Here is a 288,358-nt window from a genome sequence, read left to right as displayed (position 1 = left end):
AAATACTGAACTTCTTTAAGTTATAAGTTCTTCCACCTTACACCAGAGTGCATGGCTATAGTTATTTGGGAGTGTCATCTGCGGAAAAATGTCCAAACTTCTTGATGTATAGCAAAACAAAACAAGGAGAAATTCAATCAGTTTAGGAAACTTCACAATAACACAATTCCTTAATATTTCAGTGGTGACATCTTCTGATTAAAGTTCCAAACTTCATGTGGTATCAGTTTCACCTTTTGATCGATAGAGGAGTTTATTTAGGCGCTTGTTTTGAATGAGCGGAGTTGAGGTGTACCTACCGGTACAATAATAATAATAATAATAATAATAATAATAATAATAATAATAATAATAATAATAATAATAATAATAATAATAATAATAATAATAATAATAATAATAATAATAAGTCATGTGAGAAATTTAAGTAATTTGAATTTAACTCGGCCGGGATTCGATATATTTAATTCGTCATAACGTCAGAATTACTAGATCAACAATCAGCGTCAAAATTTTATTCGTCTTAATAATCGGAGATACAGTATATGAGTTCTATTTACCGTTGTTTTCAATGTGCATAAACAATATTGTTGCAAAATATTAATAATAATATTAATAATCATAATAAGAATAAAATCTAGGGATTTATAAAGAATTGTCAGGATAATATATTTCCAAGCATGGTATGTTATCATTAGTACTTTGTTGATGTTATAATTCATATCAGAAAAATAATCAATTCCGAGAGTTCAATAGTAATAATAACAATGTCATGGGTAAGAGAAATTTTGCAGAAGCAACTAATGTTTCAGATATGAGGATGAATCCTTCTGAATGTAATAACATTGGGAAATGAGAAATAATAATATAATTCCTGAACTAGAAGGGACAAAGTTGATAATCCGCGAGTTAAGCAGGTTGCATTTATAGTCTACTTTGAAGGCAATCAGAATGGTAATTGGAAATAAATGTTATGCCATAATGATAAACAATGTGTCCAGTTGCTAAATTGTATGCGACAAATAAGAGAAAGAACAGTTAAATTTAAGGAAATATCTGGTGTGAAAGACTGGGAGTACATGCATGAAGTAAATATGATTTCCCAAGTATAATTAATATTTGAATTTCTTAATAAGAGGCAGGTAAATCCATGGAACATATTATTCTTAACCGTCTTTCAGGACTAAATACAAGATTACATGAATAATTCATATAATTAGCCCGTTGAATCGGAGCTCAAATCCAACGATAATATAAGGAAAGAGTGGCTTCAAGTGTTGATTATATTAATAATTATCAGGGATCATTGTAAAGGAGAGAATGACAGATTGAAGTCATTACTGCCCAGGAGAAAATGTGCTCGTAAGAATTATTGTTGAGAAGGGGACCATAAGAGTTGCAAAACAAAATAGCAATGAAGATTTGAAATAGCATACGGTTGATCATTGACTCAACTGTAAGACGAATATTAATATTTGGTGAGTTAAATAAGTTACGGCTTGATTGTAGGAAGGTCAGTAGAAAAGTCGCTATGGGTAAATTGATATGTGAATGGTATGTGTAATTGTCATTATAGGAATCGAGATTTAAATTGTGCTTTTATTTGACATGTATAATTGCTAATTTTGTTCTTGTTATCGATCAGTAGATTGAGTACTATTACGTCATTATTACTGTCAGACTCATGAAAAATACAACTGAGACATGAGTCTATACGCAATTAGTGAGAAGAACCACAGAGTTACTAAAAGTGCCAGTACGCCAATTGACATTATTAGCTGGTGCAATGATAGTATGATTGTGAAGCTAATATTCATGAATAATTAGAGTAGGAAGGTGCGTGAATCTCAACCCGTAAATAGATTATAAATTTAGGGCAGGATAATTGGTGTATTCATGTAACCATTTGCTCATGTTTGTGTACTATGGCCAACACTATGGTGACAGTGCTATTGTATATTTGAACATTGCTGGAATGGCATTTTAATCCATTGATTTAGTAATTAGGGTAGGATAATACAGTGGTCATCGTTATTATATTGCAACATTCTTCTTTATCTAAGCGAAAGACATCGCAAGTAAATCACAACAGTCACATAATGTAACTAGTAGACTGTGTCATATCATTGAACCGACCTTTATAAATGAACTGAATGTCAAAAAAGTAAATGCTGTAAAGTTACTTGACAACGCGTGCTGAAATCTGTGACAACAGCACGTAAAATAAACGTTGTGTAAGTATAACGTTGTTAGGTAAGATCAACAGTATAATATCTAAATTTAAACAAGAATTTCGGCTCCCTGCCAATGCCCAGTGTACCGATAATGAACCGCGCGTGTGTGTGTTGTCTCATTGATCCGTGACTGCGTACGATTCTTTCAGTGTGCCATGCCTCTGTATGTCTCACAGCGGAAGTTCGGCTCCCCGCCAGTGTCCAGTGTCCCGCTAGTGAGCCTACCTGAATGAATCGTTACACTGCTTCGAATCGTACACTCAGTAGCCAACACTACTCTGAAGGAGAATTCAATTGATAAATGGCAGAGGAAATGCAAACGTAAATTCAAAGTGTCCAATGATGTAATAGTGATGTAACTTAAATTATATTCAGGGCTGATAGATCGCGTTAATCTGTATCTTGTGTTTAAATTTAAAGACGGCCATTAAAGGCAACACAAAGTCATTTGGAATAACAGTGTGTGAAAAGAATAACAGTAAAACTATTTATGATAACAAGTGAGAGTGTATGTTCATGGGCAAGATTACTTTGCAATACTAGGTAATCTAATTATTCAAAAGAGGTGAAATACAGCGGTGGAGGACTATCTTCATTGGAAATTATTGGTTATGGAGGATAATTTTGATCTGAAGACACAGTGTGTGTAAGTAACTATTTAATTTGAGTTGATTTTGAGTCGTTATCGTGTTACGTATAGTTAGATGATGGTTTCTCTTGAATTTGTTAAATTGAAAGATTTTTTACACCATACCATTTTAAGCGTTATTTGCGCTCTTTTGACCTGGATTCAAATCAATTTCATTTTATTGTCAGTTTCAGTTATGTTTAGTTTCATTTCACTTCATTTCTTATTTATGTCAATAAATTTTCTTAGCTTAAATCAGTCTGGGCTACGTCATTGTAAATTAGCTTGATGCATAGCAGATGTTTTATCCCCATGAACCTGTATAATCGAGGACCACGAACACACCACACCTGAGGAAAATTTCTACGCGCGCGGTAAGTATTTTTCAGAGCCGAGGCAAGTTTACAGGAGGATCACCGCCACACATGCTATAAAGAGGGCACCCTGTACCTAGTTTTCATTTCTCCAAAGGTTTCCTTGATTTTCCTGTATGCAGCATCTACCTCTCCTACGACAGTACAAAGTTCGACATCCTTGCATTTCTCTTTCAGCCATTCTTCCTTAGCTGTCCTGCACTTTCTGTCTGCTTCATTAATTAATCGCCTGTATTCTTTAATGTGCCCTCGTCGTTTTTTGCCTTCTTGTACATTTGCCGTGCGTCAATCAGGTCTAGTATCTCTTGAGCTATCCGTTGAATTTTACTTGATTTTTCCTTTCTCCCTAACCTTTCGTCAGCCGCCGTACTCATCTCATTCTTCACGACTCTCCATTCTTCATCTATTGTGTCCCCTTCAGCCCTTTTATTTAGTTCTTGTGCAACGTGTTCCTAGAAAAATACCACACATTCTTTTCTTTCAAATTATCTAACTTAGATCACATCTCCCTGCATTCCTTCCGTTCTTCAATTTATTCAATTTCAGATGGCATTTCATGCCCTACGAGTTGTGGTCAGTGTCCACGGGAAAGTCTTGCAATCCAAATTCTAGTTTCTGAATCGCTGTCTAATCATAACGAAGTCTGCCACCTCCAGAGGCCCGGGTTATATTGCCGGCTCTGCCACGAAATTTGTAAAGTGGTACAAGGGCTGGAACGGGGCCCACTAAGCCTCGAGAGGTCAAGTGAGTAGAGGTGGGTTCGATTCCCACCTCAGCCATCCTCGAAGTGGTTTCCCACTTCTCCTCCAGGCAAATGCCGGAATGGTACCTAACTTAAGGCCACGGCTACTTCCTTCCCTCTTCCTTATCAATCCCCTCCAAACTTCCCATCCCCCACCAAGGACCCTGTTCAACATAGTAGGTGAGGCCGCCTGGTGAGATACTGGTCCTCCTCCCAATCAGGTCTAGTCTCACGTCTCACGCTCCAGTACACTGCCCTTGAGGCGATAGAGGTGGGAACCCTCGCTGAGTCCGAGGGAAAAACCAACCCTGGAGGATAAACAGATTAAGAAGAAGAAGAAGATGTCCTCAGTATGTACCAAACCATATCAAAACCATGGCGCAGCAGCCTCAAAGAGCCATGGCTGACGAAGTGACCGCTGCTCAGCCCAAAGACTTGCAGATTGCGACATGTCGTGTGGCCGGGACGACCAATCCTCTCGTCCGATATTTTTGGCGTTCTAGACCGGGGCTGCCATCTCACCGGCAGATAGCACCGTAATTGTAATCATGTAGGCTGAGTGGACATTGAACTAACCCTCAGATCCAGCAAAAAATCCTCGACCTGGACGGGAATTGAAACCGGGGCAACCGAATAGGAAGCAGTCATGCAACCCCTACAGCGCGGGGCTTGCAGCCATTGTATGTATGACAACATAAATCGATTATATTAAACATTAAAGAATATGTTTGCATTAATAGAGGTTTATATTTCTTATTACCACATACCAAAACACAATAATAACGTACGGAACTACGTTAGACTTAGTTTCATAAGCCTATATCCTAGGATATTATGTTTTAAAATTAGCCTTTAATACTTGTAAGTACCGCGGGACGTGCTTGCAAAGTTTACTTTCATTACATAATTTATGTTATGTGGGTATGTCATCATCATCATATTCTAAAGGTTAAGCCTTGTCGCTGCAGCCACAGTTGTCTATCTTGAGCGAGTCTTTTCAACTCAGCGTAGGTCTTGCACTTCATCCTCAGAAGCAGGTTCTTGCAGTAAGACACTCTGGGTCGTCCTCTTCCTCTTTTTCCAGCAATTTTTCCTTCAATGATATTACAAAGGAACTCCCCATGCCGCAGAATGTGACCAATAAATTTTATTTTCCGTTTTTCAATTTCGGTTATCAGACTCCGTTCTTCTCTTATCTCCCTGAGGACTTCGGTATTGCTCTTCATTTCCGTCCAACTTATCCTCTGCATTCTTCTCCAGATCCACATTTCAACTGCCTCTAGTTTTTTTTCTTTTCTTGCATTCCTAATGTCCAGCTTTCGCAGTCATACAGAAGCAAGCTCCATACAAAGGTTTTTCCAAAGGCCTTCCGAGTTTGAATATCTATATGTTTGTTGGCCAGCAGATGCTTTTTATCTTGGAACCCTCTCTTTGCCATGGCTATCCTCTTCGTGACTTCTGATATGCTCCGATTATCACTCGTGATCGGGGTTCCTAGGTAGCAAAACTGTTTCACTTGCTCTATTTTATCAGGGCCAATTTTTAAGTGTGTTACAGGTGTTTTCTTGTCTTTACATATTGTCATGGTTTTTGTTTTCCTTGTATTAATTTTGAGGTTCCATTTGCCTAAGTTTCTGCTAATATGTTGATCATTCTCTGCATACTTTTACCTGTTTCTGCTAGTATGGCAATATCATCAGCAAATCTTATAGAGTGTACTTCTTTGTCATTAATTTTGATCCCCGATGTTTTCTCCTTCATGACTGCGATGGCTTCTTCGATGAACATATTGAAGAGATAAGGAGACAGTGGACATCCTTGCCTAACTCCTCTTCTTATTTTGGCATTTTTCTTTGTCCCACTGATTTCTAAATCAGTGTTCTGCATTCTGTATTGAACTCTTGACTTACCATTCCATCGTTGGTCGGCCACAGCTGTTACAGTAGGGCAATATTGAACTCTTAAACCTTGGGGTCGTTGCGGGAATGTTTCGGTCACAATCTTAACCAAACGATGGGGTTCAGAAGAGAGCCTAACTACTTGAAATGAGGAGCGAATATGTGCTTACTAACTTTTATTAAATTCTTAATGGCACAAAAATATTTTATTTATATAAATCCTTGACAAAATAATTATATTATTAATTATTACATGTTTCAAACGCAGTCACATTGCGTAGCGTTAATTCATTTATTACAATATCGAAGAGTTTTCTTCGGAGAAAGTACGAATCTCATAAATAAGTGGACAGCGAAACTGAAAAAGTGAAAAGAAACCCTGAAATTCGGGCACCTATTAATCCAAACGATAACTGAGAGTTAATCCACACGATCCGTGGAAAATCTGACCTTCAACAAGTAGAACGCCTGATTTACTCTTAATTAAGATTATCCACCAGTCGAATACCCTTTCGGATACGGAACACCCGCCGAATGGACCCTTAATCGAACCAAATTGACTATCAGTTGCTTTGGATAGGTTGCGAAATATTATAGGAAAGCATGGTGTTCACAATTGAAAACAAAAATCCACCATGTATCTGTCATTTCATGACACCCTTAAGTGATAAAATAAACCCGATGCTAAACGTGCATCACCCAAACAGCTGTTCAGAAGGAACCAACAACAACACGATCCGCGAGGATCTTACGTTACGTCGTTCTGAAGAAACAAAACTGCGAAATGCAGGAAACAATTATTCATCACGCATTTAGAAGAAATGCCAAACACTGAAGTTAATTAAAAAGTGGTAAATCACTTGAAAAATATTATTATAAAACCGACTTTCAGGTTATGAATGGTTACATTACGCTTAATAAAATTACAAGTCCACAGGAACAGAAGATAAACTTACTGAATTCTTTCCTACTTAACAATGACTACCATCACAGATCCATCTACTTATTGTTTGTCCCAACACACTACCTACAAGTTATCAATTGATCGAACTCCACTACGTATGAAAATGAAAGAACGACAAAGATTGAAAATAAAATATATTACTGGCTGACGAATCGAATCCACATTCGTAAGTCTCACACTAATACGTTGAGTGTCAACATGCACACTACCAAAGCGAAACGGACGTCAGAACGACAAAACAATTATGTCCGTAAAATAAAATACTGAAGTTATTTGAACTCAACACGCATGGCGCACTGCAGTAAATATTCAATCACCGCTAGCTCAGTATCCAATATTGGACAACCCTCATTTTGCATGCCGTCAGTGATCCCATAATCTATATATATAAAACTAGCAAGATACCCGTGCTTCGCTACGGTATTACACTGAAATTTATAATTGAATGTTGTTTTAGATATATAATCAGTCGAAATTCGCGATCTGAATCGTTTTCTGCGAGAATCAGCCAAAATTCGCGATCTGACTCGTTTTCTAATAGATTACGGCAAGTTTCCTCCATTTTTCAATCATTCTTTCCAGCAATCGATTTCGTACTTCCCGGGCTAGGTCCAGGTATTCCACCCGGTCAGTTGGGTTCCTAAATCTTTGCCATCTTTCCTTATAAGCATTTATAATATGGATCAAATCCTTCAGGAGATCCGGCGAGGTGTCGTCTTGGGTACCTTGGCGGTACTGAACCCGCGGCCGGACTGCATTCTTAGTCATTACCCGTCCAGGACCCGTTTCCAGCGCGGTCCGCACATTTGACAACGGTCCAGAATATTATTATTATTATAGATGTTCTGGACCCCACAGCAAAATGTAAGGCCGCTACTTGGTGGTAAATTACATCTCCTGCCATTGTCATTGTTGAGAATGTGACCAGCACCATTGTCGCGCGTAGGCAAGTATGTGGGATTTCTGGCGATACGAATGACATATTTCCACCCATTATTGACCTTATTATAGAGGTGAACAATTGGACGGTCTATCTCATTCCTATCGTTTATTTCAAATGTGTTTAAGTTTTTATTCATATGCCAGGAGAATCTACAGTAATATAAGAACGTTCTCCGAAGGAAAAGATGGCTGTTGAAAACGAACCCAGGAAAGATTAAAAAATATCGGTTTATGATCAGAATAAGTACATCGAAAATCTACAGCCTGTTTCCAGTCATTCGACAGGGTCAGGAATGGTATGAATAAAGCTACATCTAGTGGCGACAGTAGAAATTGTGCCGGCTGCCGAATCACTCCTCTGGAACATTGATCGACGAATGACAAATGAAATGAAATATTGGACAGTGTTGCTGGAATGAATGATAACAGGGAAAACCGGAGTATCCGGAGAAAAACCTGTCCCGCCTCCATTTTGTCCAGCACGAATGTCACATTGAGTGACCGGGATTTGAACCATGGAACCCAGCTGTGAGAGGCCGGCGCGCTGCCGCCTGAGCAACGGAGGCTCCTTATAAGTACATTATGAACAGCAAAATCAGTTGGTCTCACCTCCTTTTACACCACACCGCCGTTAAGTTTATTTACCTCCCCCCACCAAAAAAATTAAAAGAAGGCTTGTTTCTTTGTGTTTAAAGGAGATTCCAAACCCCAATGTTCACGTCTATTACCTTCAGTTTAGAGATATAGGTATCCCTATAATAATAATTAACTTTTTTTCACTTCCTTTCACATTTCTCCCCACCCCAACCCCCTCCCCCACCTTAAGTGAATTTTCCGGCAAAAAATACTTGTTTCTTTAATAGTAAAGGATCATCTAAATAGCAATTAACACGACTCTAACTTCTTCAGTTTTTGATTTATGTGTCCTCATGAAAGGAATTCAACTCCTTTCCTCTCCCGCCCCCCAAGATTGTTTCCCCCACAAAACGCGTTTTTCTTTGTTTTCAAAGGAGATCAAAATACCAATTCTTACGCCCGTAACAACTTTAGTTTTTATTAGATGTATGTATTCTCATACAATTAAGTCAATAAATTTTTGAATTCTTTCACTCCCCCCCCCCCTCTCTTTCATTGGATTTTCCGAGAATACGCGTTTCTTTATTTTTAAAGGAGATCCCATATACAAATTTTCAGTTCTGTAATGAATTCAGTTTCTGAGATATATGTATCCTCATTAAAGGCATTCAACCCACTATTCACCCTTTTACACCCCCCCCCCCTACTGGGATTTACAGAAAACAAAAAAATGTGCGTTCCTTTATTTTTAAAGGAGATTCTAAATACCAATTTTTACATCTGTAAACTTTTAAGGTTTTAAGATATAGACACAGTCATTTTAAAAATTCACCCCCCCCTTTTCACCCCCCTATTATTTGGGTTTTCCAAAAATGAAAAAATAAATGTTTCCTTACTTTTAAAGTGGATCCCCAACACCAATTTTCAGGTCTGTAATATCATCAGGTTCTGAAATATATTTATCCTCATTAAAGGCATTCAACCATTTTTTCACCCTTTTCCACCCTTCCTATCGGGATTTTCCAAAAACAAAAACATACGTATTTCTTTATTTTAAAGGAGATTCTAATATCATATTTTACATCTATAAACTTTAAAAGTTTTGAGATATAGATACACTCATTTTAAAAATTCACCCCCCTTTCACCCCCCCCATTAATTGGATTTTCCAAAAACAAAAAAATATGTGTTTCCTTATTTTTGAAGGAGATCCCAAACACCAAAATTCAGGTCTGTAATATCTTCAGTTTCTGAGATAAGTACCGGTATCCTGATTAAAGGCATTCAAACAGTTTTTCATCCTTTTTCACCCCTCCTATTGGGATCTTCTGAAAACAAAAAAATACGTGTTTCCTTATTTTTAAGGAAGATTCTAAATACCAATTTTTACATCTGTAAACTTTTAAAGTTTTGAGATATAGAAACACTCATTTTAAAATTTCACCCCCCTTTTTCACCCCCTTATCGACGGAATATCAAAAAATCCTCTCTTAGCGCGCACCTACGTCTTAATATAAATGTATCCCCAAAGTTTCATTTCTTTATGTCCAGTAGTTTTGGCTCGGCGATGATGAATCAGTCAGTCAGTCAGGACAAGTTATTTTATATATATAGACTAGCAAGATACCCGTGCTTCGCTACGGTATTATACTGAAATTTATAATTGAATGCTTATTGTTTTAGATATATAATCCGCCGAAATTCGCGATCTGACTCGTTTTCTGCGAGACTCCACCAAAATTCCCGATCTGACTCGTTTTCTCTTATTTTACGGCACGTTTCCTCCCATTTTTCAATCTTCCTTTCCAGCAATCGAGTTCGTACTTCCCGGGCTAGGCTCAGGTATTCTTCCCGGTCAGATATGGAGTGACCGGGATTTGAACCACGGAACCGAGTTGTGAGAGGCGGGCGCGATGCTGCATGAGGATCCTTATAAGTACATTAATAACAGTAAAATCAATTGGTCTCACCTCCTTCTACACCCTACCGCCGTTAAGTTTATTTACCACCCCCCCCCCCAAAAAAAAATATTAAAAGAAGGCTTGTTTCTATATCTTTAAGAGAGATTCCAAACACCAATGTTCACGTCTATTACCTTCAGTTTTGAGATATAAGTATCCCCATAAAAATAATTTACTTTCTGCACTTCATTTCACACTACTCCCCTCCCCCCCTCTAAGTGAATTTTCCCGCAAAAAATACTTGTTTCTTTAATAGTAAAGGATCCTCTAAATACCAATTATCACGACTCTAACTTCTTCAGTTTTTGATTTGTGTGTCCTCATGAAAGGAATTCAACTCCTTTACACTCCCGCCCTCCAAGATGGTTTCCTCCCAAAACGCGTTTTTCTTTGTTTTTAAAGGAGATCCAAATACGAATTTTCACGTCTGTAACAACTTTAGTTTTTATTAGATGTATGTATTCTCATACAATTAAGTCAATTAATTTTTCAATTCTTTCAACCCCCCCCCCCACCCTTCATTGGATTTTCTGAAAATACGTGTTTCTTTACTTTTAAAGCAGATTGCAAATATCAAATTTCACGTCTGTAACATCTTCATTTTTGAGATATCAGTAGCCTAATTAAAAGAATTCAACACCATTTTCAGTCAATTTAACCCCCCCTCCACTCAAGTGGTATTTCCGAAAACTAAAAATACACGTTTCTTTATGTTTAATAGAGAAAAAAAATACCATTTTTCACTTCTGTAACATGTTAAGTTATTTTACATATACTGTAAAAATTCTCATTTTAAAATTTCACCCCTTTTGAGTTCCCCTTAAGTGGAGTTTCCAAAAACAAATCACCTCTGTTTCTTTACATTTACAGGAGATTCCAAACACCCACTTTTTACGTCTGTAACATTTTACGTTTCCAAGATAATCTGTAGATATAGTCTTTCAAAAAATTCACCCCAATTTGTCACTCCTGTTTAACCGCCATTAGTTGGATTTTCCAAAAACTAAAAAACGCGTTTCTTTATTTTTAAAGGAGATCCCATATAAAAATTTTCAGTTCTGTAATATCCTTCGTTTCTGAGATATATGTATCCTCATTAAAGGCATTCAACCCATTTTTCACCCTTTTACACTCCTCCTATTAGGATTTACAGGAAACAAAAAAATACGTGCTCCTTTATTTTTAGAGGAGATTCTAACTACCAATTTTTACATCTGTAAATTTGAAAGTTTTATGTTGTAGACACACTCATTTTAAAAATTCACCCCCATTTTCACCCCCCCCCCCTTATTTGGATTTTCAAAAAACGAAAAAATACGTGTTTCTTTACTTTTAAAGTAGATCCAAAATACAAATGTTCAGGTCTGTAATATCTGCAGGTTATGAAATATAAGTAGCCTCAATAAAGGCATTCAACCCATTATTCACCCTTTTCCACCCTTCCTTTTGGGATTTTCCGAAAACAAAATAATATGTGTTTCTTTATTATTAAAGGAGATTCTAAATACCAATTTTTACATCTATAAACTTTAAAAGTTTTGAGATATAGATATACACATTTTAAAATATTACCCCCCTTTTCACCCCCCCTTAACTGGATTTTCCACAAACAAAAAAATACGTGTTTCTTTATTTTGAAAGAAGATCCCAAACACCAATTTTCAGGTTTGTAATATCTTCAGTTTCTGAGATATAAGTAGCCTCATTAAAGGTATTCAACCCTTTTTTCACCCTTTTCACTCCTCCTATTGCGATTTTCCGAAAACAAAAAAATAAGTGTTTCTTTATTTTTAATGAAGATTCTAAATACCAATTTTTACATCTGCAAACTTTAAAAGTTTGGAGATATAGATACACTAATTTTAAAAATTCACCCCCTTTTCACCATCGCATTAATTGGATTTTCCAAAAACAAAAAAATACGTGTTTCTTTATTTTTAAAGGAGATCAAAAGTACCAATTTTCAGGTCTGTAATATCTTCAGTTTCTGAGATATAAGTACCGGTATCCTGATTAAAGGCATTCAACCCATTTTCCCCCATTTTCACCCTTTTTCACCCCTCCTATTGGAATTTTCAGAAAACAAAAAAATACGTGTTTCCTTATTTTTAAAGAAGATTCTAAATACCAATTTTTACATCTGTAAACTTTTAAAGTTTTGAGATATAGATACACTAATTTTAAAATTTCACCCCCCTTTTCACCCCCTTAGCGGCTGAATATCCAAAAATCCTCTCTTAGCGAGCACCTACATCTTAATGTGAATATATCCCCAAAATTTCATTTCTTTATGTCCAGTAGTTTTGGCTCGGCGATGATGAATCAGTCAGTCAGTCAGTCAGTCAGTCAGGACATGTTATTTTATATATATACTAGCAAGATACCCGTGCTTCGCTACGGTATTGTACTGACATTTATATTTGAATGCTTATTGTTTTATATATAATCCGCCGAAATTCGCGATCTGACTCTTTTTCTGAGGGAATCCGCCAAAATTCGCGATCTGACTCGTTTTCTAATAGATTACGGCAAGTTTCCTCCCATTTTTTAATCTTTCTTTCCAGCAATCGATTTCGTCCTTCCCGGGCTAGGTCCAGGTATTCCACCCGGTCACTTGGGTCCCTAAATCTTTGCCATCTTTTCCTATAAGCATTTTTAATATGGAACAAATCCTTCAGGAGATCAGGCGTGGTGTCGCCTTGGGTGCCTTGGCGGTACTGAACCCGCGACCGGACTGCATTCTTAGTCATTACCCGTCCAGGACCCGTTTCCAGCGCGGTCCGCACATTTGACGACGGTCCAGAACATTATTATTATTATTATTATTATTATTATTATTATTATTATTATTATTATTATTATTATTATTATTATAGATGATCTGGACCCCACAGCAAGATGCAAGACCGCTACTTGCCGGTAAATTACATCTGCTGCATTGTCATTGTTGAGAATGTGACCAGCACCATTGTCGGGCGTAGGCAAGTGTGCGGGATTTCTGGCCATACGAATGACATACTTCCGTGCATTATTGACCTTATTATGGAGGCGAAAAATTGGACGGTCAATCTCATTCCTATCCTTTATTTCAAATGTGTTTAAATTTTTATTTTATATGTCAGGAGAATCTACTGTAATCTAAGAACGTTCTCCGAAGGAAAAGATGGCTCTTGAAAACGAACCCAGGAAAGATTAAAAATGATCGGTTTATGATCAGAATAAGTACATCGAAAATCTACAGCCTGTTTCCAGTCATTCGACAGGATCAGGAATGGAATGAATAAAGCCCCCATCTAGCGACGACAATAGGAATTGTGCCGGCAGCCAAAACCTGTCGCACTCCCCTGCGGCAATGATTAGTGGATGACAAATGAAATGAAATGATATTGGACAGTGTTGCTGGAATGAATGATGACAGGGAAAACCGGAGTATCCGGAGATAAACCTGTCCCGCCTCTGGTTTTTCCAGCTCGAATGTCACATGGAGAGACCGGGATTTGAACCACGGAACCCAGCTGTAAGAGGCCGGCGCGCTGCCGCCTGAGCAACGGAGGCTCCTTATAAATACATTATGAACAGTAAAATCAATTGGTCTAACCTCCTTTTACACCCCACCGCCGTAAAGTTTATTTACCTACCCCCCCCCCCAAAAAAAAGAAACTAAAAGAAGGCGTGTTTCTTTATGTTTAAAGGAGATTCCAAACACCATTGTTTACGTCTATTACCTTCAGTTTTGAGATTAAAATAATTCACTTTTTTTCCACTTTCACAATTCCCCCCCCCCCCCAAGTGAATTTCCCGGCAAAAAATACTTGTTCCTTTAATAGCGAAGGATCTTCTAAATACCAGTCATCACGACTGTGACTCTGTAACTTCTTCAGTTTTTGATTTATGTGTCCTCATGAAAGGAATTCAACTCCTTTTCACTCCCGGCGCCCAAGATGATTTGCCAACCAAAACACGTTTTTCTTTGTTTTTAAAGGATATCCAAATACCAATTTTCACGTCTGTAGGCCCTAACAACTTTCATTTTTATTAGATGTATGTATTCTCGAACAATTAAGTCAATTAATTTTTTCAATTCTTTCACCTCCCCCCCCCTCCTTCATTGGATTTTCCAAGAATACGTGTTTGTCTACTTTTAAAGCATTTTCCAAATATCATATTTCACGTCTGTAACATCTTCATTTTTGAGATAACTGTAGCCTAATTAAAAGAATTCAGTCACTTTTTACCCCCCCACTTCCACCTAAGTGGTATTGCCGAAAACTAAAAATGCACTTTTCTTTACTTTTAATAGAGATAAAAAACCATTTTTCACTTGTGTAACATGTTCAGTTTTTTTAGATATACTGTATAAATTCTCAATTTAAAATTTCACCCACTTTTTAGTTCCCCTTAGGAGGAGTTTCCAAAAACAAATCACCTCTGTTTCTTTACATTTACAGAAGATTCCAAATACCACTTTTTACGCCTGTAACATTCTACGTTTCTCTGATATTCTGTAGATATAGTCTTTCAAAAAATTCACCGCAATATGTCACTCCTGTTTAACCGCCATTAATTGGAATTTTCAAAAACAAAAAATACGTGTTTCTTTATAGTTAAAGGAGATCCCATATACAAATTTTCAGTTCTGTAATATCTTCAGTTTCTGAGATATATGTATCCTCATTGAAGGCATTCAACCCATTATTCACCCTTTTACACCCCTCCTATTCGGATTTACAGAAAACAAAAAATACGTGTTCCTTTATTTTTAAAGGAGATTCTAAATATCAATTTTTACATGTGCATACTTTTAAAGTTTTGGTTTATAGATACACTCATTTTAAAAATTCACCCCCATTTCCCCCACCCATTAATTGGATTTTCCAAAAACAAAAAATACGTGTTTCTTTATTTTTAAAAGAGATCAAAAGTACCAATTTTCAGGTCTGTAATTTCTACAGTTTCTGAGATATAAGTACCGGTATCCTGATGAAAGGCATTCAACCCCTTTTTTCACCCTTTTTCACCCGTCCTATTGGGGTTTTCTGAAAACAAAAAAATATATGTTTCTTTATTTTTAATGATGATTCTAAATACCTAATTTTACATCTGTAAACTTTCAAAGTTTGGAGATATAGGTACACTCATTTTAAAAATTCACCCCCTTTTTACCCCCGATTAATTGGATTTTCCAAAAACAAAAAAATACGTGTTTCTTTATTTTAAAAGGAGATCCAAAACACCAATTTTCAGGTCTGTAATATCTTCAGTTTCTGAGATATAGGTATCCTCATTAAATGCGTTCAACAATTTTTCACCCCTTTCCACCCCTCCTATTGGGATTTTCCGAAAACATAAAATACGTGTTTCTTTATTTTTAATGAAGATTCTAAATACCAATTTTTACATTTGTAAACTTTCAAAGTATTGAGATATAAGTGCACTCATTTTAAAAAGTCACCCCCCCTTTTCACCCCCTTAGCAAAGGAATATCCCAAAATCCTCTCTTAGCGAGCACCTACATCTTAATATGAATGTATCCCCAAAATTTCATTTCATTATGTCCAGTAGTTTTGGCTCGGCGATGATGAATCAGTCAGTCAGTCAGTCAGTCAGTCAGGACAAGCTATTTTATATATATAGATAGACTAGCAAGATACCCGTGCTTCGCTACGGTATTATACTGAAATTTATAATTGAATGCTTATTGTTTTAGATATATAATCCGCCGAAATTCGCGATCTGACTCGTTTTCTGCGAGAATCCACCAAAATTCCCGATCTGACTCGTTTTCTATTATTTTACAGCACGTTTCCTCCCATTTTTCAATCTTCCTTTCCAGCAATCGATTTCGTACTTCCCGGGCTAGGCTCAGGTATTCCTCCTGGTCAGTTGGGTCCGTAAATCATTCCTATCCTTTCCTTTAATCATTTTTAATATGGATAAAATCCTTCAGGAGATCGGGCGTGGTGTCATATTGGGTGCCTTGGCGGCACTGAACCCGCGGCCGGACTGCATTCTTAGTCATTACCCGTCCAGGAGCCGTTACCAGCGCGGTCCGCACATTTGACGACGGTCCGGAACATTATTATTATTATTATTATTATTATTATTATTATTATTATTATGTGTTGCTGGAATGGCTGATGAGAGGGAAAACCGGAGTATCCGGAGAAAACCTGTCCCGCCTCCGTTTTGTCCAGCACGAATGTCACATGGAGTGACCGGGATTTGAACCACGGAACCCAGCTGTGAGAGGCTGGCGCGCTGCCGCCTGAGCAACGGAGGATCCTTATAAGTACATTAATAACAGTAAAATCAATTGGTCTCACCTCCTTCTACACCCCACCGCCGTTAAGTTTATTTACCGCCAACCCCCCCCCCCCCCAAAAAAAAAATAATTAAAAGAAGGCTTGTTTCTTTATGTTTAAGGGAGATTCCAAACACCAATGTTCACGTCTATTACCTTCAGTTTTGAGATATAAGTATCCCCATAAAAGTAATTTACTTTTTTCACTTCATTTCACACTACCCCCCCCCCCCGCTAAGTGAACTTTCACGCAAAAAATACTCGTTTCTTTAACAGTAAAGGATCTTCTTAAATACCAATGATCACGACTCTAACTTCTTTATGTGTCCTCATGAAAGGAATTCAACTCCTTTACTCTCCCGCCCTCCAAGATGGTTTCCCCACCAAAACGCGCTTTTCTTTGTTTTTAAAGGAGATCCAAATACGAATTTTCACGTCTGTAACAACTTTAGTTTCTATTAGATGTATGTATTCTCATACAATTAAGCCAATTAATTTTTCAATTCTTCCCCCCTCCCTTCATTGGATTTTCCGAGAATACGTGTTTCTTTACTTTTAAAGCAGATTGCAAATATCAAATTTCACGTCTTAACATCTTCATTTTTGATATATCAGTAGCCTAATTAAAAGAATTCAACACCATTTTCAGTCACTTTTACCCCCCCTCCCCTCCTCCCAAGTGATATTTCCGAAAACTAAAAATACACGTTTCTTTATGTTTAATAGAGAAAAAAATACCATTTTTCACTTCTGTAACATGTTAAGTTTTTTTAGATACACTGTAAAAATTCTCATTTTAAAATTTAACCCCTTTTGAGTTCCCCTTAAGTGGAGTTTCCAAAAACAAATCACCTATATTTCTTTACATTTACAGGAGATTCCAAACACCCACATTTTACGTCTGTAACATTATCCGTTTCCAAGATATTCTGTAGATATAGTCTTTCAAATAATTCACCCCAATTTGTCACTCCTGTTTAACCGCCATTAATTGGATTTTCCCAAAACGAAAAAATACGTGCTTCTTTACTTTTAAAGTAGATCCCAAATACCAATTTTCAGGTCTGTAATATCTTCAGATTTTGAAATATAAGTAGCCTCGTTAAAGGCATTCAACCCATTATTCACCCTTTTACACCCTTCCTATTGGGATTTTCCGAAAACAAAAGAATACACGTTTCTTTATTTTTAAGGAGATTCTAAATACCAATTTTTACATCTATAAACTTTAAAACTTTTGAGATATAGATACACTCATTTTAAAAAATCACCCCTATTTCACCCCCCGCATTAATTGGATTTTCCAAAAACAAAAAAATGATGTGTTTCTTTTTTAAAGGAGATCCCAAACACCAATTTTCAGGTCTGTAATATCTTCAGGTTCTAAAATATAAGTAGACTCATGAAAGGCATTCGACCCTTTCTTCAACCTTTTCCACCCTTCCTATTAGGATTTTCCGAAAACAAAATATACGTGTTTCTTTATTTTTAAAGGAGATTCTAAATACCAATTTTCACATCTATGACCTTTAAAAGTTTTGAGATATAGATACACTCATTTTAAAATATTACCCCCTTTTCACCCCTTCCCTTAATTGGATTTTCCAGAAACAAAATAATACGTGTTTCTTTATTTTTAAAGGAGATCCCAAACACTGATTTTCAGGTCTGTAATATCTTCAGTTTCTGAGATATAAGTAGTCTCATTAAAGGCATTCAACTCTTTCTCCATCCCCCCTTTTCACTCCTCCTATTGCGATTTTCCGAAAACAAAAAAAATACGTGTTTCTTTATTTTTAATGAAGATTCTAAATACCAGTTTTTACATCTGCAAACTTTAAAAGTTTGGAGATATAGATTCACTCATTTTAAAATTTCACTCCCTTTTCACCCTCCCATTAATTGGATTTTCCAAAAACAAAAAAATACGTGTTTCTTTATTTTTAAAAGAGATCAAAAGTACCAATTTTCAGGTCTGTAATATCTTCAGTTTCTGAGATATAAGTACCGGTATCCTGATTGAAGGCATTCAACCCATTTTTCCCCATTTTCACCCTATTTCACCCCTCCTATTGGGGTTTTCAGAAAACAAAAAAAAATACGTGTATCCTTATTTTAAAAGAAGATTCTAAATACCAATTTTTACATCTGTAAACTTTGAAAGTTTTGAGATATAGATACACTCTTTTTAAAATTTCACCCCCCTTTTCACCCCCCTTAGCGACAAAATATCCAAAAATCCTCTCTTAGCGAGCACCTACATCTTAATATGAATATATCCCCAAAATTTCATTTCTTTATGTCCAGTAGTTTTGGCTCGGCGATGATGAATCAGTCAGTCAGTCAGGATAACTTGTCCTGACAGACTGACTGACTGACGACTGACAGATTCATCATCGCCGAGCCAAAACTACTGGACATAAAGAAGTGAAATTTTGGGGATATATTCATATTAAGATGTAGGTGCTCGCTAAGAGAGGATTTTTGGATATTCCGTCGCTAAGGGGGTGAAAAGGGGGGTGAAATTTTAAAATGAGTGTATCTATATCTCAAAACTTTTAAAGTTTACAGATGTAAAAATTGGTATTTAGAATCTTCTTTAAAAATAAGGAAATACGTATTTTTTATTTTCAGAAAATCCCAATAGGAGGGGTGAGAAAGGGTGAAAATGGGGAAAAATGGGTTGAATGCCTTTTTCAGGATACCGGTACTTATATCTCAGAAACTGAAGATATTACAGACCTGAAAATTTGTACTTTTGATCTCTTTTAAAAATAAAGAAACACGTTTTTTTTTGTTTTTGGAAAATCCAATTAATGGGAGGGTGAAAAGGGGGTGAATTTTTTAAATGAGTGAATCTGTATTTCCAAACTTTTAAAGTTTGCAGATGTGAAAATTGGTATTTAGAATCTTCATTAAAAATAAAGAAACACGTCTTTTTTTGTTTCCGGAAAATCGCAATAGGAGGAGTGAAAAGGGGTGAAAAAGAGGTTGAATGCCTTTAATGAGGCTACTTATATCTCAGAAACTGAAGATATTACAGACCTGAAAATTGGTGTTTGGGATCTCCTTTAAAAATAAAGAAACACGTGTTTTCTTTTTCTGGAAAATCCAATTAAGGGGGGTGGAAAGGGGGTAATGTTTTAAAATGAGTGTATCTATATCTCAAAACTTTTAAAGGTTATAGATGTGAAAATTGTTATTTAGAATCACTTTTAAAAATAAAGAAACACGTGTATTTTGTTTTCGGAAAATCCCGATAGGAAGGGTGGAAAAGGTTGAAAAAGGGTCGAATGCCTTTCATGAGTCTACTTATATTTCACAACTTGAAGATATTACAGACCTGAAAATTTGTGTTTGGGATGTCCTTCAAAAATAAAGAAACATTTTTTTTTTTTGGAAAATCCAATTAATGGGGGGGGGGGGTGAAAAGGGGGTGATTTTTTAACATGAGTGTATCTATGTCTCAAAACTTTTAAAGCTTATAGACGTAAAAATTGGTATTTAGAATCTTCTTTAAAAATAAAGAAACACGTATTCTTTTGTTTTCGAAAAATCCCAATAGGAAGGGTGTAAAAAGGTGAATAATGGGTTGAATGCCTTTAATGAGGCTACTTATATTTCAGAACCTGAAGATATTACAGACCTGAAAATTGGTATTTGGGATCTACTTTAAAAGTAAAGAAACACGTATTTTTTCGTTTTTGGAAAATGCAAATATTGGGGGGTGAAAAGGAGGGGGGGGGGTGAATTTTTTTAAATGAGTGTGTCTACATCTTAAAACTTTAATATTTACAGATGTAAAAATTGGTAGTTAGAATCTCCTCTAAAAATAAAGGAACACGTATTATTTTGTTTCCTCTGAATCCCAATGGGAGGGGTGTAAAAGGGTGAAAAATTTGTTGAATGCCTTTAATGAGGATACACATATCTCAGAAACGAAAGACATTACAGAACTGAAAATTTGTATATGGGATGTCCTTTAACAATGAAGAAACATGTATTTTTTAGTTTTCGGAAAATCCAATTAATGGTGGTTAAACAGGAGTGACAAATTGGGGTGAATTTTTTGAAAGACTATATCTACAGAATATCTTGAAACGTAAAATGTTACAGGCATAAAAATTGGGTGTTTGAAATCTCCTGTAAATGTAAAGAAACATAGGTGATTTGTTTTTGGAAACTCCACTTAAGGGGAACTCCAAAGGGGTGAAATTTTAAAATGAGAATTTTTACAGTATATCTAAAAACTTAACATGTTACAGAAGTGGAAAATGGTATTTTTATCTGTATTAAACACAAAGAAACGTGTATTTTTAGTTTTCTGAAATACCACTTGGGTGGAGCGGGGGTGGGGTAAAAGTGACTGAAAATGGTGTTGAATTCTTTTAATTAGGCTACTGATATCTCAAAAATGAAGATGTTACAGACGTGAAATTTGATATTTGCAATCTGCTTTAAAAGTAAAGGAACACTCATTCACGGAAAATCCAACGAAGGGGGGGGGGGGGAGGGGGTGAAAGAATTGAAAAATTGACTTAATTGTATGAGAATACATACATCTAATAAAAACTAAAGTTGTTACAGATGTGAAAATTCGTATTTGGATCTCCTTTAAAAACAAAAAGCGCATTTGGGGGCGAAACCATCTTGGAGGTCGGGAGTGTAAAGGAGTTGAATTCCTTTCATGAGGACACATAAATCAAAAACTGAAGAAGTTAGAGTCGTGATAATTTGTATTTAGAAGATCCTTTACTATTAAAGAAACAAATATTTTTTGCGGGAAAATTCACTTAGGGGGGAACGGTAGTGTGAAATGTAGTGAAAAAAGTAAATTATTTTTATGGGGATACTTATATCTCAAAACTAAATGTAATAGACGTGAACATTGGTGTTTAGAATCTCCCTCAAACATAAAGAAACAAGCCTTCTTTTAATATTTTTTTGGGGGTGGGTGGCGGTAAATAAACTTAACGGCGGTGGGGTGTAGAAGGAGGTGAGACCAATTGATTTTACTGTTCTTAATGTACTTATAAGGATCCTCCGTTGCTCAGGCGGCAGCGCGCCGGCCTCTCACAGCTGGGTTCCGTGGTTCAAATCCCGGTCACTCCATGTGACATTCGTGCTGGACAAAACGGAGGCGAGACAGGTTTTTCTCCGGATACTCCGGTTTTCCCTGTCATCAGCCATTCCAGCAACACATAATAGTATTAATAATAATAATAATAATAATAATAATAATAATAATGTTCCGGGCCGTCGTCAAATGTGCGGACCGTGCTGGAAACGGCTCCTGGACGGGTAATGACTAAGAATGCAGTCCGGCCGCGGGTTCGGTGCCGCCAAGGCACCCAATATGACACCACGCCGGATCTCCTGAAGGATTTTATCCATATTAAAAATGATTATAGGAAAAGATGGCAAAGATATACGGACTCAACCGACCGGGAGGAATACCTGAGCTTAGCCCGGGAAGTACGAAATCGATTGCTGGAAAGGACGATTGAAAAATGGGAGGAAACGTGCCGTAATCAAATAGAAAACGAGTCAGATCGGGAATTTTGGTGGATTCTCGCAGAAAACGAGCCAGATTGCGAATTTCGGCGGATTATATATCTAAAACAATAAGCATTCAATTATAAATTTCAGTATAATACCGTAGCGAAGCACGGGTATCTTGCTAGTCTATATATATAAAGTAGCTTGTCCTGACTGACTGACTGACTGACTGACTGACTCATCATCGCCGAGCCAAAAGTACTGGACATAAAGAAATGAATTTATGGGGATATATTCATATTAAGATGTAGGTGCTCGCTAAGAGAGGATTTTTGGATATTCCGTCGCTAAGGGGGTGAAAAGGGGGGTGAAATTTTAAAATGAGTGTGTCTATATCTCAAAACTTTAAAAGTTTACAGATGTGAAAATTGGTATTTAGAATCTTCTTTAAAAATAAGGAAACACGTATTTTTTTGTTTTCAGACAATCCCAATAGGAGGGGTGAAAAAGGGAGAAAAATGGGTTGAATGCCTTTAATCAGGATACCGGCATTTATATCTCAGAAACTGAAGATATTACAGACCTCAAAATTGGTACTTTTGATCGCTGTCAAAAATAAAGAAACACATATTTTTTGTTTTTGGAAAATGCAATTAATGCGAGGGTGAAGGGGGGGGGTGAATTTTTAAAATGAGTGCATCTATATCACAAAAGTTTTAAAGTTTAGAGATGTGAAAAATTGGTATTTAGAATCTTCATTAAAAATAAGGAAGACTTATTCTTTTGTTTTCGGAAAATCTCAATGGGAGGGGTGAAAAGGGGTGAAAAATGGGTTGAATGCCTTTAATGGCGATACTTATATCTCAGAAACTGAAAATATTGCAGACCTGAAAATTGGTGTTTGGGATCTCCTTTAAAAATAAAGAAACACTTAGTCTTTTGTTTTTGGAAAATCCAATTAATGGGGGGTGTGAAAAGAGGGTGAATTTTGAAAATAAGTGTATGTATATCTCAAAACTTTTAAAGTTTATAGATGTAAAAATTAGTATTTAGAATCTCCTTTAAAAATAAAGAAACACGTATTGTTTTGTTTTCGGAAAATCCTAATAGGAAGGGTGGAAAAGGGTGAAAAAGCGGTTGAAAGCCTTTAATGAGGCTACTTATATTTCAGAACCTGAAGATATTACAGACCTAAAAATTGGTATTTGGGATCCACTTTAAAAATAAAGAAACAGGTATTTTTTCGTTTTTTGAAAATCCAAATAATGGGGGGTGAAAAGGGGGGTGAATTATAAAATGAGTGTGTCTACATCTTAAAACTTTAAAGGTTTACAGATGTAAGAATTGGTATTTAGAATCTCCTTTAAAAATAAATAAACATGTATTTTTTTGTTTTCGGAAAATTCTAATAGGAGGGGGTGAAAAGGGGTTGAATGCCTTTAATGAGGATACTTATATCTCAGAAACTGAAGATATTACAGACCTGAGAAAAGGTATTTGGGATCTCTTTTAAGAATAAAAAGACATGTACTTTTTGTTTTTGGAAAATCCAAATAGTGGAGGGTTGAAATGGGGTGAATTTTTAAAATGAGTGTATCTATATCTCAAAACTTTCGAAGTTTACAGATGTAAAAATTGGTACTTAGAATCTACTTTCAAAATAAAGAAAGTCGTGTGTTTTGTTTTCGTAAAATCCCAATAGGAGGGGTAAAAAGGGGTGAAAAATAGTTTAATGCCTTTAATAAGGATCCTTATTTCTCAGAAACTGAAGATGTTACAGATCTGAAAATCGGTATTTGGGACCTCCTTTATAAATAAAGAAACATGTATTTTCTTTTCAGAAAATCCAAATAGTGGGGGGGGTGAAAGGGGGGTGAATTTAAAAATGAGAGTATCTATATCTCAAAACTTCGAAAGTTTGCAGACGTAAAAATTGATATTTAGAATCTCCTTTAAAAATAAAGGAAGACGTTTTTTTTTTGTTTTCGGAAAATCCCAATAGGAGGGGGTGAAAGGTGTGAATAAGGGGTTGAATGTCTTTAATGAGGAAACTTACTCAGAAACTGAAGATATTACAGACCAGACAGTTAGTATATGGAATCTCCTTTAAAAATACAGAAACATTTATTTTTTGTTTTTGGAAAATCTAATTAATGGGGGTTAAACAGGAGTGACAAATTGGGGTGAATTTTTTGAAATACTATATCTACAGTATATCTCAGAAACGTAAAATGTTGCAGATGTAAAAATTGGTATTTGGAATCTCCTGTTAAAGAAACAGGTATTCTAGGAAAATCCAATGAAGGTTGGGGGGGGGGGTAAAAAATTGAAAAATGAATTGAATTAATTGTATGAGGATACTTACATCTAATAAAAACTAAAATTGTTACAGACTTGAAAATTGGTATTTAGATCTTCTTTAAAAATAAAACGAAGCGTTGGGGGGGGGGGCAGAGAATCATTTTTGGGGGCGAGTGTGAAAAGGAGTTGAATTCGTTTCATGGGGACACACATCTCAAAAACTGAAGATAATCGGTATTTAGAAGATCCTTTAATATTAAAGAAACAAGTACTTTTTGCCGGAAAATTCACTTAAGGGGGGCGGGGTGTGTGAAAGTAAGTGAAAAAAGTGAAATATTTTTATGGGAATACTTATATCTCAAAACTGAAGGTAACACACGTGAACATTGGTATTAGTATCTCCTTTAAACATAAAGGAACACGTTTTCTTGGGGGGGGGGAGGTAAATCAACTTAACCGTGGTGGGGTGGAAACGGAGGTGAGGCCAATTGATTTTACTGTTCCTAATGTACTTATAAGGAGCCTCCGTGGCTCGGGCGGCAGCGTGCTGGCTTCCCACCGCTGGGTTTCGTGGTTCAAATCCCGGTCACTCCATGTGAGATTTGTGCTGGACAAAGCGGAGGCGGGACAGGTTTTTCTCCGGGTACTCCGATTTTACCCGTCATCATACATTCCAGCAACACTCTCCAATATCATTTCATTTCATTTGTCATTCATTTAATCATTGCCCCAGTGGAGTGCGACAGGCTTCGGCAGGGCTAATTCATTCTATTCTTGACCCGGTTGAATGACTGGAAACAGACTGTGGATTTTCAATGTACTTATTCTGATCACAAACCGATCATTTTTAATCTCTCCTGGGTTCGTTTTCAAGAGCCATCTTTTCCTTTGGAGAACCTTCTTAGATTACAGTAGATTCTTCCGGCATATAAACAAAAATTTTAACATATTTGGAATAAACGATAGATATATGAGTGACCGTGCAATTGTTCACCTCTGTAATAAGGTCAATAATGCACGGAAGTATGTCATTCGTATCGCCAGAAGTCCTGCGCACTTGCCTGCGGGCGACAATGGTGCTGGTCATACTGTCATCAATGACAACGACAGCAGATGTAATTTACTGCCAAGTAGAGGTTCAGTACCGCCAAGGCACCCAAGACGACACCACGCCGGATCTCCTCAAGGATTTGATCCACATTAAAAATGCTTAGGCTATAGGAAAAGATGGCAAAGATTTAGAGACCCAACTGACCGGGTGGAACACCTGGACCTATCCCGGGAAGTACGAAATCAATTGCTGGAGAAAAGATTGAAAAATGGGAGGAACGTTGCCGTAATCTCTCAGAAAACAAGTCAGATCGCAAATTTTGGCGGAATCTCTCAGAAAACGAGTCAGATCGCGATTATCGGTGGGTTATATATAAAACGATAAGCATTCAATTATAAATTTCAGTATAATACCGTAGCGAAGCACGGGTATCTTGCTAGTCTTGAATAAACACCTTCCAGCTGTTGAGGGATGCGCACAAGCTTGGCCTCGTTATTGCCGAGCTAACCCTCTTCACATTTCGCATTCTACTACAGACACTACCTTCGATCAGGTCACTTCGCAAAAACATCTAATCTAAGACTTGAGTATGTACAGCTGACCTCCCAGACCTATCGTCGGGCTTACTTAACGTCTGTACACCCTAACACTAACCTCTATGTACACGTACCTTCCTAATTCTATCGTTGAGCGTGAACTAGGACATCTCATCATCAGTATACTCCTAGGATAACATGTGAGGTCCTAAATCTATTGTCGAGCGGAAATTGGGCCGTATACGCTTCCCCTAGCATATCAGGCGAAATCGTAACTTCAAACAAACTCTGATATCTTTAACTGTAAATCTGGTCGAAACTAATAACACACAACGAAACAACTCTTGCCACAGAACGAACGCAAGTCGGAAATGCAATAAGTCTCTATCTTGTTACAAAAAAAACGTGAACTTGAAAATAAATATCGCGTGGCGAACAATCCACAATTCAAACACGATCTCAGCATGCGCAATGAAGTATAGGCAAGAATAATAGCTTCCAACACACGTTTAACATTTAGTGGATGTCGTCCAAAAAATAATAATCATCACCGCCGCAGGGATCCATACTATAATTTTAGGACGAGGCCCTCAAATCACCTACCGTCATTTTCCAGACATTCATATCCATGACTATCCAGTGAAACAATACCCAATGAATCTACACAGCCAAACATATCGCTTTAAAACGTCCAATATCTCATTCCACACATGTTTCCTATTTAATAAATTACCACCTTGTAATTTATGAACTTTACTGATTGGAAACTTGTCATTACAGTCAAATAACACCAACCGTGTATTCGAAATGCTCTTCTATCCTTGAGGTCCTATTATTCTAATATTCATTACATTAATTTTACATAACTAGTCACTTGAATGTTTACTGTGCTTCACACAATAATTATCTCGAACCAACCTTCTCCAGGTCCCAGCTTTCGGATTGTTAGCGGAATGTACTACAGCCTGCCACATAAACCTCACATTTAATATACAGCCTGTCTCAAAAATTCTTCCTCAGCAAATATAGCCTGTCTCAAAAAAACTCATTCTCATCGCCTTCTCAGGGCGGTATTACGTAAAATCCAGGCTCCCTTTTGCCTTCAACATTTTTACAACTCTTATCTCCACATATATAAATTCTTCGCTCTCAATCAATTTTTCTTATATTTCAAGACCTTTTCAAATCTCAATCCTCTCGTGACAAACAACCTTTATAAAAAATATACCTTTTGTTTTACTGTTACTACAACTTTCGGACCTCGAGAATACAACAACACATCGTGATTTTCCATATCATCGACATACACTATGTCACAAAATTTTTACTTCCCATGAATAAAACATAAATTTATCGGATTTCACTGGACATTTTCAAAAACGCCCCCAATCCTTGTAGAACATACTTGTTAAATCCACTTTTAAAATAGAAAAATTTATCCCGCGGTAGACATTATTATTATTATTATTATTATTATTATTATTATCATCTCGACAAAAAAAATTTGACTCCAAACGTTATTCGAAATTAAGACACTCGCCACGACTACTTTATCATGATCACCTTCCTAATTCTCCTCACTGCGGACAATATCTCAAAGAACATTAACACAATATTTAAGCGCCGCATTATATGGTTTCTTGATGTGAATTTTACAACCCTAAAGATTTTCACACGCTGACCAGATATATAACACCTTTTCCTGATCATTACAAAATATCAACCCAACACACGCAATGAAAATTGGTAGGGACAAACAACATTCTAACTACAACATTGATTAAAAGGTTACAAACCTGTGATCTTAGCCGTCATCCTGGAGTTCTGGCTGCATTTAGCCAGCAGACCTCTCGTCTAGCCTTCCATGGCTAACGTATACATCTCCTTATAAATTTATATAACTAAATTACACAACACTTTATAACGCACTTTCAACACGGTCGCCCTTGTGACGAGCTCGCTCCTCAAATGGCGACTGACTTGTTCACCCTACTAAAAAGTCCAGGTGTTCCAACAGATAAGAAACCAGACACTGTAGCTCTCATCCAGACTCTAACAAATATTATACGCACGCACTGAGTACAAAGAGGAACTCAATTACTTATTCACCAAATATCTAAACCCTGTGTCGGTGCGACGTAAAGCCCCGAGCAAAAAAAAAAAAAAATTCTAAACCTTCAAAGTTCCTATTAGCGGCAGCTCAGAAATTTTCTATCATCTTCCATTCTCACAGTATATCTGAACCATAGCTACGAACATGCAGTAAGTTATTTGGAGGCCAAATTTTCACACTTTTCTGCTGACGAGTGATGCGGGCTCCGCCGCTCCAGAAACCAGACAGACACTGAGAAATATACGGAGGGAGATTTCTTTTGTACTCTATGGGATGACGCTACTCACACCATGGAGCTTGGTTGTGCAATATGCTAATTCCGCATCCAATAGACCGATTTTCCTGAAACTTTTTTCCATAACTTCGGACAGACTTACGATTTATTTCTGTGTTAATTTCATAATTTTCCCATACTCGCAACAGGCGAAATATATTATTTCTGCCCGGGCGTTTCGCGGGTTTTCTCCATTCATCGACCTTGGCACGTGTCGGTAGTCCGCGGGTCGGACGCGGATTTGTCTCTAGGCTTAACTGCATTTATTTTTACCCTGGGGGTTCGGTCTTCACGTAGGGTTTAAGAATAATTTATTTTCTTTATTTCTGGACTTACTGTGTTGCCAAAATCTCTCGTTACGAAGAATTCCTTGAATTTGAAAAATTGTTGAATATTCGAAGTCCACCGAAGTGTTGCGGTATTTCACGAGTTCGTAGCTTGCTTGACGCGGGGCGCTCGCTCCCACGAGACAGCCAGACTCATGAAATGGCCGCTCTCAAACAAGTAACTTTTACTTGAAATAAATATTGAAAAAAAATATATCTCATCTTAGAATTATGGGTTCAGTATAAATTTAGTATGAGGCATCTATCCTTACAATCAATTCCTGCTTTTTTCGTGGTAAGGAAAAGTTGTTCCCAGTCTACTCGATCAAAAGCTTTCTCTAAGTCGACAAAGGTCACGTATACTTTCGTATTCTTCTCAATTCTTCTCTCCAGAATTAAACGTAATGCCAGAATTGCTTCCCTAGTACCCATCCCTGATCGAAATACAAACTGGTCATTATCGATATAGTGTTCTAACTTCCCTTTAATTCTATTCTTGGTGATGTTGAGCAGTATTTTTGAAGCATGAGACAGGAGAGTGACAGTTCGATAATCTGAACAGTCCGTGGCATTCCTCTTTTTTGGTATTGCAACAGTTCTGGTTTTACTAAAGTCAGGTGGAACTACGCCATTCTCATAGCAATGTGACACCAGCTGAAAAAGTAACGTTTCATATCGTCACCCAAGTGTTTCAGAAGTTCTGCTGGAATGTTATCTGGACCTAGTTCTTTCTTTTCCTGGAGACCGTGTAGTGCTGCATTAAACTCTGAACATGTGATTGAGCGACCCTTTCTGCATTCGTCTATCTCGTGTTCATTTTCAATGTAGCTGATTGTATTATTTACATCGTTTCCTTGGTACAAGTCTTCAATATATTCTTTCCAACGTTCACAGATTTCTTCGGTGTTGAACAGGAGATTTCCCATTTTATCTCTGACTATGGAGCTTCTGATTTTTGGTTTGTGTTGCAGGGTTCTGATACTGAAATATGCCTTTTCCACCTGTCCTCTGATCATGTCCTTTTCTATAATCTCGCTTGTCTCCTTCATCCAGTTCTCCTTTGCTTCGCGACACCTTGTTCTGATCTGATTTATAATTTCTTTGTACCGTTCTTTATTCTCTACTCTCCTCTCCTTATTCCTTTCGCGAATAAGGTTTATGATTTCATCAGTCATCCATGGCTTCCTCGGCTGTAACTGTCTTCTTCCCAGTACTTCCTCAGCAGCTTCAGTTATACCATTCCTTATTTTCTCCCATTTTGCACTGTCATGAAAAGTCTCTGCTAACTGATTAGTTTTCATTTTGTGTGCCTTTTGTATGCCAGTGTTCTTTAAACTTTGTGTGTTCCATTTGTGCTGGGTCAATTTCATATTCTTCTTTAGCTTAATGTCACACTTTGCTAATACAAGATTGTGGTCGCTGTCCACATCAGGTCCTGGATAGCTGTGGCTGGATTTAATCTGGTTTTGATATCGCTGTCTGACTAATATATAATCAATCTGATATCGTGCATTATCTCCAGGTGCTTTCCATGTGTATCTTCTTCGGACAGGTACTTCAAAGAATGTGTTTGTTATAACCATATCATGCTGTTCACAAAATTCTAAAAGTCTCTGACCTATTTGTTCATGTTCCCTAGTCCGAATTTACCAGCATATTTCAAGTTGCTATGAGAACCAACAGAGGCATTGAAATCGCCCATTATGACCACATTATCTTTATTTCCTATGAGTTCCAACAAGCTTTCCATTTGCTCGTAGACTATCTCTACCTCTTCATTGGAACTGTTTGAAGTTGGACAGTATACCTGAATGATTACTAGATCAACTGGACTGGCTTTCACTTTGATCATCATCAATCTGTCACTTACATGATATGTGTTGATCACGTGACTGGACCATTTTCTTCGCAAGATAATAGCCACTCCATTCATTCCCTGCTTTTCACTTCCACTGTAAATTATTCTAAATTCGTCTGAACAGAAGTCCCCGTTTCCTGACCACCTTGTTTCACATATTCCTAAAATATCAAGTGCTGTTTCTTGCATTGCAATTTTGATTTCTTCTAGTTTTCCTGTTCTTAGCAACGTTTTTACATTCCAAGTTCCTACATTGAATTTATTACGCACTTTCCTGCAAGGATTTCGTTGGATGACGACCTGAGAGGCCTTGCAGCCATCCCCTCTCCTGCCGAATCTTGGGTTCCGAAGCCCATGATCAGTATTTACAGTTTCGCTCAAGCTTCTATCCATGACTGCTAATCTTGGGATTTTGCTTGTGCAGTGGTTTCCCGTTGCCTTCTGCACATCAGGTTAACAGCCACCCCTAACCTGGAGAACAGACGCTGCCCACAAGCCGCCCACTATGGGTCAGACGCTTGCAGTTATGAATTCCAGTGGCATTTCCTCCACTGAGGGTTCATCGCCCTACTAAGAGGACTTCTCCGCCCGAAGCCGTTGGTCCCCTCAGTTGGCTGGGTTATTTCCCGCCGCCCAACACTCGGCGTTGAGACGTTGGCTGTACGGCCTACTCAGTTACCGTAGAAGGATATACCTGGCCAGACAGGCGTGGGTATGTCATTTCAGTAATTATTTTGCTGTGTGGCAAACTTTGACATTCACCAATTGTACTGTGCCTACCGATATGCTTCATAAAACATACGCATTGTGCTCACTGGAAACCGGGAGGAGTTTTTCTACTAGGTTTTCAGTTTTGTACGCCTGTTGGTTGAGAATACCTTAGCGCATCACACTCTGAATAAAAAAAGCTACATTACCCGGGGATGATGATCAGATGCTGCTCTATGACACGCGGCCATTACTAGCAACGTTGCTTGAGAGCTACCGACTCGCCTTTGTGCTAAAGTACTACATATTACAAGGTAAATAATCAAGAGTACTTCGCCGGCCACACGTTTCATAGGCTAAAACAGAAGTTGCTCACTATTGAACTTACATTTCTTTGTTTATTTTCTGTTGAACTTTCATTAGGAGGAAATAAAATATGCGAGAGATCGATTTTTGTTTCAAAACACTATACTCTCTTTCAATTTCCGTAACTTATTTTCAGACAGCCTGTATATTGCACCCTTAATGCGAATACGCTCATGGTAAATTAATCAATTTAATAGATCTGGAAATACTAATACTACATACAGTGAATTCAGTACAGACCTTTCGCTAGAAAGCAACAACGGGACCTCTCATTGCTCAAGATTATCCTTCGTACTTGGTTACAGTCACGGTCGGTTCTGCACTTAAGTCATAAAAGAGTTCAATAAAAATTAATGAGCAGCCTGATGACAACGCCAAATGAAGATTCCCGCGAAAGCCGGAAACATAGGGAAAAAAAGGATCCACACCTAGAGTAAAGAAGAGGATAGCAGATGGAAACAAGGATAAAGAGATACCCTAGACCCCTTGTCATGGTGTTTCGGTCCAACTTGCATTACGTCAAAAGGGCCGTAGGCAATATTCAACAAATCATAACGGTGAAAATTTCTACCGCCCAACTGAAGAAATAATGTCAGTTAGTTCGTTTTCGCGACTCGGAGTTTAATTGAAGACGAAATACAGTGCTCTGGTCTTCATATAACCAGTAATAAATTTTGTGATCATTTGAGTGCAAAATTATAACGCGGATAACTAATTATGAGCAACTATGTTGTTAAAAATGTGTGAATTGGATTCGTCCAAGAGAAAGTGCCGAACTACCGTAAGACGTTACAAACCCGCTAGGAGACATTACACCAATGAGGCTTATCATTTTATTTAAATGTGCACGAACGACTCTTATAATTGTTTGCAGCAGGGCAATGGCACCAATTTTTGGAGTCATGGACAACATTTAATTTATTAATTAAGCCACAGAACTCAGAGATATCAACATGTATTAACTGCATTAATCCGCCATTTCCGTCTTTAAAGTTAGCTCCGGGGCGTGGCCAGGAGAACTACAAAACAAGCCGAGGACGCCGAGAAGCAGTCAGTCAGTCTCACTCTCAGTCACGGTTAGTCACAGTCATAGTCGCCTGTCACAGGCAGTCACAGATCAGTACGATCATTCTGTCAGCGGGACTCGTCCTCCATTTTGTATGAAGATAATTGGAAACATGTCGAAATTTTCGTGGAGCAGTGCCGTTCTACGTGTCCAACCCAACAAACATTTGTAAGTTGCAATGTATAAACTTTAATCAGACTTACATCGTTAGACAATTAATATTGGGTGAAGTCGTATAATTAATTTAATACGCTCAAATGCTTAACTTTAAAGGTGGTCTATTGTTAGACCCCTGCACGGATGCGGACATCCGCGAAGTTAGTGTCTTGGCGGATACACACTGTATGGCAGTGCAGATAATTTTGCTGATCATTTCTAAATAATGACGTTTACTGATTTCACTCAGGTATACTCTTGTTTTTGCTTGCGGTTAGGCGACCCTTAACACTGGTATGGGAGAATAATGATATATAAAGAGCCTGGAGAACATAAATCCGAAAATCTGATATAAGCCTTGCTGGCTCCTGTCCTCAATTAACGGAAGTAAGAAAGAAAGGTCAATAAGTCGGTCGTTGTCTTAAGAGAAAGTCCCTCATGAACCTGTGACTGTAGGGGTTCTGGTGCCATCGGTCAGTCCTATTGTATTATGTTAACAGATCTATCCGTTTCAATACAATGGGTATAATATGTTGCAGTTGAATATTTACAATATCCGCGGATAACCATTTTTCAAATGCGGATAACCATTCGCGGATGCGGATGCGGGCTCGGAGTGGATGCGGATATTATTTTGTATATCCGCGCAGTCAGGAAAGTGACTATAATACTCTAGCAATCGATGAAAATAAGCAGAGAAGGAAGATGTTTTAAAGACAGCACATGAAAAAGATTAAAGCCATATAGTTTCTTACAAGCAGAAGGGTAGACAGTAGCCAGCAATTCACATACATGAACGAAAGGAGGTCAAGGACACATTGCAATTTAGGAGGAAGGGTAATGACCACTAAACTCGGCTTACAAACAGTTAACGGGAGCCGGGAGTTGCAGAATTAGGCAAGGTCTGACTAGATGATCAGAGGAAGACTATTTCGGCTATAGGAATCGTCTATTCCAGGGACAAAAGTAGTTTATAACAAAGGCGGCTGGTGAAGAAAATCAGTTGTGTGCTGCAACACATCTCCCCTCCAAAAAATATTGATAAACATACCGGTATGCGGTTTTCAAGAGGCTCTCCACTGATTTTTCCACACTGAACAAACACGCAAAAAACGCCAGCACATACACACATTCCTCATTAAAAACTATATAATTAAACACACAATAACACCTGCAATGGCAAAATATTCACGAACTCAAACACTTGGTGTGAGCACGCAAAAACAGAACTTCCCAGTGTTAATAAAACCATTGAAATAAAAGCAGCAACGTCGTAACGCAAAATTACATGTTATGTTTTTATAGTGACATTTATAAACTAGAAAATTTTATTAAAAAGAACCACAATATAATGTCCTTATTATGACAACATGTAATTGTCGATGACTACCAATAAATAATTTCTTGAATATCATAAAAGATATCAAAAATTAAACAATATAAAACTTAATAAAAATTGATCGAAATGTCCGTAGTATGGGTGCCAGAGTCCACCAGAATGGATCCCCCGAATTTTGATAGAGCATGATAAACTTTATATCCCAGGGCGTATATATAATGCTGCGTACTGGTACATCTGCTGCAGGCCTTACCTAACCTCCTGAAAACGACTAAATAGGTAGGAACTGCACCTAGGTTCAACAATAACTCCACTGATTCTACAATAGCTAACTATATTCATAACAAAATCCGTGCATGAGCACCTCATCAACACACAACATTATACATATAATACATACATAAAATATTGCTGGAAGACTCCATATTTACAACAACAACAATGAGAACAGTGGGAAAACGAAAGCGAGAACTAAACTACCATTTGTAGATAGTCCGATGAACGATGTACATATATGTAGATAAACACCCTTCACTGTCTCTGTATCAATACTACTTGCCAATTCTCATAATCAGCACTTCTAACATCACACAGGTACTGTACCTCGAAATACTGTGTTTACAGACTTTAACCCTTGTTGTAAAGGTATATACTTTTGAGCAACACACGCTTATCGATCCTGGACATAAATTATGGAAAATCTGAGGTAGCTTTCACCAACATATAATGCCAGGCCACCACAAGTGCTAAAATACCTAATGCGTAATCACTCCACAATTTGTCGATCAGCCACTTTCCACGAACATAACAAGACTACGTTCCACGAACGTTTGAAGTCCAGTCCAGTATATTGCAACCGTGTCACTACCGTACTGTATATCAGCACTACTTCCTTCCCGTACAGTCTGTCCGCACTACTTCCTTCTCGTGCAGTGTGTCAGTACTCCTTCTTGTACGTACCGAGTGTGGTTCCCGCCTTTTGATCAACCTTTATAGGCATCAGCATTCCCCTTCCTCTCACATAATACGTCTGGATTGGTCCTTGCCAGCCAATCATGAGTGATCCTCTAGTCAAGACCATGCCCTGAACTTCTTCATGCTCCCACGACATAAACAAACGCTGGGGTATATCACTTGAGTCATAAAATTTTCCTAGTACAATAATAAGCTCCTCTCATCAGACTGGGATATATACATGACTCATAGAACTCTCCTAGTACAACAACATCAACAAACACATCTCATCAGACACTGGGATTCCCGCATGAGTCATACGAATTACCAGAGTCCAAGATAGCAATGTTTTCCCACTCATGCAAAACAAATTACTCATACTACATATATGGTTACCTTCCAGCTTACAAAGATTAATGACAAAATATACAAATGAAATACTGATGATAATAATAATAATAATAATAAATCGAATACTGGCAATAATATCTCTAACTTCTACATACAGTGTGAGGGTGTGATATATGTATTATCACAAACATAAAAAGTACAATTTTTATAGTTCATCGATTAACAAAGGTGGATATGGAATAGGCAAGTTGGGCTTATTCTATCCCCTTTGGTATTAAAGGACCTGGTGGAAACAGCTCTAAAGTATTTAGTTTTCCAGTTTGCTTTGAGCGATGCCCTCTTAAATACTACCGCTGGGTCAAGAGTGTGCCACCTACCACGTTCTCATTTCGGTCGTAATGAAACTGTGACTAGTGCCGCCTCTCTGTGGTCGGACGAAGAATCGCTGTGAAGTGATGTCTTGGCTGTTGGTTCCACAGCCTATCGGAAAAGTTGGGGACGCATGCGCAAAAGGCAGAGTTCCTGCTTTCTGGCAGAAAGCTTAAGCCGCGTATACACTTGAGCATTCGCCCCGAATGAGCATGCGTTGCCGATGCGGGAGCGCACAAGCACGACCCGCATGCCAATCTGTTGAGCAAGTTTCCACTGTGTTCGGACCTCGTGCGGACCGAGAACACCGTCTGTGTTTAGGTGTAGAGTAGTGTTTTGCCTGACCTAAGGTTACAATGGTGAATCGAATCGAAAATTGATCATCGCCAGTTATTGTTATATGCATTTATTTCATTCCCTGAAAAAAAAGGAGAAAGCGGTGGTGGCAAAAAAAACTGTATGAAGAGAGATGCAATGCTCAATTGTTAAAAACGATCGGATATGAAACAGGTGACAATTTTAAAAATTTTACGAGAATGTCACCCGAGGATTTTGAATGGATATTGCATAGTATCAGGGCTACGATTGAGAGAGAGGACACAACATTTAGGAAAGCCATATCTGCCCAGGAACGCCTAGCTGTGACACTGCGATTTCTGGCTACAGGAAGCATAGCGGAAGCAGTCGGCTCATACTGTTCGGGCTACCCCACTCGTCATCAAACGTCCACATTGAGCACGAACAGAGCACGTGCTCACATTCGGATCGGGCTGAGGCATGCGGATCCATTCGGTTCGCCCTGTACTCATCTGAGCAAAACTGGGCAAACGCATGCTCATTCGGGGCGAATGCTCAAGTGTATACGCGGCTTTAGAAATTTCCGCTGAGCTGTGATCGCACAGCCCAGCACAGTTACCCGGCGTGGAGAACACGACTAAACCGAGCTCGATACCAGCAGTCGCTTAAGTGCGGCAGTATCCAGTATTGGGAGATAGTGGGTTCGAACCCCACTGTCGGCAGCACTGAAGATGGTTTTCCGTGATTTCCCATTTCCACACCAGGCAAATGCTGGGGCTGTACCTTAATTAAGACCACTGCCGCTTCCTTCCCACTCTTAGCCCTTTCCTGTCCCATCGTCGCCATAAGATCTCTGTGTCGGTGCGACGTAAAGCCAATAGCAAGAAAAAAAGCACACGACTAGTTACCTGGTTGTGAGGGGAATAGAAAAATTTCCCATTCTTTATCTGACATCTTTTTCAATGCACTAAATTTGATTGCAGATAATATTTTTAAAGTAATTTATTTTTCAAATAGGCAATGTGCTGCAGTACTTCAGGACATAAGGTACGGTATCCCCTGGTTTATAATCTAATTGCAAAAATCAGTAAAATTAATGTGTAATGTTGAATAAGGTCAAAGAATAACGTGTGATACATTGATGCGTGTGATCAGTGGAATAAATATGCATTCTATTTGAGTATTCTACGGTTCCTGTACCATGCTTACGGCCTTCGTCATGGGATAAATTCGTCATGGAAATGAGGGCTGACCGAATGCAGTAACCAACCGATGATCAGGCGTAAGGTAAAGAAAATATTGAGCAGAGTGTTGTCCGCATTTAGGTTAGAATGATATAGAATCCCATGAAGAGGATTATATGATTAGCTATGAGAAGTAGAAATTGAGTTCACGTGTACCTAATACTAATACTAATAATAATAATAATAATAATAATAATAATAATAATAATAATAATAATAATAATAATAATATATTCCACGTGGGAGATTGGAACAGGCAGTTTTAACGATCGAGATTTGAGTGTTTTAATCTAACATGATGGATGAGATAATATTGCGTGTGTCAGTGTCATTTTTATATTTGTTCTAATAATCCGAGATATCCGACGCCTATCAGAGAAAATATAACAGTAATATGTGAAGTAGAGTTACCAAAGTAAAGATAATAAAAATAATAATAAGAAGAAAATGTCAAATAAAGTTCGTCTATATTGCGAAATCTTTGTAGTTTGCGTCTACTTGGTAATGATGGGTCACAGTGATGATTTTGTCATAAAAATATATAAATAACCGAATACATGGGCGAAATAATAATAATAACAGTAATAATAATACAAATATTTTTTCAAGAAAGACTAATAAATTTAGCTGAGGTAACATATGATTTTCTGGTAATAAATGTATTAATTTACGAATATATAATGATGTGAGAATAATAATAATAACCCTATGTTAGAATTGATAAGGGAAGATTTGTAATTATCTGCGAGTTCGAAAGGTGGTAAAAAACCTATTGTGTAGGCAATCATATTTTAATTATAGAAATAGTAATGCCGTGTTGGTTAATATGGGCTCCAATGCTAACTTGCAGGAGATGAAATAAATGAGATGTATACGATAAAGAGGTCCAATTGGAAGATTGAAAATGCGATCCCAAGTGTAATTAATAGGTGAAATGCGCGAGAAGAGGCCGGAAGGGCCATGTCGTGAAGAAAATAAGTGATAATCGTCTTTAAGGAATAAGAAGACGACATGTTAATTTAAGGGCAGAAGTACATGAGCGGTCATTGAAATAATGCTGAAACATTTCTCACTATATCTATTATAATATTAAAGATAGAAAGGCACACTTTGTGTCATGTAGAGTCAAAGCCTTGCTGATTTTAATTGATTGGAGTTCTCATTATTTAATTTTCTAGTTTCTTGTAAGGAACTTTTTGAAATTGAGACGTTTTTCAAGGTCTCATTGAAACATGTCGTCATGTTGGTACGCATTACTACTGACGTATTGGTACCACTGCTTCCAAATTTTCACCACACATTCATAGCTGCATGAAACTCTTGAAACTCTAGAATTTTAAAATTTGATAAATATTTATGTTTCAGTTATAAATTAAAATGTAATCTTAAAACATTGTAACTTTTAAAAATGCAAACATGTTTTATAAAAACACAATTTAGAAGCAACATTAAAAATTCTAGAGTTTTAGTATCACTGTACAATCACAAATGGATGTGTAAAATTTAATATCTCTAGGTAGAGTAATTTAGGAGCAATGTGTACCCAAATGTGAAAAAAGAGTTATAGGGTAACTGCAGCCAAAGTTTGTGCTTCACTCACACCTGTCTCAGAACATTAGAGGACCATATTCTCCCTGCTGATGGCTTTCCTTATCTTCTCTCTTTCTTTTTATGTTTTTTTTTAATTCCACCATCCTTAGTGGATTCTGCACTTGCTTTTTAGGATTTTTCACACGGTCATTGTCAAAGTCCCTCATCGCCTTCAACATGCTTGCCCCAGGCTCGATACCCATGTCTTCGAGAACTTATTTTCTTGACGTCATGCCCTAATTGAAACATATCACTGCATCCAATACAACTATTTGAAGGGTTCTGAAGCCTATAAATTCAGTTTTTAGATTCGTTGCCAGATACAGTCATTAAAACTTTCATTGACATTCTGTGTGCCACCATGTAAACATTAACAGTGTGTCATCACTAAGTCCCTTATTTATTTATTTAGTCTGATCCAGGACACCCTAGATTTGCCATAAGACACAGAATAATACACAATAACAATTTTGAGGTAAGATAAAGAAGATTAATGTTTAAAAAAAGGTGATAGGTTACAATTAACAATCTTATATGGCATGAACTCCATATAAATGGTGACGAAGAATCGAAACGGAGTATTTGATGAGTGAGATGACTATCTCATCTTGTAGACTTCTCGCTAGTTTATATTGTTGTCGCCATGTGACGAAAGATTTGGGAATTGTTCCCCTCGCGCCAAAGAAAAGTCCAGTCACCGTAACTTTTTTAAGGTTATACGACTCAAGAAACAAAGGGATGGTTGGATTATAGATATCCTTTTTCTCACTGTCTACGTCAGTCGGCTGAGAGGCTGAAGGTTCAAAGCGTACCGTAGGATCAATAATTTCTGCTTCGTTCCTCCGTCTGTCAATCGCTATAATATCAATCCTGCGAGTGCTGCCTCCTTCGGCGATGCAGTGGACTTCTTCGTACACTTCTAGATTTTTGAGACGAAGAGCATTAGCAATCAGGTTTCTGATGATGTTATAGCGTTTGATCCTAAGCAGTTCTCCTTGAGGGCAACTCCCCAGCACATATGGTAAAGTTTCATACTCACTGCAGTGTCTGCAGTGGCCTGTGCTGGTACAACGTCCCGGCAGAGTACGTACGGGTGCAACCATCGAGGTCATCTTCAACATCTCCCTCCATTCCGAACAAGTTAAACCATCCCTTCTGGTAACCCAAGAATTAGCAGCAGGAACTTGAGCAAATAACTCAACACCTCTTCCTTTCTGTGGATATGCACACCAAGCTTCAAATTCGCGTGTTCTAAGTATATCGCGCAGTTGTCTAACAGATTTCGATGATGTCTCTTCACTGAGTTGAAGTTCAGATAGGCAGCGAGTTTTTATTGCTGTGAAATTTCGAACAGCATTTACGTGCGAATCATTCACAGTTTCTAGCTTAAGAGTGATGTTCATCTGTTGAAGGTACGCTTCCTAAGTAGCGCGCATTAATGCTAACCCTTTATGTTTGTGGCTCGAATAGATCATATTTATCGGCGTGTCACTCGGAAGTTGTAGAATTTCTTTAAGTGCGCTTCTGATCATGTTGTCGGCTTTTAACAGACTTGCTTAGGGAATTTTCTCAACTGAAACAGTCTGGAAGGGGTATATCAGTGTAGGGCCAATAAACTGATTTATTACAGTCAGTTTTTGATGCGGTTGGAGTGAGTCCTGGCAATCTGATCTAAGTTAGCTTTCAATTTTTCAAGTAACTGATTTTCATTGAAGACTAAAGTCACGATATCATTAGAATGAAGTTTACCATTTTTTATAATAATGGCATTTGATTTGTCTGCATTTATATGCAAACCTATTTCTTGAAGCAGATTTATGACAGAAGTGACTAGGATTGAAGCTGCTGCTTGGTCTTTAGCTATGATCACCAGATCGTCGGCAAAGCATAGGAATGTTAAAGGTACAGTGTTAGGACTCAATTGAAAACCATACATTTCTAATACTGTGATGTCTGTGAGTTCATCAAGGATGTGGTTTATACCCCAGTTAAATAAGAAAGGTGAAATGGGATCTCCTTGCATCACTCCACATTTGATGTTTATCTTATCTTTATGACCACGAGCAGTTTGAACTTGTGTTGTGTTTTATGTGAGAAGGTTGACTAGTAACTTCTTAATGGATCTGGGTAGTATAGAGTTCTCTATCGTCGCCTTTAAATGATTCTATCCAATACTATCGAACGCTTTGCTGATGTCGAGGAATACTACGCAGCCCGAAACTTTTTCATTACAGCTTTTCGTAAAATGCCATCAACAATATTCACGTTAATGAAAGAGCCAGGGGTCATGACAAAACCTCTTTGGAACTGGTTCAAAGGGATGTATTCCCTTACAATTTTATCAAGGATCTTACTTAATATGCGTCGAATAATGGAGCAAATACTAATCGGTCTCCATTTGGACAGATCATTCTCTTCACCGCCTTTATGTATAAGAACAGTTCTCGCTGCCTTGAGAACCTAAGGAATGAACCCACTTTCAAATATTCTTCTGATGATATGGGCTAAAATATTAGCAGCAAGTGGATCATAAACAGATTTCAATAAAACCTTATCCGGACCTGGGCTAGTGTCAATTGCTATGCTCTTGATAATAGAGAAAACTAACTCTTGAGATATTGAAATTGTATTATCTAAGGCAGGGCCATCCAGCCATTGCGCTCCGAGAGCGCGCCCGCGCTCGGGGAGCAATGGGCAGTCAGACTAGCGCTCCTTCCCCTACCACCACTAGAGTGTGGCAGCGAGGAGACCTGAGACAGACGATGTTCGGACCGCGCTGACCAGATAGGTACGTACAGTCGTGCGTCCGACGGCTTTTGTGGGTTTGTTGACATCATATTGAGAGGGCTGTTTTGCCGTAAAAATATACCGCATCTACAAATCGAAAGGTACTCCGATGTATGGAATATGCAGGAAACGAAATCAAGTGCTAAGTAAAGAATAGAGTAAAGTGATTTATTCAAAATCGAAATTTGAACATTTCTGGGAGGAAAATTCAACAACGTTTTACCGGTATGAACAGATAGTACAGACATTGAGTGACTTTTGGTCAGTCGTTTATACGAGCTTTTACTTTTGGAGCAAACAATCATCTCCAAATTGAGTAGGCCTACAATATTTCTGGACACAGCTATCCTTAAACAATTGCGCAAGTTTCTATCGCTTATCGTTGCACGATGTTTACTTTTGCTAAGCTTAAGAACCGAAAAGAAACGCTCACAAATGTACGTTGAGCCGAACATTGACAGAACTCTACATGTATGTTTATACAAAAGGGGATATTCTTCTTGCGGAAAACCGCTGTAAAATTCTTCTAAACTTCGTGACATTAGAAAGCGGTCTTTAAGACGAACATTGCACTGCAGTTCCAGCAACTCTAATTGAAATAGCTGTGGAGCACTGTCTGCACTAAGAGAAAATGGTCGAACAAACACATCTAACACCGCTTGGAGTTCTGTATTTTGAAAATATATTTTCAAACTCTTCTTGTAACTGGCGAATTACCTGCAAATACTCATCAAAGTCGACACCTTATTTCACTGTTTCAAGCAATGGAAAATGTCCTGTGTTCCTTGCACGAATCTGGTTTTCCCACAAAATCAATTTTCTTTTGAACGCTTGAATTTTTTCCACCAAATCGGAGATAATGTGCTTTATGCCCTGGAGCGAAGTGTTCAAAGTATTCAGATGGGCAGTGAAGTCACTTAAAGGGGCCAAGTCCGCCACCCACTTAGGATCACGCAAAAGACTTTCGGGCCACCCTTTCATGTCATAAAATGTATCTATTGCATTCCGCAAGCAAAAATCTCGATGAAGCACTTCGCGTTGCTCAGCCATCTTACTTCTGCATGTTACGGGATATCCGGATACTCCGCTTCGATGTCATCCAAGAACTCTGATTTTTTCTTTTGCTACTTGCTTTACGTCGCACCAACACAGATAGGTCATATAGCGACGATGGGACAAGAAGGCCCAGTAATGGGAAGGAAGCGGCCGTGGCCTTAACTAAGGAATTAATTAAGGTACAACCCAAGCATTTGCCTGGTGTGAAAATGGGAAACAATGAAAAACCATCTTCAGGGCTGCCGACAGTGGGGTTCGAACCCACTATCTCGCGATTGCGAGCTCACAGCTGCGCGCCCTAACCGCACAGCCAACTCGCCCGGTACTCTTTCAATTGACGGTGCGTGAGTCCATGGGAGTGAAGAAAATTTACCATTCACACAACTGTTCCCATTACGTCTTTAAGCTCGGCGACTTTTGCACAGATTGCCTCTTGGTGTATAAAGCACTGGACCGCCGCCATTAGGGTACTACCGCTCTCAGCCATGTTTAATTTTACATAGCTGAGGAACCCCGTGCGTAGACCACGTAAAGCAGGAGCTCCATCCGTCGTTACACTCGTCAACCGCTCCCATTTTAATCCCATTGACTCAAAACACCCTCCACTGCTTGGAAAATATCGAAACCGGTAGTGGTGTCTTTGAGAGATACCAAGTCTAGGAAATCCTCGGTGACCCGAAGATCGTCATCCACCCCTCGAATGAAAATAACGAGCTGAGCTTTGTCCGCAATGTCGGTTGATTCGTCGAGGGCGATGGAAAAGGATACAAAATTTGCTGCCTTCTCCATTAATTGCTGTTCCATATCAATGGCCATATCGTCTATTCTGCGAGCCACAATTTGAGGAGAAAGAGAGATTTTATCAAATTTCTCAACTAGCTCCATAGGACAAATACATGCCGCTGCATCCATTAGGCACTCCTTGATTACATTCCCTTCCGTGAAGGGTTTCTCAGCTTTGGCAATTCGTGGTGAACATTTGTAGCTTGTTCGTAAAATGGTTCCACCTACCTCACTCTCCTCAATCACCTGTCAGACAAAAATACGGTAAGTCACAATTTTAATATTCTTCAGATAATTCTATCATTTCTTCATTCCCGTTTGTAAACAAGCATTTAAAAATTAAAACAATAATATTTACAGAACAGTGCTGCTTGAAATTTTCTTTCAATTCTTTCAACTTCGATTGGCAATTGGCGTCTGTCAAATCACCGTAATTATCCCTCTGGTTGGCACTGCAGTGCCGTTCCAAATTGTGCTTTTTTTAACACATTAAATCTCGGTGGCACACTAAGAATTTGGCATGCCCTTTATAAGCTGTACAGAAAAATGAAATTTCCCATTCTGCTTTGAAGGTTGCTGCTTCACCACTCCTTTTTTTTTTTTTTTTTTTTTTTTTTTGGTATTTTGTTCAATCATGACAACTGCGAAACTGATTTAATTATTTAGTTACACGGTGTCAACAAAGCGCATTGGACTAGATTACAGTGACACTGCTCTCTTTGGCGGGACGGGCAGACTGCTCGCTCAGCCAGCCAAGTTTCTCCCACCACTGCCTTTCCCAAAGCGCTCGGAGCACTGGCTTGGAGCGCGGCCAGAGCGCTAGCGCTCGGGGAGCGCTGTTTGGATGGCCCTGATCTAAGGTATCATTCGTATAATCAATATAGGAGTCTCTCATGCAATCATTAGGAGTTTCAAATCTGTTCCTAAAATATCCTTCAACAACATCTTTCTCTAGTTTCCAATTATTAGTTCTTTCGCTACTTAAAATTTTTCTAATTGCTTTCCTCCTTTTGTAAAAATATTCATATTGAGTCAGTTCATACTCGAATTTAGCTTTCCGACGTTCATAATCATTCTTAGAGGATCTATGTGGGTTACTGGAGGTTTTATATTGTCGGTTGTTATTTTTGTAAGTGCCACGCTTACGAGCTTCAGTATATATAGTAACTGGACTCTTTGGACCTGGCAGTAGGTCTGTAGCTGTGGCAAGGAAGTTTACAAAATTAGTGACTTGTTCATTGAATTCAGCATCATTCAATTCATGCTGAAAAATACCTAGCCATTTACTCAGTTTGTCGTGGTAAGGTTTATTTTTTTGCTCTCTTTGATCAGAGGTTATTTCCAACTTCATTGACTGACCATTTTTACTAGAAATAGGAATAGGATCTGAAGGTTGAATCTTAGACTGGCTAGATGTGGTCATAGGTGGATTCAACAAGCAGGCTATGTATTGCTCTGGGTGTTATTTACTTATATGTATCTTAAGGCCTTTATACATTTGCCCGCAAAATTGACATTGTGTTTTGTTATCAGTGGTACTCTTATTGGTGTCATTTGTAGCCATAGTACAGAATGTATAACCTCGATAATATAGTTACAGATTATATTTGTCAATGATGATAATTTATTAGGCCTATAGACACTATTACTATGAAACAGTAGAATATATCAGAAAGTAGGGATGTGTAAAATATTAGGTCTTATAAATGCAAACAATGAATTGAAGATATCATAGTAGGATATTTAAAGAGAGTTAAACGATGGCAAGAAGCCAATGGATGTGAGTTCGTGTGGTGGTATTTAGGCCCCCCTGCACTTTCTTTCTGAAAGCCGCACAATGAATCCACACCTTCTGGACGCAGGTCATTTCTTGTTTCTTCATCTGTTGACATTTGGTGGCATAATGTTGCTTTTATGGCCTATTTCATTGCTTGAATATTTCCTGTATTTATTATTACAGCAAGCTCCAAATACAGCTGCAGCTTATCAATTTCTGTATCAGGTAACCTCCCTCGAGCACTGATGGGCTTACCATCAGAAAGTTTCCGATTACCCAAATCTTTCTTCAGCTTCCTAAGCCTAGTCCCTAAACTCTTCTGCACATGGCCAACACACTCAAGTTTTTAATTTTTACATTGTCCCCATATGGTTTACAGACATTTTATCTTCTATTACTCAATTGGAATCACCATCACTTAGGTACTTCACAGATCTCAAACCTCGTTCACACCAAGAACGTTTGAACATTGTCACAGAACCTGCAGCCTCCATGTTACCACTAGGCCCAACAAAATTATTTTCACATTTATGATCATTCTGGGTTACAGCACAACCATGGCAGTATTGTCAGGTATTCTACATCCAAGACTTTCCCAGAATCTACAGATGTTATACCTACAACACCACTCAGTGTTGTATGACCACGTTTTTGCCAGCTTCCATCACAAACAACAACAACATCACTACTATTGTCATTTAGAAGCTTGGATTCTTTAGCTGCATTTACCATACAACCCAAGGAAACGTGTTTCCATAAATATAAAATTACGTTATTGGCTTTGACAAATGTACTTGATGGAGGTGGCAGGTTCATCATGGAACAAAATACCTGTCCTGATTTCCTACCTTTCCCAATACACCTCATTGCATAGGAAAATATAATACTTACCTTGTAAATTCTATTTTCAATCACACTTGATGACATAGATGAATGTTCTGATTTACAAATACTGCATACTAGAACGATTTTACTTGCAAGGCCTCTTCTACAGTTTACATCTTCTACAATCTTTACACAATTGACATTTTGACAGTACATACACATGGCATGGTTCTGAGCCAAATCAGTTATAACATCTAAATCTAATATTACACTGCCACCAGTAGTATCATTTTCTTCCTTGTTTTCCTCTGAAAGATGATTAATCTTGCTCTTTGAAGCACTTGAAACATACGAGTCTGTTGTTTTTGTGGGCTTAGAAGATGAATTATTGTCTTGCACTGGGTTCAAACTAACATTCATTTTTTCGTGTATCTGTTGCCTTTATGGTGTTGTTTCCTATCGAAATTCTGAATTCGTGGCATATTTATACACGTTTCAAATACCACAGACTCTACGAAAGACTTTATAAGAATTACAATTCACAACTTTCAGAGTATGTTTACTTCACGTAATGACAAAGGCAACCACGTTTCCTTCACTATGACCGTGTGCAGTCTTTTGTTCACAACACGCGGGAGGTACCAACTTCTGAAACGAGCCATCTCACAAGATCCTTTTGCAATTAGTAGAGAAATTATGGTTGACTAAATATGTCAATAGTGGAGTTTGACAAGTGGGGCGTGGCAAAAACAAGGTTTCACATTATTCTTAATTTCTTTGTGAAATCAAATAAAAAACTTATAAATTATGCATATTCTTCTTCAGGAAGGCACACTTTTCAAATTAAGAGCAAAAAATTGAAATTTCCGACCTGTTTACGTACTTCTGCTCTTAAAATAATTAGCTCGATGTAATGGTTTCGCACGGTTAACAATCTGCAATGCTAGGTCACCTAGCTATTTTCAGTTATTTGAATTATCGCTGTAATTAAGTAGTTTAATTAAAGATATTTGGTAATAAAGAATTACTTGTGTTAAAACTCTTGAACAGTTTGAAATTATTTCATTATTATCTTCCTTGAGAATAATTAATGATTTAATTTAAGTTGATTTTCAATCATTCATAAGTATATTTAGGTGATGGTCATTCTTTTAATTTTGGTTTACATTTCAGGATTCTTTTTTTATTTCAGAATCATGGTTATTATGTATTATTTGCGCTCTTCTGAGCGGGAGAAAATTAATTTCATTTTTTCCAATTTTAGTTTATTTTAATTCTGTTTTATTTCATGTTTTTATTGTCAATACATTTTATTAATTTGTTTTAAATCAGTGTGGGTTACGTTATTGTAGATTAGCTTGACCCTTAGTTGTTATTTGGATCCCCGATCGGCCCTAGAAATCGAGGAACGTGGACGTATCACCCCTGAGGTAAGTTTTCACGTGTGCGGTGAGTATTTTTTGTTTGAGGAGCAGAGGCGTGTCTTCAGAACGACGACCGCCACACATGCCATCAAAAGGGTACAATGTATTTCTCCCTACTCTTGTTCAGGTTTACTGATAAACTGAACTAATTACTGAGCTGACTGAAAGAGAAGCTGAACTAAAAACCAAACCAAACCCCATCGCACTAGAGCCCTTGAAGGGCCTTGGCCTACCAAGCGACCGCTGCTCAGCCGGAAGGCTTGCAGATTACGAGGTGTCGTGTGGTCAGCACGACGAAACCTCTCGGCCGTTATTCTTGTCTTTCTAGACCGGAACCGCCATCTCACCGTCAGATAGCTCCTCAATTCTAATCACGTAGGCTGAGTGGACCTCGAACCAGCCCTCAGGTCTAGGTAAAATTCCCTGACCTGGCCGGGTATCGAACCCGGGGCCTCCGGGTAAGAGGCAGGCACGCTACTCCTACACCACGGGGCCGGCTAAGCTTAACTAAGGGGAACATAATAGGGGAAAATGTCGTAAGGAGAAATGCACAATTATTTTTTAGTTAAAAATTTTTCGATTGTATCTTGCATATTCATTATGTCATCGTACCAGTCCTGTACCCTCGCATGTTGCGGAGGGCAGAAGTAATCTACGAACTCCTGATAAGATCAGGCTAGCATTCCGGATTCATTCCTGGAAATTACTCGATACACTTGAACAACCCATTGAATTATCTAACCTAGAAAGTGCAAATATCGATGAGTCAGTCACTCTCATAAACTCATATCTTATCCAAATTAATACCGTACTAAGTTTGCTATTTCATTTTATTTATTTAAATTCACTTCGCCCTTTGGGTCAATAAATCAATGATTTAAATCAGTCTGAACTACTTCATTTCAGGTAGCTTAGCCTTTAGAAGAGGATCCCTTATGTACCCTAAGAAGACGAATCAGCGAACAGTCCACACCCTGAGGTAAGTGAAGAAAACAGTAAGTATGAACTCAAGACATCGCTCATTCATGCAGACGAGAAGAGGTCCAAAGGGTGCAATACATACACTTTAAGAAGTAGATTATTTCGGTGATTTTCACTGTCGTAGAGTTAAAGACCGCTATCCTGTTCACTGTCATGCTGTTATAATGGCGTGTAGCCTTCAGAGAGGCTTTGTGCAGTTCTTTGTATTTGACGCTCTATAGGCGACCTGCGCATCCGGGAAGATGGGGTCCTCCCTAAGATGTATTATTCTGTCAGTAGTCCAACCCAGGCCCCCTTAGACCAAAGGCAAGCATGCAAGCATTTGGCCATGGAGGCGGTCCAACTGTGTGCTGAAGAAATAAAAAATATTTTGCATGATGTGGTGCGGTGAGGTGCTATCGATAATAGTGCATTCGTTTAATTCGATCACTTTTATTGCATTTATAGCATTCTGAGACTTTCCTTTGACAAGATGTGAAATTCACAATACAAATAGGGAGAATATTCCGTGAGGGAGGCATGAGATATGAAGATTACGGAACTTTTCGAGTTGTAACCATACTTGTTCGTTGTAGGCAGGTATAACATTGTCACATACTGTAGGCTACCTCTTCATGTATCTTATATGCTGAATACTTAATCATCTCCCTCTTCACCTTCCTCTGATTTCCTCTCCTACACTTCTTTGAATATGTCTGTCCTAAAATTATATAAATGTGTTATTATCCCTGGTGTACATTCTCTGTTCAGTAACACAAGATGAGTGAAAAATTCAAGTTAATTTGTAATCCTACATTATATCTTTCTGATCCATGTTTTGCTCTGATTACGTCTTTCAGCACATAGGCAACTTCCTTGTTCTTATAGCACAAAATACACTGATATTCCACATAATATTTTCGTACAGCTTTGCTGTCATATAAAGTAGGGCCTTAAGGCGGGTGACACCGCATGAAGGTTATGTTACCGCATGCCTCTAGAATTTTGGTGATCTGTTAACTTTTCCTCATTCTGTCAGTGTTATGCCGTGCATTGAACTGTGAGCAAATATGTTTTTAAATGTTGGTGAATATTATTATTTCTAAAGAAGACTTGCCACCGCGAGTGTCTGAATTGCATTTTCCGTTATAGGGCCTATTTCCTTTCTGCTCGAAGAGCCATTGTGGTGCAGCCTCTTCATGATGGAGGATGAACGAGGACCTGTTCTGGATATTTCAGATATGGTCACGAAACACACGAATGAATGCATTTTTCTGCAAATTCGCGCAGATTCAGATTCAATAACCAACCGGCAGGCTGGTTGTTACCGCGTAGTGCCCACAGAGGACGCGAATGATTTTGATGTATTTTATTTGCATAAACTTACTATAAGTTAATTAATTTAAATACTTGTAAAATAATGCACAGTGACATTTCATCGCCTTGACAACTTATCTTCCCCACACAGCACGGTCCCAGTAATGAAATGGCGTATGGCTTTTAGTGCCCGGAGTGTCCGAGGTCAAGTTTGGCTCTCCAGGTGCAGGTCTTTTGATTTGATTCTCGTAGGCGACTTGCGTGTCGTGACGGGGATGAAATGATGATGAATACGACAGATACACCCAGCCCCCGTGCCAGGGAAATTAACCAATGATGGTTAAAATTCCCGACCCTGTCGAACCCGGGAGCCCTGTAACAAAAGGCCAGCAAGCTAACCATTTAGCCATGGAGCCGGACACGGTCCCAGCAAGAGCAGTAGACAGGGTAATACATGCCGTGAATGTGGAAAAAAGTGTTTGTTCGACGACCAGCAAGAATGTCGTTTGATTTATGAGGATTTGCGATCGCCTTGTCAGCAAAACTAAAACGTTCAGAGCAAATATTGCTTGTTTCTTTCATCAGGTAACTCTGTCTTTGAATATTACTTACATGACTTTTAATTCATCATGCAATTATCTTAATATTATTTTGAGATATATCACGATGAAAATGTCTGAGTTCACATTCCACATAACGCGCGATTTCTTCCACTAGTTTGCACGTTAACACCCAACCAGAATGGGTGATTCCGTGATTCCGTGGAAAACATGTTTTCAGTATTTGAAAACATTTAAATTTTAAAAAATGTCCGCCTCTGTGGTGTAGTGGTTAGTGTGATTAGCTGCCAGCCCCGGAGGCACGGGTTCGATTCCCGGCTCTGCCACGAAATTTGAAAAGTGGTACGAGGGCTGGAGCGGGGTCCACTCAGCCTCGGGAGGTCAACTGAGTAGAGGTGAGTTCGATTCCCACCTCAGCCATCCTGGAAGTGGTTTTCCACTTCTCCTCCAGGCAAATGCCGGGATGGTACCTAACTTAAGGCCACGGCCGCTTCCTTCCCACTTCCTCGTCTGTCTCTTCCAAACTTTCCATCCCCCCGCAAGGCCCCTGTTCAGCATAGCAGGTGAGGCCGCCTGGGCGAGGTACTGGTCATCCTCCCCACTTGTATCCCCCGACCCAGAGTCTGAAGCTCCAGGACAATGCCCTTGAGGTGGTAGAGGTGGGATCCCTCGCTGAGTCCGAGGGAAAACCAACCCTGGAGGGTAAACAGGTAAAGAAGAAGGAGAAGAAGAAGAAGAATACATTTTTAAAAATCATGTCAGTGAAATTCTTTCTATTAAAAATTAACATTGCTAAAAAGTAGCAACATTGAATTTTAGCCAATTACTTGCTTTTCTTATCCACTTTTTATTGAATTTCTAAAAACTGTGCGGTAACCCCCACTTTTACGTTACCTACTCACATCAGCTACCGGTATGCAATTACCACCGGGTGAGTTGGCCGTGCCGTTAGTGGCCCGCAGCTGCGAGCTTGCGTACGGGAGAGGGTTCGAATCCCATTGTCGGCAGCCCTGAAAATGGTTTTCCATGGTTTCCCATTTTCACACCAGGCAAATGCTGGGGCTGTACCTTAATTAAGGCTACGGCCGCTTCCTTCCGACTCCTAGCTATTTCCTATCCCATCGTCGTCATGAGACCTAACTGTGTCAGTGCGACGTAAAGCCAGTAGCAGAAAAAATATCCACTCATTTACATTTTAGTTAACATTTCAGATCCTATTGTTATGATTTTAAAGGTTGACTGTTAATGCATTTATCGAATAAAATATAGTCCCTCTCTCTCTCTCTCTCTCTCTCTATTCTTATTCACCACCAGAAGTCTAGGTAAGAGTAAGCACAGAGGGAAGACGGGATGGAAAGAGAGAAAAATAATTGTTGAGTCTCCTGTATCACACTTGCCCAAACTAATGCGTTCGACCTCTGCTCAGTCCTGTGGATTCGATGGTGTCCAAATACGCCCGTCGGCAGATTCGCTGGCATGCAAAAGAACTCCAGCGGAAAAAAAATTCGAGCAACTGTAAACATTTGAAAACCGTAAAAAAATTACATGACATAAAAGCAGTAACATTGTTGTTAAACGTGGCTTGTTTATTCAGCATTTCAAAGAAAGGTTTTATCCACTAAACTGGTACGTACCCTATGATATTTCTCCACATTGCTACGAACTAAATTTCCCATCAACAATCCCAACTCCCTCTACTGAATCATCTCTACAAGTAATGTGACGTACCGCTTTCCAGTCAAGAGCAAAGGAGAGGAGAGGGGGACGGCACATGACGTATCAGGACTTCCCCGCAGGCCAGCTGTTCGCTAGAGCGAGCATCACAGCTTCAGTGAGCCGCCAGTCTGTGTAGCAGTTCCCTCATGGCTAGCATGTGGTTCTCCTTGCTGTGTTTCGCTGCCGTCCTTGCTATATCGTCTACCCGTAAGTATTGCAATAACACGCACATATAACTGTGATAAATTTATCTTGAATAATATCCTGTTGGATGAACTGTGATCACGGATGTATTTATACTTCATGTGCGTTTAGAAGGATTTAATGTGTTTCACTGAAATCGGAAATTCTCGTCATTACCCAGCACCAGAGAAAGATTTGCAGGGAGGTAGTGATTCAAATCTGCTCGTGTCTTGTGGCGGATCATCTGGCTGCCCCCAGGGACCACAGCAAAATCTCGCATTGCTTCTACTTCTTTATGCCAGGTTACTCCCTTTTTACATTCTCTGTGTAAAGGAAAGGGAAGGGAAGGGCGAGAGAATGTAAGATTTCCTACATCTCGCAAACCAAATATCGTCGGCAAATGAAGAGAACAGTAGTTTCTCAAGGGGGTCTGATTGGAAATATGAAAGTAAGAAGCCTAGAAGTAATGCCAGACTCAGGGAGGGACCTTCGGCCGACAGTGCACGCTCCTCAGTTGAGAACCCCTGAGTCTCCACAGACAGGGGGACATTGTAGGTATATCGTATGCCCCCACCCACAGAAGTATATTGGGCTTGTACCTTCTAGGTTTTCTTTCGATTTTTATCGCCTTTCCTCTCTTCACTCAATACCTTCACTTTTAAAGCTGTTATCTTCTTTCTTCTACGATTACTGTGAAAAAGAGCTATTCATGTCGTTGTTTTACCATCACCGTCTGTCTGTGCGTTTATTTCTTTTTGTTGTTGAGTTCTGAACCCCAAAACTAGTTGGATCCCCAACAGTTCACTTCCACCATGTGTCAATGCAAATTAAAATAGTTCCACATTGATTTCCTTACTGGACCAAGTCACTATTGTTTATCAGTCTGCCAAGTCCATTGAAACGTACGCGCCAACCGATAAATAAAAAAAGTCCAACTTTCACCGAGCGAGTTGGCCATGAGGGTAGGGGCGTGCAGCTGTGAGCTTGCAGTCGGGAGTTAGCGGGTTCGAACCTCACTGTCGGCAGCCTTGAAGATGGTTTTCCGTAGTTTTCCATTTTCACACCAGGCAAATGCCGGGGTTGTACCTTAATTAAGACCGCAGACGCTTCCTTCCCACCCCTAGCCCTTTCCTGTCCCATCGTCGCCATGAGACTTATCTGTGTCTGTGCGACGTAAATCAACTTGAAAACAAAGTTCCACTTTCATATCATTTATCACAGGGTCTGGCTGCATAAGGAAAGATGTTCATACTAGTGCTCACACCTCAGTCGCTTTCGTTGTGTTACAGATTACATGAAGACAAGAAGATGAAAGTAAGAAAACTCAAGTCCATACAAAGAGATACAGTTGCACACTGGAACCATTTTCTTGCACTAGGTTACAGCAAGTGTGGCCTCAGCCCAAACGTTTGCAATTAATTCCTAGCAGGGTAATAGAGACCAACGATATACCATGACCTAGAATTACAACAGTGAGCACGGGTTCGATTTCTGGGCTGCTTGGAAGGAATGGAATGTAGCGTACTCTGCCTCGAGTAAAAAATGAAATGGGTGTATGGCTTTTAGTGCCGAGAGTGTCCGAGGACAAGTTCGGCTCGCCGGATGCAGGTCTTCTGATTTGACTCACATAGGCGACCTGGGGCCTATTCCACAAAAGTATGGTCTTATACATTACAAGTTACTAGTGTGGGTTCTTGTAATGTATGGAGTTGTACATTTCTGTTCCACAAAAGATTGATAGTCTCTTGTATATTACCAGTGAATTGTTACAAGTTTTACAAGTGACGACATATCAATAAACATACTACGTCATAGCATGAATCAGCTGTTTATCTTCGTATTCCATTCGTTGAATTAGGTTATGCTTGCCTCATTTATCGTAATATCGTATTTTACGGTAACTTATGCAGCAAAGATTGAAAGAACTAATATTCCTGTGAATTTCTTAATGCTACGATGTTATTTTTCAGTTTATTTCTTTGATGATAGGAAATTACTCCGTTATTATCACCCATTCTGTTCTTCCGCGATCCTCGCGTATGTTCTACGAGAGTCTAACATACCTACCTTGGTCTGTCATTAGGAATCAGATGCCGCTAATAACGATATTCGGCCGCCAAACTTAATTGTTACGAAATTGCAAACTCTGCATGAATTGTAAAAGTTGGACGTATGTAAGAGATATTCTGCTCATTAATGATTCCAGGAATGTCCTTGGAATATGTTTTTTTCAGTATTTTCAGGCCAACAAACAATTTGAGGAAATTTTATATCATTTATTGCAGCTACCACAGACCGAAGATTTTGCCATCCCAAGCATATCTGCAGTACCATGGTACTGACCACCATTTCCTAGCCAATGTAATGTTGTTTAGCAGAGAGAGATTTATTTCTGTTCGTAGGATATTTTAACCTATGGCCAATATCTATCAAAAGGTCTTCCACTTGTATTGTGCTTAACCTAAAACGTTCATTGTATTCAAATACAGTGTTAAACTGGAAGTTTATTCTTTCCCTGTACAGACGATAGTTTTCATTTTCATCACCATCACTATCACTACTGCTAGACCACATATTTATCAAAATGTATCCAAAATAAGCGTATTTAAATAGCACTAGTACATTTATATATTATTGCCCTTTCACTGGTAGAGAATTCTTCTCAATTCGCTAGTAAGTTACAAGTACTAGTACTTTTGTGGAACACGCCTATAAAAATTCACTAGTAATTTGTAAGTATGGAGTAGTAAAGTACAACTGTAGAAAATTCTTTTGTGGAACAGAAACTCTGGTATTTGTACAAGTTACTAGAGAATTTACTTGTAATGTACAAGACCATACTTTTGTGGAATAGGCCCCTGCGCGTCAAAGGCCAGCACGCTAATATTTTAGCCATGGAGCCGGACTCTGCCTTGAGTGGCACTGTGGGTTATAACCACACTCTCGTCTATTCTAGAAGTGATTTTCCATGGTTTCAAACTTTATCTCCACGTCAATGTCGAGATGAATTAATGAAACTAATAATAATGGTTTCACGACCCATTAACTACTTTTACGGTTTTCGGAGATGCCGATGTCCTAGAATTTTGTCCCGCGGGAGTTAATTTACGTGCCGTTAAGTCTACCGACAAGACACTGGAGTATTTTGAGCACCTTTAAATAATACAGGACCTGCCAATTTGGGCTCATCTGAGCTCATTAACCCGGCCGGCACATCGAGATGTAATGTGCAGAACAAGGCCGCTCCCTTCGTAATCCTGGCCTCAGTTAGTTACACATCAGTGTACAGGAGTAACATCATGATGGGAGGCCCCAGATGCGGTTCCGGTCTACTCCAAGACAATGCTGGTTTGAGAGTTGTAACGGTGTTCACTCAACTTAGTCAACTCCAGTGCAGAATTATCTACTTTGAGAAACAGCGAACCCGGTCATAAAAGCCATTTATTACAGCTATGGAGTATAATGCCGACAACGTGATACTCTAATGTGTGCGGCCATCTGATTTGTAACAGTCGTTTGGCAGGTTCAATGCCATCAATAGTTCGTAACAATTCACCAGTACGGACACCAGAACAACAAAGGTTGTAAGGCAGACTAGACCTTTTTTTTACAATTGACTTTACGTCACACCGACACACATATGTCTTTCGATGACGATGGGATAGGAAAGGGCTAGGAGATGGAAGGAAGCGGCCGTGGCCATAATTAAGATGCAGCCCCAGCATTTGCCTGGTGTGCAGAAGGGAAACCACGGAAAACCATCTTCAGGTCTGCCAGCGGTGGGGTTCAAACCCACTATCTCCCGAATGGAAGCTCACAGTTGGGCGCCCCTAACCGCCCGGCCAACCCACTCGGTATTTGACAAATTAATTCACAGTGCTGTCACAAGACTTTTGCGTGCGGGAATAGAAACAACTACTATGAATAGTCGGTTTTGTAATATATTCCGTCAGGTGATAGCCTTATGAGTTGAAGGTCTCAGGATCGAATGCCAGCAAGCAAATTAAATGACACGAAGAAGAAACTCACCCCCCGGAGGCCCGGGTTCGATTCCCGGCTCGGCCACGAAATTTGGAAAGTGGTTCTAGGGCTGGAATGGGGTCTACTCAGCCTCGGGAGGTCAGCTGAGTAGAAGTGGGTTCGATTCCCACCTCAGCCATCCTCGATGTGGTTTTCCATGGTTTCCCACTTATCCTCCATGCAAATACCGGGATGGTACCTAATTTAAGACCACGGCCGCTTCCTTCCCTCTTCCTTGCCATCTTCCCATCCACCATACGGCCCCTGTTCACCATAGCAGATGAGGCCGTCTGGGCAAGGCACTGGTTCTCCTTTCCATTGTATCCCCCGCGACCCAAAATTTCGCTCTCCAGGACACTGCTCTTCCGGTAGAGTTGGGATACCTGGCTGAGTCCGAGGAAAACCTACCCTGGAGGTTAAACAGATTAAGAAAGAAAGAAAGAAAGAAAGAAGAAACTCCTTTCAAGGCATATTTCTGGAACTTTGGCATTTAATAATAATAATAATAATAATAATAATAATAACAATAATAATAATACCGAGCTCGATAGCTGCAGTCGCTTAAGTGCGGTCAGTATCCAGTATTCGGAAGATAGTAAGTTCGAACCCCACTATCGGCAGCCCTGAAGATGGTTTTCCGTGGTTTCCCATTTTCTCACCGGGCAAATGCTGCGGCTGTACCTTAAATAAGGCCACGGCCGCTTCCTTCCCACTCCTAGCCCTTTCCTGTCCCATCGTCGCAATAAGACCTATCTGTGTCGGTGCGACGTAAAGCAACTAGCAAAAGAAAATAATAATAATAATATTAATTGTTACCGTATTTTTGTGGATCGCAGAGAGGTGAAAGAAGGTGCTGGTGGTAATGGGTCTATCTACGATATCAAAGATTCATTTAAAACTTTCAAATAATGGTTATATTTCTCTTCAGATCTCAAACATAACAAAATTCGTCACAAGGCGAAGAAAAAAAAGGTCAGGTACAAAGCAATTTAGATAATAGAATAGAAAACCCCAAATAAAGAATTTTACCAGTTTTGAGCTTCAAGCTCCAAATTTACAATTCGCAAATGTTGCGTTAGTTACATAAGGAAAGATATCTCCTAATACACAGTGTCCACGAGCACTTGGCTCCAACAGTAACAATTTACGGCCTTCCAAAGGCACCCTTCAATATTACAGTAAAATTAGCAATCACAGAAAAGAGCTTACATACTCTCCACCGGGCGAGTTGGCCGTGCGCGTAGAGGCGCGCGGCTGTGAGCTTGCATCCGGGAGATAGTAGGTTCGAATCCCACTGTCGGCAGCCCTGAAAATGGTTTTCCGTGGTTTCCCATTTTCACACCAGGCAAATGCTGGGGCTGTACCTTAATTAAGGCCACGGCCGCTTCCTTCCAACTCCTAGGCCTTTCCTATCCCATCGTCGCCATAAGACCTATCTGTGTCGGTGCGACGTAAAGCCCATAGCAAAAAAAAAAAACATACTCTCCAACTTTAACCAAGGAGACTGCGCTCTTAATTTCTTACAGCCCGCTCAAAGCAACATTACATCAAAAATCGGCCTCTCTAGGCCCCCTATAATTTACAATTTTTACACAGAGGTATCTATTACCCAAACTACTGAGCCTTCGTGGAAAGAAGAACAGGTTAAATTACTGGCCCTAAAATAAAAGTATGGAGGCGTACACTTGCGCTACTAGAAAATTAAGTACAAAACCCTGATTGGGCTCGCAGCCCGATGATGCGGAGGCTAATCCCAAGCTACTGAAGTGACTAGAATGAAGGATAATTTAATGCTTAACAGAAAATAGAAACAGTTACAAAATCGTAGTCGCCTCAAGATAGATTGAAGGGGAACTCGAGAGGGTAACGCACTCTCTATCCCCGATTTACAATTTAAGTCTTTATGAAATTTTACATTAGCCAAAAGAAGGTCTACATTTTAGAAAACAGGAGGTTACATAGTTAGAAATTAGAACCTTCCCCTCATGTAAGTCTGCGGAGGTTGCTACAGAAAAGTAATACTGGTGGCCATTAGCTTGGCTGTTGAACTGCCTGGCGAAGAATGAGGCGCCCCGCCTCCTGTCGTAGCACACACACTCAGTAAGACGACGATCAATAAGACAAGGTAGCCTGAAAAAGCCGCAGCTTAAATACCCGAGGAGGCGGTGCGAGAGGGTTCTGGACTAAATTCGGACACACCCTCTCATTTTTATTGGCAAATTCAAAAGGTACAAGAAGCCTATTACAGTACCTAACAAAAGTTTAAGTCCACCCTCATGGTTGATCTACTTTTTTAAAAGCAACAAAGTAATAGGACTATATTAAAAATAAAATCACTTTTATAGTATGTCTGGCACTATCGTCTAATGCTACTGAAAGTTTTTTTTCCAGATATTTAAGGTTAGTGACCACATTGTTTTACTTTTCCCTCAACGATGTAAATGGACTAAAAATTACGAAATCATGTTTTAATCAAAATTATTTTCTTACTCAATTACTCATTGAAAATTACTTTTATTCTACATATAACACTACAGTTTAATGCTCCTTGTAATTTTCACCATGTATTTGAGGTTGAAGAACACTTTTACCAAAAATTTTGAATTTTGGGTTAGAATTTTCAAGTCATCTGGTAACAAAAATTTAAATAAAAAAATCATTATTATACACTAATTTTCGTCTTAATTATCAATAGGACCTCCTTTATTTTTCAAACACATTTTCACATATTTTCGCATGCTCTGGATTAATTTCAGGCATTCCTGGGGCGTAATTTCGTTCCAAACTTCGGGAATCTTCTCACGAAGTTCCTGGACACTCCTTGGTTTCCTTGCAGCTACACGAAGGCCTATGATGTTCCAGAGGTTTTCAATTGGATTTAAGTCTGGACTTCTGGCTGGCCAATCCAACAATGTGATGCCTTTTCTCTCAAACCACTCCATTGTTGTGCCTGATTTGTGGCATGGAGCGTTATCTTGCTGATAAACGAAATATCCACCGTGAAGTTTCTGGGCGGATGGCAGCATGTTTTCTTGCATGGTTTCAATGTACTGTTGTGAATTCATTGTTCCATTGATGAATCTTAATACTCCGGTACCTTGTGCAGACATGCAACTCCAGGTCATGACTGAACCCCCACCTCCCTGAACAGCTGGCACCATGCATTGTGGGAGAAATTTCTCCGTTGCCGTCCTCCGAACCTGCACTTTTCTGGAACTGTACAGTTGGAATCGCGATTCATCACTGAACAGAACTTTGCCCCAATGTTCCATGTACCAATTTTTCTTTATTCTGCACCAGTTTCTTCTGTTCATCTTGTGTGCGTTGTTCAACAATGGTTTCTTTAGTGGGACGTAGGATTTCAGTCCTTTTTCCCTTAGGCGGCGCGAAATGGTCATTACTGAAACGTTCTTATTTGTAGAGTCTTCGAATTCCCGCTTAAGTGAAGGTAAAGACAACTTCCGGTTCATCTTCGAAGCTTTGCAAATGATTCTGTCCTCGCGCACAGATGTTAATCGAGGTCGGCCACTGCGTAGTTTGTCAGCCACTGCACCTCTCTCTTCAAATTTTTTATTGTGTTCGTTACACAAGCCTTACTTACACCCAAATCAATTGCGATTGTTCTATGTCACTTTCCGCATCTTTTCATTCCAATTATTTGCCACTTCAATGTCTCTGACACAGTTTTTTCCCCTTTTTCACAGTTTGCGAAATACCCACTACCTGCTCTTGTCACTTGTATCAATAAACTAGTTTCCCATTCAAGGTCGGGGTCGTAGCAGGTTTTGTTGTTATATCCCATCTGTTGAGGAGAACATCAACTAACTACTCATGCAAGTTCGGTCTCGTTGGCTCAATCAGCTATCTCGCTATTGTTACTTAACCAAATGCCAGAATGTATTAACTTTTTTAAAGTTCGCTTAAAGTACAAAAAAAATTATAAAACGAACATGTTTAAGATCTCGTTTTCTTGTGTCAATGTGATCCTACATCCCACACAATACTGAAAAATTCACTACTAACATAAACAAGACGGTTTAAAGTTAATAAATGTTTCCATAATTAAAAGTGTAGGATTTTTTTTCAGTGACATCATAGTAATAAAAAATCATAACTAATAAAATAAAAATCATATCACAATTCTAATGACATATTTAGATGATAAAGTGTCTAAACTATGCACAGAATATTCACCAAAAGATTACTAACAAAATTATAAGACCAGGAAATTATTATATGAAATAGGCTAGTGGTCTTAAACTTTTGTTAGGTACTGTATAGGTTGAAAAATAATTGCAGAAAATTCCCGATTGGCCAGATTCAAAAGCTGGCGGAATGAGAAAGCAGTGTTGCAAACCTTGAAATAACAAAATAAATGAAAGATAATTTAGTTGAGAAAACATAACACAAAACTTCTTTAAATCACTAGTTCTTCCACCGTGCACCAGAGTGCATGACCACAGTTTTTGTAAGGACATCTATGGAGAAAAGTTCAAACTTCTTGAAGTAAACAAACACAAAATAAATAAATCCAGTCAGTTAGGCAACTTCACATTACTCACTAATTCAATGGTGACATCTTCTGGTAAAAGTCCCAACTTCAAACCGTAGCTGTTTCACGTTTAGTAGGAGAGATAGAGTTCATTACGGCGCTTCTTTTAAATGAGCGAAGTTGAGATGTACCTCCCGGTACAATAATAATAATAATAATAATAATAATAATAATAAGGCCGGACTGAGTGACTCAGACGGTTGAGCGCTGACATTCTGAGCCCTATTTGGCGGTTTCGATACCGGCCCAGACCGGTGCTCAAAGAGGCCAGCCAAGTGTCGGTAGATTTACTGACACGTACGAGAACTCCTTTGGGATGAAATCCCGAGCTCTCGTGACTCAAGTAAAGTGGTTTGCGGGACGTAAAAGCAATAACATTAATAACAATAATACCTACCTGCATTCATTTTCATCGCATATTGTTATGTAAGTCGTTCAACCCCTGTGAATGAACTAAGGGCTTCCATAAACCCATAAACCAGTATTGCCACCCAGTTCTGTGACACCCTTCACTTACGTGTCTCTTACCCTGAATTTTGTCTGCGAACCTGCTTTCTTCATGCGAGATACATTTCATCCGTTATTACATTTGCATTGTTATATCTGGAATCAAGGTCGTAATTAGGGGGTGGGGGTCTGGATCTCGTGTAATTTTCTCTGTCATTCTGAACGTTCAGTTCATTAGGCAGTACTTCGTATTGCAAAGTGAAGTCATTAGCTGACCATCATCTAATAAGAATTAACGCTGTCTGTATAATCATATAGCGAAGTATAAAAAACAACTAAACAGCATTTAGACATTTAGAAATTCAGTTTGAACGTCTATTGACAGCCTATAGTGATCTGGACTCAAGCTAGATAGTGTATCTATCTCTTTGTTATTCAGGTGAGCAAGAATAGTGGTCAATTATCACGAGCAGTTAAGGGACGGGCAACACACTTTAGTGATAGTATGTACGTGCAATTTGTAAATTACCTTGACAGATGTACAATTAGTTATTTTAAATGATTTACAGCAAATACATAATAATAATAATAATAATAATAATAATAATAATAATAATAATAATAATACTCGAAAGTCTATTCTAGTACTATTATTTCTTTAATGATATACACTCCAAATCAGCGAAATTTAGGCTAAGTATTAACTCGTCGAGAAAATATCTCTGAATCTCTGCACCGAAACAAGTTTCTAACTGCGTGCTGGTCTGGAACCTCGACTAGATTCCCTCTATTTACCTTACTGTTATCCGGTAATAATGCACAGCTTAAGTCCTTGAAGTTGTTCCAATTTCGTGGTTTTTGTGTGTCTGTCTTAGGTTTCTTCCCAACCAACTTTACATTCGTCTCCGAAATGCTGATATTCATACACTACTCGATGAAAATATTATATTTAAAGATCTTAAATTTCCATTCTTTGACCCTTTATTTATGCTAGTGGTTTAATGCTGCTCTAACACATGGAGGTTTTTGGCGATGCTAGGATACTAGAGGGATAGGCCTGGGCTGGCTGAAGCCGTGGACTTAAAACGACAACCAATACCACCAATAAACGATGATGAAAATAGTAGAAAATTGCCCTATCTGACTCGAATAGGCGTAGCAGTTATATTGATGTGACGAACATTATAATCGGTGGGCCGCTCTATCTGTTTTTGGAGAGGTGAGGTTTGTTGTAAGCCGCCCCTAACCAGGAGAGCAGACACTGCCTCTTGGATTTCAGTGGCTTTACCTCCAAAGATATGGCCAGCATCCATCTAAAGAGGCTTCATCGTCCATCCTCCTTACAATCTCGGGTTATTTGCCGCCGCCCAACATTCGGTTTTAGCGTTGTTGCAGCTGTTTTTCAGCCTCGCTAACCACACACTTTCCTAATTCGGGACTCCGGAATTTCAGGATTTCACCCTCTCCCAGCCTCAGCATCATCCAAATCCAGACGCGCAGGTTGCCCTTGGGTGTCAAATAAAATGTCCTGCATCAGGCAAGCCGAACATGTCTTAGAACACTTCCGGCACTAAAAACCATAGGATAAACAAATAATTTATTCAAACTCCATGAGTTGTCTATGGAGTCTTACAGCGTAGGTGACATGGCTATGTTGTGGTACGTGATGATAACTTGGTGACAAAGATGGCCCTCTGATAAGATCAGGAGGAAATCGTGCCATAGTAGTCTCAAGAAAAGGTGGTTCGATCGCACCAGAGAAGACATGTGCATTGTAGGCGTCATCGCCTGATAAGCACTCAGTCGAAAAAAGTGTGGAAAGACGTGCATGCAAGAGGACCCTGCTGCATACTAGAAGACCTCTTTAACTTCACAGAACTATGAACTCATACCACCATCAACTCTCATTGCAACCAGGTTGTCAGCTTACTCGCCTTCGATTGCTTGTAATAATGAATCTTATCTAATCTGATCTAGGGATTGTGAGGGTGAATAATATCAGCCTTGGAATGAAATCTCACTCTATTATCACTCACTCCTATCTGATTCCTAAAATAAATGCCTTTGCTTTCGTGAGTAATCAACTTTCTGTACACTTAAAACAAAATTATAATTACTTTATAAGTGAAACAGAAAACAGGTTTTGGATCACAAAATCAGAAATTTCTACTGAAGACAATCTAATGAAGAGGTCTCGAATATTTTCGGCCGTTATTTACGCATTTAAGCTGGAATATAACTCCAGTACTCTAGAGCTAGTTACACTGAATTCTAAATTTACTTTCACCATACAATCAAGAGTACTGCACCCACAATCTGCTCTCCTGAGAGAGGAAGAGCTTAGGAAGTTGAACAATTTCTAAATTAAATTTCCATTTCTGACCTATCGCCCCGAATTCAGTCAGCCTACAACAGAAATGAGAACCATGTTAATTCCTGGGGCCAAAGGTGGTCCAATAAGTCTTAATCGGTTAAAAGCACTTCGTGCCGGGAATACGAAAGGGGAAAGCTTTTAACTTCCACTCCTTCATGGCTTGTACACAGATAGCTTGGCTTTGCTTTTTAGAAGGAGATAGAAGTGTGAAGTCGTCTGACTCATTGGCTGAATGGTCAGAGTTGAGTCCTTCGGTTCAGAGGGTCCCGGGTTCGATTCCCGACCGGGTCGGGTATTTTCATCGCCTCTGATTAATTCTTCTGGCCCGGGGACTAAGTGTTTGTGTTTTCCCAAACACTTTCCTCTTCATATTCAGACAACACTCTACACTACCAACTACCACAGAAACACGCAATAGTGATTACATCGCTCCATGTAGGGTTGGCGTCAGGAAGGGCATTCGGTCGTAAAACAGGGCCAAATCCACTTGTGCGACACAGTTCGCACCCGCGACCCCACAGGTGTGGGAAAAGCGGTAGAAAAAGATGAAGAAGTGTGAAGTAAAGGTGGAAAATACTGTACATTATCTTATAAAGCTATTTACATAACACGTTTCCAATCTGTACGTTAAACGAACCTAAAATATTTTTTGTAGTTGCGCATTAATGTAAAATATTCGTTCGCAAAACGTGCATGATCGTTAAGGCGTCGAGTCTATTTAGTCTGGCCCCGTGCTTAGCCGGTTGGAATCCCGTTGACGATAAAAATAATTCACCATCAGAATGTTGACCGCCAAAGTAGGAGAGGTGGTGGCATACAATTTTGAAGCACTAGACTGCGTGCCAAAGTTCTCGATTCAGTTTCAAGCCTCCCCAACGCATTCATATCGAGTGAGGGCATATGATATTGTTGATTGTGATTCCTCCGTCGGATGGGAAAGCGGAATCTTGAGCAGAGCCATTGGTGTTGTTCGGTAGGAGTAGGCTATGTGCCGACACGGGATTTCACCCTCTCTCCGGCTCAGCATCATCATCCCAGATCCAGTCGCGCAGGTTGCTCATGGGTGTCAAACAAAAAGTCTTGCATCAGGCAAACCGAGCATGTCCCAGGACATTCCCGACACTAAAATCCATACGATAAACAAATAATTTGTTCAAGCTCCATGAGTTGGTTTATGGTGCATAAGCATGATTATGGAATTTATCCTACCTGCAGGGTAATACTTTCTTCTTTATTACATTCTTCTCGGCATGCGTTTCACGAGAGCTACGGAGCGCGTTGCAATTATTGTCGGCGACAATGGTTGGCGTGATGAAATCGAATATTTCATGTTTATAAGAAAGAAATATATATTTCAGTGAACCCTCTCCATACTGGTTGGAAGTTCGCAATGAAATCAAAGATAGTGACTATGCTTTAAAAAGGTTTCCCCAAAAGAATTTACATCAAAATAGTTAAGGACATCCGTAGAGCATTATTAAATAATTATTGGATATACCTACTTAACGTACTGAGAGATATTAAAAGAAACACATTGGGAAAAAGAGACGGGTTATTGGACCCAAGTATAAGGCGTACTGACAGCTATTTAACACGGATGAGCTATGCTGAAAGCCAAATAAGTGACGAGTAGTTTGAGGGCTTGATGCTGATTGTGGTAATCTAAGGAAAGGCTTGGTTTGTAATACCTGCACCTAAGAGGTACCTCGTAACTCACAATTCTCATTCTTTTCTTCTAGAGAGGAGAAAAATACTTCATTGGGCTGTCATTACCCACGCATACTTCAGATTTATTTTTTCATTGATCTATTTATTCTATTATTATTTAACTTATTTGTATAATTATAATAAATTACCGAGCGAGTTAGCCGTGCTGTTAGGGTCGCGTAGCTGTGATCTTGCATTCGAGGGATGGTAGACTCGAATCTCACCGTCGGCAGCCCTTAAGTTGGTTTTCTCTGGTTTCCAGTTTTACGTCAGGCAATTACCTTAATTGAGTCCACGGCCGCTTCATTATCAATTCTAGCTCTTTCTCATCTTTGCATCGCCGAGCACCTTCAGTGCGTTAGTTCGACGTTAAACCACAAGCAAGGAAGCGTATAATAAATCTATACCACTGCGTGATATCGGAAATACGTCTTGATTTTTACAACCTATAATAGATGTAAATAAAGCTGGGAGTTACTACGGCATATCTTCAAATAAATATCCTTAAAGCAATTCCTAGGATACCAGGATCTCAGTATCACTAAAAATGGAATTAAGATTATTGACCTCTGACGTACACCTGGCTTATTGTGATGCATGCAGATGGCTGCAATCCTCGAATTGCAGGATGCTCCCTTACTTAAGTTACTGGTTTGAATGTTGAAACTAGTGGTTTCCCATTTTTACACCAGGCAAATGCTGGGGCTATACCTTATTTAAGGCAACGGCTGTTTCCTTCCCAGTCCTAGGCCTTTCCTATCCCATCGTCGCCATAAGACCTATCTGTGTCGGTGCGACGTAAAGCAAATAGCAAAAAATATGTTGAAGCGAGGTTCACTCACCCTCGTGAGGCCAACTTAGAAGGTCTCTGGTAAGGGAACCCCGCCAAGAAAATCAAGCAGTACATCACCCAGATCACATGAAACTCCAATACGTGCAGGTCGTCTGGCTTGGCAGCAGTCATCTTGTTCGGCTCAAGGAACCCCGCAGGCTGTATGGGTAACGAGTTCAGTAATTTAGGTGACTAGAATCATATTACGAGATCGGTTTTTCTTCTCAGTCTTTTTGGCTGAGTGTACCTCATTCTAGTCCCTTAAAGTGGCTTTAAACTGAAGGCAGTACCGGGATTCGTACATCAGCGAGGAAGGTTGCAAGCTACTATGCTAATTCATAGACCACGTTCGCGGGAAGCTATTGTAAAATTCGAAAGATTGTCAGAGAAGACATTCATGCCAGTTGACAGATTTGGTGCTGGACTAGACAGGATAGCAGTATTATACCAAGAAATCAGCAAGATACTTTATTTTCTGTATAATAATAACCTTAGTTGCCCTTCTTTTAAAGGGCATTAGAAGGGAGGTAAGTAAGTGATATGGGAGATCCGCCTTGATTTTTACAACTTATAATGGGTGTAAATAAAGTGAGTAAGTAAGGAAATAATTCGTCTTTATTCGTGACGAAGTTAGGGCTCAAGACCCTCTGTTACACTTAACCAAAACCAAACCAAACCCCATGACACTACAGCCCTTGAAAGGCCTTGGCCTACCAAGCGACCGCTGCTCAGCCCGAAAGCCTGCAGGTTACGAGGTGTCGTGTGGTCAGCACGACGAATCCTCTCGGCCGTTATTCTTGGCTTTCTAGACCGGGGCCGCTATCTCACCGTCAGATAGCTCTTCAATTCTAATCACGTAGGCTGAGTGGACCTCGAACCAGCCCTCAGGTCCAGGTAAAAATCCCTGACCTGGCCGGGAATCGAACCCGGGGCCTCCGGTGAGAGGCAGACACGCTACCCCTACACCACGGGGCCGGTGTTACACTTAACCACAACATTAAAATTATATAATTATGCAGTAGGAATAGTGAAACTTATGACAAAACTATGGGAACCTGAAATATTAAGAAGTACCTGGCCATAATAGCAAACGTCGAGATAGTATTAATATTAAAAAATAGAATGTACATCATAAATGACAATAACAACAATATTTATAAAAATAACAATACTGAGCGTGTTGGCCGTGCGGTTAGGGTCGAGCAGCTGTGAGCTTGCATTTGGGAGCTTGTGAGTCAGAATACCACCATTGGCAGCTCTGAAGATGTTTATCCGAGATTTCCAATTTTCACACCAAGCAAATGCTGGGGCTGTACCTTAATTAAGGCCACAGCCGCTACCTACTCAATTCTAGGCCTTTCCCATCCCTCTGTCGCCGAATATCTTCGATGTATTAGTGCGACGTTAAGCAAGTAGCAAAAAAAAAAAAAAAAGGAAAACAATAGTAATAATGAAGTAATACATAGCAGTATAAACCTGACCTAGCAATTAAATGTCTAATTTTAAGGAAAATATGCTCACTCACGCAATCAAGACAAGCAGTCTGTGGAAAGGCCGATGGAAGAGTATTGTCCAGATTTTTTTTTTGCTATTGCGACGTATAGCCAATTTTAAAATGTCAACATATTTAGGACATTATACAACTGTTGAGATCCATAGTAGTAATAAACTATGAGAAGTGTTTTCTGGGCAGACATTTTTGGCGAGTAATAATAATAATAATAATAATAATAATAATAATAATAATAATAATATTATGAGCCTCCATGGTTAAGGCGGCAGCGCGTTGGCCTCTCGCCGCCGGGTAACGTGGTTCGAATCCCAGTCACTCCATGTGACATTTGTGTTGGACAAAAAGGATGCTGGACAAGTTTTCTCCGGGTATTCCGGTTTTCTCTGTCATTTTTCATTCCTGCAACACTCTCCAATATCATTTCATTTCATCCGTCAGTCATTAATCATCGCCCCAGAAGAATGCGATAGGCTTCGACAGCCGGCACAATTCCTATCCTCGCAGCTAGATGGGATTCCTGACCCGGTCGAATGACTGGAAAAAGGCTGTAATTTTCAATTTCATTATTATTATTATTATTATTATTATTATTATTATTATTATTATTATTATTATTATTCTTTCGAATGGGCCACCAGAGGACCACGTGCCAATTTCAATTCCTTCTTCTTTGTTCTTTCCTTTTCTTCCAGTACGCTTTCATCTGTTCACTATGTTTCTTCTTTCTGTCTTCAGACCACTTTGAACCAGTCTTTTTTTACTTTCCTACCTTGGAATCCTTCTATTTTCAATACTTTTTCCCGAAAGCCTTCTCTATTATTTATTTCTTCTGTTGTTATATTGTTTTTTTCTAAATCCTTTCTTACTTCATTGACCCAGCTTGTCGTTGATTTCTTACTCCACAAATATCTGAAAATCTTACTGGTTAATCTACTATCTTGCATTCGATATAAATGTCCAAAAAACACAAGTCTCCTTTTCCTCATTACATCTGATATATTTTCTATTTTTTGATATATTTCAGCATTACTTCGTAATTTCCAACTTTCTGTTGTGTTTTGTGGGCCTAATATTTTCCTCATGATTCGCCTTTCTAGTATTTCTAGCTTATCTAAATTATAGTTTAATGCCAGACACTCACTTGCATATAGGCATTCTGGCTTCACTACTGTGTTGTAATGCCTTATTTTTGCATTTTTGGATAGGCATCTTTTATTGTAGATATCTTTGGTGACACCATAAGCTCTCTCCATTTTATGTACCCTCTCCTCTACTGCAAATTTTTCTAAACCATTTTCTTGGATTATTTCCCCTAGATATTTGAATTTTTTTACCCTCTCTATTTGGCCAATATCTGTTTTCAGAAATTTTGGTGCATCCCAAATATTTGTTAAAAATTTTGTTTTTTCTGCAGAAATTCTTAAGCCAGTTCTGCTGTCGGTTCATTCCAAGACATTTACTTGGGTTACAGCAGATGTCACATTTTCAGAAAGTATTGCAAAGTCATCTGCAAATGCAAGACAATTTATTTCAGTCCTTTTGTTTCCTCTTCCTAACCTTATCGGTGAAATGTTGAGTTCAATAATTTTTTCGTTCCAAATTCTCACTATTTTCTCTAGGACACAATTAAAAAGAATTGGGGATAGTCCGTCGCCTTGTCGTACACCAGTTTTTATTTTGAAAGGCTGTGATATCTCTCCCAGAAATTTCACTTTAGAGACTGTGTCTGTAAGTGTTTCACGGATTAGATTTGCCAGTTTAGACTTTATGCCAAATTCTCGAATTATTTTATATATAGTTTCTCTGTCAACAGAATCAAAAGCCTTTTTGAAATCTACAAACATGACTACAATGTCCTTTGAATTAAGTAACCTGTGGCGAATTATTGACTTAAGATTAAATATTTGTTCTGAGCATGATCTTCCTTTCCTGAAACCACCTTGATATTCACCTAAATGATTGTCTAGTGTTGTTTCTACTCTGTTTAATAAAATCTTGGAAAATATTTTATATGCCACTGCTAATAAAGATATTCCTCTGTAGTTATTAACGTCCTGTTTATTACCTTTTTTGTGGAGTGGATGTATCAAGGCTACTTTCCGTTCCTCAGGAATTTTTTCAGTTTTCCAGATTTCTTCAAAGAGTAATTGTAGCTCATTTGCTATATTTGGCAAGGACCACTTCAAAAGTTCCGCTGTAATAGAATCTTCTCCGCTAGCTTTGTTGTTTTTGAGGGTTTTAATTACTTCTTCAATTTCTTTTATAGTTGGTGGTATGTTTTCTTCCAAATTTTCATCAATATCTTGAAATTCTAATTTATGACTTGGTTCAGGACAGTTCAAAGGTTGATCAAAATATCTTGCTAATATCTCACAATTTTCAGTATTGCTTAGTCCAATTCTGCCGTTTTCATCCTTGAAACTAACATTTGTAGTTTGGTACCCCTTTAATTCATTCTTAAAAGTCTGATAAAAGTCACGGGTGTTATTTTTTATAAAGTTTTTGTCCATTTCTATAAGTTTCTCCTTTTGAAAGGCTCGTTTAGTACTTCTGATTATCCTTGCTGTTTCCTTCCTTTGTTGTTTAAACTGATCAAAATCTTCAATTTTCTTTGAGCATTTCCATTTTTTCCATGTTTTAGCCCTCTCTGCTAAAGCTTCTTCACATATTTCATTCCACCATATTTTCCTTTTATTTTTTATTGGCCCAAATGTTTTCTGTGCTGCATAATTAATTGCTTTGGATATTACTTGCCAGTTGCCTTGTTTAGCCACTTTAATTTCGTCTTGGTAGTTTTTAATTGATTCTTTTGTTATAGTAAGTCTGTCTACATTATATTTTATTAACCTCTGTGGCTTTCTTTGTTCTTTATTAGGTAGGAGTTTCGCTTTAATTTTAGAGAGATAATGGTCGGAATCAAATTCACCATTCCTTACTACTTTCACATTCATAATTTCTTTTGTACTTTTTTTTGAAACAGCCACATGATCTAACTGAAACTCTCCTAACATTGGGTTTGGAGATATCCACGTTTCAGCTTTTCTGGGGAGTGTTCTAAAGAAGGTTGACATTAATTTCAGGTGATAGCTTTGACACAAACTGATTAGCCTAATACCATTTGTATTTGTTCTTCTGTGGGCTAGGTAATGTCCTACTACATTTCTAAATTTCTTTTCTCTACCTATTTGTGCATTGAAGTCATCTAATAATAATATGGTGTTCATTTTCGGAATTTTGGATATTTCATTTTCCAAACGAACCCAGAATTCCTCTGTTTTTTGAGGGTTTTACCTATTGTCTTCATTTATTGGTGCATGGCAATTAACAAGTATATACGTTTTGTTTTTGCATTTAATTGTTAGGAGAGATATTCTTTCTGAGTTGGATTTAAATTCTGTTACATTTCCTATTATACTTTTATGAATGTAGAAAGCTGTACCAAGTAGTGGCATTCCCTTCATAATTTTGATTGCTGGTTTGCCTTTAAAGATCCTGTAGTTACAAGTGTCTATACATTTTCATCTAGGAATCTAGTTTCTTGAACTGCCAAAATTTGAATATTGTTTTTCTCTAGAAGTATTTCTAGTTCACCGGGCGAGTTGGCCGTGCGCGTAGAGGCGCGCGGCTGTGAGCTTGCATCCGGGAGATAGTAGGTTCGAATCCCACTATCGGCAGCCCTGAAAATGGTTTTCCGTGGTTTCCCATTTTCACACCAGGCAAAGAACTAGAAATACCTGTACCTTAATTAAGGCCACGGCCGCTTCCTTCCAACTCCTAGGCCTTTCCTATCCCATCGTCGCCATAAGACCTATCTGTGTCGGTGCGACGTAAAGCCCCTAGCAAAAAAAAAAAAAATTCTAGTTCTTTTTTTTACCAGTCTTGAGTAGAGAATTTACATTTAAAGTGCCAAAAAAGAATTCCTTTTTGAATTTTATTTTAGAAGGATTCCAAGGTTGCTCCGACTCAACCTTCTGATTGCAGTTGTTGGGACTCCCCAGAACCTTTAGTCCCAATGCATTGCGTGACGCAATGGTGGATTTCTCTTTCGAGTTACCACCTGGGGTAGTGCCTTCATTCAGCGGACTTTCCATACTGCAATTGAAATTTTATAAAATACAAAGTACATTATTATTATTATTATTATTATTATTATTATTATTATTATTATTATTATTATTATTATTATTATTACTTATGACTTCGCTCCACAGATTATTCCAAAATGTATTCTTGTTGTTTACTTTAAATGTACTTTTTAACCACAACACACTGATAACCTTACGTATACCAATCAGATGAGAAACGAACAGACGCGGCTGTTACACCGGCAATCCAAGTGACGTTACACTCAGCTGTGGCACGTGTACAAGCGAATGCGGCACTGGATTTAGGCTCCACTGACGCTCATTCGTGGGACAGTTGTAGAGCTGAAATCACTGTAGCCAGTTGATAACATATTGGAAAAATTTACTTTTGCCGAATTAGTTGATATTCACCTCGTTTACGGAGCAGCTGGAGAATCTGCACATGCAGCGAGGGAACTGTATAGACAACTATTTACAAACCACCGTATTACCAACAGCCAAACGTTCGTCGCTGTGCATCAAAGGCTCCGGGACAGAGGCTCGCTTCTTCCTTGGATCGAGTGTCGTGGACCGCATCGTGATCCTGCGGAGCTTCGAGGGGAAGAAGAAATTTTACGACTTGTCGAAGAGAAAACTATGGGATCCTGAAATATTAAGAAGTACCTGGCCATAATAGCAAACGTCGAGATAGTATTAATATTAAAAAATAGAATGTACAACATAAATGACAATAACAACAATATTTATAAAAATAACAATATTGAGCAGCATCATCCCGTTGACGATAAAAAGAATTCGCCATCAGAATGTTGACCGCCAAAGTAGGCCAAAGTGCACTGCCTGCACGACTAACTGGCTCCAGTTACCTCCATTTTCTGAAGTCTTCTCCGCCAGAGCTTCTGGACTACGTTCCACTACAGATATGTCAGCGAATGTAGTTCATGCACGACGAATCAATTCCTCATGTCAGTATCGGCGTCCGTCGATTTCTAGATCGCCGTTTTCCAAATCGGTAGGTTCGTCGGTATGGTCCCGTCAGCTGGCCACCGAGGTCCTCCGATTTAAATCCACTCGACTTTCATTTCTGGGGGCACCTCAAAATCTTGGTGTACCAAGTGGAAATTGCCGATGTACAACTCTACGACTAGGCCCGGTTTCACAGTATACGCTTAAGCCTTGGATCGGGCTTAAGCGGGAGCTTAAACTCTGGATGAGTTTCACAGTGGGGAGTGCAAGTGGTAAGCCGAGCTTATCTGTGACTGGCTAAGGGCCGGTATTATAATAGAGGTTTAAACTGTTGGTTCGGTTTAAACTTTGGTTTATCTGTTAGTCCTGTTTTATAAAACTTAATCTTAAGTTTAACTAGAGATTAATTTTACTGCCACTCATCTACCGTTTAAACTGAAGTTTAAGAATACATAACCTTACAACATCGCAGAACGAATGGATCTCGAAGATATTTTTGAGGTGTTCGAAGAAATACTAGGCGATGATGAAGAAGTGGTTCAAATTATTGAACAACCACAGGCACCACGAGTTTTTCGAGCAAGGGCACGTCATTTTCATATATGGAATGAAAAATAGTTTTTAAATAGGTTTAGGCTTACAAAACAGACTGCCATAACCCTATTGCAGCAAATTGGTGCTAGAATAAAACATGCAACAAAAAGGTAAGAATGTAAAAATGACTCTTTTGAACTGTTTGAATGTCAAAAGTGTAAATTTTAGAAAATAAAGTAACTTCCTTCTATTTCAGAAATCATGCTGAAGAACCCCTCAGTCGTCTACTAATAGCATTGCGGTAGATGAGTGGCAGTAAAATTAATCTCTAGTTAAACTTAAGATTAAGTTTTATAAAACAGGACTAACAGATAAACCAAAGTTTAAACCGAACCAACAGTTTAAACCTCTATTATAATACCGGCCCTTAGCCAGTCACAGATAAGCTCGGCTTACCACTTGCACTCCCCACTGTGAAACTGTAAAATACTGTTCGTGGTATGAATACTGTAATGTGAAGCATAAAAATATTCCTATATAAGTCGTGTAATACGTCCGCTCTTCATGTGGTGCGTGGTGGCTGTGGTCGCTAAAGCGTGAAGTTAGCATCGTCCGAATTCGTGACAAGACGGTTCGAATCTTATTTGTCGGTTTTATGCCTCCCGTGGTATGTTTATTAAAATGGGAGATTTCGGAGGAATTCATAAGGCCACTGTTTCACAGACTACATAAATGTTTCTGTACTTATTGCACAAGCAATTCTATTTCCTTCCAAGTAAAATTAGGACAACGTTTATTGCTTTTATCCGCCATTTTACCTGCAAGAAATAAACAAAACATTATCGATAGTCATCTTTTCTTCCATGTCACTGTAAAACATTATCGACAGTCATCTTTTCTCGCAAGTCACTGCTACCAAGATCGTATATTTCCTTCTTCACCTCAGTTTAACTTAGGCCGACCACTGTAAGACTCAACATCGGTTTAAACTCAAGTTACAGTTTAACTCAATCTTCAGTTTAAACCCTCATTATAATAGAATAGAATTTACAGTATATAATATTATAAGGAGACTGCTATTTAAGGTCTGTGGTCCCCGTTGTTAATGAAAAAAATGCCTGCGCATCATATCTTAAAGCAACCAGAATCATTGCTTCTAGCGAAATACCATTATTTCGTGCAGTTGACGTTTTAAATGAATCCTTCTTCGATACTAGACAATCCTTGCTGTTCGCTTATGAATTATAAATCCATCAAAGAACTCCGTTACATCCGATTTTCCAAGATTGTAAACTTTTGTTGGAACGCGGCCTCTTAACCTCTCTTGGACATCAAAATTATTTCCTATTTAACCAAAGACTTCTATAAATTTTCCCATTTTTCTAATGCTAGGTTATAATTTTAGTACGTTTTTCATTAAAGTGCTGCAGTACTGGTAGTCAAAACTAACCCTTCTATTAGGAAAATCACAGATTACGTTAATAAAATGTCAAGAAGGTTGAATATAAACATCAGTTTAAACCAACAATATAGAAGGTTTAACTCTGAGCCAGGTTTAAACTTGATACAAAGTTTAAACCAATATGGGGAAAATGAATGTTAGTTTAAACTCAGACTTAAACCAGATTAAAATAAACCTAGTTTAAACTCATTTGGGGAAAACGGCCCTTAGTAAAGCTGCACATGGTCCCCCTACTGTGAAACTCGTTGTGTTTAAGCCAAAGAGTAAGCCTCGCTTAAGCGGCGTGCGTGGCTTACTAAATGCCCGGTTTCTGGAACGTGAGATATCGAACCTATAGCGGTATCGAATGGTTAACTTGTGTTTTGGCGTTGCACGAACGTAAGATACATCTATTGGTTCGACAAATCGCTTGCTAACTTAGAGGACCCTGAGCAGGAGATATCTATTTGTTAACTTGCTGGGCGCGTGCGCAGTACTTCAATATCAGCAGCTAACATTGCGTTTGTTAAAATTTTCTATGGCTTTTTCATCTTCTTCCGTCGGCCTAATGTTCTAATGAACTATACAGTAGTGAAAATGAATTCAAAGACAGACTGAGGCTAAACAAATATACTGCCTTAGGTATGGTAGAGGTTACAGGCGACAGTTTGCGTCCTGTGACAAATAATTTTCCATTGTCCCCTGTTGATCAATTATTAATTACGATAACCTTTAAGATTCAGTACTACTGCGTCTTGTCATATTTGTATCTGTGACTGCATTCGTGTCCATAAAAGCACTGGTACCAGTAACTGAGTATAACAGATAATTACACATTTATCGTAGTAGGCCTACTGCAGGCCTTCTTGAATTGGCAGTGAGCATATACTTTTATCGTGGGATTGTTTTTAATTAACGATATTACATTACAAGGAACCAACAGGTTATATAATTATTTTAATTACGCGATGTATGTCGTTATACTGTGATCAAACAATGTTCATATTTTGTAATAACAGGGAAGAGATACGGTATACTTATAAGGCTCAGTGCAAACTGGATTGCGCGTGACATGTGCCATTCGTGTGCATATTTCATTCGAAATCCTCAAACAATATAAAATTCTTCTGACAGTCCTTAAACACCACGAAACTGACACCCACTTCTGCAAGAACTAGTCGAATATCCATTTCTTCCTGCATGGCAAAGAGGGGATAATAGGAGCTGCACAGAAAGCTGAAATGCGATGCAATACTTGTGCGCATGCGCCTAACAATCTAGGGAACACACCTAATGCAAAAAAACTAAGCAGTACGAGGGGTGGCATCTAGTGTGTATTTATGAAACTTGATCAACGAGCCAGTAGTTGACAGTTCGATAAGTTAGCTGCTGTTCCGCTGTGCAACGCAGCGAAGATTTATCGAGTCGACAGCTGTAACAAAGCAATAGTTATCGGAAAGATATCTCATCATTCCAGAAACCGGGCATAAAGCTTCGGCTTAAACTCAAACTGTGAAACCGGACCAAAGTATCTGGGGTGCTGTCACGATTGTGAGAGCTGACGGGGAGGTGCGAAGGCGGATGAGAGCTTCGTGGAGTAACCGCATGCTGCTTGTCGTCGAGATAATGGAAGGCATTTCGAGAGTTTCCTATTGCACTCGTTAGAACGTCAGTCGTAGAACACTGAGACACCTCGGGGGTGCTCAGTAAGGATTTGGCATATAAGATTAAGCGAATAATAACGTCAAATACCTTAAGGAAAATTGACGTAGGATTTGGGACAAGAAAAATTAATAAAGCTTAAACAATGGGATGATTTATTGAATAAAATACTATTTGTCATTTTTATTATCTGTGATTATGGAAAATGATCACTATTGTAAAATTTAACTCTTGCTCTTGAAGTACGAAAGGAAAATATAAATCAAGGTGGGTTGGTACACTTAAAGTTTGCCCTATTTATCCTAGCAAACCAATCAATGCAATATATTTGCTTCTTGCGATTCAAGTTAACAATTTGATTTAATTTAACTGTGAGAAAGATCTGCATTTCCTCGACCAAATCTGGAAAATACCGAGAAAGTCATACCGTATCAAAATTCAATTTGCTGAAACATTAATTGACTATTTGCTAAATTAATGAACATAATTGGTGTGATAACTCGTTCCAGAACTGAATCGACGCAAATGAAATAAGTATCTGTTCATGACTATCATCACTTCTATTCGAATTAAATCGTAAATTTAAACTCAAGTTGTGAAATATTAATTTAAATGGTTTATCATAAATTAAGTAAAAATTTCAGCTCTAGTAGCGAAAACAGTGAACGACCTGCAATGCTGAAGTGTGAAACGACGTTGACTATCTCTTAAATAACACATGTGAAATGACAGTAAATATCTACATTAATCTACAATATTTACACAGTCATATCAACACGCGAGGGGGAGCCTCCGTGGCTCAGACGGCAGCGCGACGGCCTCTCACCGCTGTATACCGTGGTTCAAATTCCGGTCACTCCATGTGAGATTTGTGCTGGACAAAGCGAGGTGGGACAGGTTTTTCTCCGGGAACTCCAGTTTTCCTTGTCATCTTTCATTCCAGCAACACTCTCCATTCTCATTTCAGTGCGACCCCATTGTACTAACAGCCTATATATATGGTTCATTCATTACATCCCTGACCCGGTCAAAAGACTGGAAAACTGGTTGTAAGTTTTCATTCATTGACACGCTAATCAAACGCTCGACTAACATAATTCTACGTCAGCTAATTTAAGGAAGAACATCATCCTCTTCTAACTTAGACGTATTATCTCGGTAAGAAAGTCATCGAAGTTTGGAGAACGATCTCGAAGAACATTCCAAACTATCATGAACAAGTAACGAGGTAACGACAGGTTCGGACAACTCTCGAAAGAAAATGATACTGGACACGAAAGAATCGAATATGCGATCTAATACACTCACACGTAGTTTAAGAACACTTTAATATCATTTGAGGATCTCTAAATATCTCCATAATCATCTATTCTTGAATACGTGACTATTTCCCAATTATCACGACGTAAATCTCATATGGAATTCCTCTCAGATACGTCTATCATAACGTGTAACACATTTATATCGCGAAGACACTATGCAAACATTTCACCAATCATGGCCTCACTAATATCAGGCTCATTGAAATATCTTTGAACACATTCGTGATCCACCCAGGATGTCACGAAACTCATATTTTACGTCACGTAAAATATCTTTCGCATACCAAAATCTTCTAACACTACGTCTAAAATTTTTAGATCCAGCCTATCTCCCAATATCACTATCAGAAATTAAGAGTCTCCCCCGATATCGAACGTAAAGTTTTATTCAAAAGAGGGGAATCAATTATATCACTCGAATGTCATGACTTCATAATATCTGCGACATAAACCACGCATAAAATTCAAAATCCATATCATCTGGAATCGAAAGTTTATTTTACATGATGACTTAACAATGAAATAAACAAATTAGTCTTGCGATGAGCTGAACACGTTCCACATCAAGTCAAGCCTGCACTAAGCTGATAAATTGATTATCACCAAAATTTCTATTTAATTATTCACCACACGTAAATAACTGAAATTATTTAAAGATTCGTGTATAGTCACCACTACCACGACGGTTAAATTATTCCATCCGAACATCTTATTAATTTACATGTGATAAGTAAAAATACACCAAGACTGTGTGCAGGAACAACTACAAATGAGAACGTGAGAGCTACAAGATTATCTCATAAGACCTTTCCACCACTACAGGAAAATCAACTACCCAACTACTGAACAGATAAATAATAGAACGACATTACTTGCATCGCTCAAACCTCAGTCACTTTCATTTTTCCAAAGTCACAGAGAGACTGAGACAGATCAATGGAAGTAACAAATTTGTTGTAGCCCATACCAGAAGATATAGTGCACCGTAAACGGTATGTCTTGCCAAGAAATGCATTGCTAATTTGTAACCAGGTCAATTCTCAGCCCGTCGCCGTAAGACCTATCTTTGTCGGTGCGACGTAAAACAACTAGCAAAAAAAAAAAAAAAAAAAAAAAAAATTCTCAGTCCACCATCGACAGCCCTGAAGATGGTTTTCCGCGATTCCCCTTTTTCACACGAGGCATGTACTGAGGCTGTACCTTCTCAGTTCTAGCCCTTCTCCACTCCTTGCGTCGCTGATAACCTTCGACGTGTTAGTGCAACGTTAAACTACTTAAAGCAAAACAGTCCTCGGCCTCTTCAGAGGTAATTAAAATCTAACTTAAATAATACATCTGAGTGGAATGAAATTACACCAGGTGCATGACAGCCGAGTGGGATAGTCACAGGCTTCTCACCAAGGCAGTTGAGGATTTTTTTACAAGTTGTTTTACGTCGCAACGATACAGATAGGTCTTATGGCGACGATAAGGTTGAGGACCGAATCCCAGTCAATGTATATGGGATTGTTGAAATGAAGGTTTCGTCGCTGTGATTCGTATTCCACGTAAAACAAAAGATCCCTTAGCTATGATCACGTTATCGATAGTCATGTAAGTACAATGAGTTTTCTTTCTTGCTTAACACACCATTATGATCAAGATTATAAATACTAACACTGCAAAAGCAATAATTTTTTTGAGCTGATCAGCAGAGAACTGCTGTCAATTTAATCATTAAAAAACTGACTTACGAACAGGTCTTGGTAACAATTGCGCAATATTTTCATGACAGCGTCTTAGAACCTGTAAGATTCGCACCTAATACAACTTGTTTTTCACTGCTTCAGAGGTGATATAATCTTCATCAACTGCCTCTTCCTGGCCTTTTCTTGGTTTCCTGGGGTCTGATTGTTGTATGGATTTAGCCCTGTTTTGCGGCCGGACGCCAACTATATGTGGAGGGAAGTATTCACTAATTCTTATTTCTTTTGTGGTTTGTCGTGCGTAGTGTTGTATAAAATGAAGATGTGTATTAAAACGAACACAAACACCCAGCCCCCGAGTTAGAAGAATTAACCTGACAACCAAACAAAGTCTAAATCCACCACCTGGCTAGGAATCGAAGCCGGGCCCCACTGAAGCGAAGGCCATTACGCTGCCATCCATCCAAGGAATCAAACAGAACTCTTCTTAGTTCATTCCAGCTATTCCTGGAGACGCTCAGCCACCGAAGCTCATTCTCGTTCGTTTTTTCTTGCTATTTGTTTTACGTCGCACCGACACAGATAGGTCTTATAGCCTACGATGGGATAGGAAAGGCCTAGAAATGGGAAGGAAGTGCCGTGGCCTTAATTGAGGTACAGCCCCAGCATTTGCATGGTGTGAAAATGGGAAACCACGGGAAACCATCTTCAGGGCTGCCGACAGTGGGGTTGGAACCCACTATCTCCAGGATGCGAGCTCACAGCTGTGCGCCCCTAACAGCACGGCCAACTCGCCTGGTCATTCTCGTTTTGGCTGAAGGCTTAAGGCCGGATACTCTTCCTGATGCTACACGATTTTTGAGTTGAAATTCTCAACCCAGGATCAATCTGGATTCGAACCTCAGCGAAACTGGCAGCTAGGTCACTGAACTAATCATGCCCCACCAACTAATCAAAGCAAATACCTCAAAGAACAGAATAATTGGGGTAAAGATGCCCTCATACAACGTCAATTATGTCAGTATTGCTAGATAATTTTTCAAACCTAGTAACTAGTGCTGTATGCGTCATGGAACGATCTCGCTAGAGTCAACAATTGCAGCATTGCGACGTTATACAATGCGTTATATATGAGTCTCCGCAGACTGCACTGCAGCTGCAGCCTATTAGAGTTCGGGTGGCAGCAACGTCTGCTCAAGGTCAGATGAAATAGCACAGCTCGGAAGATTCACGTACGGCGGTTCTGTAATAACGCATTGCACAAAGATAGACTGTTAACAAAGCCAATTACAAAGCACCATGAAAAGGAGTGAATTGTAAACCTAATGATTGTTTTACACTTACAAAGTTCACAGCAGATTACGAAGTTCCAAGCATAGGGCAACAAATTTGTACCTATTATCAAAAACTTTCACCAATATTTCACTACACACTGAGTTCACAAAATTTGTTATGGCTACTCTTAATTCCTCAATTGTTCTGGGTGTAGACTGATAAACTAAGGACTTGGCAACGTCCTAGAAAAACGTCAGGAGGTGGCAAATCAGGAATATGTGGTAACCAGAGCCCTTGTGAAATTATTCGTTCCTCGAATATACCACTTAAAATTGTATGGAGCGATTGGAGTTATGATCTATGGCTCCGCCTTGTTGGAATAATGAGTCCATACATTATGTTTCATTCAGTACCAAAACGAACGGGTGCAAGATTTAATTATAGTAAACTTTTGAATCTACCGTGCTGTTAAAAATATCGGCCCAATAATTCGTGAACGGAGATTGCAGTCCACATCCCAATCTTTTGAGAATAAAGTTACCGAGCGAGTTGGCCGTGCGGTTAGGAGCGCGCAGCTGTGAGCTTGCATTTGGGAGATATTGGGTTCGAACCCTACTGTCGACAGCCCTGAAGATGGTTTTCCGTGGTTTCCCATTTTCACAACGGGTAAATGCTGGAGCTGTACCTTACTTAAGGCCATGGTCGCTTCCTTCGCACTTCTAGCCCTTTCCTACCCCATCGTCCCCATAGAACCTGTCTGTGTCGGTCCGACGTAAAGCAACTTGTAAGAAAAGAAGGAATTAAGTTGTGTTTCACGAATTGCATGTGGATTTTCAGATTCCAGAGTCGGGTATTTTGACTCTTTACATAACCAGTCAAATGAAGCCAAGCTTCATCGGTAACAAGTTTCTGTCCAACAATTCCTTTCGATGATGGTTAAGAAACCGCTGAAACCACTCGCAATGAATATCCTCTTTTCTGCATCCACCAACTTCAACTCCTAAAAGACGGATAATTTATGTGGATGTAGGATTATCTTCTTTGTTGTTGCTCCGTGCACTGTGAAGACAGATACGCCAGTCCCTTGTGCCGTTTTCGCATGGATTTGGACGGACTTTCAAGGAGTCTGTCGGAAATACCCAAAAGTTTCTCTTCTGTTAACATTGGTAGTCTACCACTCTTCGGAGCATCGAAGCTATGAAATTTCCTTATTAAACCTCCCACCGTATCAAAATGCGGTGGAAATGAGTCGGAAAACAGTTCGTGAAATCATCTTCTCACTGAGTCCATTTATTTGTTACTTTCGCAGAACGCCCACTGCACTAAAAGCGTTCGCTCAAGGCAGTATTATTGGACCTTTATGTTTTCTTATATGAGTAAACAAGTGGGATCAGAGGTAAGGCTTTTTGCGGATGATGTTATTCTGTATAGAGTAACAAATAAGTTGCAAGATTGTGAGCAACTGCAACGTGACCTCGATAATGTTGTGAGATGGGCAGCAGGCAATGGTATGATGATAAACGGGGTTAAAAGTCAGGTTGTGAGTTTCACAAATAGGAAATGTCCTCTCAGTTTTAATTACTGAGTTGATGGGGTGAAAGTTCCTTTTGGGGATCATTGTAAGTGTCTAGGTGTTAATATAAGGAAAGATCTTCATTGGGGTAATCACATAAATGGGATTGTAAATAAAGGGTACAGGTCTCTGCACATGGTTATGAGGGTGTTCAGGGGTTGTAGTAAGGATGTAAATGAGAGGGCATATAAATCTCTGGTAAGACCCCAACTAGAGTATGGTTCCAGTGTATGGCACCCTCACCAGGATTACCTGATTCATAAACTGGAAAAAATCTTCAGAAAAGCAGCTCTGGGTGTTCTGGGTGATTTCCGACAAAAGAGTAGTGTTACAAAAATATTGCAAAGTTTGGGCTGGGAAGACTTGGGAGAAAAAAGACGAGCTGCTCGACTAAGTGGTATGTACCGAGCTGTCAGCGGAGAGATGGCGTGGTATTACATTAGTAGACGAATACGTTTGAGTGGCGTTTATAAAAGTAGGAAAGATCACAGTATGAATATAAAGTTGGAATTCAAGAGGACAAACTGGGGCAAATATTCATTTGTAGGAAGGGGAGTTAGGGATTGGAATAACTTACCATGGGACATGTTCTATAAATTTCCAAATTCTTTGCAATCATTTAAGAAAAGGCTAGGAAAACAACAGATAGGAAATCTGCCACCTGGGCAACTGCCCTAAATGCAGATCAGTATTGATTGATTGATAGAAGTACTGTAGTTGTAAGTCTTGCGCGCTACTGACCACCTACCCGACCTTCATCATCACAACATTGCATCCCGCTCGGCTCGGCTGGAGCGTTGCCAACATACGCAGTATCACCGCCAGCCAAGGTCATTGTGTAGACTCCCTGTGGACGTCTTTAGGATGTAGATGGTAATGGTCCTATTTATATAACAGGCCTTCACACACGATCCAGAGGCGTCCTTCTTGGACCCGTCTTGTTTTTACATCCACCGGACCCACCTACATCCGACTCGGCAAGACTCTGTCCCAGTGGCGTATGCTGGTATCAAGACGTGGGCTACCACTAGACTTAGGTTACCCCTTTTCGATAGTTGGTTTAGTGAACGTCGAGCCTTAAGCATTTTGAGCTGCAGCCAATAGCCAGTGGAGAAGCCTGCTGTGTTGTCAAGGCTGCTTCACAAGCTACTGCCCTGGCCTCTGCCACTGCCAATCCTCAACACCTGATCAATCGAGTTGGTAGCCTAAGGTTTAGCAAATTGAAGTCCAATTTTGAGGCTAAGTGGATAGAATACTTGCCTTTGGTACGACGGTCCCGGTTCAATTTTCAGAATTTACCCCTCATACTGTTAATTTTTAATTCCCCTGGCTTGGGGATTGGGTGTTTATGACGCCTTCGCCATTCATTTTATCCTTATTAGGTCACAACCAAGCCTATACAGATGCCATGTACCATTATTATTATTATTATTATTATTATTATTATTAACATCATCATAATCGTTAAATAACAATGTTGAATTTTACAGCGGTCGTACCCATCGTTCACTGGTTAATTAGCTTCCTCGGGAGATCAGTGGTGATGTCCGACCCATTATCACGGATTCGATTCCAACCAACAAAAGAGAACACTAAACCTGAAAGATTGCATTTCATTTTAGCAGATCTACCTATAAAAATAAAACTATATTACTCCTATAACAGCAGGCCTGCAGTGTCTTCCTACAGGGATATAGAAGTATACGGGAGTGAAATACCAGCACTCCGTTATCTATATAATTAAGTCAGAAGGATGAGGTGAGAAAGTATATACGATGAGTAAAGCATGGTTGATAGCTGTGGCGATCTGACGGACCGAAGCCTAGCACACCTCTCCTCCGCCGATCCCCGCGTCTGTAGGCATACAGCAGCAAGCTTCGTGAGGCAAGTCGCGGGGAACGGGACGAGAGTCTGGGCCAGAGTCCTGCAGAGAGGCCCAGCCACGGCCAACTCGAAGTTCCGGCCTGCTACACATGACAGTTCCATAGTGATGACGTCAGTTTTTTAGTGCAGCGATATGTAGGCACGAGTCTTGTTTACATGGAGGTTTCGTAGCACGTTGTTGTTATTTCAACGTGATTAGAGGTGTTCGTTCGTGTTTAAAAGTCATAACTGTATGAAAACGCATCAGTAAAGGATGTATTTTCAGCAACAGTATTTGTTAAATACAATATAATTCTAATTTGAGCAGCCTGATGTTAGGAAGTATTGCTAAGTTATGTGATAGGTTAAGTGTACCTACTGAGCTATTATGAATTGTCTAAAGTACTCTAAAGTGTATCATTTAATTATGATTATTACTATAATGTGTTAGTGTAGTGTATGCTCCTCTTTGAAAATGGGACGAACGTGTAGAGTGCCTACATCCAATTACCGTTCAAATAAGGAGGTGGCTATCTCAACATTTGGGTTTCCTAGCTATAAGGAGAAGCGAGCAAAATGGATTTATGCTATACACCGATCTAATTTTGAACTCAGTAAATATGCCTGTGTCTGTATTAAACATTTTTCCGAAAATCACATAATTCGAGTTGATACTGCAAAACGACCAGATGGTTCCGTTTTAACTGTGCCTAATGTAAAGGCAAAACTAACTGATGATGCTGTGCCAACTATATTTCCTGGGCAGCCGTCATATATGTCTCAACCAATACCTGCCAAACGAAAATCGCCAGAAGAAGGAGACAAGATATCAAATTATGAGGACTTGTTGGGTAAGTTAACAACCCTAAATGTACTTGAATTTTCTACCAAAATTGATGTCTAAAAAGTTTTGTTTTACAAGCTTCAAACCAAATTCATACTTGCTAAAGCTGTGCAGAGAGGGATTGAAACAGCCTACAGATTTTGTTTTTCAAATTGCTGTGGAGGGCTACACTTTATTTCAGACCTTGATATTGATTTTGAAGATGCCTTTTTGAACACCGGAAGTCACAGGGATGTTTTTACGAACTTTCTGAAAATGAAAGTTGAAGAAACTGGCAATTACTGTGATAAGTGTATGTGTGGTATAGAGTTCATTAGTATTGTGTCCAACATCTGCCACATTTTCGGAAACATTTTTATAACAATTATTCAAAAATAATTAACAACAACACTGTGCGCACAAACAAGCGTAAAATAATAACATTTTAGAGACAACAGTTCGCCTATTGAGCATCAAATGATTTGTTATGGAGGGCTACATGTTAATTCAGGCCTTGATATCTGATTCAAAGATGTATTTTTAAACAGTGGAAATCGTAGGGATCTTTCTTTCAATGATTTGATAATGGAAGTTGAAAAACCTGGTAATTTCTGTGACAAGTGTGGGTGTGAGCTGCGGAGTTAGTGAGTGTTGTGTCGAAGATCTATCATAATATCATGGCAAATATTTTTCCTGTCATTCATAAATAATTAATAGCATTATGTGCTCAAATAAGCGTAATAGAAGGGCATTTTAGAGACAGCAACAGTTTGCCGAGTGACCAACATACTACTTTTCAAATTGTGGAAAACTACAGATTAACTCAGACCTTGATATTTCATTCAGTGGTTACTGTAGAGGATGGTTGCCTAGTTGTACTTCCTCTTAAAACATTAATCACCACCACCACCACCACCACCACCACCACCATCAGTGGTTATTGTAGGGATGTTTCTTTCAATGTTTTGATAATGAAAGTTGAAAAATCTGGTAAAGATATTATACCACTAAATATGCGGCAAAGATTAACACAGACCCTAATTCTTCCTATCCTTGACTACTGTGATGTTATCTTGGTAGACGCTACTAAAGAACAAACTAGGAAACTTCAGCGTATTATGAATTGTTGCCTTAGATTTATTTTTAAAATAAGGTATGATGTGCATATTACTCCTTATTATCAAGCACTGAACTGGTTAAAACCTGATAAGAGACGTGAATATCATATACTTGTCTTAATACACAAACTCCTGCATAGAAACTCCCCCCAGTATATATCATCTAAACTTCACTTCCTCTCTTCCTTCCATACCCGTAACACTCGCTCGCGCTCCACTTTAGCTATTCCTCTTCACCACTCTTCTGTAATAAATCTTTTATTGTAACCGGTTCCAGCCTTTGGAATTCCCTGCCAGTAGGGGTCAGGGGCATTGACTCTTTCCCCAAATTTAAAATATCTTGCCGAGACTTCCTGTTCAGAGTTACCGATTGAAGTGTGTATTGGTGTGTATTGTGTGCGTGTGATTGGTAACTGTAAAATTAAAAATTGTTTCTGTTAGTTTTATATGATGTAAACGTAAGGGTAGTTGATAAGTGTGTACATTGTAAGTGTGTGTGCAAGTGTCTGTGTGAGATAGAAAAGAGGACTGAAGTAACGAGCTAATAAGCTGCATATTGTGTGGGTGTGTAACTTAACCTTAATTTAGGAAATAGTATAAGTAGTATAATTAGTACAATTAGTAGTAGGCAACCTTAATATTATTTGTTGTATTGTGGTTAAGTGTAAGAGAGGGCCGTGTGCCCTAACTTCGCCACATGAAAGAAGCCATAATAAATAAATAAACATAAATAAATAATTTCTGTGACACGTGTGGGTGTGTGCTGCAGAGTTAATGAGTGTTATGTCCAAGATCTATCATATCATGGCAAATGTTTTTCCTAACTGTCATTCATAAATAATTAATAGCATTATGTGCTCAAATAAGTGTAATATAAGGGCATTTTAGAGACAGCAACAGTTTGCCGAGTGTCCATCATACTCCTTTTCAAATTGTGGAAAGCTACACATTAACTCATACCTTGATATCTGATTCAAAGATATATATTTTTAGACAGTGGAAATTCTAGGGATGTTTCTTTCAATGTTTTCAATGTTTTGATAATGAAAGTTGAAAAACCGGTGACAAATGTGGGTGTGTGCTGCTGAGTTAATGAGTGTTGTGACCAAGATCTGTCATATTTTGGAAAATACGTTTTTTAACTTATTCATGTGCTCAGACAAGTATAAAAGAATTGCCTTGTTTTGAGAGAAAACCATTCGCCTATTCACCGTCAACGTACAGTCCAGGTGAGTAGCCTTCAGTCGAACATTTTACAATATGTAATATATTACCTTGAGTGCATATATTTGTGTATTCGTATGTATACTTTTGATAGTGTTTCTTCGGTGTTTTGTGTTTATAGGCTTATTATTGCATTTTTTTGTCAAATTATGATAAAAAGTATCGTATCAGCAATATGGGAATTACACGCGACGACGGAGAGTGAGCACTATACGCGTGACGTCACAACTGTTGGTAGCAGGCCTCTATATATCAAGATTGCCGTGGCCCAGCCCATGAGCTGCTTCGGCAGTAGGCTGCAATGGGCTTTGAAAGGCTCGAACATGTGAAGTCCGTGACGTCATCGCACAGGCTAGGGCTCTCTAAAGACTAGGTATGCTCGCCCGCCATTATGGTTCATTCCTGGACTACGTTGGTAAGGCAGTCTGCCGCCCCAGCCTTATATATCCCTCCTTTTTACTGTTCTCGACGCTAGAAAATAATGCTAAAATAACATACTGTAAAAATACTCATTCTCAGTATTACTCAAACGATTACTCAACATAAATAAGAGTATATTTCGTATCTTATTGTGTAATTTTACTCGAGACGGTGATTGTAAAAGTAACGCCGTTGATAATTTTCCTTTTAATAAACAAACAAACTAGGGATGTACTCTCACCGGAGAAATATTGGAAAAAATAGCTTAACAATAAATCGGTTTTTATTATTATATTATTGACAAGTAGATAGGTTGTTCGTAATTTATGCGCCGCGGTACCGTCTAATCAAATGAGGGACATCGTGGTATTGATATAGGCTACTGTCATTCTTAAATCGTGGAATTTGGCGTGGTAATCGGTCAGTGTTGAAGATATATAAATTGTGATAGAAGATTTGGTACCACATGATCTCAGTCGGTATTTCATCATCATCATCATCATCATCATCATCATCATCATCATCTGTTTACCCTCCAGGTTCGGTTTTTCCCTCGGACTCAGCGAGAGATCCCACCTCTACCGCCTCAAGGGAAGTGTCCTGGAGCTTCAGACTCTTGGTTGGGGGATACAATTGGGGAGGATGACCAGTACCTCGCCCAGGCGGCCTCACCTGCTATGCTGAACAGGGGCCTTGTGGAGGGATGGGAAGATTGGAAGTGATAGGCAAGGAAGAGGGACGGAAGCGGCCGTGGCCTTAAGTTAGGTACCATCCCGGCATTCGCCTGGAGGAGAAGTGGGAAACCACGGAAAACCACTTCCAGGATGACTGAGGTGGGAATCGAACCCACTTCTACTCAGTTGACCTCCCGAGGCTGAGTGGGCCCCGTTCCAGCCCTCGTACCACTTTTCAAATTTCGTGGCAGAGCCGGGAATCGAACCCGGGCCTCCGGGGGTGGCAGCTAATCACGCTAACCACTACACCACAGAGGCGGACTCGGTATTTCATACTTGCGTAAAATTGATTCAGCGTTATTTTCAATGTTGTCGAAATAATAAGAAAAATATTCTGCGAACAAAAATAACGCAGAAATGTGATGTATGAAGACGAACACACCCAAGTACCTGGGATTCTTTAAGTTTATTTCTTTCTTCTAAAATTCAGTCCCTTTTCTTATTTACCAGTATTTAAAAAACATTCTGTGCAAAATAAACTTTATTTTGGTGGTTTTTTTACAAGTTGCTTTACGTCGCACCGACACAGATAGGTCTTATGGCGACGATGGGACAAGAAGGGGCTAGGAGTGGGAAGGAAGCAGCCGTGGCCTTAATTAAAGTACAGCCCCAGCATTTGCCTGGTGTAAAAATGGGAAACCACGGAAGAATATCTTCAGGCCTGCCGATAGCGGGGTTCGAACTCACTATCTCCCGAATACCGGATACTGGCCGCACTTAAGCGACTGCAACTATCGAGCTCGGTTATTAATCTCATCAGCTTATACAGTTGTAACGAACAAAGGATTTTAGTTTGTTTAACGGAACATTCATGAAACAAATAATTACATTCGGGAAGAAAATAGGAATAGATAACTACTCCTATAGCTGAATCTTCTCCCCCAACCTGAAGTATTGCACTGATAATCAGTTACCAGTGACTTGCTGTGGAGAATATTGAATATTTTTGACTTTGGCAAAGTTAACAGTACTTCTTTTTTACAGATATTCCTCTGCTTTGAGGAGTAGTAGTATGATTTCTCAACTCGACTCACCTTATAAAATATCAAAGGGTTGCAACAGTCCGCCTCTGTGGTGCAGTGATTAGTGTGATATGCTGCCACACCCCGGAGGCTCGGGTTCGATTCCCGGCTTTGCCATGAAATTTGAAAAGTGGTACGAGGGCTGAAACGGGGTTCACTCAGCCTCGATGAGGTGGGTTCGATTCCTACCTCAGCCATCCGTGGTTTCCCACTTCCCCTCCAGGCAAATGCCGGGATGGTACCTAACATAGGACCACGGCCGCTTCCTTCCCTCTTCCTTGTCTATCCCTTCCAATCTTCCCATCCCCCACCCAGGCCCCTGTTCAGCATAGCAGGTGAGGCCGCCTTGCGAGGTACTGGTCATCCTCCCCAGTAGTATCACCCGACCCAATGTCTCACGCTCCAGGACACTGCCCTTGAGACGGTAGAGGTGGGATCCCTCGCTGAGTCCGAGGGAAAAACCAACCCTGGAGGGTAAGCAGATTAGAAAAGAAAGAAAGAAAGAGAGAAAGAAAGGGTTGCAACATTGGTTAACTTGCTCAGGCAGCACATAAAAAAAGATATTTGAGTAATATTTTACAAATTTATTGTCTTCTTTTTATTACAGTATTTACAAAACAATAACATTCCATTCCTTGCTTACATTTTTCTCTTCTTTTCCGAAGCAGTTCCATATATTTTACCTCGTTTCTATACTTTTTTAAGTCCACAACAATATAGGATAGAATTTTGAAGAAGTGTCTAACATTTTTTCTTTTAAATTACAACATATTGGAGAATATGTACTGCTACATTTATCATTCAAATTTTTCTCCGTTACAGGATTTGCACCATTTTGCATTATATAACGCTTATAGTCCCTATAGTAGACCTCACAGTTACAAATTAATTTCATAAATTCACAATTTGGTTTCTTTAGATCACCCCAATGTTAAGCTTGAATAAGAAAGCTTATAGTTTAGGCCTACCACAGATCTTGGTTTACAAAAATCCATTTATTGTATTACCACCAACGTTAAACAAATTATTTCTTCCATATGAAGTTAGTTTTGACAAATATTGTAACTGTGGTGTTTGGATGTTGAACTCCTGTTGCTGGACTTTAGGGGCAGAACTGAATATTGAATGATCAATGTGTCTGAATTAAGGGATGTAGTAATGTCAGCGGGAGCTGGAAGCAGGTTTAAGTCAGCAGTTGAAGTAGAAGGTGTAGAAGAGGCAGTGGAGGCATAATGCAGACCAGAAGAGAATCTAAACAACCTGTATACCTCAGTAGAGACATTAATACAATTAGCGGCAGGACAACCCACCATTATGTAGTAAACATCCACACAAATATAGCACTACTCTGTCCCTGCAAGCGGTGATTAAAGCAATACGTTCAACGTGACGAAGCGAGCGCTCGTAGGAGAAACTAGAGTTTGATCACATGGCCAATTGCTCATGTATGAACCAAAATGGCGGCTAAGCATACCCATCTTATAGAGCCTTAGCACAGGCCGGTCTGGGCAGTTTTCGATCATTCGTACTCGGTGAGCCAAGGACAGCGCTGTGGTATTTCTATGGGCTGACTGCTTCAATGTGTACATTGTACTGCGTGTCAGCGGAGTGCGTTGCATTACGGTCGAGTGGAGCCGATCAAATTTGCTGTGGTTTCCAGTTTGACTTTTCCGTATATCCTGTTATCGAAAATGAATGTGGACTGTAGTTTTAAAAGAAAAGAAACCGTAGCAAAAAACGTGAAGTAAAAGATGGAAACAAACCAATTAAAAACCGCACAATACAAGACTTCTGAACCGGATCCTAAACTTTCTTTCTTTCTTAATCTGTTTATTGTCCAGGGTTGGCTTTTCCCTCGGACTTAGCGAGGGATCCCACCTCTACCGCCTCAAGGGCAGTGTCCTGGAGCTTCAGACATTGGATCGGGGGATACAACTGGGGAGAATGATCAGTACCTCGCCCAGGCGGCCTCACCTGCTATACTGAACAGGGGCCTTGGTGGGGGATGGGAAGATTGGAAGGGATAGACAAGGAAGAGGGAAGGAAGCGGCCGTGGCCTTAAGTTAGGTACCATCCCGGCATTTGCCTGGAGGAGAAGTGGGAAACCACGGAAAACCACTTCCAGGATGGCTGAGGTGGGAATCGAACCCACCTCTACTCAGTTGACCTCCCGAGGCTGAGTGGACCCCGTTCCAGCCCTCGTACCACTTTTCAAATTTCGTGGCAGAGCCGGGAATCGAACCCGGACCTCCGGGGGTGGCAGCTAATCACACTAACCACTACACCACAGAGGCGGACATCCTAAACTTAAAAGTCGTATTTGGTTGGTATTCAAGCCTGCAGTTGACGGTGATGGGAATGACGTTAATTTTTTGTGCTGTACGATCTGCAGTGAACTTTATGTACACACTAGCGGTTATCCGCGGCTTCTCGCGTGGATTTCGTAATTTGATAAGAGTAATCATTCCCCGGTATTGTACTAAGACATTATCTGAAAATCCCTGAAGTATAAAACTTCACTGAAAAACTGAGTTTCATTTACCCCAGAAACTCTTTGTAAACCAAGTGCGTGGTAATTGCCTTTTGGGGCTGAGATGACAAAGAACTGTACACGTGAGAACGTCTTCTCTCAAATAAAAAATAAAAAAGGTTTCTTTATTTTTAAAGATTACTAAGACATATTTCCACATCTGTAACATCTTCAGGTTTTCAGATATAAGTATCCGCATAAAAATAATTCAACCCCTTTATCAGCCCTTCCTCCACCCCCACCTACGTGGATTTTCCGAAAACAAAAAAGCGTGACATATTTCTTTAGTTTTAAAGGACATTCCAAGTACCAAGTTCCATGTCTGTAATATGTAGAGATTTTGACATACACTGTAGATATACCGGTACTCATTTTAAAAATTCACCTTACCGGGCGAGTTGGCCGTGCGCGTAGAGGCGCGCGGCTGTGAGCTTGCATCCGGGAGATAGTAGGTTCGAATCCCACTATCGGCAGCCCTGAAAATGGTTTTCCGTGGTTTCCCATTTTCACACCAGGCAAATGCTGGAGCTGTACCTTAATTAAGGCCACGGTCGCTTCCTTCCAACTCCTAGGCCTTTCCTATCCCATCGTCGCCATAAGACCTATCTGTGTCGGTGCGACGTAAAGCCCATAGCAAAAAAAAAGTTCACCTGCTTTTTCAATTCTTTTCACTCCCTTAAGTGGTTTTTCCGACAACAAAAGAAGCACGTGTTTATTGATAAAGGAGCTGCCGAATACCATTTATCACGACTATAACATCTTCAGTTCTTGAGATATTAGTATCCTCATGAAATGAACTCAAAACCTATTTCAACGCCCTCCCCCCCTCCCCCGCTCCGAAGTTAATTTTACCCCAAAAATGAGTGTTTTTATTTTTAAAGGTGATTTCAAATATCCATTTTCACGTCTGCAACATCCTTAGGTTTTTAGATATAAGTATCCTCATACAAATAATTCAACTAATATTTCAGTCCTTTAATCCCCTCTTAAGTGGATTTTCCAAAACCAAAAGAATACGTATTCCTTTCTTAAAGGAGACTCTAAATACCAATTTTTACGTCTGTAACAACTTTAGTTTTTGAGATATCAGTAACCTAATACAATTAACTCAACTACCTTTTCAGTCCCTTTTACACCCCCTCCCCCCACGTTAAGTGGTTTTCAAAAAACAAAATAATACCTGTTTTTATTTTTAAAATATTAAAAATATCGATTATTCACATCTGTAACGAGTTAAGTGTTTGAGATATACTGTAGATATGATCATCTTAAGAATTCGCGCCAGCCTACATTTCAGTCCTTCCCCTCTTAAGTGTCTTTTCCGAAAACAAAATAATACATGTTTCTTTATTTTTAAAAGATATTATAAATACGACTTCACGTCTGTAACATGTTAAGTTTTCGAGATAGATTGTACATATGCTCAGGGATTATGTGTACAAATTTTGGTTGGCAGCTATGCCCAAACGTACACGCATAATCTCGCTGCTGTAGAATCCTGGAGCTGGTGTTGCTATGGTTACGGAAGTTCATTTCCTTATCCGATTCCGAGAGCAGGGGTAGTGTGGTGACAATATCTCCATAACGGTCGGTTTTAGGGCCCGTAGGGCTTACCGAGATTTGTTCTTTGGGTCAAGGGGCTAAAAATGAGCTTAGTCTTGTCCTTGCACGACAAATTCTATATTTCGCCTATATTAGCCTATTATTTTTATATCTCCCCCGTCGCCACCCACTTCGAATTGTTTTGAAAATAAAATACAGCCCATGTCCCTCAGGGGTAATGTATATTTACATTAGTAAAAGGATTTTTAGAATCGGTACGGTAGTTTCTGAGATTACCCTCCAGATATACACAAACTAATAAAATTCGCGCTCTCTCTTTATTACATTAGTATAGATTAAAGGAGTCGAACTGATTTTGTCTTTTTATGATTAGATAAAAACTTACGATGAACGAGGTGTGCTTGAATGACGAGCATTCTAATTTTTCCGTGTCATCGGACTCCACGACTATGCCACAACCTGCCAAAGTAATGAAGTTTTCTTCGTGGACTGACGTTCATGATGCTTCTATTCCAACAGATGAGCTGGAAAGATATTTAAAGCAAAATTGTGGAATTGAAGAAGATAGATGTAGCGTCCTATTGGAGAACAAATGGACAAAACTATTCAAAATTTCACCAGATCGCTAAGAAAGTAATTTGTATGCAAGCATCAAGTTCAGCTTCAGAAAGAAATTTCAGTTCAGCGGGCTTCATTCTCTTCTACAACCAGACAATTGCTGATGCTCTTCTTTTCATTCACAGTAATTCCATTCCACCACCATTAACAATGACCAATAAACTACGCACACTAAGTAAAAGCTATGTTCAGGTTTGTTTTTGTTGTTGGCATATTGCACGTCATTTCTGTTTGTATTTTATTTTGAGGTAAACGCGAATGAAGTCCTATGAATATGCTTCGTGTTCTTTAGATTCCTTTTCAGTTAACTTGATGTCAATTACAAACTAATATTGGTTTATAATTAAGTTTCTGTTTGTTTTCTATTATTATTATTATTATTATTATTATTATTATTATTATTATATTGTTATTATTATTACAGTGCAGGCGAAATCTCTACCGTTTAATTTCAAAATGCTATTAGTCTACTTTAAAATATGTTATTTGAGTACGGGAATTCGTAGAGTGAGTGATCCGAATAGTAGTGTGACGTGAACATTTCGTTGTGCACGGCGCACATGTTATTGTGGAGAAGTGCTCAAGGTTATTCTGCTGAGCCCGCCCAGTGCAGTGGACTGCGGTGGGCTGAATGACCCCAGTGCTGTGGGCCAGTACGCTGCCGCGTCAGAAGAGAACGGCACTGCACGGGCTGGGCTGCCGGAGTCCGTGGGTTTGAAGTGCTGCGCGGTGGGCCTGGCTGCAGGACTCTGGGCTGGGCTGCAATATCAGTCTCCGAAGCCTTGTTCTCAGAAATACGTGCGACGTCTTTTCTCAGTTGCTTTCAAGGTTTGCAAATGGAACAATGTGTCAGATGCTTACAATATAACGTGCTTTAGATTTCCATTGCTAGCATTCGAAGTTTGGGCTTCACTGATAGCCTTGGTAACCCTCAGTATACGCCACTGCTCTGTCCAGAAAATCGGATCCGACGAACGAGACTGTACTAAATACAAACCTCCGGCTACTCCTCTGTTAACTTACTATACATCACTGAGAGGTAACCGATTCCCACTGTAGCTAGATTGGCAAAGGGGTTTTAACTGCCTTATTCACATCCTGGTCACATAACTTATACAACAGTGAACCTCACCTTCCAGTCCAGATTCGCTAATAACTTTAACGATACTTCCCCACCCACCTTTCTACTTTGTCTCGGGCACTCTGCATTCCTCTCTCGTCAACCCCCACTCTGGGTATCTGTCATACTGCGATATGGTATTAGTATATATCGCAAATATTGTACATCGTAAATAGTTCAAAGTTTTTCAGTTAGTCCCCAGCTAATGCAAGTGCGGTCTATAAAATTGGAATTCCTGTGGCTGTTATCACATTATGAGCTGTCATGTAAAACGGCAGTTCAACTTGCTTTCCATGTCCAGCCAGAAAGGTGAAAACTTACAAGTTTAAAAAAAGGGAAAGTTGATTTCACACCTTTGCACTCAGAGAATACATTAAGTTCTCAAGATCCGCAAGACTGAAATGGACGAATCTCCCACAAAATATGTTATTTTGAGTATGGGTATGGAGTATAGATCCATTTCATCAAATATAACACTTTGAAGCTCCGCGAGAGAACGCATTGCTCTTGAAACATAGTAGTTTTCCCAAACTTGTACATATTTGTACTTTAATTTACCATAATAATAATGTTGACTGTATACTGATTTTTTCTATGAATTCGTATACAACGTTTCGTGGTCCCATCTCATAATCTCAAAGAATGATATGATATTTTATATTCTGAACAACACAAGAATACATGGTGTATGGTCTTTTCCCCTCTAGCATTTAATAACCTCGGGAGATTTCCCTTTTGGACTACTTGCAGATTTACATCTAATCAGTGAAGTGTACAGGAGGGCAACGAGACAATCAACACACACACTGCAGTTCTTTGTGGTGAAGCATGTGTTATACTGATGAGTATCTACCCATAGACACGGAAGACGACTCTACTCCAGTACCGCCCCGGTCATTATTGAAATGGTTCACCTTAGATTCTCAAATAAAAGCAAATAAATATCTGGGATGGTAACTTGCTAACTTCCCGGACATTTCCCTCCTAACTTAGACCCTAACAGTTCGCAAATGCGCATCATTTGAGCAGACTCTGTCAATACAAATTATATCATGCAGAATGCTGTTGATATGCTTTTCTCCCGACGCTAGTAGACAACGTGTATTGTACGCGGAAATACAGTACATTCTTCCATTTAATTGTTGACCGCTGTGAGGTAAGTGGTGTTGCTTCCCCGTCTGGTCACACCACGGAGGCGGACATTTGTACTTAGCTCTGGCTTTTAAGGGTACTGATTTTTGTATCTCTTCTTTGTGGGAACCATGTTTTTGATGCAACAGACAATGATGAAGATTTCAAGATGTTTCGAAAATGTTCAAGTTTTGAACGATATTTTTCTTATTGAAAGAATGTCCTGAGACCTTTCATTTAAGCCCTCGCTCATTTCCGTACATTTTCAACTTGCCCGCCTCCTCAACGCAACTGTTAACGCTATTAGCTGTCATCCTCGGGGGCTAGAGTTCGTTTACAGGTACTGACAGAGATCTAAGAACGGCAGGAGTGCTGGCATGAGGTAAGTATGGTACAAGCAGCTCACCTCCATTGGGGGTGCGCCTGAAAAGAGCTGCACTACCTCGGGATGAGGACACGAGTTTACTTTGTCCGGCGCCATGGCTAAATGGTTAGCGTGCTGGCTTTGGGCCCAGGGCGCCCAAGGATCGATTCCCGGCCTGGTCTGGGATTTTACCCTTCATTGGTTAATTCAAAGGGCCCGGGAGCTGGGTGTGTGCCGTTTCCAGCTTTAGAATTCATCATAGGTAGAGCCCCATCCTTAGACATGCGCAGGTCGCCTATACGGCATCACATCGAAAGACCTGCACCAGGTCTCTTCGGAGACCACACACCTTTATTTTCAACTTTAGGCGTAACAGATCGCTGTGGTGTAGTGGTTAGTGTGATTAGCTGCCACCCCCGGAGGCCCGGGTTCGACTCCCGGCTCCGCCACGAAAATTTGAAAAGTGGTACAAGGGCTGGAACGGGGTCCACTCAGCCTCGGGAGGTCAACTGAGTAGAGGGGGGTTAGATTCCCTCCTCAGCAATCCTTGAAGTGGTTTTCCGTGGTTTCCCACTTCCCCTCCAGGCAAATGACGGGATGGTACCTAACTTAAGGCCACGGCTGCTTCCTTCCCATCCCCCACCAAGGCCCATGTTCAGCATAGCAGGTGAGGTTGCCTGGGCGAGGCACTGATCATTCTCCCCAGTTGTATCCCCGAACCAATGTCTCACGCTTCAGGACACTGTCCTTGAGGCGGTAGAGGTGGATTCCTTCGCTCAGTTCGAGGGAGAAACCAACCTTGGAGGGTAAACAGATTAAGAGAAGAAGAAGAAGAAGGTGTAATAGCGCTTCAAAATTTCGGACGAATGAATATCGTAGTCAACAGAAGTAAAACAGCGTTGATGTTTCCACCTAATTTCACATTTCTGTGAAGTATCAGCTCGTATTCGGGAGATAGTGGGTTTGAACCCAACTGTCGGTGCGACGTAAAGCAATATTGTACTGTTTCTCTAAATATTTAAGCTTGTATTTTGCATACATTTGCAGTATGGTACCTGTACCTCTTATACACTGACTGACAGAGCAAATGCAACACCAAGAAGGAGTGGTCAGAACTTTATGCCAATTGCAGGGTAGACTGACGTCACTGAGGTATGCTCATGATGTAAAATGCGCCGCTGTGCTGCGCACGTAGCGAACGATAAATGGGACACGGCGTTGGCGAATGGCCCACTTCGTACCGTGATTTCTCAGCCGACAGTCATTGTAGAACGTGTTGTCGTGTGCCACAGGACACGTGTATAGCTAAGAATGCCAAGCCGCCGTCAACGGAGGCATTTCCAGCAGACAGACGACTTTACGAGGGGTATGGTGATCGGGCTGAGAAGGGCAGGTTGGTCGCTTCGTCAAATCGCAGCCGATACCCATAGGGATGTGTCCACGGTGCAGCGCCTGTGGCGAAGATGGTTGGCGCAGGGACATGTGGCAAGTGCGAGGGGTCCAGGCACAGCCCGAATGACGTCAGCACGCGAGGATCGGCGCATCCGCCGCCAAGCGGTGGCAGCCCCGCACGCCACGTCAACCGCCATTCTTCAGCATGTGCAAGACACCCTGGCTGTTCCAATATCGACCAGAACAATTTCCCGTCGATTGGTTGAAGGAGGCCTGCACTCCCGGCGTCCGCTCAGAAGACTACCATTGACTCCACAGCATAGACGTGCACGCCTGGCATGGTGCCGGGCTAGAGCGACTTGGATGAGGGAATGGCGGAACGTCGTGTTCTCCGATGAGTCACGCTTCTGTTCTGTCAGTGATAGTCACCGCAGACGAGTGTGGCGTCGGCGTGGAGAAAGGTCAAATCCGGCAGTAACTGTGGAGCGCCCTACCGCTAGACAACGCGGCATCATGGTTTGGGGCGCTATTGCGTATGATTCCACGTCACCTCTAGTGCTTATTCAAGGCACGTTAAATGCCCACCGCTACGTGCAGCCTGTGCTGCGGCCGGTGGCACTCCCGTACCTTCAGGGGCTGCCCAATGCTCTGTTTCAGCAGGATAATGCCCGCCCACACACTGCTCGCATCTCCCAACAGGCTCTACGAGGTGTACAGATGCTTCCGTGGCCAGCGTACTCTCCGGATCTCTCACCAATCGAACACGTGTGGGATCTCATTGGACGCCGTTTGCAAACTCTGTCCCAGCCTCGTACGGACGACCAACTGTGGCAAATGGTTGACAGAGAATGGAGAACCATCCCTCAGGACACCATCCGCACTCTTATTGACTCTGTACCTCGACGTGTTTCTGCGTGCATCGCCGCTCGCGGTGGTCCTACATTCTACTGAGTCGATGCCGTGCGCATTGTGTAACCTGCATATCGGTTTGAAATAAACACCAATTATTCGTCCGTGCCGTCTCTGTTTTTTCCCCAACATTCATCCCTTTCGAACCACTCCTTCTTGGTGTTGCATTTGCTCTGTCAGTCAGTGTATTATTTAGGGTAATATTCTCTTGTATTTTTTAATTATTGTCATTATTGTTAAAACATCAAGTTCCTATTCAGCACTTGCCTCAGCTTTTCTCTAAATAGTTATTTATATGTGACTTTTACATTCATCTTACTGTACAGTTCTCTGTTATTAAGTAGGATTTATTATTTTGCAGTTTCGTTCTTTTTTAAAATGATCGAATTTTAATATATTTCTCCATGGATGTCGGTTGTACAATGGAGACGGAGAAAATAGCACGTAAGAGGAAATTACGAAGCTTAACTTAGCCTACTTGCGTCTACCTTGCAGGCGTTACAGACAGGAAGTGATATTTCCACGAAGATTGTGATTGGTATATAACTTAACAAGAATCATTTACCGGTATGCGCTTGGGGCTTGTAACGATTACAGGAGATACTCAGTTACTGAAATAACAGTGGCTCGGCAATACTCCTGTGTACTCTGTTAACGAGGGCAGGGCGCGGCCGAAGTCGTTACCAGTAACTTTTTCCCGTAACCAGTATTTTTACTAACCAGTATTATAATTAGAGATGAGAATTAAAGGCACAAAACACATTTAAAATAGCAGGCATATAGGCTCTTAAATTAGCCAATATAGGCATGTAAATAGGCACTAACATGTAAAATAGGCAACAAATAGGCATGATAAAATACTTATAATTTAATAACACACTCAATTACTATAAAAGGAATTTACAACAAGCAACTTTTCAATGTTTTCCGGTAACAACCTTGTTCTCCTGTCGGGCAGAATATTTTGTACTAAGAGAAAGATCTCTCAACATCACGGAAAGTGATTGGACAAAACTTGAATGAAGCCACTTCATCTCGTTTTAGTTCAACTGCTTCTTCTACCTCACCTCGTAGCACCGTGGCTTTCCATCATGGATTCTGCTGCAGGACTCTGATGGAACTTTTTGCTGACGGCGGCTACCTTCCCAGAGGTTCGGTCAAAACTTCTCCTGACTTCTTCCACAACCCTAAATGACTCCACCAGGAAAAGGCCACTCTTCTCCAACTCGGTAATTGCTCCCGGCCGCTTGTTGAAGTTTGAAGTTTGAAGATGCTCCCACCATCGCAGTGCACAGGTCTATAGAAATTTGTTGTTGGTTGCTGTTCACAGTGGACTGGTTATTTATTTATTTATTTCCTGTCAGAGTGTTGAGAAACTTAAAAAATATAAATAAGGTATTATATACAAATAAAACAGAATACATTTTATGTCACAAAACATGTTTCACACAATGTCTGCACAGAAATGGGCAACAGAAATTCCCTCTTCAGTGGCTTGAATCAAGTCCTGAAGTGTACAACGAACAGGGCAGGACTGACAGTCATACAGGTGTTGGGTAGTTTGTTGCGATGACAACGCTTTTTGTACTCGTGTCAAATGCATCGCAGTATTTCTATGTTGATCTATATAGTACCATTTCACATTTGATCTGAAAAATAATAAATTGACTTAAATTACAATGTTCCTATATCTTAAATTTCTACATCTGGACTAATTGGCAATAATGCTTAGTATAAACATGCATTTTTTTCACAAAGAGAAAGACTATTAGAGGTGATGTTTCTAGAAGTACAAAACTTTAAAGTCGGAACAAGAGAATTCGTAATTTACATGAAAATATGTCCTCAAAAATGTTCAGTTATAATATGGCAGTTTCCTGTCGAGTTCACCGGGTGAAAAAATAATAAAAATGACGTGAAACGATGCCTGAGTAGCGTAGAGGAGAGATCCTACCTATATGCTTGCCAGGGACTCAACAAATTGCCCCTAGCAGTATTCTTGCTTATATAGAAGTATTAAAAAGGAGGCACTATAAATCTCAGATTTGTGAACATTTTATATGTTGCTATTCGCCGGCTTTGGTCAACCGGGTCAGCTGTCATGAAGACTGTTTTCTGTTGCCTGCAATAGATCCGTGCCCACAAGGCTGCCACCCTCGTTGAAAATTAGAAAACCACGTGATTTGAAATTGTCAGGGTGTGCGCACATAACGTTACTATTTTGTCACAATTTAGCAAGACTCTAGTTGGGATGCTAGAGCTTACGCACACCAGATTCTCTTTGCTTGCCCACCCTCTCCTCCCCCTTCCACAACGGTTACTAAATGGACCTCACCAATCCAGACCAACGGTCTTTTCACTGGCCTGGTCTTGTAAAGATAGTCTTTGCAGCCATGTAGAACAAGCTGTGACATCGTCCAAGCCGTGCCATCTTGTAGCCTATGTGACATCGTCCTAGCTGCACCACATTCGATCTTCAACCTATGTTTCGCGAAGGCTTAGCGGAAGCGTAATAGAGTTCACTAGAGCCTACACATAGCGCTGGTGAAAGTTACAATTTTTTAAAATTACATTTCAGTTGTAATCCACTTATGTGGTGTAGTAGTTAGCGTGATTAGCTGTCACCCACGGAGACCCGGGGTCGATTCCCGACTCTGCCACGAAATTTGAAAAGCGGCACGAGGGCTGGAACGGGGTCCACTCAGCTTTGGGAGGTCAACTGAGTAGGGGGTGGGTTGAATTCCCACCTTAGCAAACCTCGAAGTGGTTTTCTGTGGTTTCCGACTTCTCCTCCAAGAAAATGCCGGGATGGTACCTAACTTAAGGACGCGGTCACTTCCTCCCCCTACTTTGCCTGTCCCTTCCAAACTCCCCATGCCTTCACAAGGCCCCTGTTCAGCACAGAAGGTGAGGCTGTCTGGGAGAGGTACTAGTCCTCCTCCCCAGTTGTATCCCCTGCCCAATGTCAGGACACTACCCTTGAGACGGTAGAGGTGGGACCCTTTGCTTAATCTGAGGGACAAACCTACCCTGGAGAGTAAACAGACTAAGAAAGAAAGAAAGAAAGAAAGAAAGAAAGAAAGGAAGGAAGGAAGGAAGGAAGGAAGGAAGGAAGGAAGGAAGAAAGAAAATATTTCAGTTGTAAATCTCTATTTTCATAGGAAATGAATCAAATTTCAAAGTACCGATTTTTAATTTTCATCCACTCTGCGAGAAGAGACCACCAGCGTTCTAATTCCTTGTTCAGTAATTAAATGATTATTTACATTTTAACAATATAAATTATTGAAAGTTCGCAACTAATACAGCATTGCAACAAAACAACTTTCCACAATACGTAAATTAATAGGCCGATACAAGCTACAATGAAATGCGTTGGTAGTTCAGTCACAAAAGAAAGATAAAGGGAACAAATCAACTTACCTCTTACAGCAAGCTTGACAGAAGACTACCCTTCCATCCGCAGTGAAATTGGGATCCCCTGTGATTCACCGCTTCAGCCAGTATCACGACGAACTTCTCTGCAATTACAATTTTTTTTAATATCACGCCGACACAGATAGGTCTTATGATGACTATGGGATGGGAAAGGCCTAGGAGTGGGAAGGAAGCGACCGTTGCCTTAATTAAGGTACAGCCCCAGCTTTGCCTGGTGTGAAAATGGGAAACCACAGAAAACCATCTTCAGGGTTGCCGACAGTGGGGCTCGAACCCACTATCTCCCGGATGCAAGCTCACAGCTGCGCGCCCCTAAGCGCACAGCCAACTCACCCGGTGATTTTTCTTTGGGCATTGCCGCAGACACACATCTTCTTCACAATAAATCACAACACGTTCTGAAGATAAGGAGTGCGCGTACAACAGTTCACATCGAGAAGGAGGTATAAGGGATATAGGTTGTGCAAATCAGTTCGACGTTGATTGGTTCTCGCATATGTCTTAGAACTTTGGAGGGGTTGAAGGCTTCAAGGTCAAATTGTTCCTTGTTTCTCCTGACATAAATTTCCCAAGAACTATTTCTGGTGACTTCCGCTAATTCCCATTTTTGTTCGTGAGGTGAACAAATCTTGAGAAATGAGAAGATAATACTGTCGAGCGTATCAGTTACAATATAATGCACTTGAAGAAAATCGGCTTCCATAAAATGGATTCAAAAGGCATTAAATAGGCAATTATACTCCAAATAGTTACAAACCCCTGAAATAGGCATTTATAGGCAAAATAAAACCAACAAAATCTAGCTTAAAGGACCCTAAAATGGATTTATATCTCAAAAGCCTACGTTTCTGAACACAGGAATAAGATAGGCAAATAGGCAAATTCCCGTCTCTAATTAGAATATCCAGTTACTGATATAAAAGTGGCTCGGCAATACTCTCATGTACTCGGTTAATGAGCAGTGGCGTGCACTGAACCCCATCTACCCCAGCGCTGCTCGGGTAAAGAACTTTGTATTAATATTTTCTGATTTTTCCTTAGAACGCTTTTTATATATTTTTAAAATATTACGAACATCTAAGCCAAGCCAAGTACAGCTGTCTCGAAAATCCGTTCGCGGTACCGCAGTTCAGCTTCTCCAGCGAGCTGGGTTTCCTTGTCGGCGCAATACAGAGCTGCCCCCAGCGATATCTAAGGTCGCTTGGGTGACGCATGTATTTGAGCTTCTTCGAGACGGAGCTGTGCCCCCTCCCCCGACAGCAATTTACGGCGACAGGCCAGCTAGCTTAGGTAAGGGGTGTTAGTTTTAATACTTGACACTCGAAGTCTTCAGCGCCACACACTAGAGACTGCAAGAACAAATATCAACATCTTAACAGTATAGCCACTTGCACATCGTCTTGCTAATAAAAATAGAGCCAGTATATGAAATCAATTGTAAAATAGAAGGATGTATTTTAATCTTGGGGTTCGTCATGTATTACAGTTTTTAGAGCAATTCATTGATGGCAAGTGTAGAGTATGTGTTCCGATAGCCTCAGAAAATATTTTGTCTGTGATTGTGGTATAGGCCTATACTGAATTTTGGAGTGTTCTTCTTGGATTATAGGTGAAGGTTTCGTGAGTTCTGTGGCATTCTTCATGAATATAACGTGTGTTATACGTCGTGACAAATACACTGACTGACAGAGCAAATGCAACACCAAGAAGGAGTGGTCAGAACTTTATGCCAATTCCAGGGTAGACTGACGTCACTGAGGTATGCTCATGATGTGAAATGCGCCGCTGTGCTGCGCACGTAGCGAACGATAAATGGGACACGGCGTTGGCGAATGGCCCACTTCGTACCGTGATTTCTCAGCCGACAGTCATTGTAGAACGTGTTGTCGTGTGCCACAGGACACGTGTATAGCTAAGAATGCCAGGCCGCCGTCAACGGAGGCATTTCCAGCAGACAGACGACTTTACGAGGGGTATGGTGATCGGGCTGAGAAGGGCAGGTTGGTCGCTTCGTCAAATCGCAGCCGATACCCATAGGGATGTGTCCACGGTGCAGCGCCTGTGGCGAAGATGGTTGGCGCAGGGACATGTGGCACGTGCGAGGGGTCCAGGCGCAGCCCGAGTGACGTCAGCACGCGAGGATCGGCGCATCCGCCACCAAGCGGTGGCAGCCCCGCACGCCACGTCAACCGCCATTCTTCAGCATGTGCAAGACACCCTGGCTGTTCCAATATCGACCAGAACAATTTCCCGTCGATTGGTTGAAGGAGGCCTGCACTCCCGGCGTCCGCTCAGAAGACTACCATTGACTCCACAGCATAGACGTGCACGCCTGGCATGGTGCCGGGCTAGAGCGACTTGGATGAGGGAATGGCGGAACGTCGTGTTCTCCGATGAGTCACGCTTCTGTTCTGTCAGTGATAGTCACCGCAGACGAGTGTGCTGTGCTGCGGCCGGTGGCACTCCCGTACCTTCAGGGGCTGCCCAGTGCTCTGTTTCAGCAGGATAATGCCCGCCCACACACTGCTCGCATCTCCCAACAGACTCTACGAGGTGTACAGATGCTTCCGTGGCCAGCGTACTCTCCGGATCTCTCACCAATCGAACACGTGTGGGATCTCATTGGACGCCGTTTGCAAACTCTGCCCCAGCCTCGTACGGACGACCAACTGTGGCAAATGGTTGACAGAGAATGGAGAACCATCCCTCAGGACACCATCCGCACTCTTATTGACTCTGTACCTCGACGTGTTTCTGCGTGCATCGCCGCTCGCGGTGGTCCTACATCCTACTGAGTCGATGCCGTGCGCATTGTGTAACCTGCATATCGGTTTGAAATAAACATCAATTATTCGTCCGTGCCGTCTCTGTCTTTTCCCCAACTTTCATCCCTTTCGAACCACTCCTTCTTGGTGTTGCATTTGCTCTGTCAGTCAGTGTATTTTCCATCGTTTGTCGTTGATGCACGTACGCTCATTATGCGAGTGAAACTATAAAACTTCAAAGACGTTAAAATACCAGTTAAATTTTGCTGATTTGTTTAGATTAGGCTTTTTAAGTAAAAACAAATAGGTTAGTCCCAGTGTATTTTTGTGGAAGCCATGAATGTACTATCGCGAATCGTCACCGGATGAAACTGTAAGTACATGGTTTAAAATCTGCTATAGATTAAGTTATGATGGTGTCGTCACTGCCGTGAACATCGATTTGGAAGTATGTGCGAGCGTGTGGTTGAAAATATTCCTCAAAGATCCTTCTCAGGTAGACCTTTCCACGAAAAATGCAGCCTGATAAAATGGTAATTTTGACTTTAGAGAGTGTAGTGGAGCTACGATTGTTAATATTTTAAAAAACATTTTTGCAGCTGGGGTAATGAATGTGTTCACCGCACGCCACTGCTGTGAAGAGATTAAAGAATAGTTGAGAGAGGGAACACCCGAAGAATCCCGAAATGAAAGTCTTCCTGAATTCGTCAAGCGAAAATTATTAGGCCTACCTACGTGATAGGTAGAACCATTGAACTGCTATCTGAAATATCGTTTCTATTGCCTGTACGAATGTGTCCACTGCGGGAGTTACAACTCCTTATAATATCCTGTCTTTGTAAGCATTCTATCAACAAACCTACCGATATTTAAATAATAATAAAAAAACGTTGATATTAGTTTTTATTATGTTTGCCAGCATATTATCCTTAGCTGAATTTTTGCACTGAATTCATTTGCCTAGTGAGTTTCTTCAATCTCTGCTTACTCCCGCAACCTTTGCTAAGGATTCCTTTCTAATCTGCACTTCATTCTTAACCTCTTTATTTATTTATTTATTTATTTATTCATTCATTTTTATTTTTTTCTTAACCCTTTTACCACCCGGGGTTGGTTTTTCCCTCAGATTCAGTGAGGGATCCCACCTCAACCGCCTCAAGGGAAGTGTCCTGGAGCGTGAGACTTTAGGTCGGGGAGATACAACAGTAACTCGCCCAAGCCGCCTAACCTGCTATGCTGAACAGGGGCCTTGTGCGGGATGGAAAGATTGGAAGGGATAGACAAGGAAGATGGAAGGATGTGTTCGTGGCCTTTCATTAAACACCAACCCGGCATTTGCATGGAGGAGAAGTGGGAAACCACGGAAAACCACTTCGAGAATGGCGGAGGTGGGAATCGAACCGCCCTCTACTCAGTTGACCTCCCGAGGCCGAGTGGATCCCGTTCCAGTCCTCGTACCACTTTTCAAAATTTCGTGGCAGGGCCGGGAATCGAACTCGGGCTTCCGCGGGAGGCAACTAATGTCACTAACCACTACCACACAAAGGCAGACAATCTATTTCTCTCTTAAAATATAATGGGTCCTTACTATTCCTTAAGTCAACGGCCGTAGCCGTGTTGAAACACCGGATCCCGTGAGATCTCCGAAGTTAAGCAACATTGGGCGTGGTCAGGAGTTGGAGGGGTTGCCACGCGCTGTTGTGGGGGGTAAGGGTATGGAGGAGCGGAAAGGAACTGGCCATCCTACCGCACGTAAACTCCGGCTCAGGAACACCTCTGTGGAGGTTCGGACCTGCCTTCGGGCAGTATAACCCTTACCTACCTACCTACCTACCTACTGTTCCTTACCACATTTAAAGGTACATTCCAGTTTTCACACTCCTGAACAATTGCTATAAACCCATCCCATAGGCTGTTTACGTTTTTATTTACAATTTTTCGTTGATCATATTTTTCTTTAATTTTCCAATTCCCCTCTGCCATATGGTAATGCTTAATAGTTAATGGCAGAAGACAATGGAATGAATGTAAATGGGATGAAAAGTCAAGTTATAAGTTCCACCAAGAGGAAATGACCTCTCAGTTTTAAATATTGTGTTGATGGGGCGATGGTTTAGGGGGTGTACTGTACAATATTAAGGACACTGGCGTAGTCAGGGGGGCAGGAGACCCCTCCGCCCCCAAATGCTTTCTGAAACTAGAGCGAGGATCAGCCGTTGTTCTACATACGGTACGAACAACTTAAAAACTTACGCCGAAGTGTTAAATTCACGTAGCGACAAAGAATCTACTATCAAGGCTCTGTAGGGCCATACGTAATTCTCCATATTTGTACTTCTTGAATGAAAGGAAAACAGGTAGGATTGTGATGCGTGGGGATATTTCACCGTAGAAGCCTCAGTATTTGGAATATGACCGTGTGTTGACAATGTCAAGAGATAAGGAAAAGGGCAATTAGAAAGGGTTACACTGTAGGGGGCCGGAACGTGACCACCGAGATAACGGGGGCCACGGTCAGAAACATTTGCAAGCTTATAACATCGTGTCAGCTTTTGCACATCGGTTCCTGGAACAACAATATCCTAGGGACCCGGGTGTTGTATCGTGGTTGAGAGACGTGCTGTGTTTAAGTTGCAGCGTTGGGAAGACTGTGACAGGACTGTGAGCTGCACGTTATTTCCTCATTTTGTGCCGTATAAGTAACTCTTCTTGAAGATGGACCGTTTTGTCATAAAGAAGCCAAAACTATGTGCATCCTAGGTAAGTTATGAAAAAGTTTTTTTATTTTAACAGTAACAAGACAGATCGCGGATACGCGCCGAATTTCTATAGGTAGGCCTACATATTTTGACAAATGCTCGGAGACTGATTAGTACCTCATATGGCACCATCTAAAATGCGGGTAAATATTTTATAATTAGCGGGCGTGATAACTCATTTCCAACGGTTCTATCTTCTCATCAAGACGGCCGAGGCTTGAGTCGCAGTCGATGCATGAAACATTTTTAAAATGGGAAGTCACGTTCTATTGATTCAGATTCTACTTAAAACACTAGGTCGCGTGCCTTACCTTTCTTTAGTACTTTTGAGTCATAACCGCATCATTTATGATGGTGTATTTTGAGTATCAACCATCCTGCGGGCTTACCTTGTACCTTAAATGGTGAGAGGGTGCAGTGGCGTACCCACGAAATAATTTCAGTGGCCAAGTCTAGGCCAGTAGCGTGGATACAACTTTTTCTTGGAAGGGGTTGTGAAAATATGTTTTATTTTGTATTTAGAATTTGCTTTACGTCGCACCGTAGGTCTTATGGCAACGATGGGAAAGTAAAGGGTTAGGAGTGGGAAGGAAGTGGCCGTAGCCTTAATTGTATGCTGCATGTTCAGTCTTTAGTCCTAAGGCTGGTTGGATCCTCAACAGCTCCGCCATCAGGTGTGAAAATGGGAAACCACGGAAAACCATCTTTAGGGCTGCCGACAGTGGAGTTCGAAGCGGATGCAAGCACACAATTGTGCGTCCTTAGCCGCACGGCAAACTCGCCCGGTGGATATGAAAATAAAGCCGGTCCTACCGAGTGCGGTGACGGATCTTCTGTAGATATTGATGGTTTTGATTGTTACTATGTAATTATATCCAACAATCGAAATCACAGCTTCTGTACTATAAACCGACTGCATTATTGAAACTATTCGTAAAATTGATAATATCGTTCTTCGTTTATGAGGAAGTAGAATCTCCATTTAATTTTTTTCTTAAAAAAGGAACCACTTTGATACTACGCCCCGTGAAGGTGATTACCTGCCAGGTCGTAGATATTTCGATCATGGGAGACTCATGGCCAACTCTATTGCACCCACAAACAAGGCTGTATCTTCCCGATCCCATGCCTTTCTTAACTCTGTCAGTGGCGGGCATCGAATGCAGGATGCCTTAAGTCTAATTCTAAAATAAGGAGACCTAAAAGTAACAAGCCAACCCCGCGGTGTAGGGGTAGCTTGCCTGCCTCTTACCGGAGGCCCCGGGTTCGATTCCCGGCCAGGTCAGGGTTTTTTACCTGGATCTGAGGACTGGTTCGAGGTACACTCAGCCCGCGAGATTATACTTGAGGAGCTATCTGGCGGTGAGATGGCGGCCCCGGTCTAGAAAGCCTAGTATAACGGCGGAGAGGATTCGTCGTGCTGACCACAGGACACCTCGTAATTTGCAGGACTTCGGGCTGAACAGCGGTCGCTTGGTAGGCGATGGCCCTTCGGGGCTGTTATGCCATGGAGTTTGGTTTGGAAAAGTGTACAGAGAAGGAAGCGGCACCCCTGCAAGGCTCTTTAGCTTCCAGCTAGTTCTTCCGTCAGGTCTCGTGCATTTAGGACAATTGGAAAACGTACGCCTTAATAATGCTCTTTATTAAACCTGTGTAAACATACTAACTGAATATATTTATAACAATAATCACAAACGCCTCCTTTTCATGTGATTCAGTTGGTTGAGTCGCTGTCCTCCTGAGTCCGAGTTCGCAGGTTCAAATCCCGACTTTGGTCGGTGGCCCTCAGTACGGTGTTAAAATGGCAACAGCTCCATGTCGTTGGTTTCTGGCACGTTAATAAAAATTATACATATGAATATTAGCGTCATAAAACTGTAACTTTATACTACTATATTCTGCACCCCAGGCTTGCTTTACGTCGCAACGACACTGATAGGCCTTATGGTGACCGTGGGATAGGAAAGGCGTAGGAGTGGGAAGGAAGCGGCCGTGGCCTTAATTAAGGTACAACCCCAGCATTTGCCTGGTGTGAACATGGGAAACCACGGGAAACCATTTTCAGGGCTGCCGACAGAAGGGTTCGAATCCACTGGCTCCCGGATGCAAGCTCACAGCTGCGCTGCCCTAACTGCTAGGGAAACTAATAGGACAAGGTAAACACTCCCTAGCATATGTTGTGACGTATATTTTTCTTTACCAACTAACAAAATATCTATACCCATACCCTTACATTCTATATTTATTTATTTATTTATTAGTGCCTTTTTTACAGTGGCGAAGTGAGGGCTCGAGGCTCTCTCGTACACTTAACCACACACTAATCAAAATCTTAAATAAAATACTGAGATACGTAAAACAGTTAAAACTACATAAATTAATATAATTAAAAATAAATTTAAATAAATTACTAAATTAATATAAAAACGAATTAATATTAAAAAGTGCGGTTCCATGGCTAAATGGTTAGCGAGTTGGCCTTTGGTCACAGGGGTCCTGGGTTGGATTCCCAGCAGGGTCGGGAATATTAACCATCATTGGTCAATTTCGCTGGCACGGGGGCAGGGTGTATGTGTCGTTTTCATCATCATTTTATTCTCATCCCGACACGCAAGTCGCCTACAGGAGTCAAATAAAAATACCTGCACCTGGCGAGCCTAACATGTCCTCGGACACTCCCGGCACTAAAAGCCATACGCCATTTCATTTCAATATTAAAAAATTCTTGAAAATGGCTAATCCTCAGGCACGCACACATTCACACTTCAACCATTCAGTCAGCTGTCCTCAGCAGGTAGTCTCGGCAGGTGACCTTAAATCTTGATCTCTGACCTGAGCTGACAGGGAATTCCATAATGTGGTGCCGATCACCGCAAATGATCTATTAATTTTATTTTTGCAGTGCAGTGGAATAGAAAGAAAGGATCTAGAACGTGTATTTAAGTTGTGAAATGATGATAAAAAGGTGAATTTAGAAATATACAGTGGCTGACTTTCAGCTAACACTCCTAAACACCATCGTTAAAATGTGTACCTTCCGGCGTTTATCAGGCTTCAGCCATGAAACAGCCTGATAGTATGGGGTGGTATGAACATCGTACCCGATGTTGTAAATAAATCGCAGGCAGGAATTCAGGGCTCGCTGAAGTGTTTCTTCTCTCGCCATATCAACTAAAACGTCACAATAATCAAGAACAGGGAGAATGAGTGTCTGTATTAGTTTGGCCTTTAGCTCAAATGGAAATATATCCCTCTGGCGTTTAAGAGGGTGATGCATTCCAGAAGTCTTTTTACGTATTTCTTTCGTGTGACCAGAACAATCAAGTGTTTCATTCACAATTAAGCCGAGATTTTTAACCGTTTTACTGTAGGGAATAATGTTACCATTCTGTATGATAGGCGGGATTGCGACATTGTTTGAGCAGCTCAGTGATTTTCGTGATCCAATTATGATTGCCTGAGATTTTGTGGAGTTTAGTATAAGAGAATTTCGTTGTGCATATATACTGAGTCATCGGAGGTCATTGTTAATATCTTGTCTTACAGTGTCGATATGTTATTTCCTGTCACGGATGGTATGTCATTGATATAAATACAGAAAAGTAAGGGCCCTAGAATACTGCCCTGTGGGGCACCACTAAGTTTCATTTTCCATTTAGAGGCCTTGTCGTTTATAGTTACACGCTGTTGATGGTTACTCAAATAATAACTAAAAAACTTAAGTGCAGCCAGGTCGAAATTTAGCAGTTCCATTTACTTTATCATAGTCGGAATTTCTATAGTGTCAAAGGTGCTACTGAAGTCAAGAATGATAAGTATAGTGAGCAGTCGTTTGTCTATAGCGTTTCTTCTTACCTTGAAAAGTGCTGTGGCGGTACTGTGACCCTTCTTAAATCCAGATTGCAAAGGGTCCAAAGGAGCATTTTTATTTAGGTATTCCAGAACTTGCTCGTATAATAAATGTTCAAAGGCTTTATAAAGCGCAGGGAGTATGGTCACAGGACGAATGCCAGAGAGTGATTGTGGGTCTAAACTCTTAGGTACCGGTACCAGTATAATATTCAATATTGTCTGTTTTCCAGACAGTAGGGAAAATTCCGTTTAGTAAACAGTAGTTCAGTATGTGCGTCAATATAGGCAGGACAGCACCCATAATGTTATGTATAAAAGTAATAGGAATATCATCTACACGCGTGGCCTTTGATTTAATCGAGTACAAAGCCTTTTTAACCTGATTTTCTGTGACACTGTGAAATGTGAATGGTGGATTGGCTGTAGGGGAGGGCGGTGAGTCGGTGCAGTTAATTGGGGTAGGTTGAATATTTATTCTACTAGAGTAATCGTTCAGTTCGTCAAGTAGAATGTCACGAGTTGTCAGGCTCTGTTGATGTTTTCCTATTCGCAGAGCTGTAAATTGGTCCCATGCGCAATTGGAATTAAAGTTGTTAGCTAAATTCGGGAAATATGCACTTTTTTAAATTTCTGATTAACTGCTTTGTGCGATTTCGTAAGATGCGGTAAGATTCGAAGTCTGTGTCATCTAAGGTTTGTTTATAAAATCGAAAGAACGAGTCACGGTGGGCCATCATTCTCTTGGTTTCAACATCTAGCCATGAGAAGAAGGGCGAGAAACCTTTATTCGAGGTGTATGTGTGTGTTTCTTTGCCGCATTAATCGTATAAAATGTCACTTCTTTATAGCTTATCACATGACCATTATTATAATAAAATTACCGTATTTATTTTCTGGCTTGGGGACTGGTTGTTTATCCCAACATTTTCCTCTTCATATTCAGACAACATACTACACAACCAAGTACCAAAGAAGCACACAACAGTGATTACATCCCTCCATATAGGGTTGGCGTCGAGAAGAGCATCCGGTCGTAAAACAGGGCCAAATTCACATGTGCGACACACTTAGCGCCCGTGACCCCACAGATGTGGGAAAAACGGAATAAGAAAAAGAAAAAGAAGAAGAAGAAGAAGAAGAAGAAGAAGAAGAAGAAGAAGATGATGATGATGATGATGATGATGATGATGATGATGATGATGATTACTATTAGCTTCCGGAATCCACACGAATCCACCACTCTTACTTGGATCCAAGGACACTCATTTCCTTTTTAGGTATTCTATACCACCTAAACTCTGGAAGTTTGGACACCTGTCAAAATAAATGGGCCCCCCAAACTGAAATCCTGGCTACGCTACTGGCGACAGCTACACGTCGTTGGTTTCTGGAACGTTAATAAAATTTATACATACGAATATTAGCGTCACAAAACTGTAAATTTATACTACTATATTTTGTATCCCAGGCTTGCGAGGGAATCTAATAGATCTCCGAGAATTAGAGTAGGCGAAGCTCTACCTGACCCTGTAATAATTAAGAGGGAAATTCTTCAAGGCAATATTATTGGGCCTGTATGTTTTCTTATCCATAAATTATATGAGTAAAGAAGTGAAATCAGAGATACGGCTTTTTGCGGATGATGTTATTCTGTATAGAGTATAGAGTAATAAATAATAAATAATAATAAAAAATAAATAATAAATAAAATAAATAAATAAATAATAATAATAATAAATAAATAATAATAAATAAATAATAGAGTAATAAATAAATTAAAAGATTGTAACTGCAAAATGACCTCGATAATGTTGTGAGATGGACCGCCGGCTACGGTATGATGATAAACGGGATTAAAAGTCAGGTTGTGAGTTTCACAAATAGGAACAGTCCTTTCAGTTTTAATTACTGCGTTGATGGGGTGAACGTTCCTTTTGGGAATCTTTGTAAATACCTAGGTGTTAATATAAGGAAATATCTTCATTGTAGTAACCACATAAATGAGAAGCTTACTTCCAAACGGTACCAAATTCAAAAAGTAAAATTCTACAGGAGAGAGGAAAAACGCTCAGAGTGTAAAATTTCAACTGAAAATTCATTTGAGCACTTTTATTGTGTTCAGATAGAAGAAATGCATTGTTATACAAATGATTTCTGTTGAAGCTTTTTCGGTTTAGGAAATATTCAAAGAAAATTATGGATTTGGTACTTCTTGGCTCTGAAACTCTATCTATCTTCACCTGAAAGACATAAATTTCACTGCAGTCATCAGAATTTTTTATAAAACTGACTGTATTTAGTTATAAAATAGTCAGATTTAAGGTATTTACAGTGAAGGCATAGATTATTTAAATAATATTAAATAAAATTGAACAAAACAATGAAAATAATGCAAAGTACCAGTTCTGAACTAAAGAAATTCTCTTTCTTCCCCTTAGCAGCATTCTCAATTTTCCTTCGACTGACGTTCAGGAGGCTTCAAAATATATCCCTACACACACTGACAACACTACTATCACTTCTAGCTTTATATTTAATCGTCATTTTCGTCGAAACACGCGTACATTGTGTTCATTGATTAGGCCTGGGCCTTTCTGGTGATACAACGAAGCAATAATTTTTTTTGAGAAACAGCATCTTTATTCTCCCAGAAGGCACCATGAAACACTACTATTTCTTGTTCTGTTGAATCACGGGCTCTACAAATCTCACCGACATTGTGGAAACAACAACACTCGCTTTAGTCTCGTATTTTTGCACTTTCTCACGCGTCTTCTTCCATTTATCTGGAGCTAATACCCTCTTCCTTGCTTTATTTACTTCTTCAGGAGTATCACAGTACTCATCTGAGACATCTGATTCCATTCTTTTGAAAAACAAATAGTGCAGAGTAACAAAACCAACTTCGTAAGAAAACTGTCACTTCACGTCATGTGAATAGAGCGCGGCCATTTTGCTGCTGTTCACGTGACCCAGAAATGGCCTCTCATTGGCTGCATGGATACGGTTCGTATTGGCACATTCAGGCCACAGGATTTGGAGCTTATTGGCATAAAACGAGATTTTTAATGCCCTGTTTGATGTGAATTTAGGTCGTTTTGGCTATTTCTTTTTCTTTCATACGATGGAGCTACCTACCAAAGTACGTTTTCCATCAAAATCTCAATTTCGATTTTTTTAGAGTTGGTACCTTTTGGAAATAAGCTTCACAAATGGGATTGTAAATAAAGGGTACAGATCCCTGCACATGGTTATGGGGGTGTTTAGGGGTTCTAGTAAGTGTGTAAAGGAGAGGGCATGTAAGTCTCTGGTAAAACCCCATGTAGAGTATAGTTTCAGCGTATGGGACCCTTGCCAGGATTACGTCATTTAAGAACTGGAAAAAATCCAAAGAAGAGCAACTCGATTTGTTCTGGGTGATTTCAGACAAAAAAGTAGAGTTACAAAAATGCTGCAAAGTTTGAGCTGCGAAGACTCGGGAGAAAGAAAACGAGCTGCTCGGCTAAGTGGTATGTTCCGAGCTGTCAGCGGAGAGATGGCGAGGAATGACATTAGTAGACGAATAAGTTTGAGTGGTGTCTTTAAAAGTAGGAAAGATCACAACATGAAGATAAAGTTGGAATTTAAGAGGACAAATTGGGGCAAATATTCGTTTATATAAAGGGAGTTAAGAATTGGAATAACTTACCAAGGGAGCTGTTCAATAAATTTCCAATTTCTTTGAAATCATTTAAGAAAAGGCTAGGAAGACAACAGATAGGGAATCTGCCAACTGGGAGACTGCCCTAAATGTAGATCAGTATTGATTGATTGATTGATTGATTGATTGATTGATATCGAAAATCTCCACTCTTGATAAAATCCATGAGGTCTCTGAATATAATTACAAAACACACCATGTACATTCGTCCACAAGAAACTATTTGAAGATCTCAAATGTAGCTTAATACCAAGTGTTTGAAATATAATTCTGTTTACCTGTTAAATTGATTACTAAAGCTCGTAACGAATAAACAGACCTTAGAACTTACTTTTGGTAGGTGATCTCAGCTCGATACGGGAGGTTTGGGCCTGAGAATAGTAAAACGGGCGTGTTTCCCTATAACCTCCATTAACACCCACCCACTTAAGGAAGAGTAGAAAGCACGTATTGATGCTCGGTTCATAGTTTACAAATGGGCCGGTGCCCGCTCGATATTTTGCTCGTCAATTTTGCGCACTTAGATTGCTAACGAAACATAACGCACTGTTAGAGTCGTTTTGTTGTTCCCATGAGCGCATGTTTTAAATTACGTTAGTACGCCAGAAAGACACACGCGTGACCCATGCGGCCGATTAAGGACTTTGTCTGCCAGAACGAATGCTGCCCATCCTGATAGCATATTATTTTGTCAGCGTGACTACATCCTCAGTCGGATTGCTTGGCTTTCTGACTGAGTCTGCTTCCTCTCCTATCAAACTGAGCTGTGCAGTTGGTATCACGTGCCTGAGTGAAGTTCATTAGTGGTCTCCGTAGGTACGTCACCCGTACACTTAGGCAGGACGTAAACACACTTTCCCGTGCACCGTCGCAGATATAATGGTCTGTCTTACAGTAAACTCTTCAACTCGCACCTGCAAGGGAGCTCGTGGTACAAGTATCTCCTACTACTTAGAGCATTACTGGTGCCAGAGGCAACCAAGGTCGTCCTCAACGTAACCTGGGGCCTGTTTCATAAATCTGACCGGTTACATACACAGCAAGGACAAGCTCAATTAATTCTTATTTCAAGAATGCCGTCACTAACGTACTCCAACTGGAGTGTCAAATTAGCTGTGAAGTAATCCTAAAAATATAACATATTTGATCCTGTAAACTATTCTCATCTAGATTGTCTGACGTCTCGAAGTGCATGTATTAATGTCACCACCGTCACCTCGAACCTCGTCGAGTGTATGGTGGCTCAAACAAGTAGTTCATGGTATTGTATGTTCCTCACATTTAAAATATTGTCAGACATAATTTTAATTATTATCTCAATATAATTCACATCCCATATAAATACAAAACCATACATTTATATTTATAAGTTCAATTTTTTCTTCTTCGTTTTTACTATTTGCTTTACGTCGCACCGACACAACAAATAGGTCTTACGGCGACGATCGGATAGGACAGGGCTAGGAGTGGGAAGGAAGCGGCCGTGGCCTTAATTAAGGTACAATCTCTGCATTTGCCTGGTGTGAAATTGGGAAAACACAGAAATACACCTACAGGGCTGCCGACAGTGGGGTTCGAACCCACCATCTCTCGGATGCAACAGTTGTTTCTGAGAAAAGTGTACCCGCGAGGAAATTAGACAACACCATACGTTCATTCTTTTTAGAGCAACTGCACTACCTGTTTTCTACACGGTATATGTCTTAAATGTAGCAATCCAAGCGAGCTATGTAGTTTAGATATGATAATAGGATGGCGCACTAAATTGACATTAATTGCTGGACTGAGTGGCTCGTACAATAGAGTGCTGACTTTTTAGCCCAAGTTGGCGGTTTTAATCCCGACTCAGTCCGGTGTTATTTGGAGGTACTCTGTTTTTTTCCGAAGCCAACGGCAGTAACCGTGTTGAAACACCGGATCCTGTGAGATCTCCGAAGTTAAACAACATTGGTTGTTGGCAAGTTTTGGATGGGTTGCCGCGCACTGCTGGTGGGGTGTAAGGGAATCGAAGAGCGGAAAGGAACTGGCCACCCTACCGTTCGCAAATTCCGGCTTAGCCACACCTCTGCGGAGGTTCGGACTAGTGCCGGTAACGGAGCGGTTTTTTCCGGAGCGAATGTTTGGCGCGTATTCATTCGGAGCTCCGATTTACGTACGGGTAACCTGCCACGCGGTAATTTCAAATTTACTGCATGGTGGATTGGAAAGAAGTATGCTCTAACAATGTAATTGGTATCATATAAACAAACGTAACGCAGTATAGTGCCCAGTAGCTTACATAGAGATCACAGTGAATGGAAAAAGAGTAAAGTTATATCTACATTACTAGTGACTTTGAAAAATTAAATGAGCATTGACCTAGGTAATATGCATAAATCAAATGAACTGTGTGCAATTTTGGATTTAATACGTTTTGTTCCCGTGCAGAAAAATTAACTTATTAGCTGATTGTGGAGAGAGTGAATTTCGCCGATCCGTTATGATCTGCCCAGCTGTTGAGAAAGTTATTTCGGCGGGTACAGAGGTGATTGGAACAGGAAGACACCAGGGGGCTACGCCACTTAGACCTTTCGATGCATTTTCCTTAACACAGTAAGCCAATAGGGGCTGCCTGGCCGAGGCGGTAAAGGCGTGCTCGGTTCGCCCGGAGGGACGTGGGTTCGAATCCCCCGTCAGGAAGTCGTAAAATTTAAGAAACGAGATTTCCACTTCCGGAGGTGCATATGGCCTTGAGGTTCACTCAGCCTAAACCAAAAATGAGTACCAGGTTAATTCCTGGGGGCAAAGGCGGCCGGGCGTAGAGCTAACCACTCTACCCCATCACGTGCCGAGGTTAACAATGGTGGAAGCCTTTACCTTCCACTCCTCCAAGGGCCTTCATGGCCTGTACGGAGGTGACTTTGCTTTGCAGTAAGCCAATGGGTCTCTAATCCCAAGCGTGTGTGGTTTTTCTGTGTACTGTCGCACACACATATAGCTGCGTCAGTCGTCGGTAAGTTAAATTGGCTTGAGCATCGTTCCTCGACAGAAAATTGAATAACCCACCGCCATACTTGCTTGGTCCTGCAATGATTTGCGCCGACTGATGTAAGGACGGTGTTCTTTCATCTTCCTACTTCAGAAACAATGCTATTTCGGCCTTTGCCTGCTTTCTTGCTTCGTTTGCTTTTTCAGGCTTTTTAAAGTGTGTGTCAAGGAAGGTCGCAAATTTTGGAACAGTTCGCGATGCTAAACAGTCTCCTTCCCAGTGCACTCGAAACGGAAAATGACAATTGTTTACCGACATCCGTCAACAAGTTTCCTGTTATATTAGTGAGTTTCAGTGACAACCCTTGCACGAGAGGGATAATTTATGAGCAGGTCACATACTGTTCTTCCGAGAGAACGGTTGTCATAGTTTCTATCGGTGAGGTGATTTGAATAATTTCTTGCAAAAGTCCCCACTCCATCACTGTAAAGGCAAATAATGATATTAATAAATCAATACTAAAATAATGCAAAAAGTCATGGGTCTACCTATCACGCATTTCTAAGCATATTGTTACTGGTTAGACAATTAAGATACGTGTTAGTAATTTTTAATATAATTTACATTATTACTGTATTTATAGGCATTACCTTCCGCCAGCACCCAAGGGATAAAATACAATAGATTGGAGCATCCATGTTCAGATATGACTTGTGCTAAAATGTACTCGTGTTGCTGATGACAACAGTATACCTGTGAGAGCCCGTGGGGTGTTTACCAGGTTTTCATGCGCAAGCAAAAGCTCGTCCTTAACGTCCAGGAAACGGCGAAAAATCTTGAAAGTTAGCAAGTTTTTCACTTGCGAGGTTGCTCTGCCTGTGTTAAATTATTAAAATAATAATTTAGTTTCCATTAACCTTAAAGGCGCAGTAATTTTAATACATCGATCAGAGAGAAACAGGAGTTTACTAACTTGAAAACGTCACTATATTCGAGGCGTGGTTAAGAGCTTCAGCTATTGAAGGCGTGTTTTTGATGCTGGCTGCTGATGCCAGATTCAGCGTATGAGCCACACATGGGACATGCCGAATGGACAACTTCTGCACAGCTGCGACCATATTAGCAGCATTATCAGTAACAATGGCTGTTACTCTCCCAGTGATCCGCCAGTCTGCAATAACAGTCTTCAAAGCTTGTGCCATATTTTCTGCTGTGTGATTATCTTTAAATACACAATGTTGAAGACAAGCAGATACTAAAGCTTTCTATTTTATAAAATGGGCCGTAGCTAGAAGATAACAATCTTGCCTGATTGATGCCCTCGTATTAGTTATCGTTATCAGCATATGATTCAATATTTTCCATATTTTACGAGAGATGTCGTATTCGTATTTATTAATGAACATAACAGGCGTTCAGCCCCGAATACATGTTCACAATAATAATAAATAAATAAATAAATACTAACTACTGCTACTGTACACCTTGGCCGTACCATGAAGCCCGTCAGATACTCCGGAAACGTGACCTCAAAAGTTAGGTCACCACGGTAGTCATCCTCCGTCTCTTCATGCCACGTCCAGTTACTCCCCTGTCTAATTCTAAATTCCACCTTTATTGTTCCCTGACCTACTCCAAAATAAGCTACAACAGCAACATTACACGATTGCATACCAAACCAGCCATAACACATTCCAATCCACCATACCACAACTTTTACCAATCCGCGTTATCATTCCTTCATTTCATTTCATTCCGCCATATACACTCCATAATAAAATTACCTCTCCACCTCCAAAAATTTCGGCAATGAATAACAAATACCAATCACGCATATACCAACACCTCTCCAACATCACATGTCTTCGTCCTCTCCATAAAAATTCAATACTCATACCAGACACCAATACAATAATACCACCTCCCAACTCCCACGAATTCAGCCGTAAATAAACCATCTCAATACCAAACCATACATCACCTTATATCAACATTTCCAACACCTCATTTCTATATATACCACTTCTACTTCTCCGACAATTGCACTCACCTTCTGCCTTCCACTATCTTATATCACCACTTCTCCCACACCACATTCCAACGATATAACACCTCCTAAATTAATCATAACACATAATCATAAATAACAAGCCCTCAATATTTTCCAACACCACATTTCAGCAATACAACACCAACTCCACCTCATATACCACCTCTACTTCTTCTACCATTACACTCACCTTCTGCCATCCACCATCTTATACCACCACTTCTCCAACACCACATTTCAACCCTATAACATATCATAACTTATATACCACTTCTCCATCACAACATTTCAGCCTCCACAAATAAATACCATCATAACTTTCAACTCCACTAACACCACCTCCATCTCTTACCTCTTCTACAATCATGCCCTTAATTACTTACTTACTCGCTATATTATTGTTTTTTGCTTCTTGTTACAATACCCTCATTACTTTTCGTAACTCTCCACATGTCCGTAAAGTTTCTATTTCTCCCTCCGCTCAAACTCTGATTCCGCTCGAAATTCTCACGGGCTAACTCTGACCTTACTTTTTTACCCTGATCTTGCCTTACTACACCACTACACTCAGCTCTCTCAGCTTCTTGTTGCTCACTCTCCTTGCTCCCATCACCCATTTGTTCTTCAGCCTCTCCACTGCACTGTCCGTCCACTGCTCTTTCCTTGCCGTTGTTTTGCCTATCCTCTCCACTAATCGCTGCACTACTCCCTTTTTCTTCAGCCCGCTTTGACTTCATCTCTAAGTCCATCCTCAGCACACTGTTATTTGTATTTCGCCTCACTTGCCTACAGTTTATTGCACTACTCTCCTTTTCTCCCTCTTGTTTTAACTTCGATTCTAAATCCATCATTCTATCCACAGACCAGATTCTCTTCCAGTTTCTGTCTGACACCACTAGATTTTGACCTCTGATAGTTGCCCTCAGCCCCTGTTTTACAGCCAGTATCTTGTGTTTTCTGAGTAGCCTCTCATTTCTGATCGCGTCACTTCCCACGTCTCTCTTTATCCATATTTTATCCCTCTGGACATTTCCCGCATTTGCTAACACAATATCCGCCATCAACGTTGAAAACAATTGAACCTTTATAGGCCTATTGCCTCTAGTTCTCCCCACTCTCTGCACATCGTCAATATCCACTTCACTAAAATTTATTTTCATTTTCCCCTGTATTAGGTCCACTACTTTATAAGTTGTAATTACTTTGACTTCACTCGTCTCCTCAAGCACTCCATAAATAAACAAGCACTTCTTCCTTCTATATAAAGTATTCGCTTCCACTTCTACTTTCAGCTTTAAATTCTCCTCTTCAAGTCGTCCTACTTTTTCCCTTAATGCTACCACTTCCTCGGTGTTATTTCTCACCTGTGCTGCTATGTCGTCCGTTTTTCCTCTTATCCATACTTCCATTTTTTCAATCTTACTGGTCTGTTCTTCAATCATCTCTTTTATTTGCCCGAAAGGGCAAACTTCTGTCAACACCTCTCTTACAGCTCTTTTGATTGCGTCCATATTTTCTCTTTCCTCATTTCTACTAGATGACGGGCCTGGGTTCAACTCGACTCCCCCAATACATAGTAAAATTATAATCACTGCTGCCGATAACAATAGTTCTCCTTTCCTCTCCATATCCATTTTACACCCACCTGGCTTCTTTTCTTCTTTCTTCATTTTCCTCTGCCATCTTCCTATCGTCGCTCTGTACTGCTCTATACCAATCATTGTCGGCCCACTTCTCGGCGACCTTCCAGCACTCCACACTCTCGAACTCCACCGCCCTTCCCGGGACTCACCGCTCAATGCGACCTCCTTTGTCGGTGGCTTAGGCAAGACTGATATTTTCCATATGGAAACGTCTTAAGTGGTTCAGAAGATTTGATGTTCCCTACCTGTTGCATATAACCGACCACATAACGAACATTTTTCCTGTTTTCTACTGACATCTCTTTAAAAGAAATGCCATACCTCCGATTTCCGCTTTGGCATTGGAAAATGTCCGACGTACCTTTAACGCAACGAGCGATTGCACGAATTCGTTCCATTATTTACTGCCATGCTCAGTTGTACTTCATTTAATCGTCGCAGACCTCTCTGTCCTAGCACCGGCTAGTGACTAATCGTATGACTCTCACCTCCGGGTGCCCTCTCCTTTCCGATCTTCCTTTCTACTTCCGTTCTCCGTTTCTCCTCCGTAAATATGCCCGCCAATCATGGGTAGTACCGGAGGTAACCAGATGGGACATTTCAATCGTATCTCTGATTCAATCAACGGAGAACCGTCTTTGCTTGCCAGCAATAGTTCGGACCTGCCTTCGGGCAGAATACACCCATACATTACTTTATTTTTCCGAAAACTAATAATGATTTCCAAATTTAAATCATTATTGCGTAAAGGTCTTCCAAACTCAGAAAAAATAAATCTTGTGGGCCACATTTTATTTCCGGAGACGCCCTTAAACTCGGGGGTTGAGGCGATCCTACGTATTATCCGCGCACTTTTTAGTGATAGATTTTTGTACTCGTTGGAGAAGTAAGAAGGGTTCCTTCAATACTGCCAACTGAATGGAAATGAAATCTGAATTGAATCGATAATATGATCGATCGATATGAAGTTTATAAACCTTTATTATTTTACGCAAACAGCTGTGTCACACACACAATATTTAATACTATATAACATTTCCCGTTGCGAAACTTGTTCCTAGCATGAATTCTATGGTTTGGCTTTGCTGTGTAAACAACAACAGTACGAGTACTTAAAGTGTACGCCAGATGACGCACAGCGATGATAAGCGATTCTTAGTTTGTGTTTCAAAGGTTGCCAATACGAATCTCGAAGATAACCAAAGTCGACCGCTTCAGCACTAGGGTGTAAATCTATCACTAAAAAGTGCGCGGATAATACTTAAATATGAATATTTAATATATCACTGAACAACACGAAGGTTCCAGACGATTGGAAGTCGGCCATTGTAGTTCCTATTCGCAAAGGGAGTGACAAGAGCGACTTGAATAACCACAGACTGGTAAGTTTGATGTCAATCGTATGAAAACAAATAGAGCAATTAATAGTAGATTATTTGAGGTTAAAATGGGACGCTTCTGGAATGATATTTAAGGGGCAGAGTGGATTTAGGGAAGGATTCTCTCCTCTTATCCGTATGTCAAGCTATGTTATATCGGATAAGCTCGACAATGGGTCAAGGACTTATGCAATAGTAATTGATTTTGCTAAGGCATTCGATCTTGTGCCACATGATATCGTCCTTAACAAATTAGCGCGTACGGACATTAACATCAGAGTGATAAGATGGATATGTGAACTCCTCAACGGAAGAACTGAGAGGGCGCGTGGGAGAAACTCTACCTTCTCCAATAAACGGTAAGTCTGGCGTGGCTCAGGGTAGCGTTATTGGGCCAATTCTTTTCATACTTATGTATGACATGCCTGATTCGATAAAATCGGAAGTGCACCACTTTGCTGATGATTGCATCCTATACCGGAAGAAAAAGACAGAGGAGGACAAACTATTGCTTCAGCAGGATTAAGAAACTATTGAAAAAGAGCGCGTGAGAATCGAATAAAAATCCACAGCGGAAAAAAGCAAAAAATATTACGTTTTAGTAAAAAGGAAATGGCAGGAAAGAGGGATCACGAAACTGGAGTGTTACGGTGGGGGAAGTGTTGTTGAAGTCGATAGCAGATGCAGAGGGAGACCTAGATGGCGATGGTTAGGCTATTTGTAATTACACTTAAGAAAATGGAAATTGCAACACCATGAAGGCATTGGTCGTTCGTGTTGATTTTCAAGATATAGAACGATGCCATATAGGTATGTAAACGATCAAAGTTTCAGACCCATTGGATTGTGGCTACAGGTCTCCCCACGTGATTGGTCGCGGAGGAATCAACACCAGTATACGGACTATGGTGTAGCGTAGTTGACTTGCAGTCTGTGCAGTGAAGTGTTCCCCGTAAAACATGCCTCGACGATAGAGAAGAGCACGCTATCAACAACTGTCGCCGTTTGAGAGGGCTCGGATAATTGGGCTGTGTGAGGCTGGATTATCGCTAAGGACAGTCGGTGCACGTGTTGGCCGACAGGCATCTACGGTACAACGTGTGTATGGCAGCAGTGGTCAAATGAAGATACCCACACTCGTAGACCTGGCACAGGCCTAGCGCGACGGACAACTGTGAGAGAGGATCGCCGCATCATTCGGATGGCCCGAATGGAACTCCATGCAACAGCAGCGCAAATTCGAGCAGCTGTGGTACCCCAGGTTACACAACAAACAGTTGGTAATCGCCTGCGTGCAGCTGGCTTATGAGCCCATGTCCCTGCCGAAGGTGTTCCATTGACCCCACAACAGCGACGTGTACGGCTGGCCTGGTGTCGAGAAAGACCGACATGGGTCGATGAATGGCATAGAGTCGTCTTTAGTGATGAATCGCGCTTCTGTCTTGCCCTCAGTGATCGCCGGAATCGTGTGCGCCGACGTACCGGGAAGATCTTATTGTCGAGAGGCACACAGGGCCAACACTAAGCATTATGGTCTGGGGAGCTATTGGCTTAAATGTGAAATCACAATTAGTGCTTGTTGAGGGCTCTATGACTGCTCGACAGTACGTTCATAGGGTACTCAATCCAGTGGCTGTCCCTATGATGGCGAACATTGCTAATGGGATGTTTCAGTAGGACAATGCACAGGTTCACGCTGAACGCATCTATAGAGAAGCTCTCCACGACATCACAACCGGAGAATGGCCCGCCAAATTCCCGGACCTCAGTCCTATTGAGCATGTGTGGGACATGATGGGTCGACAACTGACCAACCGTCCTCAGCCACCCACAACTCTGGAACAACTGACCCATGCAGTGCAGCAAGCATGGGCCACAATTCCTCAGGAAGCGATCCAGGGCCTTATTGACTCCATGCCTCGATGAATTCATCAATGTATTGCAGCTCGTGGTGGGCATATTCTGTATTGATTGTTGTCCAAACTCGCAGTGAGAGGGACCTGAAAGTGTAATCATCGAATCACAACCGAACACTCGTCCTGCATGTTCAATTGCAGTAATGTAGCACCAATCCTTCTGGGTGTTGCAATTTCCATTTTTTCAGTGTATTTAATTAGTGGTAGGTCATTTTTAATTATGTTTATATATAGGGTTTTTAGTCATCCATTTCACATCATCATTTCATTTCTTTGTATCACGGCTATGACGTATTCTGAACGAACGACTTCTTGAGTAAGGTATTACATCAGTTTTATATAGTCCAACTAGCAAGATACACGTGCTTCGCTACGGTATTATACTGAAATTTGTAATTGAATGCTTATTGTTTTATATATAATCAGCCGAAATTCGCGATCTGACTGGTTTTCTGAGAGAATCCGCCAAATTTCGTGATCTGACTCGTTTTCTAATAGATTACGGCAAGTTTCCTCCCATTTTTCAATCTTTCTTTCCAGGAATCGATTTCGTACTTCCCGGGCTAGGTCCAGGTATTCCACCCGGTCAGTTGAGTCCCTAAATCTCTGCCATCTTTTCCTATAAGCATTTTTAATATGGATCAAATCCTTAAGGAGATCCGGCGTGGTTTCGTCTTGGGTGCCTTGGCGGTATGAACCCGCGGCCGGACTGTATTCTTAGTCATTACCCGTCCAGGACCCGTTTGCAGCGCGGTCAGCACATTTGGCGACGGTCCAGAACATTATTATTATTATTATTATTATTATTATTATTATTATTATTATTATTATGGATGTTCTGGACCCCATAGCAAGATGCAAGACCGCTACTTGGCGGTAAATTGCATCTGCTGCCATTGTCATTGTTGAAATTGTGACCAGCACCATTCTCGCGCGTAGGCAATTGTGCGGGATTTCTGGCGATACGAATGACATACTTCCGTGTATTATTGACCTTATTATAGAGGTGAACAATTGGACGGTCAATCTCATTCCTATCGTTTATTTTAAAGGTGTTAAAAATTTTTATTTATATGCCAGGAGAATCTATTGTAATCTAAGAACGTTCTCCGAAGAAAAAGGTGGCTCTTGAAAACGAACCCAGGAAAGATTAAAAATGATCGGTTTATGATCAGAATAAGTACATCGAAAATCTACAGCCTGTTTCCAGTCATTCGACGGGGTCAGGAATGGAATGAATAAAGCCCCCATCTAGCGGCGACAATTGGAGTTGTGCCGGCTGCCGAAGCCTGTCGCACTCCTCTGGGGGCAATGGATAATGAATGACAAAATAAATGAAATGATATTGGACTGAGTGCTGGAATGAATGATGACAGGAAAAACCGGAGTATCCAGAGAAAATCTGTCTCGCCTCCATTTTGTCCAGCACGAATGTCACGTGGAGTGACCGGTATTTGAACTACGGAACCGAGCTGTGAGAGGCCTGCGCGCTGCCACCTGAGCAACCGAGGCTCCTTATAAGTACATTATGAACAGTAAAATCAACTGGACTCACCTCCTTTTACACCCCACCGCCGTCAAGTTTATTTACCCCCCACCACAAAAAATTAAAAGAAGGCATGTTTCTTTATGTTTAAAGGAGATTCCAAACACCAATGTTCACGTCTATTACCTTCAGCTTTGGGATATAAACATCCCCATAAAAATAATTCACTTTATTTCACTCCTTTTCAAACTCCTCCCCCCACCCCCAAGTGAATTTTCCGGCAAAAAACTTGTTTCTTTAATAGTAAAGGGTCTTCTAAATACCAATTATCACGACTCTAACTTCTTCAGTTTTTGATTTCTGTGTCCTCATGAAAGGAATTCAACTCCATTTTACTCCCGCCCCACAAGATGATTTCCCCCTCAAAATGCGTTTTTCTTTGTTTTTAAAGGAGATACAAATACCAATTTTCACGTCTGTAACAACTTTAGTTTTTATTAGATGAAAGTATTCTCATACAATTAAGTCAATTAATTTTTCAATTATTTCACCGCCCCCCCCCCCCCACTTCATTGGATTTTCCGAGAATACGTGTTTCTTTACTTTCAAAGCAGATTCCAAATACTAAATTTCACGTCTGTAACATCTTCATTCTTCAGATATCAGTAGCCTAATTAAAATAATTCAACACCATTTTCAGACACTTCCCCCCCCCAATTCCAACCAAGTGGTATTTCGGAAAACTAAAAATACACGTTTCTTATTTTAATAGAGGTAAAAAATACCATTTTTCACTTCTGTAACATGTTAAGTATGTTGAGATATACTGTACAAATTCTCATTTTAAAATTTCACCCCCTTTTTAGTTCCCCTTATGTGGAGTTTCCAAAAACAAATCACCTATATTTCTTTACATTTACAGGAGATTCCAAATACCACTTTTTACGTCTATAACATTTTACGTTTCTCAGGTATTCTGTAGATATAATCTTTCAAAAAATTCACCCCAATTTGTCACTCCTGTTTAACCGCCATTAATTGGATTTTCGAAAAACAAAAAACACGTGTTTCTTTATTTTTAAGGAAGATCACATATACAAATTTTCAATTCTGTAATATCTTCAGTTTCTCAGATATATGTATCCTCATTAAAGGCATTCAACCCATTATTCACCCTTTTACACCCCTCCTATTGGGATTTACAGAACACAAAAAATACGTGTTCCTTTATTTTTAAAGGAGATTCTAAATAGCAATTTTTACATGTGCAGACTTTTAAAGTTTTGAGATATACATACAAACATTTTAAAAATTCACCCCTTTTCACCCCCATTAATTGGATTTTCCTAAAACAAAAAATACGTATTTCTTTATTTTTAAAGGAGATTCCAAACACCAATTTTCAGGTCTGTAATATCTTCAGTTTCTGAGATATATGTATCCTCATTAAAGGCATTCAACCCGTTTTACACCCCTTTTCATCCCTCCTATTGGGATTTTCCGAAAACAAAAAAATACGTGTTTATTTTTAATGTACTAAATACCAATTTTTACATCTGTAAACTTTCAAAATTTTGAGATACAGATACACTCATTTTAAAAATTCACCCCCCTTTTCACCCTCCCATTAATTGGATTTTCCGAAAACAAAAAAATACGTGTTTCTTTATTTTTAAAAGAGATCAAAAGTACAAATTTGCAGGTCTGTAATATGTTCAGTTTCTGAGATATGAGTTCCGGTATCCTGATTAAAGGCATTCAACCCCTTTTTCACCCTTTTCCACCCCTCCTATTGGGATTTTCTGAAAACAAAGAAAATACGTATTTCCTTATTTTTAAAGAAGATTCTAAATGCCAATTTTTACATCTGTAAACTTTTAAAGTTTTGAGATATAGATACACCCATTTTAAAATGTCACCCCCCCCCCTTTCTACCCCTTTAGCGACGGAATATCCAAAAATCCTCTCTTAGCGAGCACCTACATGTTAATATGAATGTATCCCCAAAATTTCATTTCTGTATGTCCAGTAGTTTTGGCTCGGCGATGATGAATCAGTCAGGACAAGTTACTATCCTGACTGACTGACTGACTGACTGACTGATTCATCATCGCCGAGCCAAAACTACTGGACATAATGAAATGAAATTTTGGGGATACATTCATATTAAGATGTAGGTGCTCGCTAAGAGAGGATTTTGGGATATTCCTTTGCTAAGGGGGTGAAAAGGGGGGGTGACTTTTTAAAATGAGTGCACTTATATCTCAATACTTTGAAAGTTTACAAATGTAAAAATTGGTATTTAGAATCTTCATTAAAAATAAAGAAACACGTATTTTATGTTTTCGGAAAATCCCAATAGGAGGGGTGGAAAGGGGTGAAAAATTGTTGAACGCATTTAATGAGGATACCTATATCTCAGAAACTGAAGATATTACAGACCTGAAAATTGGTGTTTTGGATCTCCTTTTAAAATAAAGAAACACGTATTTTTTTGTTTTTGGAAAATCCAATTAATCGGGGGTAAAAAGGGGGTGAATTTTTAAAATGAGTGTACCTATATCTCCAAACTTTGAAAGTTTACAGATGTAAAATTAGGTATTTAGAATCATCATTAAAAATAAAGAAACATATATTTTTTTGTTTTCAGAAAACCCCAATAGGACGGGTGAAAAAGGGTGAAAAAAGGGGTTGAATGCCTTTCATCAGGATACCGGTACTTATATCTCAGAAACTGTAGAAATTACAGACCTGAAAATTGGTACTTTTGATCTCTTTTAAAAATAAAGAAACACGTATTTTTTGTTTTTGGAAAATCCAATTAATGGGTGGGGGAAATGGGGGTGAATTTTTAAAATGAGTGTATCTATAAACCAAAACTTTAAAAGTATGCACATGTAAAAATTGATATTTAGAATCTCCTTTAAAAATAAAGGAACACGTATTTTTTGTTTTCTGTAAATCCGAATAGGAGGGGTGTAAAAGGGTGAATAATGGGTTGAATGCCTTCAATGAGGATACATATATCTCAGAAACTGAAGATATTACAGAACTGAAAATTTGTATATGGGATCTCCTTTAACTATAAAGAAACACGTATTTTTTGTTTTTGAAAATTCCAATTAATGGCGGTTAAACAGGAGTGACATATTGCGGTGAATTTTTTGAAAGACTATATCTACAGAATATCAGAGAAACGTAGAATGTTACAGGCGTAAAAAGTGGTATTTGGAATCTTCTGTAAATGTAAAGAAACAGAGGTGATTTGTTTTTGGAAACTCCTCCTAAGGGGAACTAAAAAGTGGGTGAAATTTTAAATTGAGAATTTATACAGTATATCTAAAAAAACTGAACATGTTACACAAGTGAAAAATGGTTTTTTATCTCTATTAAAAGTAAAGAAAAGTGCATTTTTAGTTTTCGGCAATACCACTTAGGTGGAAGTGGGGGGGTAAAAAGTGACTGAATTCTTTTAATTAGGCTACAGTTATCTCAAAAATGAAGATGTTACAGACGTGAAATATGATATTTGGAAAATGCTTTAAAAGTAGACAAACACGTATTCTTGGAAAATCCAATGAAGGAGGGGGGGGGAGGTGAAAGAATTGAAAAAATTAATTGACTTAATTGTTCGAGAATACATACATCTAATAAAAATGAAAGTTGTTAGGGCCTACAGACGTGAAAATTGGTATTTGGATATCCTTTAAAAACAAAGAAAAACGTGTTTTGGTTGGCAAATCATCTTGGGCGCCGGGAGTGAAAAGGAGTTGAATTCCTTTCATGAGGACACATAAATCAAAAACTGAAGAAGTTACAGAGTCACAGTCGTGATGACTGGTATTTAGAAGATCCTTCGCTATTGAAGGAACAAGTATTTTTTGCCGGGAAATTCACTTGGGGGGGGGGGGGGAATTGTGAAAGTGGAAAAAAAGTGAATTATTTTAATCTCAAAACTGAAGGTAATAGACGTAAACAATGGTGTTTGGAATCTCCTTTAAACATAAAGAAACACGCCTTCTTTTAGTTTCTTTTTTTTTGGGGGGGGGGTAGGTAAATAAACTTTACGGCGGTGGGGTGTAAAAGGAGGTTAGACCAATTGATTTTACTGTTCATAATGTATTTATAAGGAGCCTCCGTTGCTCAGGCGGCAGCGCGCCGGCCTCTTACAGCTGGGTTCCGTGGTTCAAATCCCGGTCTCTCCATGTGACATTCGAGCTGGAAAAACCAGAGGCGGGACAGGTTTATCTCCGGATACTCCGGTTTTCCCTGTCATCATTCATTCCAGCAACACTGTCCAATATCATTTCATTTCATTTGTCATCCACTAATCATTGCCGCAGGGGAGTGCGACAGGTTTTGGCTGCCGGCACAATTCCTATTGTCGTCGCTAGATGGGGGCTTTATTCATTCCATTCCTGATCCTGTCGAATGACTGGAAACAGGCTGTAGATTTTCGATGTACTTATTCTGATCATAAACCGATCATTTTTAATCTTTCCTGGGTTCGTTTTCAAGAGCCATCTTTTCCTTCGGAGAACGTTCTTAGATTACAGTAGATTCTCCTGACATATAAAATAAAAATTTAAACACATTTGAAATAAAGGATAGGAATGAGATTGACCGTCCAATTTTTCGCCTCCATAATAAGGTCAATAATGCACGGAAGTATGTCATTCGTATGGCCAGAAATCCCGCACACTTGCCTACGCCCGACAATGGTGCTGGTCACATTCTCAACAATGACAATGCAGCAGATGTAATTTACCGGCAAGTAGCGGTCTTGCATCTTGCTGTGGGGTCCAGATCATCTATAATAATAATAATAATAATAATAATAATAATAATAATAATAATAATAATAATAATAATAATAATAATAATAATAATAATAATAATAATAATAATAATAATAATAATAATAATAATAATAATAATGTTCTGGACCGTCGTCAAATGTGCGGACCGCGCTGGAAACGGGTCCTGGACGGGTAATGACTAAGAATGCAGTCCGGTCGCGGGTTCAGTACCGCCAAGGCACCCAAGGCGACACCACGCCTGATCTCCTGAAGGATTTGTTCCATATTAAAAATGCTTATAGGAAAAGATGGCAAAGATTTAGGGACCCAAGTGACCGGGTGGAATACCTGGACCTAGCCCGGGAAGGACGAAATCGATTGCTGGAAAGAAAGATTAAAAAATGGGAGGAAACTTGCCGTAATCTATTAGAAAACGAGTCAGATCGCGAATTTTGGCGGATTCCCTCAGAAAAAGAGTCAGATCGCGAATTTCGGCGGATTATATATAAAACAATAAGCATTCAAATATAAATGTCAGTACAATACCGTAGCGAAGCACGGGTATCTTGCTAGTATATATATATATAGATTAAAACAACGTGCGTGTTCAGCCAGCTCGCAGCACGTGGCGCCGAGCAGAGGAGTGGCAGTGCTGAGTTGCCACATGGTCTGACTTGGTTACTACATCGCAATCAACCCCTCTCGTTCTGCTCTAGGCGCTGCGGAAATTAATATCCATGTACGGAATCATGAGAGCGTTAGAATAATATTAAATATTGATGCAATTATTCCAAGGTGGCTCAGCAGTAATTTTTTTTGCTACTTGCTTTACGTCGCACCGACACAGATAGGTCTTACGGCGATGATGGGGCAGGAAAGGGCTAGGAGTGGGAAGGAAGCGGCCGTGGCCTTAATTAAGGTACAGCCCCAGCATTTTCCTGGTGTGAAAATAGGAAACCACGGAAAACCATCTTCAGGGCTGCCGACAGTGGGGTTCGAACCTACTGTCTCCCGAATACTGGATACTGGCCGCACTTAAGCGACTGCAGCTATCGAGCTCGGTAGCAGTAATTTTATCACCTCGAATATCGTAAGACATACTCCTCATTCCCCTCCCTCCTAGGCTTTTATCAGTCTGTTCCCGGAAGATTGACTTCATTTTTAGGTAGATTTCAGTAGCAGAATGGAACTTTGACTGGCCTGCGCTCAACTTTCTGGGTTGAAATCCGAGGGAGGATGGGAGAAATATCTAAGAGATTTTTATACATATAAAGAGCAAAAATCGGTCAGACCCTGCAATGGGATTCGGCACAATTTAAGATGCCAGTTATAATTGAAATTACAGTTGTGAGAAATAAAAGTCCGCCTTTCGCCTTGTCGTTTCGAGTGCCTTTAAACTTGCGCCCATTAGTTCTAGGACCTCTTTTTATTGAAATCAGAAGGAAAATATTCTTATATATTATAACCACAGGTCGTCATTCCTAATTTCTAAAATCTTGCATGCTTTGTCCACCTTAATGAGAAGGAAGCACAGAAGAATTTATAATTATTATTTTAAGAAACAAAAAATAATAAACATTATCAAACTTTCGAAGGGTGCTGGAAATACCTTCATGTGATGGTCCAAATACATTCGCTCCCTCTCTTTCACCTTCTTCCCAAGGGTCCTTTTCTTCTCCCCCCCCCCCCCCCCGCTTGCATATTCTAATTTCTGTAGCTTGAGATATCTTTAACGCTGCTGCTGTTCTTTCTACAACTTTGTTAACGTCTATCAGTGGGCCCCCGTTTTCCCTTTCGGACTCAAAATATTCTCGTAAGGCACACACCATATCGCGAGTTTGACCATGAATTTCTAAGCCATGCCTCCCCATTACGCTTGCCACTTTTCGAGGTGAATGAATTCTTGGTAGGCCTCGTCGTTTAGCATATTGCAGTTCAGTAAATGACAAGGTGTAAAAACTGACACGATACTACACAGTAAAAAAAAATTACACTACACTAAAATGCCAGTCTTGATAACGATACACTTATTAACACAAAAACAATAACACTAGACATATTTAGCTGGTTTCAAAAACACACTATACACATAATGATAACATTGTTATATAGCCCAGCCACATGTGCTACGGTACACTATTTGGCAACGTGGAACTCGGACCGACCGCATCGTGGAACTTTAAGTCAGAGGGGGTAAGAAAAGGGAGAGTTCGTCGCCATAAGACCTATCTGTGTCGGTGCGACGTAAAGCCCATAGCAAAAAGAAAAGGGAGAGCGCGTGTCGAGCTGGGATTGGATTAAACGGGAGGCGTGTACTGGTCGCCATAGTAACTGCCACCACTTGCTACCAAGCTGCGAGCTGTCAGAACACGCACGTTGTTTTAATAGAACTATTATAGCTTGGAGTAAATTTCCAGTAGCCGAGGTCAGGTGACCGGACTCACCATGCTAATTTTAGCCAATTAACAGAAAATATACGTCACCAAGCTTGCAAGAGTCCTTACCCCTCCCATATTCTGAAGAGACAGTTAAAGACTTGTTAACGCCTACTTTTTGAAGTTCGCTACATGACACATTGAGAGCGCGCGAAAGTTCAACCTATGTGAATGGACGTTATGGAACAAGATGATGGATTGGAGAAGGGATAGTACATCAGATCTTACTGGACCATGTAATATTGGGCCCTTTTCACACGAGCACGTGTGGTGGAGATTCACTCGATGATTTGGGCTCCGGCAGCTGTAAAAGACAGTGACTTACCACCACGCAGACTCTCTTCCCAGGATGGACCGTCCGGCAATTCCTCGTACAAAGTCAGATGGGGGTGCAAACAACAAACTAAGGATCAAGCCAGCTACTAAACGACGTAACCCAAGACCGAGAGAAGTTTGAACAAAAAGGTTTATTAAATAAAATGAAATTAAATTTAGGGTGTTTAAAAATGCAAAAAATTACATTGAAATAAATCGGTACAGGACTATAATACTATAAATCGATAGAGAAAAATACGAAACTCAAATAACTTTACACTCATAAAATCTGACTTAGCAAAACTGAACATTAAAATTTCATTTACACCTCTGCATAACACCAGTTGTCTAAGCAAATTCCAAACATAGATGAAACAACAAAGTAAATAACGAAAACCCCAATGAAGTGGGATAAATGTTGGTGCAACAACACACCAAATACAACACAACTTACATAGAACTCAGGACTCCAAATTAGTCCTCCTGGAGAGATGTAATTATGAGTTGTAATTATCACATGAATAAACGTGTGGTCTACATTTATAATTACCATAAACATACATTGCGAAATAAATACAGTTCCTCTTCTCTGCTTTTAACCTCACTCAACATTTGAATGGCTGCAAGTCGCCTAGCATGGTATTCTTTATTTTAACAACACAATAATGTTATAGATCAAATTATCTGCCACGATAAAAGTCTAATTAATACACTTTTGGGCATTTCCTCTGTCACGCCCCTAGCTATCCTGGAGAAGGGGAGGTGGACGAATATTTCTATGACTTCTAGGAGCATTATTTAAATGTTCGTCACTTAGTTCCCTATTAAATCATCTGTGGAGACTCCAAAATTTGGTACAGTTCCATTTCCTCACTTTATTATGGAAAACGATCATACACTTCTCTCGAATTTCGTAAGCGTCATTGGCGTTATGTTGAAAGGCGTATGTACACAAGTTTAGCGCCATGTGGGCGTGCTCTTCGGACTAGTCCATTCCGCTATACTTACGACGTAGTTGCTGACTATTAATTAATTACAGGATAAATAAAGATTTTTAAATAATTTATCCAAGATGCGGGCACACAACTTCAACTGTAACTTAACTAACACTCTTAAAAAGACTGGCAAATAGTTTCATCTGGTCATGGCGGTTATTTCTTCTAAATTCTGTGATTGGCTGAATTTTTCCTGAGGCTGTAGTGACAAGGACTGAACCACCTCTCTGAAGGGTTGTCTGGCATACTCCTTTTCATGTTAGGCGATCCTTGTCTTTCGAAATAAAGATGCAGTCGCCCTTTGGCCTGCGTTCCTGCTCACTGTGGGAACGCCTTCGCAGAAGGTTTCACTCGGCGGTGAAATAAATTTTATTAGACTATGCTTATGACCATGGGCTCATCCTGTACGTGACTAAAAGCAAGTTGAGAGGATTTGCACTGGCTCCACGAGTCTCTTTGTTGCAAAACCTGGAAGTCTCTACTGCGAATGTTCACTACGCAGTTTCATGTATGAAATTTGATGAATTAATAGGAATTATCCATAGGCTATTTGCATAATGGGTGCAATAGGCCTATGGTACATGGGCGGAGATTTTGGAGCCTATGTACATCAACAACAAGAGCTGGAAGGGGTCTGACGGTCAATTCTAATGTATTCTATCATTACATCTGAGGAGGGGTGTACATCTTGACATCGGAGAAGGTCTTAACTGCTGAAGATCTTAACGTAGTTCACTGCGCATCTGAGTAGAGCACTACTCAAAATTACTCTCATTGAGACCTGATTATCTTGATGACGAGAGTTAAAGGCAAGGAGAAACCAGTTTTGACTGGTATAGGACAGGAGAAATTTTGTTATGTACAATTCTGTAATACGGAAGAATACAAGTGTATTCTCTCCATGAACGTAACCCAAGGTGGTTTTGCTATCGAAATTAGGACTCATTACAACTGTATGTAAGGAGTACTGTAGGAAGTGTTAAAGTCAGGAAAGTCGTGGTTCAATTAGTGAGCTATGCACGAATCAGGAATATAACTGGTACCAAGGAAGAGAGAACAAGTGTCATGGTGGCGTAATTTGCGGCTCATAATTCCAGGTGTTTTGAAGGTGTATAGTACTCTTAGTACGGTCCTGTGTGCAAGCATTGATTTAGTTGAAGTGAAAGTGACCTGTGAATGTGTTAGGGCAGTGTATCTCGTTGTGCAAATATAACATTTATTTCTTTTAAATCCATAAGTTTCGAAGTTAGGTTAGGTATGGCCGGAAGTAAGAAAAACAGAAGAAATGTGGCGCGATCTTAAGCTGTCCAGGGTCAGGGAGCAGCTACGACTCCCACATCACGCTTGTCAACTGTTACCAGACAGCGTTCACAAACACGGTCAACCCTCCACCCTTCTGCTACTCTACCTTCGGCTGAACGCAAGCGCTCTCCCTCGGAGACTGACGGGACCACCACCACCTCGCAGGAAGCAGCGCCATCCCTTCAATCTGGCTCGACCCGGGCCTCACGATCGTCAGCTGTAAGTGAGCAGCTCTCCCTCACAACACCAACTAGCGGCAACACCAACATGCCGAACACAGAGCCCTCCTACATCACAGGTAACACTAATTTAACTGAAGACAAGATTGTGACCCTGGTGCAAGGTATAGTGGGGAACTTATTACAAAATAGCGACTTCCTTCAACCCTTGGTAACAGTTCTCGCACAAAAAGTTTGTGAAGAACTAAAAGAAACAATAGACTTCAATTCTAAAGTTATCAGCGATTTAAGAAATGAGTTAAAAGCTCGCGAAAATGAAATTCTGGAATTAAAGTCTTTATTGAATTATAAAATGGACGAAATTGAACAATACCAAAGGCGAAACAGTATTCGAATATTTGGGTTGCCCGAAGAATCTGGTGAGGATACAACTCACTTAGTGCTCAATGTGGCCCAAAAATTGAAAGTCCCCTTAAGCGCTGAAGATATTGACCGCTCGCATAGGGTTGGTGCCCCTGGGTCTGGGAAGTCAAGGGCTATCATATGTAAATTTGTCTCCTACACCAAGAGATTGGCAGTTTTCCGTGCGAAGAGGCTGTTACGTGGATCCAAGGTGACGATTCGTGAAGATCTTACCTCTACCAGACATCATCTGTTGAAACAGACAATTTCCATCTTTGGCGAAAAGCAGGTGTGGACTTCTGATGGCACAATTATCGTACTACAAGGGGGTGTTAAACACCGTGTGAGAAATACTCTCGAACTTAAAAAGATCTCCCCTCGCTGAAATTAAATTAGTATGTTCTATTCAGTATTCTCTTCTCTACTTTGCTTCAGGTAATCTAAAACTGTATGTAATTTTATTAGGACCTATAACTGAATATTAATTTTCTGGAATTTTGCAACCAGCCAAATTCAAGTATGTCTTCTAAACTTAAGTGTTCTGAAATTCACAAAATCATTGAAGATCTATCAGAAACCTATCCCTCTGATTTGAAAATAATTCACTTAAATGCTCAGTCATTAGTTGATAAGGTACATTTCGATGAGTTTTTTGACTGCTTTGTTGATTCAAATATTAACGTTATTGCTGTAAGTGAGACATTTTTCAAGGGGTCCATTCCGGACTCAGAGATTAACATTCCTGGCTTTAATCTATATAGAAACGATAGATTGGGCAAGAGAGGAGGAGGGGTGGCTGTGTACGTGAGGAGCAATATAAAATGTAAAATAGTTCACACCTCCCCTGCAGAATATTGTCTAAGCCAGAGTATATTTTCCTAGAACTTGAATTACCTATAGGTAAAGTATTATTTTCATGCATCTACCGTCCTCCCAAAATTGGTTTCATGGATTCGTTTGTAGAGGCGATGTATAATTACGTTTTTCATTATAAATATGTTATACTTGCAGGTGATATGAATGGGCATTTTGGATCAGGGTCCTCGGAAACTGTAGTAATCGATGATGCACTTGACTCATGCAATTTAACTAGAATACCATTCGATGACACATACCATACTGCATATTGTCATTCTAATCTCGATACCGTAGCTTCAAATTGTAATGATACCCTTCTTAAATTTGGGCAAACCCCAGCGAGTGGATTTTCTGGACATGATATGCTATATGCTGTCTTCTCTATATCGACACCCAAATATGAAAGAAAATGGATCACATTTAGGGATTTCCGCAGTTTTAATCCTGAAGATTTTCGAAAAGACGTAATTTCCACTCCCTGGTATGAAGTATTTTCTCAGCGTAATATCGATGATAAAGTCATCAAATTTAATAGTTTAATTTCCGCGTTGTACGTCAAGCATGCCCCATTAAAACTAATTCGAGCCAAACACCCACCTAACCCGTGGATAACGTCTACAATAAAGAAATTAATCTCTGCGCGGGACAAGGCAAAAAGAAAGCACATCAAAACCAGGAAACCTGAAGACTTTGAAACCTTTCGCATCTTGCGTAATAAAACCAAACTCGCGATCCGTGATGCTAAAGTCAAACACATGCATTCTTTGTTCAGTAAGAGAACAACTCCGTCTGGTCTCTGGGGAACTATAAAATCACTAGGTATTGCTAAGAAAAATTCGCAACATACTTCCTCATTCATATCTGCAGAATTGCAAAATGATTATTTCTTAAAGATCTCACCAGTGAACAATTCTCACAGAATATCCGAAATTATTCATAGTTACATGAACACAAATAAACCTCAACATGATCTCTTTCACTTTTCGTACATTTACCCAGAGGATATAGTCAAGGTATTTAAGAGCATGAATACCAAGGCTGTTGGACCAGATGGTTTCTCACACCCCCTCCGAATGAACTGTTTGGATTTAATCACTCCGGTTATAGCTCACCTGTATAATTTCTGTTTACAATCAGGAGTATTTCCAGCTGTATGGAAAATGGCCAATATAAGACCTGTTCCTAAAGTTCCTTCTCCTCAAAAATTTGATGATTTCAGGCCAATCAGTATTTTGTCAATATTAGGTAAAGGATTAGAAAGGATTGTTTACCAACAACTCACTTCGTATTTAAATACTCATTCTATACTTAACACATTTCAGTCTGGTTTTCGAACAGGCCATAGCACTACGACGGCACTTCTCAAAGTCACTGATGATATCAAGTTTGCAATGGACAGAAAGGAACTAACGGTTCTGGTATTATTCGATTTAAGCAAGGCATTTGATAGAGTTCATCATGACCTCCTTCTGTCTATATTACGTACAATGGGCATATCTCTATCAGCTCTCTCTTGGTTTGAATCGTTCTTGAAAGGGAGATCTCAGCGTGTAGTATTTGACAAACAAAATTTTTCTAAGTGGTCTAGTGTGCATTCTGGCGTCCCTCAGGGTTCCGTGTTGGGTCCCGTTTTGTTTTCGCTGTATATAAACGATCTGCCTGGAGTTTTACGCTACACGAGACATCGTATGTATGCCGATGATTTACAGATCTATTACCATTTTCCTGTGAATCGTGTTGTCGAAAGTATTAGTAAAATAAATCTAGATATAGAAAGACTATATCAATATACACTAAGTCATAATTTACTATTAAATGAAAACAAAACTTTAGCTATTTTTCTAGGATATCGAAGAAACTTATCAAATCTTTTCAACAGGGACATTCCTCCCGTAATTGTAAACGGTTCTGTAGTCAAGTATCAGGAATGTGTTAAGAATTTAGGTATTCTAATGGATAACACTCTGTCCTGGACCTTTCATGCCAAGCACTTGGTCAAGAAAGTGTCTGGCATATTGCATCAGTTTCGACGAAACGTGCCGTATCTTCCTTTCTCGGTGAGAAAGATGCTGATCCAAACTATGGTATTTCCTATTTTAGATTACGGCGCTGTAATTTACAGCGATATCTCTGAGAAATATAATAGCAAACTCCAACGTATTCAGAATGCCTGTGTTCGATTCGTCTTCAATATTCGTAAAGACTGTCACGTAACATCTTACTACAAAGCCGCAGAGTGGTTGAAACTCAGGGATAGACGATCATACTCAGCTGCTTGTTTACTTCTGAGAATTTTAAAATCTAATGCTCCCTTATATTTGACCAAGTCCTTTGTCCAGATGAGTCAAGTGCACGACCGGGACAATAGGTTTACAGCTAACACCCTTCAGGTTCCACAGCATCGTACGGTAAAGTGCAGTAAGTCGTTCATTGTCACTGCCTCTCAATTATACAACGATCTTAAACAATACGAAATTCAGCAAAGTAGTGTTGGAACTCAGAAAAAATCTCTTAAATACCGCTACCTTTCCACGTATTAAGCCATGTAAATGAATTTTCACCAAATTAATTAAATAGTACGAAATATCATAATCCCCTAGATACATTTTAGATGCTCAGTTTTACTCTTAATTCATCCTCGGCTTTAAAATTCTTAGGTTTCTGTTTCGTCTTCTGTTCCTTGTTAGTATAGTGTATGTTTATGAAATGTTAAAGTAGTATTGTAACCTCCTAGATGTTTAGTTTTTAATCTTATTCTTATATCCTCAGTAGGAAAATGTATCTTACGCTTTTTATGTATTCTTTCATTAGATTTTGTATGTTAGGTGATACATTTAAGTTAAAGTGGCAGTTAGTTACAGCCAAAGGGACCTCTGGTCCTACTTGTAATTAACTTTAAATAAATATATTTCTATTTCTATTCTATTTCCAATGAGAGATGACGATGCCAGCACGAGAGATCCATCATACATCAGCTGCTACATAGATCGTGTCCAGATAACAGAGTCTACAAATGGTGAGCTAATGGCATAAATTACTGCAAGTCTCCGCGCAACAGTTCAGTTTATTACATTTTATTTGATTCAATTTTTCTTTTTATTCCGTAAGTTCAAAGTTCGTAAATACGCCGTCACGTTTTCCATCCTAATTAATAGTTATTTATTTCGTTATTGCAGAAGTTCTTATAAATGATCCTTAATTTCCAAGTTAGAGTGTACTTAATGGTTAGTGTTCCGTTACCCCACCTATGGGAGTATTTAGAGTCTCATTACTTATTATTATTATTATTATTATTATTATTATTATTATTATTATTATTATTATTAATTATAAACTATCGTCTTCAAGCCATAAGTTTGAAGGCTGGCGCCCATGGGATATTGCTTAAGGTGAAGTATATGAGCAAGTATGTATTTATATTAAAATTAAGGTGACCCGGCACGTCACATATTGTCGCACATCTGTGGGCAAGAGTGGGTACGTCACATAAATACTTAGGTGTTACTATTAGAAAAGAATTACGCTGGTCTGAGCAAGTGTAAAATGTAGTTAAGAAATCTTGGAGATCGTTACATTATATTAAAAATCGGACTGAGTGGCTCAGACGGTTGAGGCGCTGGTCTTCTGACCCTAACTTGACAGGTTCGATCCTGGCTCACTCCGGTGGTATTTGAAGGTGCCCAAATACGTCAGTCTCGTGTCGGTAGATTTACTGGCACGTAAAAGAACTCCTGCAGAACAAGATTCAGGTATCTCGATGTCTCTGGAAACCGTAAAAGAAGTTAAAGGGACGTTACGTAAATAACATAATTATTCATTTTAGTAAGCGGAATATCAAGAAAGCTAATCCTGATGCCAAAATTAAAGCTTATAAATGTTCGGTAAGACCGATTCTCGAATATGGACCTGAATGCTGGGATCCGTATAGGGTAGGTTTAATAAATTGCCAACAAAATTTCAAAGACGAGCGGTGTGTTTCGTAAACGGGAATTTGAGAAATGCTGTTCATTGGGAAACTCTTGAATCTAGAAGAACTAGAGCTCGCCTGTATGGTCTTTATAAGAGTTACACGGGAAGGACTGCCTGGAGTAGTATTAGGAATAGGTTGGAACCTTCCTCGTATTACCGAGAAATGATCACAAGCGTAAAATTAGGGCCAGAAACCAGTATACGGACGTGGGCAAGGTTTCCTTCGTAAACAGGACCATACGGCATTGGAATAAATTACCAGCAGCAGTCTTTAATAGACTCCCTTCCGGTATCAAAACGTTTAAGAAGATCATTAGAGCTTGAAGATCATTAGTGCTAGTGAAAAGTGAAAGTTCGTAAATGACGGGCACTGAATTTGTGATTACCTACACCTTTTTTAATGTCTGATTGCTTTTCACCTGTTCCTGTTATACTAAGGACGTGATATCAAATGATATTATATAATATTTTAATTGTGTGACCATAGAGTTACATGCCTTGATACTCCAGACAGACCGCTGACATATTCGATCGAATGTATACAGTTTTATCTCAACTTAAAAGTGAAGTGAACTCATGTCCTCATCCCGAGGTGGTGCGGCTCTTTTCAGGCACACCCTAACGGAGGTGAGCTTCATGTACCATTTCAACCACATACCAGCCCTCCTGCCATTCTTAAATTTCTGGCAAAACCGGGAATCGAACCCGGACCCCCGAGGACGGCAGCTAATAACACTCACCGTTACGCTACGGAGGTGGACTTAGTTACCAGTAGTACTGTTATTTAATTCACATCAACTAATTTTATTATTAAAATTTTGCTATTATTATTATTATTATTATTATTATTATTATTATTATTATTATTATTATTATTATTATTATTATTATTATTATTATTATTATTACTTCATTATAACTATTGATATTTACTATTAAGATTACCATTATTACTATTATTAAGGAAATGCGGGTGGTTTAATTTAATTCTGAAATTACCGTTAATATACTTTTTATTAATTTTCTCATATTTATCGTTAGCATAAGTATTATTGGTAATATTTTTAAAATCATATTCATATAAGGGGTTACTACCATTATTACTTTTATCTTCGCTTGACATCCAGAATTAATAAAGCATAGTTTATTCATTTAATTTACATTATTACTTTTATCTTCGGTTGGCATCCAGAATTGGTAAAGTATAGTTTATTCATTTAATTTAATTGTGTATTATTTGTTCTTTCTTTCCTTTATCTTTATATGTTTTCCCTCCAGGGTTGGTTTTTCCCTCGAACTCGAGGGATCCTACCTCTACCGCCTCAAGGGCAGTGTCCTGAAGCGTGAGGCAATAGGTCGGGGATACAACTGGGGAGAATGACCAGTACCTCGCCCAGGCGGACTCACCTGCTATGCTGAACAGGGGCCTTGGTGGGGGATGGGATGATCGGAAGGGATAGACAAGGAAGAGGGAAGGAAGCTGCCGTGGCCTTAAGTTAGTTACCATCCCGGCATTTGTCTGGAGGTAAATTGGTGAACCACGGAAAACCACTTCCGGGATGGCTGAGGTGGGAATCGAACCCACCTCTACTTTGACCTCCCGAGGCTGAGTGGACCCGGCTCCAGCCCTCGTACCACTTTTCAAATTTCATGGCAGAGCCGGGAATCGAACCCGGGCCTCCGGGTGTGGCAGCTAATCACTCTAACCACTACACCATAGTGGCGGACGTATTATTTGTTATTGTGCATTTTATGCTGCCACCAGTTGTAAGCCACTTGTAGCAGAAATGCTTGCTTGCTAATACGGCAGCCTCCTATCGGTAGATTTAGCGGCACGTAAAGAGAATTCTTGCGGAATATCGTACGGCAATCTTGCTCGGTAGATTATAATAAAAGTTTCAATACAATTTAACCAGTTCACTAATCATTTTGGTGAAAGGAAACTTAATTTTTGGACACGTAAGTGTGTTTGTATGTGTGAGTCATCACGTGAGAATTGCACGATCCGTGATTTTCCAATTTCTTAACCTATTACTCCTCATGCATAATTCGCTTGGCTAGGTGCAATGGTGAAACTCTAGTAGGCCCGTGAAACATGCTTTCTTCTCCTTTTGTTCTTAATTCATTTACCCTCCAGGGTTGATTTTTCCCTCGGACTCAGCGAGGGATACCACCTCTACCGCCTCAAGGGCAGTGTCCTGGAGCATGAGACTTTGGGTCGGAGAGGAGGACCTGTACCTCGCCCAGGCGGTCCCACCTGCTCTGCTGAACAGGAGTCTTGTGGGGGGATGTGAATATTGGGAGGGATAGAAAAGGAAGGGCGAAGGAAGCGGCCGTGGCCTTAAGTTAGGTACCATCCCGGCATTTTCCTGGATAAGAAGTGGGGAAACCACGGAAAACCGCTTCGAGGATGGCTGAGGAGAGAATCGAATACCTCTCTACTCAGGTGAGCTCCCGAGGCTGAGTGGTCCCCGTTCCAGTCCTCGTACCACTTTTCAAATCTCGTGGCAGAGCCTGGAGTCGAACCGGGCCTCCGAGGGTGGCAGCTAATCACATTAAGCAGTACACCACAGGGACGGACTTCTTCTCATTCTTATTTTCATTTCGCTACTTTTTTCACACCCGATGGGGTAGCAGGTAAGATCTCATACATGTGGATTTCACCCTGTTATGGTCAGATGCCTTTCAGACATCGACCCTGTGTGGAATAATGTATACGCTATTGCGTGTTTCTGCGCCGGTTATTAGTGTGGTGTGTTGTGTTTATTTGAAGAGGAGTGTAGGCTGCTGGGTTACTTACAAATACCCTGTTCTCAAGCCAGAGGAATTAACCAGACCTGGCTAAAATATCCGACCTGGACGGAATTCGAACCCGGGACCCTCAAAACCGAAGACTTCAACGCTGATCACTCAGCCAAGGAAACAATCCATACTAATAATACTGTTCTGTTATTGTTTATATAATGAACATCCAATCTTGCTGTCTCCCGGGGAGAATTCTTTGAAATTTGAGGACAATTAAGACGAAGAAGTTGGTCACGCTGTCCCGAATTCTCTTGAAACAAATTATAGTTAGCTGAAGGGTCCTTAAGAAACTTGCAAACTTCTTCGCCTGACCACCAGCTTTGAAGCCTTCGCTGCAGAGGGTTCCGGGTACAATTCCCGGCCGCGTCGGGGATTTTAATCACATGTGATTAATTATTCTGGCTCGTGGACTGGGGGTTTGTGTTTGTTCCAACATTTTCTGACTACACACTACACCACCAACCGCCACAGAAGCACGTGAAATGATTTTATCCCTCCATATAGTGTTGGCATAAGGAAGGGCATCCGGCCGTAAAACAGGGCCAATATACATGTGCTCACAGATCGCATCCGCGAACCCGCAGATGTGGGAAAAATGGTGGTAGTAGTAGTAGAAGAAGAAGAAGAAGAAGGTTTCTCTGTACTCCCAAGGAATGTTCACAAAGTATCGGACGGATATTGGTGTAGTATAAAGAGTTATTGTAAAGGTTGCGCAGAAACTGAAGAAACCCATAATGAGGGTCGAAATATAACTTATTCCGAATAGGAACATTATTTAGTCAAGGACCGGGCAAGTTGGCCGTGCGCGTAGAGGCGCGCGGCTGTGAGCTTGCATCCGGGAGATAGTAGGTTCGAATCCCACTATCGGCAGCCCTGAAGATGGTTTTCCGTGGTTTCCCATTTCACACCAGGTAAATGCTGGGGCTGTACCTTAATTAAGGCCACGGCCGCTTCCTTCCAACTCCTAGGCCTTTCCCATCCCATCGTCGCCATAAGACCTATCTGTGTCGGTGCGACGTAACGCCCATAGCAAAAAAAAAAAAAAAATAGCTTCCTTCTCACTCCTTAGCCTTTCCTATCCCATTGATGTCGGTGCGACGTAAAGCAAATTGTAAAAAAAAAATGTAGTCAAGGATAAAACTGCGTCAGGACAAACCTGGGAATGTCAGGAATGACTTAATGAACAATTATCGTTTTCCAAAATGCCATCTAGTGGAGTAAGCTCCGGCACAGCGGCTAGTTTTGTCTAGCCTTGCTGCTCACATTCGCGAGGCGGAGGGGCTGGTCCCAACCGTCGGTGGTTATCGAGAATGATTTCTCGTGGTTTTCCATTCTCCTGCACTAAGGCGAATGCTGGGAAAGCTCCTTGTTTAGGCCACGGCCGCGCCTACCTCAACTTCGCCGTAAATCACATCACCAACACTAATCTCCTTGGCGTAACCGTCTAGGAGTCCGGCTTCATGGCTAAATGGTTAGCGTGCTGGCCTTTGGCCACAGGAGTCCTGGGTTCGATTCCCGGTAGGGTCGGGAATTTTAACCATCATTGGTTAATTTCGCTGGCACGAGGGCTGGGTGTAGGTGTCGTCTTCATCATCATTTCATCTTCATCACGACGCACAGATCGCCTACGGGAGTCAAATCAAAAGACCTGCACCTGGCGAGCCGAACATGTCCTCGGACACTCCCGGCACTAAAAGCCATACACTGTTTCATTACCGTCTATGAGGTCCATCGTACCAGGGAGTGTACGAAATGAAAATTAACCCACCCCACCAAATTGCTCTACATTGCTAACAATGCTGAACTGACAACTAACGAAGTGATAGTCGTTTGTGCACTGTGAAGTTAGACACTGAACACTAAATGTTGTTCACAAGAGCTGCTCGAACTATCGCCCACCACATTTACATCGGCGTGGTAGACTTTGGTGGAGTAACCATGCGGTATAATGGCGCACTGGGTTGGATGTGTCATACGAGACGCTAGTACTGTACGCGCGAATTAAGTTGGTCGTTGGCTTTACAGGGAGTAGACAGAGGGGAGGGTGAAGAGTACCACTTCGGCATTCATTTCCGCAGTACTGAAATGGGGATTCGGAATTCGTACCTAGTCAGAGCAATGTTTACTTCATATCTATTCCATTCTACCCCTCTATGGAGCAGTGGTCTTTGTGATTAGCTGCCGCCTCCCCGGAGGCCCGGGTTCCATTCTCGGCTCTGCCACGAAATTTAAAAAGCGATAGAGGACTGGAACAGGGTCCATTCAGCCTCTGGATGTCAAGTGAGTAGAGAAGTGTACGATTGCCACCTCAGCTATCCTCGAAGTGCTTTTCCGTGTTTTCCCTATGCTTATCCACCTACAGTAAATGCAGGGATGGTATCTAATTAAGGCCACAGCCTCTTCCTTCCCTCTTCCCTGCTTCTCCATTCCTATCTCTCCATCCCCTACAAGACCCTTGTTAACGTAGCAGGGGACGCAGCCTGGGTGAGGTACTTTTCCTCCGCCACAGTTGTATTCCGACCAAATGCCTCGCGCTTTAGAACACTGCACTTGAGGCGGTAGAGGTGGGATCCCTCGCTGAATCCAAGGGGAAAGCCAACCCTTGACGTTAAACGGATTAAGAAAGAAAGAAAGAAAGAAAGAAAGAAAGAAAGAAAGAAAGAAAGAGAGAAAGAAAGAAAACATCCGAATCAGAAAGTCTACTGACCAGAATCTCAGTCTTAAATATGAACCGAGTACGCCGAGACTCAATTATATAACCTTGGAGAAAGAAGGTCAGTGAATAAACAGCAGCGCTGTTCACACAGTCTCACAGGAAAATGACACCGTGAGTAATAAATGCGAGAGATCTGCGTGAAATATTTGCTGTCACTAAAGCGATTTTCATGGTAAAATTCTAAAATTCCAGCGCCCGTTAAATCCGGTAGTAAGTGAATGCACGTTTTACATTTTGCATTCAAATTTCACTCACTCTGGTCTCAACAGCATTTGTTCAACTACTTACTCACACATTACCGCAAACGAATAGTTTTTTTCCTATTTCTTTAACGTCGCACTAACACATCGAAGGTTTTCGGCGACGGAAGGGTGGGAGATTGGGAAGGTAGCGGCCGTGGCCTTCATTAAAGGCTGCCGACAGTAGGGTTCGAACCCACTATCTCCCGCATGCAAGCTCAGAGCTGCGCGACCCTAACCGCACGGCCACTTGCTCGGTACGAAATACAGTTACTCCCATAAACATTCGGTCAGTCTGATTTTTCACACACTTTTATTGAGTAGTTATTCTTACACTATAGTGATAACGTTTAATACAACGAAACATGTAGGAAAACATAGTAACACGTTCTACAAACATTGTGATGTAATTCAAAATCTTCTGACAGTCATTAGTACGCCCTCTGTCGTACATTAAATAAAAGCAATAATTCTAGTGCCACCTCAAAAATATTCGGCCACTATACGAAAAGCAACATAAACTCGCATAATTCACAACAATGTTACACATTTAGCACTTTGTAGGTCCACCTTGATGTTTTAGGATCTATTCCAGTCGATTCGGCGTACTGGCGATAACGTTCTTGATATAATCAGGGCTTAATGCCTCCCATTCTTGTAGCAGTCTCCTCTTCAACTCTGGAGGAACTTGGCCGCCGCAATTGCAGAGCTGCCTTCATTCGACTCCATACCTTCTCGATGGGGTTCAGGTCGGGTGATTGTGGTGGAGTTTCAAGACCTTCGGGCAGCTGTACAACAGCCACTCCCTGGCAAGTTACGACTTGTGCTTGAGGTCGATATCTTGGTAGAACTTGAAAGTACACTGTATGCCAAGTTGTTCCGCAAATTGTCGCAAATTGTTTCCGAGGATAGCCAAATACCCCCTTTTTTGTCAAAGTGTCTTCAATGAAACTCAGCGCACCAACCCCGTTCGATGCTACACATCCCTACACGATTGCTCTTCCTCCACAATTTTTTACCGTTGCGTGTAAATTGCTTGTTCTCAGTTCCTCGTGGCGTTTCCGCTACACAAATTGCTTTCCATTGGACCCGAAGACGTTTAACTTTGACTCATCAACAAATAACACATCCTCCCACCAAGCACTGGGTTTGCGTACGAAGGTTTTTGCGAACTCTAGCCGCTTGTTTCTATTTACTGCACTAATGTATGGTTTCTTCCTAGCTCTTCTCCTAAAGAACTCATTCCTTCGCAGTGCTCTTCGCACGGTATCAGTACCCACTTGCTTTCCACAATCCTCTAAAACAGCTGCTGCCAGTTTCGGAGCACTAATTTTCGGATTTCGTTTTCCATGCTGAAGAACAACCGCTCCTCTCGTTGTGTCAGCCTTCTTGGTCTGCCTACCTGGGGAACTGAATCAATTCTGTCTTCATTTTTGCATCGTCTTATTATATCTCCAATTGTTGTTCTGGTTATGTTAACCCATTTATGCCCGTAACTTTTTTTCGCTAATTTTGAACATTTATGGTTATATTTTGTATATGAGACTCAAACATAACAATTAGTACAAATTTTACGTTGTTGCGTGTTCTGTATGGTGAAAATAGCATTGGTCGAACACGACCCAGTGGGCATGACCTCTTATGTAGTTGTGATCAAGATTTTATGGTTAATTATTTTAAATGCAGAAATAATCTTGAACAAAATAAGTATATTCTTATCTAATAAAGTTACAAATAACACATGTTACTCAGAGTTCACTTGTTCTGAATTAGTTTTAAAAATTGTTTCACATTCACTGTTTAAACTTTTTGAGGTTTCACAATACACAGGAATTACATATGATGGAAAGCTGCAAAACACTTGTCATGCAGTGGAACAGAGCACTTCTTACAGGCTTTCACAGTTTTGTTGGAGCACTGGGCACATCTTCTACGTGGCTGATCAGTGAGTATAATATGTTGAGCTGCATTGGTCCGGATTGGATCTTCAACTCTCCTTCTACACTGCAAATGTTGTCGAGGTTCGGGACTCAGGCATGGTTTACCATACATTGTTAACAAGGCTCGGACTACAGCTCTTCGAAATCCTTGAACATCCAGGGACAACCCTACCCTTCTACTCAGAAGCCAGGCGTTGTTCATCGACACATCCAGCAACCACAAAATAATTGGAATGTACCATTTTTTTCCTCTCATGGAGATCCTGTAATTTGAAACGTTGTTACCCAGCTGGTCAACACCGCCCATTCCCTTGTTATATTTAGAAAACAAGAAGGGTTGACTCACTTCGTTCTTCTTCCTTTCAATGTAGGAATATCTCTTTGCTCGCTGAAGTGGCAGTACCCCATGTTCATTAGAGAGCATAGTCACAACGTTATTGTCTTTCCACTTCACTGCAATTATGGCATTGTCTTCATCCACACAAGAATCATATGTGCCTCTTGCTTCTTTTCCTAATGTCTTAGCGTCTGTCAAAGCACATTTCTCAGTTCTGTTTTCTCTAACGGTCCCGGTTCCATGCAATCCCCTCTTGCCAAGCTCGGTAAGGAGCCTAACGGAAGTGAAGAAGTTATCAAAATATAAGGAGAATGTTGCGTTAGGTTAATTGGCTTGTAGAACATCACAAAATCCAAGAACAACAGACTCACTTAAGTTAGTGGCATGTGTTGTCGTGTCTCCAGTCTTTCGACCCTGATAAATATCCATGTGAATACCATATCCATTAGGATTTGCTAAAACCCATGCTTTGAATCCAAAGCGCACTGGCTTGCCTCGTATAAAATGCTTGCAGCCGTGCCTTCCAAAATAGGGTACCGGTATCATGCATTCATCAGCTGAGAGATCTTTCTGGATGGGAAAGTTTTTTAAAAAGGACTCATTCAAAGAATTTAGCATAGGTCCGACTTTACCCATCTTGTCTCCTTCAGGAAGATTACTGTTCTCTGCTATATGAATATATCGGAAAATTTCTTCACAACTGTTATGTCTCATTGCATTTGACACTAAATCACTATGTACATCATTCTGTATCCCCCAATACATTCCTCGTCTGGGCAGTACTGCATAACCACTTAATAACAATATACCAATGAATGTATGCATATCCGCAAGAGACACTGCAAAAGTTGGTTTATTCTTAGAAACTGCATACATAACCGTGTGCTTCACTATATCAAGGATAAGTTCGTCATGTAAGTATAGTTTAAAAAATCAGCTGGGTGACTTTTTTCACTCACAGTAAGCGGTGGTACACAGCATGGTAGAAAGTTTTTGTGGGGAGCACTTATGGAATCCCCTAATTTCCATATCCTATTTGTTCCTGCCTTTTTTGGATGCTGGTGCATTGGTCCCCCTTTGGATCCTCGTGTACCTGTAAAGACAGTCTCTTCGTCTGCCGAAGGAGCTGCGAAGCATGGAGGAATATTTTCAACAGTTTCATTCACACCACTGATAATTTCTGCAGAGGCTTCCAACAGCCCACGACTCAAGCGATCTGGGTCGTTGCATTCATCTTCTCCGGAGTCACCATCTGCGTCGACTCCCTGATCATCTGGAGGCGAGATGTAGATATCGATATCACCTGGAATATATTCCTCTTCTAGCAGTGCTATTACTTCATGAGTCGATAGGTCACTATAAACAGGAAAAGAAATGGATTGGAATTAGGTCAGTAAATACGGCATGTAACAGATGAGATATTCAGAATGACTGATATTTTTTACTATGAATTCCTAAATACAGCAGTGATCATAGAATTCATATTTCTAAAATATTTGTTCTAATCTTACATACATGCTGCAATTGTGTAATAATGATATAGCATGATAAGAGTGCATGATATTCGTAACTCCCCAACTTCAACAAAAATGTTACTTTTACATCCTGCCCACTGGGTCGTTTTCGACCCATCCATAATTCGGCCAGTTATAGCCATTAAACCATAAGATGTGCAATAGATTTTATATATGCTAAATAATCTCAGTAGTATACAAATGCAAAATATATTATTGAATTATATAAGACTTAAACAAGTTCAGCTGTACTTACGTTTTTCTGAGGCTCGACATGCTGGCTGGAGAAGACGTTTCGACTCACCAACACACTTGCACATCTAGCTCAAGAATGAAAATTGCCTACATTGTACCAAGAGTGACAATGTGCGAAGTGCATTATAGAGTGTGCAGCAGATCGGGTAACAAACGTCAACAATGGATATACAGTTACTAATATAATTTTAAAGTCACTGGGTCGTTTTTGACCCAGTGGACATTAAGCATCTGCGACTTACCTCGAGCACGATGGAATATCACGAGCTGGCGTTCTTCAAAAGTGGTATTGTGTGGTCTTTAGCACCCCATTTGATACTATTCCGCAACACTGCAGCAAATGATTTCTGCACGACGTGTACCGCAACACCGCACTCCTGAACTGAACGTTTTGCAACGCTATCTGCCCTGTCTCCGTCAATGAACACAACGGCAATCCCGGCCTTTTCGGGTGACCGAATATATTTGAGGCGTGTCATTTCACCCATGTCCACTATGCCCTTTCTCTTACAGCATACTGTACATCAATGTTCCGTGATTCCTCTTCGGCCTAAGCAACCAAATGCAGTTTCATAACTTGGACACATTTGGTTTCACAGTCGGCTCATGGGTGCGTTAATGTCATAACTCTTTTGCGGATTTAATCAGTGGCCGAATATTTATGGGTGACTGTAGTTCAGTCTGTCATTTGTGATCTTTGGTAGTTTTACTTGGCAGTGATTTTGTTACTTTATGGGACAAAACAACGTGATTATATGCCCCTGGTAGTTTTACTTGCAAAGCAAACCAGCAGGGTTTTGTCATGTCTATAGCAGTTTCGATTTTTTCTAGACTGGCAGCTCTCGTGGTTTGGTTTAACCCACAGAAGTTCTGAAGGTAAGTGAATCTCTGTTTGGTTAGTCTTCAGCTCAGAAGTTGGTTGGATCCTCAGGAACGGTATGCTATTATAGGGAAACCACAAAAACCGATTGTTGTGCAAATATGAGGCGTACAAGGCAAAGTGAGGAGTGGGGTAGTTTGCCATTGCTTTCCTCACTGGACCAGCACAATGGACCCTATGAGCGGTATCTTTCATTAACAACCAGATGCACTAGTCGTACTCTGAATGGGATTACTCAGCACCACCCATGCCTCAATAGCTTCCATAACTGAGACAAACTTCTGTGGAAGCTATACTTTTACCGGCATTTGTTAAGAAACATATGCAAAAATACTGCATCAATCAAGAAAAAATAAAATGGTGTATGGCTTTTAGTACCGGGAGTGTCTGAGGACATGTTCGGCTCACCAGGTCTTTTGATTTGTCTCCCGTAGGCGACCTGCGTGTCGTGATGAAGATGAAGTGGTAATGAGGACGACAAATGCCCATAGCCCTCGTGCCTGCAGAATTAGCCATTGATGGTTAAAATTCCCGACGCTATCGGTAATCGAACCCAAGACCCCTGTGACCAAATATGCCAGCACGCTAACCACTTAGCCATGGAGCCAGACATCCATCAAGAAATAGCAACAGGCGTAATCTTGCAAAGAGAGGCTGGATGTTCCGTGAAGTGAAGAGCATACAAGCTAAGTTTAATGATAGACACGAAATCACCTTGGGAGTCCATCCACGTCACAGTCACGGAGTTTTACATTCGGAAAGCGGCCAAATGAGTTCTGATATCTTTTTTTTGCTAGGGGCTTTACGTCGCACCGACACAGATAGGTCTTATGGCGACGATGGGATGGGAAAGGCCTAGGAGTTGGAAGGAAGCGGCCGTGGCCTTAATTAAGGTACAGCCCCAGCATTTGCCTGGTGTGAAAATGGGAAACCACGGAAAACCATTTTCAGGGCTGCCGATAGTGGGATTCGAACCTATTATCTCCCGGATGCAAGCTCACAGCAGTTTTGATATCAGACGCAGTTCCGTGGGATTTCACCCTGTTGAAGAGTACGGACACCTAGGTGAATGGTAGAGAACTGGATAACCCGCGAAGTGTTGTGTGATATACGAATTAACGTACACAAGTGTTACAGGCTACTGTGCAGGTTATGTTGGACGAAACACTTGTCAGTTGACAAGTCCTTCTCCTTTACGTGACAAGCGTGCATCGAGATTGGCACAGTATACGGAATGATAAACAAGATAATACCGCCACTTACGGAGTATTCGTGAACCAAATCGCCGGTTCATATCAGAGTTAATGGTACTCGTAAATTACAAGTGAGGAACAATAATATTTTTGTAGTTAAACATTTATTAAATGAATGACTTAGTGGTTATGCGTTATTGAAATATTTCCAGATGATAACGGAATGCTTGAGGTGAAAATTATGCCTGTATAACAGACTACCCAAAATAGGAGCTCATAGCATTATTCAACAGGTGGAGTGAATCGCATGAAGAGGATTCATTCCAACTCCTCCCTCTATTCGTATGAGATGGCTTGTCATGCTGTCCACGCGCTGTTGTCGGAGGAAGGAGAAGGAATACGGCTTTTACTGTATGGGTAACACAGTAATTCTGTCACTGGGAAAATGCTGAGATCTCACTCTCAGGTCTGTGGCTGTTCTCTTTACGTCGTGAAATGTATTCGTTGAGGGTTTTTTTCGCCGAATCCGTGGAGTAGGGTAGCTTGCCTGTCGCTTATACGGAGGCCCCGGGTTCGTTTCTCGGCCATGTCAGGGATTTTTACCTGGATTTGAGGGCTCATTCGAGGTTCAATCAGCCTACGTGATTGCAGTTGAGGAGCTATCGACGGTGAGATGGCTGTCCGGGTCTAGAAAGCCAAGAATGACGTCCGAGGGGATTAGTCGTGCTGACCATACAACACCTCGTAATCTGCAGGCCATCGGGCTGTGTAGCGGACGCTTGGTAGGCTATGGCCCTTCAGGGTGGTTGCGCCATAGGGTTTGGAGGGCTTTTCTCAAAATGAAGTACCTTATGACAAGAGTAAAGCATTATGCACATTAATAATAACAAAAGTCAGCCTCTGTGGTGTAGTGGTTAGTGTGATTAGCTGCCATCCGCGGAGGCCCGGGTTCGATTCCCGGCTCTGCCACGAAATTTGAAAAGTGGTACAAGGGCTGGAACGGGGTCCACTCAGCCTCGGGAGGTCAAAGTAGAGGTGGGTTCGATTCCCACCTCAGCCACACCGGAAGTGGTTTTCCGTGGCTTCCCACTTCTCCTCCAGGCAAATGCCACGATGGTACCTAACTTAGGCCATGGCCGCTTTCTTCCCAGTGCTAGTCCTTTCCTACCTTATCATAGTCGAAAACTGTCCGGCTCCATGGCTAAATAGTTAACATGCTGGCCTTTGGATCAAGGGCTCCCGGGTTAGATTCCAGGTTAGGTCGGGGATTTTAACTTTCATTAGTTGATTCCTATGGCTCGGGGAGACTGGGTGTTTGTGACGACTTCAGCATTAGGCTTCACCTAAGTTAGGGCCCCATCCTCACAGACAGCGTCAACTTGAAAGACCTGTACCACGCCTCTCCGGAGGCACCACGCCATTATTATTATTATTATTATTATTATTATTATTATTATTATTATTATTATTATTATTATTATTATTATCGTCGAAAACTTATCTTGAGTTTGCGTCACGTTAAAATAGCACTATCTGCAAATATGCTGGTCATAAAAGCTTGCAATAACATACCTCCATATAGGTATGGCGTCAGGAAGGGCATCCGGTCGTAAAACAGGGGCAAATCCACATGTGCTACTCAGTTCGCACCCGTGACCCCAAAAGGTTTGAAAAAATGGTAGAAGAAGACGATGATAAGAGCTAGCAATGCGGCTGAGGATATCACTCTGACCACATGGCACTCCAGTACCTCCAGGCCATTTGATTGTGCAGAAATCATCTTGGCAGACCAAAGCCCTTGATGAGCTGTATATACTGCGGGTTTGTATCTTGTTATTTAATAATAATAATAAGGATTATTATTATTATTATGGTAATGATAATAACTTCGTCTGGCTATTGCTAACCAGGTGCAGTCCTTATTTATTTATTTATTTATTTATTTATTTATTTATTTATTTATTTGCTATTTGCTTTACGTCGCACCGACACAGATAGGTCTTATGACTACGATGGGACAGGAAAGGGCTAGAAGTGGGAAGTAAGCGGCCGTGGCCTTAATTGAGGTACAGCCCCGGCATTTGCCTGGCGTGAAAATGGGAAACCACGGAAAACCATCTTCAGGGCTGCCGACAGTGGGGTTTGAACCCACTATCTCCCGAATACTGGATACTGGCAGCACTTAAGTGACTGCAGCTACTATCGAGCTCGGTAAAGTCCTTATTAAGCAGACCATCCGACCAGAGTGGGCGGCATCTGTCATGTGTAGAAAACTGCGTCTTAATATGGTACAGGATAGTGTAGTGTGTGAGGTGTGAGTTGCAGAGACGTTGGGACAGCACAAAGAACTATTCCCCGAGCCAAGCGAATTAATCATTCAAGATTAAAAATCTCCGACCAAGCGGTACTCGAATCCGAGTCCCTCTGAACCGAAGAGATGTGCAGCAATTATGATATGAAAATAAACAGTTCCAAGACTAAAGAGATGTCAGTAGCGAAGAAACCCAGAAGGATTGAATATCACGTCTGAAATTCAGAACTGGAACATATGGGTTGTTTCTAGTTTTTTAGGATGTGTATTATCTCAGTATACAGTAGTTGTAGCCTTATACTAAATAAAACTGAATGAAGGTGCAGCAATGTTAAAACAATGAGTACGGAGTTGCGACCAACTGCATTCTGCAAGAAGGAGGCAAGGTCGCGAACGAAACTATCTTTTATATCCTTCTGTTTTCAGCTCGAGCTAAGAGTTAGTAAAATGGTTGACCGCCTCTGTGGTATAGTGGGTAGTGTGATTAGCTGCCACCCCCGGAGGTCCGGCTTCGAATTCCGTCTCTGCCACGAAGTTTGAAAAGTGGTACGAGGGCTGGAACTGCGTCCACTCAGCCTCGGGAGGTCAGCTGAGTAGAGAGCGTTTCGATTCCCACCTCAACCATTCTCGAAGTGACTTTTTGTGGATTCCCACTTCTCCTCCATGTAAATGACGGAATAGTGTCTAATTTAAGGCCACGACAACTTCCTTCCGTCTTCCTTGTCTATCTCGTCCAATCTTCCCATCCCCTACAAGGCCTCTGTTCAGTATAGCAGGTGAGGCCACCTGGGTAAGGTACTGGTCCTCCTCTCAGTTGTATCCCCCAACACAAAGTCTCATGCTCCAGGACTCTGGCCTTGAGGCGGTAGTGGTAGGATCCCTCACAGAGTCCGAGGGGAAAACCAACCCTGGTGGGTAAACTGATTAAGAAAGTAAAATGGTTTTTAGAGTTCCTATAGGCCAGCTTCAATTAGTTCTGTATATTGGCGCACGTAGCGTTAATTATGACAACACACAGTTGCTCTCCGGAACCAACGAAGAGGTTCAATTTCTGCACTGCTGGCGCGTGGTCGTGGAACGTAAGGAGGTGGACTGTGTGCTAGGCGCGGGGCTGTGAAAAGCAAGCGGCGTCGAGAACATAGCCCAGATATTGCTGTTAAGTGGACTAGCGATAGACACGAACTGCATTAGTCACCCCGAAGTTATCCGAAACACTGTATCGAAGCGCGCGGTTAAAATTTGCCTATGCTGTAGGTTTTGAAATAATTTTAATTTCACGATTTTGTGTGTGTGTGTGTTTTTTTTTCAATTAGCCGCAGTGAGCCAGAATATTTCGGTAACTACCATATTTATAGCATCAATAGGCGTACGTTGCCTAACTTTATGCAATTAATATGAAATTTTAATTAGTAAAAAGTTTTTCATGAAAAGTAAACACCAAAATACGCCAAAACAAGAGAATAAATAACAATAGTCTGCCTATCACGATCTTGAAGCAGTTATTCCAAAGCCAGCAACGACTTTAACATCAGAGGAAACTGGATGAACTTTACATAATTCCACCTCATATTCTCTCTTATATTTCTCATTGTTTTGGTAACTTCTTAGGGTTGTAGTCGTATGCCTTTAAAGGGAAGTCGCGTTGCTGATTAAGCAATGCTACTTCGTATTTTACATCTATGTGAACATCAAGAAACAAAAAACGGAAAGCATCATTTCTCAAAGCATTGAACCCCCAGATGTGTCTTCCACGCGCCGTCACTGGCAGGAGGGTACTCGAAATGAGGATATAAAGGCTAAATCAGGAAGGAACTCGATGGGTGAAGCTTCGGTGGTGGTGCAATGTCAGGCAAATGGAGGAGGGTAGATTAGCTACGAGAATAATGGACTCAGTCATGGAGGATAAGAGAAGCAAAGAAAGACGAAGGTGACACTGTTTAGACCTAGTTTCTATCGGTTTAAAGATAAGAGGCATGAAACTAAACGAGGCTACAGAGCTACTTACAAAGAGAATAATTGTGGAGGTGCTTAGTTAATTCAAAGAAGGTTCCTGGCTGAACGCTGAAAAGCCTAACAGTCTGTATTGAAGATGCACCTATTGGTGTATTTGTAATGAAGGTGTACGCATGTTGTATTATTAAGACGGTTATTATTATTATCATCTATAAAAGAGTTTATTAAAACAGCGAAGGCAAATCCGTCCGCCCGTTCTACTGAACCGATTTGTTTCATTTCTGTTTTCTTGTCTTCGGAATTACCCACCGGTCAATCATGAGTTCAGTCAACTTTAAGTAATCGTAAAACCAAATCATTAAATGATCACTCCAATAATTGCAGGCGATGGCTTACCCAACCAGCAATACATTCTGTACTTAGCAGGTTGCAAGGCGACTAACATTTTCATTAATATTCTGATGTGTGATTTCCATCCTTAGTAATGCCATATCATGCAGCCATGTTCGATTACTGCCTGTGAAGCCAGAGAGTGTGCAGTTCCTCTGATGGAAGAATACTATTATCTGCTTAGATACCTTTGATTCTCTGGCCTTCCCCAGCTTCTGAAAATACTCAACAGATGGCAGATCGTTCCTAATTACTTACATGCTACTAAGAGAAAACAGTCTGCGTACGTAGGCTACAGACGGCAAGGTATCAAGTCGACTAGCCTTCTATATGACCATTAATAAAGCGCAGGTACAAACTCATGAAAAAGAGGGGAGTCTACTTACCCGAACCAGTATTCAGTCACGTCACTATCTCGGGCAAGATCGTTTGAAAATTTTAAGATCCAGATACGGCCGAGCGGTCGAAGCACAGAGGCTATTGTATGGAAAGAACAAACTAGTCCTCCTCTGTGGTGTAGTGGTTAGTGTGATTAGCAGCCACCCCCGGAGGTCCGGGTTCGGTTCCCGGCTCTGCCACGAAATTTGAAAAGTGGTACGAGGGCTGGAACGGGGTCTACTCAGCCTAGGGAGGTCAACTGAGTAGAGGTGGGTTCGATTCCCACCTCAGCCATCCTGGAAGTGGTTTTCCGTGGTTTCCCACTTCTCCTCCAGGCAAATGCCGGGTTGGTACCTAACTTAAGGCCACGGCCCTCTTCCTTGTCTATCCCTTACAATCTTCCCATCCCCCGAAAGGCCCCTGTTCAGCCTAGCAGGCGAGGCCACCTGGGCGAGGTACAGGTCATCCTCCCCAGTTGTATTCCCGACCCACAGTCTTGAAGCTCCAGAACACTGCCCTTGAGACGGTAGAGGCGGGATCCCTCGCTGAGTCCGAGGGAAAAACCAACCCTGGAGCGTAAGCAGAGAAAGAAAGAAAGAAAGAAAGAAAGAAAGAAGAACAAACTACATTACCGGTATTAAATGTTCATAAAAGTAATGAAACTGGCAGGCGAAACAATATGACTGCGACACGCATATCAAGACGAGTTATCTGACCTATCTATAACGAGCAGAGCAGCACGGGTCCACTAATTATTATTATTATTATTATTATTATTATTATTATTATTATTATTATTATTAATAGTAGTAGGAGTCAAATTATTACTAGCCACCTCTAGTATAACTATACACCTGACCGCGAGTCCGGCTCCATAGCCAAATGGTTAGCGTGCTGGCCTTTGATCACAAGGCTCCCAGGTTCGATTCCCGGCAGGGTCGGGAATTTTAACCATAACTGGTTAATTCCCCTGGCACTGGGTGTATGTGTCGTCTTCATGATCATTTCATCCTCATCACGACGCGCAGGTCGCCTACGGGAGTCAAATCAAAAGCACACATCCCGGCACTAAAAGCCATACGCCATTTCATTTTTTACCTGACCGCGAGACCTTTACAGTCGAGTTACGAGGAAGTCGTGAAGACAAAGATCAATATCAGAGGTTCGAAATGCACTCTCACAATCACTCTTTTCATGCACATGCAATAGAACAACTCTTCGGTAGTGATGTACCAACGAGAGTGACTCGTTAGTTCATCACTTATCAGCCATTGAGACAAGCAGCCCTACCCGTGGAATAAGACGGATGTCCTGTTAGGTATCCTTGAAATCGTTTTCTGTCCTTTCCTCATTTAATGTCAAGTAATCTACTAGTACGCTACCTTACTGTACTTCGACACAATCTCTGAAATTAAATCGTTGTTGTTGCTGCTGCTTCATGTAAGGGCTTGGAAAATCTAAAGAAAGCAATCAAGCTAGGAGTTAACGTGACTGTTGATATCGTAATCATAGCCACATGACCTCATAGTTTACTTGGAATCCGAACCACAGGGATGTGAACTTTCATTTCAGGAATAGCATATGCGTTGGCCCGGATTCGAACCGCAGCTGCTTTGAGTGAGAATATCACGATCCCTGAAATATCACGATCAACAGTCTGGGTATTTAGTACATATGATAATTTGTTAGGCAACACAATGTGCCGTCCCCATGGTGTACTTGTCTCTTACTCGGTGACCACTCCACGGATTATAATTCTGGATAATACTAAGGGCTCAGCCTCGTGGGACAAACTGAGGAGCTGACTGAAACAAGTGGCAGCACTTTTCGTCTAGAAAACAAACCAGGATGTCGTCAAGCTGACGTCGTCATGAGCTTAAAGGGTAAGAAAAGAAGAGAAAACCTAGGAGACGATAGGTAAACTAGGTGTCCGTCTCCTTGCCTGAATGATCAGGGTACTGAATTTCGGTTCAGAGGGCCCCGGGTTCGATTCCAGGCCAGACAGAGGATTTTAACTCTGTATGATTAATTCTTCGTGTTCGGACCGGGGAATAAGTGTTGGTGTTCGTCCCAATACATTTCTCTCCCTACATGCACAGCCCACTACTAACTACCACAGATATGGGCAGTAATGAATACTTCCCTGCACATAGGGTTGGAGTCAGGAAGGGCATACGGTCGTAAAAATGGGCCGAATCCATATCTAGTGCCGCCCCCAATAAATTGGTATTAAGAATAAGGAAATAGGTACGGTACACTAGATATTTTAAGGTGAAGAGGGATAGAAACAGAGGATATTCGAGATACAAATAAGCATTATGAAAGTAGTTTGTTCATTTGGAGAGGATTGCAGGCGAGCACTGAAAGTTATAATACTATTTTTATTTGTTTGAAGTTCCATGAATTGCTGTGGATTTTAAGATAATTGGAGTGTCAGTATTTTGTCCCATAGGAGTTCCTTACCGGTCAGGAAACCAACGACTGCAGGCAAGATAAAGCAAGCGAGCTTGTATTTTTATGCAGGTGTTGGTATCGTGATCATAGCAACGAGACCTGAAATGTTACGCGGAATCTGAACCACATGGACGTGATTTCTCTTTTAAGAATCATTGGCCGGCATTCGAACCGTGGCCGCCTACGTGAGAAGCCAGCGACGATATTACTTAATTACGTCTAGTCAATTCTTCAGATTCGGCGAGTGGGTTTCTGTGTTTATCTCAGTATATATCTCTTACCGCACACACACACACACACACACACACACACACACACACACACACACACACACACACACACACACACACACACACACACACACACACACCACGTCACACTAACAACCACCTCAAAAACACAGACCGGGTGAGTTGGCCGTGCGGCTAGGGTCACGCAGCTGTGAGTTTGCATTCGGGAGACAGTGTGCATAAGACCTATCTGTGTCGGAGCGACCTTATGTAAATTGTAAACAAATTATGAAAATTAGCGTAAAGCGATGCCAATAGCTAAGAAATATAAGAGAACTGAACGTGAGGCTGGGAATACAATGCTGGAACAGGTAGAACATTTCAAGTATTGTACCCGCTCAAAGCCTGAGTCCCAACCAGCATTTATCTCAGGGAGTGTTACGGTCCGAATCTATCGCAACTCATAAACAATAAAAATATATTTTGAAATATAACATCTCAAACTAAATGAAAGGGCGCCATCCAATCAGTACTACAGGCTTGAACGGGACACTCTAATCTTTAACTTTAAGGCTCATCATAAAACACACAAATTATATATATTCAGATCAAAGGGAAATTATGAAGGCTCCATCCTAGGGATGGGGACGGATATTTAAACGGTCACCAAGGGTTTACTATTCTACAAGAACAAGAACATGGAACTGTTTCCTTGCAAATGCTAAACGAGCATTTTATTTAAGTAAACAAAATAATTTTTACACACAACAAAATCTGTTGACCCTTGATTTGCCGGTAATTTGGCAAATTATTCCTGAAAAATGATTACATAATATTTATCACTTTTGACCACCCTTCCATTTGGGTGGTAGAACCGTTGATATCTGAAGGTATCAGATTTACCTTCGTTAACACCATGACCATATTTGATCATGGACCAATTACCTGTTGGCTAAGTAGGCGCGATCACATGGACCATGTTATCGCCTCCACTTTGATTGAGATGAGACCAACCCGGGAAACTACAAACTCTCCCCGGGTTCCTAACCAAGATATGCTAATCGTTAGTTGAAGGAATACGACAAAGGGACTCTAGCCTAATGGTCCAGATGTAGGGATTTGCCTTCATTTTACACATATTAACTTAACTTATTATTTACAACCAATTGACATTATTACGTTAATTCGCCAGCTGACTTCCCTAGTATCATCCATCATCAGCATCCGAAATAATAAGAAAAATAAAGAAAATAAATTTTTTTATTAAATATTATTATTATTATTATTATTATTATTATTATTATTATTATTATTATTATTATTATTATTATTATTATTATCATCTGTGGGGATCATGATTATCGTAACCCGTAATCATCCTCGGAATGATTTTTCAACTTTTCGCGATTTTTATTTTCATCTGAAATAAATAAAAGTAGCTTCTTTGATTATTCTTCTTCTCCTTCTTCAAATATTCTCATTATTATTATTATTATTATTATTATTAGTTAAAAATCTCAATTTTTCATTTCAACTCCCAACATCATTATTATGTCCAAAATATAAAAAAATAAATTATTCTTCAAAAAAGTAGTTTTTATATATATTTATTATTATTATTAATTTAATAAAATAATTTCGCCTGTTACACGGTAGTCCACTCTTAATATGTTTAACGCATAACCCCTTTTACAATTCCGATTTATTTTGGCACTAATCAATCCAGATATGATTTACTTGGAATATTATTATTATTATTATTATTATTATTAATAGTATTATTATTCTTTCGAGAATATTTATTTTTATTCCCCATCTTTATAATTTAGTCACATACGTTCTCTCCCAAACAGAAATCACCAAGATCCGAATTCACACCGGTCGGGACATAATAGTGTTCGAACCCGCAACCTTATTTTCGTACTGTCGTTAATTCATGGAGACCATATGCTCCTAAGACAATTCTCAAATCCCCTAACACCTCGCAGTTGGGCAAATACCTCCAATCTCTGCAAGTGTTAAATTATTCCTTCCTTTTCCATTTTGAAGTCCATTTATCCATTGGAACTCTTCATAACATTTTCACTAATTAACCCTCGGTGTGTGGACTCTATTCTGCCACTCAATACACCGGTATATAAATACAACCTCTATGTGGGCCTTAAGATCCATCTATTTCTTCATCAACGTCAGTACAATTCACTTTCATTTCGGGCCGGATTTCTGTCCCACAAAACTCCAAATCTCAACTTGTGGCTCAAATCACTCTGGGCTTCAAACATAGCGTGACCATATTATCAAAATGCCTATCTCGTTTCTACCAAAATTATTTATGATTATTATGGAGTCCAAAAACGTTAAATCAACAATTAGTGTTAAAATCGGATTCAATGCCCAAATTAATTATTCACGGCACATGTGATCTCCACATTTAAATTACTTTAATTTGCAATCATTCTATCCAACTAGGCCCGTGCCTTTATTCTCAAAGATTATTATTAAACACGCCTTTACACATTACCAAATTTTAATGTACTACTTCGACACTTGTACAGATTATTATTATTTTGTCCACCGGCGAACTTCGCGATATTTACAAACAAATCAATGGACTTCATTCCGTCCCACAACAATTTAAATCACTTGGCAATCCTACCTCTGGATTATCTTAACAACATGCCTTAATAACTATAAAGGTTCCGATAACGGAAAAACACTTTGGAAGCACTTCTAAATGAATATTAACATTATCTGTACGTGAAACGTGCTCCTTATCATATCAAACAACTCAAGCACTTGAATGAACAACTCAACCCTACTATACTCTATTTAATAATCAAAATTATGATGAGTGCTCGATCTAATCATGTACATATTAATTTGTCCCTTTGTCTATCTATCTTTGAATTTATACGAGCCGGAAACGGCTCGTTTCACAATCAAGTTACCATGATAAAATAATATGATTTCCTCCCCCTAACGATAGCAATCTACAAATATGTTAAAAGGTTACTCATCTCTGCCATTGTAGTCTGCTAAAACCGTACGAGAAGCCATCGCCCCTCCGGTTTTTAGCAATGCATTCCACTGGTATTCATGCCATATTGAAGAATTAATCCTTGACCCTTTTCAACTTTACACATTTAGAATAAAAACAAATAAATTAACTGTTGCACTTTGGAATAATTTCCACCCTAAATTCTACTCACAAATTTTACACTCTCGGCCTTGTATCTAGCCCACTTAATGTAGATATACATTCTTCATTCCTTTCCCGGACACTAGGAACATGGGATACCTCGGGATTCCCTTTACAACGGCCCGTGCGCGCACTTGAATTTCCCGTCTCACGTTCGAGTAGCTGACCAGGTATCAGTTTATAATCGACTGTTCACTAGGTGACATAAACACTCGTGACCGTTCTCATGTAACGCACTTCCTAATCTGTTGGTAGAATCTCACACTCCGTAAGTTATGCTTTACTGAGTCCTGTCTATTTGAAACACTTTATACTAGTATACTGCTCAAGACTGTAATATGAGCTACATCACGTCATGAATCACTGAACTATGTAACAGTATAATACTTCGAACCCTACTCCACGAGTAAGTACACACTCGCACCCCTGTCGTAATCACGGCTCGAACAAAATATCAGAAGTTGTCACGCACCCCTGGCGTGGTGACCGCTCGAACGCTTTGTCAAAAGTAGTTACGCACCACTGGCGTGGTGACCGCCCGAACACTTTGTCAGAAGTAGTTACGCACCACTGGCGTGGTGACCGCCCGAACACTTTGTCAGAAGTAGTTGTCAGTCCTTGTCCACGACCTCATATTTATACTTGTATCCCCTCTCTTCCGAGTTCACCGGAGTTCATCTTGGGACGCGCAGTCCCGATATCTTCATACGACACTTTGCGGTTTGGCCCGTGGCTTTAATATATGATCCAATGATGTAATTATGTTCTCAAATGCTCTATACCAATTCTCAACTATTATCGTTCGCTGGTAATGGATATATTCGCGAATTTAGCTGCCGTATCCCGGCTCGGGATTTCGCGCTCTTTTGTGACTTCCTTTACCTTCAGCCAATCAACGAATAGCGTCCATGAATTCTCAGAATTACACCATGCAATCTCCCGCAATTATTAACTTTTTATAAGTTTTATGATATAGTAAGGTTCCTAAATTCCACTTTATTCTGAATTGATAATTCACTTCCTTCTATCAGTTTAATCCACGGAGTTAGCCTCGCTAGTGCTTCTTACAATACGAAGTTGTCGCCTTGCTTTGGTCAAGTGAATTTTTCCATTGGTCCACCTAAACCACGTGACCGGGAAGGCTCATATTTTTTTCTTCCAGTGCCAACCCCGCGTTCAATTCCCGCTAGTTACATGGAGATACCCCTACGTCATTTCTCAGAAATTTGCACCCGGCTCTCTGCGCTCTTTCCACTACCTAGACTGCCCGGGGCTATGAAAACCTTCCGCAACTAGTCAACAACTCGTGCCTTTCTCTTGCCCCCTCGTCACGATTTCTGAGAATTCTAATTCTGCTGTTCATTGTGTTGGTTAATCTCAGTGGAGACAATATTCTGTGCATGTTTCACCATACCATCTCGGCCTGGCCTGTTCTTACTGTATGTACAGTACGATCTTCTTGCTTCTGAAAATGAAATATATATTCCTCCATAATTCATCATAATTATAATTGCATGACGCTTATCACACCCCCACCAGGGCGCAGTATTTAGAATGTGTATTCTCCAAGGATGGTAATATAGTAAGTGAGATTGTATAAAGGTGCAGCAAAGCTAATGCCTTGAGTTTGTAGTTGCGATCAACAGTATCCTGTAAGAAGAAATCCAGCTCCCGTACGAAACTATCCTTACACCGGTCTGATTTCAGACCAACTTTTCTTTACGGGAGTGAAAGCCGAGTGGACTCAGTATACCTTATTCATAAATTAGAAGTAGAAATTAGCGAGGATGGTAGCTGGTGTAAACAGGTGGGAAAAATGGCAGGAGGGTACTCGGAATGAGGAGAAAAAGGCTGAGTTAGGAATGAACTGGATTTGTGGTGGGATTATGTGAGGCGAATAGAGGAAGATAAGTTACCTAGGATAATAACGAATTCAGTTATGGAGAGCAAGAGATGCAGAGGGAGACCTCGATGGCGATGCTTAGGCTATTTGTAATTACACTTAAGAAAATGGAAATTGCAAGCCCATGAAGGCATTGGTCGTTTATGTTGATTTTCAAGGTATGGAACAGTGCAATGTAGGTATGTAAACGATCAAAGTTTCAGACCCATTGGATTGTTGTTACAGGTCTCCGCACATGATTGGTCGCGGAGGAATCAACTCCAGTATACGGACTCTGCAGTCTGTGCAGTGAAGTGTTCCCCGTCAAACATGCCTCGACGACAGAGAAGAGCACGCTATCAACAACTGTCGCCGTTTGAGAGGGCTCGGATAATTGGGCTGTGTGAGGCTGGATTATCGCTAAGGACTGTTGCTGCACGTGTTGGCCGACAGGCATCCACGGTACAACGTGTATGGCAGCAGTGGTCAAATGGAGGTACCCACACTCGTAGACTCGGCACAGGCCCAGCGCGACAGACAACTGTGAGAGAGGATCGCCGCATCATTCGGATGGCCCGGATGGAACCCCATGCAACACCAGCGCAAATTCGAGCAGCTGTGGCACCCTACGTTACGCAACAAACAGTTGGAAATCGCCTGCGTGCAACTGGCTTACGAGCCCGTGTCCCTGCAGAAGGTGTTTCATTGACCCCACAACAGCGACGTGTAAGGCTGGCCTAGTGTCGAGAAAGTTCGACGTGGGTCTACGAATGGCATAGGGTCGTCTTTAGTGATGAATCACGCTTCTGCCTTGCCTGCAGTGAACGCTGGAATCGTGTGCGCCGACGTACCGGGGAGAGGGGCCGCCCAGATCTTATTGTAGAGAGGCACACAGGTCCAACACCATTATGGTCTGGGGAGCTATTGGCTTTAATGTGAAATCACAATTAGTGCTTGTTGAGAACACTATGACTGCTCGACAGTACGTTGATAGGGTACTCAATCCAGTGGTTGTCCCTACGGTGGCGAACATTGCTAATGGGATGTTTCAGCAGGACAGTGCCCGGGTTCACACTGCACGCATCTCCAGAGAAGCTCTCCACGACATCACAACCTTAGAATGGCCGGCCAGATCGCCGGACCTCAGTCCTATTGAGCACGTGTGGGACATGATGGGTCGACAACTGGCCAACCGTCCTCAGCCACCCACGTCTCTAGAACAACTGACCCGTGCAGTGTAGCAAGCGTGGGTCACAATTCCTCAGGAAGTGATCCAGGGCCTTATCGACTCCATGCTTCGACGAATTCATCAATGTATTGCAGCTCGTGGTGGGCACATCCTGTGTTGATTGTTGTCCAAACTTGCAGTCAGAGGGACTTGAAGGTGTAATCATCGAATCACAACCGAACACTCGTCCTGCATGTTCAATTGCAGCAATATAGCACCACTCCTTCTGGGTGTTGCAATTTCCATTTTCTTCAGTTTATTTAAAGAAAGAGATATATCACTAAACGAGGCCACAGAGCTAGTTACAGGCTGAGGATTGTCATGGGGTACAGTAAAATCACAGAGGTTTACAGGCTTAATGCTGAAATTCATAACAGGCTATAATGAAAATTTATTATTATTATTATTATTATTATTATTATTATTATTATTATTATTATTATTATTATTATTATTATTATTATTATTATTACAGGAGTTAGACAAGACTGTAATCTTTCACCTCTGCTGTTCGTAGTTTACATGGATCATCTGCTGGAAAGTATGAAATGGCGGGGTGGGATTCAGTTACGTGGAAATGTAGTAAGCAGTCTAGCCTATGCTGACGACTTGGCCTTAATTTCAGATTGTGCTGAAAGCCTGCAGTCTAATATCTTAGAACTTGAAAATAGGTGCAATGAGTATGGTATGAAAATTAGCCTTTCGAAGACTACGTTGATGTCAGTAGGTAAGAAATTCAACAGAACTGAATGTCAGATTGGTGATACAAAGCTAGAACAGGTCGATAATTTCAAGTATTTAGGTTGTGTTTTCTCCCAGGATGGTAATATTGTAAGTGAGATTGAATCAAGGCGTAGTAAAGCTTATGCAGTGAGCTCGCAGTTGCCGTCAACAGTATTCTGTAAGAAGGAAGTCAGCTCCCAGACGAAACTATCTCTACATCGGTCTGGTTTTAGACCAACTTTGCTTTACGGGAGTGAAAGCCGGGTGGACTCAGGATATCTTATTTATAAGTTAGAAGTAACAGACATGAATGTAGCAAGAATGATTGCTGGTACAAACAGGTGGAAACAATGACACGAGGGTACTCGGAATGAGGAGATAAAGGCTAATTTAGGAATGAACTCGATGGATGAAGCTGTACACATAAACCGACTTAGTTGGTGGGGTCACGTGGGGCGAATGGAGGAGGATAGGTTACCTAGGAGAATAATGGACTCTGTTATGGAGGGTAAGAGAAGTAGAGGGAGACCAAGACGACGATGGTTAGACTCAGTTTCTAAAGATTTAGAGATAAGAGATATAGAACTAAATGAGGCCACAGCACTAGTTGCAAATAGAGGATTGTGCCGACGGTTAGTAAATTCACAAAGGCTTGCAGACTGAACGCTGAAAGGCATACCAGTCTTTGATGATAATGTATGCATGTATGTATATATGTTATTATTATTGCCCAAAACGCCATTTTCTCCTCTGGTTGTCCAGATTGTAGATTATCATTAATGTACTGTCGTGCTTTTCACGACGTAAGATTGCAGCAGTGACGTAAAAGGAGATAAATGTTCCATATCCGTACTTCTATTTAGTACGGGCTTTTGCGACGTAGCAGGAAGTCCTTTAAATGCACATAGATTCCTCTGGATAAGCTTTGGTAGTTTCACTAATTATATCCCTTCATTGCCGTGTCTGTCCAGCACGTGTTCAGCGGAGTGGTTTCAATGTTTACGGAGAATTACCCAACGCGAGCTTGCATCGCTTGATCTGGAGGTGACATCACTGCCAAACACCGCTTGGCTACGGGATTGATTGCGATAGTATTCTTACATATACCTCTAAGAAATTGGTTTCGTGGTAGGTGAAAGAACAATGAGATAACCATTTCAGAGAACTGATTGTCTCTACACGTCAGGTGCAGCAGTTGTACGAATATTGCATATTCATATTATTTCTAGGAGACAAATTATCACTATATACATGCCTTCAGGTTCTGTCTGTATAGCCAGTAAGTTACTCACATTTAGAGAAAACCAATTCAGAAACTCTGATACCTACAAAATGTGCAGCAACATAAGACTTCTGGGAAAAGAAATGGAAGAAAATGTATCAGGTCTTCAATACACTCGGCAATTTTGTCGTAGATGAGTCAGATAAAAGTAAATCGTTGTAATAAAACCTAATTATGCTTCCACTTTACATTAGTAATAGTCTCTCTCTCTCTCTCTCTCTCTCTCTCTCTCTCTCTCTCTCTCGATATACAGTATATATACGAGGGTCGAGTCAGAAGTCATGGCAACTCTTTTTTTTTCTCGCGAACAGGAGACAACACGGAAAATCTTAAGATATGCATTTGGAAATATAGGGCATGTACTTATGCACAGTGCCTGAAGACAAATTCTAACTTCAGCAGATTCCCCTAGGAAAGTGACAGAACACAGGCCATTGGTAAACATTGTTTTATTATGGTATAGACAACAAGGTAAAGCCTCCGTGTCTCAGACGGCAGCGCGTCGGCCTCCCACCGCTGGATAACCGTGGTTCAAATCCTGGTCACTCCATGTGAGGTTTGTGCTGAACAAAGCGGAGGCGGGAACGGTTTTTCTCCAGGTACTCCTGTTTTCCCTGTCATCTTTCATTCCATCAACACTCTCCATGATCATTTCATAGCATTTATCACTCATTAATAAATCACCTTGGGAGTGGCGACCCCACTGTAATAACAGCCTATATATGTTTCATTCATTACATCCCTGACCCGGTCAATGACTGGAAAACTGATTGTAGGTTTTAATAGACAACAAATACACAAGACTACATACATAGGACAGGTCTCCACTGGTTACAGACCTTCGAAATAATCACCCAAGGTTTCCACTGCGCGTTGCCAGCGGTACATCTTTGTCCAAAGACACTAGACGGCCTGGGTGAGTCAAATCGGCCGTTGATACTGTACCCCGTTTGAAAGACTCCACCCACCTCGCCACTGATCTATAGGGCATGGCATGCACACCTAATGCTTCCCGCAGCTTCTCATGGCATTGGCGTGCATTTCTGCCGCGGAGAACTGCTATTTTAATATACGATCGTTGCTCCTGCTTGTTGACTTACATTTTGTGACACTCCCACTCACACACTCAACTTGGGGGCATGCTTAGACCCACACTGTTATTTACATACACCATCTAGTGGCATCATACGCCAAGTACATACCGTACGTTTCCAAATGCATATCTTAGATTTTCCGTGTTGTCTCCTGTTCGTGAGAAAAAAGTAGTTGCCATGACTTATGACTCGACCTACGTATATAAAATAACTTGTACTGACTGACTGACAAATTCATCACCGCAGAGCCAGAACTCCTGTATATAAGGAAATTAAATTTTCGGGATACATTCATATTTCACTAGGGAAAGATTATTTGATATTCCGTCGCTAAGGGGCTGAAAAATGAGTGAATTTTTAATATTAGTGTATCTATATCTCCAAAACTGAACCGTATAAAGACATGAACATTGGAATTTGGAATCTGCTTTAAAAATAAAGAAACACTAATTTTTTTGTTTTCGGAAAATCCTGTTAAGGGGGGGGGGGGGGTGAAAAAGAGGTGAAAATGGGTCGAATCCCTTTTAAGTGGATACTTATATCTCAAAAACTGAAGATGTTACAGTCATGAAAATTGGTGTTTGTAATCTCCTTTAAAAATAAAGAAACACGTGCTTTTTGTTTTTGGAAAATCTACTTAAGGGGTGCTGAACAGGAGTGAAAAATAGGGTGAATTATTAAAATGACTGTATCTCAAAAACGTACATGTTACAGAAGTGAAAATTGACATTTGGAATCTCATGTAAAAGTAAAGGAACACGCATAATTTGTTTTCTGAAAATCCACATAAGGGGAGGTGTTGAAGTGGGCCATTTTTTTAAATGAGCATATATACAGTATATATCAAAAACGTAATTCCTTGCAGATGTGAAAATTGGTATTTTTAATCTCTTACAAAATAAAAGGAACACGTATTTGTTTGTTTTCAGAAGAAACACTTCAGTGGGCTCGGGGTGTAAAAAAGGACTGTAAAAGGGTTTGAATTCTTTTTATGTGGATACTTATATCTCAAAAACTGAAGATGTTACAGAAATTGGTATTTGTAATCTCCCTTAAAATAAAGAACCACGTATTTTTTTCCTTTAGGAAAATCTACGTAAGGGGTGGTGAAATAAAGGTAACAGGTATTTTTTGTTTTTGGAACCAAGCACTTCAGTGGGCGAGGGGGTGTAAAAAGGACTGAAAAAGGGTTTGAATTATTTTTATGTGGATACTTATATCTCAAAAACTGAAGATGTAACGGACATGAAAATTGGTATTTGGAATCTCCTTTAAAAATAAACACGTATTTTTTGTTTTCGGTAAATCCACTTAAGGTTGTCAGGTAGGTGAAGAAAAGTGAACTTAGCTGAATTATTTTTATGGGAATACTATCGCAAGATAGTCGGTTTAAACTGTAATGTTAATAGTAATGATTATTGTTTTATGAGAAAGCACATCTATCCTCTGCAGGTCTATCGTTCCGCTGACTATGCGTTTACCTCCGAGTTGCCCTCCTGTCAATCATTATAAAGTTGCAGATGCACAACTAGTATTCACATGTTCGGTTCCTAGGATTAGAAGATATTTGCGAATATCGACCGAAGATATAGTCGCGGAAAATCATACTGTCTTGCGCTCGCGGCGCCATTGAGCGTAAGTATATTCTAAAAAATCCTGTAACAGGATTGTACATGTTTTGTCACTATGATGACGTTATAGCTGCAGGTTAAAAATAAAAATAGCACATGCTCAATCCCGTAATGAGAAAAGCCTTAATCATAAGTTCGTGTTGTTATCGTTATGCATGTTTAGACTTGTCGAGCTGACCTCTTATGCCCCGTCGGAGGAGGAGGAGGGCGGCTGTGTCCCGTCAGAGGAGGAGGCCATAAGAGTCTATGTATAGCTGCCATCTTGCGCAGTAGCTCCTGGGCTGGCTTTCTCCATAAGAGCCTGTATATACACGCCATCTTGCACAATCACCCCTAAGGCTACTCTCATTAGAGGACTCGGTAGCACAAGGAAAATTGATATATCCGCCATCTTGCGCAGTAGCCTCTAGGCTAGCTTTCTCCATAAGAGTCTTTGTATAGCCGCCATCTTGCGCAAGCGCCCCTAAAAGCGTCTCTTTAAGTCCTATGTCTCCCCTGACCCATCTTTCTCCATACGAGCCTATGTATATCCGCCATCTTGCGCAGTAGCCTCTAAGCTAGCTTTCTCAATAAGGGCCTGTGTATAGCAGCCATCTTACGCAGTAGGCCCCTATACCAGCTTTCTCCACAAGAGCCTGTGTATAGCCGCCATCTTGCGCAAACGCCTCATAAGAGCCTCATAAGAGCCTATGCGTAGCCGCCATCTAACGCAAGCGCCCCTGGGCAGTCTCATAAGAGCCTTTGCATAGCTGCCATCATGCATAAGTGTCCCTAGGTCGTCTCATATCCACCATCTTGCGCAAGCGCCCAGCCGCTTCATACGAGCCTATGTATAGCAGTCATCTTGAGCAAGCGCCCCTAGGCTGTCTCATAAAAGCCTATATATAGCCACCATCTTGCACAAGCGCCCCTAGACCGTTTCATAAGAGCCTATGTATAGTCGCCATCTTGCACAGTAACCTCTGACCGTGGTTCTAGGAGTTAGTCTCATAAGAGCCTATGTATAGCCGCCATCTTGTGCAATTCACGTCGTCCAAGATAGCGGATGTGAGGTTAGACTTGCTCTCTTAGCCCTCGGGAAGAACATCTAGCCGTAAAACTGAGGTTAGGCCCCTCCAAGGTAGCGTATGTGAAGCTAGGCTTGCTCTCTTATGCAAATCCACAAAATCGGCATCGTACAACTACTACACTAGGGGTCAATGACCTCGGGTCAGAACCCGCAGGTTCTGAGTCAGACCTCGGGTGCTGACTCAGCAAAAAAGTTCTGACACCAGTGATTTAGAACTTTCACTGCTCCTCTACTGCCAGCCTCGTGTCGGTAGCTTTAACCGGCATGTAAAGACTCCTGTGGGTGACAATTCCGGCACCTCAGTATCTCTGAAAACCGTGAAAGTAGGTGGGACGTATGACCAATAGTATTTCTCTTCTTTTGTTGATTAATTACCCTTAATCTGGACAGAAGGGTCAGAAAACCACTGAGTAATAAGTTTTCCCATACCTCAATTTCCTTGCAAAACACTGTGGCATTGAAGCCATTCGTATGGCAAGTTTTGAACGTTGCCCGGTAATGATACTTTAATATTTCTTCTATCCAAATGGGTAACATAATTCGTTTTAATTATTATTTGAATCTTCTATAGTTGATTGGCTCAAATCTCTGAACCACTTAATACTTTGCACAATGCATGAGAGTCCTACGAAAGGCAGAAGGGTAGTTTCCGTGCTAGAATTCATCTAACATAGAACTATAAAAATCTAAAGATCATTCAAGGAAGCCTACATTCATAGTAGGTGATTATACTGATTTCTATTTAAAATGATCGATGTCTTCGGCCCTTTTTTAGTTGAGTGGAGTATATTGTTACTACCAGAATTCGTAATTTCCACCACTGTCCCTGGGATAATTTCTATTATTCGAAATTTAATTTTGAATTATCACCGAGATTTCTGAGACGTTATTTTGTATCAAATATAAGTGATAAGAATTCCTAGAGAAACACTTCAGTTCTAAGATATTTTTTAAATATCCACTGTCTGCCTAATAGGAGCATTTCCTGTCTTGCTTAATAAAATTGTAATCATTCTCACATTTACTATTCATCAAATTTGTTTCATAGTGTCTACGCGGTGCAGTTCGCGTAGCTGAAAGCTTGCATTCAGAAGATAGAGGGTTCGAACGCTACAGTCGGCAACCCAAATGATAGTTTTTCCATGGTTTCCTACTGTCACACCGGGAAACTTTCTGGGTTGTACCTAATTAAGGTCATAGACACTACTTTCCCATTCCTAGCCCTTTCCTTTTCCATCCTCGCCAAAGGCTTGTATGCGACGTTAAACTACTAACACATGATAAGACATATGTTGAGGAACAACTTCTTACAATGCTGTGCAACTGTAAATGGTTATTTCTGAATTCGAATTACAGTATGCAATAGATTTGTGAATTTGTGTACGTTATGAATAGGAAGTCATACATATCAAATTCTTAGTTGCTCTCCTTCGCCTTCCTTAAAAGCCACTAAAAATATCTTTATCGTTACAGACAGTATTATTCTGAAAAAAAAAACACATTATTTTATAACACAAAGCTTTCATTTTCATCCTAATATCATAAAATGTCATTGGCTTTATAATTTGCTTCCCCTTCTTTTAACGCTACATCTAGGTTACGTCTACAGTACATTCCTTGCACTAAAATATATATAAGTTTTTATTCGTTTCACATTAGCTTCACCCGCATAAATATCTCACCGATAATTTATTGCATCTTTTAGCATAATATTCTCTGAAACGCTACGTTTATAAATAATACCTTTCACAATCACAAATTTAAAATGTCAGAATACTGAAAACTTCTTTGTTTCCTTTGTACTATACTTCCAGTTATGCGCGAAACGTACAGCTTTCCTACTTTTACATTTCCACGTGGTATAAACTAATAATAATAATAATAATAATAATAATAATAATAATAATAATAATAATAATAATAATAATAATAATAATAGTCATAATATCAGTTTTATTTCCCACTAATTACTTTTAGAGTGTTCGGGGGAAAACGCAAAAGATATCATCCTGATGAATTTTACTATAAAAACAACGTAGTACACTAACCAAGGGATTACATTTCCTCGTTTAATCTGTATGATTGTTAAGTAACGCTCTCTACTTAGAATGTGCATGCATTTCTGACGCTGACAATGAGTGTTCCTTTTAGACATACTTTCTGGCGCTCTGGTGTGTCTTTACTTCGGCTTGAAACATTCGTGTTTAGACCTTTAGTCATATTTGTTTCAAGCAGACTATGAATATACCGCTGGCATAATGACTAATAATAAGAGTGCACGACTAGAGAAGTAAAAATTCTAGTTTTAATAACGAGATAAATTAAGATATTTTGAGGACGAAATAGGTGCTACATTACTAGAGTACTAATTCGTCCATTCAGTGCCAAATTAATTTCCGTGCTACAGTGTACCCCACGACTTTCTTCTTTGATTATGTGGCCTGTACAACTGAACAGTTTGCCTTTAGGGAGTTTGTTGTTATTGTTATTTCTCCTCAACTGCCTCGTGTATTGAGTGTATTTAAATAATACTATTAATAATAAAAATAGTAATAAGAAGAAGGGTTTTAAATTGTTTTGAAAGAATTCGTTTGACGTCACACCGACACAGATAAGTCTTATGGCGACGATGGAATATGAAAGACCTCGGAATGGGAACGAAGCGGCCATGGCCTTAAATAAGGTACAGCCCCACCATTTTCTTCGTGTGCAAATGAGAAACGAAGGAAAACCATCTTCAGGGCTGCCGGCACTGGGGTTCGAGTCCACTATCACCCAGCTGCAAACTCACAGCTGCTAGCCCCTATCCGCATAGCTAGCTCGCCCGGTAAGATTCTTTTAGTGTCCCTTCAATTGTTGTCGATTTTAAGAGAGGCACCAGCATGTCGGCAGCTTGACACTCAAGAGTTCTTTAACGTGATTAAAGCTCATCACATGGAGTTTAACACCCTAAAATGACACTAACTTTAGCCGGAAATGAATCCGCTATGTTGGAACAGAAAGAGAAAGACTGTCCGACTGTGCCTCTGAGGTCTGTTGTTGGACGTTGTGATAACCTTTGTATTTATAGTATGTTTAGTTATTATTAATTGGACCTGGAATGTGAAGGAAATCCGGTGAACCACTTTCAAAGTTGCCGAGAGTGGCATTTTTACCCAACGGTATTCGAACCGCGGCCGCCTTGGTGAAAAGCTAGTGACAATGCCAGTCGGCTATCACAACCCCTAAAGCAATGAAATGAACCTAGACATCAAGCTGTAATAGTAACTCCTAGACCACGGCTAAAAACAAAAGGAATTACCTGTGCATATCGAGAGTAGCACCAGGTGAATGTATATAAACACGTGCTATGTACTGTACTCTTCATAATTTCCTCTATGTCCGACATCACTCTCTGCTCTGCTAGAGAACGGTTGAAGAAAGCACTGGGGAAGTAGGCTGTGGGTCATTTAAAAGGGTTTATAGACTTAATTGTTTTTGAGGTGGGCTGGGCATCGATAAGTGACGATGATGACGATGATGATGATCATGAATTATCTGATCGACTACTCACCCAGTCTAATTCCAAATATGCCTGAGAGAGTGGATCAGATTACCCATGACGATCGTCGTTGAACCAGTGATGAAGTCAGAGTGTTAGTGCCAGTGAGATACAGAGGCTATTAAAGAATTCTAACAAAAGGTTTGCAGCACCAAAGTTCGTACTCTGCAATAACTTGATGGCATCAGAATATAGTCTGTCGCATATGTATAGTCGGTGAAACAATGGTCTACACCAACGTTCTGATATCTAAATGACAATTCGACCAATATGAAAGTATGTATTTACTTCGAGCAAACAAAGTTTCTTGTAGTTGTTCTAATTCAAAAAGATATTTGTAACAAGACGTTGGATTTCCTTGTAAAACTGTTGTGTTTTTGCGAGGAAAGTTTGGTATTTATACAGGAGACTGTGAGAAGGAGTGACCTCACAAAATTCCTTAGCAAGATTTCGACCACCGTAATAATGCACAAACCCTTGGTGTACAATCTGGACAAATAATCAGAAATCCTTATTCAGCGAACTTTGCTCCTTACCATTTCTTCCAGTTTCCAAAACTAATAAGGAGGACAAAGAGTTCAGAAAGTTCTGAAAATTCAGGAATAAATTAACGTTTAGGAATGTTGCCAAACATGACAGCGGAGTTCGGATTTTTGCCTAGCCCCTGAAGGATGTGACACCCACTAAATGTCTAAGTATACATTGTTTTCCAATTATCTTGTCATAAATCTAGAATTGTTTTGCTCCGTTCGTGGCAAAATTATGAGACCAGGTAATTCGTGATATCCGAAATTTTGTGAATAGAGTGTACCTCAGAAATGTTTGCAAAACCTGTCAGATGTAAACGTTGGCACGTATTGCATAATATTTCCATAGCGCGTTCGCCTCAAACCGTGAAGTTTTATAAACTCGAAGCGACAGGGCTGATACACTAAAATATTCAACATGGGTTGGTAGAGACTTAACCACTTAGCCACTAACGGCATTGAATTCTACTTATTCAGCGAACTTTGCTCCTTACCACTTCTTCCAGTTTCAAAAATTATAAGGAGGACAAAGGGTTCGGAAAGTTCTGGAAATTCAGGAATAAATTAACGTTTAGGGATGCTTCCAATCATGACAGCGGATGTCGGATTTTTGCCTAGCCCCTGCCTGCCTAAGTTAGATATTGTTTGTAACGGCGGACTAGCGTAATTTTCCAGATCAGAGGAAGAATATGTATAAATTATATATATCTCAGTCAACGAACAGAACCTATTTTGTCTGTCTGATTTTTGTTCTTTCGGAGACCGGGCGTGCAGTTATACGGGCGAAGGCTGGAAGACGAAAACGGTCGCGAAAGCTCCACTGTCGACCACAAACGATAAAGTGGTATATATAATGTTTGTAAACATTCAGTGTTATTTTAAATATAAAGGAGCGTGTGTTAGTAAGATTTTGTTAGAAAATAAGTGATGACCTGCAAAACCTGCCAGATGAAAACGTTGGCACGTATTGCATAATATTTCCATAGTGTGTTTACACCAAGCCCGAGGTTTTATAAACTCGAAGCGGCAGGGGCTGATACTCTAAAATATTCAACATGGATTGGTAGAGAATCTGGATGTGGGTTAAGGACTCATTTGATTTGTAAAATCATGAGGAAGTCGGCATGCTGCGATGCCGTAAAGTAACACTACCATCAGCTACGAACAAAGTCTGTTAATGAGTGTCATCATTATTTGAGGGTATATTATGTTGTCTTGTCAATGTGTACATAACGGCTCAAATTTCTGCCGCAGATTTTTAAGTGAATATATGTTATTTTATTCGTAGGTCAAAATGCCGCGTGTCGATGTGAAAAGTATTATCGTGTGTAAATTTTTTGTTTAATAATAGCAAAGTAAAACATGAATTTCATGAAATCTCATGTGGTTATGGGAGAAAGGTAATTCTGATCAGAGTTTGTCATTATAAACGTCTTGGGTAAAATTCCGGGTCTAGTGACAATGAAGATAAAATGAGTGTCATAAACGTGTATGCCGGTATCGGTAAATTTCCGTTATGCCCAAGTTTAAGTCGAGATCAGCGTTGCGGTTAAAGTGTATGTGTCAGTTTGAATTTTGATATTTTAGTAATACTAATTTTTGTAGTTTACCCACTAAAATGCGAGGGATTTGAGATTTTGAAGCAAGTCACGAGATTCAATTAACATTTTGGGAGTGTCGATTGAGTAAGCAGTCTGAGCGGATGAGCTGTGTGAGTGCTAAAGGAAGGGGATTGGGTTGGAGCTTTATCGAATGAGGACTGGAAGTTGGCAGTGCAGGAGGAAGAAGAAAACCGGGATTGTGTAAAAGGATAAAGAGAGAGGATATAGGGGAGAAGGCAGGGATGCTGTTGGCGGTGGTGATGGTAGCGCAGCTTATGATAGGGTGTGTGGTGGTTAACCCAGGGCCTGGTGCTGTGGGTGCCCTTGAATGGGAAGAAATTCAGGCGTTAAAAGACATGGCGAGAGAGACGTGTCGGATAGACCAAGTATAGGAAGTGATAAGGGATCATTCCAAGGAGCTTAAGGACTTAAGGCAGTGCGTAACGAAGGATTTGGGAGAGATAAAAGGGAAAGTAGAGAGCAATGAGGAGGAGATGGGAAAAGTGAGAAAGAAAGTGCAGTTGCTGGAGGGAGAGGTAGCGAAATTGAAGATGGAAGTAGAGAATGGAACCGAGGAAAAAAGGAAGAAGAATATTTGTATATATGGAATAGAAGAATTCGCGAAAGAACATAAGGTGACACTAGTTTATAATGCGGTTCAGATGATACAGAACAGAATGAAGATAAACTTTAGTGAGGTAGATACTGATGAGGTCCAGAGTGCAGGAAGAGTGAAAGGGAAAGGTGGTAGGCCAATTAAATTTACATTAATATCTAACCTGATTGCAGATATTGTTCTAAGGAACAAAGGGAACCGAAAAGAAGAGAAGGTATGGATGAAACAGGATATAGGCAGTGAAGTAAGTAGAGATTTTAAGGTATTAAGAAGACATATGGGAAGAGTGAGGCAACAAGGGCTGAGAGCGTTTATTAGAGGCCAACAGCTGGTGGTGGGGAACAGCAGATGGTCAAGAGAATGGTCGGTTGAGAAGTTGCAGGAAATGGACAAAAACTATCTGCATACTGTAATGCAAACTGAAGCGGAAGGTGTAAGAAGAGACGAGGAGGGTCCGGCTGGTGACTGCGGGGCAAAGGCTGAAGGTGATGAGAGGAGTAAAGTCCAGTGAGAGGCAAGAAGAGTCAGCAGAGAAGACCGGAAGGACGAGGAAGCTGCTGATCCACGAGCGGAGAGAGGAGAGCGATACCGGCAAGTGCTGTGTTGGTGGGGGAGGAGAGAAGCCGAAGAGAGTTAATGATAAGGAATAGAACTTTAAGTCAAAAAGATCTGTGTGGAAGAAAGGAAGAGGGCAGGAGGGACGGGGGGTTAAAGTATTTGCTATGACGTCCAAAAAGGAAGAGAACAGTGACGAAAGAGAAGGAATGCGGAGAACTAGAAGTAAACCGACAAATTCAGCAGATGTAAATAGAAATGAGGATGAGAAAGATGGGACAAAAGAGAGTAGCAGATAACTAGGGTAGAAAACAGGCTTTGTAAGTACTGAAGGGGTAGTAAGCTGTGTAATGAAGTAGTAGGTATGATGGTGGAGAGTTTCGATATAGTGACCCTCCTAGAGACATGGCTCGAAGAAGCAAAACATTTAACATGGAAGGGATTAGTGGTAAGGAATACAACGAGGATGAAGCAGGGAAGGAGGGGAAGGAATCCTGGGGGTATATCATTACTAGTAAAAGAAGTGATAAGTGATCTAATCGTAGAAGTAGAGAATGAGATGGAATAGGTGATGTGGGTTAGATTTATGATGGAGGGAGGAGAGATGAAGAAGGTGTACTTGGATTCTATGTGCTATCATCCGAGGGGTTCGATGTATGCGAATGTATACTTTTTGAAGGGTTGATGGAGGAAATAAATATGATTAGCGGGAAGTACGAAGAGGATGGATAAATTTTGTTAGGGGTTTGGAAGCGAGAATAGAGAGCTCTAGCCCAGTGTATAGTAAAGAGAGAAAGCAGGACAAGTAATTAATTTCGTGTGGCTATTTCTAGCCGGGTGCAGCCCTTGTAAGGCAGACCCTCCATTGACGGTGGGCGGCATCTGCCATTTGTAGGTAACTGCGTGTTATTGTGGTTGAGGGTAGTGTTATGTGTGGTGTGTGAGTTGCAGGGGTGTTGGGGACAGCACAAACACCCAGCCCCCGAGTCAATGGAATTAACCAATTAAGGTCAAAATCCCCGACCCGGCCGGGAATCGAACCCGGGACCCTCTGAACCGAAGACCAGTACGCTGACCATTCAGCCAACGAGTCGGACAGCATGACAAGTGAAGATGAAGGGAGAAAAGGCTACTGTCAGAAGTTGCTAGAATTATGCGGGATGAGCAAATTATACATTATGAACAGGTGGTGGAAGGGTGATAGAGAAGGAAAAATGACATATTACGAAAGAGGGAGGAAGTGTTATTGATATGGAAATTAGTTCGGAAGATATGTTAGACAGAATAAACAAGATCGAGGTTGATGATTGTGTGGAATCACACCATTCTCCAGTATATGTAATCGTGAATAGAAGTGGGTTAGTAGAGGAGAGGGGATTAGGAAGAGGGGTGAAGGAGAAAGGTCATAGAGTTCCGAAGTATATATGGACAGAGGAGGGCAAATCGAAGTTAAATACGAGTAACTACCTTGAAGGTACAGAATTTCAGATTATTAGGATAGGGATCGATGTAGCATTAGAGGGTAATGGTATTGAAATGACTTTAGAGTTACTGGAATGTCCTATTAGGAGAGTGGCGGTTGAAAAAGTATGTAGGAAGATGATTAGAGAAAAGGGAGAGGGCTGGTACAATAAAGAATGTAAGGAGGAGAGGAAGTTAGTTATGAGAGCTCTCGGTGATTAAAAGAAATACGGAGGGAGGGGTTTAAGGGAGCAGTTTTGCAGGTTGAGAAAATAATTATAGAAAATGCTAGCAGTGAGAAAAAAGGTATGGCAAAAGGTCCAAACGGAAGCAATAAATAGCGAGTGTAAAGGTAGGGAAGGAGAAAAGGTGTGGGTGAGAGTAAATAAAATTAACAGGGGTGCAAGTTGAGCTTCAAAGTTAAAAATTGAGTATGGAGCACGGGTGAAGTATTTCCAAAAATTGTTAGGAGAGAAGGAAGGATGGGTAAGGGTTGGAGTAGGATATGAGGTTGAAAGGTGGGATAAAGATGGGTGGTCATAAGTTGGACAAAGCAATAACAGGTGATGAGTTGGTGGAAGTGTTAATTGAATCAAAGAACAGACAGCGGGAGGGGGAAATAGGATAACAATTGTTTAGTGGAAAGAAGTAGTAAAAAACAGTCAGATGAGGGAGAGTTGGTTACATTTCTGAACAAGGTATCTGAAGGGGAGAAATTTCCGAAAAGAAGGCAGGAAGGAATCATATATCCTATATATAAAAACAAAGGAGAGAGGGCAAACCCCAGCACTATAGAGGTATAACATTGTTGGACTCCCTGAGCAACGTATACACGGGTGTCTCGGATAATAGCCTGAGGAAGTGGGCAAAAGACTACTCTATTTTATCGATATTCCAGAGTGGCTTTAGGAAAGGGAGGAGGACGACATATAATTTAACGGTTGTTGGAACAATAGTAGATAAATACGTGAGAAAAGAAGGTAACAAAGTGTTTATAGCAATTGTAGACTTTCAGAAGGCGTTGGATATAGTGATCAGGGAGGCATTGTTTGAAGGACTGGGGAGGGGTTGGGGAGAATATGAGAAGAGCGATCAGAAGCATATATGAAAAAGTCTATTGTAGCATTATGGTAGAGTTTGGTCGAAATTTGGGCGGAAACAGGGGTGTAAATTGTCGCCATTTCTTTTGCTGTTGTTTATAAACGAATTACGGGGTGGCCACGGGGAGGGACAATGGGTCTGTCCAGTTGTATGGGTAAAAGAAATTCCAGGGCTGATTTTTGCCGATGATGTATTATTGTTGACGTTGACAGCTTTCTTTTACAATTTGTTTTACGTCGCACCGACACAGATAGGTCTTGTGTAGACGACGGGATAGCAAAGGGCTAGGAGTGTGAAGGAAGCGGCCGTGGCCTTAATAAAGATACAGCCCCAGCATTTTCCTGGTGTGGAAATGGGGAACCACGGAAAAACATCTTTAGGGCTGCCGACAGTGGGGTTAGAACCCACTATCTCCTGAATACTGGACACTGGCCGCACTTATGCGACTGCAGCTATCGAGCTCGGTGACGTTGACAGCTGGGGCCTGCAAAAGAGTTTGAACGAGAATTGTTGTTTTGCGAAGAAATGGTCATTTAAGATCAACAGTAGCAAGACAAATGTCATGGTTGTAGGAAAGGTAACAAGATGAAATCTGGAATGAATTGGATAATAAATGGGGAGGAAATAATGGTGGTGGATATGATGGAGTATCAGGGGATAATGATAAGTAGAAATGGTAGTTGGGTTGAACAAATTAGGCGAGTAAATGGAAAGGCAGAACAGCACTCTCAGTAATTATGATATTGGAAAATAAATTTCGGGGCGTAGATTATGATGTACTGTACCCGCCCCTACCCAAGAAGGCACCGGCGTGAGATATCTACAGGGCGACTAAGGGTTGAAAGTATATTAGAATAGGCGTTTATCTAACATTATCTTAAAGGCATACTGGGTAGGAATACGGGTCATACCTAATTACAATGAGAACACATTCGGGTTAAAGTTTAGATTAACACAAGCGATTTATTAGGCCTTGATGATGATGAAAATGACGCATTTATAGTTACAAATGAATTACATGTATTATTATCAACTGTGGTTTGTTGTCGACGTTTAGTCGTGTGTGATGGATCCGAGTATTGTTTATCGCAGAGCGAATCGCCATGACATGATACGAACGGAAAACATTTACCACAAACACTGAGGCTATATGATCTTATTAACTAATAAGAGTAACATGCATGCAATAAGTCTGAGCAATCCCTATACTAAAACACACAATTATTACCCAACGAAATACCAAGAAAGAACTCACATAAATGTGGAACAAACGCCCGGGTTTGAACCGACCCTCACTAGGATACAATTCGCCGCCCTGATGATCAGGACCATCGTCAACACTAATTATTATCACAACATGATACATAAACAACTCAATGAAACACAGATTATATACAGTCAACACGTGACACCCCTCCTTCATTTTGGCATTTTGGAGTACCAATGCCGACGCAGGGAACTGAACTGACACCCCGGTGGACACTGAAACCCTTGCTACATTATACTCAAATGAATAATGACAGTAAATTAACAAATATTGGTACCAATCGCCGTTTCATTTAATAGCGAACACATCATCCCGGCGTGTTGAATATTTCCATTATTAGCTGATTCCTACAGGCCTTGTTTCCTTTAACTCATGGCTCCCCTCTTATACGAGCGGTCAAGCACACAAAAAAAACCCCACTTTTCTTTACTAGGTCAAACGCCCCAACCCCCTGCCGTGGGCAGTTGATGGCTTTGGCCTTGACATGCGTAACACGGCCGTTCTTAACAAAAACACCCCATCTCGAGGTTCGTTCACAATAAACTGAGCTCTGTTGCTCATTAAGCAAATCGCATCGGCCCTTAGTACTTCACCCCAATTCAACACACTTATTCCTTTTACATTATCATGACGTCACGACGTGACGCCCGTTTCGACGATACCAATACTTGTATGATTGCCTTCATTACAATTTATTATTATTATTATTATTATTATTATTATTATTGGATTCATCCTTACACTATCTTCCTACATGACGTACCTGGTAATTAGATCATACTGTGTGATCATGCCGAACTTCCTCGTAATGACGACGTAATTAATCGCTAATAAAATTCGTGATTTAACAGATAATTAATTTCTAATTACGTCACACGGTAATACAATGATGAATTAAATATTCACGCAGTGACCAACCCAATTAGATTTTCATACGGTGATTACTCAATTAAATATTCACATTAATTTATACTCACGAGACTTACCTCATCCTCATATTGCACTTAACTTGTGATAAGCCTGCCAATTTATTGTAAAAATGCCTATCTAAATATTTCAGTGTAGGGGCCTGTGGTGTCAGTTCCGTAGTCATCTCTCGTCGTTATGGGTGCTCACGTAATCTAATTACACTATTTACCAGCCATGCATTATCAACGCTGGACAAACTACAAGCTAACTTGAATTATTCTGAATTACTAAAATTTGGTCTCCTGACGCATCAATAATTACAAGTTCCCCAAATAAAATGAATAAGTCAATCTACTACTGCATGCAAACTTATCGTATTATACCTTTATTTACAGTTAATTGCTCAGACCTATTATTAATTAAATAAAGTAAATAAAAGCTACGTGCATCATGATAGCACATCTACATTAACTGAAGTTACAATCTCTAACATTATAGCGTCAGGTTATGATAACTGCTTCCCGCCCCATCTGATCATGTCATATTAAATATGGTTAATACTCATCTCCATCACTTGATGACCCGTTGTTGGCTTGGGAAGTCCATTACTGGTTTAGTGCTGACCCATGGGTACCAAAACAGTTACTGGTGGCATCACTCTTCCTCCAGGTTGGGAGTCCATGGTTCTGGGTTGACGAAACCGCTGGCAGTAAATCCTGTGCACAAACACGTCACTGTTTTAATTCCACACACTGGTTAACAGCGTTCAGCGTGAACGTCCGGTCACGATCTCGGATACGACTACGTAGTCTGCGGTTCAGTACTAAATCCCGTCTATCTCTCCACTATTCAGACTGCTGCTACGTAATGCTATCGTGCTATAGTAATAATAATAATATTACTTTCTGCATTGAATGTTTGCGACACAACACGGTTTTATAAAAACTAACACTGGTGTCTCGGAGACCAAATCTATACACTGTTTATGGGAATTCTATTATTTCACTTGAAATTGAAGTTAAATTCACTTGAACAATGAGAGCTTAACCAAACATAGCTTCGCCGTCGGTAAGCCGCGAGTCCCGAATGACGCTCGTCCCTCACTGCAGTGGTTTTTACAAGGGAGCGATACCCCTTCCACTAATTTGCGTGTTGCCTATCCCCGGTACACTTGAGGTGTAATAGTACGGCTAATCAGGTGACCAATATTTAGTTGATGTGATTGAGACATATCCATTCAATTATCCTTCGGTGGATCTCCTTTAATTAATTAAAATCTGTCCGACTTCCCCTACCACGCGGGGTGAACTCCCTCCGTCAAGGACGTGTCATGAGAATAAACAGATGGCCCCGGTACTTTTCCACGCAGAAACAACTCAATATTCTTTCTTCTTCTGAAAGTTATCAAGAAAGGGGACATTAGACACTCTAAATAAATGTCCCAGTGACATTTATCCCTTTTAAATCGGGAGACGACTCCAGAATTCGAGTTTCATTAATTTCTAGATCGTAGATAATTAAGTTGGCTAGTCCGAATTCAAGATGGCTCCTATATTTCGTTTCGAAAAAGTTGGTTTCCCCTCATTCTCTGCGTCTTGAGGAGGGATGTCTTCTCTCGAGTGATGTCATGGGGAATCCCCATTCATAACCCCTCCTGCTAGGGTGGGTCGGCTTGGCGTCTGCCGCGAGTTCCAGCTACACAAAGGACAATATTGCGCGATAGGTCGCAAACAAAGAAATCTCGTAAAATAACTTTAAAGGACTCAATTTATCTATCTTAATGGTATGAATATTAATTAGTTTCGGTATTACCTGTATTAATGATATGAATATTAATCAATTTCAGTATTGTTTTCCTTAAATAGCATTGCGTGCGTAATTACGAAGATCAATATCAAACAAAGGTCCTTGGATCATACCCCTGTCGGGTTCAGTACAAAGAATGGTGTTTAATGCGGTAGTGAAGAGAGTAGAATGCCGTACTGTTCTAAGGTTTGGGTTCGAGCCCCACTGTCGGCAGCCCTGATGTTGGTATTCCGTGGTTTCCCATTTTCACAACAGGCAAATGCCGGGGCTGTACATTAATTAAGGCCACGGCCGCTTCCTTCCACTTCCTAGACCTTTCCTATCCCATCGTCGCCATAAGACATAACTGTGTCGGTGCGACGTTAAGAAAAATGGCTAAGGTTTGGGGATTGAAAAACAGTGCTGGATATTAGAACAGATAGTAAGTTCAGCATGATTGTTATGGAGTTGCTGTTTTGCGCCGCGAGCGCAGGAGCAAGTGTTGTGTGTAAAGATTAAATCAAGGTAGACATTTTAAAAAGGGTGCTTAATTACTGGTGCGGGGTGAGAAAAGGTGAAGGGGGCCTAAATCTGCAGTCGGCTTACCAGCATCAAAAAAGAGCAATATTATGGTCATTACTGTGTAGATAAGGTGAAGAAAGCTTTAGATAGACTGGGATTAGGGGACTATTACGATATATAGTGGGAGAGAAGAAGTGGTGTATATTGGAAACATGAGATAAAGAGGGTAAGAAACATTGCAGAACAAGTGCTAGTGGCCGAATGCAGAAAGAGAGAAACCATAAATATGTTTACGAGGTTAAATCAAGTATTGAATATGAAAGTGGCAAATGTGAACAAGGTGGAAGGAAGTGGCTTAATATAGTGGATATAAGGAATGTAAATGAATAGGGGCTGGACTACGTTAATGGACAATACGGTTTGTATAATATATGGTGATGAAAGAGAGGATTTTCATTTATTGACGGTGTGCAAGGAAACGCATGAAGAGAGACGTATTTTTATGAATGAGCAGCAGTTGAAGATGATAGCTCAACCGTGTAATGATAATAAGCTTTTAAAGTGGTTAATGGCAGAATGGAAGTGTGCTGGAAATTTATGTAAGTTATGGAGTAGAATTAGGAGCAGATGTACAACTGCTTTAAATGCAAAATCTCTGGCGTATCAACTGGAGAGAGATCATGAACTAGATAGGGGATGATCCTGTTGCATGAAATGTGAATCAGAATCACTCAACTCAGTGCAAGTTAAGGAGAACTTCCCCCACCACTGGCTAACAGTGGGAGCGGAAGGGAAGGGGTAGCGTATATGTTCCCGTGGAGGGGGACCTAGCCTACACGCGCGAGTATTGTCCTTGGTCGGGAGTGATAGGGAAACACGTGCGACCGCACGCCCAGTAAGAAGCTTGTAGATGGAGTTAACTTTTTTAAAATATTTGTGGATTTTTTGGATTTTAATTGTACTTCTATTTTATCCTTATAGATCAATTAGGTTCATTACTGTAATGATCTGGAGAAAATAAAGGTCCTCAAGTCAATTAACATTTTCGAAATAATAAAGATCGTTGTAATACCTACATACATACATGCATTATCATTATAGACTGTTATGCCTTTCAGCGTTCATTCTGCAAGCCTCTGAGAATTTACTAAACGTCGCCACAATCCTCGATTTGCAACTAGTGTTGTGGCCTCATTTAGTTCTATACCTCTCATCTTTAAATCGTTAGAAACCGAGTCTAACCATCGTCGTCTTGGTCTCCCTCTACTTCTCTTACCCTATCCTCCTCCATTCGTCTCACATGACCCCACCACCGAAGCCGGTTTATGCGTACAGCTTCATCCATAGAGTTCATTCCTAAATTAGCCTTTATCTCCACATTCCAAATACCCTCCTGCCATTGTTCCCACCTGTTTGTACCAGCAATCATTCTTGCTATTTTCATGTCTGTTACTTCTAACTTATGAATAAGACATCCTGAGTCCACCCAGCTTTCGCTCCCGTAAAGCAAAGTTGGTCTGAAAACAGACCGATGTAAAGAGAGTTTCGTCTGGGAGCTGACTTCCTTCTTACAGAATACTGTTGATCGCAACTGCGAGCTCACTGCATTAGCTTTACTACACCTTGATTCAATCTCACTTGCTATATTACCATCCTGGGAGAATACCTTCTGCAAAATAATTTGAGACCAAATAATAGATAGTTTGCAGTAAATTGAGCTAAATTATGACCAGAAAACGAACCACGATAATAGGAAGTCAGGCAGAGTTATAGTGAATTAATTATCCAGGAAATGTGATGATAAGGCCCCATAATATTGGTGGTTGAATTTGTGTCCGGGAAGATTGGAATGCCCCGTAGATTTTTCAATTAATTATCCAGGAAGTGTGATGACAAGGCCCCTGTGATAATATCGGTTTTTGAATTTGTGTCCGGGAAGAATTGGAATGCCCCATGTACAAAAATGCTTGAAATGCAATTTGGAATGACGGCTATGGTGTGGATTCTACATGAGATAAAAAGTGGGTCGTTGGCCAACATACCACTTCATTTAAAGCTCTCAAAGTCTAGAATATTATGTGATCTGAAAGAATTACGCTTATTTAAAAATGGTTTCCAAGCTTATTGTACGGCTTCGGGATATATCAGGTGGTTTATGTTACGTCTCCCCAATGAGCGAATTAAGGCTAATGTTCCGTTATGAGGGATGATACATTTGAGACTCCATTCAGACACAATGTAGCTCTTATATAGTCAGGATTTTGATTACAATCATTTGTAAATTTCATTAGTAACCGTGAAGATGGAGGCATTTCGGATCCCCAGACTTAGATTTGTTCAAGATGCAGATGGACTTGTTCAAGGTGACTGTTAAAATATCTTTCTTGGAAATAGATGTCTTCGAACTTACTTTTGTTTCACGTTTAATGGTACCCACGAAAAGACTTCAACGGTACCTCGTGTGTTGTAAGTATTTAGGGACTGTCATTTGATATTTAGATGAAAGAAATCATTAAGTTATTTGAGATTCACTGGTGTTTAGTTGGATCCATGATGTAATTAGGATAGTTTTTGTTGTATATAAATGATATGGATTTAATAATTGATGTTTGGCTGGAATGGCATGTTAAGGGTAGTGTGTTCATTATAACGATGAATGAGTCAGTGATGATCGTGTAGATCTTGGTGGTTTGTTTTATAGAGTCGAGTAATTTATGTTTATGCTTTCGAGAGTTTGTACTGCATTACCGACTCAGATTTAGACGATACGTAAATGATATGAGTAAGGAAGTGGGATCAGAGACTTTTTTTTTTTGGATGAGGTTATACTATGAGATACAAGATTATGATTGACTGCAAAAAGACCTCGACAATGTTGTGAGATGGACAGCAGGTAATGATATGATGGTAAACGAAATGAAATGTCAGGTTGAGAATTTCACAAAGAAGAGAATAGCTCTCAGTTTTAATTACTGCGTTGATGGGGTGGACGTTCCTCAAGGGGATCATTGTAAGCACCAAGGTGTTAATATAAAGAAAAATATTCTTTTGAGTGATCACATAAATGGGATTGTAAATAAACGTTACAAATCTCTTCATATGGTTATGAGGGTATTTAGGGGTGGTAGTAAGGTTGTAAAGAAGAGGGCCTTTAAGTCTCTGGTAAGATCACAATTAGAATATGATTCCAGCGTACGGGACCCTTACCAGGATTACTTGATCCGAGAGCTGGAAAACATCCAATGAAAAGCAGCTCGGTTTGTTCTGGGTGATTTCCGATAAAAAAGAAGTAGCCTTATCAAAATGTTGTCAAGTTTGGGCTTGGAAGACTAGGGGGAAAGGAGGCGAGCTGCTCGACTGAGCGGTATGTTCCGAGCTGCCAGTGGAGAGATGGCGTGGAATGACATTAGTAGTGTAATAAATTTGATTAAAGTTTTTAAAAATAGGAGAGATCACAATATGAAGATAAATTTGGAATTCAAGAGGACAAATTGGGACAAATTATCGTTTACAGGATGAGGAGTTGGAGATTGGAATAGTTGCCAAGGGATGCGTTTGATAAATTTCCACGTTCTTTTAAATTATTTAAGAAAGTACTAGGCAAACAACCGATAGGGTATCTGCCAGCTGGGCGACGATCAGTGGTGAATATTTAATTGAATTCCATTTCGTTCGTTAAGTTGTTTTCAAGCAATTCCTCGCGTCTCAAACGGAAACGAGACTCCGTTGCTCAGAATATTCTGAGCTCGGTAAATTCTGTGAAGCAGGATTTTACGCTAATAATAATAATAATAATAATAATAATAATAATAATAATAATAATAATAATAATAATAATAATAATAATACATAATCGCTCTTCTTGACTGAATGGTCAGCGTAGAGGTATCGATACTCATTCAGGCCGGGGTTTTCGCCGCGTCTGGCGAATTCCTCTGGCTTGGAATTGAGTACTGGCGTTCATCTTAATTCACATTCTACACACCAGACTGGCATCCATTACAGAATCGTCAGATGCATTGTGCCCCATCTCATATTTTATACGTAAGAATTTTCTAATGCTCACTTTAGCCTATGGCGTAAGTACATTATAGTAAACTTAAAATGGAACTGTTCTGTACAGCATTCATGCACGACTTCAACCTTCTCGGAATTAAACTTCCTTAGTCTGAGAACTTTTGAATCAAGTCGTAGAAAACGAATGATTATTAATTACACTCGGCTTGATGAGCTGCATAAAACTTTACAAAGTATTAAGCTACTTATGCTAGTACTTACAAGCTAGCGAGTGGGACGTTCATAAACTTACTGTCATAGATATAAAAAACTAGAGCATCGTAACCAGAATAAATATTTCAGTAAGTTCAAAATATTATACAGTAATAGCCGTCTAAAGCTTGAATTCCTAGAGACTAATGGTTCATAGTGTGGGTTACTGTAGTCACGTCCTAGTCCGTGAACCATGGGCAATGGCTGAGTTGCCTAGCAAGTGGTCCCGAGGATCGGGATACCAGTTGCCATGGAACAACAGTGGACGTCTCGGACATTTTCTGAATCATGGCTCTCTTTGTGCTCAGGCGTCTAGGATTATACAATCCACCAGTGTTCCAGAATGTGTAGAGGAGAGATTCTTACTGATACTGTGAGGACTATGTGTAAGCAGGGCAGCATCCTGCGTCACAGAATTTACCGAGCTCAGAATATTTTACGCAGCACCGGATATATAGGATTAACAGAGTCCCAGTTACATTCAACACACGAAGGACTCCTTTGAAACTACTTGGAGAATGAAGTGGATTTCAGTGGGGAGCTATCAATATTTATCTTTTTGCTACTTGTTTAACGTTGCACTCACACATCAAAGGTTTTCGGCGACGGAAAGGTAGCGGTCGTATCCTTAATTAAGGTGGCAGTCCCATCAGTTGCGTGATGTAAAAATGGGAAATAACGGAAAACCATCTTCAGGGCTGCCGACGATGTGATTCGAACCTACTATTCTCCCGCATGTCTGCTCACAGCTGCCCGATCCTAACCGCACAGCCAATTCGTTCGGTACTATCAATATTAAGAGTGCTTATGGAATAAATGAGTAGAACTGGCTGAGTCAGCAAAAAGGATGCATTTAGACGTGTTAATGATTTTCGAACAAGGGGAGATAACAAGGAAGGAATAGGAGATTATAAAGTGTTTTAACAGGTGTTAAAAATTGAAGGGCAGAACTGTTCATCAGGAATACTGTTGCAACATAAGTTCTATTAGGCACGTAAATGAGCGAATAATGTGGGTAGATTTAACAGTTGGAGGATTAATTCGATTCACCATGTGATGGTTCAGATGAGCATGAAATTGACAAGTTTTATGACGCACTGAGTGACATCGTATTCAGGATCAACAAAAGGATAAGGTAGTGCTAATGGGTGACTTCAATGTGAGAATTGGAAAGAGAATTGAAGGATATGGTAATATGATGAGTAAATTAGGGGAAGATTTGTATGCTAATTGAAATGGGAAACAGTTACCGGTCAGTGGTCTTCTGTGCTACTATGGGATTAGTAGTTACGAATACAGTCTTCAAGCGTAAGACTATTCATCGCTACACAAGGTAGGATAGGGCCACCACATTCATAGTAGACTTTATCATAACTGGCTATGAATTCAGGAAATGTGTGAGGAATGTGCGGGTATTCCGGGGATTTTTCGATGACACAGACTACTGTTTGATCTGTAGTGAACAAGTTTCCCTACGCCTAGTATAGAGAAAGTGAGATCTGTCTGCAGATGGATATGGGTATAGAATCTCCAGGATGAGTAAATTGGAAGTGCAGCCAGGTCAGAGATTTTTACCTGGATCTGAGGGCTAGTTCGAGATCCACTCAGCCTACGTGATTAGAATTGCTGAACTATCTGACGGTGAGATAGCGTCCCCGGTCTAGAAAGCCAAGAATAACGGCCGAGAGGATTCGTCGTGCTGACCATACAACACCTCGTAATCTGCAGGCCTTCGGGCTGAGCAGCAGTCGCTTTGTAGGCCAAGGTCCATTAGACTGTAGTGCCATCGGGTTAGTTATTTTAGGGAATGATTATCATAAAGGTTCAGGATATACAAAAACAATAGGTGGGATACAGGGATGCTGGAGTAGAAAGAGCAAGGGAATGCCAAGGATCAATCACTGTGTATAAAGATGGGTAAAAAGGGACATCTTGTTAGATTGATGAAATGAGGGCAGCTTGTAAACGTAAGGCATATTAGAAATGGCTCTAAACAAGGATTGATACAGGCAGGAAACTGTACGTACGAAGATGAACGAAACAGAACGAGACAAATAATTGTTGCATCTAAAAAGAAGTCATGGGATAATTTCAATAATAACCAGGAGGACTTCGTCAAGCGGAAGGGAAACCTTGCTGGACAGTAATCAAAAGCCTTAGGTAGGGAAGTGAAAAAAGGAAATGAACAGCATAGTGAGTTCTGAGTCTGATCCGGAGGTGGTGCAGCTCTTTTCAGGCACACCCCCATTGGTTGTGAGCCGCAAGCATTGTGAGTAAATCATTTGAACTCAGAGTAGATCCCAGGCTATCTCTGTATCCGTGGAAATAATATCTGGAGAATCTTTCCACGCAAAGGCAAATCTTTCTGTTGATATAGCGATCAACCGAGCTCGTGAGGAGGAGGGCAATGATGATAGTTAAATTATGGTTGAAGAAGTGGAAAGAATGATAAACAAAATGCATTATCACAAAGCAAAGAATTAGACCTCGAATGGTGAAATATAATGGAAAGGCGGAGATGAAGTAGCTGCACAAAGTAAAAAGATTAGCATGGAATGTTAGTAACGTACTTTCTGATTGGACGAAACCAATAATTGCATAAGCATGGGACCAGGAAAGATTGCAGCTACTGTCGAGTTATTTCATTGAACAGTATACATGCACGGTGTTCAATGGCATTTTGTATCGGTGGGTGGAATCAATCATTGAGAGTAAAGTGAATGAAGACCCGTGTGACTTCACACGACGGAGAGGCCGTCACAATCATACATTCAGTATGCGCCAGGTAACTGAAACATTCCACGAGAGGAATAGACAGTTATTTTTTTGATCCGTAGATCTAGAGAAGGGGTCATCGAGGAAATTAAAATTCAACCCATCTCTTTGTAACACACAGGTAAATATATTGTTACGAATAAAACTCCATTCATTTCATTACTCTAATTTATTACAGGATGGCCTAATAAATGCACACACACATATTTATACACAAGCAATTCTAACCCGTTATGAATGGCCACACTAATTACTAGTCTATTTACCAATCTCTCTACCTTATGTCTCAGCAAGGGCCCAGCCCGTTCCTTTACCTGGGACGCTAATCCTTACTTTCACTTTCCCGAAGTCCATTCATCTCCTACAGCCGCTGTGCGTAGACAGCTGGATTTGAACACAGTGCCACTGGCTATAGAACACACGACGACTGTTCATTGGTTCGGCTCCACAGATGTACTTCACACAGTCCCATGCAGTGAACGACTTAACAGCTCAGCAGTATTCAACAGCAGGACGATACTCACAACAGCGAACATTGATGATGATGATGCTTGTTGTTTAAAGGGGGCCTAACATCGAAGGTCATCGGGAACAGCGGATATTAACACAGGTCCATTTATCCTCGCACTCAGGATAGCGCGTTTCCTCGCTGGCTCACGGCGATTCTCAGTCCACAGAATTACATGAACACACAGTACAGCCTACCGTTCTGTCACCTCCAGTTGCAGACTCACTGGTTTCTCCGAAACCACAGCAGCTCGCTTTTTAAACTTACATATCATGCGGTACGTATTAAACAAATAATTAAAAAATTTGTAACCTTCGCCGTGGACTCGAACCTCCCATCGGAGATGCAAGCCTGCTCCTCTACGCCTTTACCACCTACACTGCAGTTGCGTACGGCACATTGGCAGCTTATAGCAAGTATTAGGTTTACTGCCGTCACAATATCAATTTAGAGTTTCGCCGGCGTGTCAGGCTCATAAGATCTAGAAGGCACATGCATGTCTTTCAGTATTTAATACGAGTATAACATTACGGCGTCCCATCATGGTGAGGCGGTAAATATAAAGATATCCGGTTGTGTTGTCTGAGCTTACCTGCAGGGCAGATGTTTTCAGGACGGACTGAATATTTTGGGTTGCATAAAACTTCATTGGAAGGGGTGGCTGAATCATGCTGTATAGCCTGGAGGAGAAGTGAGAAACCACGGAAAACCACTTCCAGGATGCTGAGGTGGGAATTGAACACACCTCTACTCAGTTGACCTCCCGAGGCTGAGTGGACCTCGTTCCAGCCCTCGTACCACTTTTCAAATTTCGTGGTGGAGCCGGGAATCGAACCCGAGCCTCCGGGGGTGGCAGCTAATCGCACTAACCACTACACCACAGAGGCGCACACCCCCAAATCTTAAAAAAAAAACTTTGATTAGGGAATACAATAAGATCCTGGAAAACCCTGGACTTCCACTGCATTCTGACATTCCTGACCTCAAAATCAACAAACTTCGTTCAAGACACTCTTCTCTTACACATGGAAATAATCCAACTAGATTTAACATTATTGATTCCGGGAGAAGAGAATGGCTTCACAATGCTCCAGAAACATGTCCGCTGTTACCTTACATCTCTGAAACGGTCCGTGGATTTGATCTGCTGCTCAAGTTAGAGACAAAACTCAATCGGTTGAGTACAGGCCATGGAAGATGTGGAGACTCACTCTTCATGTGGGGAGTGCAATCCTCTCCCGCACGTGACTGCGACGCACCACGGCAGACCGTTCTGCTGGGTTCACACGGTGCGAGTAGACTCGGAGCGAGTGGACTCGCATGATGTGTGCGCATGTTTGGCCCGCCACTCGCATCATGTGAACAGCTCATGCGAGTCCAGTTGCCTGAGTTTGAGAGAAGCGAGTCAACTCGGACCGTGCCCAACTTTCTACAAGCGAGTAACAAATTCAAGATGGCGGAAAGCTTGAAGACAGTGCAAGGAAGGAAGTGGAGCGATACGCAGACAATAATACTTGTACAATATTATACGAATCTGAAGAAGTGTTGTGGAATGCTAGGTTTCGCAGTTATAAAATAAAAGATGCCAGGGATTCAGCGTTGCTACGGATTGCTGAAAAAATGAATATTCCTGGGGTAGGCGTCGAAGAAATCAACAAAAACTAAAAAACATTCGTAGCACGTACAAGAAAGAAATCCAAGAAGTCAGGCACCTCACCCGAAGAATTTTATTCACCGACAATGTAATGGTTTAACATCGCTGATAGATTCCTGAATGGAGTGATGAATACGAGAAGCAATTTCACCAACTTGGTAAAAGTGTGATATTTATTTATTTATTTATTTATTTATTTATTTATTTATTTATTTACCGGTATTTATTTATTACTCCGTTGTCCTCTATCATTTATTAAAGGGTGAAAGAATATAATACCTACATTGTAAACCATTCAATATTACCGGGCTGAGTGAATGTTTAACTATGTATTATATTCTTTGACACTTAATAATTGATACATGCGAACACACTAAGATGCATTCTTTCAGTACATCATAGATCACATCCAACACAGCCGACACAAACGTGGATATTGTAGTCTTTGGAACTCGATATAAAAATTCCAAAGACCTGAGACAGTCACAAGTCGCCAAGTACCGTAGTGTAACCTGGAGTTTCAGACGGGCAGTTTTTTTTTTTTTTTTTTTTTTTGCTAGTTGCTTTACGTCGCACCGACACAGATAGGTCTTGTGGCGATGATGGGACAGAGAAAGACTAGGGGTGGGAAGGAAGCGGCCGTGGCCTTAATTAAGGTACAGCCCCAGCATTTGCCTGGTGTGAAAATGGGAAACCACGGAAAACCATTTTCAGGGCTGCCGACAGTGGGGTTCGAACCTACTATCTCCCGAATACTAGACGGGCAGTTGAAGCCGCTCTCATATTTGTGTTGCGTTTCTGTATTTGTACTTTAATCATCTGTAGAAGTTGATCGAACTGGATAGCTGTGAGCCGTAAGTGATTTTTAAATGTGTTTTCATCCCCCTCTAGAACTTCACGTAAAAAATGTGTCCATGCGCCGAATGCACTACGTCATGCAATCCACTCTCGCGCTCACATTACATTTTCCTTTCTATTTATTCCTCCAACATTATTTACTAACTCGGCAATTAACATATCAGCAACAGCTGATATCAGATCCCTTACGAGGTCCGCCATCTTAATTCAGACGCGAGTACAACGTCGTGTGAACACCCATTACATGCGAGTAGCTGGCCAGAAGATGCGCACGCATCATGCTAGTCCACTCGCTCCGAGTCCACTCGCACCGTGTGAACCCAGCTTTCAGCATATTAGGGAAGACTGCAGAAATAAAGCTTAATGAGGAGAGAGTGGAATTCCTATTGGCAACCCCGAATCCCGTCAAATACTTCCAAGAACTAGATATTTGTTTACAATATAGTGATGAATGTAATTATGTTTCTTAGGATGTATCCAAAAAGCCATACGCTAAATATATAAATAGCATTTTACGTTAAATTTTTCATAATATTATTTACTTTATCATGCAATAATCCTCAATATTTGGAGAGTAGTTACTTTGGAACGAGGAAATGTATGTGCTCGATCATAGTATGAACAGGTTCCAATGTAGGTCGTAGTGGTGCTATCATAATACGTTATCAACTGTTCCCATCCGGCGTCATGAAGAAGCTGTGGTTTGGCAACCAGGCATTCCCACAGTACAGACTGCAGGACTTTTTCCTTTTCTTTTTTAATTCACTTCCGATTTTCATTTACTGCAGTCGTTCGGGTGGCAGATTCCCTATCAAATGATAGTTGCTGGGATCTTCTGTAGTGGTGTTCAAACATCTCTCGGCACTATAATTCTAAACTGGAAACTGGTGGTGACAGCTGCATTAACAAATGATCAAATTCCCTAAATGATTTCGAAGGAGTAGAAATGTGTCCAACATCTCCCTTGGTAAATCATTCCAATCCCTATTCCCCCCTTCTTGTAAACGAATATTTGCCCTAATTTGTCCACTTGAATTCCAATTTTATCTTCATATTATAGTCTTTCCTACTTTTAAAACTCCAGTAAAGCTTATTAGTCCACAGTACTAATGTCTTTCCACCCCATGTCACCACTGACTTCTCGGAACATACCGCTTAGTCGAGCAGCTCGTCTCCTATCTGAACCAAATACATTTCCGAAATATCATGTGTTATCTCAGAGAAGACAGAGAGATGTGGGTCAACAAGTGTCAGTGTAATGCTTTAGGACAGATAATTTAGACCTCCAGCCGTTAAAGTAGCAAAACACCGAGCTCGATAGCTGCAGTCGCTTAAGTGCGGCCAGTATCCAGTAATCGGGAGATAGTGGGTTCGAACCCCACTGTCGACAGCCCTGAAGATGGTTTTCCGTAGTTTCCCATTTTCACACCATGCAAATGCTGGGGCTGTACCTTAATTAAGGCCACGGTTGCTTCCTTCCAATTCCCAGGCCTTTCCTATCCCATCGTCGCTATAAGACCTATCTGTGTCGGTGCGACGTAAAGCAAACAGCAAAGCAAAGTCACCTCCGTACAGGCAACGAAGACATTTGGAGGGGTGGAAGATAAAGCCTTCCACTATCCGTAATAACGACACTTGGAGAAATAGAATGGTTAACTCTGCACCCGGCCACCTTTGCCCCCGGAAATAAATTGGTACTCATTTTTCGTGTAGGCTGAGTGAACCTCAGGAAGTGGAAATATAGATTTTCTTAAATGTTTCGACTTCCTGACGAGGAATCGAACCTACGTCCTTCGAGATGAACCAAGCACGATTTTACCGCCTCGACCAGGCAGCCTCTCGTTAAAGCAGCTGTCACCACCAATCTCCAGTTTAGTATTACAGTGCCGAGAGATGTTTTACTACCACTACGGAAGATCCCAGCAGCTAACAGGAGATAGGGTGACCATCTCTCCCGGTGTGAGAAAATATGGCCCCTAAAGCAAGGCCAGAATTCAACAGCAGATAGGGTACTCCTCCCTCCCCTGTGACACAAAATTACCCTCAAGCACGGTCATAGATCCCAGCAACTAACAGCAGATAGGGTGGCCATCTCTCCCCGCGGGAGCCAATACTGATAGAGTGCTTCTCCCTCCCTGTGAGACAATACGGCTTCTCAAGGCCTAGCCGAAAATTCCACCAATTAACAGCAGATAGGGTCCCCTCTGTCCTTGAGAGAGGCAATACGACCCCTCTTGCACGGTCAAGGATCCCAGCAACTAACAGCAGATAGGGCGCCACTCTGTTCCAGCTTGAGACAATATGGCCCCTAAAGCACGGCCAAAGATCTCAGCAACTAACAGTGTTCTATAGCATAATTGGAAGCGTTACATGTTGCCGGTGCTGCTTTCAAGTGTCAAAGGATGGACACTGAAGGCTCCGCTAGTGAACTGATTGCACAGCTTTGAAATATGGACGTATTGCAGACGTAACCAACAAGGAGGTCCTACGTAGTACCAGGAAATCGTGTGGAGCCTTAACCCTCGCAAGTGCAGAAAAACATTTATAAAACAATCAGTTAATTCAATCAATCAATCAATCAATCAATCAATCAATCAATCAATCAATCAATCAATCAATCAATCAATCAATCAATCAATCAATCAATCAATCAATCAATCAATCAATCAATCAATCAATCAATCAATCAATCAATACTTACTGATCTGCATTTAGAGCAGTCGCCCAGGTGGCAGATTCCCCATCTGTTTTCCTAGCCTTTTCTTAAAAGATTTCAAAGAAATTGGAAATATATTGAACATCTCCCTAGGTAAGTTATTCCAATCCCTAACTCCCCTTCCTATAAATAAATATTTGCCCTAATTTGTCCTCTTGAATTCCAACTTTATCTTCATATTGTGATCTTTCCTACTTTTAAAGAAGCCACTTAAACTTATTCGTCTACTAATGTCATTCCACGCCATCTCTCCGCTGACAGCTCGGAACATACCACTTAGTCGAGCAGCTCGTCGTCTTTTTCCCAATTTTTCCCAGCCCAAACTTTGCAACATATTTGTAACGCTACTCTTTTGTCCGAAATCACCCGGAACAAATCGAGCTGCTTTTCTTTGGATTTTTTCCAGTTCTTGATTCAGGTAATCCTGGTGAGGGTCCCATACACTGGAACTATACTCTAGTTGGCGTCTTACCAGAGATTTATATGCCCTCTCCTTTACATTCCTACTACAACCCCTAAACACCATCATAACCATGTACAGAGATCTTTACCCTTTATTTACATGCCCATTTATGTGATTACCCCAATGAAGATCTTTCCTTATATTAACACCCAGATACTTACAATGATCCGCAAAAGGAACTTTCACTCCATCAACGCAGTAATTAAAACTCAGAGGACCTTTCCTATTTGTGAAACTCACAACCTGATTTTTAATCCCGTTTATCAACATACCATTACTTGCTGTCCACCTCACAACATTATCGAGGTCACGTTGCAGTTGCTCACAATCTTGTAACTTATTTATTACTCTATACAGAATAACATCATCCACAAAAAGCCTTACCTCTGATTCCACTTGTTTACTCATATCATTTATCTATATAAGAAAACATAAAGGTTCAATAATACTGCCTTGAAGAATTCCCCTCTTAATTTTTTTTTTTTTTTTTTTTTTTTTTTTTGCTAGAGGCTTTACGTCGCACCGACACAGATAGGTCTTATGGCGACTCTTAATTATTACAGGGTCAGATAAAGCTACACCTACCTACTCTAATTTTCTGAGATCTATTTTCTAGAAATATAGCAGCTCATTCAATCACTCTTTTGTCTAGTCCAATTGCACTCATTTTTGCCAGTAGTCTCCCATGATCCACCCTATCAAATGCTTTAGACAGGTCAATCGCGATACAGTCCATTTGTCCTCCTGATTCCAAGATATCTGCTATATCTTGCTGGAATCCTACAACTTGAGCTTCAGTGGAGTAACCTTCCCTAAACCCGAACTACCTTCTATCGAACCAGTTATATTCAGAAAGAATGTCTTCCCAAAGCTTACATGCAACGCATGTCAAACTGACTGACCTGTAATGTTCAGCTTTATGTCTATCGCCCTTTCCATTATACACAGGGGCTACTATAGCAACTCTCCATTTATTTTTATAGCTCCTCCATGCAAACAATAATCATGCAAGTACTTCACATACCGTACTATATCCCAACCCATTGTCTTTAGTACATCCCCAGAAATCCTTTATACACAGGGGCTACTATAGCAACTCTCCATTTATTTTTATAGCTCCTCCATGCAAACAATAATCATGTAAGTACTTCAGATACCGTACTATATCCCGACCCATTGTCTTTAGTACATCCCCAGAAATCTTATCAATTCCGGCCGCTTTTCTAAATTTCAACCTTTTAATCTCATTGTAAATTTCATTATTATCGTATGTAAATTTTAATACTTCTTTAGTTTTTGCAGGGGCTGCCTGGCCGAGGTGGTAAGGCGTGCTCGGTTCGCCCGGAAGGACGTGGGTTCGAATCCCCGTAAGGAAGTCGTAAAATTTAAGAAACGAGTTTTCCACTTCCCGAGGTGCATATGGCCCTGAGGTTCACTCAGCCTACACCAAAAATGAGTACCAGGTTAATTCCTGGGGGCAAAGGCGGCTGGGCGTAGAGCTAACCACTCTACCCCATCATGTGCCGAGGTTAACAATGGTGGAAGCCTTTACCTTCCACTCCTTCAAGGGCCTCCATGGCCTGTACGGAGGTGACTTTGCTTTGCTTTGCTTTAGTATTTGTACCTCCTCTATCTGGACATTGTTCTTGTAACCAACAATCTTTACATACTGCTGATTGAATACTTTGCTTTTTGAAGATCCTCACATACACACCCCCTTGTTCATTAATGATTCCTGGAATGTCCTTCTTGGAACCTTTCCGCCTTAAAGTACCTATACAAACCCTTTCATTTTTCAGTAAAATTTGTATGACCGCCAATTATGCTTGCCATCATGTTATCCTTAGCTGCCTTCTTTGCTAGATTCAATTTCCTAGTAAGTTCCTTCAATTTCTCCTTACTTCAACAGTTAATATAGTGGATATCTACCATTCCTCACCACCTTTACATACACACTCCACATACTCATTAAAATCCCCAATCACCCTCCTGTCAATATCCCTCCTACACAGTATTCCACTGATTCTACTGTTTTCACATTCCTCAACAATTGCTTTAAACCCATCCCAGAGCTTGTTAACATATTTATATACCGTTTTCCATCGTTCATAGTTACTTTTTGAAAACTCCCTCATGCCTGATTTTTTAGCCATACGATATTGCCTAATTGTCCTACTTTTAAGACCTTCCTTTCTATCACATTTATTTTTAACTACGATAAAAACAGCTTCATGATCACTGATATCATCTATTACTTCGGTTTCTCTATGGAGCTCATCTGGTTTTTCCGGCACCACGTCGAGGATATTTTCCCCACTAATTGGTTCCATCACTTCCTGAATCAGCTGTCCTTCGCAGATTAGCTTATTTGACATTTGTTGGTCATGTTTCCTGTCGTTCGCATTACCTTCCCAATTGACACTTGGTAAATGCAGATCTCCCGTTACAATCACATTCCTTTCCATGTCGTTTCCCGCATAGCTGATTATCTTATAAAATAATTATGAATCAGCATCAGTGCTACCCTTCCCCGGTCTGTACACTCCAAAGACATCAAGTTGCCTGTTATCTTTAGAAATGTTCCTTACACCTAGAATTTCAACACTTTCGTAGCTTACAAATTCTTCTTTCACCAGACTGAATACACCCCCTCCCACCATTCCTACCCTATCTCTACGATACGTACTCCAGTTTCATGAGAAAATTTCTGCATCCATTATATCATTTCTCAGCCATGATTCAACTCCCATTACAACATCTGGCAAGTATATATCTATTAAATTACTTAAATCTATTCCTTTATTTCCAAAACTTCTACAGTTCAACACTAACATTGTTATGTTATCCCTACTTGACTTCCAGATCCCTGTACCCTTATCACCACTCCCTAGACCACCCCGTTCCCCCGAATGTACCTCCCTATAACTCTTCCAAACAAATTTCTTATACGTACCACTGCGGTTTAAGTGAAGCCATCTGAGCGCAGATCCCTGTTTCCTACCCTCCCATTAGGATCTATAAATCTCACTCCCATTTTCCCACATACACACTCCACATACTCATTAAAATCCCCAATCACCCTCCAGTCAATATCCCTCCTACACAGTATTCCACTGATAACAATCTCTGCTTCCTTAAACTTTACCCGTGCTGCATTTACAAGATCCCACACATCCCCAACTATTTTGGTACTTATACCAGCTTGCCTTACGTTGTTGGTACCAACGTAAGACACAACCACCTTCTCCTTCTCTTCTATTTTTCTCAACATCAGCCTCAACCTAATTCCTGGATAATAATATAGCCTGGTTCCCTTCCAACCACACACTTTCCCCACATGTCTAACAATGGAATCCTCCATGACCAGAGCCTCAACCCTACCCACGTCATTTAATCCCCTCCCCTCCTGGTCAGTCCTATCTTTCCTGACAGCTGCAGAAACTATTTCCTCCTCCCTTTTCTTCCTTCAGTGACCCTGTTCTACCTGCCTTTGCCTATCCTCTACTCTACATTTTCCTTTCCTACCTTTTCCCTTCCTCCTACTTTCAAACATCTCACCAACAGTTCCCTGTTCCTCGTCTTTCCTCTATTGTTCCACCTGCAGTGACTCCTACCGATTACTCACAGACACCTATCCTGAATTCTGATCCTGAATAGAGCCCTTAGCCTGCAATCTCCTTCCCCTTAAAACATTAGACCACCTGTTTTCTACAATTTTCCCCTTTCCTTCTCATCCCTCTTTTACACCTACTGTATCCTGTACATTGTTTGAGGGAGGCCTACCTTCCTTCCTTTCTAGAGACAGTGCATTTAGACTAGTGCTTTTATTCGAGTGTGGACTAAATTCACATTACTGTAAATAGTACCTCAAAGTGTTACTTTTTATGTGTGAACGGGAGTAATTTCTCACGCAGGTATTTAACTTTATAAATCTTAGCCAAGTTATTAGCGTAAAATTGTGAATTAAGAGGTGATAGAAAAGTCTGTACATATTACTGAACAGTCATAGAACAGTGTAAAACTCTTCTTGCTTCTGTGTTCTCTTACAACGAACAGTGTATACAATTTAAACATTTGCGTTCTCTAGTAACAATCATTGTAGTGCACAATTTACTATTTCTTCTGTGTGTAAACAGTAGAATGTGCTAAGTGAAATTTATGTCAGAAGTACGTGTTCGGTTCTATCAACATTAAGAAGAAAAAAATTATAGTTAATTTCAAAATATTTAGTGACAAGTTTATTTTATTAAAGAAATATTCGTGTGTGATCTTATTTATATTCCACTCGATAGTAACACTTTTTAATCGCTTCATGAGAAAAATAAAAGTCTTCAAACATCATGTCGAGTGTCACCTCTATTAACTCGAATGTTCACCTCACTTTGAACGAGTGAACCCTGCAACGAGACCTCCTAGACCAGGGATGGCGAACCTTTTCCAAGTAGTGTGCCATTTTAAGTCTGGTTTAATATTCTCATCTGTTGACTGTGCCACTTGTTGTTTTCCATTAAGGGATGTCTACAACCTACAACCCCCCCGCCTCCCTACCACGCCGTGCCTTCTTTTCTAAATTCCCGATTATGTTTCACAATATGTTACTTCTTTATTTATTATACAAATATCCTGTAAACACATTTGATTGCATGTTCCGTGGGGTTGTACCTCAATTATGGCCACGGCGGTTTCCTTCCCACTCCTGTCCCATCATCGCCACAAGACCTATCTGTGTCGGTGCAACGTAAAACAAATTGTAAAAAAAATATTAGATATAAAAATCAAAAGTACTAATATTGCGAATGGACTTCACTTCCTCCATTAGCTTCATTATATTTTCATGTTGTAGTTTGTACGCTCGACAATTTAACTAATTTCTCCCTCATCTATAACGAAAACAGCTATCCTTGTTTGTAAGGTCACTTTCATGATTTCATCAAAACATACATGTGGGAGTTATCCAAATTAGATTTCAACTGCTCCGAAACTTCTTCACTCATTTTTATTATTCTATCCTTGACTGCAGTTCAGCTGGCTGGCATTTCTTTAATTCTGTTAATTATTAGTTGTTTGTTAGGGAAGTTTTCAAATAATGTATCGGACGTCAATAAGAAACTTTCTTTCAACAACTCACCTTGAGAAATCGGTTTCCCATGCATGTTGTACTGTGCAGTGAGACAGATATAACAGCCGCACTGATACTATTCCCTGGCCGGAAAGATGATAGAAAATAACTAGTTTCTTTTGTCTAAAGTTCGATATTTTCTGAAACGAACTCTCTCCCTTTCCTTCATTTGAAATGTTACAAACATTTGAATGACCAGTCTCAAAATTGCGCTTTACATTAAATGTAGGGGATACAACTGTTTTCGGATACAGGCAACGCATCTTTTTATCAGTCCGAATTCCCTTGGCCAGAGTTCTTGAAAAATACGGTCACCACCTTTGTTAATTTTTTGTTCTTTTCGGCACCGAAAACATAGTTGCGATGTCCGTATATAAAACCACCAGAAAACGACTCATTTGACTTTCGGGCCTATCAGTGTAGTGGTGTTGCCATATTGCACGTCCGAATGGAACTAGTATTTAGATTTTCGATATTTATTTCTTCCACGTGAAACACTTTAAGATATGCATTGTCTGTAGTACAAGACGTATATATAAAACATTATTATGTTCATGTGGTGTGCCACCGAAATCGTGTTCGCGTGTCACCTAGTGACACGCGTGGCATAGGTTCGCCATCCCTGTCCTAGACCATCGTGCAATATATGCACGATTAGTGCTTGGCACTATGGTGTAGAGCAGAGCCTCTCAAACACTCAAAATCTCACGCGTGCATATCGAGGCGCAGAGACTCCGTGCACTGTGCATCGTTCCGACTCGACTCAACTCGGCTTCACTCGGAGAGCGACGAAGCGTTAGGTGATAGACGGCCTGTTTATCAGTGAAATAGATAAGCGCAAGATAACAACATAATAATGGAGCAACCTGGACTTCCGAAAGTCCATTTCAATCGAACTGGGAACTTTCATATTTCTTTGTCAGTCGTGACGATAAAGCCAAATGCTTAATCCGTGGGACAATAATTATGTGATAAGTTAACCAAAAATATCTATTTTCCAATACAAAGGCTTTGCTCAAATTCTACGAGAATTTTTCGAAGGAAGATTTTCCTAAGCTGCATCCAGAAGCAGCTAAGATTATTTCTATGTTTGGTTCCACATGCATATGTGGAAGGTATTTTTTCCTGCTTTGACTGGTACGAAAACTAGATTGCGTGCGAGTAGGCCTATTTCTGATTGTAATTTAAAGAAGGCTCTCAAATTGCTGTCAGCCGGTCCCTTGTTGCAGGCATAACTGGTATCATTGCAAAGATAAAGGAAGAGCTAGAGAAGATAAATTGTCTGCTCAAGCCAAATTGAAAGAAGAGTGTTTTAACACCGGTAACGTTGTCCCATACAACAGTGTCACTGCTCACCGTACATAAACATTTCGCAGTGAGGGGAGGATCAGCGGGGAAGGTGGAGCAGGCGAAGACAGGCCGAACGGATGAGACAGGTGTAGGGGAAGTGGAGAGTGGGGGTTTGCACTCTGGTCAACCTAGTGAAGTCGTCTCCTGCACCTTGCGCCCGTGCACTGCACGGCGCATGCACCCTGAGAGGCCCTGGTGTAGAGGGTTGTTTCGTAGGAAGAACGTGCGGAACAGTGTCAAGGTGGGGCATCGCCAGCCGCTAGGGGACCATTGGGCCATTCTTGAACATCAACGTCTTAAGAGGTAATACGAACTTGTTCTTACCGAATAAATCCAGGTTTAAAACTAAACAGTTACCGGTATTCAAAATCACCCCCTCTGTACTCAGTACACAGGTATTTCTAGGTACAATACTATGAATGGAATTCGGGAGAGTGCCCATTTGCAGTGAACCTTGCAAGATGTGGCCTATCAACAGAACATAGGTTTACGAAACGTAACCTGCAAAATATTAAGATGAAAATGTACTTTTATTCTGGCTAAACTGAATTGACAATTGCTGTACATAGACCTAGTGTTACATGGTCATGCGATTATTGGTCGTGTTGTCACCTCCTTCGGCATTTCCTGGAAGGAATGAGTGGCTCAGGCTGGGATATTTGTGGCTGGCCTGAGGGCTTTTGAAGGCTTCACTCTTCTATTATACTGTCTCTCTGACTTCTCCGTCGATTTTCTGGAAGGCTAAACTAGAAAATTCCTATTCCGGCGAGCTTTATTTCATTTTAAATTTTAATAGCTAAATTAATTCAACTTTCACAGGTTCGCCAGTACTGAAAGAGTACACTCATTATTTATCCTATGCAGTAAGGTGGTTTCCGCTAGGATACAGGACGAGGTGAAAGCGGGGGGGGGGGGGATGCTTACGAGCATAAGAGACGGCATTCCACATATGCCACCATTGTACGATTACGTTCTGAGTAGACTACCGCAGATGTACTACAGCAACGAGGAAAAATTGTACATGCTTCTTATTTAAGGTGAATGTAAAAGTGACTTCAGTGGTAACGTTATACGCAGATGGGTATCAATTGCGCCAGCGTCCATCACGAGCTACCCTTCGGCGATTGTGCAAGAAATTGTTATCTGACGGAAACTCGATGCCTCGTTAGAAAGGCAGAAACAAACAAGCAAGAGGTGAATCAACAACAATAGACATTCTTGTGCAATTGCGCACAAGGGGCGTTTCTAGGAGCGCAGGAATAAGGGACTTTTGGTAATGGTGCCTGCGGTTGTTAATTTAAGGGTGGAACATGGAGGTTGCGACCCGTTCGTAACAATAAAATACGTTGAAAGAGAGAAAATGAGTATCTGGACCCCTTAAAAACTAAAGATATCGATGTGAAAAGGAGTTGAACATCTTCGAGGAGAACAGGTTGTACGTCCTAAAGAATGTCTGCGTATCTGTGACCTGTTAGTGTACCTTTTACGGAGTATGGACCAATCACAAAGTCCCCCAGTATCGTTCGTATTTTGCACCGGCACAAGTACCATCCGTACCACGCATCACTTCACCAGGAACTGCATGATCGTGATTATGAAAGGAGAGTGGAATTCTATCAGTCTTTCCTTGCGCAAGTACGAGATAATAGACAATTCCTCCAGCGAGTTCTTTTCACCGACGAAGGCACGTTCAGCAACCATGGCAACGTAAACTTGCGGAACATGCACTTCTGGGGTACGGAGACCCCACGCTGGCCGAGGCTGGTAGAACACCAAATGCAATGGTGTATTAAAGTGTGGTGTGGTTTACTGGGGGACGGCAAAAACTGGTTCCAAGAAAGACATTCCAGAAATAATTTATGAACAAGGGGAGTGTGTATGTGAGGATCTTCAAAAGGCAAAAGTATTCAGTCAGCAATATGCCAAGATAGTTGGTTACAAGGATAATGTCCAGATAGATTAGGTACAAGTGCTAAATAATTATTAAAGTTTACATGATAATAATGAAATTTACAGTAGGATACAAATGTTGAAAACAACAAAACCGGCGGGAATTGATAAGATGTCTGGGGATAAAGACAATGGGTTGGAATATGGTACCATATCTGAAGTACTCATTTGATTATTGTTTGCTGAAGGTACTATACCAGATGAATGGAGAGTTGCTATAGTAGCCCCTGTGTATAAAGGAAAGGGTGATAGGCATAAAGCAGAAAATTACAGGCCAAGCAGTTTGACATGCATTATATGTAAGCTTTGGGAAAGCATTCTTTCCGATTATATTAGACATGTTTGCAAAATTAATAACTGGTTCGAGAGAAGGCAGTTCGGAGGCGTTTGATAGTTGAGCTCAACTTGTAGGATTCCAGCAAGGTATAGCAGATATCTTGGATTCGAAAGGTCGTGATTGACCTGTTGGAGGCGTTTGATAGTGTGGGACATGGGAGACTATTGGCAAAAATGAGTACAATTGGACTAGAAAAAGAGTGATTGAATGGGTTGCTATATTTATAGAAAAAAGATATCAGAGAATTAGAGTAAGCCGAGCTTTATCTGACCCTGTAATAATTAGGGGGGATTTCCTCAAGGAAGCATTATTGGACCTCTATGTTTTCTTATATATATACTAGCTGATGTACCCGTGCTTCGCTACGGGATTCTCAGGAAGACTGACTTGGTGGTTTTCCTAACTGAATTCAACATAGGTCATTACAAAAACGTCAGTAGGAATGTAGCGATTGAAAGCAATGTTATCATATAAAATACTCGATCAAATGAAAAACCGCACACTTTCTCACTTTCAACGAACAGTACTACGGTGCCGATCTGAGAGTCCAAAGTTCCAGAGCTGGAATAACCAGGTCGCAGACAGCCGTGAACACTCCTCTGTCATTATTCCGTTAAATATGCACACTACTCATTCCAATCAGTGCCTCAGAGTAGGGATGGAATAGCTCGAATACTATGATGAACCAGTGTGTTACGTACCAGTAGTATCAGAAAATGCATGAACCAGAGGAATGGCATGATAAAGAAGAAAGTTATCTTACTTCCCAGCTACTTCCCGCCAATATACAGGCAGGCTGTTACAGTCGGTACGACCAGGCGAGTTGCCGTGTGGTTAGGGGCGCACCGCTGTGAGCTTGCATCCGGGAGATAGTGGATTCGAAGCCCACTGCCGGCAACCCTGAAGATGGTATTCCGTGGTTTCCCATTTTCACACCAGTCACACCAGGCTGTACCTTAAAGCCAAGGCCGCTTCCTTCACACCACTATTCATTTCCTATCCCATCGTCGCCATAAGACCTGCCTGTGTCGGTGCGTCAAGCAAATTAAAACAACCTTGGTACGCTGCAGTAATCCTATCTATCGGGGATGAGAGGAAACAGAAGACAAAAAGCACATTACAACAAACAATGGTCAATGTAATGTTATTGTTGATAAATTTTATGAGCTTTCTATATTGCAGGCCTTCACGTTAGTTTTCTTTCGACTCTGTGATATTAGGGTGTCTTACAAAATTATTTATGTCGTAGACTGTAGTTACTTATTCTCAGACTTTACATACCGATTTCCACTAAATTCTGTTTACCCATTTTCTCGTGACTCGGCGCTGATATGGACTTAGTAACAAAAATCCAAATTCATGAATATATCTGATTATATGCGGTACGGTAACAATGTATAAGACATAAGTGATCGGAAAATTAATAACCTCTTACATAACTACTACTAACTTACGACATAACTAAAGTTATGTTAGTTATGTAGACTAGTATTTATCGATACGACCACTAATAACATAAATAACTTATTTGAGAATTACATTTCAGGCCTTCCCCTAAACTACCATTTCACTCAACGTGAATAAAATAATTTGTAGCCTATTTTGCAGTGGTTCATCACCCTACATTACATACAGATTTTCATTAAATTCTCTTCAGCCGTTTTCTGTTGATGCGTGTACATACATACAGACAGACAGGCAGGCAGGCAGGCAGGCAGACAGACAGACAGACAGACAGACAGACAGACAGAAATTACGGAAAAGTAAAAAATGCATTTCCTTGTTACTGTGGACCTGACAGATACAGAAATATCATTCATTTCAAATTCTGAGCAATGCACAGGCAAAACACTCATTTTATATATAGATTACATTTCAGGCCTTCCCCTAAACTACCATTTCACTCAGTGCGAATAACATTATTGATAGCCTAGCTTATAGCGACCTATTCACCGACTTTGCATACCAATTTTCGTGAAGATACGACCATAAATAAAATAAATATTTGACAATTAAATTTTAGGCCTTCCCCTAAACTACCATTTTTCTCACCGTGTATAGCCTATATTGTGGAGAATTATTTCCCATCTTTGTCTAGCGATTTTCATTAAGACACGGCCACTAATAACATAAATATTTGAGAATTAAATTTCAGGCCTTCCCCTAAACTACCATTTCACTCAGCGTGATTGAAATAATTTATAGCCTAGATTGTAGCGGTTCATCACCCGACTTTACATTCCGATTTTCATTAAATTCTCATTAGCTGTTTTCTCGTGATGCGTGTACATACATACATACAGACAGACAGAAGAAATTACGGAAAAGTACAAAATGCATTTTCTTGTTACTGTGGACATGACCGATACAGAAATACCATTCTTTTCAAATTCTGAGCAATGTACAGACAAAACTCTTATTTTATGTATATAGACATATATATATATATATAAATGATATGAGTTAAGAAGTGAAATCAGAGATAAGGCTTTTTGCGGATGATGTTATTCTGTATAGAGTAATAAATGTTACAGGATTGTGAACAACTGCAAAATGACCTCGATAATGTTGTAAGATGGAGAGCAGGCAATGGTTCGATGATAAAGGGGGTTAAAATTCAGGTTGTGAGTTTCACGAATTGGGAATGTCCTCTCACTTTAAATTACTGCGTTGATGGGGTGAAAGTTCCTTATGAGGATCACTGTAAGTACTTAAGTGATAATATAAGGAGTATACATAAATGGATTTTGTAAGTAAATGGTACAGATCTCTGCACATGGTTATGAGGATATTTTGGGGTTGTAGTAAGGATGTAAAAGAGAGGGCATATAAGTCTCTGGTAATACCCCAACTAGAGTACGTTTCTAGTGTATGGGACCCTCACCAGGATTACTTGATTGAAGAACTGGAAAAAATGCAAAGAAAAGTAGATCTATTTGTTCTGGGGGATTTCCGACAAAAGAGTAGCGTTACTAATATGTTGCAAAGTTTGGGCTGGGAAGACTTGGGAGAAAGGATGCGAGCTGCTCGACTAAGTGGTATGTTCCGAGCTGTCAGTGGAGAGATGGCGTGGAGTGACATTAGTAGACGATTAAGTTCGAATGGTGTATTTAAAAGTAGGAAAGATTAATATATGATGATAAAGTTGGAATTCAAGTGGACAAACTGGGGCAAATATTCGTTTACAGGAAGGGGAGTTAGTGATTGGAATAACTTAACAAGGGAGATGTTGAATAAATTTCCAATTTCTTTGAAATCATTTAAAAAAAGGCTAAGGAAAACAACAGATAGGTAATCTCCCACCTGGGCGACTGTCCTAAATGCAGATCAGTAGTGAGTGATTTAGTAATCTACTGACACAAGTCTGACGTATTTGAGCACCTTCAAATACCACCGGACTGAGCCACGATCGAACCTGCCACGTTGGGGTCAGAAGACCAACGCCTCAGCCGTGTGAGCCACTGAGCTCGTCACTTGCACTATCTGTAACCTTCTGCGCTAGCGCTCGTAACAGCTGTTGCTCATGCACGAAGAGCTGCCAGTCAGCTGCCAGCCTGCTCTAGTACATCCCCTTTTCAGGGGAATGTTCCTCTATTCTGGTATTTTCCGAACCAAGAACATCAAAACTGAAATCGTTCAGTTTTCAGATATTGAATATTCCAGACGGAGTGGTAGGAATATTCGCAGGAATCATAGGAGAGGAGGGTCCCCCTCGCTCACAGTGCGACACATTTATTTGGTAATGGAATGTCGTATGGCTTTTTGTGCCGGGATATCCCAGGAAGTGTTCGGCTCGCCAGGTGCAGGTCTTTCTATTTCACTCCCGTAGGCGACCTGCGCGTCGTGATGAGGATGAAATGATGATGAAGACAACACATACACCCAGCCCCCGTGCCATTGGAATTAACCAATTAAGGTTAAAATCCCCGACCCGGCCGGGAATCGAACCCGCGACCCTCTGAACCGAAGGCCAGTACGCTGACCGTTCAGCCAACTAGTCGGACATTTATTTGGTGCAAGTTCTTAATTGGAACGGTTATTTGAGGATATAATGAAAATATGATAACAAAGTCAAATGAAGTAGAAGTGGCGTATGGCTTTTAGTGCCGGGAGTGTCCGAGGACAAGTTCGGCTCGCCAGGTGCAGGTCTTTTGATTTGACTTCCGTAGGCGACCTGCGCGTCGTGATGAGGATGAAATGATGATGCAGACGACACATACACCCAGCCCCAGTGCCAGCGAAATTAACCAATTAAGGTAAAAATTCCCGACCCTGCCGGGAATCGAACCCGGGACCCCTGTGGCCAAACGCCAGCACGCTAACCGTTTAACCATGGAGCCGGACAACAAAGTCAAATAAACAGTGGTTTCGGTAATATGATTGCGTAATGGTTCATTACACCTGGAGATTTATTAAGTTTCGTAACTGAAATGTATCTTGCACATAGATATGTAAAACCGAGCACACAGATAAATAAGCATGACGATGACTTTCTGTGAACTGTAAAAATTATCATGGCACGTCGGAATTTCTAGTCAGAAATTCAACACCAATACCCCTAGACAAACGATCGTGGTTGTATCCCGGATATTAAGTGCGTATTCTGGCCTTTGGATTAATTAGGAAAGTGGAAAGTTAGGCTTCAGACTTTCTAGAAAAAACAAATCTAGAAGATGAAGTCAACACTGCACCTCAACCGTGTTTGTGTTTAGAGTGAATTCATCGATGAAATACATTTCTTGAATACCTCTTTGGACAACTGGAAAAGTCAATCAGGTGCCACCTGGAAGATGGGGGATAATTTTATTTCCCTGTTACTTCCTGGAATCGAAACTTGACATTAACATTCGAGGCCACTTTAATGTACTTATTTTGAGTAATGACCCGTCCATTATTTTGCAGAGTACTACTAGCCAAATATTTTAAAAATATAGAGAATTCTAAGTTGCCGTAAATGTGTCTGATCGTGACAGCAGATTAACAGCAAGTAGTCTTTTAGTTTTAATTTAAACTTTTTAGAGGTTCTGATGCTGTTTTGTTACTTCATCTTATTGCTTGGTACATATTGTTCAACAGCCACCTGCACTTCGCGCGTGTGAAGTCTGTGTGATGACCTGTATTTTTCTATTTGTATTACGTCGCACCGATACTGATGTTGTTTACGATGAGAAAGGAAAGGCTTAGGACTGGAAAGGCTACGGCCGTGGCCTTCATTGCAATGCAGGCCTAGTATTCGCCTGGTGTAAAAATGTGTAACCACGGAAAAACATCTTCAGACCAGCCGGCAGTGGGGATCGAACCCACTATCTCCGTAATGCAAGCTGACAGCTACGTGACCCAAACTGCGTAGCCGCTCACTCGGTCTGATAATCTGTGTGGATATGGTGTCTGAACCTGTGTGTATATTGGTGATTAACTGGATCTAGGACTGGAAAGCAGACGACCATGGCCTGAAGGTTAGGTACCATTCAGATAATCGTCTGAACAAGGAACCACTACAACTGGGTAAACGGGACGAGAAGCTACTTACTATGCTAACCCGTAGATTATGATAGTGGCCAATACGTTTGCTGAATATTCCTATCTTGACGATGCCATAACCTTTACTTCACCACACAGAGATCAATTCCAAATCGACACGGTTCTCTGATTTCAGTTGAGTTCATTAGTAGCAGTGGCGGCTCGTTTGGGAGGCGCTAAGGCGCGCGCCCCCCACGGGGTTCCATTAAATTCGAGAATTTTAATCTTAAATGTTAACAAGGGAAATATTTTACTATAAGATTATTATCAAGGGCGCGAGTTGTACTGTGCTGCGGCGCGATGCGCTGCTGGCCCTACGCAGGAGGGCGCTCTCTCACAGCGGACCAAATACTCCCGAGTCTCGCTTGACTGGCCTTGAGGGAGCCAATCAGAGGCGCAGTAGAGATGTGCTGTTCTACGGAGATTCCGGCGCGTTTCTGCCGCGGCCCATCGTTGCAGCCAACCTACCCGAAACATTGCTGATTTGATTTCTATTTAACAGGGGTCAGTTTGTGGCATTTCTCTCCTAAAACTAGGAACTATTTTACTGAGGCACTTACCTGAGTTAAATGTGCCGGTATACATTTAAAATAGTCTTGTAATTTTTAGGATTATTAACTAACGAAACGAGTAACGACTGTAACTACTGGCTCCTCGCACTTGACTCATGTTGGCCATACTCACTGGAGAGCGCGATGTTTAACTTTGTGTTGGTGAATGACCGTGATGTGACTGTGACAAGGTGAAATTAGGAGAAAGGTTGTGATTTATATGTAGGCGTAGTGCTATGTATGCACTTCGTACAGTATGATTACCGTCGAACATATTAAAGAACTAACGTTTTCTTCTCTTTCTACCGAGAAGAAAGTCGAACTGAAGGAGTGTTTTAGGCCGACACCAGACTTCTTGTTGAAAAAACCGGAGACAAAGAAAAATGAAAATAGGGCTTTCCAAAGACAAATTAGTTCTCCTGACGTATATAACAAGAACTCGCGGATATGTGGAAGTGATATCTCAGAAACCTTTTACTGCTTTCCTTGCCCGCTATTCTCCCGTTCTAGGAAAGGAAATAAATGGATCACCACAGGGGTGATATCAATAGTACCATGGACTTTGAAATGCTTGGTGAAGTCAATGTCGTGTCTTGTGTAAGTGATCACTACAATGAAACTATTCTTAAACATAACTCGATGGTGGACAAGAACAGGCAATTATTATTATTATTATTATTATTATTATTATTATTATTATGTATGTTCAGTCTTCAGCCCTAAGGCTGGTTGGATCCTCAACAGCTCTGCCATCAGCTATCATAGATGGCCTAGGCATCACTGAAGAGGCATACTAGGGAAATGAGGAGTGAGGTAGTTTCCCGTTGCTTTCCTCACTGAGCCAGAAGTTGCTGTTACATATCAGTCTGCGAAGCCCACTGAAATGCACTCACCAACCGACCCTATGAGCAACATTTTCACATCATTCATAACAGGGACTGGCTGCAGAAGGAATGGAATTACTAGCATCGCTCATACCTCAGTCACATCCATATTGTCAAAGCCAAGGATAAGACAGAGACAGATCAATGAAAGTAACAAAATTGCTCCAGCCCATACCAGAAGACATAGTGCACTGTAAACACTAGGTCCTGCCAGTAAAGGCATATAATAATAATAATAATAATAATAATAATAATAATAATAATAATAATAATAATAATAATAATAATAATCAAAACAATTGCGTATGCATTGCACCGTATAGTGTTCGAATTGTGTATCTTGATAACATGTTTTGAAGAACTTGAGATATTTGTGGAATTATGAAACTAAGGTGCGCCCCCCACTGCTGATATCCACGAGCCGCCACTGATTAGTAGGCAACAAACACACAAGACCAGAATAGTTAAAATTCTGAAATGCATGATCTCTAAAATTTACTTATCAAATAAAAACATATTTATCAAATAAATTGCTATACATTGCTAATTTGTTTACATCCGCTCAATGGAAAGAATTCTTTCCTGGCTTTTATTTTACATTTTAATGTTGATAAATGCCACCACGTTACTTTCTATTTTAGAGGACATTCTCTTCATGGAAGGAAACACGGATGACTGCATCACGCCTTCAGGACAGCCCGGAGAATGCATCTTACTTCAGAAGTGCCAGTACCTACTGAACTTGCTACTGCAACGTCCGCGTCCTCCTGGGGCCATTAATTATTTGCGACGGACGCAGTGTGGTGTTGAGGGCAGATTTCCTTTGGTGTGCTGCGCTGGGGATGGCCGCCTTCCTCCATGGGCCCCGACCACTCCGGCCCCCACACCTCCGCCGCCGCCACCACCTCCCATCTCAAAGAAGCCTGATAATCTTCCGCTCTTGAATCATCCCAACCTTCGGCTGCTGCCACTCGAGGATTGTGGTGTGGATTACTCGGAGAGGATCTTCGGCGGCGAGGTAACGAGCTTGGACGAGTATCCATGGCTCGCTCTTCTACGATACAGATCTCGTAAGAACTTACACATTGTCCAATTTCATTTTATTTGAAAAATAAGTAAACATTTCACTTACTTTCCATCATTTCACGTATATTATTTTGTGAATATAGTCTCAGTACAACATCTTTATGGTTGTAGTGTACTGGGTTGTCAAGAATGTACTAGCGTTCTTGACAAGCGCTTGAACGTTGTATATTCAGAATAGGAAGCATACAGAATGGAAACGTCGTTCTAATCCATGTACCACAGAGCTCGATAGCTGCAGTCGCTTAAGTGCGGCAAGTATCCAGTAATCGGGAGATAGTGGGTTCGAGCCCCACTGTCGGCAGCCCTGAAGATGGTTTTCACACCAGGCAAATGCCGGGGCTGTACCTTAATTAAGGCCACGGCCGCTTCCTACCACTTCCTAGGCCTTTCCTATCCTATCGTTGCCAAAGACCTATCTGTGTCGGGACGACATAAAACAAATAGCAAAAAAATCCATGTGCCAATGGGGTTGCCAGATTTGTTTTGGAAGGTAACAGGAAGATGTAAAATATAAGGAAGATTGTAAAGAAAAAGGAAAGATCGCATTTAATCGGTTTCAACATGGCGACCAGCACTGTGTTTGGGTGACTACTGATCAAAGAAGCCACCCCCTCAGCTTTCCATCCTGTATCTTTCCTAGTCTGTGATGCAGCCATGCTGTTATCACTTGTAAGGTACCTCCTGACTCACCAAACATCTTCTGCTCATATTAGTTGTTGTCTACATCACTGAATATAAAATACGGTATCAATGACCAACAAATTGACATTTCGGTTTGTGGTGCCGGTCTTCTGTAAACAGATGGAATGCTCAGCCATGTTCTTAAAATACATGCGAAGTTCGCTAGGGGCTTTACGTCCCACCGACACAGATAGGTCTTATGGCGACGATGGGATAGGAAAAGCCTAGGAGTTGGAAGGAAGCGGCCGTGGCCTTAATTAAGGTACAGCTCCAGCATTTGCCTGGTGTGAAAATGTGAAACCATGGAAAACCATCTTCAGGGCTGCCGACAGTGGGATTCGAACCCTCTATGCCAAGTTCACACCGACTTTAGATTTCCTCTGGTATGGGACTTGTTATCTATTGGTCACAGTCCCGTACACGTAGTATGAGCGCAGGCTTTGTGTGACGATGTACAGTATGTCAGTGGGATATCTATACTGGGAAGTGAATGCGCGAGTGCTGTTGTGCAATGTCGGTTCTCTTGGTGTTCATTATGAGCTACTCCCACAAAAGCAAATGTCTCATTAAACCAAAACTCGCCCCTTTTCAAGTGCTTAAAATAACTGAATGCCTGGCTGTTCCAAGGACAAATACGTGTGTAATTATATGTGCATATATCAAACCAAACTGCAATCCAGAGGACATTATAGACAGCCTACAAGAAGCTTTTGATGTATTATATAACAGCGACAGATTAATTCTGGCAGGGGAACTAAACTGTCCGGTAGATAAGGCCAATAGGAAAACTAAATTAGTCTTCGATTACCTACTCGAAGAGGGACTTCTAGTGAATATTAGGAATGTGCAAACGTATATATGCCTTAAAGGAGAATGCGCAATAGATTTAGTGTTCGTGCGGGGCCCAGTAGTGAAGGCTCAAAACTCGCTCATGAAAACAGATGGTGCAGTACTGAGGCAGTACATACCAGTTATCACAAGATTAAGCTGCAGCACAATAAAAATATGACAGATCCAAAACGAAACGGAGATCCTAAAAAGAAATTTAGATATTAACTTTCTGTAAGCACATTCAGAGAAAAACCAACAGATACGGCAGAAAATAAGGTAAGGTGGAGTTCAAGAGGTGTTGTCACTAATGAAAGACTAATAAAAGATGCGACTATGTTAGTAAACAGGAATCGCAGAGCGAAGGAATGGTACGACAGTGACTGCTATCTGACAAGACAAGTAACAGTGATGAAATTACGTGAAGCACTCCAAACTATGGACGATGATCACCCCGTGGAATATCAGTCTGCCAGAAAAGAGTACGAAAACCTCATAAAGCATAAAAGAGTGAAGTATATGGAAAGACAAAGACAAAAGTTTGTAAAAGATATTGAAGAGAATCCTAATAAATCGCTCCGAACCACGGTTCCCGGCAGATATACAAATCTGGGAGGAGCACACAGAGAATATACTGTGCAATAGAAACACAAGATCAGGAGCAAGAATAGAGGAAAATATTGAATCCTGTGAGCTTTTCACAAGGGAGGAGGTGAAAAAGCAATCCTCAGCGGGAAAACTACAGAGCAGCCGGTCTAGTTTGCATATACAACGAACACCTCAATATATCACTACAATTTCTGGTGACAACATGGGCAAAGCTCTTAAATAAGTGCTTAGAAACAGGTATAATACCTACGGCATGGCAGAAATTAGTTATTAAGTTGCTTTACAAAGGAAAATGGGACGTAAGCAAACCTGAATCATATAGAGGAATAGCGCTGGAATGAGCAGCCTTCAAATTACTCACAAGAATACTGACACATAGACTGAACATTTCAATAGACCCGTTGCTCCCGGACGAATAGTTTGGTTTCAGAGCCAGGAGATCAAATTTTATGACAGCCCAGAATCTCATACAAGATATCCAAAATGCTATTGCCTAAAAAGGTGCTAATTTTCATTGATTACTCAAAGGCCTTCGACATGGCAAATAGGTCAAAGCTACTGAGGAAATTGGAGGAACTCGTTGGCCGCACATGCTTGACGAGACTAGTCGGAAGTATATTATCCGAAAATCAAGTACAAATCGACGATAACCTCGGTAGATCAAAATGGATCTGTCAAACCAATGGGGTACTATATGGCGACTCCCTAAGCCCACTTCACACATGATGTGACAAAGGACATAAAAGAGCACACCCAGAAAATAAATGCATGTATATACGCGGACGATATGACACCAGCTTCGGATAGCAAAGATGAACTAAAGACTGCAATGGCCTTGATTACTGAATGGGCTGAGGAAAATTAAATGGAGACAGGGCTGGAAAGGGAAGAAAATTAGCAGAGAGCAACTTTTTCATATGTAAAGGACAAAGACTGAAAATCAATAACCACTACAAGTACCTGGAGATCATTATCCAGGTAATGGGATCAACTTTCTCGATCCATCTGAAAGACAGAATTGTAGCGACTGTGAGATCCATCACGATATCAGACATCTTCCGCATCTGCCATTAGAGACAGCTATGAGTCTATTAGAGTTGAAAGTGCTCCAGATAGCCACATATGATACAGAACTAACATGGAAGTACCTCTCGAAAAGGCAACTACAAGAACTCGAAAACCTGAACCCATGGTTCCCTAAAAGAGTTTTGAACGTGTCTAAACACACGCTATCCAGAATGGTCCACGTTCTTACGAAGGAGACATTCCTAGTGGAAGATGAAAGACTCCAGTTCCTCCTGCCAGCTACAGCGAGGTATAAGGAGCTGCTCCTGGAGCTTCATACGCAGAAAGCTACAATATGGGACAACTGCTACACAGCAGATGCAATGATAAATCGAGATTGGTCAGGAGCAGGATATGACTTACGTCATACGGTCACCAGGTTCGCCGTGCATGCATATCACCATGAATTGCGCAAAACGGAACGATTCCATGATCAGGGACCTAACAGTGTGTGCAAAAGATGTGAGCAAGTATGTGACTGATATCATGCTATGAACTGCACACGCTGAGAAACCTAGACTCAACTTTGTCGTTGAGTCTCTCCTTGTATGTATGGCCATTGGCTGCAATAAAGATCATTATTAAAATCAAATGATCAATTTGGATGTGTTTACAATAGTAACCGCCAGAACTAGAAACAAGAAGGATGTTGTGGAGCATGATTTGATGAATACAGGTGCAAGGCAGCCACTTGGTTACTTTTTCCACTCTTCGTTAATTTTCTCTTCAACGTCACTTTATTGTTACTTTATTTATATGAATTTACTTTTAGTTTCAGCAAGAAACTTGAACAAAATCACTAAATGAATCGTAAGATTGTTGCCTTATTTAAATTTTGTCTTTGATTGCTGAAGTTCATCCTTGTCTTCTGTTAACGAGGGATACTGTGGTGCCACTCTCCCTGTTTCAGCCAGGGGCTCACTTAACTTCCTGTGTGGTGGAGTTCTCATCAACCGTAGATATGTGCTCACTGCATCTCACTGTATCAATGGTGACCTGAGGGGCAACACATTGTAAGTATCATATTATATTATAGGTTATGTGAACGAATCCGATCCACTAAATGTCACTGTAATATTTGCCCCAGATGGAAGATAATAACATCTTTCACTCAAATAAAGTGTAGAATCTGCGGAATTAACAAATACCGTCGTTAGTAGAGAAATATGTATTCATAGTTACGGGCTGTAGACAGGACTCCCTTATGTTACATTCTGCTGCTCGTGCCGTCTCTTTTTTTTCTTGAGGTCCAGGGCTAGCACCAATAGCACCAAGGAATGAGGGTGCTATATCTGTGAATTCTCATTATCTTTGTCAATATGACTAGCGCGGGCAGTTCAAAAAGCAAAATAGCATGATCCCTGGACCAATGAACATATTACAGTTTTGTTGAAAGGAAAATTGCATGATCCCCGGACCAATAATAATGAATGAGTGAGAGCACAAAACGAATGAGCAACATGAAGGAAACGACACCTAATTAATTCAAACAACTTCAGTGAGCAAAGATATCACACACGAAAGTGTTAGACAAACAAAACACATACGGAAGCGCTGCGACTTAGCAGAGCAAAGCAGAGCAAAGCAGAGCAAAGCAGAGCAAAGCAAAGCAAAGTCATCTCCGTACAGGCCATGAAGGCCTTTGGAGGGGTGGAAGGTAAAGACTTCCACTATCCGTAACCTCGGCACTTGTTGTGGTAGAGTGATCAGCTCCACGCCCAGCCGCCTTTGCCCCCAAGAATTAACCTGGTACTCATTTTGGGTGCAGGCTGAGTGAACCTCAGTGCCATGTGCACCTGCGGAAGTGGGAATCTCATTTCTTAAATGTTACGACTTCCTGTCGAGCACTCGAACCAACGTCTTTCCGGGCGAAACGAGCACGCCTTTACCGCCTCGGCCAGGCAGCCCCTGCGACGTAGCGGAGAAAATATTTTAAAGGTAGTAAAGTATGTATCCATATTATTCTCTACAAGTAAAATATTTCGTACTTTTTCTTAATTTACCGCAGATTTTACACTTTCTATGAATAAAAGCAATTATTATCTTCCATTTGGGATAAATAACACAGTGACATTTCGTGGATCGAATTCGTTCGCGTAATCTATATTATATTGTATTACTAGCAAGATACCCGTGCTTCGCTACGGTATTATACTGAAATTTATAATTGAATGCTTATCGTTTTATATCTAACCCGCCGATATGCGCGATCTGACTCGTTTTCTGAGAGATTCCACCAAAATTCGGGATCTGAATCGTTTTCTGAGAGATTACGGCAACGTTCCTCCTATTTTTCAATCTATTTTCCAGCAATCGATTTCGTATTTCCCGGGCTAGGTCCAGGTATTCCACCCGGTCAGTTACGTCCCTAAATCTTTGCCATGTTTTCCTATAAGCATTTTTAATGTGGATCTAATCCTTGAGGAGATCCGGCGTGGTGTCGTCTTGGGTGCCTTGGCGGTACTGAACCGGCGGCCGGACTGCAATCGTAGTCATTAACCGTCCAGGACCATTTTCCAGCACGGTCCGCACATTTTGACGACGATCCAGAACATTATTATTATTATTATTATTATTATTATTATTATTATTATTATTATTATTATTATTATTATTATTATTGATGTTCTGGACCCCACAGCAAGATGCAAGACCTCTACTTGGCGGTAAATTACATCTGCTGCCATTGTCATTGATGACAGTATGACCAGCACCATTGTCTCCCGTAGGCAAGTGCGCAGGACTTCTGGCGATACAAATGACATACTTCTGTGTGTTATTAACCTTATTATAGAAGTGAACAATTGCACGGTCAATCTGATACCTATCGTATATTTCAAATGTGTGTAAATTTTTATTTATATGCCAGAAGAATCTACTGTAATCTAAGAAGGTTCTCCAAAGGAAAATGTGGCTCTTGAAAACGAACCCAGGAAAGATTAAAAATGATCGGTTTATGATCAGAATAAGTACACTGAAAAACCACAGCCTGTTTCCAGTCATTCAATCGGGTCAGGAATGGAATGAATAAGCCCCCAGCTAGCGGTGAGTATAGGAATTGTGCCGGCTGCCATAGCCTGTCGCACTCCTCTGGGGCAATGATTAATGAATGACAAATGAAATGAAATGATATTGGAGAGTGTTGCTGGAATGAATGATGACGGGGAAAACCAGAGTACCCGGAGAAAAACATGTCCCGCCTCCGCTTTGTCCAGTACAAATCGCACATGGAGTGACCAGGATTTGAACCACAAAACCCAGCAGTGAGAGGCCAGCGCGCTGCCGCCTGAGCCACGGAGGCTCCTTATAAGTACATTAGGAAGAGTAAAATCAATTAGTCTCACCTCCGTTTTCACCCCACCGCGGTTAAGTTGATTCCCCCCCCCCCCCCCCAAAAAAAGAAGGCGTGTTTCTTTATGTTTAAAGGAGATTCCAAATACCAATGTTCACGTGTGTTACCTTCAGTTTTGAGATTATTATTATTGATTTAAGCCCACTAAGGAGCGCTGGTGACTAGTTCTTCCTCGATGCTCTTCTTTGTTCCCAATATCTCTTGAGCCCTGCTGATAATTTCTCCTTTCTCTCCTGTGAAAGGGGCTTCCGACTTCTAGGAACTCTAGGTGGTGGGGTCCAAGACTGTACCATAGCACAAAATTTGGAACGATCTTCTATATCAATATCTGAAATCCCAGCCGAATCCAAGTCCTTCTGTACTTCATTAAGCCACAAGCTTCCAGTCTTGTAGCTTTTAACCAAAGAAAAGATCTTCTTGGTAAGCCTGTTGCTGTCCATTCGTTTTAGGTGTCCATAGAACTTAAGCCTCCTACGTCGCATGCTGGTATTGGCTGATTCTAACTGTCGATACAGCTCAGAGTTCGATTTAAGTCTGTAGGTTCCATCTGGGAGCAATCTCGGTCCATGAATTTTCCTGAGGATACGTCTTTCGGCTTTCTCTAGATCATCTATGGTGCCTTTTTTGTTCATCAGGAGGGTCTCTGAGGCGTACAAAAACTGTGGTCTGACAACAGTTTTGTAATGACAGATCTTAGCATTTTTCGAAATGCACCTCTTATTATAATGGTTGTGGGATAGTTGGTACGCTGCATTGAGTTTGTTACATCTTTCTAGGATGGATGTACCGTCTCTACCGTTGGGGTGGACCCATTCACCAAGATAGTGGAAGCGATTGACTTTCCCAATCGTTCCATGTATGGTTGTCAAAGGGAGGTTACCGGGATGCCGAGTCTCAAAGTACTTAGTTTTGTCATACGATATGTGTAATCCAGCCTTCACCGCTATCTCGTGCAGGGCTTCAGTAGCAATGACAGCATCCTTAGAGTTGTTGGTTAGGATTGCAATGTCATCTGCGAATGCTAGGCACCTGATCTCATCTTTCGAGTCCCGGCTCCAATGGCAACTGGTTTGATTTCTAGATTCCTCAGTGTACATTCCCAGTTCTTGATGACTTTATCAAGCACTAGATTAAACAGAATGGGTGAGAGGCCATCACTCTGCCGTACTCCAGTTTTTATTTTGAAAGTCCGAGATAGTTCTCCCCTGAACTTCACTTACTTTCACGCCCCCCCCCCCCCACTCTTAAGTGAATTTTCCGGCAAAAAATAGTTGTTTCTTTAATAGTAAAGGATCTTCTAAATACCGATTATCTTCAGTTTTTGAGATATGTGTCCTCATGAAACGAATACCTGTTTCTTTACTTTAACAGGAGATTCCAAATACCAGTTTTTACGCCTGTAACATTTTACGTTTCTGAGATATACTGTAGATATAGTCTTTCTAAAAATTCACCCCAATTTGTCACTCCTGTTTGACCCCATTAATTAGATTTTCCAAAACCAAAACATAAATGTTTCTGTATTTTTAAAAGAGATTCCATATACTAACTGTTGGTCTGTAATATCTTCAGTTTCTGAGATATAAGTATCCTCATTAAAGACATTCAACCTCTTATTCACACTTTTCACCCCTCCTATTGGGATTTACAGAAAACAAAAATATACGTGTTCTTTTATTTTTAAAGGAGATTCTAAATATCAATTTTTACATCTGCAAACTTTTGAAGTTTTGAGATATAGATGCACTAATTTTTAAAATCCACCCCCCCTTTCATCCCCCCCCCCACTATTTGTTTTTTTTAAACAAAAAATACATGTTTCATTATTTACAACGGACATACCAAATACCGATTTTGAGGTCTGTAACATCTTCAGTTTCTGAGATATAAGGATCCTTATTAAAGGCATTCAACAATTTTTCACCACCCCTACTATTGCGATTTTCCGAAAACAAAAAATTACGTGTTTCTTCACTTTGAAAGTAGATTCTAAGTACCAATTTTTACATCTGTAAACTTTGAAAGTTGTGAGATATAGATACACTCATTTTAAAAATTCACCCCCCCCACTTTTCAACCCACCACTATTTGGATTTTCCAAAAACAAAAAGTACATGATTCTTTACTTTTAAAGGAGATCCCAAATACCTTTTTTCAGGTCTGTAATATCTCCAGTTTCTGAGATATAAGTATCCTCATTAAAGGCATTCAACCCATTTTTCACTCCTTTTCACCCCTCCTATTGGGATTTTCCGAAAACAAAAAAATACGTTTTTCTTTATTTTCAAAACAGATTCTAAATACCAATTTATACGTCTGTAAACTTTTACAGTTTCGAGATATAGATACACTCATTTTAAAAATTAACCCCCTGTTTTCACCCCCCATTATTTGGATATTCCAGAACCAAAAAAATACGTGTTCCTTTATTTTTCAAGGAGGTTCCAAATTTAAATTTTCATGACTGTAACCTCTTCAGTTTTTCAGATATAAGTCTCCTCATAAAAGGTGTTCAACCCATCCCCCTCCCCCTTTTTCACGCTCCCTTCATGGGATTTTCCGAAAACCAAAAAATACGCGTTTCTTTGTTTTTAAAGGAGATTCCAAATGCCAACTTTTATTACTCAAGACCTTTAAGTTTTTGAGATATATATTATTCTCATTTTAAAAATTAACCCCCTTTTCACCTTCTTAGCGACGGAATATCCAAAAAATCCTCCCTTAGCGAGCACCTACTTGTTAATATGAATGTATCCCCAAAATGTTATTTCTCTATGTCCAGTAGTTTCGGCTCGGCGATGATGAGTCAGTCAGTCAGTCAGTCAGTCAGTCAGTCAGTCAGTCAGGACAAGTTATTATATTATATTATATTATATTATATTATATTATATTATATTATATTATATTATATTATATTATATTATATTATATTATATTATATTAACAGATAGATAGTTAAGCCTATACAAATGGTGCAGCGAACAAGACTCATGCTCAACTGCACACGCACCGCCTCTATGTGAGCATAAGGCAGAGCTATCAGTGAGACATTGATGTTTTAAGCGGACAGTGTACATCAACATGGGTAGAAGTAAGGATGTGACAGAGTGGCAAAAAGGAGCAATCGTGTTTGGCCGTGCCCATCGCCATACGGTGCTTGAAGTTGCTGGATTTGTTGGAGTTTCGCAGCGGACTGTTGAACATGTCTATAAGCAGTGGTGTACTACACGTGGCCACAAAACACAACGTCAGAATTGTAGCCGGAAGAAGATCCTGACTGAGAGGGGCTGAAGACGTATTTCACGGCTTCTGAATCAAAATCGCTTTCAAACCCAACATACATTGCTGCAGTCAGTGAATGAAGGTCCATTCCAATCTGTTAGCAAGAGAACATCACGACGGGAACTGCATGCAATGAAAATTTTCAGTCAGTCACATCGCACGAGGCCATTGCTCACACAAAAACATAAAGCTGCGCATGTAAATGGGCTAGAAATCATCGAACAAGGACAGTAGCTGACTGGCTGAATGTACTGTAATGTGGTCTGACGAATCACATTTTTGCCTGTATTCCAATGACGCACGTCGTCAAGTGCACCGAAAGCCAAATGAAGCATTTCATCCTGGATGTGTGCAAGATCAGGTTCAAGCCGGAGGTAGGTCTGTGATGTTTTGTGGGTGTTCTTCGTATGATTGATTGGGCCCGCTCACAGAGGTGACCGCTAACATGAACCAGCACGTTTATTTAAACATTCTGGATGATCAGGTGTTGCCTCTCAGTCAACATCTGCATGATGAGTATGCTATTGACACCCCGATTTTTCAAGATGAAAACAGCAAAGTTCGTCAGGCTGGACGCATTTGTGACTGGTTTCATGAACACTCCCGCACCCTATGTCGATTGGCATGCAAAATCTGTGGGACATGTTAGAACAGCGAATAAAACGTCGACATCAGCTACCCCGCAAATTTGTAGAATTGCGCAATGAAATCCTCAGCAAATGTCTTAATTTGGATGCAACATACCTGCACAACCTTGTGGACTCACTTCCTAACCGAATCCAGGCAGTTATCAAGTCCAGAGGAGGAGTTACACGGTATTAAATGATGCTTGTAATGATTTCTCCAGGGGTAACAAATTTTTTGTCCGGTGACCTTACAATAAGCGAGTTGTGAAACAGAGAGACTAAGACTGTGCAAAAGGACATGGACTTGATTCCCTGTCAAGAAGATGAGAATTTTAGATGATTATGATGACGCTTCTTGTTTAAAGGGGCCTAACACCTAGGTCACCAGCCCAAAGAAATTTAGAAAGTATACTTTCACTTCAGGTTAGGCACATGACACCAAGGTTGGTTTACTTCACTCATATCAGAAATGAGTAGCAGGTTCCTTCATAGGAAAGGAGGGCGGTGAGCTTTCGGGCTTACCACTCTATTCCGCTCAGTACCGAGGAAATGAATAGTGGAAACCATTATCTTCCATTCCTAGAAGAGCTGCCCAACTAAGTGGTATGTTCCGAGCCATAAGACCTATCAGCGTCGGCGCGACCTAAAGCCCCTAGCAAAAAAAAAAAAAAAAAGAAAAAAAATCCGAGCTGTCAGCGGAGAGATGGCGTGGAATGACATTAGTAGACGAATAAGTTTGAATGGCATTTATAAAAGTAGGAAAGATCACAATATGAAGATAAAGTTGGAATTCAAGAGGACAAACTGGGGCAAATATTCATTTATAGGAAGGGGAGTTAGGGATTGGAATAACTTACCAAGGGAGATGTTCAATAAATTTCCAATTTCCTTGAAATCATTTAGGAAAAGGCTAGGGAAGCAACAGATAGGGAATCTGCCACCTGGGCGACTGCCCTAAATGCAGATCAGTATTGATTGATTGATTGATTGATTGATTGATTGATTGATTGATTCAAGGGCTTTCATGATCTGTACAGAGAGGTTTTCTTTTTTTATTATATTTTAACTGTAATTTTTTCATAATAATAAAAATTACGATGGTTCGTGGTGTGATTCACTGTAGTCATGTTCTAGTTCGTGAGTTATGTTCCTCGCCTATAATATCCAAAGTGGATCATCATGCTGTAGCATTACTGCCATAGGAAATTAGTTGTAAGTTTTAAGGATGTACATATACTAATCTATATAAATAAAATTGTAGGGGGTCCGCTGTCTGTAATTTCTTTTGTTTCGCCAATTTTTCAGATATTTATCCGTTTTAGGTCAACTCAAGACAGAATCGGTGGTTTTTACGTTTCGTGTCTGTTTGTCTGTTTGTCTGTTCCACCATCACGTCGAAACGGCTGGATAGATCTCAACCAAACTTCATATTTAGAGTATACTCATCCCGGGGAAGGTTTCGATATGCATATCGTTTTAAAATCATTAAATACACGGGGGGTTTACAGGAAAACCTAATTTTTTTTTTCACCATCGCTTCGAAACGGCTGGATAGATCTCAACCAAACTTCATATTTAGAGTATACTCATCCCGCGGAAGGTTTCGATATGCATATTATTTTAAAATCTTTGAATAGACGGGGGATTTATAGGAAAACCAGAATGGGTTTTCCACCATCACGTCGAAACGGCTGGATAGATCACAATGAAGCTTCATATTTAGAGTACACTCATCCCGGGGAAGGTTTCGATATGCATATTATTTTAAAATCTTTGAATAGATGGGGGTTTATAGGAAAACCAGAATGGTTTTCCTGGTTTTCCTCCATTTTCTCTTATACTATTGATTTTCTGTAAACTTAGTTTACCGTACGTGAAACGTCTCTTCATTATAAACAACTTTCGTTTTGTTCATAATTTATCTTACTCTTCACATGACGGAGAAATTTACAATTTTCCGCTGGTATCATGCTCTGCATTGAGTGACCGATAGACCGACAACGAACCTACAGGTCACCATGGCAACGTCTCTGACTGCATGACAGCAGGGAAGTAACGTATTGCCATTTTCCTCATCATGCTTTTAAGTTCGTGGTTTTTCCTTGGGTAGAAGGCTTGAGAGGCGTCAATCGGCCTATCTGCGGGATATTGGCGGAATATCGTTGGATGTTATAACCGCCCTCGAATAGATTAAGTGATAACACCATTAGTCATCTTCTTATTATTTGTTTATCTAAGAATCACTGGACCTAAATTTCTCCTCTGTTACCGCTTTATTATATCCATAACTCACACTAGCATAATTTATTGAGGGGCATTTGATTTTCCAATACATTCACTTGGCATTTACATATTTGTCGTCATCCGGCTGTCCTCAGTTATAATCTATTTTCTATTACTTTCAACTTTCTTAACTGTATTATTTTCTTCCTTAATTACGCCGTATGTACGCGAGTGCTACAAACTACTGGATGTATTTCCACCAAGACTCACATTTGGAATACACTGTCCTTGATAGGTTTTTGGGCAAATATTGTTTCTAAATCCCTGAACTGACTGGGGGTTTATACGAAACCGAAACAGTGATTTTGCACTTCCACAAAATATACACAACCAAACTTAATGGAAATCTACCTACCTTGGTAGAAATTAATTTCTAAACCTTTTTTCTCATGTGCATCATTTCGATACGAGGATTAATAAGGGAGATATCATTAACGGACCGTTTTTCTGTACAAGTCCCATCGGACTTAACTCACGAGCGGGTGCGTGTAAAGCGTATTCCTTACAACTTGAAAACTACTGAAGACATTCGAACCAAAATTTATATTTAGCATCCACCTGTCAAAAGGTAGGTTTTAAACGTAAATAACATTTCATGTTCCGGAAAGGACTGGCGGTTTATAGGGAACCGAAATGGTGATTTTAGTCTTCCATAATATATACAGAACAAGACCAACCTGACTGGAAATCGACCAAACGTGATGGAATTCCACTTCTAAACCTTTTTTTTTTTCATGTGCATTTTTTCGTCAGGAGGATTATTAAGGGAGATATCATGAATGGTCACTTTTGCAGGTTAAGTCCAGCGGACATAGCCAAAAAAGTGTTTTACATGGAGCAGATTCCTTATCTATATATAAGATATTAAATCGTAACGACTGTGTGCCTCTACACTGACTATTTTGGCGAAATTTTCGTACAGCTTTCCGTTTAAGGGGTAATAATGACCATCTCCATAATTTTTGGTTTAGTTTCCTGAAGTCCTAATTTTTACCCACCTCGCCCAAAATCCAGATTGCGGCATAATCTGCCAGAAGAAAAAGAAGATAACTGAAATTTGGCAAAATTATACGTTTTAGCCTGTAACGAACGGAAAACATCCTAGATCATTAAATTTTTCACTTTTTATCCGCGAAGAATATCGAAAAATGCAGGCAATTTTAATGATGGTGCAGACCTTCGGAAATTCCTATCACATAACGGATTTCACAATCTCCGCTCAATTTGGAATGATCTACAACCTTGGTCTTATGACTTTTTGCCGAATCTGTATCCCTTTTACGTTTGATTTTTCTCTATTAATCGATGTTAAGTCAATTTGGAATTTTCACATGCATAATTCATACTTTCAATTAGCCTACTTATATGAAATACAGAATCATCAAACTCTTCACGAAAAATGGCCCACCCAGTAGCCATATGTGAGCCAAATGCTATGTATGTAGCTGTCACATAATTATCCGAAAAGTAATGTAATGTGAGATAATCTTACAAAATCTTTACCCTGTTCCACGTTTCTAACTCAATCTGACCCATGAATAGATGACATATCATAGGACCAGCTATTTAGGCCACTAAATCCGGCGTGTCTTATGGTATAATCCTTTGTCGATATGACGTACGTTTAGTAGCAGTTAATCTGTAAATGAAGGTCTTCAATATTGTAAACACGCATATACTTTCGTATGTCGACCTATATATATTCACTGTTGTCGATTTTTAGCGATCGAGAAAGGGTGGGTCTGCTATTGTAATCAGTGCTCCCCACACCGACTTTGACTGGCAGTAGGAAAGGGTTCCTTCTCCAACTCCTGTGTAACTGTCATTAGTAAGGAAGGCCTACAATTGTAATGAATAGTTCCCTTCTCGATTTGACTTGCAGAAGGCAAGTGAGCATGCAGTTTTGTTTAAAACTCCCCTAGCCGATTGTGTTTGGCAGTAGGCAAGGGTGCCCGCCATTATAGAGAAATGTCCTCATCTAAAATGTGACTGGCATTAGGCATAGTGGCCTGCTATTTTGATGGAAACTCACCAACTTGGTGTGACTGGCAGTAAGCTGGCTGGCAGTAGGAAAATGGGCCTGGCATTATAATGATAACTGCACAACTCAATTTCGAGTGATAATAGGGTAATTGCCTGCCATTATAATAGAAACTCCTCAACTGTAATCTGTCTGGGAGTAGGAAAGGGGGGATGCCATTTTAACGAAAACTCCCCAAATCGATTCTGTCCGCGTAGTAGGCAATGGGGCCTGCAATGATAATGTAAACTTTCCAACTCGATTGTGAATGGCAGTAGGCAAGTGAGCCTGCCGTTATATCACAAATCCGTAACAAACACTTTACATTGGAAACAACGTACGGGGACCTCCCCATGCTCTTTCTCGGATAACGCTAAGAGACGCGCAATTTTAAAACAATCTTATTTACTGCATGTACACTATTTACTTTGATATTCGAATACAATGTAGAATACCGTAGCGAAGCACGGGTACATTCGCTAGTCATAACATATTCACAGCTAGGCTGGTAATACTTCCCACATATGCCAACTTTGTGGCGCCTTATGAAGCATAACATAGTTATTTGCTAAGTAAATGTATCAGTCATTCAATGTTTCCACAGTCTGCTAATACACTATCATTATCATCATCATACATCACCATAATCATCATTTTACAAATCTGGTTTTCCGGGTGTGGTGTACACGCGCTCGCCATCTCTTCCTGTCTCCATATATCTTCTCTTCCAGGACATCTTCCCATTTGCGACCTCTCTCCTCCAGATCTGATTTCACTGTGTCTGATAATACATCCCCTTTGTACAACAACAACAACAATAACAACAATCACTACTCATCTGCATTTAGGGGGCAGATGCCATATCTGTGGTTATCCAAGCCTTTTCTTAAATGATTGCAAAGAAATTGAAAATTGATTGAATATCTCCTTTGGTAAGTTATTCCAATCCCTAACTCCCCTTCCAACAAATGAATATTTGCCTCAATTTGTCCTTCTGAATTCCAACTTTATCTTCATATTGTGATCTTTCCTACCTACTTTTAAAGACACCACTCAAACTTATTCGTCTACTAATTTTATTACACGCCATCTCTCCACTGACAGCTCGGAACATACTTCTTCTTCGAGCAGCTTGTCTCCTTTCTCCTAAGTCTTCCCTGCCAAAACTTTGCAACATTTTTGTAACGCTACTCTTCTATCGGAAATCATACAGAACAAGTCGAGCTGCTTTTCTTTGGACTTTTTCCAGTTCTTGAATCAAGTAAGACCACTGAGAATCCCATACACGGGAACCATACTCTAGTTGGGGCCTTAAGTCACAACCCCCAAATACCCTCATAACCATGTGCATAGATCTGTACTCCTTATTTCCAATCCCATTCATGTGATTATCCCAATGAAGGTCTTTCTTTATATTAAGACGTATAGGTACGTACTATGATCCCCAAAAGGAACTTTAACCAGTTCAACGTAGTAATTAAAACTGAAAGGACTTTTCCTATTTGTGAAACTTACAACCTGACTTTTAACCCTGTTTATCATCATACCATTGCCTGCCGGCCATTTCACAAAATTATCGAGGTCATTTTTCAGTTTCTCACAATATTTTAACTCATTTATTTCTCTATACAGAATAACACCATCTGCAAAATGCCTAATCTCTGATTCCACTTCTTTACTCATATCAATTACTAGCAGAATAACTACAGCTGAAATGAAATACATGTGGCGAACAGCAGGAGTCACTAAGTGGGAACACAAAATAAATACAGAAGTGCTGAATAACCTTAAAAGCAGACCTATAATGGAATACATCTATGAATACCAGAGAAATAGGTTAGAACACTTAAACAGGATGGATAGAAGCAGGATCTCCAAAGCAGTCATAAACTACTGCACTGCTCCGGTGGGAAGAGACCTCTGGGACGCCCCAGGAAGAGATGGCGTGAAAATGCAAATCTTTTGTATAGACCCTAACAGTCCTTCTATAGGACTAACACATGAAAGGATGATGATAATGATGATGATGATGATGATGATGATGATGATGATGATGATGGATTACTAGCAGCTACCCGCGTGAATTTCGTAATTTGATAAAAGTAATCGTTCCTCGGCACTGTACTAAGACATTATCTGAAAATCCCTAAAATATAAAAACTCACCAAAAAATGGAGATTCATTTATCCCAGAAACTCTTTGTAAGTCCGCCTCTGTGGTGTAGCAGTTAGCGTGATTAGCTGCCACCCCCCCGGAGGCCCGGGTTCGATTCCCGGCTCTGCTACGAAATTTGAAAAGTGGTACGAGGGCTGGAACGGGGTCCACTCAGCCTAGGGAGGTCAACTGAGTAAAGGTGGGTCCGTTTCCCACTTCTGCCATCCTGGAAGTGGTTTTCTGTTGTTTCCCACTTCTTCTCCAGGCAAATGACGGGATGGTACCTAAGTTAAGGCCACGGCTGCTTCCTTCCCTCTTTCTTGCCTGTCCCTTCCAGTCTTTCCATCCCTCCACAAGGCCCCTGTTCAGCATAGCAGGTGAGGCCCTGGGCGAGGTACTGGTAATTCTCCCCAGTTGTATCTCCCGACCCACAGTCTGAAGCTCCAGGACACTGCCCTTGAGGCGGTAGAGGTGGATCCCTCACTGAGTCCGAGGGAAAAACCTATCCTGGAGGGTAAACAGATTAAGAAGAAGTAGAACTCTTTGTAAACCATGTTCATGGTATTGCATTTCGGGGCTAAGACGACTATGCGACATAGAGCTGTGTGTGTGAGAAACAGTCATGTTCCAAGTCAAAAAGAAAATACACGTTTCTTTATTTTTAAAGGAGATTCCTAATACCGATTTCCACGTCTGTAGCACTTTCATCTTTTGAGATACAAGTGTCCTTATCAAAATAATTCAACTCATGTTTCACTTCCTTTTACCCCCGTTAAGTGCCTTTTCCAAAAACAAAATCGTACATGTTCTTGTAATTTTAAAGGACTTTCCAAATAGCAAGTTTGTCGTCTGTAACATGTTAAGTTCTTGACATATACTGTAGATATATCAGTACTCATTTTAATAATTCACCCGCTTTTCTTATTCTTATTCTTCTTCTTTACCTGTTTACCTTCCAGGGTCGGTTTTCCCCTCAGACTCAGCGAGGGATCTCACCTCTACCGCCTCAAGGGCAGTGTCCTGGAGCTTCAGACTCTGGGTCGGGGGATACAACTGGGGAGGATGACCAGTACCTCGCCCAGGCAGCCTCACCTGATATGCTGAACTCGGGCCTCGCGGGGGTTGGGAAGATTGGAAGGGATAGACAAGGAAGAGGGAAGGAAGCGGTCGTGGCCTTAAGTTAGGTACCATCCCGGCATTTGCCTGGAGGACAAGTGGGAAACCATGGACAACCACTTCTAGGATGGCTGAGGTGGGAATCGAATCCACCTCTACTCAAGTTGACCTCACAAGGCTGAGTGGAGTCCGTTCCAGGCCCTCGTACCACTTTTCAAATTTCGTGGCAGAGCCAGGAATCGAACTCAGGCCTCCGGGGGTGGCAGCTAATCACACTAACCACTACACCACTGAGGTGGACTTCAATTCTTCTCAACCCTGAAATTGGCTTTTCCAAAAAATAAAAATACGTGTTTCATTATTTTTTAAAGGAGATTCCAAATACCAGTTTTCACGTCTGTACATCTGTAACACTTTCAGTTTATGAGATATAAGTCTTCTCATAAAAAGAATTTAACTTCTTCACTTTTTCCACGCCTCGCCCACCCCCCTTACCCTGGAGTTGACTTTCCAAAAACAAAAAAAAATACGTGTTTCTTTATTTTTAAGGGAAATTCAAAATACCAATTTTCGCATCTGTAACAGCTTCAGTTTTTAAGATATAAGTATCCTCATAGACAGAATTCAACTCCTTCTTTACGTATCTTTATTCACCACCAGATGGCCCCCAGAATGTGGCACTATGCTAGAGTTCGAAGCGGAAGCTGACCGAACCATCACAATCAGACTAAGCGCTTCATTCCAGGCTTGTGTCTATATCATACACCTGTCTATGCCATATGTTATGCAAGCACGTTATGTGAACCGCTTAGTCTGATTTTGATGGTTCGGTCAGCTTCCGCTTCGAACTCTAGCATAGTGCCACGTTCTGGGGGCCATCTGGTGGTGAATAATACCATTTCCTCTTCTATTATAACATCCAAATTTCAAAGTGTCATTGTTTAAGAAGCCTTTCTCCTGGTCAGTCAAGATACATTCTGAGGACGCAGAGCACAGTTTTCTGCAAAACGTTAAGAATTTCACCTTATTTTCTTGACACAGCATAAGCCCAAAAGACTTTATTTTTAAAAGAGATTCAAAATACCAATTTTCACTTTTGTAATATCGTTAGGTTTTGAGATATATGTACCCTCATGAAAAGAACTAAACTGCTTTTCCCGCCCTCCCCCCCCCCACCACCTACCACCCAGCCAAGTTTATTTCCCCTCAAAATGGGCATTTCTTTATTATCAAAGGAGATTCCAAATACCAATTTTCATGTCTTTAACATCTTTAGTTTTTGAGATATAAGTATCCTCATAGAAATAATTCAACTCCTTTACCAACCCGCCAACGGCCGTAGCCGTGTTGAAACTCCGGAACCTGTCAGATATCCAAAGTTAAGCAACATTGGGCGTGGTCAAGATTTAGATTGGTTGCCACACGCTGTTAGTGGGGAGTAAGCGAATGGAAGAGACGGAAGGAACTGGCTGCCCCTCTGTACGTAAACTCCGGCTCGGGCACACCTCTGCTGAGGTTGGCACTTGCCTTCGGGCAGAATATACCCTTACCTTACCTTACAATTTTTTAAATCCCACCCCCGCCCATTAACCTGATTCCCCCCAACAAATGCTTGTTACTTTATTTTTAGAGGAGATTCCAAGTACCAATTTTCACGTCTGTAACCTTCAGTATTTGAGATATACATTTCTCTGCAAAAAGAATTCAACATTTTTCAGTTCCTTTCTCATTCCCTCTTAAGTGAATTTTCCGAAAACAAAAAAAAAAAAAACATGTTTCTCTATTTATAAACGATCTTCCAAATACCAATTATTGCGACTGTAACATCTTCAGTTTTTGAGATATATGTATTGCACCCATAACTAGGTCTGCTGGTGAACAAGAGACACCCCAGGGGTGCTCAGTTCGACAGGATTTCTGACTGAATAAATACAAGTGGCAGGAAAAGTCTACACTCGTGACACACTGGCCCATATTCAACCAGCTGAGACCAGCATACGATCACAATATACTCATAAAAACAATTCAACTCCTTCCCCCACCACCGACACCACCACCACAAGTTTATTTTCCCCCAAAAAATGCGAGGTTCTTTATTTTTAAAAGATATTCCAAATACTAGTTTTGACATCTGTAACATCTTTAGCTTTTTTAAATACAAGTACTGTCACACAAATAATTCAAATAATTTTTCAATTCTTTCAAAAGAATGCATGTTTTTTTATTTTTGAAGGAGATTCCAAATACCAATTTTCACATCTGCAACATCTTTAGTTTTTGAGATATAAGGATCTTCATATTAAGAATTCAACTCATTTTGCAATTCTTTCACCCCCTTAAGTGTATTTCTTTATTATTAAAGGAGACTCCAAATACCAAATTTCACACGTATAACATCTTGAGTTTTTGAGATATTACTATCCCAATAAAAATAATTCATTCTTCTTTTTAGTCCTCACCCTTTATGTGGTGTCTTCCGAAAACAAAAAAATACATGTTCCTTTATTTTTAAAAAGAGGTGAAATATTCCAATTTTCACATCTGGAACATGTTAAGTTTATGAGATGTTCTGTAGATATGCCCATTTTAAAAATTCGCCCCCCTTTTTAACTTTCACTTAAGTGGATTTTCCAAAAACAAATTATCTATGTTTCCTTACTGTTATAGGAGATTCCAAGTACCAGTTTTCAATTCTGTAACATGTTACGTGTCTGAGATACATTCTTTTAAAAATTTACCCCGTTTGTCACTCACGTTCACCCCTTTTCATTGGATTTTCCAAAAACAAAAAAGTACGCAATTCTTTATTTTTTATGGAGAATCCAAATACCAATTTTCATGTCTTTGAGTTTTTGAGATATAAGTATGCTCATAATAGGTATTCAACCATTTTTTCCCCCTTTTTTCACACCCCTTAATGAGATTTTCGAAAAACAAACTAATACGTATTTATTTTTAAATCAGATTCCAAATACCAATTTTTACATCTGTAAACTTTTAAGTTTTTGATATACAGACATCCTCATTTAAAATTTCACCTCCCTTCTCACCCCCTTAGTAACGGAATACCCAAAAATCCTCCCTTAGTGAACACCTACATCATAATATAAATGTATCCACAAAATTTTATTCCTTGATGTCCAGTAGTTTTAGCTCGACTCGATGATGATGAATCAGTCAGTCAGTCAGGACATGTTATTTTATATACATAGACTAGCAGTTACCAGCGGCTTCGCTCGCGTGGATTTTGCAAAAAGATAAAGTAATCGTTCCTCGGTACTATACTAAGACATTACCTGAAAATCCCTCAAGTTTTAAAACTCACTGAAAAATAAAAGAAAAAATTAATTTACTCCAGAAACTTGTAAACCACGTTTGTGGTATTGCCTTTTGGGGCTAAGATGACCATGCGACTTAGAACTGTACATGTGAGAAATAGTCTTCTCTCAAGTCAAAAATAACCCTGCTTGTTCCGTTATTCTTATTCCTAAAAGAGATTCCAAATACCTATTTCCATGTCTGTAGCATCATCAGTACTTTGAGATATAAATATCCCCATGAAAAGAATTCAACCCATTTATCAGTCTTTCCCCCACTCCCACCTAAGTGGATTTTCTGAAAATAAAGAAATACATGTTTCTTTATTTTTAAAGGAGATTCCAAACACCAATTTTCACGCCTGTAACATCTTCAGTTTTTGAAATATAAATACCCTTATAAAAAATTCAACTATATTTTCACTTCTTTTCCCTCCCGTTAAGTGCCTTTTCCGAAAACAAATTTGTAACCTTTGCCCCGCACTTTTGCAGTTTCCCCATAACTGCATAATCTATGGTAATGCTGTTTGGGGATCGAACTGGCCAGACTGATGACCTACCAGACATTGATCCATTTATCCCTTTCACTGGAGATGAGACCGTTTCTGGTTCTATGACTGGATAGTAAACAATACTGTAGCATGTTGGGGGGTGGGGGGGTGGTAAATAAATGCAACAACTCTGGTAAGATTTAGTAATTACTGTAAATTGTTTACACCTTACATAGACACATCAGAACCATAACTTATACTACACAGTATACACAATTACACCAGTTTGCACTGCCTCTGCTGTCACCACTTAGTCACACCAGTTGTTCAATCTATCACTTGTTAACTAAAATAATCGCATTACGCACTCTTCCACTACTGTCACTGTCTGCCTCTGTGATGTAGTGGTAGTGTGATCAGCTGCCACATCCAGAAGCCCAGGTTTGATTTTCAGCTCTGCTACGAAATTTGAAAAGTGGTACTAGGATTGGAAAGGGGTCTGTTCAGCCTCAGGAGGTCAACTGAGTAAAGGTGTTTCGATTCACACCTCAGCCATCATCGAAGTATTTTTCTGTGGATTCCCACTTCTTCTGCAGGTAAATACTAGTCCTTCCTTCCCACTACCAACATTTCCTATTCCATCACTACCATAAGAACAAAATAAGAAAAACTACTGTCACTTATACACTATTCTCACAGTACTCTGTCACAGCCACTTAGTTCACAGCTCGAGCACAATGCAATCTAACAAACCTGCATGTCGTACACTGTCTGTACACTCACGACAGTCTTCGTTCACTGTCTCTTGCCGATACCCAGTCGAGCTTGACTCAAACTGAACCACTGAACCACAAACTGAACCGATGACTGACACTGACAGTCTCCTCGGCTCCAACTGAACAGCGCTCGCCATCAGTACACCCGCACAGCACTGACAGCACTCATCTATCACTGTCCACTGACTGACCCAGTGCTCCATAGCAGCACTCCTCAACTGAAACTGTACCAACTAACAGAACTGAACCCCCTTGAACTCATCTATCCTGTTTTTAAATAGAGTTGCGAGTCCCTTCTGGATGCTTTGTGAATGGAGAACTATCTGGAGTCCTCTCAATTCTGAATGATGTGGGTTCGTCATCTAGTTCTTTCTCTCACTGTCAAGAGGCCTCACTGAAATAACAGAGGGCTGGTCTTGTGCACCTGGCTCGTTCCTGACTGGTTGCTGCACGGCGAGTGGGCAGGGCCTTAACTCGGTTATGTCATTTGCGGGTGGGGCCCGGCTAACTTGTATAAATAAAATGGTGGACACCATCACAGTACATTCATTTTAAATAGGGATTCTGGGCTAGGTAACCAACAGTGCTTCTGACACATATTTATCTCATTTATTCTATACATCTTAAAAATTCTGTGTGACAGGGATGAACTGAACCAAATTCTTAAAAGAAAGAAGAAATATAATAGTCTATAGTTTTGCTAGAATCTGAAACAGATTTATAACTCTTTTCTATGGAGTGTTGGACAGACGTATATTTAATTGCTTTGTTACAATGATTTCAACTTTTCTGCAGTGTAATATTTTATGAACTTTGTCCAAAATATGCTTAAGTGATATATGAAACTTGAAATATGGAATATAACATCTTTCTTTTGCTGCTATCATCTTGATTCACAAATATTGTATAAAATACCTATGATTATTGGTTTCCATAAAAATATAAATGCATTCCTTGAATTATTATGAATTTTGAGGAAAGTTTTGTTTTAAAAACTGAAAAGAATGATCCCTCACATAAGAATTCCCCCTAAAGAAATATTGCATGATGTTTCAGAGTGAGTGTACGGCTGGGAGAATATGACACTACCACAGACATAGACTGTGTGGAGGAGCTGACTGGAGACATGACATGTGCTCCGCCACCAGTAGACGTTGAAATAGAACAGCAGATCCCACATCCTGAATATAGTCGGTTCATGACCAATCAGTACAACGATATTGGTCTGCTACGCCTTGCTCAAGATGTGCGCTTTACAGGCAAGTCATTCATCCTAATATTTCAAATATGGCTTAGCCCAAATGATACAGATCTCACTTAAAATTCAATCACAATTTATAAAGTCTCTTTTACAGTACTTCTGCTTTTCTATTAATTGAAGGTTATTCTTTGTTATGTATTACAGTTCAAATACAATTGTGTATTGAATAAGAAACAATAGTGGTACAATCACGTGACATTTCTTCCAATGGAGAAATCACCTTAACCATTACTTATAAGAGTCTCTGAGCTGGAATGAACTAAAATCACTTCTTTCTTGCACACAGTCAGAAAGAAAAGGAACAAAAGTGTATTCTTATACAAGAGTCTGACAAGATAAGCACTATCATTCAGCTTTATTTCAAATATAACATTCAGTCTAAAAGGAAAAGTATCCAAAAGTCACAGTCTTAGTGCAGAAATACATGACAAACCAAGTCCACGAATAGGTTATACTCCAATGTTTTTCAGCTTATACGTAAATGTACCGGAGTGAAACTCCCACTACAAACACTCCGCCTACCTAGCTGGTACCACATTTTTACTCGACCATAAGTCGTCTATAATACCAATATAATGGTCCGTTATTGGACATTATAAATTTTCCAGCTAACTCATTCCTGGTTGCCTGCGTTTCGCCCTCGTGTGCTAAGTTAGGCTCATCAGTTGGGACTTAGCACACCACCCAAGACGCAAGGCTAGTGCATACCGTGGAGGCCACTGCATAGGCTACTTGAAGCCACCAGCAGTGCCAATGCACTATGAGAGCTATGTCTCATTTCCAAAAAATTGATGCCTGCCTGGCCATAAGTCGTCTAGTCCGGTGCCAAGTGTAAGGGTGTCGCTGGACTGGCATGCCCATTCGCCTCAGTGAGGCGATCTGCTGTCCGTGTTGCGTGTCTCCATATACTGTATATACACACGGGATGATGTGATGTGTCAGCCTACGTCACACCCAACTGCTTGATCGTCACCCAGAGCTCGCAGCCCATGCTGCTCAAACAGGAATTACCACATTCTTAATAACGAACCATTGAACTCATAATTCTGACTACACACCAAGTATTATATTAATATACAATCAATATCATTGTGGAATTTGTTATAGCGCCTGCAACTGTAACTCTGTTAGTTCTTCTTATTTGCTAGTGGCTTTATGTTGCACCAATACAGATAGGTCTTATGGCGATGATGGAATAGGAAAGGCCTAGGAGTTGGAAGGAAGCGGCCGAGGTCTTAATTAAGGTACAGCCCCAGCATTTGCCTGGTGTGAAAATGGGAAACCACGGAAAACCATCTTCAGGGCTGCCGACAGTGGGATTCGAACCCACCATCTCCCGGATGCAAACTCACAGCCACACGCCCCTAACCGCATGGCCAACTCGCCCGGCTGTTAGTTCTAGGCAGTGATGGGTAAAGCACCAAAGAAAGTAATTGGGCTAAATTAAGAGTTACCTGAGAAATATTTTCCTCAGTTACAGTTACAAATGACATTTTCAACTAGTAATCAGCAAATTAAAATTAAAATTTTACAATTTCTGCACAGGGCACCAGTCTTAAGGAAATCACTGACTTTTTTTTTTCACATGGGGTGTAATGTTACCAAAGTTTGTAAGGAGAAAGATATTACTTCATTTTCCTTTTATTTTAAGCATAGAGACATTGTCTATAGAACAAAGATGGGACTAAACATGATAGCTTGGAACTTTCAAGATAATTTTTACCATAAATTTTATTTTAGTTAGTGACTTTCAAGTAATTTAATTCAATAATTTAATTTCAAATCATTTAAAAGTATCATCACAAAGCCTCGACCTCTTGGGGGAAGTACATCTTTCCATTTGCTGAAGAGATGCTCTACAGGGGCACTTGCAAGAATACCTTTGTTTAATTTTTAGAACATCCCCACTAGTGATGGACATTGTAGGATAAGTCTGATATCTTTGGAAGTACAGGAGAAAGTACTTCACCCAGCACTGGTGAAGCTCTCATTTTCTCTTTTCACTTTTCTGGAAATTCCATAAAGTTACTCTATATAACACAGCAACTTGTTCTCCAGAAAATTATGCTCCTACATGCTATAGCATATATTCTGAATATGGCATCCATTAATACGTACGTAATCACTGAACTTGCATATGTTTCATCCCCTAAAAACCAAAATAATGGGCAAATGGTTAGTGCTATTGAAGTATTAAGGCCAGCATTCAACTTAAGGATCAGTTTTCTACAAAAAATAGCATTTGAATTTTCTTTGTTACTCTGATGATTCTCGAGGAAATAACACACTTCATGTCAACTCGCACATTCCGGATTAAGCACTGACTAAGCACTCTTCAACTGGGTTCTTGCTCCTGATGGATTGATCAGTAATATAGTGTTAGGTTACAAAGAAGCATTTATGAACTGCCAGGCTGAATGGCTGAGACGGGTGACGCGCAGGTCTTCAAATCAAATCAAAATCTCTTTATTTGCAAATGAGGTGTCTACCTCGGTGGCAAATGGTACACTAAAATACATTATTGTCAAGCACTAAATTTTAAATTAACAAGAGAAGAAAAAAATGTTTTCTAGAATACAATAATATACAATTTATGCTAACAATTTTTTTTCTATTAAACAAACAGATCATCCTTAATAAATTTATATTGTTTACAAAATTCTACTTATAATATCTCCTATACTTACAAACATAGTCAACTCATATACAGTATGTGGAATTACTTCAAATAATACTATGCAACTGGTATAGGATTAAAATTTACATTGCATTTATTTACTTTTTTTTACCCATTTTGGAACCTAAGTAGCATAACGACCTGCTGCGTCTTAACCAGAGCCCCCTTTTGCCACCACTTTTCAGAGTTCCTGAAGGGCCTTCACGGCTACCGTAGCGGTCCCAGGGCCTCGAAGTCCCCACTGTACTTCACCCCTACAGGCAGTCCCCTACTTTGGCTGTCCAAACTCCATGGACCAGGGGATGGAATTAATTTTTTTTTAACACACATTTTTTATTTACAATAGCTTGCACTGGTCGAATGCCTTGTAACATTTCATTTATTTTCCCTGTTGTTGTTTATTCTTTTCTTGAATACCTGTACAGATTTTGGAAAAGGATCAAACACTACCCCTAGTAAACTGTTCCACTCCTTCACACCCTTCCCAATGAATGAAAATTTACCCCAATCGCTTCTGCTAAAATTCCTTCTAATTTTATACTTGTGGTCAGTTCTGCCAATATAATTATTTTCCAACTGAAGCCTCTCACGGATTTCTCCCCATGCTTCTTCTCCTGTATAGGCTCTATATAATCCTATAAGTCTAGTTTTCTCCCTTCTCTTACTTAAAGTTTCCCACCAAAGTTCCTCTAACATTTCTGATACACTACTGTTTCTCCTGAAATTCCCTGTTACAAATCTTGCTGCTTTCCTCTGCACACTATCTATTTCTTTTATTAGGTATTCTTGGTGAGGATCCCAAACACTGTTTGCATATTCCAATAATGGATGAACCATACTTAAGTAACTTTTTTTTTTAAATTCTTTATTGCATCCTTTAAGTAGCCTCATTATAACATGTAACGATCTGTATGCTTTCCCAACAATGTCATCAACATGACCCTTCCAGTGCAAATTACTTTCAAATCTTGGGAGGTTTGATCCTGGCTCAGTCTTGTGGTATTTGAAGGTCCTGAAATATGTCAGCCTTGTATCGGTAGATTTACTAGCATGTAAAAGAACTCCTGTGGGACTAAATTCTGGCACCTTGGAGTCTCCGAAAACTGTAAATGTAGTTAGTGGGGCGTTAAGTCAATAACATCCTTTATGAACTATCCACAGAGTTTCACATTTCATTACCAGTGGCTTCAAAATAAAAGCTTACAAGTTAATGTTATGCAGAAACAGGTCAAGGATTCCAAGAACTACAGTGACAATGTGCAGGAAGAAACATAGGAAGGTTGACTGCAAGGTAGGAAATATGAAAATTGAACTGGTGGATAATTTCAAGTTCTTAGAATGGGTATTTTTTTTTTTTAGGATGGTAGGACAGTGAAGGAAATTAAACAGATTGTCAATAAGTCTAGCAATCAACATTCAAAATTATCCTCACTTTCTATGTTTCTATGACTATTTTTCTGAATAGGAGTGAACTCTGGTTGGATTCAAAACAAATAATGTATAAACTGGAAGTAATAGACATGAAAATAGTGATGATTATACCTGTTAAAAGCTGGGGAAACAACAGCAAAAGGATGTTCATAATAATGGGATAAAACTTGGTTTGAAATTAACACAATGAATGGAGCTGTTTGTTTGAAATGGCTTTGGTGATTGGGTCATGTTTGGGGAATAGAAAAGACCAGGTTACATTCTAGACGGATACCCCCCCAGCCAGAGAGTAAAGTAGCCATTAGAGATTTTTTTTTTTGCTAGCGGCTTTATGTCGCACGGACACAGATAGATTTTATGGCGATGATGGGATAGGAAAGGCCTAGGAGTTGGAACGAAGTGGCCGTGGCCTTAATTAAGATACAGCCCCAGCTTTTGCCTGGCGTAAAAATGGGAAACCACGGAAAACCATCTTCAAGGCTGCCGACAGTGGGATTCGAACCCACTATCTCACAGATGCAAGCTCACAGCCGCTTGCCCGTAACCGCAGGGCCAACTCACCTGGTCCATTGGAGATTAACTTTAGATGCAGCTTTCAATAATTTCAAGTTAATGTTATAACTAGACCTGGGATTTTAGGCTCTAAAAAAATTAGTTTTAGGCGCCTAAAATAAGCTTTTAAAACAAGTAAATAGGCTTTTAAAAGAGAAAATAGGCACTTAAAATATGTTTTAAAAATGTGTGGATAGGCAGGAAATGGACGTTAAAATATTACAATATACACTTAAACTGTAACGTGATACTTTTTTACTTGAACAAACGTGGTGTCCCTATTCTTAACCGAAATAACTGCAAAATTAAGACAGAATAAAAAAGACATTTATCAAAAATATAAAAAAGTCATGTGTCAAAAAGAGTTATGGATTATATGATATGTCATTAACAGTACTGATCTAAAACCTTAATACCAAATTCACTGTACACAATTACAGCACTGTAGGCATCCAATAACGGTGTAAACGCGAATGGAGTGTGTGTTTATTATTTGTGAGGAACAGTCCTACAGTACTTTCATTCGTAGTTTGCTTTACAGTACATAACAATAATCTTCTCCAAATTTTCCACAGTCAGGCTGTGTCTTTTGTCTGTTAAGATCATTTTGAAAGCAGAAGAAGAGCGCTCCACACTCACAGGTGTTAGAGGGGCATACGAAAATTTACCTACATTTTTCAATGGAATTTCACTTGGTAAGTCTACCGTTTCCCAATCCATTACCTGATGTACCCTTTTCAGCACTGAATAACCTGGGTTCTTCTGCAGTACATTAGACCACTTGTCTCTTATATTATCCCCTACCTTAACCCTAGCACTTGTCTGTTATTCTCAGCTTCCTCGATTACAGAAAATTGCTGTTTGAGACTATTTCTTTTTTTCCATCGTATTTGTAATGGTGACTGGAAGAAATGAAAAAATTGCCTGAATATACGCATGTCTCTCTGAATACTGGAACAATCATTTAACAGCTCTTTGACAGACGACACACATGCAGAGTTGTCCGTTAATGGCAAATTGTCTATCACAGTCATGATTTCCTCAAGACGTTCTGCATAATACACGGCAGCTTCCATCCAGGAACCCCAACGGGTGATGATTGGCTGTGGTGGAAGGGTATAGAAGGGAGTTTCTCTCCAAAGATGGCTATTCTTGATGGAACCTTACAGAACACTTTCTTCATTGTTGAAATGAAAGTATTTACTGCAGGAAACTCGGCCCTAACTGTTTCTGCGAGTCTATGCAATGCATGCGCCATGCAAGTACCATGAATTAAAGAAGGATAGAAAGTTTTGAGGAGAGGTGCAGTGGCAATCATGTAGGAAGCAGCATCGGGGACAAGGAGAAGGACTTTAGAATCATCGACACTCCCAGGATACAACAGTTGCAACCCCTTGGTATGCAATGCTTAGACTATTGACTTTCTCAAGCTGTTTAGAGCAAAGAAGGTGAGCGGTAGATGCCTGATTGGGTTCCAGATTTCCTACTATAAGGTTAGCAATGTACCTGCCCACAGAGTCGGTGGTTTCGTCCACACACAACCATATGCAAGACTCAACAATATCCTCCCTGATTGACAAAATGACCTCATTGTAACAAATATCTAAGTAGTTTTTCTTTAATGTGGATGCTGATGGGATGTGCTGCTTGGTGTATTTCTGTAAAAAAAATCTCTTAAAACCAGATTATGCACAGTATTCCAGGGGAAATTTGGTGCGACTAGGGCTCTACACATATCAGCATAGAAACCGTTATGGGTTGTAGGAGATATAGTTTGTGTGAGCAGAGTCTGTCTAATATTACTTTTCATGGCTGCTTTCACTTTGTGACTGGCAGTATCTGCATGCTGCTGAAGGTGGCATTTTTTATCGTGTGAAATCTAAAACACATTAAAGTGATGTCAATTAGAGACTAAGATGAGGAATAGAAAAGGTGAGGCATTGAATAAAATTTGTAATTTTGAACTATTTTAATTAAGCCGTTATTACTCTAAAGTTAATTAAGAACAAGAACACTACAGTCCCCGAAGGGCCTTGGCTTTCACGGTTGCTGCCCAGCTCATGGCCTGCAGATATTGGGTGGCATGTGGTCAGCACGATACATCCCTCAGCCGTATTGCCTTGCCTCCGTGACCCCTGCCCACTGTAGCTTCTCAATTGTCCTCACGATGCTGGGTCAACACCGTTCCAGACCTCATAGATTTCTAAATTACTGCCGGTACTGAAAATCGAACCCAGGTTGCCTGGACTAGGTCTCTACAATTCATTAGAGGAGCCAATATCAAAACCTTCCGTTAAGATTAATATGAAATTTCATATATATGCACATACCTGTTTATTGCAGTACTGGCAGAAAATAATCTTTCCAACAAAAGTCATCCGTGGAAATTGTACAAGCCATTGTTGTATAAGCTCACTCTTAGATGATTTCGTTTTAGGCATGATGAACTATGTGTACTTAAAAAGGTGTTCTTTCACTGGCGACTTGACACGGTATGTCCCTTCTTACTACATGCTCATTGTTCTTCCTAGATAATCCTCCCCCTCACCCCGTCACTCGACACAGTACGTCCTTTACTACCTGCTCGTTGTTCTTCTGAGCTAATCCTCCACCTCCAAACTTCACTTAGTATTCCTTTGGTGACAGTTGTCTGGGAAGAGCACATTTCTTTGAAAAACCCACCCTCTGTTTTTCTGCTCGTTCCTGAGATGTCCATTGTGTGATTGTAAAAATTACATAAGTTGAATTTTAAATGTAGAAAATAGGCAATTTTAGGCACTAAAATAGTAAAATAGGCTCTAAAGGTCCAAATAGGCATTTTAGGGCACTATAAAACTACATTAATTGTAAGGGATTTGTCATGAAACGTCAACATATTTTTAAAAAATCATGTTATCTGGTAAGGAACGAAATAGGCATTTGCCTTAAAATCCCAGGTCTAGTTATAACAGATGCCAGATAATGAAAAGTATGTATGTATATATGTATTGATAGGAGCCATAAAACAAAAACAAGTATTGCCTCAACATTTACGTAGAGCAAGTCAGAAAAGAACATGAAAAAGCCATATCCAGAAGAGTTACTGTCTTTGTCAGTGGCGATTTCTGTTTTAATTCCTTCTTCCACTACCATTCTGGCATTTCCTTCTACTGACTTGAGGTCATCTTCTACCGACTTAAGGTCTTTCTCCAATTTCTCATTCTTCTCATCTATACGCTTTGCTAAAACATTCTGATTAGATCTAATTCTATCTATTTCTTTGACTTTATCCTCCACTATTTTTATTCTGTTATCACATTCCTTGCTGTTTTCCACAAATTCCTTCCTAACTACATTAAATCGGCATTCGATTTTCTCAGTCAGTTCCAAGAATTGAGCTTCTACCTTATTATTGACTTCCTGAATTTCCCTCCTTTGATGGTCAAATTTCTGGTTTAATTCATCTATTCTACAATTCTCAGCACTGCTTAAACATCAATTTTACTAGACAAATCAACACTCACTGAATTTAATTCCTTACTCTGATTCTCAATCTTACTAGACAGTTCCGTACTAACTGAATTTAATTCACTATTAATACTGTATATTTCATTACTTAAAAAACTCAATTCACTCTTCAACTCTTTACTCTGTCTATCTATCTTGCTGGACAATTCAACCTTATTATTATCGATTTTACTGGGCAATTCAACATTATTATTATCGATTTTACTGGACAATTCAACATTATTATTATTGATTTTACTGGACAATTCATCACTCTTACTATTAGAAACAACACTCTGATTATCAATTTTACTGTTAACAGCATTTAATTCACCCTTCAACTCATTAAGAAGCGATTTAAGGATATTGAACATTGAAGTCTAGCCTTGATCCCCTACATTCTGAGTTTGAGATGGGTTACTTGGTTCCTCACGTATTGTTGCCAATTGATCTTTCCTACTATCAGCCATTTCGCTACTCTCACATAAATTAGATTCACTCAATGTGGTGGAATTCTTTTGGCCTCTCTTATCCTGATTCATAGTACTAGCAACTTTATCAACCTCTCTACTTCTCAATTTTATAATACTCGACTCACTACAACATTTCTTCATACTCCAACATACATATCATGTACATATAAAACACTTCACTGAGATAGTTTGTGGAATTCCAACCACACCTGACAAGTGCACCTACGCTAATAAGCCTAACAGATGTACCAATCATTCAGCCACATGTCGAGAAGCCATTTGTTACAATTTGATGACTACCAATAAATAATTTCTTGAATATCATAAAATATATCATAAATAAAAATATGTAAATAAATAATATTACTCAAAAGCTTCATAAAATACTTCAAATAAATTAATAAAATATTTAATCGAAATGTCCATAGTACGGGCTCCCAAGTTTACCAGAATGGATCCCTCGAATTTTGATTGAGCATGATAAACTTTATATCCCAGGGCGTGTACATAATGCTGTGTACTGGAACATCTGCTGCAGGCCTTACCTAACCTCCTGAAAATGACTAAATAGGTAGGAACTGCACCTAGGTTCATCAATAACTCCACTGATTCTAAAATAGCTAACTATATTCTTAACAAAATCCGTGCATGAGCACCTCATCAACACACAAAATTATACATAATATACACACATAAAATAATGCTGGAAGACTCCATATTTACAACAACAACAATGAAAACAGTGGGAAAACGAAAGCAAGAATGAACTACCATTTGTAGATAGTCCGATGAACAATGTACATATATGTAGATAAATACCCTTCACTGTCTCTATATCAATACTACTTGCCAATTCTCATAATCAGCACTTCTAACATCACACAGATACTGTACCTCGTAATACTGTGTTCACAGACTTTAACACTTGTTGTACAGATATACACATTTAAGTAACACACGCTTATCGATCCTGAACATAAATTATGGAAAGTCTGAGATAGCTTTCACCAACATATAATGCCAGGCCGCCACAAGTGCTATAATACTTAATGCGCAAGCACTCCACAATCTGTCGATCAGCCACTTTCCACGAACATAACAAGACTACGCTCCACAAACGTTTAAAGTCCAGTCCATTGCAGCCGTGTCACTGCAGTACCGTGTATCAGCACTACTTCCTTCTCGTACAGTGTGTCAGTTGTCCTTCTTGTCCGTAGTCATTCTCTGGTTCCCGCCGTTTGATCAACCTTTATAGACATCAGCATTCCCCTTCCTCTCAGATAATATGTCTGGATTGTTCCTTGCCAGCCAATCATGAGTGAACCTCTAAACAAGACCATGCCCTGAACTCATACTGGGTCCCAAGACATAAACAAACGCTCGGGTTTATTACATGAGTCATCGAACTTCCCTAGTACAACAACAAGCTCATCTCATCAGTCTGGGATATATACATAATATATAGAACTTCCCGACGACAACAAGAAATACATCTCATATGACACTGGGGTAGCCACATGACTCATCCAAATTACCAGAGTTATTAAAGCAATGTTTTCCCACTTGTGCAAAACAAATTACTCATACCTACATATGTGGAGATCTCCCAGCTTATAAATACACTGACTGACAGAGCGAATGCAACACCAAGAAGGAGTGGTCAGAACTTTATGCCAATTGCAGGGTAGACTGACGTCACTGAGGTATGCTCATGATGTGAAATGCGCCGCTGTGCTGCGCACGTAGCGAACGATAAATGGGACACGGCGTTGGCGAATGGCCCACTTCGTACCGTAATTTCTCAGCCTACAGTCATTGTAGAACGTGTTGTCGTGTGCCACAGGACACGTGTATAGCTAAGAATGCCAGGCCGCCGTCAACGGAGGCATTTCCAGCAGACAGACGACTTTACGAGGGGTATGGTGATCGGGCTGAGAAGGGCAGGTTGGTCGCTTCGTCAAATTGCAGCCGATACCCATAGGGATGTGTCCACGGTGCAGCGCCTGCGGCGAAGATGGTTGGCGCAGGGACATGTGGCACGTGCGAGGGGTCCAGGCGCAGCCCGAGTGACGTCAGCACGCGAGGATCGGCGCATCCGCCGCCAAGCGGTGGCAGCCCCGCACGCCACGTCAACCGCCATTCTTCAGCATGTGCAAGACACCCTGGCTGTTCCAATATCGACCAGAACAATTTCCCGTCGATTAGTTGAAGGAGGCCTGCACTCCCGGCGCCCGCTCAGAAGACTACCATTGACTCCACAGCATAGACGTGCACGCCTGGCACGGTGCCGGGCTAGAGCGACTTGGATGAGGGAATGGCGGAACGTCGTGTTCTCCGATGAGTCACACTTCTGTTCTGTCAGTGATAGTCACCGCAGACGAGTGTGGCGTCGGCGTGGAGAAAGGTCAAATCCGGCAGTAACTGTGGAGCGCCCTACCGCTAGACAACGCGGCATCATGGTTTGGGGCGCTATTGCGTATGATTCCACGTCACCTCTAGTGTGTATTCAAGGCACGTTAAATGTCCACCGCTACGTGCAGCATGTGCTGCGGCCGGTGGCACTCCCGTACCTTCAGGGGCTGCCCAATGCTCTGTTTCAGCAGGATAATGCCCGCCCACACACTGCTCGCATCTCCCAACAGGCTCTACGAGGTGTACAGATGCTTCCGTGGCCAGCGTACTCTCCGGATCTCTCACCAATCGAACACGTGTGGGATCTCATTGGACGCCGTTTGCAAACTCTGCCCCAGCCTCGTACGGACGACCAACTGTGGCAAATGGTTGACAGAGAATGGAGAACCATCCCTCAGGACACCATCCGCACTCTTATTGACTCTGTACCTCGACGTGTTTCTGCGTGCATCGCCGCTCGCGGTGGTCCTACATCCTACTGAGTCAATGCCGTGCGCATTGTGTAACCTGCATATCGGTTTGAAATAAACATCAATTATTCGTCCGTGCCGTCTCTGTTTTTTCCCCAACTTTCATCCCTTTCGAACCACTCCTTCTTGGTGTTGCATTTGCTCTGTCAGTCAGTGTATAAATGACAAAACATACAAATGAAATACTGATGATATTAATAATAATAATAATAATAATAATAATAATAATAATAATAATAATAATAATAATAATAATAATAATAAATCGAATACTGACAATAGTATCTCTAACTTCTACATACAATTCGAGGGTGTGATATACGTACTATCACAACATGTAACGATCTGTATGCTTTCCCAACAATGTCATCAACATGACCCTTCCAGTGCAAATTACTTTCAAATCTCATACCTAAGTATTTGCACTTGTCATCTTTTGGGATAACTACCTCATCCAAAGTATATTCAAATTCAGTTTTAAAGCTCCTGTTTGTAAATGTTGTAACAGTTGATTTGCCTCCATTAACCTTCATATTATTTTTTTCAACCCATTGTTGGATACTCTCAAGGTCCCTTTGTAATTCTGAACAATCCTCAGTGTTATTTATTTCCCTATAAACAATTATGCCATCTGCATACAATCTTATTTTTGATGTTATATTGTTCCCTAAATCATTTTGCGTATATTAAGAAAAGTAACGGATTGATTATAATACCCTGTGGAATTCCCTTCCAAACTTTCTCTTCCTGTGATATATTATTTCCTACTTTGACTTTCTGAACCTTTGAATTTAGAAATGTTCTTATCCAATGTATAACCCTTACGTCCAATCCTATTCCCTCCAATTTCTTTAATAATATTCCATGTTCCACTCTATCAAATGCTTTTGAAAGATCTATGGCTATGCAATCTAACTGGTCTCCTGAATCTAATTGATCTGATATGTCCTGCTGAAATCCCACCAGTTGTGTCTCACCAGAAAATTTCTTTCTAAATCCATACTGGCTCTTCATGAACCAATTTTTATCATCACATATCCCTCTGATGTACTTTGCTATTAAACTCTCCAGTATTTTACAAACTGTACTGGTCAGGCTGATTGGTCTGTAGTTCTCTGGTTTCTTTTTATCACCTTTTCCTTTATAAATTGGTATTATTATAGATTCCTTCCATTCCTTTTTTATTACACTATTATTTATGACATAGTCAAAGAGAAATTTTAAATAAGGCACTATATACCACCCCATTGTCTTTAATACCTCTCCAGTAATTTGATCACTTCCTGCTGCTTTTCCTTGCTGAAGCAGTTGGATTTCTCTGAAAATATCTTCATTTGTGAATGAGAAGCTTCTTGTTTCCCTATGTGTCTCTCCCTTCTCCTGTTACAGTTTTCATCTCCTGACAATCTCCTACTGAATCTCTGAAATCCCTACTAAACAGATTTGCTTTCTCACTATCTGTTGAACAGTGTTCACCCCCTTCTCCCACCATTGTAGGAATTTGGATTCCTTTTCCTTTTTGATTCCTAATATATGAATACAGCTTTTTCCATTTCCCTTTTTAGTCATTACCCTCTTGAAGTATGCCATTCATATAAATCTCTTTTGCTTCCTTTTTCACTCTATTCAGTTCCCTCATTAGCTGTTTTCACGTTTCTCTATTCTCCCTACCCTCTTTGATTTTCCTGTTTACTATTCTACATTTTCTTTTTAATTTGCTTATTTCCCTTGTATAATAAACTGGGTCTGGGGTCATTTTACCCTTCTTAACAGGTACAAATCTCTTCTCTCCTTCCCAAATGATTCCTTTAAATTTAGCCCAAAGTGTATCCACATTACTCCCTTCACTCATCCAACAACTGAATTGAACGATGTTTTTAAGAAACAGTCTACTTGGTTCATCTTACGTAGACACTCGCTTGTCCATCAAACAACTGAGAATTGTCGTGCCGCAATAATCATACTTCCGTGCAGCATGCTGACTTTTAGGGGGCAAGGTGTTTTCTACACTATCCCACCCCGCTGAAAATTCTCCACCTAGGCGTTAACTCCCCTTAAAACGTGGAGTCTGGTTGTCTTCAAAGGCTGCTAAGGCGTTAAATCTGGAGAAGTTGGTAGGTGGTTTTATATAAAGAAATGAGGGAACTTCATTTCCCAATGGAGACTGTTCAGGCGGTACATATGCTGGTAGAGCTTTTCTGTAGAAAGCGAACGTATCAACAGCGTCAGGTGTACCCCAAGTCCAGCATGGCTTCCCATAGTCTGTTATGCTCGACACAGTCAAAGGCTTTCCTGTAGTCAAAAGAACACATAGAGACCATTTTCTGGTATTCACGGCTTTCTCCATGATCCACTGCAGATTAGCAATATGACTGCGGGAGTGGAACTTTCAGTCTCGGGTTGTGAGTAGTATTCATGAAAACATATCATATTTATTGGAATGGTTTAAGGAGAAAATGAAGATGCTTGGGATGATGTAACAATAAGGGCGCATTTTGGTTTAAACAATTACTTAATAATTCAGAATTTGTTTGCTTTTTCTGAAATTCTTCTATGAGATGTTGAAACATGTTGATATTTTGTATAACACGATACAGATGTCAGACTCGTTGGCTGAATGGTCAGCATACTGGCCTTCGGTTCAAACGGTCCCGGGTTTGATTCCCGGCTGGGTCAGGGATTTTAACCTTAATTGGTTAATTCCAGTGGCCCGGGGGGCTGGATATTTATGCCGTCCCCAACATCCCTGCAACTCACATACCACACATAACACCATCCTCCACCACAATAACACGCAGTTACCTACACATGGCAGATGCCGCCCACCCTCATCGGAGGGTCTGCCTTACAAGGGCTGCACTTGGCTAGAAATAGCGACACAAAATTAAATTAAATTACATGATTCAGATGGAGAGTGCCAATGCAGTTACTGTATCAAATGCATTACTACATTTTGAATCAGCTGTTCTGAAATAAGAGAGAACACTGAAATGTATCAGGTAAATGAAGATGAATGTTCTACTCCAACAACAAAAAGATCTAAATAGAGCTCTAGTGTAAATCTGACTATAGATGCCAAAGAAGTGATATAGTGATCAACCAAATGAAAGACCAATTCCAGGAGTCTCATATATTTAATAGTTTTGAAATTATTGATCCAAAAATGTTCTACATTCACAGAAATTTTCACAACGAATTTAGTCAATACATTTTCATCGAGTTACAGTCCATTTATTTCCCAAGGGAAATTGAGAAATGAAATTACAGTGATTTATTGCAATGATATCTTTAACCCGCAGTCACTCACGCATCGGCAAGTCACACAATCACTCGCATTGTTAGGTGGAACCTAACATCTGTATTTCCCTTATAAAACCATTAATTTCATATGTATATGTATATTTTTGTTTTTATTTTATTTAATGTTTCTTTTTTCATACTGATCATTTTAACATGTTTTAAATTTTTTATTGAATACGACATACAGTTAAACTTAAAATTACATTTATTTCAAATGAAATTGCACCAACTGATAAAAGTAGCCCATAAACGTATCAGCTTACTTACGAAATCCCAAATACAATTCAGAATATTAATGAAGTCTACAGTATGTTGGTTTATGGTCTAAAAGTTAGGTTGTGTTATCCTGTGGTTTTAATGTTCTTTTCAGCATCTTCACACAAGCAACGCATAATTATTCCCAGGATAACTCATGTGATCAGCGTAAATTTCTTTTAAACATTGTTGAAACAAGCATATCTGAAGCTGTTCCATCTGTGATCCACAGTTCATCTGAACACATATTAAATATAGAAGCCCCAAGAAAGAATTTATTTCTTGAAAGTCAGTATGTGGTCAGTCTCGTTGTGAATGCATTGCATGTAACTATTGGGTTGTAAAACCAACAACGTCCATTATCAAATTATCAGGGAAGAAAATCTTCCAGCAATTTTTATGATCCTGAAATTATCGAGCTACACTTGGTAATTTCCTTACCAGGTTTTGTTGCACTGTTTTGCTTTGGGGGACCTTTGTGAATGTTCCATCTGGTTCCATCTTTTCCAGTATAAAAAGCATTAGTCATTCTCCGCCATTCACCTCCAACCTGAATATTCTCAGTAGATATTTCACTCATGCTCATGTATGGCTTTGCTGACCTTTCGTGTATTAATTAATGCAGTCATCCCAAAATGTCCTGTCTTAAATGAAGTTATCGGGTGAGATGGCCATGCGGTTAGGGGCACGTGGCTGTGAGCTTGCATCCAGGAGATAGTGGGTTTAAATCCCACTGTCGGCAGCCCTGAAGATAGCTTTCCGTGGTTCCCATTTTCACACCAAGCAAATGCTGGGGCTATACCGTAATTAAGGCCACAGCCGCTTCCTTCCAACTCCTAGGCCTTTCCTATCCCATCGTCGCCATAAGACCTATCTGTGTCGGTGTAACGTAAAGCCACTAACAAAAAAATTTACAAAAATTAAGTTAGTAAGTTGGCCCTAACTGTATTTTGGCCATTTTTATTGGGTAGGGCTATTAGAATGTTGTCTTCCCTTGTTCTTTTCTGAGCTAGCTTTATCTCATCAGAGATTTTCAAGCCACAAAGTACTTGAGACGATGTCACAAAGTCAGGGCTCTTGTGCAATCAGATGCAACACAACTTCTCATATGACCAAATAAAGCTGGAAAACGCCTTGATTCCCTCAATCAGTTACCGATACGGTAACAATACAGACATACTATTGTAAAGGTCTGATGTATTGCCATTAAAACAAGCAGTTTTGCATGACTCATGATTCTGGAAGCAGAACTTCAAGTTTTATGTGGAATCCATACAACATGGGTGTGACTTTTACTTTTTTAAATCTTGTGTGCATTGGACAGGATTCAACACCCCCAAGAGTTGACTTGGGCAACTTGGCCTTGACTGATTGCTTACTGATGTGACAAACTAGTAATCATTCCACATTTGATGCCACCAAGCTCCCTTGCTCCATCCTTTTTCCAGGTATCTTGTAGCACAAAACAGCATCAAGCCCTCAGCTGTGTTTTATGACATCAGCAGCAGTCATGGTTGTTTTGGCTAGGAGATTAAATGGAAGTTAGATCCTTTAAACTAAAATATCACCATGAAGAGTTGTACTTCCTCAGCAAGCATTCAGGTCAACCTATAAGTGCCGAAGAACTCAACTTGTACTAGGAAATGTTTCCTCACTACATTACATCTCCCTCACAGTTCTTGACAAACACAACAGGTTCATGAATTCAAATATTTTTTGCCAAACTCTGTGCTGTCCATTAGCATTTATAGTAACCAAAACTTCATCTTGCCTACCCAAGCAACTATTTCCCAGTCCTAAATGATTCTAAGGAAGTATACCAATGCCCACAAATATGTAGCCTACTCATTTTCTTAGTTCATAATAATGATTCTTTATGTGATCGATGAAACCAATTCTCAACAAAGTGTGCCTAGTCTTGATTTTTATACATTTTCTACCATATTGTGAGGTGATTTGCGAGATTGTGATCAGCTTCATTTTGGCTATGCTCCTTTAATAGTAACTCTCGACATTTAATGAATTTATTCCAGATGCATAGTCAGATGTTTGGTGTCCCTTGCCACATAGTTGCTTGTTGTTGTTTCAATCAACAGTCCATAGACTGATTTGCTCCAGCTCTCCATGCAACCCTATCCTGTGATAATCTTTTCATATCCACATAATGACTACATACTGCATCTACTCTAATCTGTTTGCCATTTTCATGCCTTGGTCCATCCCTACATTTCTTACTGCCTACACTTCTCTCTTATACGGTATACTAACTGAACAATTCCTGCATGTCTTAAATTTGTCCTACCATTATGTCTATTCTTCTGGTCAAATTTTGCCAAATCATTCTCCTCTCACCAGTTTGATTTCATTTGTGATTTGATCTATTCATCTCACTTTCAGCATTCTTCTGTAACACCACATTACAAAAGCTTCTACTCTCTTTATTTCTGAACTAATTATTTTCCATGTTTCACTTCCATACAATACCACACTTCACATGAATGTTCAAAAAATCTTTCTAACTTGTATATCAATGTTTGAAGTGAAATTCCTTTTCTTAAGAAAGGTCTTGTGCTAGTCAGCAATTTATGTCCTCCTTACATGCCATCATTACTTATTGCTACCTAACTAACAATATTCATATACCGGTACTACCTTTAAGACTGAATTTTCCTAATCTAATATTTCCTGCATTACCTGACTTTGTTTGACTGCACTCCATTACTTTTGTGTCTGATTTATTTATTTTCACCTTGTACTATACTCCTTCTCAAAGACTGTGCCTATACCATTCAGCAATTTCTCCAGACCTTCTGTAGACACAGATAAAATAACAATATCACCAGCAAATCTCAGGGTTTGGATTTCTTCTTCTTGGATTGTGACTCCTTTTCCAAATTCCTCTTGATTTCCTTTACCAACAGTTCTATATAATCATAGGAAAGGGGAGGGCACAAACTGCAACCTTTCCTCGCTTCTTTCTGGACTGATTCTTATCTTTCATAGCCCTCAATTCTTAGCACTGCAGACTGACTTTTGTATAGAAATTGTATAATCTTTTTTTTCTTCTTGGTTTCTGATCCAAATCACCTTCAGAATCTCAAATAGTTTGGTCGAATCAACATTATAGAATGCATTTTCTAGGTCTATGAATGTTATGTACTTGGGATTGTCCTTTTTAGTTTGATCCTCTATGATGATATCAGGATTAATTTATGTGTTTCTGTGATTTTTCTGAAGCCAAACCGTTTGTTTTCCAACTCAGTTTCAAATTGTACTTCCACTTTTATGAAAATAACATGTGTTATAATATTACAAGGATGAGATACTAAACTAATTGTTTGGTAGTTTTCACACTTATTAACACCTTCTTTCTTGGGAATAGGTATAACAATATTATAGTCTTAAAATTAAAACGGTTGAGAATTTGTAAGAACTGCCAGCATCTCTAAAATAAATAACATGTGCTGACTTACTGACTGATGGACTGACTGACTCACTCACTCACTTACTGATTGGCTCACCGACTGACTCATCATCGCTGAGCCAAAACTACTGGATATAAAAAGGTGAAATTATGGGGATATATTGATATTACAGTGTAGGTGTTCACTAAGGAAGGATTCTAGGGTATTCCATGGCTAAGGGGGTGAAAAGGGGGTTGAATATTTTAAAAAGATTATATCTTTATCTCAAAAACTTAATAGTTTAAAGACATGAAAATTGGTATTTGGAATCTTCTTTAAAGAGAAACACATATTTTATTTTTTATTTTTTGGAAAATTCATTTAAGGGGCAGTGAAAATAAGTGAAAAAGGGAGTACATTTTAAAATGAGTATATCTCAAAAATCTGATATGTTACAAATGTGAAAATTGGTAGTTGAAATCTCCTTTAATAATAAAGAACACATACACACATGTTCTTAAAAACCAGAACACCTTGAAAGACTAGAGATAGGAAGTTCATATTCACAGAACATGTGCACTAGTATGTCCTGAACCGAGCTCGATAGCTGCAGTCACTTAAGTGCGGCCAGTATCCAGTAATCGGGAGATAGTGGGTTCGAGCCCCACTGTCGGCAGCCCTGAAGATGGTTTTCCATGGTTTCCCATTTTCACACCAGGCAAATGCCGGGGCTGTACCTTAATTAAGGCCACGGCCGCTTCCTTCCACTTCCTAGGCCTTTCCTATCCCATCGTTGCAATAAGACCTACCTGTGTCGGTGCGACGTAAAGCAAATAGCAAAAAGTATGTCCTGAAAAATGATTAGCCCTCAGCTTCAAGGTCCACATCGATATCTCGGCGCACCACCACCACCACCGACTGATAAAATGTGCCCGCGGCTCTCGTTGTCACTATAAACCAAAGTTAATGGATCAGTTTGACTTGAGCAGACATGCAGGATGCGTCGCAGATGTATGAGAGAACCACACTGTCAAATGAGTGAGTTTGAAAGAGGGCGCATTGTTGGCACGAGGAAACATGATACATCCATCCAGGAAATTGCTGCTCGTGTGGGACAAAGTGTGTCGGCAGTGTAACAGGTGTGAACAGAATGGTTAACAGAAGTCCGTAGAACATGATGAGATGGGTCTGGTTGCACCACCCAGACCACCCTCGCCCCCGAGAACATCGACACCTCATCTGAATGGCATTGAATGACAGATCTGCATCTTCAGCTATGCCACAACAGTGTAACAAATCGTACACTATCAGGAGAGACATTCTGTCGCTGTTTATTATGATGTGGGTTACCAACGCGTCGTCCACTTCACTGCTTACCTTTGACTAATGCACATGAATTTGCTAGACTGCAGTGGTGTATAGAACGACATCAATTGGGACAGGAATGGCAGCAGATAGTGTTTTTGGATGAATCCAGTTTATGTTTGTTTGAAAATGATGACTGCATTTTGATTCACCACAGACCAGGGGAGAGGCATCACATTGACTGCATTCGCACATGACATACAGCACCAACTCAAGGCCTTATGGTGTTGGGTGCTATTGGCTTTAACTACAAATCACAGTTGGTGCATGTCCAGGGCACTGTGATCAGTTTGACCTACGTGAATGACATCCTGCGACCCGTAGCCACACCCTTTCTGCACGAAGCTCCAGACGCCATATTTCAGCAGGACAATGCATGACCACATGTTGCTGCATGAACACGTCTCTTGTTGTTGTCACAGGACGTCAGACTCTTACCCTGATCTGCCCGATCACCGGACTTGTCGTCAATAGAAAATGTGTGGGATATGGTGAAACGACGGGTGCGGTGCTGTTACCCAATGCCAACCAGCAACGATGAACTGTGGAAGCAGGTGAATGCAGCACGAATGGCTATAACCCAGGGCGCCATTCACGCCTTATACACTTCGATGCCATCACACATGGAAGAAGTTACCAGTGCCCATGGAGGACCCAGTACCTGCTAGGCAACAGGACGCATGCTGAACCTAGGTGACTGAAATGCTAATCATTTCTGCTTTTCCTGCAGAACATACTAATGAACCTGTCCTGTGAATATGAACTTCCTATCTCTAGTCTTTCAAGGTGTTCTGTTATTTATGAACATGCATGTATTGTTTTTTTTCAGAAAATCCACTTAAGAGGGATTAAAAGGAGTGAAAAATAGGGTTAATTCTTAAAACGAGCACATCTCAAAAACTGAATGTGTTACAGCTATTAAAATGGGTATTTGGAATCTTACTTAAAAATAAATAAATTTTGTTTTCAGAAAATCCACTTGGGGGTAGGTGAAGGGCAGTAAAGAAGTGAAGGGGCTGAAATCTTTTTATGAGTGTACTTATATCTCTAAAACTGAAGATGTTACAAAACACGTAAGTCTATTTGTTGTTTTTGGAAAATCTTCTTATGATGGGGTGGTGAAAATAAGTGAAGATGGAGTTGAATTCATGTTGTGAGGATATTTATATCTCAAAAAAGGAAGATGTTACAGATGTGAAAATTGATATGTGGAATCTCCTTTAAAAAAACAGGAAACCCATATTTTTGTTTTCAGAAAATCTGCTTGGGGGTGGGGGGAGGGGGTGGAAGGACTGAAAAAGGGGTTAAATTCTTTTTATGGGGATATATCTAAAAAACGTACAGTTCTCTGTCGTAGGTTCCAGAGAGTTTTGCCAGAAGACTGGTCATCTCTGCCCCAAAAGGCAATACCACAAACGTGGTTTGCAAAAGAGGTACTGTGGTAATGAACCTCAGGTTTTTGGTGAGTTTTTATACGTAGGGGTTTTTGGATAATGCCTTAGTGCAGTACCAAGGATGATTGCTTTTATGAAGTTATGAAATCCACACGAGTGAAGCTGTGAGTAACAGCTAGTATATTATACGCCTGAAGTCAGACTCAAACCAGTAGCCATACTGGAGTTCTTTCGTAAGTTCAAGATTTTTTTGCATTATTCCCAGAAAATCAGACAGGGGGCTCTTAGATATGCTACTTATTTGTTATGGCTCCAGAAATTCATAGAAAATTTCCTTTTTTCTTTTGAGTATTTTCCTTCATCTCATCACAATGTACTGTAACCGTACCTGGTCTCCTGTGACATATAATCTTACAGTTGGTATCTTTCATTCACCAATCATCTTTAGTTCACTTCATGTATGCACAACCAGAGAAACACCAATGCATACAAGTTCAAACATTATAGAATATAAACTGGACTTTGAAACCTTATTCATTTATTAAGAGCACCTGTAACAGTTTGAAATTAATCATCAAAAGATAATTGGTAACCCAAAGGAGAAACTTGTGGTAAAAATAATATAATTTTAAGAATATATGCTTGGTGGAAAGATGATGAAATTTACAAAAGTTGTTGATCTTTAAACATTAGTGATATTTTCCTTTTCATTTACATAGTTATTTATTTCATTTTTATTCTTTTGTTTCAGAATACATTAAGCCGATCTGCCTTCCTGTCACAGAAACCCTACTCCGTGAACTACGAGTGGGTGAGAACCTGACTGTATCAGGGTGGGGACGCACGGAAAACAGTAAGTTTAATTTGTCACCTATGTCAGCCTTATTAGTCCTTTAGAATGAGTTACGATGGATAAGGAACTTTACTCACTTTTGTAAAGGTCAGGCAGATCCCAACATTTGAACAGTCATTATGATTGTCACTGGCTGATCTAATTCCTTGAAGGAGCTCTAATACCTATGGCAGCTGTAATCATAACAGAAAACGTGTTCTTCATTGGTATTAATCGGTTTTAATTTCCCATTGTCTCACTACATCTTATTTACAAAGATCTCTAGCTCCATGGCTGACTGGTTAGCATCCTGACCTTTGGGTTTCGGGGATCTGGGTTTGATTCGCAGCCGTGTCTTGTGGTAATTCATACATGTACATTATAGACTGACACGCCTTTCGATGTTCATTCAAAAGCAGGCTTGGCCTGACATCCTTCCTCTGGTGTGTGCACTTTGACCGTGCTCTTGCCTAGTGTGTCAAGGGTTCCATATGTGGATCAGCAGTCAAGTGTAGGCCGCTGCATCCCAAAATCATGGTTTCAGTGTAGATGGGTTGTTGAGGGAAGAAGAAGGAGTAAAGTTTAGCAGTCTGACTGCATGACAGCAGCACAGTTGGATTGCCAGCTGGTCTGTTTTCGAAGAGGTTTCATGACTTTGAAGGGCCCAAGAATGACTATAATTTACTGATTAGACTTTCTCTCACTTTTTGCTGTGGATGTTCCCCATTATGTCCAGCTTGAGCTGATAGATCAACAGAACAACACCCGAATCAACAACACATTTCTGCAATCCTGATATATGTATGACTTTAAAAAAGTATATCCTCAGCAACACTATCCTCGACAGCACAGGCAAGCTTCTTATGTTCTTTCAGTGTTCAGTCCCATGCACATATGTGAGCACTTTCTTTTTCCTGTTATAAAATTTACTAAGTTCAGGCAATGCGCAGGTTTAACGGACTTTAACATGTGCAACTTCATCCCGTTTACAGTATCCCAAACTCTTCCTCCAAACATTGTATATTCCAAACATAAATAAACATATGTCCCATCTCAGGTCAAAGTGTTGTTTGTTTTGCTTATAAGAGTGAGATTCCTGTTTGTGAAGTGTTGTTTTTATAAAATTTATAATATGACTTTAATCATCACATTATGTTTCTTTAAATGAGCTCCCAAATACCAATTATCACGACTGTAACATCTTCAGTTTTTGAGATATATGTACCCTCATAAATGGATTTCATGTCCGTTTTCACCCCCCCCCCCCCCCTACCAAGTTCGTTCCCTCCCCAGAATGCATGTTTCTTTATTTTTAAAGGAGATTCCAAATACCAGTTTTCACGTTTGTAATATCTTTAGATTTTTTGGTATATATCTATCTATATGTATATAATAAATTGTCCTGACTGACTGACTGACTGACTGACTGACTGACTGACTGACTGACTGACTGACTGACTGACTGACTGACTGACTGACTGACTGACTGACTGACTGACTGATTCATTACATCCGAGCCAAAACTACTAAACATAGAGAAATAAAATTTTGAGCATACCTTCATATTAACATTTAGGTGCTCACTAAGGGAGGATTTTTGGATATTCTGTCGCTAAGGGGGTGTAAATGGGGGTGAATTTTTAAAATGAGGATATCTATATCTCAAAAACTTAAAGGTTTAGAGTCATAAAAATTGGTATTTGGAATCTCCTTTAAAAATAAAGAAACACGTATTTTTTGTTTTCGGAAAATCCCATGAAGGGGGGTGAAGAGGGGAGGAAATGTGTTGAACACCCTTTATGAGGAGACTTATATCTCAAAAACTGAAGATGTTACAGCCATAAAAATTTAAATTTGGAACCTCCTTTAAAATAAAGAAACACATATTTTTTGTATTAGGAAAATCCAAATAATGGGGGTGAAAAAGGGGGTGAATTTTTAAAATGAGTGTATCTATATCTCAAAACTTTAAAAGTTTACAGATGTAGAAATTGGTATTTGGAATCTCCTTTAAAAATAAAGAAACACGTATTTTTTGTATTAGGAAAATCCAAATAATGGGGGTAAAAAAAGGGGGTGAATTTTTAAAATGAGTGTATCTATATCTCAAAACTTTAAAAGTTTACAGATGTAGAAATTGATATTTGGAGTCTCCTTTAAAAATAAAGAAACACGTATTTGTTTTGTTTTCGGAAAATCCCAATAGGAGGGGTGAAAAGGAGTGAAAAATGGGTTGAATGCCTTTAATTGAGGATACTTATATCTCAGAAACTGAAGATATTACAGACCTGAAGAAAGGTATTTGGGATCTCCTTTAAAAATAAAGAAACCTGTTCTTTTTGTTCTTGGAAAATCCAAATAGTGGAGGGTTAAAAAGGGGGTGAATTTTTAAAATGAGTGTATCTATATCTCAAAACTTTAAAGGTATAAAGATTTAAAAATTGGTACTTAGAATCTCCTTTAAAAATAAAGAAACAGGTATTTTTTTTTTGTTTCTGGAAAATCCCAATAGGAGGGGTGAAAAGGGGTGAAAAAAGGGTTGAATGCCTTTAATAAAGATACTTATATCTCAGAAACTGAAGTTGTTACAAACCTGAAAATCGGTATTTGGGATCTCCTTAAAAAAAAAAAAGAAACTGTATTTTTTGTTTTTGGAAAATGCAATTAGTGGGGGTGAAAGGGGGGTTTATTTTAAAAATGAGTTAATCTATATCTCAAAATTTTAAAAGCTTGCAGATGTTAAAATTGATATTTAGAATCTCCTTTAAAAATAAACGAATATGTATTTTTTGTTTTCTGTAAATCCCAACAGGAGGGGTGAAAAGTATGAATAAGAGGTTGAAAATCTTTAATGAGGATACTTATATTTCAGAAACTGAAGATTACAGACCTAAAATTAGTATATGGGATCTCCTTTAAAAATAAAGAAACATTTATTTTTTGTTTTTGGAAAATCTAATTAAACAGGAGTGACAAATTGGGGTGAATTTTAAAAAAGACTATATCTACAGTATATCTCAGAACCGTAAAATGTTACAGACGTAAAAACTGGTATTAGGAATTTCCTGTTAAAGTAAAGAAACAGGTATTCTCGGAAAATCCAATGAAGAGATGGGGGAGGTGAAAAAGTTGAAAAATTATTTGAATTAATTGTATGAGGATACTTACATCTAGTAAAAACTAAAGTTGTTACAGACGTGAAAATTGGTATTTAGATCTTCTTGAAAAATAAAACAACGTGTTTTGGGTTTCATGAGGACACATATCTCAAAAACTGAAGATAATCGGTATTTAGAAGATCCTTTACTATTAAAAAAACAAATATATTTTGCCGGAAAATTCACTTAAGAGGGGGGGGGGTGAAAGTAAGTGAAAAGGGTGAATTATTTTTATGGGGATACTTATATCTCAAAACTGAAAGTAACACACGTGAACTTTGGTATTTGGAATCTCCTTTAAACATAAAGAAACACGCCTTCTTTATTTCGGGGTGGGGGGTAAATCAATTTAACTGCGGTGGGGTGATAAAGGATGTGAGACCAATTGATTTTACTGTTCATAATGTACGTATAAGGAGCCTCCGTTGCTCAGGCGGCAGGGCCGGCCTCTCACCGCTGGGTTCCGTGTTTCAAATCCCGGTCACTCCATGTGTGATTTGTGCGGGACAAAGCGGAGGTGGGACAGGTTTTTTTCCGGGTACTCCGGTTTTCCCCGTCATCATTCATTCCAGCAACACTCTCCAATATCATTTCATTTCATTTGTGTTCATTAATCTTTGCCCCAGAGGAGTGCGACAGGCCTCGGCAGCCGGCACAATTCCTATCCTCACCGCTAGCTGGGGGCTTTATTCATTCCATTCCTGACCCGGTCGAATGACTGGAAACGGGCTGAGGATTTTCAGTGTACTTATTCTGATCATAAACCGATCATTATTAATCTTTCCTCAGTTCGTTTTCAAGAGCAGTCTTTTCCTTTGGAGAACCTTCTTAGATTACAGTAGATTCTCCTGGCATATAAATAAAAAATTAAACACGTGTGAAATAAACGATAGGAATGAGATTGGCCGTTCAATTGTTCACCTCTATAATAAGGTCAATAATGCACGGAAGTATGTCATTCGTATCGCCAGAAATCCTGCACACTTGCCTACGGGCGACAATGGTGCTGGTCATATTGTCGTCAGTGACAATGGCAGCAGGTGTAATTTACCGCCAAGTAGCGGTCTTGCATCTTGCTGTGGGGTCCAGAATAATAATAATAATAATAATAATAATAATAATAATAATAATAATAATAATAATAATAATAATAATAATAATCAGAAGAAGAAGGAGAGGAAGAAAAGAAGAAGAATGTTCTGGACCGTCGTCAAAATGTGCGGACCGCGCTGGAAACGGGTCCTGGGCGGATAATGACTACGAATGCAGTCCGGCCGCGAGTTCAGTACCGCGAAGGCACCCAAGACAGCACCACCCCGGATCTCCTCGAGGATTTGATCCACATTTAAAATGCTTATAGGGAATGATGGCAAAGATTTAGGGACACAACTGACCGGGTGGAATACCTGGACCTAGCCCGGGAAGTACGAAATCGATTGCTGGAAAGAAAAGATTGAAAAATGGGAGGAACTTTGCCATAATCTCTCATAAAACGAGTCAGATCACTAATTTTGGCGGAATCTCTCAGAAAACCAGTCAGATTGCGAATATCGGCGGTTTATGCATAAAACGTTAAACATTAAATTGTAAATTTCAGTATATTACCGTAGCGAAGCACGGGTATCTTGCTAGTTTTATATGTATAGATATGCTCATTTTAAAAATTCACCCCCATTGCCATTCCTACTCAATCCCTTTTTCACCTTTTCTCGCCATTCTTAAGAGGATTTTCCGAAAACATAAAAATATGTATTTCCTTATTTTTAAAGGAGATTCCAAATACCACTTTCAGCGTCTTTAAACCGTTAAGTTTTTGAGATATAGTTACACTCATTTTAAGAATTCACCTCCCTGTTCACCCCCTTAGCGACGGAATATCCTAAAATTCTTCCTTAGCGAGCACCTACATTGTAATATAAATGTATCCTCAAAATTTCATTTCTTTACGTCCAGTAGTTTTGGCTCGGCGATGAAAAATCTGTCAGTCAGTCACTTCCCCTTAAGAGAATTTTCTGAAAACAAATTATGCGTGTTCCTTTACTTTTACAGGAGATTGCAAATACCCATTTTAACGTCTATAACTTATTACGTTTTCGAGATTATTGTGGATATTTTCTTATTTGATGAAAATCCCTTTAAGGGGATGAAAAGAGGTGAAAAGTGGGTTCAATCCTTTTTATGGTGATACTTATAATTATATCATGTTCTGACTGACTGACTGACTGACTGACTGACTGACTGACTGATTCATCGTCACCGAGCCAAAACTATTGGACAGAAAGAAATGAAATTTTGGGGACAGATTTATATTACAGTGTAGGTGCTCACTAAGAGAGGATTTTTGGATATTCTGTCGCTAAGAGAGTAAAAAGGGGGATAAATTGTTAAAATGAGTGTAATCTATATCTCAAAAACCTGACAGTTTATAGATGTAAAATTGGTATTTGTAATCTCCTTTAAAAATAAATAAACACGTATTTATTTTATTTTATAAAAATCCTCTTAAGAGGGTGAAAAGTGGTTAAATGATTGTTAAATCTTTTATGAGGATACTTATATCTCAAAAACTGAAGATATTACAGACATGAAAATTGGTATTTGGAATCTCCTTTAAAAATAAAGACACACACATTTTTTGTTTCCGAAAAATACACTTAAGGGGCTTAAGGGCGGGGGTAGATGTGTAATAGATTGAAATATTTTTATGAGGATACTTATATCTCAAAAACTGAAGATGTTGCAGACGTGAAAATTTATATTTACAATCTCGTTTAAAAATAAAGAAACATGTATTTTTTTTGTTCTGAGCCTCCTTGTCTCAGGCGGCAGCGCACCGGCATCTCACCGCTGGGTCCCGTGGTTCAAATCCCGGTCACTTCACGTGCGATTTGTGCTGGACAAAGCGGTGGTGAGGCAGGTTTTTCTCCGGGTACTCTCCAATATCATTTCATTTTATCTGTCATTCATTAATCATTGCCCCAGAGGAGTGCGACAGGCTTCGACAGCCGGCACAATTCCCATACTCGTCGCTAGATTGGGGCTTCATTCATTCCATTCCTGACCCGGTCAAATGACTGGAAACAGGTTGTGCATTTTCATTTCAAAATCCACTTCCACTTTAAAAGAAGTGAAGGAGGAGTTGACTTTTTTTATGAGAATACTGTCCGACTCGTTGGCTGAACGGTCAGCGTACTGGCCTTCGGTTCAGAGGGTCCCGGGTTCGATTCCCGGCCGGGTCGGGGATTTTAACCTTAACTAGTTAATTCCAATGGCACGGGGGCTGGGTATATGTGTTGTCTTCATCATCATTTCATCCTCATCACGACGCGCAGGTCGCCTACGGGAGTCAAATAGAAAGACCTGCACCTGGCGAGCCGAACCCATCCTGGGATATCCCGGCACTAAAAGCCATACGACATTTCATTTCATTTCATTTCATGAGAATACTTATATCTCTAAAACTGAAGAAGTTACAGACGTGAACATTGGTTATATCTGTATAAGTTATATATAAGGCAATAGGCACCCACTAAGGAAGGGTTCAAAGAATTCCACCTTTAAGTGGATGAAGCGGGGGTTATATCCTAAAAGAAAAATATTCTTTCCATCGAAGCCGTTGTCCAGACAATGTTGAAATTGCACTGACTGATTGCTTCTTTATGTACTACATGTTAAATAAGACAAGTTTAGAAGAAATTCAGCCTTTAAGGATTAAATGGGCGTTAATACCCGAAATCAAAGTATTCATTTCTCTGAAACCGTTTTACATATGAGGTTGAAATTTAACATGACTGTTCCTCCTGTATGTATTAGATTTTCAATAAAACGTGATCATAAAATAATTCCAGCCTAAGGGGTTTTGATTTGGGGCAGGTTTGGCTGACTACATAAATATTAATTTCTCTCCAACCTTTTGACATATGGGCTTGAAATTTCACATGATGGTTGTCCTATGTTTTTAATAAGAAGTAGTCTTACAACAATACACCCCTAGGGGGTAGGGGGTTGACTAGGGGGGAGGTCTTGACGACATAAATATTCATTTCTCCCAAACCATTGGCAAACAAGTTTGAAATTTCACATGACAGTTGCTCCTATACGTCTTAGAATGTAAATAAAGAGTAGTCTTAAAATAATTCTCTCCTAAAGGGTTTTGACCATAAGGGCGAGGCCTTAAAACTCAAATATTTATATCTTTGAAATCGACTGGCATATGAGACTGAAATTTCCTGTGATGTTTGCTCCTATATCTAAGAGATTTTAAATACGGTAAGGTGGTCTGGGGGTGGAGGGTATCTGACGACATAAATATTCATTTCTCTTAAACCGTTTGACATAAGAGCATGAAATCACATGATAGTTGTCCTATTTGTCTCAGATTTTAAATAAAAAGTGGTCTTAATACATCCCTAAGGCTTTTTGTATGGGAGGAAAAGGTCTGAAAAAATAAATATTCGTATATCTGAAACTGTTTGACTTACGAGGTTGAAATTTCACATGATGGTTGCTCCTATATGTATTACATTATAACTAAGAAGTGGTCTTAAAACAATACCCCCTAAGGTATTTTGACTCGAGAGGGTAAGACCTGATTACAAAAATTTCAATTTCTCTGAAATCGCTTGATATACGAGGTTGGGATTTCCAGTGGTGGTTACTCCTCAGTGTCCTATATTTTAAACAAAAATGGTCTTAAAACAGTGCACCCCTAAGGGGTCATGACTGGGGTGATATCCGATGACAAACATATTTATTTCACTGAAACCGTTGGACATACGAAGATGAAATTTCACATGACGATTGCTCCTATATGCATTACGTTATAACTAAGAAACGGTCTCAATCCAAAACACCCTTAAGAGGTTTTGATTGGGGGTGAATTCTGATGACATAATATTCATTTCTCTGAAACCATCTGACATGCGAAGTTAAAATTTCACATGATGGTTGCTCTTGTATGTTTTAGATTTTAAATAAATTGTGACCCTAAAACACTACACCCCTAAGAGGTTCTGGCTGGGGGGTGACGACTTAAGTCTTATGACATACTTGTTCATCCCTGAAAACCGTTTGACGTATGCACTTGAAATTTTACAAGAACTTTGGATGTTGTAGGTGTCAAATATGATATAGTTCAAAATATTTCACGTATAAGGAATCGGATCAAGTAGAAGTTGTTGAAGTTGTAAAACGAAGTCTTAACAACAGTCAAGGTACTCGACCGAATTTCCGACTCCTTTCCTTTATTGCCAAAGAAATTGTTTGTAAAATTAAGGGGTTTAACCGAAATAATCTTGAACTTGATACACAACTGGAGGAACATTTTTGGAACTGTATACCATTAATAGTTTCTACGAATTCTTACGGACGTTTAATGTCTGATATTTCAAGATTTAAACCTCTCAAATTACTAACCACTTTCCACAAACTTAATACATTTAATAGACCTAAATAACAAAGTAAGTTTCATCTCGATTTTTGTCAGAGATCGGTGCTGCCCTCTGCACAAACTAAATTCTATGTCTTAGGTTTTTTAATAAGAAGTGGCCTTCAAACAATACACCCCTAAAGGGTTTTGACTGGGTGATGAGGAATGATGACAAAAATATTCCCTTCTGTGTAACCGTTTGAATTACGAAGTTAAAATTTCAAAACCCCTCAGAGAGTTAAATGCGGGTTAATATCTGAAAACAGATATATTCATTCCTTCCTCCCAGGCCGTTTGACGTACGAAGACAAAATTCCAAATAGCGGTATATATTTTAAATCATAGGTGTGAAATAGGAAATATTTTTAAACATTCTACCCCTAGGGTGTTAAATGGGGTTTTCTCCGCAAATGAAATTATTCATCCCTACAAAACCGTTTGACGTACAAATTTGTAATTTTACTAGAAGGTTCTTCGTTTATGTCCTAGATGTAAAATATCACATACTTCAAAATATTTCTCCCCTAAGATGTTTAGATGGTAGTTGACTCTCAGAAACACAATATCAATTCTTCCGAAACCATTTCAGGCACGATCTTACAATTTTACATGAAGGGTGGTCTGGATGTTAAGATATATTTTTTAAACAATCACCGCCAAAAGACATTCATTCCCCTATTACCGGTACTGTTCGATGTACTGCGCCCATAACCGTACATGTTTGTTTGTCCAACCCTCGTCCCGTTTCTCTACGGGGTCGGGTATGAGGTGAGATGAATCTGCCGTGGCGGGCTTTTCTGGCCGGTTGCCCTTCCTGACGTCAACCTCGTCAGAGGAGATGTGATGAAAAGAATGACGTGATATAGGCCTATGATACTAGGAAGGGAGAGGGTGAAACCCGGTGCCGGCACGGTGCCTACTCCTGTCGAATGAGCAAAAAGGGGTCTGCTCAACGCTTGACGTCTCCATCCGATGGTCGAATTACTATCAACACCGTCTTATGCCCTTACTCCATATGAGCACTGCGGAGTGGTCTAGTGAGTAGAAATCTTATACCACCACCTCCCCTACCCTACCAGCCAAAAATCTGATGGTGAATTTTTTTTCGACCTATGGAACTCGAACCGGCTAACCTCAGTGTCAGACCCTTTAGACTTCAACGCCTTAAACGATCATGGCCACCAGGCGGGCTCCCATAACCGTACATCTTAGATGTTGAATAAGATAGGGTTTTAAAACATTCCAATTCCTCTGTACGGTGTTCAAATGGGTGTTAGAAAAGAAAATTAGTAATCGTTTCCCCAGAACTGTCTGACGTTTGAACTAAGAGTGTAGACCTATTTTACAGGCTCAGTCGACAGTAGACTCTCCAAAACATAAAACTTTGAGAAATAACTTTGAATTTAAAACCGTAGCGAAACACGGGCATGTTGCTTGTTTGATGTACCGTATATAGATTAAACCGACTACTTCATTTGCCCTGTTTGATTTTGTGTTGATAATTCTGTATTCGCCTGACCAAAATCTAGTTTCTTCTGCCAACGCGCTTCACGTATACCAACTACATCGACTTTAGTCTATCCATTTTCTTTTCAGATTCTCTTATCTACCACGATGATTCAAACATCTAACACTCCACGCTCCGACTCACAAAATGTCAATATTTATCTCCCTGATTATCGCCCCCTCTCGTGTAGTCCTCTCGCGGAGATCCGAATGGGTCACTATTTTACCTGTTGAATATTTTACCCGGTAGGAAGCCGTCATCAGTACATCATTCATTCATACTGAGCAGCATGTCCCCTGGAGTTAGTTACGGCTGTTGTTTCCCGTTGCTTTCAGCTGCGTAGGAGTATCAACATAGCTAAGCTAGGTTAAATATTATTACATGGCATTGTCAGTCAATCATCCAGACTGCCGCCCTTGTAACTTCCGAAAGGTTGCTATCCACTTTGGATGAATCATTCGTTAGTCTGGTCTCTCGACAGATATCCATCTGATATTGTTGCACCTTCGTTTCAGCTACATGCTTCTTTTGGACGCACAAGTCTACCCACAGTGGCACGTTATTCAAAGGGAAGGCCAGTATTATTATTATTATTATTATTATTGTACCGGGCGGTACACCTCCACACCGCTAATTCAAAATGTGCGCCAGTTGAAACTCCTCTGTTGGAGGAAGTCTGAACTTTATCTACGCTATTAATTCTCTACTTTCTCTGAAGATGTCACCACAAGGAAAACTTTGAGTTTTTGAACTGTGTCATTTTTGATGTGTTTTTGTTTCGCTTGAAGTAAGAAGTGTGAACTTTCTCTTCTAGAGGACACTACTGAAGATCAACAATAGTGCAACCTAGTGCGCAGTCAAAGAACTATTTTGTTGGAGAAATTTTTATTTCAAATGTTTGTTCTTTGCTAAATTTCCTTCTGTTATTGTTTAAGTTGGCTGTATACCCCGCTTTTTCCCCTTGTTTTAGATTTATCCAATCCCGAATTTCTTTGAGTTTTTTCTCGACCAATCCGATGTATCTTCCCCCTACTTGGATATGTTTCTGTACCCTAGCCAATAAAGAATGTGCGGGAGGGTGTTTTCATTCCCCTAACGCCTAGAAACTTCTGCGAGAGGATATAAACTGCTGATTTTAGGGTCTCCGGGCCACTTCTGTTCCATCTTTCAGTGTATTAAGTACATAGCAGGAGGCGGGAAGCGCCTCTTTCCTCGGCAGCGGTCAACAACAAGGTAATGGCCGATTAATAACTTCTTTCAGCAGTTTAACTCTCGGGGCGGGTTCTAAGCTTTCCACCATGTAACCGTTTCCTAAATGTAACTACTCTTTTCATTTATTCTCTTTTAAAGCTACATACTGGGATAGAGAGTGCTAACCCTCTCGAGCTCCCACTCATATTGTTTTGAGGTGAACTTATTTTTCTCAACCTATTCTTCGATAACGTAAAACAACTTGTTCTCTTTTTAAGTCACCTCTTTAGTATGGGATTAGCCCTTGTAGTAACGGCCTAGTGCCAAGTAGGTCTTAATCAAAGTGTATTAGGAGTGCAAGTTCGCCTCCTCTCAAATTGTTATTTTAGAGGTCATTTAATTAACCTGCTTTTCATTTAATAGACCTCAGTAGATTGGGTATTTTACCCCTGTGTTTATGTCCGTTGAGGACAACTTGAAGGTGGAGTTTGGTGTGGCCTGGGAGAGGCTTAAATTTGAGAGCGAGTGGCTCTTTTGAAAATTGAGTGTTGTACGCCTCGTGGAGGCTTTTCAGTGCAATTTGGAGCAAGGGCTCCTAGGCATGAATGGGGTTTTCTGCCCCTCTGTTGAAACTTGTGTTTGGGGTAAAACTGAGCTGATTGCCCAAGCAGTGTAAAGTCAGGGCGCGAAGCCCAAATTCTGTAAATATTGTAACTACCCTTTTGATTTGCTACTTTGTACCTGCCATGCTTGTTATTTCTTTGTTTTTGAAAAGAAAATATAACCTTGTTAAATTTTACATTAACTTTGTTTCCGTAGTGTGAGACCCGTTCACGCCCGCACCTTCTTTCACGCATAACTACCACAAAAACACGGTAACAATTATTATTATTATTATTATTATTATTATTATTATTATTATTATTATTATTATTATTACCTATTGTTATTATTATGTCTTGTTTCAATCTAACAGCTGAACCTATAATATTTACTTGAACACATGAAAAGTTATTATTTTAACTGACACAGATGGATATGTTACAATAATAGACAAATTTGATTTTAGACACAATTAACTGAAATACAGCTGTTTCCCTTCTTCAGCTGACGACTTTAATCTTGAATTAATATAGTTCCTTTTGATGAAGCATTCACACGATATGTTTCTCTTCCTTCAGGATCCTTTAGCCCTGTGAAGCTGAAGGTGAACGTTCCTCTGGTGAGCCTCAGGGACTGTTACGATGTGTATCGCCGGAACAGTCGAGAACTCCGGGAGACCCAGATGTGCGCAGGAGGAGTCCAGGGCAAAGACTCTTGCACGGGTGATAGTGGCGGACCTCTCATGAAGTTCTCGGAACTTAATGGCAATGCAGTTCACTTTGTAGCCGGTGTGGTGTCGTTTGGGCCTCGTGACTGTGGAATGGCAGGATGGCCAGGGGTTTACACACGGGTTTCTGCTTATTTACGTTGGATATTAGATGAACTACAACCATGATGGTCTGTTTCACTGTATTCAGCCTAAATATATTTTGTAATCTTAGAAAGTGACGAGAATATGGCAGGAGGATCTCTCTAGCTGGATGCTGTGTTGATCATTGTGATGACTTCTCACTTATTCTCATGAGCTGAGTTGTAATTGACAGAGTCTGTACCATAGCAGGTTCGAATATAACATTGGTGAGGAGGAGATGGGGGAGATTGTAAACAAACGTCCCCTTAGTGAATTGTATAATATGTATGATAAGATCATTATATTTCAGAACGAGCTTATTCACTCAACCTGGAGGAATAAATAGATCATGTATATTTGAATTTTTCGTCAATAATCTGCAGTGTTCCTAATTTTTCATCATTATTTACCACAGAAGTGCATTCTTTATAAAACTGACGAACAGAAACAGTCATTAAGGGGAGTTACGACTGAAAAGTTGCGAATTTTGACCAGAAAATCAAATTTTCAATTTTAAACTTTAAAAAGGTCCCCAGTTCTTCCTCTTTCGAACCCAGTCATCAGACTTTCCCTAATGTCATTTTTAAAGCTCTAAAAGCCGTATTTAAAGGGTAGCGGTTCGGCGTGTATAGAGCAAGCCCACGCCCCCTCCCTCTCTCACGCTGTCAGACAAAATTAGCTTCAGAATTCTTTCGATTTCAATAATACTGCTGGAATATATTTAACTTGTAACAGGCCTAAGTTGAATGTAAGAGCAGAAATACATCTGAGTGACTGGGCAGTTTTAAAGCAAGTGTGTTTCTTAAAACATTCAATTGATTTTATCTACCTTAAAAAGTTTTCAGCTCTTTGCCATTCAAAAAATGTTCCTTGCGACAGAATTCTTATCAGATTCACTTGAAATTTTCAGAGAATGTTTGAATATGTACAGGAATTAAAAATAGTTCAGCATGTTATTATCAGTTGAATATTACCTTCATTACTTCCGAAATAGCACGAAACTAGATTTTTGCCTATTGAATGAATAATAAAAAATATATCTCCAATAGTTTATAGCTGACTGAAAAACCCGGATTTTTTCGTAAATATATGAGTATTTTTGACAAGTCTGCAAAATTATAGCCCAAAAAATGTGTTGCAAGGAGCATTTTCCATGCAACATATGACTATTAAAAATGGTTAATAACATTGCAACCACTTACCTAATCAACTCCAAGTTTTGCATGGGGCTATATCTTATTAATGTGTGCTTGTATTTTAAATTTCGTTTTAATAAGTGATAAATTGTACCCGTTCAATATTTCAGTCATGACACCCCTTAACCCAAAACAGCATGTTTAAATTCTTAAACAAACATTAATATTTTAAATTATTTAATAAGACCATATTGTACACTTGGTGAAATAAAGTAGTTTCAAACCTAAGATTCAAATCCCTGTGCATCAAAATATTTCATTTGGATTACAGTAGTCTTGACTACAACTTAAATAAGGGAGACAGGGTTGCTTATGACATAACAGTGATCCCCTGTTGTAATGCTGTTTTGGTTTGGATATTGAACCAATTAGTCTGCTGAACTACATCTACAGGATTGTGACCTAGTTCGTAAATATAACGATGCACATAATATAAAGAAACAAACAAATTAAATTGTTAATTATTAATTATAAGAGAGTTAACACTAGAATGTGTTTAAAACATCCATAGGTCTACAGTATTATAGAAGGTAAGCTATAAAAGAAAATTATCCTTTGAAAAGACATTTGTATGATTTTTCTGATAAGATTTTATACAAGAAGCCACTTTCCAGCTGCAATATATGCTACCACTGAACTGGGAACATAAGAAATACAGCAACAGGTAATTTTAAAATCACAGCAAGAAATTGAAGTTGTGTTGCAAGTAAGTTTATGGTATATGTTTATTCAGTTAAAAGCTGTTGTTCTATACACTTGTTAGTTCATTTCTTATGAAATCTGTGTGTACATTAAGCTCCGCACACACCAATGCGAACACGAACACGAGAGCGAACGCGAACATTTCGCGAACTCCCTAGCACACACCAAAATAGTAGTCCGCGCGGCCTGGCCATAGCGAACGTATCTCTCTAGTTTTCATACTGAGTCTTGGCGGGATCATGGAAGTCTCTCGGTTTGAAGAAGAATGTCTTCTTATCACAGTAGCTTTAGAAGATGACGAGTACCTAAGTTCCATGGAGGTAAAAAGTTAAATAAGACGAGATGAGATCCTGCGTAATGTGTGGTGAAACTTTATTAAATATTTAGTTAATAATTCTTGATTACTCACGTAATATGATAGTGTAGAAGGTCCAGATAATTATTCTATCTATCTGAACATGTTTTTCCCTAATAACAGGGATAAACGCAGGACGCTATGGGTACACGATATTAATGCTTCGAGAGACATTAAAGGAGAATTCAATAATTTGTATCATCAGCTGAGGCAGGTTGAAGAAAGATTTTACACAGCGTTTAGAATGAACCTTGTATGTTTCGGTGAGCTTTTAGAGATGATCAAGAAGGATATAACAAAACTGAACACGAACTACAGGATCAGTATCGATCCAACTCAGCAACTTGCTGTTGCTTTAAGGTATATATGTATATGGCGTATGGCTTTTAGTGCCGGGAGTGCCCGATGACATGTTCGGCTCGCCAGGTGCAGGTGTTTTGATTTGATGAACGTTGTTGGCGACCTGCGCGTCGTGATGAGGATGAAATGATGATGAAGACGACACATACACCCAGCCCCCTTGCCAGCGAAATTAACCAATGACAGTTAAAACTCCCGACCCTGCTGGGAATCGAACCCAGGACCCCTGTGACGAAAGGCCAGCACGCGAACCATCTAGCCGTGGAGCCGGACGTTGCTTTAAGGTAAATCTCACTTATAGTTATGTATAATGTAATGCACGCATATGTTCTTTTCTAAACACCACTATCTTTCCCCCACTTGAGTAAATAGAGAAACTATTAAAATAACATTTTATATTCTAAGGAATTGTTTTATTAACAATAATAACTGTATCAGTAAGGTACCATAACATACGCACAAACATAATAAAGTACACTATTTCCTCTCTTAGTATGCTCGCTGTCCCGTATGTTAATTCAACACTGTTAAACACATAACTATTGCTGCTACCCGTTTTATAGAGTAAACAAGGAAGAATCACTATAGTTTCCCAACAGTGAGAATTATAGGACAAGGAAGGTTGGGCTATGGCAAGAGATGAATTTTGCCCGATCACTACATCATCATTAGGCACACCAGGATGAGGAGTTTGAATGGATAAATGTGATTGCCCGTCACCGAAGGTTCCAAGTGAAACATTCATGCTATTTATGGTGCAGCTGGAGGATCTAGAGTAACTAGATGAGGAATGTGCAGGAGGAGTTTCCCTTCTAGAAAAAGTAACTTCTTCCATTTCCTGTAAATGAGCCAATTCTTGCTCTGTTATGCATTCAGTTAGCTTAACCGTAACTAAAACTTTTCTCCGATATGAGAACTGTTTCACGATCGTGGGGAAGCTGAGGAACATCAAATCAACTTTGTCAGTTCTTATGACCTTCGACTTTGTAGGAAAGAAATTGTCTGCGTTGGAAGGTCTGATTGCAGTTGTAGTATCTTTCCTTTTCTTATGTTGGTTTCCACTTGAATGGTGCAGATCTTGAGGTTCAATTTCTGGTGAGCTTTCAGAATCGTAGTTATGATCACCCGCTGTCACTGGCAGGCTGCTTCCTTCTATAGGTAACGCATTAGCATAATATTCCCTGTCTTCGAGATCATCAGAAGCAACATTCGAATCTGTCGATGCATATTCAAGATAGGGTCTTAGAAAGGACATTTGATTAGCCCATGGCCAGGATCTGTACCGATTTAGCTGCTTTCATGCCTGTCCACTAGTTGTTCTCAATGATCGAAAGTGTTTACCATAACTGTCTCTTAGACTTTTCCATTTCTTCTTAGTTACTTCACCTGAAAAATAATGAAATAAACTAACACATGCTCGTTTTGAAACTTAAAATTATGATATTATTAAGTTCTAGTTCATATTCTAGGTTCTTGGCAACCGGTGATCACTTCAAGACTATTGTAAATATTTATCACATGGGTTATTCTACGGTCAGTGCAACAGTAACTGAAGTCTGTGAGGCCATATGGAGACGTTTGCAACCTGCGTATCTTCCAAAAACAACTCAAGAGATATGGGAAGAAAATATAAAAGGTTTCTACGAGAAATGGCAGTTTCCGAATTGCATTGGAGTACTGATGGAAAGCATGTGCGAATCAAACGAACCAGCAAAAGTGGTTCGACATATTTCAGTTATTTTCACACATACTCGATTGTTTTCTGGCATTAGCTGATCACGACAATAAGTTTACTTGTATTGATGTTGGAGGCTATGGAAAAAATAGTGATGGTGGTATTTTTGAGGCTTCCTCTATGGGAAAAAGACTGAATCATGGCACGTTGAATGTGCCAGAAAATAGACAGCTGCAGGGACAAAATGAGTCCACACCATGCGTCATGGTTGGCGATGAAGCATTCCCACTCCGCCTATACGTGATGCGGCCATTCCCATACCAACACTCCAGAAACGAAGAACTTAAAGAGAAGTACGACAAGAGGTTATGCCGTGCTAGACGCACAGTCGAGAATGCATTGGGTATTTTAGTGCAGAAATGGAGAGTTTTCTTATGGCCTTTAGAAATTAAGGTTCATACTGCAAAACTAACTCTCAAAATTGCTAGCATTCTTCATAATTATTAAAATCAAAGCACTCTGAAGAATAATTTGAACACCTCCTTGAACCAACTAGTGTGAATATGGGAGCCTTTCGGAACGTAAACTTGCATCCTCGAAGGCCAGCTAATTTCGCATTTGAGATCAGTGAACGATATCTTACATTTTGCAATTCAGACTGAATATGAACATTATTTTTGTACACCAAAATTTCTTCTGTAGATGCATGCTATTTTCAAGCGCTAATCCCCTTTTCATTCATTCATTATTTATTTACCATAAACCTTTACATTATATATGGAAGGCCGAGGGGAAAAGGACAGGCCCCCGGCACGTAGAGCTGCCTGACCTTTCGAAGTAATTAATACATCCTAAATTACAACAATCATACACACTATTTACAGGTAAAGTAACAAAGTAATTGTATACATATTCTATTTTACACATCCTTTCACTACCTGGTTCATTCTCCCACATAGAGCTGCCTGACCTTTCGAAGTAATTAATACATCCTAAATTACAACAATCATACACACTATTTACAGGTAAAGTAACAAAGTAATTGTATACATATTCTATTTTACACATCCTTTCACTACCTGGTTCATTCTTCCACATATTCTCATACATTTTCTCACCGCATATGCCCCCTAACGTCACACTGAACTATATTTACATTTTTCCATTTATTGTTGGTGGGGAGGTCATTCCAAGCTGCGGTGAACGGGCAAAGAAACCTAGTTTGTACGACTCAATTCGCGGTAGAAGACACACCCCTTTGCCCTTTGGACAGAGCTGTAGGATAAGGATAGTGGAGGGAAAGATGAAAGGGTGAATGGTCCTTGTGATGGACTTGTGTAAGAAGGTGGCATCGCTTTGTTTACACAAGGAGGCGATTGATGGGAGGGAAGGCAGGCAGCTGTTCTTGTTAATTAGTCGTTCAGCTCGACGTTGGATTCCTTCTAAATTGTGAAGGTAAGCTGCAGCAGTAGGGTACCAGGCAGGTAGACAATGGCACCATGGGTCAGTACAGGTCTCACTAGAGTCAGGTAAGCCGTCCGTATAGCATTCGACTTTCATCCATGGAGGCTTCTGTGCATAAACCCGAGCACCCTGGCTGCTTTACATCTAACTTCCCCTCTCTTTTAGTTTATCTAAAATGGTTATTCCTAGCAAATATATGCCTTTAACTTGCTCAATATGTACATTATTAATGTTATATATTCATTCTATTGGGTTTCGAGACCTACTTAACCTAATTTATTTACATTTGCCAACATAAATATTGACACCGTTGAGGTAACACCACACCAGTATAGTGTCCAGGTCGGACTGTTACTTCAGACAGTCATCTGCATATTGAATATCCCTGTACATTACTGCGTCATCAGCATACTGGGACACGGTTGAGGTCACACATTTAGGTAAATCAGAGAAAAAGGCGGTGCCTTGACATACTCTTGAGGTTATTTTAACGGTCGAAGATCGAACTCCATCTTACACAACACGTTGAGTTCTACTCTCGAGAAATGACCGCAACAATGCTATTACACCTCCCCCGATATTCATCTGTCTTAATTTTAACGAAAGTCGTTCATGCGGATTTTGGTCAAAACCTTTAGCCCAGTCCAAAGCCACGCAGTCCACCTAAACAATTTTATATTTCTCCATGGAGAACTGCCACTCATCAATAACCTATGTTAATAAAGTATTACAGGATCTTTCTGGAAGTAAACCGTGCTGGCTATCACTTCGCAGGAAGTATTCCCGTAAATTAGAGGCTACCAATCGTTCCATACACTCGAGAACATTCCAAAATTAGTCCATTTGGATATTTTCGTTTCAATCGTCTTCCAGCTTAATTTCGCTTTCCCCTCTTTTACTACTCAAGAAAACGCAACCCCAGAGAGTTCGATTATGTTTATGAATTTCATGCAGAAACGTGAATTTGTAAACAAACACGGTGTTCTTCAATATGTGTCACTGGGTTAAGTAATGACGTGTCAATAAATATTGTTACTGAAATTAAGTGCAGTAATGTATTGCACCTGTTCTGGGCTTATCAAGGCATCATTTAAGTAACTCAGTCTCACAAATGAATATTTGAATGGAATTTTTTGGATGAGAAACTTCGGAAATCACTTCTCGGGCGTCGAAATCCCGTCTTTCCTACATTCACTGTTTCAACGGCTAAGCTCAAGGGCATAGGGGTCAACGGTCTGTTCGCTAAAAATGGGCACTAAATTTAAATATATTGTAAGTAGGGTGTTCTCTGATATGAGAGGAATACTCTAACTACTGAAAGGAGAAGATTTTGTTTTCAATAAAAACATACAGATTTAATTATCTGATAGAGTCACGGGGTAAATAACATACATGAGATAATGCCATCTCGTTACATGAAAATAAAATCAATAATTTGACGAAGATCTTTATATCCTGTCGGTCTGTATTATATCTAATTCGCATGGCACTTGTAACACATATTATAAACACGCATCTTAGGAATTTATATATCTCGGAATAAGGGCGACCCCTTTCTATATTGGCAAGACCCGCTGGTATCTCTTACACTATGGTATAATTAACACACGATTAAATTTATTTATTTATTTATTTATTTATTTATTTATTTATTTATTTATTTATTTATTTATTTATTTATTTATTTATTTATTTATTTATTTATTTATTTATTTGTATTCAGATGGCAATTCTCGTGAAATGACACACTTATTAGGTGTCTATCAGGTTTCAATAAAATACGGTTAAGCACATTCCAATACCCACGAATATAATATCACCGTAATTTGCACATTAAATTGATATGATTATCTTAATAAATTCACAATTTCGCCTTAAGCATGTTCATCCGGGATGTCCTATCCCAACACATCACAAGGCGGACCGAACTACGTTGGTTCCCTGTAAGACGTCCCAAACACAATAATACGTACACGAACATAAGCATAAGAAATAATAAACCATCACCTGAAATTACAACAATAAATATCACACTTCATATACAGGAATATTTATAACAGAATTATGACCCTTCCAGTCTGCTGACAATGGTCCATGGTTGTCACTGTTACGTGGTAGTCGAACCCATGCATCGTCGGATGCATTGTTGGATGCGCTTGTAAACGGTTGGCTGTTGAGAGAGCTCTTGCAATTATTGTAGTGAAAAGTAGTTAAAACCTATTAAAATTATTTAAATTTTGTGTGTGCGTGTTCCATTTAGTGCTATTTATATATTGGTGTTTAATGCTTGTTGGTAGAAATTGGGAGTAGTATTACTTATTTAAATTTTATAACAAGTAATTCAATTGGTGTCCAGTAGATTAGGTTTTCTAGGTTAAGTAAGCTAGCTAGGTGTACTTTATTTCGAATTTAGGTTTAGGAAATACTTTAGGTAATAATATTAACTTTTAAAACAATATTTTTAAATATCTGTAGGTTCTTTGGTACAATACTTACAAAGGCAGATTATCATAAGGAGTTGTAACTCATTGTAATTTCCGCCGCTACTTTTCCGATATTTCGTACAGATATCCGTTCAAACTATCACGAAGGTAATCATTTATTACATTAAATAACACTATAAGCCTGCAAACATCGATTTAAAGAGTAGTTAAAGAGAATTAACGGTAACTTCACTGGATAATTACGGTACTTAACAGTTATTTGGATTGTTGACGATTGTTGCTACATGCACATGATAGTTGCGTAAATAAATACAAAGTCGCCTGATTCATTATTCCCATAATTTGTAGTCTTAATTCCCTGCATACTTTGTACTTTCCACCTTCGTTTATTCATCGAGTAAAAGTTAATGATCAAATTCCTATATCCCAATAAAATTTGCATTTCAAGCCCCTGGCGTGGTTTTGATAGAAATTATTCTAAGCATTTAAGGCCACTTTTATTCTCCGTCCCGCGTAGTATGGAAAATAATACTAATACACCAGCGGTAAATGTTCATATAACCACACTTCAGCTGAAAATGGTAGTGTAGATACATTGTAGTGTAGATAAAGTATATTTAGATAGTGCCGTATCTTGCCTGCTATATTCGTGTGTTATCTTTCGTGTGTATCTATTAGAGCGTGGTTCTAATAATAATTTGTCTAAGCATTTAGCTTTGTTGGTAATCTTTGAGTACAGTAGTTCTTGCAAATTTCATTTCTGTTTGTGCTTAATAGTGACATACGGTACCGGTATTGTAATTAGGATACGTCTGAAAGTAGTTTAAAAATAACTGTAGTGTACTGTACAGTAGTATACGAGTAGCCTAATATCATATCAGAATTTAGTGTGCTTATTTTATTATTGTAAAATATTTGTGTAGTACTGGTGTAGTAGAGGTATCCGTGAGAAACTCTTACTAAAATTCTGTTGTTGTAATTAGGAAAGGCTTAATTGCAGGTTGGAATTGTGTAGATCTTGTGTATTCCCTTAGATATTCAGTAATTAACAGCAGTTTTTATCCTGTTAGGGGTTGTAGGATAAAAGATAGAGTAGTATTGTGGTGTAGTCGTATATTAATTACCTTATTGTTGTGTGATCTTTGAGTACTGCCGCAGACAATATATCCCTCCGTTCATTTATTTTTTGCAAATAAGTTATTTTATTTTTATTTTCATTTTTCCCCGTAAAGAATGGCTAAGGAGCGCGAGTGTACGAACTGTGGGTGTGGCGAGGCATTGAGAGGTATGAGGGAGGAGTTGGAGAGTTTGAGGGAGATAATTAGGATTCTCACAGAAGAGAGGAAGGAAGACAGGACGCCCTCAAACAATTTACACGTTACAGTAGGTGTACAAGAGGGAGGGGAAGGAAAGGGGGAAGTTGTAGAAGACAGGTGGTCTAATGTTCTAAGGGGAAGGAGATTGCAGGCTAAGGGCTCTATTCAGGATCAGAATTCAGGACAGGTGTCTGTGCGAAATCGGTACGAGTCACTCCAGGTAGAACAACAGAGGGAAGATGAGGGACATGGAACTGTTGCTGAGATGTGTGGTGGTAGGAGGAAGGGAAAAGGTAGGAAAGGGAAATGTAGAGTAGAGGATAGGGAAAGACAGGTGGAACAGGGTCATGGGAAGGAGAAAAGGGAGGAGGAAGTAGCTTCTGCAACTATCAGGAAAGATAGGGCTGGCCAGGAGGGGAGGGGATCAAATGAGGTGGGTAGGGTTGAGGCTCTGGTCATGGGGGATTCCATCGTTAGACACGTGGGGAAAGTGTGTGGAGGAAAGGGAACCAGGGTAGAATGTTATCCAGGAATAGGTTGAGGCAGATGTTGAGGAAAGTAGAAGAGAGGAAGGAGGGGAAGGAGAAGGTGGTAGTGTTTCACGTTGGTACCAACAACGTAAGGAAAGCTGATATAAGTCCCAACATAGTTGGAGATGTGTGGGATCTGGTAAATGCAGCACGGGTGTAGTTTAAGAAAGCGGAGATTGTTATTAGTGGAATATTGTGTAGGAGGTATACTGACTGGAGGGTGATTGGGGATTTAAATGAGGCTATGGAGTGGGTATGTGGGAAACTGGGAGTGAAATTTCTAGATCCTAGTGGGTGGCTAGGAGATAGGGATCTGCGCTCAGATGGCCTTCACTTAAGCCGTAGTGGTACGTATAAGTTAGGAAATTTGTTTGGAAGGGTAATAGGGAGGTACGTTCAGGGAAACGGGGTGGCCTAGGGAGCGGTGATAAGGGAACAGGGAACTGGAAATCAAGTAGGGATGACATAACATTGTTAGTGTTGAACTGTAGAAGTATTGTAAAGAAAGGAATAGAATTGAGTAATTTAATAGATATATATTTACCAGATATTGTAATAGGAGTTGAATCATGGCTGAGAAATGATATAATGGATGCAGGAACTTTCTCACGGAACTGGAATGTGTGTCGTGGAGATAGGATAGGAATGGTGGGGGGGGGGAGTGTTCATTCTGTTGAAAGAAGAATTTGTAAGCTACGAAAAAGTTAAAGATGAGACACATAAAATTCTAGGTGTAAGGCTCATTTCTAAAGATAATAGGCAACTTGATATATTTGGAGTGTACAGACCGGAGAAGGGTAGTGCTGACACGGATTCAGAATTATTTGATAAGATAATCAGCTATGTAGGAAACGACAAGGAAAGAAATGTGATTGTAGCGGGAGATCTGAATTTGCCAGATGTCAATTGGGAAGGTAATGCGAATGACAGGAAGCATGACCAACAAATGGCAAATAAGTTAATATGGGAAGGACAGATGATTCAAAAAGTGATGGAACCAACCAGAGGGAAAAATATCCTGGATGTGGTGCTGATAAAACCAGGTGTGCTCTATAGAGAAATTGAAGTAATAGATGGTTTTAGTGACCATGAAGCTGTTTTTGTCGTAGTTAAATATAAATGTGATAGAAAGGAAGGTCTTAAAAGTAGGACTATTAGTCAGTACCATATGGCTGATAAAGCAGGCATCAGGCAGTTTCTAAAAAGTAACTAAGATCGGTGGAAAACTGTAAATAAAAATGTAAACAGACTCTGGGATGGGTTTAAAGAAATTGTTGAGGAATGCGAAAACAGGTTTGTACCTTTAAGTGAGGTAAGGAATGGTAAAGACCCACCTTATTATAATAGAGAAATAAAGAGACAAAGAAGAAGGTGCAGACTGGAAAGAAATAGAGTTAGAAATGGCTGTGGAAGTAAGGAGAAATTGAAGGAACTTACTAGAAAATTGAATCTAGCAAAGAAGGTAGCTAAGGATAACATGATGGCAAGCATTATTGGCAGTGATACAAATTTTAGTGATAAGTGGAAGGGTATGTATAGGTATTTTAAGGCAGAAACAGGTTCCAAGAAGGATATTCCAGGGATAATTATTGAACAAGGAGAGT

At 40.2% G+C, this 288,358-nt stretch overlaps 1 protein-coding gene and 1 pseudogene across 2 annotated transcripts; both read left to right on the top strand.

Moving 5' to 3' along the window:
- Window positions 1–52,330: 52,330 nt before the first annotated feature.
- LOC136864171 (phenoloxidase-activating enzyme 1) lies at window positions 52,331–278,130 on the top strand. Of its 2 annotated transcripts, XM_067140824.2 has the most exons (7): window positions 52,350–52,430; window positions 141,405–141,482; window positions 217,619–218,047; window positions 222,157–222,259; window positions 241,720–241,922; window positions 263,895–263,996; window positions 276,441–278,130. In XM_067140824.2, exons 1-7 carry the CDS (start codon window positions 52,370–52,372, stop codon window positions 276,755–276,757), a joined length of 1,293 nt encoding a protein of 430 aa, XP_066996925.1. In that variant the 5' UTR covers window positions 52,350–52,369; the 3' UTR covers window positions 276,758–278,130. The 2 variants fall into 2 exon arrangements, with proteins under 2 accessions (XP_066996926.1, XP_066996925.1); XM_067140825.2 differs by lacking the exon at window positions 141,405–141,482 and having other exon boundaries at window positions 52,331–52,430.
- Window positions 278,131–280,843: 2,713 nt separating this feature from the next.
- Window positions 280,844–281,662, top strand: LOC137498462 (uncharacterized; annotated as a pseudogene).
- The last annotated feature ends 6,696 nt before the right edge of the window (window positions 281,663–288,358 follow it).

Source organism: Anabrus simplex, chromosome 2 (genome assembly GCF_040414725.1).
Source record: "Anabrus simplex isolate iqAnaSimp1 chromosome 2, ASM4041472v1, whole genome shotgun sequence".
Classification (NCBI taxonomy): domain Eukaryota; kingdom Metazoa; phylum Arthropoda; class Insecta; order Orthoptera; family Tettigoniidae; genus Anabrus; species Anabrus simplex.
The sequence above is the reverse complement of the archived record's forward strand: the minus strand, read 5'-3'. Positions and strand labels throughout refer to the sequence as shown.

Coding starts and splice junctions, on each gene's coding strand:
- LOC136864171 (XM_067140824.2), top strand. CDS start 52,370: ATGGCTAGCATGTGGTTCTCCTTGCTGTGTTTCGCTGCCGTCCTTGCT. Junction 141,483..217,618: donor GATAACAGAGTCTACAAATG/GTGAGCTAATGG, acceptor TTTCTATTTTAG/AGGACATTCTCTTCATGGAA. Junction 263,997..276,440: donor GTGGGGACGCACGGAAAACA/GTAAGTTTAATT, acceptor CTCTTCCTTCAG/GATCCTTTAGCCCTGTGAAG.